The sequence below is a fragment of the Pleurodeles waltl genome, chromosome 6 (genome assembly GCF_031143425.1).
Source record: "Pleurodeles waltl isolate 20211129_DDA chromosome 6, aPleWal1.hap1.20221129, whole genome shotgun sequence".
In the NCBI taxonomy this organism is placed as follows: domain Eukaryota; kingdom Metazoa; phylum Chordata; class Amphibia; order Caudata; family Salamandridae; genus Pleurodeles; species Pleurodeles waltl.
Window position 1 is genome coordinate 1,352,061,995 of NC_090445.1, and position 288,358 is coordinate 1,352,350,352.

The 288,358-nt window shown below is 46.8% G+C and overlaps 1 long non-coding RNA gene across 1 annotated transcript; it reads right to left on the minus strand.

Annotated features, from left to right (window-relative positions):
- Window positions 1-23,170: 23,170 nt before the first annotated feature.
- Window positions 23,171-218,985, minus strand: LOC138302136 (uncharacterized). The gene is made up of 3 exons (XR_011205301.1): window positions 218,897-218,985; window positions 61,499-61,551; window positions 23,171-23,812 (listed from the first exon to the last, which is right to left on the minus strand). It is a non-coding gene; the product is annotated as an uncharacterized lncRNA (long non-coding RNA).
- Between the last annotated feature and the right edge of the window lie 69,373 nt (window positions 218,986-288,358).

The window sequence follows — 288,358 nt, forward strand, 5'->3', positions numbered from 1 at the left end:
GCTGATCTGAAAGAATTGAAAGAACCAGGTGTTTGGGAAAAGGTTGGCAAAGGGTTTGCTTTAGTGGGAAATTGACTCAGCAACATTTGGAATGGGATGCTATTGAAAATATTGCAGGGGATATTAATTATCATGGATCGCCTAATTGGAATATGGATAATGTGTAAATTGTGCAAAAGGATTAAATTGAAAAAGTCAAAGAATTATCATAGGAGGGAAGAAAAGAAAAGGGAAAAATTGTTCAGGGAAAATTAAAAAAGGGAACAAAGGTATGAAGGGATTGAAATGACAGAATTTTAGCTGATGCAACAATTTGTGGGTGATAGTTTAGTGTGATGACGCATTTAGTCATCAGAGGAGGGATTGCTAGCGCAGGTATTTTAATGAAAATTATTAATAAGTGTTCATGTATTCTGAGTAATGGTTTTGTATAGAAAATGTAATAACAATAGAAAGAAAATGCACGCAGTTGAAAATGTGATCACGATGAGCGGCCACCAATGTTCACAAAGTGTACTTATTAATAGTTTATTGATATGAAATGTTGAGTAAATGCTTGACTAATGTAGTAATATATCATATTGAGGGTTATGCATTATGTATTAGTTTTATTAAATTGTAGGCTTTAACCTAGCAAAGGACCTGCTCTAGTTTCCAGGCCTCATGTCAAGCTGTATTTCTTAATGTTTAATAAAATGGCTGTCCTAGAGAGTTAAACTGTGATTTTCCAATGTATTGTGTAGCTAAAAGTCTTTCTCATGAGAACCGACTGCTAGAACTTGCTGTTCTTGCTAAATGTAACAATATGTGTGTAATGTATGTGAGACTGACTTTCTCCAGAGGAGAACAATGGAGACACTGACTGGAGTAGAAGCCGCAACAATATTGTTACCTGAAGAGACAGATGATGAGGACATTGCAGGAGAAACCAATCAGCGACATGTGAACGGAGTAGTGGTAGAATTCATGGATTTGAAGTTTTAGTTTTTTTGACAAAGTGTGAATATGCGATCCCTTGACCAATAGGGACTTGGGAATGAGTTTTAGGGAATTTAACTTAACAGGACTGCACCGAGGGAAGACAGCCCATTCTTGCCCATTTTCGTCTTGACAAGAGACGTGCTTAACTTTAATGCTGAAAGACTTTGCGTTTTCTGAACTTTGATGCTGAATCCTGATGCCTTGTTGACTGAACTGATGTCCTGATGATGAAGATTATTTTAGCTTGCCGATCCAATTGAGGAGTGGTATTATTGTACCCTTGTGTTTGTTAGTCGTATTTGTTTTTCTTTCTAGGTACCAACTGCACTGTTTTGATAGAGCCATAGTTTGATGTTTTCCAAATTTGTGTTTACTAAATTGTTTTGCATGAAGCCCAACATGCTGATGATAATCTGATGTCAGATAAGGATTCTCACTAATGAAAATCAGCCAATAAGGAATGATGTTTGATTAACTTATTTTCTGAATCTAGATCTCTGTGATTTCATTTGTGCAATTGTTGTTGTTATTAATTTTCACTGTAATCTTAGAATGTATAATAGTTCAAGCTTTGATTAGATTGCAGTTCTTCTGTCGATTTGGACAGCCAGTATTGTTTCTGTATGTGTATCATTTGATTTTGATATTAACGTACGTGAGTTTAGCATTGTTAATATGGGGAAATAAATATTCTAACTTTTACTAAAAGGTGTAGTTATTCATGACTGAATGGTCATGGTGTGTGACAATTACTGACTCCAATGATTATTAATGTTATTGATTATTAATGTTGTAGATTGATTATTGATCTACATGTACTGGAGTTATGGTGGGACCATCTTAATTGCGAGTCAAAAGGTTCATGGATCTATTGTGTCTCCTTATAAGTTTATTAAGGTGAGACGAGCCAACACCACCACTGCCATGGCGGTCAACGGACCACAAAAATCGTATTGATGCCCTAAGTCTTACTTTTTTCAGCTACTTCCATATTGAGGTGATTCTTCCCAAAGTAAGGTATTGTGTGCGTGCTTTCTATTTGTTTGTTGCAATAGAATGGCAGTTGTTTGAATTTTCTACCTATACAAAGTGGGGAGTTACTATTTTGGTCCAGATGGATGTTGAAGCTCATTGTCTTCCTCATGACATCTCATTGGGTTTAATCTTTCCCAATACTTAGTTAGGTACTCTGTAGGTTCTATGAGGCATTTTTAACCCACATTAACCCCCAGCCCTTTGAGTGTGTTGTCTAGAAGTGCTTCACTTACAAGCGCGTAGAGCCCACTTTGATCACATTAGGTGATTTGAGTGGGGGGCCGATTTTGAAGCAGGCCACAGGTGGTACCTGTGGGTGAAGTCCCCACAAATATATCCAAGAGTATCCCATTGGATGTTAAGTGAGCAGCAATTTACCTGGGCGCACCCTTTAACCACTGGTAATGTTTTTGGACGCGTGCGCTTTCTCAAGTAAAACTATCCTTGTTTTTGGGATGACCCCCTGCTGTTGTAGTTAGTGTTTCAGATATTGGGAAGTTGAGTGTCCTCCCTTTTTTGGTGACTTCTCACTCCTTCTTAAGTTATGGGGTCCTTCTTTTATACACAGTTGTGCCATTGAAGAGGGGAGAAGCTTCTAGCAGCATGACTTTGAAGTGACAGAGGCCCTGCCTACCCTGCCTTGGCTCCGAGCTAACTGCAGGGGATATGCAATGCTTTGTGTGGAAACAGGGCACAGCCTTTTCAAGTGTAAGTGGGGCAGTGCCCAGCTTCTCCCTCCCATCCCGCCATTTATGGCCTATTCAGTCACATTCAGTCATATCTAAGCTCCCATTTTATGTGGCTGTCTAGGAGGATTACACACAGCCCAATTGCCAACTACACTCAGTCATGTGACCAGAGACAGTCTACAGGCAACAAATGGCTAAGGCAAGAAAATGCCAACATTTAAAAATTGCCATTTTCATAATTTTTATTGAAAATCCAGATTCACCAGTTAGAATTTTAAATTAGGATTCCAGAGACACCTATCATTTACCACTTCTCTCTTATAAAGTATAATAACGCAACTTCAATTTCATCCTATCAGAGAGATAGGTTTAGCTATAGTGAAAAACGAGTTTTTCACTACCAGGACATGTAAAACATAGACATACATGTTTAAACTTTTTAAATACACTGCACTGTGCCCTTTGGTCTTTCTAGGGTTACCCTAGTGGTGACTTATATGTATTAAAAAGGAAGGCTTGGGTCTGGCTAAAGTTTACTTTTCCATGTCGAAAAAGCAGTTTTAAACTTCACACACAGGCAATGGCAGGCATGAGACATTCTAAAAAAGCTACTTACGTGGGTGGCATAACCAATGTTGCAGGCCCATTAGTAGCATTTAGTTTACACTCCCATGGCACATGTAGTGCTCTTTACTAGAGACTTGTAAGTAAATTAAATATGCCAATTTATTATAAGCCAAAGTTGCCATGTCTTAAGCAGAGAGCACAAGCACATTAGTATTTGTTGGCAATGGTAAAGACCACAGAGTCCTAAGACCAACAAAACCAAATTCAGCAAAAATGGAGTCGGAAGTCAAGATGTTTGACACGACCCTACAGAAAGGGCCAAGACCAATACCCAGGTCCGTAGAAAGCTCAATGTGTATCACATTAAAAACAATCTAAGATCTGATTTGCTAGCACTTATCCACTTCTATTGCAGGAAAGAGTACATACTGAAATCTACTAGAAACACAGGATGGTCTTTCATTCAAATTGACATTTCTCTTCCTAGATAAACAAATGTCAATTATAACAAAGGACAAAGCAATGAAGTTGTTCAGCTTTCAAACCAGCCAAGATGCCGCTGTAGGTTCTCCCACACATTTGCAGCATGAATGACACCAACAAGACTCTAAAAGATCCAAGTAACAGACAGAAACCTACACACAGAAAGCACATTAAGAAGAGAAAGTATGGATTCCATGATAAACCTTTTGTGCCCATTTGTTCCCTTTTTTTCTTCACACTAACATTTGCTCCTCCTAACCACCCCGACACAGTAGGATAATGTTTGATAGAGGTCAGGAAATGGATTGAGGAATTCTGACACTTGAAGTACTAACCCTCTTACTGCTTGGATGTGTAGAATACCACCACCCATCTGAAACACAAATATTATTGTTAATACTTTTCCTATTGTACTAGGATATTTCTGATCTTTCAGAAGATGTTTGAGATGATTTACTTTTTTTAAAATGTTTTCAATGGTTATTGGTCTTTTGACTAGATGTTTTATTTGCGGCCTTTATTGGTTAAGGAGAAGAGGGGCACAGGGTATGAGGTGCAGGGGGATCGACCCTTCCTACATCACAGATGAATACAGTCCATGTACGTACCTTCTAGAGAGTTAATAAGAATGGCTCTAAGGCAGGGGTCTTGAAACTGGGGGGCAGGCCCTCCTAGGGGGTCCCCAATTGATCGCAGGGAGGCGCCAAGATCCTACAAAAGAAAGCATTATACTTATAGCAGAACATTGTTTTAAGGTGAACAAAATGAGCAGCAGTAAACCGCTTTGTAATGGGCCTTAACTAACATGTTTTGCCATTTATATCCAAAGTGGGAGGGTGTGCCAAAAAGGAAGGGACTCCATACACTCTTCAAAAGCCCCACCTTCACTTCTAATAATCACACTGCAACCACTTTTACACCTTAGTAAGGCCTCCTGACCAGAATAGTATGTTTGGCATCATGTATTTGATTGCATTTTTAAAACAGTAAAAGAACTTAAGGTCAATGTTTAAATTAGTTTAGACATATTTAAACATTGCCCATTGATAAGAATTATTGTGAAATATTCGAGGGGGGCCTGATGATTGTTTTCTTTTCCACAGGCGGGGCGCTGCATTAAAATGTTTGAAGACCACTGCTCTAAGGGATGTAGGAGAGTGTGATGCCAGGTTTATGGAAAAAAATCACGGTCAAGGGTCATATGATGTCTTGTCCTGTGATGTGATTATGGTTAAAGAGTATGTGATGTCACTTTCGTTACCCCTGGCATTTTGGTGAATCGAAGCCCATGCCCGCCCTCCACAATATCTGATCACTGAAATAAAGGAATTCAACAGCACTGCGTGGTATGAATGCACACCATCACGCATAACTCTTCATACATTTGCACCTCACCACACGATGCTGAAGGAAATGTGTGGAAGGATCTGCTGACTGGAATGATGACTTGGCAGAGTGCAGAGACAAAAGGCACTGATTAAGTCATGATCTATCATATGAACTCTCCAGAGTCTTCTAATAATGTGGCCCATGGTTTCTTCCTCTCTACCTTCCTGACTGGTCTATGGGGTAATCAGGCAGTTAAGTGTTCTCTTTTTTTCCCTGGCCAACTTCGGAAAGGTAAAACTATTTTTAAACATTCAATTACTTTAAATCTTAAGTGATGTATTTGTTGTGGGCCATTCTTGACTACAGTAATACCACGTATAAGGGTATTGACAAGAAACTAATGTGCAAATTACAGTCGCACCTCTATGCTGCTGTGAGGCTCATATTCAGGGTTAATCGTATCACGGTTTTGAAATAATGTTACTAGAGATCCTTTGGTTTCTGATTAAACCCATAATTCAAAATAATGTGATCATTTTGAGGCACGATGCCCAGCATTAAAGATTTTCAGTTCCTGCTTTCTGTGATAATAAGTATGACAAAGATTTCTGACCTGCCCAGCAAAATTGTTTTGAGTCTCTTTCATGACCGTAAGCTATCATTTTACAGCATAGGTATTTGATAACTATGAAAAGTAAAAAAGAGCCATTCTCATTTACGTGACAGTCATAACATATCACAGAAGTATATACGGCACATTTGTTATATAATAATATTTTATTACTCTGTGTAGTGCATATTTTGGCATCAGTAGTTTTTAAACTGCTTTCGGAATTATGGTAACATCACCAATGGAGCAGATTCAGTCTGTGGTGATGTTTAATGGGTAATGTATTCTAGCCTTGCCCTTGGTTAGTTGGATATGTGGTTAAGCCACTTCACTTGACTTTGGATGTATTACTGTGCTGTGCAGTGCCCAAACCGAGAGGCGTTGACACCTCCGCACGCACATTTGAAAACACTAGACATATCCACTTGGCTAAAGATGAACATGAGCACTGGGCTGAAGATGACAATGAGTGTATGGCATTTGCCCGCTTTTTGGAACTTTGATACCCAATATTATGGTGTATCTTGGCTATGTTTAGGTGATATTACTATATATGTCGAATATGTTGCATTGGATGCTTGCATGTGTCCTATTATGTTGGGAAGTCCTGTTGTGAGGTTGTTGATATTTAACATATCTGTGCTGTGTTGTAGATATGGGAGGTGCTGTGTCTTGTGGGTTGTCTTGAGTGTTACGTACATGATATATCTTTATTTAAAAGTGCTGTTGGGAGCCCACAAGAGCCTGAACATGGCAAACCAGACCTGTATTAGACATACGAAATGTGTTCTGTCTATTGTAATCTGAGGAATACTTATTTGTACATTGTCTTTTTAGTAAAGTTTGTTCGGAACTGCACAAATGTTTGATCTAGGCATATCTGTGCACTGTTGATTGTGAGAGAGCGTAGCTTATATACTTAGGAATTAACATGTAATGCTTATGAACTAATGTATAATACTGCTGCATAGAAAATGTATTAATGTATTTTGCTAAATGTGCGCTTGTAATGTGCCCACGGGGAGTGGCCGCCAATATATACAATGACTAATGAAACTGATTAATAATGATGAAATGTTATGTTAGAGTATAATTTTGCACTAATAATCAAAGGTTATATGTTAAAGTTCTGCTAAGAAAGCATTAGGCCATAGTTAGCATGAGTCGAGGCCTAGCTGCCTGGTTTCATATTAAATGTGTTTTTCTAACATGCAGTGTGCTGACTTGCTGAACAACATGAACTCTTGTTTTTCCAAAGCTAGAAGATGAATGTAACTGTAGTAGATCCGTTCTCATGAAATTCGACATACTTAGTGAAACATTCTTGCTGAAAGCAACAGTGTAGACTACTCGCAGGTACAAGGTCGCCCAAACCGGTACAGACAATGGAACCACTGACTAAAGATGCGAAGAGGACCACGAGAGTATGAAATCATACCGGACATTCTGCCCGCTGAAGAAGTCAATCATAAGGACCAATAAACTACGTGAGAACTGTTATGGGGTGACACATTTAATGAAGTCATTGAAACCCTATTGGAGGGAGATAGTGGGGTACAAACCGCAGACCAATGGAAAATTAGGGGACTGTACAACGGAAAAGGGATAAAAACCCTTGACACAAGGAAGTAAATCAGAATAGGAGACCAAGAGATAGAGCAGGGGGAGATGCTATTGTGACTTGCTATGACCCAGACACTTTGTCACTCAGCATAGAGACTTTACTGTTTGGTTCTTAAAGCCATCCTTGCTTATATTGCCCGTTTACACTTTACCTCCTTATGAGGGAAGTGCCCCCTTACCCGATTTGCTGAATTCCTGGCAGATGGCGAAACAACTGATGTCCTGAGGACGAAGACCGAACCTGTATGCTGACCCAATATGGAGAGTAACTATATGACAATGAAATTGTAATTGTCTGTTTGCTTTTCCTTTCTAGGTACCAACTTCTTCTTTTGACAGAGACCATAGTTAGATGTTTTCTAAATTGGTGTTGCTAAATTGTTTTGCATGAAGCCCAACATGCCAATGCTAATTCGAGGTTAGATGAGGGGTTCACTAAACAGACGCAAATAGACAATTGACTGAATCTATGCTTTGTTGTATAATGTGATAATGATTCTCTGCTAAGGATAACCTATGTTGACATTGTGCTATATTCTAATATTAGTGATTCTTGCTTTGATGAAATCTTATCAGAGTTGCCATATTGTGACTATGCCAATGTGTTTCTTGGTTTTGAGATGAATAAACTTACTAGTAGAATTGTAATCAATAGGGAATGAACTTCATATAATAGTACTAAACTAGTGTGGTTATTCATGACCGAAAAGGTCATGGTGGTTTCTGAGTTTTATTAATGTCTTTAACTAATCTGAATTGTCTTATTACAGTAAACCTTGATGACGTTATTGAGTTATTGATTGACATGCTTATTAGTTATCTCGTCCTAAGGTGTCTTCAATCAGGGTCAAAAGATTCATTGGCCTAAAACGAGTCCCAAAGTGAGTAAATTAATCATAAAGGGACGCGTTAACAATTGTATGTGATATGTTCTGTCTAAACTGCTCAAAATGATATTGTTAATATTCAGATGGCTATCTAAAATGTATGTTAAACAACCTGTACACAATTTGAAATGAAGGAACTAAGGCCCATATTTATACTTTTTTAGTGCCGCGTATGTGTCATTTTTTGATACTAAAGCAGCGTAAACTTACAAAATACAATTGTATTTTGTAAGTTTGCACCTGTTTTGCGACAAAAAAAGATGGAAATGCAACGCTAAAAAAGTATAAATATGGGCCTAAGAATCAATTGTACTCAACAATTTTTAAGTTGAAAGCAATGTAAATCACTTTTTCTGACCCCCCAAAAACCTTTTTACACAGTACTAAGGCTATTTTTGTAATCAGTAACTGTTTATTGACGCCTAAAATGGCTTTACGACTCCATACCTATTCAATCTTTGGAAAGGGCATGCTATAGACCTCCCTTCCAAAGGGCAATTTGGTATGAGATGTATTGATATGTTGCAACTGAAAACCAGTCTTAAAGATTTGAAAATTTACTGACTCACCAATTAAGTCATTTACAAAAGAATGGGGTACCCTTGGGACTTTATCCTCCTTTGTGACTGAATAAAAGAGACTAGTGTGTGATCGAGGCAACCATTGTCAACTCTCAAAGTAATGTTAAAAAAGTTACATTTTTTTGTTTAAACACAGCACATTTCTCTTTAAAGAGAACTGTCTAAAATGTTTAAAAAAGTTGACTTTATTTAAAGATCACAGGTATGATGGTCGGATTATGTTAGGAGGCTACCAATCATAATGAGTCACAATTGGCAATCCTCCTCATTGACATTCATGAGTTAGATCAGATTTCAGCCCACTCTGAATAAGATGTTTTTTGAACCGATCTATTGGTACATAGGTCAGTTCCTAAAATTCTATACGTGTCACAGAAATACTTCTTGCAACTTTAGACCATTTCTTTTGTGACTAGTTTACAGTACATTGGATCATAAGCACTGTCTAATTTCATACTGACTGGGCCACAACTGATAGGAAAGCCCTATACTGCCATTAGGATGAACCGGGAGGTGACCTGAGAGCAGGTACAGGGGAATGAAAGGGTAAGTCCCTCCCTTTTCTTCTCAAGACTCCAAGCACATACCTGATACAAAAGAAAACTAGAAATATGACACAAGCTCTACTTCCTGCCACTGTTCAGTGGACCGACTCTGCAGCACCTACTCTGATAGGAAAGGTGTGCATTTTTGTAACAATTAGACCAGACAGCCTTAAGGTAGTCCTCCCCACCATTTTGCCTGCCTCCCTCTATTTGTCTTACCCTGTTTTGGCTGGTTTTAGGACTCTGCACACTTTACCACTGCTGATCAGTGATACATGGCATATGCTCTCTCCCCTAAACATAGTAACATTGGTTGCTACCCAATTGGCATATTTAATTTACCTGTAAGTCTCCAGTAAAGTGCACTACTTGTGCCCAGGGTTTGTACATTAAAAGCTACTAGTGGGCCTGGAGCACTGATTGTGCCACCCACATAAGTAGCCCCTTAACCTTGTCTCAGGCCTGACTTTGTAAGGCCTGTCTGTGCAGTTTCACTGCCACTTCAACTTGGCAGTTAAAACTACTTGCCAAGCCTTAAACTCCCCTTTTTCAACTTTTACGTCACCCCTAAGATAGGACCTAGGTAACCCACAGTGCATGGCGGTATGCAAGTAAATGGCAGAGCATGTACCTATGTGTTTTACATGTCCTGGTAGAGAAAAACTCACTGTGAGGCCTGCTCCTCTTATAGACTAGCATTAGAACTGCCCTCATATACTTTTACGTGCTAGCTTCTGATCTTTAAGGAGTAGCCCTGTCATTTTTACCATTGCAAGAATAGTAATAGAGAATCCTGCTTACTGGTGAAGTTGGATTTAATATTACTATTTTAGAAATGCTACTTTTAGAAAGTGGGCATTTCTTTGCACTTATGCCATCCGTGCCTTACAGCCCTGTCTCCAATCCACGTCTGGTCTGTGCTGGTTGACAGCCCCCCCCTTGGGCATTCCACCCAGATAGCCATAAACACAGAACACTCAATCTCATCTGCATTCACATACTGAATGGGCCTCCCTGGGAAGGATGGGTGGAGGGTCTCTCTCTTACATTTCAAAGACCAGTAGCCTGCCTTCACACAAAGGACTGATAACCCCCCACCAGGATCCTGGCAGACAGGACAGGGCTGAAAGGGGAACGAGTTCACTTCAAAACCAATATTTGAAGTTTCCCCTACTTCAAAGGCATTTTTGAGTATGTAAACTGGGTCTCTGATCCCACCAAATCATACACTTCTGGATCTACACCTCATTTGGACTGCTTTGCTGAGAAGGACAGCTGCCCTGCTTTTTGCCCTCCTGCCTGCGGGCTTCTGACTTTGCTGGAAGTACTTTGCCTTGCCCAAAATTGCTTTCTAAGGGCTTGGATTGAGCTTACCTCCCTTTCTGAAGTCTCAGGGCCAACAAAGGCTTCACCAGCTAGCTTCTAGCTAGCTTTCCGACTTCAGCAACTCAAGGACTGACTTCAGCGACTCCAGCACAAACGCCTCTGCCCGATACCACACCACTACATGCATTGGCTCTGTGGCCTTTGCTGCACGCAACAACCATAGCCTGTAACGCAAGTCAGACATCGCTGCTGATGTCCGGCAGTGTGTTCATAACACTGCGAAGTCAACACATCGACTGGATCCATGAACCCCACCAGATCACAAGGAACCAACACCTCGGCACCGACGCCGCACCAGCTTTCACTGCATCCAGACAGAACTGATGCCTTGTCTCCCCCTGTCTCTTAGTGCAGAACTGACGCCTCACCTCCCCGGACGCCGTAAGGGACCGGCGCCACACCAGCTCTAGCGAGGCATCACCTCCACCACTCCATGCAACGTCTTTGTTTCTTTGTTTCCAAAGATACTGTGCCTTAGGGTCCATGCAACTCTGTTACCAGTACCTGTGGTGTCAGATTATTGGGAATGACTCCATTAACGACGCCCTGATAGCTCCAGTTGGAGCTATTGCGTTTCTAAGCACTTTATTGGGATTTAGGGGCATATTTATACTTTTTGATTCAAAACTGCATCAAAAGGTTTTCCGCCGGCTTGTGCCATTCTACAGCATCAGGCCGGGTGCCATATTTCAGGAATGGCACAAGCCAGAGCTAAGCTTGGGGGTGTTCCTGGGGCTTGGGATGGGCACCTGTGGGCCCATTCCATGGTGTTTGGCCATGGAAAGGGGTCCACAGGTACCTTAATGCCTGGTCTGACCCAGGTGTTAAATAATGACATTAAGCAAGCTTAACGTCATTATTTGGTCCACCTCCCACCCGTGTGTCATTTTAGCTTGGGGGGATAAATATGGCGCTAAGGCTATAGCGTCATTTTTTGGATGGGAATGCCTACCTTGCATTTCATTGATGCAATGTGGGTTCACGCAGCGAGAAAATGATGCAAACTCCAATATTTGCACCGTGTTAGCATAAAAAAATATGATGCTAAAACAGAGCAAACAGTGTATAAATATACCCCTTAATCTTTAAAAAATAATAACCTTGCTTGTGCACATTGGATTTTCATTGTTTTTAGCATATTTTATTCTGATACATATCTATTTTTCTAAACCTGTGTGCTGTATTTCTGTGGTGTTTTCACTGTGTTGCTGCATGAGTTTCTGCACAAATTCTTTGCACACTGCCTTCTAAGTCAAGTCTGCTTGCTCTGTGCCAAGCTACCGGAGGGTGAGCACAGAATAATTCGGGTTGTGTTGTGACTTACCCTGACTAGGATTGTGCTTCCTTCTTGGAGAACGGTGTATACCTCTGCCAATTAGAGCCCCAATTATTAACAGTAACCCATCACCAATTACAGTGTGGCCTAGCTCTGTCAAGTAAACAGAGGGAATATACTAATATCACAACCAAACTTAAGGGACAACACAGACCATCATTTAATATATACATGAATTGAAGGCCTCAGTGTAAGGGACGCACAATGGAGATATAAAAATGAGCAGTACCTTACTTCTGCTTCAGAACCTATTCCAGACTTCTGTCAGCTCCTTACCACATGTGGCAACCATCTGGTGTACCCAGACGCATGTTACACCACGTCAACCGTGCCCTAACCACCATATTCTTTTGGCTGCTGGACTAAATCTTTAGTAGTTTGCCACGTCAGCTACCTTTTTATATCAGTAGTGGCCTTCTATCTCAGGCACTTCAGTAGTGGCCTTCTTCTTCAGGCACTTCAGGTGTTCCTGGTACCAGTAGTAAATATTTTATAGAGCCTAATACTACTGGTGGTGAAAATGAAAGGACAATGTTGAACAATCACTCCTCCAGGCATTTTTTATTCACTGAAGTAGTAACAGAAAGAAAGCTCACACCAGCAGCCCTTCCACTGAAATGATCAGCAATTTCACTGGGAATGAGCATGAAAGAAATCCAGCAGTGGGATTTTCGGTTAAAATGATGTAAAAGAAACTGACCGAGGTATTACTGGAAATTAAATCTACCAGATCAGAAATTGCTTCCTTTCAATGGTGCATCGATTTCACCAATAAATGCCTGTCAAATTTAGAATACACACTGAATAATATGCCAGTCTAGGGAGCAGGCATGTGGCATCTACACAGAAATGTCACAGAACTAGAAGATAAGCTAAAAGTGTATAAGGGCCCTTATGTATGAAAATTATATTTGGTGTTTCCTAAATTGTAAACAAATACCGATTCACAAAATAGGAATCGCTGTATATAATTTCTGTAACTTTCCTGTAGGCATTTTGCAATTCATGAGCATTTGGGGCCAGATGCATCAAAATATTGGTTTGCAATTTCCTAATAGCGAATCCTTGCGATTCACTATTAGGAAATCTCAGACTGAGATGTACAACAGTGTGTTTAACACTGTTTCCGATTCTGAAATGAGTTTCAAGAGACCTGCCTAAATAATATTCATGAGCTAGGTCGCACTTGTGACCCATTTGGGAATGACCACAATAAAAGGGATGGTGACATGCTGAGGGCAGCAGACCACCATGTCTGTGATTGTTTTTAAATAAAGCAATCTTTTTTTTTACGCAGCCCATTTTCCTTAAAGGAAAATGGGATGCATTTAAAAATGGAAAGTTTTCTTTTCATTTTTTAAGAGTAGACAGTGGTCCGTGGGACCATGGCCTGCTCTTAATTTTTTTTTTTGCTACCATTCACAAGGGGGAAGGGGTCCTCTGGGGACCCCTTCCCATTTGTGAATGGGTTACCACTGACTTGAAGATGGTGGTATCTGTGAATTTTTGCAACCGCATTCTCGATCGCAAAATAGTCCTACAGGCCAGTACGATTCTATATTAGGAAGGAACGCCCTAAACACACCCCTTCCTAATACTGAATAGCAAAAGCAAAATGCGATTCGGTAAATAAGTTACCGAGCATCATTTTGCTTTTGGTGCATAGAAAAAAAAAAAATCCCCGTATGCAACCGGAAAAATGTTTAGCTCATCTGGCCCTTGGTATTTTTAAATACTGAATGGGACATTGTAAATCAGTATGATCTGCAAATTGTGACTGCTGCACCACCAGCAAGTGATGTCCTCATCCATTTCAAGAAGGGCATTTTGTTTGAGCTGCACAACAGAAACAGAACTTCTATCCCAAGTGGACTAACTTATAGCAACAACATCCAGCCATGAACTGCATGAGGAGAAGATCAAGAAGAGTAAGAGAAAGTTCTGTGACACAAAGCTGGAAATATTAGTGGAGGAGTGTGTCTCTGAAAGTGACAAGCTCTTTGGAAAAATATCTATGTTATTTCAGGAAACAACTGAAAATAAATTTGTACAAGGATCCAACAGCACATAAATGCAGTGGGTGTTGCACAGACTTTGGTGGACAAGATCAGGAAGTGCAGGTAGTATATGGACTCCTGCACAGAGGAGAAGGTAGGACACAGAAGAAAGGAGACTGAAACTACAGGATGGAGGACCAAATTCAGAGCCACCATTCACCCTTAAAGAAGAATTAATACAGACAACATTCCAGCCTGATGCAATCTAAGGTGTGAGAATGACCGGCGGGAGTCGACACTTGCAGAGTTTAAACAAAGGCAAGTTTATTCTGTAAATAAGTCGTACAACGAGTCCTACACCAACCACCTCCTTATCTCTTCATGCCATCTCTGTCTCTCCTTCTCAACGGCTCACCCACAAACGCCTCCCACATTCCACTTACTTCACATTCCACATTCTCCGCATTCTCACTCTCGTGCTGGCTCCTCTCATTCTTATGCTCGTGCCAAAGCACCCACGTAGCGGATACCACACCATCTTCCTCATATCAACTCGAAAAAACAAATAAAGAAACAAATAAGTTAACGGAACTATGCATTAATAACACTTAAACATCAATAATACTTGAGTAATAAGCAGATTATGTTAGATGCCTACCAACACAAACCACTTGAAATTAGCATCACAAAGTCCAAAAAAACAAAGTTCAATGTTCACATTACATAATCTTTGAACCATAACGGTGTTGATGCATTTCTCTTCGGTCGAGTCTCAGTAGGATCTCTTGTGTTTGGAAGACTTAAAGCATTTCGAGCCTCTCGAGCAGTTGCATCTGAGAACATGCTTTGACCTACACCAGGCCCCAAACATTTGGCCACTCTATTCAAATTCCAAATTCTGTGATCATCTGTTTTCACAGCATTTTTGAACAATTTTATGACTTTAAAAGGACCTTTAAATTTAGATGTTTTCCCTTCCTTTCTAGGAAACTTTATTTTAACATAATCTCCTTCACACAACACTGTTCTCTTTACAGCTTTACGCTGGTCATACCACAACTTTCTTTTTGCTTTCACCCCTCTCTCTCTCTCTCTCCAACCTTCAATGTTACCCACTTGATCATTGACCTCCATTCTCTTCTCCGTTACCCACCTAGGTTCCATCTCACTGTAGGGTGCCCTACCCTTAAACAATTGAAAAGGAGTGACCCCTGTGGTGGAGTGTGGCGTTAAATGATATTCTCGAACTTTTCTCTTCACATTACCCTCCCACTCAACACCATTAACTAGCGCTAACTGCATGCATTGCTTCAACACTTTTATAAAGCGCTCAACAACTCCATTGGATTCTGGGTGATAAAGAGCTGTTCTCTTATGTACTACATTTCTTTCTTTCAAGAAGGACTCTGTTGCTTCAAAAACAAATTGCACTCCATTGTCAGTTAACAAAGTAGAGGGGAAACCCTCTCTTTCAAATAAGTCATCTAAAAAATTAATTACGTCCTTTGATTCAACAGAATTCACAAATCTGACTTCTGGCCAACGTGAAAACATGTCTATGCAGACTAAAATATAACGGTCAGTAGAATTCAGTCTTATTGGACCTAAAATGTCTAAGGCTATATCAACCCAGGGACCAGAGGACTCTTCACGCATGACCATGGGTTGAATCCTACACTTCAACACCTTATCCGAACACACACACTCATTACAATTCCTCACTGCCCTTTCTACCATCATGTCCATGGCAGGCCACCAGTAGGCATTTCTCAATCTCTCCTTCGTTTTGGATATGCCCATGTGACTTGAGTGAGCACAATTAACAAGTTCCATTCTCAAACTAGTTGGGGGAACCAACTTGCTGCCTCTCATTAACAGCCCTTTCACCACAGATAATTCATTTTTTATTTGCCAGAAACCTGACAATTCTTCATCAAGTTTTTCTTTGACACCCCAACCATTAATGACCTTATCCAGCACTAGCTGCAAAGTGGCATCTTTAGACAACTCATCCATCCATGTTGGTTCTGAAATCGCTCCCTCCGTAACTATACAAACTTTTATCTCCTCATCATCCACTATGTCTGCAAAACACCCTCCTTCAAAAATCTCGTCTTCTTTTCCTGTGTTTATACAAAGTCTCGAAAGACAATCCGCCTGAATATTTAATGTCCCAGGCATATAGGAGATCACAAAAATAAATTCTTGCAGTGCCACTACCCACTTCCTGATCCTATGAGAAATCATCTCTAATCCTTTTCTAGTAAATACCTCTATGAGAGGCTTGTGGTCCGTCACTATCTGAAATTTATGTCCCCACAAAAATTTCCTCAGTTTTCTCACTGCCCAAAAGACACCCAGCGCCTCTTTTTCAACAACAGAATAGTTGAATTCAGCTTCCTTCAAACATCTAGACACAAACAGAATCGTCCTCACTTGACCTTGTTTTTTTTGCAATAAAACCGCACCAAGACCTTTTGAGCTAGCATCAGTCATCAGAATGATATCATCACGTGCATCAAAACTTCCTAAATCCGCTGCCTTATCTAGACTGACTTTGATGTCTTGATACTCTCTTTCACATGCCTGATCCCACTTAAATTCTGCTCTCTTCCTTAATAACTGTCTCATGTTATAGGTTCTTTCTGCAAAACATGGGACAAATTTATTATAAAACTCCGCCATCCCTAAAAACTTCAGAAGTTCTTCTTTATTTTGTGGACTTGGTAAATTTTTGATAGTGCTGACTAAACCTGTTTTGGGACGGATTCCCCTTGCCGAAATTTCATGACCTAAATATTCGATGTTGGGAATGTTTATCTTGCACTTCTCAGCCTTAAGTGTCAGACCATTGTTACGTAGCTTATCTAAGACCATTCTCAATCTCGTATTGTGTTCCACAAGATTGGTTCCTGTGACAAGTAAGTCATCCTGATACACTTTCACCCCTTCCATGCCTCCCAAAATTCTTTCCATGGCCCTCTGAAAGACTGATGCCGCTGAAATTAACCCAAACGGCATTCTTAGGAACTTAAAGGTACCAAATGGTGTGGTAAAAGTGGTGAGTTCCTGGGAAGACCTATGCAGCTCTATCTGATGGTAAGCAGAGGTCAAATCTAGGGTAGAGAAGTGCCTTGCCCCACAAAGTGAACACAACAATTCAGTAATATTTGGGAGTGGATAGTGATCTACTATGACAGATTTGTTTAGGTCTCTAAGGTCAACACAGAGCCTAGCGTCGCCATTAGCTTTCCTTGCCATCACCACTGGTGCCACCCATTCTGAAGCCTCAACCTCCTGAATAATTCCACTCGCAATGAGTTTGTCTATCTCAGCTTTCATTTTTTCTCTTACCAACAAGGGAACATTCCTTACTTTCGCCACCCTCGGCTGTGCTCCTGGCTTAAGCCTGATTCTATGCACATAATTCTTAAGACAACCTAATGTCTTGCTAAATACCTCTGGAAATTCTTCCACCCAACCACATAGATCTTCTGACACAGATTGAACCATGTGATTTTCCTTAAGTCTTACCGGGGGATCTTCATTTGGATCAAGTAGAATTCGAAGATCACGTTGATGAAACCAACTAATCAAAGAGTCTCCTTTTACAGAAATATATATCTTTGCTGGAATTAGGCGTTCTTTGAATTCTATACTTCCCCAAAAGTAACCCAGCAGCTTTATTGGCTCACCACCATAACCCTTGGGTATCACATCTGGTTTGCATAACTCAACCGACCCTTTTAAATTCTGATCATAAAATGTTTTTGGTATCAATGTGATTTTTGCCCCAGAGTCAAAGAGAATTTTAAGACTTTTACCATTAACCAAAATTGACTCTACAGGACCACCAGAAGACCCAACACCCGTCTGCAAAACCTGGACAACATTCACTGCTTCCGTAACATTTGTGTCAACAACATTTACTGCTTCTGTAACATTTGTGTCACTATCACACCACACTTCTCTTATTTTTTTAACGTTATTCTTCATCCTGCAACATTTTGCCAAATGTCCAACTCTACCACAACTTCTGCAAAGCATTTTTAGGGCAGGACAATCCTTGTTATTGGCCATATGGCCTATATTCCCACACCTAAAACACTTTCCAGTAAAAGTTTTCTTCGTCAATGTCACTGCCGATTCTCCAGCACCTTTACTGCCAGTATTGTTACATCGTATCACTTTCACTGAAGCACCTTCTTCTCTTGTTGTGTCCAATACAATGGAGTCTTTACGAAGGACCTCAACACATTTCTTGGAGTGTTCACACGTTCTGGCTAATACCAGAACTTCATCCAGGGATGGATTATCTTTCTGCCACATGCTCTCCTTTGCTTTTTCCAAGGAACACCCCAGCATGAATTGATCCCTTAAACGTTCCTCATAAGTACCTCCAAACGCACAAGTGGAAGCAAGTCTCCTGAGTTCTGTTATATACTGTTCCATGGTCTCTCCTTGACGTTGCATCCTTTTACCGAACTGGTATCTTTCTAGAACAGTACTCACTTTTGGTAGAAAATGTGAATCCAGTTTTTTTAACGAAATCTCAAATTCATTGAGACCATTTGAATCTGCATCAGAGAGCTCCGGAAGATTTTCAAAGACTTCTTGGCCCTCCGTCCCTAAACAGTGCATTAAAAGTGATGTCTTCCTTTCTGCGCTCAGAGAAGTACCACACACCCTAGCATAATTGTTAAAGACTTTTTTACACTTCTGCCATGGTATAGGTGGATCCCCTGGAGAGGTTAAAAAAAACGGTGCAGCCGGTACATTCTGCATGACTGTTGAATTATAAATCAAGTAGATAACCACAAGACAAGGAAATTGCAGTCGTCTAGAGACACACTTAATAGCAACCTCTTTTCTGTTCACACAACTGGGGAAAACTACCCTCTGACCCTACTCGCCCGCATCCGTAGCTACAAGTCTTCCCTCCGTATAAAATATTCACTGCTGCAGGAGCATCCAAAGACAAACTTCAAACTCCCAGCTGAAAAACGCGTTGAATCAAAACATTACAAAAGAAAAAAACAGTTACTGAAACTGAATCCTTTAAATGTCATGCCTCGAATAAGACGCAACCGTGCAGCGCGTCCTAGTTACTGTTGCTATGTCCATGGTTCATGCTTACGACGCCAACTCCCAGCGCGTCCTAGTTACCGTTGCCAAACACGATGTGTGTGTTTCCTGAAAGACGCGTTGCTAAGCGTTGCCAGGGCCGCGCATGAAGATTCTCGCGCTGAAGGGCTTAACAGGCGGAGAGTAAAAACAAAACCCAGGTACAAGCGCAACGCACCTTGGATGACCGAAGTCTTAAAGATTGTGTTGTCAGGACTGCCGAGACCTGTTCTTCGCCGTTCGGAGATTGCCTCTCTTCACTTTCACAGTGGATTCCACCTTTGATCCTCGTCGCCAAATGTGAGAATGACCGGCGGGAGTCGACACTTGCAGAGTTTAAACAAAGGCAAGTTTATTCTGTAAATAAGTCGTACAACGAGTCCTACACCAACCACCTCCTTATCTCTTCATGCCATCTCTGTCTCTCCTTCTCAACGGCTCACCCACAAACGCCTCCCACATTCCACTTACTTCACATTCCACATTCTCCGCATTCTCACTCTCGTGCTGGCTCCTCTCATTCTTATGCTCGTGCCAAAGCACCCACGTAGCGGATACCACACCACCATTCACCCTTAAAGAAGAATTAATACAGACAACATTCCAGCCTGGTGCAATCTAAGGTGTCTTGAATATGGACACTTCAGCTTATTTACAGTTTACTTGTATAAACATATGTAGATTATGCACTAATTTTATTACATGTAAATAAAACGTAGCATCAGAAGTTTTGATAAAATGTTCAAAGTGATTTTTTGTAAAGATCTAACACTCTATTTAGCAGTTGCTAACCAGTTTGTGATTATCCACTTGATATTTTTTTACCAATCAGTCCCAAGGGCAATGCTTATAGAATCCTGGAAAATCTGGAAAAAAGAGATATAGATATATTCTTTGTTATATTTAACCATGCTTATTGGGGATATACTTCTCTGCTAGATTTTCAATGAGGACGTTATATTAGAGACTAGCAAATCAAATTAAACATGACTGATCATTGCAGGCTTTAAACAGGCCAGATGAGTCATTCAAGCATCCAAAACCCATGGTCTATACAGTTTCAAAGGGAACAGAATTGACATCTTGTTGGACTTTGCTTTTGAAACTAACTTGAACAGGAAAATGTTTCTAATCTTCTTGAGCCTATTATGGTGATCATCATGATGGCCAAAGAAACACCAGGAAAGTATACAACAAACAAAAACAAAAACGGGAGCATGTGCTGGACAACAAAGAAACCACTAACCTGGTGCAAGGAGGAGATGGGACAGATTACCTTACTCATAATCTAACAATCAGAATATTGAACCAACACCATCATCAGAAATCTCACTCCCAACACCCTTCAGAAAAAGAAGGCCTTAATTAGGTCATAGAGACCTTGATGAGAGACAGAGACAAATCTAAATTGCCATTAAAATCAAGAGAAAACCCAGCTCCCTCCAAGACAGTCCTTGAGGGGGGTAGCAGCAGGTATTGTGTTGTGTACCTCATTAATGGTAAACATAAAGAAGAACCATGTATCAAAGGAAGACAGGTAGATCCAATTACTTATTTATCCTATCCCCAAGGCACTCTGTATCTCAGATGCCCCCTCCCTTGACAGCTTATTCTTGGTTGGAGGGAGAGTTTTATTTTTATGGCTATCTGACTCTTTCCTCCCTCTATTACACGTTAAAGTTCCACTTGGAGGGATTGAAGAAAACAGCTAAAGGTCAACAGCTTCAGTCTTTCTAAATTCACTGCAAAATTTCTCCTCCTACTACTTAGCTTCCCCATCAAAATATTTATGGGTACCCAACCATTTGCAGAATGCCTACGTATTATGACTGGATGGCGGTCTCCCACAAATCCCCTTACATCAATAGCAATTAATGTCCTGAAGTTGGCTTTGTTCGTGGACTAAAGTTTAGCTTCGCAGTGAACGTTGTTAATAATTATTCACTTGTTCTTGTGGTTTTTCAACTGCTTTGCACATCTGATGGTCTTCCTTAGCTCCTTTTGTTCAGGTAATTGGAATACCTATGTAGCCCATGACAGAACGTATGTGTACACATATATATCCTGAACCAGTACTTAATTTGCAAAAGAATAAATGCCAGGGACCATATTTTTCTTAGATGCCAGCTGGTACTGCTGAAGAAAGTTGAAATTTCTGAATACAAAGGCTGTATTTCACCTCATGCCTCTTTCTTCCACCAACATGGTCTCTCTGCCAGTTTATTTCACATTTATGGGGTCTTTTCATTCCTGCTTTCTCCCTTTGTCACTATTTTTCATCTTTCTCTGCCTCCTCCTTCCCCTCTTTGCTGCCTTTATTTATCTTGTCCTGGGAAGAAATCACATATCTATTCACTGCTCCATGCAACACCCAATTTCCGACAGGCTCAATACCCAATCCACCCTTTGAAAGGTTGCTTAGGATTGTTTCTCTTACCATCAATTATTTATTGCACTGCATCCAAAGAAATAAAATATGTTACCTGTTACTGAAACACTCTGACATCACGTAAGGGCAAGAGACTCACCTCCTACCAGAGGAAGACAAGTTGAAGCAAGAATGGGTGGGGAGAGTAATGGGCAGCAGTTTCATTAAGTGGGGACCAAGATGAAACAACCAATACCCAAAATCTCTCAAAGACATGAAGGGTAGCAGTCTTAATTAAGAAATGCCAAATTAAAGATGATTTGAGAGAGTCTGAACATAGGCTTCATCTAAGCACCCAACCAGCCTCCTTCTTCACTTCACTGGGAAAGTTGTTAGTCAAGTTCAGCTCGACCTGCATCTTGATAAGAGATTAGAACCTTCCTTTGAACATATTCATTAATAAAAACCAGTGCCTGAAAGCAGACCAATGCATCTGAAAGGGTGAAACTGTTAAATGTTACACCAGCCATGGTCTGCTTGGGAGGCATGGCCAGGAACAGATGGAGTAAGACATGAGCACCGGAAAACAACCGCAGAAGACATGGAAAACAAGTCACATCATAAAAACATTAGAGTGATTGTGCTCCCTGAAAGGGTGGAAGGGGGCCACATGCTGAACTACCTAGAATGTTGGTTACAGGAAGAGGTGTCACTAGAGGGACTCTCCCCATTTTTATGAGCTGTGAAGAGATGCCTCTGTCAGTTTGGGATTCCCTATGCTGTGATGGTTCCCACCAGGCTATGAGTATCAGCCCTGAGTGGCGTAAAGGTTTTCTCTCCCCTCATGGCAACTCACTATGACCCATGGATCACCTCGAAGGAAACCTAAGGTACTCAGGACAAGGAGGGCGACTGGAGGCAGGAGCGGGGCAGTCCCATCTAGAGCAGAGGTCCAGCAAGAATGATGAGTGGTGAAGGAAGTGGTAACAATGAGCAACAGTAGCATGAGTACCTGGCTTGCTGCACCCTTGGCCCTGATTTGGATCATGGATCCTTATCATCTGATATCTCAGATCTAGATCTCCCTGTAGTGACTTCAGGGACAGCTGATGATCTTGTCTAGAGTGGTTGCTTGGTTGGTATTATACTGTGCTTTGAAAGGGGGAATCTTCCAGGGGATATTTTCGAGACCACTATGAACACATTCTTGACCCCTGGGTCATTGACCTATACACATTGCTGTGTGGGGTGGATGGGCATGGCACAACCATACAACTTCTTTAGTTAGTATTCATGGGTTCGTCCAAGTGTGTTTGAGTTTTGAATGAGAGTTTGGATTGGGGCTTGTTGCCTACTTGTCCTGGGGTGTGGGAGTTGGGAAGAATGATGTTTGTTTGATTGTTGGGTTTTATCGAGTTGTGCCTCACTGACTACATTTTTGCAGTCACAGACCTGATTCAGAACTTAAGAGGGCCCCTGTACACTACCATATTGGGAGGCAGACAAGGGGAAAAACATGGCCATGAAAGGTTTCAGCAGACAAGTAAGTTATCTACATTTAAACTCAGTTTATAATGATTCACATAGGAGCCAGATATATAATCACCAACAAATAAATCAAACACTGCATCAATATCCTATAATTTATTGCAATTATTGCTAATCATTGAATGTTGTTCAACATAACATGTCTTGCTATAGAAACACTAAATCATACATTTAATTCAAAATATACTGTAGCTTAGTACCCACAAATACATAACAAAAGACTTCAACAGAACCTAACCTCCCACACTTTTTTACATTAAAAATCAATACACAGTCACTTCGCCATACAATGCACCATCCAAATGACATACGTTCTACTCACAGTCATTAAAAACAATCTCCTAGAACATAGAGAGGTCCCATAGGTCACAACTGCATTGGTAGACACTCCTATTCATTACATTATAAATGTAAGATCGAATAGTTAGATATAGAGTACACTCCATTGATTATCAGCAACAGTTTGTATAATCACAACTAGTACTAAATGCCTTTATGTGTATAGTCACAGAAATATTTTAATGTAGTATTACAATACACAACTTTGTAGTCCAATGCACTGAAGAATTGGATCATATTTCAATGTTGCGATCTTCACCGGGCCTCTGAACCATTGCCAATGTGTGTTTTGGTAAGTCCCATTATCACCTGCAGGATACCTTCTTCAGGGTGCAAAATTTCTAATACATAGACCGGGGGGTCTGAGTAAACCCAAAAAATGAGCTGAAATAATAATAAAAAAACAAGGAATAAATACTGAGAAAAATACCAAAAAGTACCTACGTAGGCTCCAAAAACTAAACACACTAAGGAAAGAGAATATCAAGAGCAAAACAGAGGATTGCTGACCAATAAAAACATACTTGGTTGTCCTATGGTGAACAGACCCATATCGTGTCAATGAAGCACTTTCAGACACTAAACTAGTGAACACAGGAATTAACACGAACCAGTGAAAAGTGAATACAGTAGATTAATCACCACAAACCCATGTGGGGTGGGAAAATAAACCATCCTATTTCATATGATCTACATACTTACCATCCAATCTATGAGTAAAGACATATCCAAACCTTAGGGCAACATTCTAGATGTATCCTACACGCCATACAGAATCTGAGCATCAATGAGAGACAGAATAAAATGTTGATGAATATACACTTAAATATCCATGGCATACAAGCCCCAACCATACCAGGCCTCATGACCGAGGCCCTTACACAGGCCTGACAGTTGCTGGAGGACTTTGGTTCATTGTTGGGCTTGTGAGTCAATTGGCAGAAGTTGAGACTCTTCCTAACACTGGTGAATTATGCCCCACCTGAAGGTCTGGTGTTGCTGCAGTGGGAACCCTGTTGTCTGCAGTACCTTGGGGTGAAGATATTTCATGACCCAATGTTGGACCTAGCAGTTTTTGCAGGCTCATCCCCAAACATTTTGCCTACCTCCTCCTATATTTTTCTGACCTCTTTTTGTTGGCTTTAGGAATCAGAGCTGATCAGTGCTAATGTGCATGTGCGCTCCCTTCTAAGCTTGGTATGATTGGCTTCTACCTGATTGACACATTTCATTTACCTGTAAGTCCCTCATACAATGGTATACCTTATACCCAGGGCCTGTAAATTACATGCTGCTAGTGGACCTGCAGCGCAGCTTGTGCCACCCACAGAAGTAGCCTTTCAAACCTGTCTCAGGAGTGCCACTGCAGAGCCTGCAGGCACCGATTACTGCACTCTGACTTCGCAAATCAATCTACTTGCCAATGCCTAAAACCCTCTTTTTACTATACTATACCTACGTTACCCCCTAAGGTAGGCCCTAGTTAGCCTATGGGCAGAGTGCTGTGTATGTAAACGGTAGGATATATGTCTTTATGTGTTACATGACCTAGTAGTGACAAACAGCCTATTGAGATTCTCACTACAGTCAGTGCTGTTTCTCTCATAGGAGTGCATTGGAAAGGCCCTGACTTATGACTATGTGGTAGCTTCTGATCTATGAGGAATAATGTTCGCATGTTTAGTATGTTTGGAATGGTAGTAAGAGATGATGCTTACTGGGGTAGGTGGATTTTTTATTTCCATTATAGATATGCCACTTTCAGAAAGGGAGAATTTCTCTGTGCTGATGACCCTGGTGTTTTGAAGCTTGACTCCAATCTATGGCTGGGGCAGAATGACAGTTGGGCTTTGTGCATTCTTCTTAAACAGCCAGTAGACAGGGAGGGTGGAGGTGTAACAGGATTGCATCTGCATATTGAATGGCCTTCCTCGACAGGGAGAGGTAGAGGCAGGGTGAAATTACATTTGTAAAGGCTGTGTCCTGGCCTCACATAAAGGGCTAGTTTACCCCCTACTAATGGCTGGACCAGTTCTGGAGGACAAAGGAGACATTCCTGGAACTGGTTAATGCTGGTTGGAAACCATCTCCCCCGTAGCGGAAGCTGTACAAAATGAGTATAACTACAGGGGGCTATCTCCCACATTTTCTGACATTGGATGGACTTGGAACCAGATGCTGGAAGTACTCATCATTAACCACCTTGGGATTGCTCTGCTGCTGTGCAAGAGTGCTTCGTGCTACTCCTGAAGCTTGCGAAAGGCACTTTATTTTATTTTTGTGTGTGCCCGCTCTGGGTGCAGGAAAAGTGTTCCTGTGTTCTCATGTGCGCACCCCCCTTCCTGATATGGAGAGGTCATGAGGAGCCCGCTGACCTAGCGTGGAGGAGCATGCTCCGTGTGGTGACCTGGGGCGCAAGAAGCCACCACTTTTGGGGCCATTCACCACTGCGGCCCTGGCTGACTGTGCAAGACCTTGTGAAAAGGAGGGAAACCAGGACATCGGGCTGCCAGCATGGGTGGCCCAGCAAAGTGGAGCAGCAGGAAGCAGCTGCCCCACCGGCCCAGGAGGAGCCCGTGACAGTGGGGAAGATCGAGCAAGGTCTCCCCGGCAGAATCTACCCTTCCGGGCATTTGCTGGTGGAATTCTTTGGCCTTGGTAAGGGGAGCCAGAGCCGATAGGAGCTACCCTCCCCCAAGCCACTGCACTGCATTCCATTCCTGCACATAACCAATCACTAATGGTGATTTATTACTTTTATGTGTGCTGCAGCACACACAGAAGTAGCAAATTCTCAATGTTTAATGTACGTTTATGTGCAGGATGGGACACTTTTCTGCACATGAACAATCATTGATGGCATTTTGCTCTTTCTATGTGTGCTGCAGGACGCAGCACACACAGAAAGAGCAAAAATGAGGAGAAATTAACGTATTTCCCCTCATTGCACCATGCAAACTACACCCCTGAGGTGGCGTTAGTTTTAGTGCAGCCTCAGGTTTACAATTTCTCATAAATCTGAGGCAGTGTCAAAATGCAATGGGTGTTGCGGTGGATCACCCACAGCAACACAAATTGCACGCCCCTTTCACGCTAAGTGATGCATGTAAAAGGGCTGTATTTTATGGTGCAGGGCATTGCGGCATCGGGGCATTGCCAAAAGTAATGCTCTGTGGTGCAAGGAGCTTGTAAATAAGCCCCTTAATGTCATGAATAATGTGGAGTACTTTAAGATTGACCGAAGAGTAGGCCTAAACCAAACATCTTTTAGCAGAAAGGACACATTAGAAATAGCTTCACACCCTTGGATGATATGTAAAGATCAAAGGACACTTTCATTTATAATGTTATAAATTTTAAGCTACAGGTCAAAGCTTTGTTGATCAATTCAAAGTTAAACGTAAAGGTGCCTCACATTCATTAAGATACTGCATCTTCATCAATCACTTCTTTACCATTAATCTCAGAAGCCATATTAACACTATCATTACCACACTCCTATCTTTATTCTAACTCCTCAGTGAGCTGCCTTCAAATTGACAGTGTTGAATTACCTCACACAGCCTGCCCTCATTAAAGTCCTCAACTTTCTCAAGTCCGCCACCTATGAAGACGATGTCCTCACATTCCCCTTCAACATAGTCAACATATCCGTCAATCAAGGAACTTTCAAAGAATTCATTAAAATAGAACAGATCCATCTCTTTTGAAGAATCTGTCTCTGCACCCCACAAATCTTACCAAGTACTGACATTTCACTCAAGGTCAATTAGTCAAAAACAGTCTCTAAATAAGTCTTTATAAACCAGCAACTAATGAGAAAGTTAAGTCTTCTCCAGAAATGATTAGCAATACAGTTTCAGACCATGCTGCATGTTAGAAATGGCCTTTTCTGCAGGGTCACCCACATAAGTTTTGCCTTCTCCCTCCACTTTCTGCTGAACTTGTTTTTGTTGGGCTTTGTTTAGTGCCTATGGAACAGTAATTATAAATCCCCTTTAATAGTAAAGGTAGATTTATTGATCTAATTTTGAAAATGTCACTTTCAGAAAGTTGCTATTTTCCTGCTCTTAGCACTATGTCCCCGAAGCCTGTCTCCAATACATATCCAAGGTGAGCGACAACTGAGCTTTGCGCATTCCCTTTAGACAGCCACACACAAAAGGAGCATAGATGTGATTGAAGGGTCATTCCCATCCTGAATAGCCATCCTAGGCAGAATGGGAAGGAGGAGCTTGACGCAGCCTCACACCTACACCTGAAAAAGCTGTGTCCGGTCCCAACACAAAGGACTTCCTAACTCCCTGCAGTGATTCTGGAGACAGGGCAGGAAGAGAGAATCTTTGTGTACTTCAAAGCACTTCTTTGAAGTCTCCCCCATTTCGAAGGCACCAGTGGGTTCCAGAACTAGACTTCTGACCCTACCATCTCTGTACACTTCAGGACGGATGATACTCTGCCAGGAAGAAGGACTGCTGTGCTGTTGAAGGACTGCCACTCTTCTGGACTGCTACTCTGGAAGAACTGCTTTCTTGCTGTGCTCCCTGATGTCCTCCTTGCCTAGTTGACAGGAACTGGTCCCAAATGAATTGAACCTAACGGCAGAGTAAATTCAAGAGCCAGCTGACTGGTCCCCTGTTTGCTGAAGTCTCAGGAACACAAAAGACTTTAGAATCATCTGCTACAGCACCTGGATTCGGTTGCCTGTGTGTCTTCCCTGTCAACTGGCACCAATCCAGTCCTGAGCCCTTGGAGGTGGGTATAAAGTGCTGCTCCAACCAGAACCAACACATCACCTCTGTTACAAAGGACAGAACTGGCACATTGCCCCTGTTGCATGTATCAGATCGGAGCCTCTGCTGTTTTGCGGAAATCAACTCTGACACAATGCCGCTGCTGCAGGGCCAGGACCAGTGCCTTTCCTTTGAAAACACTGCATCTCAGAGACCCTGCATCGCCGATGCTGCTGTATGGAGAAACTTGATGCATCTCCTCTACTAAGTAGGGAAAAACAACACATCTCCTCTGTTGCAGGGATCGGTACTGGTGCACTGATTTTGGTCCCAAGGCATCTTGGCCCCACAGCAACACTGCGGCTATTTGGAGAAAATCAACGCATCTCCTCTGCTACGGGGATCAACACCAGTGCATTGCCTTCTTTATCAACACAACCAGGATTAAGTACTTTTTCCTGCAGGCCCCACTAAGTCCCTGTAGCTGGTCCACGTGGTCGGCCGGAACGTTTGATTTTGTCCCAGTACAGGGACCAGATATCCCTATTTGACGCTTCTTGTTTCTAAGCACTATTTCACAGCTTATTCTTTAAAAATGAATATCTTAAATTCTACTTAGTGCATTTTTGTCACTTTGATCTTGTCTTATTTATTAAATCAAGTTCTAGTTTTCTAACCAGGTGTGATATCTTTTTGTGTGGTGTTTGCACTTTTTTACTGTTTGAAGTGTGGCACAAATGATGAAAAGATTGCCTCTTAAGTTGGGAAGCTGATGTCTTTCTTGTGGTAAACAAAAAGAATCATCCCTGCTTCCAAAAGCTACTCAACATCTCACCAACCTTAACCCTCAGGCACAGATTCACACTGGAGTAAGACATGAACATATCTTACATTTTTCTGCAGAACTCCAACTCACATTGTTCTGCAGTAGTCCATCTCCTCCTCACCAAGCACCACCTTAAGACCTCATCCTACCGCTACTCATCTTCAGTCTCTACAAGGAACATCTTGGGGCCCTAATTACAGACTGCAACCTCAAGATTCATTAACTAGCTGATATGACATAACTTTAACAATCTCTACTGCCAAGTGTGTTCTGAGACTAAAAACATATATCAGCCTTATTTAGAATCGAATGTTCAGCGCATACACAAATGAAATTACTTCAATGGGTTTTCATCCCAATCATGGTGCTGAGAACTTTTTTACTGTTTGGGGCAAGTCCTGCTTAAGACTTTATAAAAATTTTACACGAATGAATATCAATCCAAATTTGTATACTTTTCCCAACATGTTAAATGACTATAAAGGCGCCTAGGGTTTTTTTTTTTTCAATTAAAAGAACTCCGAAAATATTCAAAATGGGACAAATTATTTCTTTGTTTTGAAAAATGGGACAAAGTGTTATGCAAGTGTTTTTTTTCTTAAAAATGAATCAACAAAATTTTAGCTGTCATGAATTTGCCATAATCCCAGGTTTCAGCATTCCCTTGATCTTATGATCAAAACAATGGACAATGTGTAAGGGTAGACCTATTGCATAGGATAAGAAAGGCTCAAAAATTCAATATGAAAACATCAAGATTTTTACAATGTGTTGGATGAGGGTCTCTGTGAGGTGGGCATGATGTTGAAAGGCACCCAGGGTAAACTATGAACTCCAAACATTTTGAAAATTAGACACCTTGGGGCTTCCCAGATGGTGAGAATCCCATCTCACTATACAAGTATATTAACAATACATTATTATTTAATAGTACACACTTTCAAAATGAAAATACTTTAAATATATTTTTTTTCTAATTTTCAATGCCAAAGCCCCTATGTGTGTTTTGAAGAAGAAAAGAAATGTCAAACCCTTGCGTAAATCAGAAAACTATACATTCTTAAAATTCTGTAATTCTGCCAGGGATTATTTGTGTAATAAACTAATTGTTGAAATCAAAATATTAAATACTAGTGTAAATATAGAAATAAATAACAATGTTTTCATCTGTATTTTTTTTGCCCTAATTTCTGGTCTATAAATGTAATTTACAGATCTATCTGTAAATCTCCTTAGATCGCAGAGGTATATTATGTCTGTCAGGTATCCAAAGACAAGACACGTTGAGTCATCAACCGATTGGCAATTTTATAATAATTTTTCAATCATGCTTCAATTTATAAAGTAAAATCTAATGATTGAAAAAAAGTTATGAAGAAAAACTAATCATTTAAAAAATGTGTCCACGAATCTGCCTTTAGAAATAGAGGTTTATTTGAATCACTCTGAATGTGAGTTGTCATTAATATGATGTGATTGAGAGAGTGTTTGACAAAATGAGCTCTTTTTTGAATGAATATTTACATTTAGCAAGCCAAAATGAAGAGAAAGCAATAGTTAGTAATATAAATTTGTTTCCATAATTCTTCCAGTAAAAGTGATACCACACATGTGTGAGTGGGACTATCTCACAGTACAGAAAAGGTCATAAAACACACCATGGCAACATCAAGATTTGTATTTATATTGCATTTATTTTTTCGATCAAGGTTGTTGTAGTATTTGGGCTGCGTTTGTCAAGCACCCATTACAACTTACAAACGTCAGACATTTTTGAAAACTAGACACTAGATGGATTTCCTAGTGTCATGGTATATGAAGATTTTTTTTTCTTTTTTACCTAGAATGCCCTGCAAAAGTCCAACTGTAGATACAATTCACTGATTTTCTGCACATTTCTTAGTGGAAAATGTCTGCAATCTGCTGGAAAACAGAAAAGCACTACTACTCAGCATTCCCTTGATCTTATGATCAAAACAATGGACAATGTGTAAGGGTAGACCTATTGCATAGGATAAGAAAGGCTCAAAAATTCAATATGAAAACATCAAGATTTTTACAATGTGTTGGATGAGGGTCTCTGTGATGTGGGCATGATGTTGAAAGGCACCCAGGGTAAACTATGAACTCCAAACATTTTGAAAATTAGACACCTTGGGGCTTCCCAGATGGTGAGAATCCCATCTCACTATACAAGTATATTAACAATACATTATTATTTAATAGTACACACTTTCAAAATGAAAATACTTTAAATATATTTTTTTTCTAATTTTCAATGCCAACGTAAGAATGCCACTGTTTGTCACCCAATATGCCCTGCAAATATCAAACTTTGGCTGAAATCAACAAATATCCACATGTATTTTTGTTTCTGCATGTTCTGGAATCTGCTGGGATCCAAGAAAGTCATGCAGCTCTGTATTCCCACACATCTCTTGATCAAATCAGTGCCATACTTGTAGGGGTCTATCTTGCAGAAAAGAGAGCATCGCAAGGAAGGAAGGAGACATGAAGAACCTTATTGGTAAGGAAGGAGACGTGAGTCGCAAGGAGCAGCTGCTTGCACACGAGCGGCTGCTTGCCCCTGAGACAGGCTCCATGCTGCCCCACTTTCATTGAAGTGGCCGCTTAAACCCAGTAGGACTCAATGTGGCCCCATGGCCTTTTGAAAGGCTGAAGTGGCCGAATGTATATGAGTCGGCCTTTTTGCAGCCACAGTCATTGAAAGCGTTGAAGCAGCCACATGCACCCAATTTGGGCTCCAAGCAACCCCACGGTTTCCAAGCAGCAGGAGAAGCAACAGGAGAAGCTGCAGGTGGAAAAGAAAGGTGGTGAGGCACCGAGGCAGTAACATTAGTGCATATTTTGAATATTTGTAGACGTGGGCATGGGGACCCTGTGGTGGTGCGGTGCAGGCTCAGGTGAAGGTTAAGCGCAGTCCATGTGTTTGGGGCCCCACTCCCTGCCAAGTGAAGTAAGAGACAGACTGGCTTGACCCCTGGAATACCTGGTCTTATTCTTGGTGCCTGCTGTTGTGCTTTGTGAAGGATACCAGAAAACCATGAAGGACACAAGTAGATGATTGAAGACTGCCGGTTGTAAATTGCCAGCTGCCTTTGCCTTCGCCTCCTGCTTGGCCGCCTTGCCTCACCTACGGAGTGTGCTTGATTTCGGCTGTAGCACAGGCTGGAGTGCTCTTTTTGGACTCCTACGCTTAGGTATCTTTTTACCTGATCTCAGTGCAGTAGCCACTTGGACCTTGTACCCATGACTGTTTAATCTCCCCAGGCATTCACGTTCTATAGTGGTGTGCTCTCAGGGGTGCTAGAAGGTGAAAGAGAAACCAAGGAGAGGAGGAGACTGAGGAGTAAGGTGTTTACCCCTTATTAAGGGGCAGGCCTCACCAGAGGGATCATGCGCTGGTCTGCAGAAATGGCCGAGCTAGGGCTTGTGGTGGATTGCAGCCCTACGCACCTCTAGCCATTGCATCACCGCTACCAGCCTACTAGCAATTTCTACCATTTCAGACAACAATAAAGCACCGGGAAACAAGTTGCCTAGCCAGAAAAGAATACTGCAGTGATTGGATATCCTTTCACAAGGGATGCACCCCGATTATTAGGTTCAGCTATGTGCGACCCATGTAGGTGACTATCTTCAGTAAGCTAAAACCACGGGAGAAGTTTCAAAAGATGGCAAAAAAATTGCCATCTGGGAGTCTCATTATGTCTAGGCCATGCACTTAAAACCAAATATAACTTTTTGATCAACAGGACACCCCATAGCAACATGTTAAAAGGCAAGAACCAGAATGTCTCTATTTGAAGCAAAGAGAAAACCATTCAAGAGAACCTGAACAACATCATGAACCCCTCCTTGGAACAAAATGATGATAACCTCCATAAGTGGTCTTATATACTAAATTCCACTACTGGAGAATCTAGGGTAACAATCAAAGAGGAACTGCCCTGCTCATTGAAAGAGGACTTCACTCTTCCAGACATTGATCAGGAGTCCAGTAGTAAGCACAGGCTACAAGATAAAAATAACATTCCACATACCTCATTTATGCCTCCATTGACAACTGGCCTGCAACTTTTTAGTAGCCGGCCCTATGACCACCCCTAAATAATATCCCAAAACTTTCTGACTCACTGTTTTGCTTAGAGGTAATTATATCTTCCATCTTAGCCCTATTAGAATTTTTTTTAGTGGGGCTCATTCTATCCCCGATACGGTAACCACAATATTGAAGGTACTAATTAGCTCCACAAAACATAGGGAAAGGATGTTAGAAGATAATTGGAGAGTGACTGACCAAAGGGCATCTATGGGAGCAAACCCAGAAGAGGACACTAAGGTTCGGGTCACACAAGTCTCAAGCCTTGACTTCTGCTTGTAATCAGGAAAGTCTCAGATTAAAATATGTGGGGATATTTCCAAAATGGGTTCTGAGGCAGAAAGCCCTACATCTTTAATAAGATACATCTTTGAGACTTGTTGTTCAGATCATGCAATAGCTGTTTCCATTGTAAAATCTTCTAATATGGAATGTGAAGTCCTATTTTTAGATCTAAATCCATGCCACAGTTAAAGAGGCAGTCTAATCTGGAACCACACATTCTAACTGCAAGGGAAAAATGTAAAAAAGTGAGAAGGAAGAAAAGAAACAATTGGCAAATCTCTAGAAAAGGCCACAACAAACTTGTTTTAGAGATGTGGCGCATCCTCCCACAGACTAAGGGTCTCCCTCAAGGTCATCAACTCAAACAGGCAAATACGGGTCCATTATCACCAGTTATTATAACTCCTACAGTGAGGACTGAACAGTAGACAAAGGAAGTGCCCCCCACCGTTTCACACTCCCTATGCCCTTTCTTTCTTAACCCAGTTGCGACTCTGTTTGTGGTCTCATGTAAGGGGAAAAGAGGTCTGTCATTATCAGATAAAGGAGAAAATCCTTTTCTCACTTGTGAGGTGAATTCCTCTATGCTAGTCTTTGAATCATGCATCTTTACTTGCTTGTTTTACAGATACTAAGAACCTACATTTAATTCAAAGAAGTGACATTTCGTTGGTCTCCCTGTTGTATATTGGGCCAGCTATCAAAGATAGCTTTTTCCTCTAACATTTGCTGTGAATATGATGTTGCAAAACAGTGAATATTTACAATGTGAAGGTATTGATGTGATTTGAGGGAGTAAAAGGGTTGGACTGGGTCATAATTAGCAATGAATTAAAAGCGGTCTCCTGGAATGTGGCAGGATTAAAGAAATGTAAAGGGAAGTTGCAAATTTTAAGGGATCAAAACATAGATAAGATCAGCCTTTAGGAGACTTGGTGCAAAGGGGAGCTTCAGTGCAATGGTTTCTTTAGCATAGATTGTAAAGCTAGCCCGTCTAGGAAGGGCCACTCAAAAGGAGGGGTGTTGCGATTCTTCTGATGAACAAGATTAACTGGAAATATGTGAGCTACAGGGACCCCTCTAAACTCTTTTTGGCAACCAAGTGGAAGGAGAAAAGGTTAGTACCAATCTTAGTGGCAAATGCTTACATTTCCCCTGAAGTTTCGTATAATATGCTTGTGCTCAAAGTTCTCACATATATTGGAAACATGACAGATAGGGGGCAAGCTCTTCACGTAATCCTGGTAGGAGACTTAAATTGTAAAATCTCCAATCATGTTCTCAATCTATTTTGCGAAACAAAAAAAGAGGAAGTTTTGCACATTACCCCCATTTCTTCCCCTCCTAATATTAGAATTGATAAGAGAGGGAGTATCCTTCTTGACTTAATGAGAAGCAACAACTTCCTGATAGCAAATCAGAGCTTGCCATCTGATTCCCCGGCACAATATACCCACAAATCTCCACTGGGGGAGGCTATCTTGGACTATCTGGTTCCTGTGACCACTTCATTCTATCTGTTAGGAGATCTACAAATTAGTGGACTCTATTTATAGTGAACATCAGCACCAGTAAGAACATCTCCTGGGAATTGGATGTGGCCACCTCTAAGTTTAATAATAAATCCGGAATAACTCAGTGGAGCCCCAGAATGATAATTGTCTTTGAGGACAAATTGGAAAATGTGATTAGTAATTTAGACTCTTGAGAGGTTGATGTTTTCCACTTTTTTAACTTGTGCATGAAGCATTTGTATCACATTTGATTCGAAGGGGCCCTAAGGTCTCTGTGAAGCCAATACTGCTTCCTATCCTCCAATTGAATAGGGAAATAAATGGTCTGGTAAGGAAACAATTTGTTTTATATTCAACAGAAAGAAAGAATCACTTGTCTACATTGAAAAGGTGTAGATGTCACTTAAAGTTATAACTATAAAAGTAAGCTTGTGATCAGTTATGATTAGACCTAAGAGAGGCCACCTTCTAGAGGCAGATGGGACATTTCTGGGGAATAGTCACAGAAGGCTGTGCGACAAGGGTTAGATCAACACCCTTCACAAGTGGGGAGGACAATTGGATCACCTTCCTCTCCACTTTATATGCAGCTAATGAGCAAGGCCCCCCATTATGGGTCCCAGTGTTTCTACCCATAATCCTCCAGCTATCAAGGAAATTGAGTCAGTCATCCTGTGAATGGCTCATCTGACACGATGGACCCGGCTGAAGTCCCAAATTCTGTGATAAAACAGGAAGCTTCCCTATTGATTCCAGTGTTTAAAACTTGCTATGTGAGTAGGAGTGTCCACTCCTCTTGGAACCAAAGCATAATTGTTCCCATATTAAAGAAGGGAGACTGTAATCTTCCAGTAAATTATCGCCAGATTGCTCTATTAGATGCAATGGGTAAAGTATTTTCCAAATGTCTGTTTGCACAGCTAAACTCCTGAGCAGAGGATAACAAAGTCATGTCACTTGAACAGATAGGGTTCAGGAATAATCATGTAACGCTAGACAATATAGCTGCTCTTGTAGTAATTATTGAGAAGCATTTGTCCATCAGAGGTGAGGTGATCCATGCCGCATTCATAGATTTTTTCACAGCTTTTGATAAAGTAGATTGATTGTTGCTGTGGAAAAAGTTATCAGACCAAGGCATGCAAAAGTAGGAGTTTGTTTCTGAAACACAAAACACTAATGCCCCCACGCCCTAAAGGTTTCCTTCTAGGGTATGGGGTAATTCATTTTTTTCTGTCCTTCATTGCCAGGTTTTACCTGCCAATGATTGAACAAAAGACATTACACTGTCCACCCTAAACAGGGTGCCAGTGTAATGTCCTTTCCTGTTGGCCCCTACTCCATTGGGCAGATGGAGGATGTTTTCCATTGACGTCACATTTGTGACAGTGTACCCTGTCCACGAAACTCTAAATTGGGCCTTTAGTCTATTTTTATGGTGCTCAAGATCCTCTGCAACATAAGTCTAAATCTGTATCCAATAAAGTCCTCCAGAAAGCAGACACCTTTGCTCTGGGTCTCACTGACTTTCTGGAGGTGTGGAAAGTCCAAAAATGTTCCATGTCTCAACTATTCAGACTTTCTGCAGGAGTTCCTCTTAGTCTCTTCTGAAGCTCTCAAGACCTCATGGCCAGCGATTAAATGCTAGGGCTCCCTCCAACAAAGGCCACCACCAAAGTCCAGTCAATTCCCTGTTGTTACTAATCATCTGGCCAAGACAAAAGACCTCTTTCAGATTGTGTAATCCCTGTAACCACTCAGCAGGGCAGCCAACGTATCCTTGAAGTCCACTTCTCGGTCTTGGGTGAAAATTGGTGCAAGTCCAGCCCTTCAGATCTCACATGGGTCACAGATAGCAGGTCCAGTCTTTTTCCATTGTACCTCAGGTCCAGATCTGCACTGATGAGCTGTGGGTGAGGTGCCGTTTTTGTAGAATATATTAGCCAGTAGGTAGGGAAGACTCCTGAAAACTCCCCAAGGAATAAGGAAAATGTTCCCAGGGTTAACCATTCCCATGTTAACAGCACATCCTGTTTGCCCAACTACAAACTATCACACAGTGTACTATTCTTAGGCAAATTCAATATGGCAGCAACCCTCTGCTCATTGGAGGTCATTGATATACAGGCAAGGGGTGTATTTACAGAATTGAGCACTCCCTACTCCTCAACTGCACAAAATTGGTTCTCAGACCAGCTCCCCCTTCCACTTGGCTGATACTACGCTGTTGACAAATAGACCAGGGAACAAATGATTTACATTCCTAGGTCTCCCTTAACATTTAGTCAAGAATGGGGAGGTATCACTATGGTCCCTTTCAAGTTAATAAAGTTCATGTCCCCTCCCTAGCTGCCCTTCCTGACTTCCGAGGATTCACATAACTCACACTCAGGTCTTCCTGCTAAAATGTTAAAATCATTGTTTCCTTAAATACTTCATTAAGGGAAATCACTAACGGGTGCTACTTGTAGATGGCTAAGAATAATCCGCCCACTTGAGTTTCAGGCAGACAAACTCTACATTTTTAAAACTAAGGGCCTGATTTATAAAAAGTTAGCGTGGACTTTGCATTATTTGTTGACGCAAAAGAGGTGCAAACTTACAAAATCGAATTATATTGTGTAAATTTGCACCGCTTCCGATCAAAAAATGACGCAAAGGCGGCGCAAACTTTTCAAAAATCGTCCCTCATTTTTCCAAAATATTTATAAAAAATCTGATGTTACCAGTCATTTTGATTTTTTTAAAATATTAAAAACTGTGGTTGAATCACTCTAGTAGTTTGTCTCAAGCCAAAGATGAGGCCTAATATTTATCTCAACTTTATTTTTCCTCATAGGAACAGCTAAAGAAAGCCCTGTATAGTTATAGTAGCTTTTGGAAGCTAGTCAATGTATGTACATGCTAACAGTAGGTTTTTGCTGTACCACTTTTAAATACTGGGCATTCTAACTTGTGGTTTACAAGGCCTACTTAAGGAAGACATTGAAGGCCTGATGTATTGCACCCATTAGCTCCCTCTAACCCCACCATGGTGAGCAATATCTAAGATATGGCGCACCATGGCGGTAGTTAGGGGAGCTAGCATCAACATTTTTGCACTAGTTTGGAGCTTTGCAGGATTAGCATCAAAAAAGTTGATGCTGATCCTGCAAAGACCATTGAGGCCTATTGTAAACAGTGGTGTGCCTCCTTTTAATGCCTGCTTTGAGCAGGCATTAAAAGTGCTGAAGAAAATGAAGCATTTCTTAGATTTATTTGCGCCATTTTTTGGCACCCCTAACAGGGGAATGCCCCCTTTGCATATTTTATGCCTGGTGCAGGCATAATATAGCGCAAAGGATTGCAAAGTGGTGCAATGAATGCATTGTGCCACTCTGTAACTTTGGCGCTGCGATTTTAGCCTCATTGCGCCACATTAGCATTAAAATAATGATGCTAATGTGGCGCAAGGAGGCACTAGGAGCTCTTCATTTCCCCTTAATATTTAAAAGGAAGGTTCACTCTCATCGAAAAGGCTTATTTTGACAGATTTGCTGGCAGATTTAAAAGCCGCAGGTGCCAGACTTCATAGGTGGGCATGAAGCCTTGTTTCCTTTGTCAGTCTATTAGATGGCACAACATGTGCCGCAGTCCAGAGATGACATTGAACTGCCTGTGACACTTGTGTGTTTTCCTGCACCATATGCAAGGGTTTGTCTGGAATGCTGAATGTGCTAAATTAGGAGTTAGTCAGTTCTGTAATGTTTTAGGGATCAGAGCATCAGTTCAGGATAGAAGTGGTTCAGTATGTAGAGTTGAAACATCAGCGGTATCAGTCTATAAAAATGGGAGTGGCCATGTGTTAGACATGGCAACCTTGGCATGGTCTCCCCTGTTTATTTTGTGTCCCATGTTTTGACTGTGTTCTGGACTCTGTATTTGCTGTTTTTGGTACTCTGGGTACTTTACCACTGCTGACCAGTGCTGAAGTGCAAGTGCTCTCTGTGTAAATTGTATGTGTACTCGGCTTTTCCATGATTGGCATATTTGATTTGCTAGTAAGTCCCTAGTAAAGTGCCCAGGGCCTGTACATCAAATGCTACTAGTGGTCCTGCAGCATTGGTTGCGCCACCCACATGAGTAGCGCTGTAAACATGACTCAGACCTGCCACTGCAGTGTCTGTGTCTGGCAATTCGACCTGGCAAGTGTACCCACTTGCCAGGGCCAAACCTTCCCTTTTTATACATGTAAGGCACTCCTAATGTAGGCCCTAGGTAGCCCCGTGGGCAGGGTGCAGTGTATGGTAAAGGTGGGACATGCACTGATGTGTTTTACCTGTCCTAACAGTGAAATACTGCCAAATTCTGTGATGCTGAACTTTACCACGGAGTCTCTTCTGCAGGCCGTGGTCAGGCCGCCACTCCGAGTATCGGAGCGCCGTAATTACGGCGCTCGCATTTTTGTGTTTCTTTAGCGGCGTGTTTCAGGAAGCACATTTCGTGCTCCTGCTCGTGCCAACATTATAGCCTATTCCCCTGAAATGTTTTCTTTCCTTACCTGGTGGGGGGGACCCCTCTTCTTTTCTTCTCTTTAATTATTTTTCTTTGTTCACTTCACCTTTTCTTTTCTCTGGTCTCCATGTTGTCTTCTTAGTGTTCTTTTTCCCAGCATGCCATTTTCTTTTAAACTGCTACTTTTTTCCTATTCTTTTCTATTAGGCCTTTCCCAATTCAAGATGGTGTCGCTCTTTTTTCCTATTTTGTCACTTCCTGTCTCCTGGTATATAAGTCCTTCAGTCCTGGTATTCTTTGCATTGCAAATGCTTCCGCTTGGTGGTGATCCTCGCTCCTGTTTCTTTGTGGTTTTCTCCAGTTCCTGTTGCCTTTCATTGAGATTTTCAATTTTTTCCCTTTTTTCATTCTTTGTTTTTCCTCTTTTTCAGGAGTTCCTGTGTAGAGGTTTTTCCCACATTTTTGAACAAAACAATTCTCTGGGACTCTTTTTAGAGGATATGGTCTGCTTAGGTGTTCCCTGTCAAGCAGCACCGTGGCAACTAGAAAGGGTAGCAGAAGACCAGGTGCTCTTTCAAGTTCTCCAGCCAAAGTTGAGAGGCGACGTGCAGACCGTGACAAAATTAGTTTTTCACTGTTGCAACGCCTATCTCTCTCACATCTTAACATGGGGCTGCCTTTAAATACCTTTTAAGGGTAGCTGCCCTTTGGGAGGAGATAGAAATTTGGAGTTTGGGTCTCTGAACTCACAATTTAAAAATACATTTGTTTGTAATGTTGGTTTTTAAATTATCAGTTTGAAAATGTCATTTTTAGAAAGAGGGCATTTTCTTGCTTAAAAACTATTCTGTGACTCTGACTGCTTGTGTATTGCCTGTCCATGTTAGACTGACAGTTGGGCTGTGTTAGAAATGGGGTCTCAAGTTGGTTGAGGTATACACCTTTGTCCAAATATGGACCACAGTCCTAGTCAGGGTAAGTCACACAAAATCCAAATGATCCTGTGCCCACTTTCTGGTAGCTTGGCAATTAGCAGTCAGGCTTAACTAAGAAGGCAATGTGTAAAGTATTTGTGCAATAAACCATGTAGTAACACAATGAAAAAAACACAAAAATACACTGCCTAGGTTTATAAAAATATATGATATTTATCTGAATAAATTAAGGTCAAATCGATAAAGATTCAATAAGCATGAGCTGAGACATCACTTTTGCAAGTTTAAAAAGAGTTTTAAATCTTAGATATCAACAGTTGTGTCTTGTTTGCACAAAGTACCTGGTTTGCATCAAAAATAACACGCACGGAGACTGCAGAGGAGGAGATGTGTTGAAAAATAGGGTGTGCGGCGGATTTTCTGAGGCGGCACAGACAATGCATTATTTCTTTACACGCTGCAAGGGGCTTTGCATCGATTTCCAGTATGCAATCTTGGTTCCTCACTGTGATGTGGGGATCTTTTTGACACCCAGGGATGACACTTGGAAATCCTGGGCGTGAGGGATGAAGTCACAGACGTTGCCTCTTTCCGGTATGCGATGCATAAAATTTTCTGTCCAATGGCAGGGGTTGCATTGATTCTTCACTCAGAAGTCGGGCTGTGTCGTTCCCGGTTTGGCAGTGTGGAAAATTTCTGTACGTGTGGCAGGTGCTGTGTCGATTCTTCACTCGGAGGTTGGGCTGCATCGTTCCGGTTCAGCTGTACAGCAATTTTCTCGTTGCAAGGCGGGCTGTGTGTCATTTCCGGCAGGCTGTGCATCGATTCTCGGCGCACAATGAGTTCCTTGAAGAGATGAAGTCTTTTTGGCCCTGAGACTTCAGAAAACAGGAGGCAAGTTCAATCCAAGCCCTTGGAGAGAACTTCTCAGTAAAGTAGAGCAGCAGGGCAATAGCAGGGCAGCAGTTCTTCACAGCAAGGCAGTCCAGATGAGTCCTTTGGGCAGCCAGGCAGTTCCTCTTTATAGGTTGCAGGTTCAGCTGGAGAAGTGTCTGACTTGGTGGGGTCACGGGCCCAGTTTATATACCCAAAAATGCCTTTGAAGTGGGGGAGACTTCAAATAGTGGTTTTGAAGTGCACAAGGTCCCCTTTCACTACAGGTCTGTCTGGCATGGTCCATGTAGGGGGTTTGGCAGTCCATTGTGTGAGAGCAGGCCACTTTGAAATGTAAGTGTCAGGCCCTCCACCATCCCAGCCCAGGGAGACCCATTCAGTGTGCAGATGAGTGCAGGTGTGACTGAGTGTCCTGTGTTTGTGGTTGTCTGGTTGAAATGCACAAGGGAGCTATCATTCATCCCAGCCCAGGCATGGATTGAAGACAGGCTGTAAGTCACAGATGGATTTTAAGTGTAGAGAAATGCTCACTTTCTAAAAGTGGCATTTCTAAAATGGTAATATAAAATCCAACCTCACAAATAAGCAGGATTTTCTATTACCATACTGGTCATACTAAATATGACCTGGTTACCCCTTTCTAATCAGAATCTACCACTCAAACAGTATATGAGGGTCGTCCTAATGTTATCTTATGAAAGGAGCAGGTCTCACAGCAGTGGAAAACCGATTTAGGAGTTTTCCACTGCCGGGACATATTCACCACAAATGTACATGTCCTGTCCTTTAACTACATGGCACCCTGCCTTATGGGTTACCTACAGCCTATTTTAGTGGTGACATATGTAGAAAAGGGGAGTTTAGGGCTTGGCAAGTACTTTTAAATGCCAAGTCAAAGTGGCAGTGAAACTGCACACACAGGCCTTGCAAAGACAGGCCTGAGACATGGTTAAGGGGTTACTTATGTGGGTGGCACAACCGGTGCTACAGGCCCACTAGTAGCATTCAATTTACAGGCCCTGGGCACCTGTAGTGCACTTGACTAGGGACTTACAAGTAAATCAAATATGCCTATTGGGTATGAACCAATGTTACCATGTTTGAAAGGAGGGAGCATTTGCACTTTGGCACTAGTTAGCAGTGGTAAAATGTGCAGAGTCCTAAAACCAGTAAAACAGTGTCAGAAAAGTGGAGAAAGGTAGGCAAAAAGTTGGGGAATGACCAACCTAAGGCTGTCAGGCCTAACAGGCTGTTTGTGAATCCCCTCTAGACATTTACACAAAGAGAGCTGGGGTATAGCCTGCATATCTGTGAAAGAGACGCAGGGACGAAATCCAGGATCAAATTCTTTATTCCGTCAAAAGGTACATAAGCAGCAGCAACAGCGATCTTAGCCGCTCGCCACGACCTCCGTTGCCCTCCAACTGCCACCCACGTAATATCTTCCCCGTCACCACCCTACCACGCGCATTCTCTACTCCACATTCCAATGCCACACACCTTCCCCCCAACACAAAATAACACAAGAACATTATGTAATAAGGCAATACAAGAACATGTAACTTGCATAAACATAAACTGAACTGCATAAGAATCTTAACAATAATAACTCACAACAAATAAAGGAAATATACATATAGACCTATCTCAATCCATTACATAGTCATTTAGATATATTGGGGCTCTTCTGTCTCTCGCACCACGACGAATAACTTCATCCACATTCACATGCGTCTCACGGGAACTAACAGAGGAGGCGCATTCATTCCCAAACAAATACCCACTACACTCATCTAAACTTTCATTACCATGTTTAACACCCTTATCCTCCACTCTACAAATCGATATGCGTCTTACATTCCACACTTTCCCATCGTCCAATTTCACTGCATTTCTCAAAATCTTAACAATTTTCCTAGGCTCAGAGCACTATGGTTTACCTTTCTCAATAATTCCCGGTATTTTGACAAGGACACTTTGCCCCAGAACCAATTCATCCGAACTAGATCTGGTATCATGGCGCAATTTGGTACGCAATTGATACTCTAATACCTTGTCCTTCATCACATTAACACAGATCACACCAAATTTCACCCGATTCCTTTCCATTAACCACCATGGAACCAACCCGGTGGACGGCTTCCTTCCTCTCAATTACTCGAAAGGTATCTTACCAGTCACAGAATGTGGTGACGTCCTATGAGACATGAGCATCTCTCTTATAGCCAGTTTCCAAGGAATACCTGATTTACAAGCCAATTGTGTAGTTTCCTTAACCACTCTATTAAATCTTTCAACTTGGCCATTAGAAGAAGGATTATATAGAGCTCCTCTAATATGTTTAACCTTTCCTTTCCAGAAATGCAGTCATTCTCTTAGACGTAAACCGTACACCATTGTCCGACACAAGTGCTTCCCTAGCAAATATATTTTCCAAAAATTCAATCACACTTTCAGTAGTAATCTTGCTCCCAAATTCAACCTCCGGCCATTTCGAAAAATAGTCAACAAAAACAATAGCATATGCCTCTCACATAGGTAATGTAGAAAACGGCCCCATAAAATCAATGCCTACTTTCCGCCAAGGTCTATCAGGTAATTCGACTGGTAACAAGAGAGCCGAACATGGTTTTGCACTCTTGTCGCTCCGAGCACAAATAGCACAATTTCTCACATATCTGTCAACCATCGCATCCACACCCGGCCACCAGAAAAATTCCATAACCTGCCTTTTGTTCCCTGACATTCCACCATGACCAACATGACTCCTACTTACAATAATCTCATGCACTCCCTTCGGAGGAATTATTCTGCCCCCCCTTAAAACCACATCGCCTTCTAAGCTCAATTCATCTTTTAGTTTCCATAAAGATGCATTCTCACCACACAAAAATAGCTCACAAGGCCAACCATCGATAATATATTTTCTTACCATTTGCAAATCTTTATTATTCATCATTTCTTCTTCCCATTTGCATTCAGACAACACTGTTTGATCAGATGAATCATACGATTCCAAACCTGACAAAACATCCTCATATGTGTATGCAACATCACACTCAACATCAACACATTCGTGATCAATAGGCAAACGCGATAATCCATCAGCAATATTGTTGTTTCTACCCGGAACATACATTATTTCGAATAAGTACATTTGCAATTTATAAGCTAGCCTCGCTAATCTTGGTGATAAATTCTTTCCACCCCCGGTTGTAAAATATTGACCAAGGGTTTATGATCTGTACATAATTTGAATTTCTTTCCCCATACATACATTCGAAACCTTTCAACAGCCCATGAAGCTGCTAACAATTCTTTTTCAATTACGGAATCATTTCTCTTAGATTGCGTAAATGTACGCGAAGCATAGGCTACAATCCATTTCTCGTGTCTATTACTTTTTTGATAACACCGCACCAATCCCATAAATACTAGCATCTACTGCAATCACACAATCTGTATTGGTCTCGAAAGGTTTAAGGCACAGAGCCTGAACCATTTCATGTTTGATAGAATCAAAACATTCCGCTTGTTCCTGGCCCCAAATAAACGGAACATTCTTCTTCAATAATCTTCTCAAGTTCTCCATTTTAGTCGCGTAGTTTTCTATAAATCGCGAATAAAATTCAGTAGGACCCAAAGACGACATTAGTTGTTCTATGCATTTCGGCTCAGGTGCATCAACAATAGCCTTCACATGACTCACTTTGGGATGAATACCCTCACAGGAAGTAATGTGGCCTAAATACTCCACTTGCATTTGACCAAATGTGCACTTATCTTTCTGAACTGTCAATCCATTTTCATTTAGTAACTTCAAAACCTCCATCAACACACTATCATGTTCCGATCTGTCATGCCCATATATCAAAATATCATCCTGAAAAACTTTAGCATTTTGCACCTTACTAAAAATGTTGTTCATTTCTCTTTGGAAAACAGCAGACGCGCTTGCATAGCCAAAGGGGATCCTTTTGTATTGAAAAGCACTCTCTGATGTTATAAATGCTGTAAAATGTTTTGAACCCTCATCCAATTCAATTTGATGGTAAGCACTAGATAGATCAATGGTAGAAAAAACAGTAGCCTGACATACTGATGATACCAATTCCTGCAAATTTGGTAAGGGAAAAGTATCCACCCAAAAAGCATCATTCAGAGATCTCAAATCAACAAATAATCTTAGCTCCCCAGTGCTCTTAAGAGACAAAACAACCGGAGAAATCCAGTCCGAGCTTTCGATTGGTTCGATGATATTCTTTTGACACAAGTCCTTCAGCAAATCTTTGAGTTTAGATCTATAATGCACCGGAACATTTTGTAATTTGTGCCTGACTGGACTAGCATTTTCTCTTAATATGATCTTGTGTTTGAAATTCTTCAATTTGCCTAAAGACTTTGAAAAAACTGTTGGATAGCACTCGTCCAGCTCATCATATTGCATATATATCATCTCAGCAACATACAACCTCCCCTTACACCTCTTACCCCCAAACTTAATGCATCCATTAGTATATCCAACCATAGAAATTCTATGACCAGTATAACTTCAAGGGTAGACATCTTTGGGTAATAGGTTTCTGCCCGGCCACAATTTCTCAAACATACTCACACACATAATGGTGAACCATGCACACGAGTCCACCATTGCAGTAACTTCAATATCATCAATGCTCAATTTGCAAGTCGGTAACCCCGAAGATTGCAGTGGTAAAATATTATCGTCACCCGATAACGCACTTTAAACTAAATTCTGAAAATTGGTGGAATCAGAATCCTCTTGAGTTGCAACATAACTCACACCCTTCACATTCATACTGCTCTTACACACCTTGCCAAAATGGCCAATCTTTTTACACAAATTACAAATCTTATTAAATGCAGGACGCTTTTTGGAATTAGCAAGATGATCCCCAGCCCCACATCTGTAACAATTTTTCGTATTGTTCTTTTTCCATTAATTTTTTTTTTCCATCCCTTTAGATTCTTTCATCACAGCACTAACATCAATCGCCTCAGGGTCCAAGTCAGAAGTATTTTTCCTCACAGTTCGGATGCATTTTTCAGACACTTCCATCGTACATGCTACATCAATGGCTCCTTTCAACGTCAATTCACTGCCACATGACCATAATTTCTCCTGAATTTTACGAGATTTCCTTTTCATTAAGATTTGACCTCGCAAAACCTGGTCATAAGATATTTGTTCAAAATTACAGGTAACAGCTAAACCTCTGAGAGCAGCAACAAATTGATCTATAGTCTCATCATCATGCTGTGTTCTGGAATAAAAACTGTAGCGTTCCAGAACTACATTAATCTTCCTGCCATATCGTTCATGAAGTTTCTTCTTTGCAAGTTGATAAACATCCACATTTCCTACATTGTCTATTGGAGGTAAATTCTTAAATTTTCTTAAGCCAACCGCACCTAATCTATGTTTCAACAAGGCCAAATGTCTGTCAGGCGTGCATTCTTGACCTTCCGTAACATCCACATAGGCTTCAAATAAGTCAATCCATAATTCCCATAGAATAGGACGCTCACCAGGCTCCGCCAGAAAAAATGGTGGAGGTTGGATGCTTGACATTTTATTGCAGTTTAACAACTCTAATAATGAAAGGAGGCAGTATGAACGCGAACAGTCTTGAAATACTACTGCCAATAATGTACACTTCGCACAAATTCATGCAGTATCCTCAAAATAGCTGCTAATTTTGCCAGCATTAAGTGGAAAAAAAATACTTCCAAAATGGCCGCCGAAAATGCCACTATCGTTCATCATCAAGGTTGCGCACTAGATGTTTAAACAATCTCACAAAATAGCAGAGAGATTAAAAATACTTCCAAAATGGCCGCCGAAAATGTCACTATCGTGCATCATCAAGGTTACGCACTAGATGTTTAAACAATGTCGCAAAATAGCAGAGAGATTAAAATTCACTTGCGCAGCAGGAACACGATCCACCTACCAACGGAAATGCGTTGCTATGATATCCTCAGATCTTGTATAGTAGACGCATAGAAGTACCAGATTATTGCTGCCGCTTCTAAGAGGAACTTCTTCCTGCTCGTCGCCAATGTGAAAGAGACGCATGGACGAAATCCAGGATCAAATTCTTTATTCGGTCAAAAGGTACATAAGCGGCAGCAACCGCGATCTTAGCCGCTCACCACGACCTCCGTTGCCCTCCAACTGCCACCCACGTTCTACCTTCCCCGTCACCGCTCTACCACGCGCATTCTCTACTCCACATTCCAATGCCACAATATCCTGATGAGCCATCTGAGGTAGAGTGGAGCAAGGAGTGGCCACTTACACCTGAATGGGCTGTGCCTGCCCTCACACAATGCAGTCTCCAAACCTTGGTGTGAGTCTGGAGCCAAGCTTAGGCAAGGCAAGATCTTGTGAACAACAGAGGCTTTCCTTTGAAGTTTGCCTACTTTAAAGGCAGAAAGGGGTATAAGTATTGAACCTAAATCCCAGATTTTTAGATTACTTCTGGAATCAAGAGGAAGCTCTGCCAAGGAGAAGAGCTGAAGAGGAATACTGCCACTTTGCCTGTGAATGTGCTTTGCTGGGTTGGCCTGCAGTTGCTGCTTCTGCTTGAAGGAGGACTTTGGGTTATATTCCTGCTTCTGAATAATCTCCAATGGCTTGGATTGAGCTTGCCTCCTGTTTTGAACTCTCAGGGCCATATAAGACTTCCTCTGCCAGCACCTGGACTCTGTGCTGTTACTCTTGCCCTGCCAAGTGGTGCCCAGAGCCCTTGAGAGGTGAAGTAGGCAGAACAAGGACTGAACTCCATGCACTGAACACCGTGCAGGGAAAATTTTGACTCACCAACTGCAACACAGCTGAAAAACCACACGCCACCTGCTTCGTTGCTAAAATCGATGCTCCACCTGCATCGTGGCTAGGAGATTGCTGCATTGCTGCTGGAAAAACAACGCAACATCCGCTTACGGCTGCTGATAATGATGCAAACCTCATCGGATTTATCAGACATCACCACTGGGTGTCAAAAATCAATGCATGCCTGCGCAGACCTGGATGCACACCCGGAAATCGACGCATCACTCTCTTTCAGGAGAGAAAAATGACATATCGCCGACCCGACCGGAGAAGAAATGATGCATGGCCTCGCTTGTGGGTAAGGAATAGATGTATTGTTGACTTTTTCAACGCACGCTCGTGTAGTTTATTTTTGGCGCAAACAAGGTACTTTGGGCAACAACAAAGTTTCCATTGTTTTCTATGGAGTAAGACTCTTATTCTTTTGAAAATTCATATCTTGACTTGTGTATGTTGGATTTTTGTTGTTTTGGTCCTGTTTTCACTGAATTACTGTATGGGTTAGTACAAATACTTTACAAATTGCCTTAGAGATACGCCTGACTGCTTGTGCCAAGCCACCAAGGGGGTGAGCAGGAGTTATCTTAAGTGCGTATCGCCTTTGTCCTGACTAGAGTGAGGGTCCCTGCTTGGACAGAGTGCAAACTGACCACCAACCAGAGACCTCATTTCTAACACCATGCAAAAAGAGACACTTTCTCTTATCACTAAACGACCACCACTCCTCCTACTCCCATCATGGAAATATGCCTATTTTATCTAATCTACAACCTGCATCGCCGGTCAGTTGAATTTTGAATTTTCTCAGTTTCTTGTGTAAACCTTCTAACCCCTTCAGTTCTAAATTGGTAAATCCTTGGCTCTGTCCTATCTTGCTTAACCTCTTTCTTCAAATATTTTCTCAACCCTATGTTTTGTGAGTAAGCTTTTTTTTTTTTTAAAGATCTTTTATTAATTTTCCAAACATGTGTTTACATTTCCATTTGCATAATGTTAAATACTCCCCAACTGCCCCCTCCACCCCTCCTTACATCCAGCAACCGTTAATTTTTTTCTGATATATAAATTAATACTGTACAGTAAATCAGTTTCTCTTCGGGTCATTAACTTCTTGTCACGTATATTAGGAGGCTTCATCAGAGCTTAGATTAGATACATTTTGTGAGTGTTCTGATTCTGGTTCTTCGGGATATTTAAGTTCATCTATTATTGTGTCCCATTGGCTTGCAGTATCTCCGGGACCCCTTCCTTGGGCAGCCTCTCTATGTAATATACATCCTTCTAGTTCTGCCCACTTTAACACTGCACTCAACCCTCTTTGTATTTGAGGACCTGTTGATGCTTTCCAGTGACTCGTTATTTCTCTTTTAGCTAGTAGTAGTGCTAAATCAATAAATTTATTAGTAGTTTTTTTGTTAGCTGGGCGGGAAAAGTCCCCCAACAGAGCTGACATCGGGAAGGCCGCAGTCTGTGCTCCGTTATCGTTTCCAAGGTTTTAAATACTTCTATCCGGTATGGAACTACCTGCTGGCAGTTCCAGAGCATGTGCTCCAGGCCTGCTTCTGGTTCCATGCATCTGGGGCAGTCACTTCCATTGGAAGTGAACGTTTTTGCAAGTCTACGGGGGGTGAGATAGGCTCTATGGTAAATGTAAGTATTTATTTGTTTAAATCGAGCATTTCTTGATACTGGGTATATATGTGTGGTAATTCTATCCCACTGTTGTGCTTCTATCGTGATCTCTAGTTCAGTTTGCCATTTTAGTCTAAGGCTATCTAGTTGGGTAAGAGTGTCTTTGTGTAGTGTTTTGTAAAGTATAGATACCAAACCTCTATCTCCTCCTCGGGTACAAATAACTCTACAACTCTCATGTATAGGTGGTTCTTGTGTTCCCAGTTTCCAAGTTCTCTGGATAGCTCTAGTTATTGCAGAATATATTATGAAAGCTCCTGGTGGGATATCGAACTGCGCGTGTAATTCAGCGAAGGTCTTGAGTTGCCCTTTATAACATAAGTCTCCCAGTGTGGTGATATTATGTCTGATTAATTTATTTAAACCGGTTAAAGCTTGAATTCCTATCAGGCTTACTAGGCTCGTTATTGGGATGTCAGGTGCATATGGGGTGAGTGAGTGTGAGCGTCTGACTGCTCTTTCCGAGGAGAATTTAACTGCCTGCCAGTCTGGGGACAGTGATATTTTTTTCCCTCCCGGGGATATTAGTACTCCCAACAGTGTATGGGATAAGGACTTAGTACTATTCTGTAACTCCAAAATTGTTGCATCCTCGTTTAGGAATCTTGCCAACCATTGTAGTTGGCCTGCCCAGTAGTAGGTTTCCATATCAGGAGCTGCAAGTCCTCCCTCCAAAGTAGGTCTCTTGAGTGTATTCAGAGCTAGCCTATGTCTGCCTGGTCCCCATATAAAGTTAGACGTGATAGAGTTCAAGTCATTAAATACTGCTTTGGTTATGAGTAGGGGAATGGTGGAGAAAAAACATAGAAATCTTGGAAGTACTATCATTTTTCATATTGCTACTCTTCCCATAACTGCCGGGGGTAGTGTCTTCCAGAACTGTATATCAGTTTTAAGTTTCCTGATTGCAGTGTATATGTTTCCATCTAATAGGTCTGAGGGTTTGTGATATATATTGATGCCGAGACATCGGTATGTGGTGGGAGTTCAGGGGAGGCCCCTGGTGTTGGTCATCGTTTGGACTCCATCCGCTAATGGGAAGATTGATGATTTCTTTCTTTGTCTCCAACGAAAATTAGCATATTGTCTGCATATAATGCAATATGGTGTCTCTGTGCTCCCACTGGAAGTCCCCCAAAGTGTGACCCTGATCTGGCCATTCTTGCCAGTGGTTCCACTGCAATGGCGAAGAGTAATGGGGACAGTGGGTAGCCTTGTCTGGTGCCTCCGCCAATTATACAGGAGTCTGAGATTGTTTTGCCCGTACGTACCTGTGCAGTAGGTTTCGTGTAAAGCAATTGCATCCATTTCACAAATTCAGGTCCAAGGCCCAATTTCAGCATTACTTTTTCAAGGTAGTCCCATCGTAGGCTATCGAATGCTTTCTCTATGTCTACTGAAATTATTGCAGCCCGTTGTAGGGATGGTGATCTCCATTGGATAACTGATACTAGTCTCCGTATATTCTGCGCGGTGCTGAGCTGTGGTATGAATCCAGCTTGGTCTCTATGGATTAGTTGTGTGATAAGGGGCAGCAATCAGGAGGCTAATATTTTTCTAAGTATTTTATAGTCTAGGTTTAACATGGAGAGAGGGCGGAATGAGCGTACATCCCTCATTGGTTTATTGGGTTTTAGTAGAGGGATCATAATCGCCTCATTGGTAGTTAGAGAGAGGGCTTTCTTTTCTTTGGCTTCTATATATAGGTTACATAAGAGTGGGGCAAGTTCTTTCGAGGAATACACTGTAGAACTCTAACAGGAGCCCATCTGCCCCAGGTACTTTCCCTCTGGCCATGTTTTGTATTGCAGTTCTAATCTCGGGTATCGAAATAGGTTCAGTTAAGGTTAGTGTCTCTCTCTCCTCTAGCTGTGGGAGGTCAATATCTTCTAGGGATTTCACTTGAGAGGGGGTTAGTAACTCCGGGGGGGGGTGTAGAGCTGTGAATTATAGTTTGCAAATCTTTGATTAATTGACTTTTGTTCAAATAAATGACTCCCATCTATGTCTTCTATCTCCATTATTATTGATTACTGTCTCGGGGGTGATGCCATCCAAGCTTAGAGCGAGCTCGCTTTAGCTCCCTCTGTGTGTTGTCTATCTAGATATTTCTTATAGTCAAATTTGCATAGTATTTCTGTGGCTTCCGCTACTTTCCTCTTAGTAGACATGATGTCAGAGGCAACTTCTGGGTGTTCGGGTCTCTGGCGCTCTAGTTCTCTAAGGGTTCTCTCAAATTTTTGGATATCTTGTTCCAGTGATCTCCTCGCTCCGACATTGTCTGCTATACATTTCCCTCAGATTACGGTCTTAAAAGTCTCCCATTCTATTGCCCTGCTAGATGCTGTTCCCGCATTGAGATTGAAAAAATCTTTAATGGATTCTGATATGGAGCATTTGAATGCTTCGTCTTCCAGCATTTCCGCTCTTAGTCTCCAGGTTGGAATGCAGGTTCTTTCCCTCCCCCAGGCCAATGAAATCATGAATGGGTTATGATCAGAGAGGGTACGACATAGATATTCTGCTGAGCACACCCCACTTTGTAACTCGGGGGAGGCTAGGATTGTGTCTAATCTGACATGTAGGTCATGAATGGTAGAATGGAATGAGTAATCTCAGGTGATAGAGTGGACATGTCTCCAGCAGTCGCTAAATCCCCATTGGCGTTTGCCAATCAGATTGGGGTTCGTAATGCAATTAAAGTCCCCACTATGAGGGTGGCTTGGGTAAAATTAGAGCCTAATTCCCTTGAGAGCCTAGTTAGGAAGGAACCCTGTTCATGGTTTGGGGCATACACTCCCTCTATTGTAATATCTCTCACCGCTAGTCTCCCGGTGATCAGGACATAACGGCCGTCTTTATCTAGTATCTCTTGGGTTTTTTGGAAGGGGACCCCCGGGCGTATCCAAATCAGCACTCCCCTGGCATAGGCTGAGTAGGATGTCGCGAATATCTGGCCTCGCCAGCGCTTTGCTAGGGCTCTGACCTCTTGTTCCAGTAAGTGGGTTTCCTGTAATATTGCTATATGGGCGCCTCTCCTTTTAAGTTGGTTATAAATTGTATATCTTTTGCTCATATTGTTCAGGCCTCTAACATTCCAAGTAAGAATTTTGTCTTTCAGGGGGGAATCCATACTAAACGGTAATAGTTGTGCGCATTCTGTCCTCCCTTCTCATCCTCTCCCATGTTCCTTTTTCTTCTTGTTTCTATACAGTACAGAGTGATTAGCATATTGGTGTTGGATGTAGTTCCCCTATTACTCAAACGTGTACTTCCCCAACACCCCCACTCCCTACCCCAGGACCGGTATTTAGAACTATCCCCTTCCAAACTTTTGGATCTAAGATTGGTAACTATTGGGTAAGGCAGTGTACCAGGGACTCAAAACCTGTCTCCAGGTTGGACCTCCGGGCCATATACATTCTATTATAGCTCAATCATTTCAAGCATAGTTCTTGTTTAGATTAATAACTCTTAGCTTTAGGTTTCCTCGCCGAGAATGATTCAGTCCGTTGAAGCAAGGAGTCATCGGGCATTGGTAGTGCTTAAATTGGAGTTTTCATCTGTTCCATGTGGCTCCCATAGTTTGTTCATTCCTTTGTAGGTATCTGGGTATCCTTTATTTTTGTGTTTTCCCCCGTGTTATTGATGTTTCGAGGTTAAGAGTTTAAAAAAGTTCTTCTGATGACTTTGGAGTTACTTTTGGCATGCTAACTGAAGTGCCTTGGGAGGAAATGGATGTGTGGCCTGAGTTAGAGTCGTGGTCCGATAGAGATTCCAGTGATCTCGTAATGGTCAGGTCTCCTCCACTTTTTATAGCTATGTTAGATCCCGCTTCCAGTCTTTCTTTAGATGGTAGCTGGTTCAATGGTGTTCTTTTGGGTTGCGGATGCTTGCACCATTCTCTGTTTTTTGGTTGTCATCTGTCTCTTTTTTTGTGGAGTGGATGTGGGCTGCTCCATCATTTCCAGCCAATCCCACACTAGTTGGGGTGATGTGAAGAAGTGAGTTCTATCTCCGTGTGCCCCTCTTAACTTAGCTGGGAAGAGCATGGCATATTGGATTCCTATGTTTTGGAGCTGTTTCTTGGCGTCTCTAAAGGATGCTATTTGCTTCTGTGTTTCCTTGGTGAAGTCTCGGAACAACATTATTCGTTGATTATCAAGCATGATTTCCCCTTTGAGTGTTGCCTGTGAGAGGATGTAGTCTCTATCTTTAAAATGCAGTAGTTTGGCGACTACTGGTCTTGGACCTGCTCCTGGTGGGGGGAGTCTGGTTGGTACTCTATGCTCTCTTTCGACTGCAAAAAATGGGGACAGCACCTCTGGTGGGATTATTAGTTTTATCCAGTCTTCAAGGAACGCTTCAATGCATTTTGCTCCAAGTTCTGATTTTTCAGGGAGACCCATTATGCAAATGTTACTTCTTCGGGAGCGGTTTTCGGCGTCTTCGGCTCTGTTTTCAAGCTGTCTCACTCTGGTCGCTAGTTTGTTCAGGTCAGTGGTGTAGGATTTTTGATCCGGGATCATTTGTTCCAGTGCTCTCTCATTTGCACCGACCCTATCTGACAATTTTCTATGGCCATCTCTTGAGAGTGAGAGGTCCGTTGTCAGGGAGTCTATTTTTTGTTCTAGTGCTTCCTGGGAGTCTTTTATCTCTAATAGTATCTTGTCTAGCGTGGTTTCTGTGGAAGGAGAGTCAGTGTTTGCCGATCCCGCTTCCGGTTGAGATGACGGTTTTACCAACGTAGTGTCCTCTCGTTCAGGTCCTTCTCTTTTCTTGGGTTTAATCATTGTGCAATGTTCTGAGAGCCCACTTGTTTTGATTAGGGCGTCTGTGTATCCAAGTACTGGGTTCACCCTAAGTGCGGCTATAGATCGTTATTGTGAGGGCTGTAGGTCGGAGATAGCTAGTGGGCGCTCTGTCTTTCGGCCCAGGGAGCACTCTTTGTTAGTGTTGGATCAAATCGCTATTTTTTTTCAGTTGTACACTATTTCCCCGGATGCTGGGTATTAAGCTGCTGTAAGGTATTCCTGCTTCTTCCACTGGGGAAGGTCTTCAGTGCTCCACCACCCCTCATATCACTGGAATCAAGGAGGGCCACTGTGTTTCAGTCTCTCAGTTCCTCTTTCGACTCTCTCAGATCCAGCCGCTCTCTTCGCTCCCTACTTGCACCTCGCTTCCTCCTCGAGCCCTCAGCAGGATCGTTTTGTTAATTTCAGCCCAGGGAGTACTCATTGTTAGTGTTGGAGCGGTTTGCTACTTTTATTCAGATGCACACTACTTCCCTGGGTGCTCGGTATTAAGTTGCTGTAAGGTATTCCTGCTTCTCCCACTGGGGCAGGGTCTTCAGTGTTCCACCACCCCTCATATCCCCAGAATCAATGAGGGCCGTTGTGTTTCAGCCTCTCTGCTCCTCTTCCGACTCTCTCAGGCCCAGCCGCTCTCTTTGCTCCCTGCTTACGCTTCGCTTCCTCCCCGAGCCCTCGGCGGGGTCTTTTGCTAATTTTTTAGTTTTGCCCCTTCTCCTATTAAGTGGTGGAGGAGGGGGGTGTATTGGGGCTTGTACTTACCGACGGCTCCGGGGGTTGTCTGACGCTGCTCTGCTCATCGTGGGATCTTTCCTTTTTAACGTGGACTCGCGGCCGCCATCTTGGATTCGCCAATCAGGATTTTCTTTCCTGTTTTTCTCTGTTTTTCAGTGCTTATTTGGGTGAGGCATTCTTCTTGTTCGTGCTCTGGATATTCCGATTAGCGGGACTCTGTTTATGTAGATGATTGAAGGCTATTTGGTGTCAGGATAATATCGGGCCCGGTGGACGCTGCTCGGAGCTCCGCGTTATGCGTGTAGCTCCATCAGTCGCCAGCCATGCCCCCCGTTTTATGAGTAAGCTTTGTTAATACTTACACTAAAAACACTGCAAACCCGTTTAGACCATCCCACTAATTCCCATGTCAAAAACTTCCTTCTTCTCTAAAGCCTTGGAAGCTCTTGTCTTCAACCATTTGTACTAATTTCCCACCTCTGAAAATCTGTTTTACCCATTACAATCATGTGCTCTCATGTTGTTACTTTTATTGATTCAACTGCCATAACAATTTATCATCTAACCACATACTCTTATGCTTCCCAGATGCTTTCAGTACCCATTAATCTCTCCACCCCAGTCTCTACCCTTCTCACCATTGGTATCACTGACGAAGCACTTCAATGTTTCTTCTCCTATCTTTCACATGAAACGTTCCCTGTCTCATAGTGCTCATCACTGCAATCACCAATTCCACCAACATTTGGTGTTCCACAGGATTTGGTTCTTACACTTCTGCATTTATCTCTCTATATTAAATCTACCAGTGGCATTTGTCCTCCTTTGACATCTTGTATCTTCTCTATGTTGATGATACTCAGAGTTGCCCCTCTTTTATCCCTACCCTTCAGGATGCTGTTTCTGAATCCCTCATAGCAATCCACTGCTGGTTGGTGATACATATTCTTAGGGTAAACTTTTCTAAAGTGTAAATTATCAACTTCCCTGCTAAAATTAAAGCACCACGTAAATTTACCCTAACACTCTTAACTTCAATCACCTAGAAGTCTTGGCATAATATTCAGCTTCACACTAAGCCTGGAGCCCTTCATTACAATCAAAGCTACTTCTGTTTGATATCAACCTACAAACGTCTGCAAAATCTGTCCTAGTGTCCCCTTTCCATATTGCTAAAGCATTAATCTCCACATTAGTCTTCAGCAAGAAGGACCTACTGCAACAGTTTTAGTGAGCCTGCCACATCATCCTTTGCACTCTCTGGATAATGTAATAAAGATCTCCATCAGAACTCGTGATAACCTTACTGGACATACTCCTACACCATACTATTGTCAACAGGTTAGGTGGCTAGCTACCAGAAAAAGGAGTTTGTTGCAGTCTTGAAAACCGGAACCATACTAGGACCATAGGACCACACTATGCCTTAACTACCTAACTAAGGGGCATATTTATACTCTGTTTGCACTGAATTAGCATCATTTTTTTTTACTCTAATTCGGGGGGAAACTAACTCCATATTTATACTTTGGTGCTAGACCCGCCTAGCACCAAATTGTGGAGTTAAAGTCATTTTTGGAAGTGGAAACCTACCTTGCCTTAATGAGATGCAAGGTAGGCGTTCCCGTACAAAAAATGACTCTATGGCCTTAATGCCATAATTATAGCAGAGGAGGGAGAAGGGGTCATAAAATGGTGCAAAGCTTGCTTTGCCTCGTTTTTTAACTCCTGGGTCAGGGCAGGCGTTAGGGGACCTGTGGGCCTATTTCCATGGTGGAATACCATGGAATAAGCCTGCAGGTGTCCTCCCCAGGCCCCAGGGGCACCCCCAACCACACCAGAGGAACTTCGGAGGATGGGGGACCCCATCTAAGGTAAGAACAGATAAGTACAGGTAAGTATTGCATTTTATTTTTTAAAGTGCCATAGGGGGCCCTATAATGGGCCTCCATACATGGCACAGGGTGCAATGGCCATGCCCAGGGGACCCTTGTCCTCTGTGCTGGCCATTGGGGTGGTGGGCATGACTCCTGCCTTTTCTTGAGCCATGGTAGGTTTAGCAGCATAAAATGACACTAATCTGGTTAGAGTCATTTTCTTTTACTCTAACCTGCTTGAAGTCATTTTTTGGTGCTAAACCCCCTTCTTCTACACCGCCCGCCCACCCGACTAAATTCATTTTTTTTACTCTAGCCTACCCTTTGCACCGGCTTGCACCATTCCATAAATATGGCGCCCAGCTGGTGCACAGAAATGGTGCAAGCCGGTGCTAAACTTTTTGGTGCAAAACTGCTTTAGTGCAGTTTTGCACCAAAAAGTATAAATAAGGGCCTAAATGTCTTGTTAGATGCTCACTCCTCTCAATATTTGATCAGCTAACCATAATCTTCTAGTCACATCGCTCTATGTGTGACCTCACAGTTCCTGTCTTTTAACTTGCTACGACCTTATCACTGGACTTTATTCCCCATGACCGATATTCTATCTCCTCTATTCATTTTTTAGGTTACTCTATAAACATATCAACTCATACAGGAAGGAAAATTTGACAAATCCTTTATCAGAATGTGCGATTCTTCAACTTGCATTGTCCTAGTATTCATGTCCCTATTTCAGTCACATGCCCATGAAAACACAAACTCTGTGAGATAAAGGTACATTTTGTTATATATGAAATGTTGCCACGAACTTATCGACCCCAGTAATGCCATCTTATTTATCTTATCCAACAACCTATTATATTTGAGCTGTGTACAGCCAAATGTAATGCTGCACACAGCATCTCTTCCCATAATGCCTTAGCTACTAATCCATAAATAAATAAAATACATAAGTAAAAACCTTGAAAAATCTAGGCTTGATTGCATTTCAAACCTGCATCATCATCAAGACAAGCTGCATCACATACAAAATCAACCGAAACAACACCTCTGTCATGAAAATAACCACCTTCTGCACGGCATCAACTATTTGGAAACGAAAAAATGCAAAGAAGAGAAAACCAGAAGGTAGACCTTTTACATCAAAACACCCAAGTTGCGGACAAACAAAGCTACAATTCAAAAATGACTTAAATACTCATCTCCTCTCAGAGCACAGTAGGCCTGATTCACAAATCGTAAACTTACAGTTCTGTGTAAGTTTACGATTGTTTGTCATTCACAAAGCGATATATGAGTAATATCTTTACTAGTTCTTTTTATGTGTGGAGACTCCGCACTCACTCGTAAAGATACTTCTCTTAAATCCCTTTGTGAATAGCAAACAATCGTAAACCTATTTGAAGGTGTAGGTTTACCTTTGTGAATTAGGCTCAGTATTACCACACAATAGTAATCACTTCCCATGAATATCCTACCTTAACGCACGTTGTCAGGTATTCTATTTATGGCCCTCAACCCATGTTCAGTTCTCCATTTCTCTCTAGGTAGATTAAAGATGCATAAAAAAAGACCTTACTCCAGTCAATCCAGGTTCCATACTTTGTTTGGTGTTAGCAGCAGGTTTTTGCTTGTGCTAAGGGCACATCGTTCTGGTGCTGTAATTGGTTTAACTGAAGCTTGGATGAAAAATAAATTACATCATATAAATATGAGACTTCTGGGTTAGGCTTGTTACAAGAAACTCCTTAAATCACACTATTATGCCACTTCACATAATTACACACAATGCGGGGTAATAATTTACGGCACCTTTCTGAGTACAAAAGAAAATGAACAGTTGTTGTTCACAGTTCTTGTTAAAACACATCCTAGTACCAAAAATGAATGCAAGGACACATATTACACTAAAATATTGCACAAAATGACAGATTTGTATTTTGCTTGATTACATTTCATTATTATACACAGAAATATTATATTTTTCTCTGCCCCTAATTTTACTCCTTCACTAGTGAGGTACTTCTTTACATGAAATACAGCAATACTAACATTTCTTTAATGACAAAAAGTGGTTTGAAATGTGCAGTATTGCTAAGTGCTTGCTTTAGTATGGTGCAACTGGTGTAGCTGCGCCTGACGCTGAGCTGGGTGGGGGTGCAGTGTTTCAAAAGAATTTTGCTGTAGCACCTGCTGCAGAGTTCCTTGAATGTCCAGCAGTTTTCAAGGCAACAATAAAAATAGCAAGATAATGCTGTTGATTAATGTTACTGATGGAGAAAGATCAGAGTTTTGTCTAGTGGCAGTTCTGCCTCGTCATAAAGTAGCACAAAGGGTTAATATGCTTGCAGCAAAGAACATGCACCATACAGTGGTTAGCTCAGCTGGGTTACTGTTTTTATCACAGAGATCCTTTTGTTACCTGCAGTTCATAAGTTACAATCCTAATGTAGCACAGTGATCTATGAACTGCATGCAAATTGCATGGTATAGGTTTGATTGTTATGTTTCCCCCCGCCTTTCATTTTCTTAATGTCACTAATAAGGTTTGTTTGAGTAGAAATACATTTTTTTTGGTAAAGCCAACATCAACCATTGTGAGTTGTAAATCCTGAATTTATGCTTCTTCAGGCCACTCTTAAAATATTCTGCCTCCTAGTATGGATGTCATGGGATTCCTGCACCTTGTAATCTTTATTGTTTTATGTAACATTTCCTATAGACTGATTTACACATGCATGACTCATTGTCTCTCTATCATGTGTGTGGGTGCGATGTTTAGTGCTGGGAAACCCTACACTGGTTTGAGAAGGGCTATAAAACAAATATAATACATATTACAGTGGGGCTATGGAGAGATGTCACAGTGTGGTAGTGAGGGAGTCCGTGAAGGAGGTCACTGGGGGTGGGAGGAGGGGCGCCAAAAAAGATTGTCGCACTGGGCACCACGTGCACTAAGGTCAGCCCTGGTATTGTTCACAATGCAAATGTGACAATTGTACGTACGAGCTCTTAATTTCTCTCGAGACTGTCTTCAATTTGGAATGTGGAAGCTGTGGCGCAACGTAAAATGAAGGGCCCCCGAGTTTGCCTTCTTTCACAGCTGTCTCTTTCGCTGAACAAAAGGATTGATAGCCCCCATACGGGTTGCGGCCCCTGACCCCCGCACCGTAGGGAGTGCAGAGGTCTACGTTACTTCCCTGCATGGCAGCAATTACTCAGACAAATTTCGGATAAGTCCATTCCACTAAAATGTGTAAACCCATATCTCTAATGATCTCTGATGTCTTTTAAGCTCTTTATTTCTTTAACTTGCATTCAAGTGCATTAAAATAATGGGTTGCAGTTTATAGAAATATTACACAATATCCATCATAAAACTCCACCAAATTAGATTGTTCACTGTATTATTTTGGGATTGTGATTTGAACTCGAGATCTGTTCTCGTCACATGCACCAAAACTCTGCCGTGGATCCGAATATCAAAGCGGAATATCTAATTTCTGCATATCAAGATTAGCCCACTGTTGAGCGAGAAGATTCGCGAAGGTTTGTCGCACACTAGTTGCTACATTACAAAGCTATCTTCTGCTTTAAAATGGAGCAGAATTGTTATGATGGAAGCTTTGCTGCAACACTTCAAAATGTGGAAGATTTGTTTGTTTTTGCTCTGCTATAATGTTTTGAGAGACTGCGAGGAGATTTCCCATTCCTGCAAGGCAATGACTTTTGCAAGAGAAAAGACACATCAAATAAATATATTTTAAACCCTCGGGGTTCCAAGATCAAACAGACCCTTCAATGCTCACAAGCAGAACTGCGTTGTGGGAAATTAAATGTGGGCCCCAACTTGGATGCAAACACAGCCATTTTCTTTCATCTCATATTATAAACTCCCTACTAAGGCCCCACTTCCATTCCGTCTTCTTTGATATTCGCTGCTTTGTACAATGAACTCTGCGGGTCAACCTCATTTTAAATCAGGACGTTGAAAGGTATTTCTCTTCCTTAGTTTGCCCGCATTTCGGCTGTGGTTTAGGCTTCCTGTATAAAATAATGATCACATCAGCACTAAAATACATTTTTATGGTTTTTTTTGTGGCAAGATCGAAAGAGGCAAAATTGGTGTAACACTAACTACCTACCTTGCTGGAATGAAATGTTAATTTAAATGTATTCAAGAAGGGCATGCAGATTCCCTCGAATTTGAGAGAAAGCAGTCGGTTAAAAATGGATTACATATCTGTAAAGAATCATTATGCTTGCCAATAATAATAGACTGTTCTTACCTTCTTTTGACCCGTTCTCTGGTCCAGCCCTGGGTCTTGCAGTGGATGCATATCTGCAACAATACAAGTATATACTTTGGACTAACAATATTAGTGTCGTCAAGTACTCCACAGGGATGTGCTATGTCTATTTTGATAATTCATTAACCTTTGTTGAAGAGAGGAAAGGAGAATGTATAGAACAATGTGGATACTGTGGGGCATATTTATACTCTGTTTGCGCCGAATGTGCGTCAAAAATGTCGCACAATCGGCGCAAACCCTGCCCCATATTTATACTTTGACATCCGACCCCGCGGGTGTCAAAATTCCACCATGTGCGTCATTTTTTGGAAGGGGGAACCAGCCTTGCGTTAATTATATGCAAGGTAGGCGTTCCCTTCCAAAAAATGACCTTAAGGCCTGTGCCCCATATTTATACTCTGACGTCATTTTGACGCACAGGAGGGGGTGGGCCTTAAAAAACGGCGCACAGCCTGATGGGCGCCGTTTTTTAATGCCTGGGTCAGGGCAGGCGTTAAGGGACCTGTGGGCTCGGAAGGAGCCCAGAGGTGCCTTCCCCTGCCCCCATGGACACCCCCTGCCACCCTTGCCCACCCCAGGAGGACACCCAAGGATGGAGGGACCCATCCCAGGGAAGTACAGGTAAGTTCGGGTAAGTAATTTTTTCCGTTTTTTTTTGTAGCATAGGGGGGGCCTGATTTGGGCCCCCCTACATGCCACTATGCCCAATGACCATGCCCAGGCGACATAAGTCCCCTGGGCATGGCCATTGGGCAAGGGGGCATGACCCCTGTCTTTGCTAAGACAGGAGTCATGTCAATGGAGGTTGGGCGTAAAAAAAAATGGCGCAAATCCGGTTTGAGGCCTGAATTTTGCCTCAGACCTGACTTGCCCCATTTTTTGACGCACAACCCCCATTTTCCCATACGCCGGCGCTGCCTGGTGTGAGTCATTTTTTTTGACGCACACCAGTCCTCAGCGCCGGCTAACGTCATTCCATAAATAAGGCGCCCGCATGGCGCGTTGTAATGGCGTTAGCCGGCGTAAAATTTTTGATGCACAACTGCGTTGGCGCAGTTGTGCGTCAAAAAGTACAAATATGGGCCTGTGTGTATATCTAGTAATTGAGGGATTTCTGTCTTAGAAACCTTGGCTCCTGAACGGTTATTAAGATGCCATCTATAATGTTGTAGGTGCATGCGAAGGAAGGACAGGACACGCTGATGGTTCTTCTATCTTTACTCTCCTTCTCTGCACATGTATCTCTAGCCCCTCACTATCCGTTTTTTCCTTATATAAAATCTTTATCCTCATGTCTCATCCCCATCCCGGTGTACCGCTTCCTGTGTACTCACTTCCGACATCTAGACTAAATTATGTTTAATGTTAAAAATTACACCTCCCCCACTATATGAAAATATCACTGGAGAGAGTTTTCTCTAAATGTCTTCCATGAGACGTGCCAGTTTCTGTCGAGATCGTTGTGATAGGCGGATCATGTTGAGTTGGATGGTTTCAATATGTCACAAGGAGCTTGAGGGTTGGAAATGGTTGTTAGGTCTTGACTAAGCTCTTAATTGCCATTGGCTGAGGTGTTCACTGGTTGATTGGCTGCTGAGTCACATTTTCTGAAGTGAGAGTTGTTTTGAGTTATTAACTTGCTGTCAGAAGCAGCCATATCACTTGTAGTGGGCATTCACTACATTTACTGTCAGTCTTCTTCCTTTATACTTGCCTCACAAGTACCCAGTCTCCTTCTTGTATTAGCATGAGTTTTGTCTTTTGGTGAGCATCAGCATACATTTTCCTCTTTTCTTATTTGCATTGGTCTGCTGTTTTCAGTTCTTCATGGTCAGAGGCTTGTGGAACCTGACCGGTTGGGTCTTCCCAGCTCGGTGTTCTCATGCACACAACACAACCTGGCATTAAGGTGGCAGGATATTTGTTTATTGTGTTGTGAGGTGTACTCCTGTAGGCTTGCAGAACTTAATTTAAGGCTAATTGAGTATCTTGCTTTGATAGTTCAGCTTGTTGAACAGTTTTCTTTAATCTTTAAGGTGGTCAAACACTTCTCTACTATGCCATTAGCTTGAGGCCAAATGGAGTGATTTTCTGATGTTTAAGAAGTCTACAGCTACATTTTGGTATACCTCTTCCAGTAGTTCAGACATCTGAAGAGATGAAGGTGGTTCTTCGAGACTCACGAGTTGACAATGAACGCAGTCTTTCAATGTGTTTTCCACTAGTGAGTCAAGTGCAGGTAACCAGACTCATTCACGTAATGGCCTTTTGGTGGCCACGATACCTCTGTGGCCTTCATACACCAAGTTGACCACCCGTTGACGAAGATTTATTGGAATGACAATTCTTTTATCCCTGGGTATTAGTCTGTCTTTGGCAACTGTTAGTTCATCCTTTACATGTCTAAAGGAGATCCGTTCTTTGATATCAATGAGAGATTTGAATTGGTGTTCATCCTGATGTCGCCTGGTACCTACCTGAATGCGATGTGTTTCTTCTTGCAGTGTCCCATCATCTGCAGTTTCTGCAGTGATGGTTTCTAGTGGGATCGCAGGAGGCCTTGCAGTATCTTTGACAAAACTGACATATTCCGCTGCGAGCGAATTACTTTTGTCACGTGGTGTCTTAGGGTGTCGAGACATATTGTCCAGAGGATTGACTGCCTTACCAGGTTTGTGAATTATGGTGTAAGTGTACTCTTGAAGATGGATTCCCCATCGCTCAATTATAGATATTTTTTTTTTGCACAAGGATTTCCAAAGATTGTTATCAGGGCTTGGAGGTCCGTGATCAATGTGAAGTGTTTTCCATATATAAAGGCATGGAAGTATTCACATGCCCAAACTACTGTCAGGCTTTCTCTCTATGACAGTGAATATGCTTTCTCTGTGTTAGTTAGACTTCGATTAGTGTAAGCCGTGATGTGTGGTCCCCTGTCTTTGTCATAGTGTGCTAGTATGTCCTTTATACCTACAGGACTGGTATCCACTGTGATTTCTGACTTTCTACGCGGGTTAATATGGGCCAAGTTGTTAGCTGATTTTACTAACTGTTTGATAGTGTTGAAAGCTTGTTCACATTTTTCTGACAACTTGAAGGATTGGCCTTGTTTTTCAACATGCGAAGGGAATACCTGAAAGTGGCATAATCCCTGATGAAATGAGCACAGTAACTGTCAATTTCTAGAAATGAGTGGATGTCACCAGCATCCTTGGGGTGAGGGGTGTTATTCAGGGCCGATACCGTCTCAGGGTCTGACTTCATCCCTTTGCTCAAAAAGATGTGTCCATAGAATTTCAGCATAGACTTATGGAACTCCCATTTGTCATTGTTGAATGTTAAAGTGGCTTCCATGAGTGCATGGCACACGTGGCCCAAGGCTTTGTCATGCTCTTTGATGGAGTCACCAAATACTAAGATATCATCTCTGTAGTTAAGAGTGTTGGGAATGTGACTAATAATCCTTCTTATAGCTTCTTAAAAAATTTCAGCTGTAGATGAGATGCCAAAGCTGAGGCACTCATATGTGAATAGTCCTTGATGAGTTGAAAATGTGGTGATGGATCGTGATGTCTTGTGTAATTCCAGCTGTTGATATCCCTTGTTGAAATCCAACTTTGAAAATATTTTTTCTCCTTTTAGTGTTGTGATCATGTCACTGATATGGGGCCATGGTGTCTTTCCCATTCGATGGTGGTATTTGGAATCCTCATATCCACAAATAGGCAAACTTTTCCCTCTGATCCTCTTTTGGGGACCACGGCCACTGGAGACACCCAAGGAGTTGGTCCGGATAGCCTTTCAATGACACCGGCCTGTAAAAGATCTTGCAGATCATCTTTATATCACTTTTCAGTGATATCTTTACAAATTCATATTGCATCTTTGATCGTTTTGACCTGCAAATACCCAGATAAATATTATATATTCTTCTAAACACTGTGTGATGTATTTTGGTGATGCTATATTGTGTTATTGTATGATTTATTGCACAAACGCTTTACACATTGCCTTCTAAGTTAAGCCTGACTGCTCGTGCCAAGCTACCAGAGGGTGGGCACAGGATAATTTGGATTGTGTGTGACTTACCCTGACTAGAGTGAGGGTTCTTGCTTGGACAGAGGGAAACCTGACTGTCAACCAAAAACCCAATTTCTAACAATCTTCCACTGCTGGTTGAAGGTGATGTTGAGCTACTGGTGTCACTTGTTATTTGATGTGAAGGTGAACTTGAAAGTCAGCCAATTTTTCAAGTCCTGTGAACTGTTTTGTGACTTTATTTTTGATGTCAGGTTTATCATCCACTCGATATTGTATTTCTACCACTTTTATTTTTTCTGAGACAGGGAGATTAAGGAGACAGTCAGCAGCTTCTGGCCCATTGATGATGTGGATGTAAGCATGTATAGTTCTGCCTTTGTACGTAAGTGAAGTTTGGAATTGTCTTAGACAAGGTAGCGGTTCTTTGGACATCCAGGTGTACACTTGCACCACTGCTTTGTGTAGTTTAGGTATAGGTTTCATTTTGTTGTATTCTGTGACACACATATAGTTGAGGGATTTTCACCTGTCCAGTACGAACTTTGTTGGGTGAGTGAACATCTGGCTATGCACTCCTGGATTCTTTTGTAAGTCTGTCATGGTCAGCTGCCATGTAGAGATACTCTTCGCTGTCTTGTGAGATTGATGTGAGAGTTCATGATTCTCGAGAGACAGAGCATAGAGACCTGTAAATGGAATGTAAGCACAAGCTTGATCGTGAGGAACTGTTGTGTAGTGGATCCTAATTAGTTTTTAATGGGAATCAGGAGTTTAGCTTATCCTTCGGGTTTGCAGGCCTGTGGCCTGTCACCTACTGACTTTTAACCTAATTATCCTGCTCTGTCTTAGCCTTTTTATTTTATTCTTTCTTTTAAGATGGATGCCTTTGCTTAGAGTTAGAGTTACGGTATCAGTGCCTCTCTGTGAAGGCATCACTATCAGCGTCAAACTTAAGTGATGTACGGAGATATTCACATCATGTCCCTTTCCCACTTACGTGAGCCAGGGACATAGGGGGTGATTCTGACCCCGGCGGTCAGAGACCGCCGGGGCCAGGGTCGGCGGGAGCACCGCCGACAGGCCGGCGGTGCCCCGCAGGGCATTCTGACCGCGGCGGTTCGGCCGCGGTCAGATGCGGAAAACCGGCAGTCTCCCGCCGGTTTTCCGCTGCCCTTGTGAATCCTCCATGGCGGCGGAGCGCGCTCCGCCGCAATGGGGATTCTGACACCCCCTACCGCCATCCTGTTCCTGGCGGGTCTCCCGCCAGGAACAGGATGGTGGTAGGGGGTGCCGCGGGGCCCCTGGGGGCCCCTGCAGTGCCCATGCCAATGGCATGGGCACTGCAGGGGCCCCCGTAAGAGGGCCCCACTTTGTATTTCAGTGTCTGCTATGCAGACACTGAAATACGCGACGGGTGCCACTGCACCCGTCACACCTTCCCACTCCGCCTGCTCAATTCTGAGCCGGCGTCCTCGTGGGAAGGATGATTTGCCCTGGGCTGGCGGGCGGCCTTTTGGCGGTCGCCCGCCAGCCCAGGGCAAATCCCAAAATACCCTCAGCGGTCTTTCGACCGCGGAGCGGTATTTTGGAGGGGGAAGTCTGGCGGGCGGCCTCCGCCGCCCGCCAGACTTAGAATGACCCCCATAATGTACTTTTTTACATAATTGTCACCACAAGCCTGCGCTCTTATCTATTGTTTGGAAACATACCTGCATCAGGGGTCCTACAAGATCTGCATCAGGCAGACAAGGTTATCAGAAGGATTCCTATCAGATGCTATCGACGCCATATATGCTGTACATTGCTTTGATGCAGACCCAGCATTTGTATCCCCACAAAGTTTGATCTAGAGACCTCAGTCCAAGGTAATGAGGGTTGGGGGATGCTTCTCATGGACATGGTACTGGCAGATTAGGATTATCACACCTAGCTCTTGTTAGGGTAGAGATTAGATTCTCCATGCTAGGGTTTTTGGGATTTTTCATTCCATGTTTATTGCAAGATGGTGGGGTACTTCGTATTTACAACTCTCATCTTTACAATTCTGCTTCTTACATTGTTCATTATCCTAATCATTGCAACTCATTCATTTTGGCGTAGAGTGCAGTCTTTTCAATAAACCTATTAAAAACATTCTTTCATCTCCGTTATTGCCTGTGTGAATGAGACTTATTACTAATGTGAGGAAAGGCTAACTTCTGTTCCACCACGACTCCCCTGAGATGTCACACTCTGGAGTCCATGCATACAGGCTGCCAGAAATCATCTTTTATTGTCTGAGTTTTTGGTGAGGTACTGCTTGTGAGCAAGGAGGGTTGAAACTTCTTGTAGGATTGGCCTAGTCACCTACAAACAAAAGTGCTGTCATCCCTAAACCAGCAGTCTCGCCTAGAAGCAAGAGTCCAACTAAGACAGTTTGAATCATCTTGATGGTCCCAGACTGCGAGATCTGGATTCCTGGGCTTTTCATTGGATATCCTTTTGGGATGCGTGGCAAACTTTTTCAAAATGGTTATCTTTTCCACACCAGTAGCATCTCTAAACCATGGCAGGACGAGACTCAGTATGTAGAAATTCTTGCCCACAAAGATAGCATTTTAATTGCCATTCTCTTCTCTGTCTTCTTTGGATTTGTGATGATGGTTGGTCTTCTGATGATGGCACTCTGTGAATTTGGATGTCCGTTGGTTATTGGGTCACTTGGATTGTTTGTGGTGGGCTTGAAGTCTAAAGACCTGCTCTTGTTTTTCAGATTTCCTGCCTCTATCTTCCTTGCGTGCTCTTATGCTTGATTCTTTACTCTTGCATTTCCTCTATTTCATCAAATGAATAACTCTTTTTTAGTAGCCGGCTCTGGTGCGATTCAGATTGACATCCCTCTATTATTCACAACCTGAGTTCATCTTCAGTTGTGAATGTATCAAAGGCACAGTAGCAATTGAGACATTTGAAACGTGATATGAATTCCCCCATGGGCTCATCTTTTTCCTGGGAAACCAAGTTGAAGATGTAGTGTTCATAGTCGATATTTCATTTGTGTAGAAATGTTCTGTTGAGTGCCTCCTGCATGTCTTCATATGATGATGCTACTTCGGGCGGCAATTTTTTGGATGATTTGGCCTACTTTTTTGCCAATTAGGTTTCACAGCGATCCTTTCTTGAACTCTTGCACGTCCTCTTGCCATTTTTGCCAGCAAAGAACCAAACCTCCACCAGACACAAGTGCTTGCATTTCTGGAGGGCATAAGACGGATACACCATACATGTTTCTTGTGTGTGCTGCATTGGGCGGGGTGGTGGTGGACGTGGATGTGTCGACATTGAGGCTGAGTCCAGCCCATTGAGTGGAGTCTGGCGAGGGTGACATGGTAAGAGAAACTGTTCATGGTTTGTTCTAGGCTTACTCCTTTTTACATGCCGGGCGAATATAGAACTGTCAGCGTTTACACTCAGAGCGAAGATGCAAGACATTGAAATGTGACAAGGTTTTTGAGATTTTCTGATGTTTTTTTAGTGGTGGTAGGTTGGATGTCTGGCTCTAAGGTGGCCGCTAGGGTTATTCTGCAGGGGATTGTTGGAGCTGCCTGAATTCAAAATGGTCACCACTAGATTTTGACTTCTTGCGAGACGTTGGTAGCAAGCAGGGAACCGAGGCCTGGAAGAAGTAAGCAGCAGGGGAAAACAGTGAATTGTTAGCTTACCGCTGGTGAATGGAATTGGTGGTAGGAGTTTGGTGAGGAGCTGCACATGTCTAAGGTGGGCTCCTGAAATTGCTGTGTTCATTGCTCTCTTCTCCCTCGGAGCGTGCAAGTGGGCGGCTCCATTGTTGTAATGGCATCATTCTGTCGTCCTGGTGTGTGATTGGGGTAGGCTCTCGATGTCGCACTGAGTTTCTTGGTGTTTGCACGTATGGGGTGGGCTCCAGATATTGATGTACGTTTAAGGTGTCTGCATGATTGGGTTAGGCTCCTGATGTCATGCTGTCCACCTTATTTATCATGCAATCAGAGTGGGATCCTGAATTCACGTTTCTTCTGGTAGTAGTCGATGCTGTTATAGCACCTCGCTCCCTACACCTTGTCACCAGTTGTAATGTTGTAGGCACACCCAAAGGAAGGATGGGACATGCTGATGGTTTTTGTATCTTTATTCTCTTTCTCTGCAGATGTATCTTTAACCCCTCCATATCCGTTTTTCCCTTATATATAATCTTTGTCCTTCATGTCTCCTACCCATTCAGTGTACCCCTTCCTGTGTCCTCACTTCCAACCTCCAGACTCTATGATCTTTATTGCCACTACATTACACCATCCTCTTTGTGGTAATCTGTTTTTAGAGATTTTCATATTTCCAATTACAAAAATGTTTGCATACAGAAGAGTATACAGCAGAGAAAAGAGAGAGATTGTAAATAATAATAGACAATGGGAAAACCACAAGATCTTGCCCGTGTTACCGGGATGCAAACCCGTTGGCCCTGATAAATAAAACATTTTTTTTGCCAGATGACTGCCTTGTATTGTAGTGAATCTTATCTTGTTTTAATGGGAAACAGGAGTTAGCTCACCCTTTGGCTTGCAGACTTATGCCCCGTCACCTAGTGACTTTTACCCTACTTAGTTTGCTCTGTTTTAGCGCCTTTATTTAATTACATATTTTAAGATGGGTACCTCCTTTCTAGTTAGGCCTATGTTTTAGTTTCACATTATCAGTGCCACTTCGCTAAGGCCTCAATATCACTCTACAAAGATAAACAAACTGTAGGTGTTCACATTAGGTACTTTGCCTCTTCACGGCTTCAAGGGAATTGTTTACATAAACTGCCGTCCCAAGCAAGTCTTGTTATCTCTTGTTTGGGAACAGACCTACGCCAGGGGTCCGAGCAGATCTGTATAAATGCACCTCGCTTAGACAGATAGTCAGAGGGATTCCTACCAGATGCAATTGCTGCTATTGATGCTGCACGCCGCCTTGACCCTGACCCAGTCTTCGTGTCCCTATGAAGTCTGAGCTAGAGACCCAATTTCAAGGTAACGAGGGATGGGGAGCTCTTCTCATGGACATGGCATTGGCAGATTAGGTGTAGCACACCTGGCTCTCTTCTAGGTTAGAGATTAGGTACATGACATCAGGGTATTAGGACATATTTCACAGCTCCTGTCATTTCATGTCATTGCAAGATGGAGGGGGTTTTGTATAAACGACTCTTGTCTTTACCATTCTGTTTCTTGCATTATTTATTAACCTAACTATTGCAGCCCATGCAACTTATCGTAGATTGCAGTTTTGGTAAATAAAACCTATTGAAACCTTACTGCATCTTCTTCATTGCCTGTGTTTGATTGAGACATGTTGTTAATGTGAGAAAGGAGTGCTCTCTGTTTAACCACAACACTCCCTGAGATGTCACACTCTTGAGTCCATGCATAAAGGCTGCCAGAAATCACCTTTTACTGTTTGGGATTTTGGTGTGGTGCTGATTGTGATCCGGGAGGGTTGGGACGACAGTTGCAACTTGTTGTACGACTGGCATAGTCACCTACAAACATAAGTACTGTCATCCTTAAAGCAGTAGTCTTGCCCATAGCAAGAGTCAAACTATGACATTGCACCACCAATGATGGTGTTTAGGCACTAATTTATGGATATCCTGATTATCACTGTCTCATACTACAGGTACCCTAAGTACCATTTTACTGGAACGTCTGTGGTCTTGGGGAAGATCCTTCTCAGCTGAACAGGGATCACCTAAATAGGCTGTAGGTTGTTTGAGCTCGAACCATTAAAAGGACATTTCTCCCTGTTTGGTGTTCCAACTCTTTACCCATTATATAATATGGATAATGCCATAGACATTCCTGAGAATGCTAGACAAACATTAACATTACACATAGTAGCGCATTGCTTAACAGACAACTGACGGTGGGGATGTTACATTCATAGTAGAAGCTAGTGAAGCTTACCAAACAGAAACATTTTACTCTTGGGCCACCTTTCTGAGGAAGGCCCAAGATCATCCACATTTCACACATACAGAGTTGCAAACGTACCTCAATGGTACCAAGCATACCAGTATCTTGAAATAATGATTACTTATCTAGAACATCAGAACTGGTTGAATGGCGCCCTACCACATGTAATGCAACCAGTGAGATTAGGTCCCTTAGGTAGTGAAGGACCAACATGGCTTATTTTTGCCACATACACGCCTCACCCAGGAATACAAAACATGCAGGCAGCAGGCCAGCAAAATCTACACATTGAGATAGTAACACTATATAGATGACTTTTTCAGTTCATAATGCAAACTCTAAACACTACACCAGCGCGTCCAGTACCACCAGCACCTCCTGGATACCAATTGGCTACCAGGATTAATCCACAAACAGTGCATACTATCATGGGTAAGGTTCCCAAGGAACAAGAGAAAATCCTGTTCTGGATAGCCCAGAAAACAAATCAGCTGGAAGCTGTGTTCCCGCATTCGGGACCACAGGAAAAACATAGAATTCACACAATGTGCTTGCCCTTTGGGATGGTTCCCTCGGTGGATGACTGTGCCACATGGGGTACAGTCATCGCTGCAATTTATACTACCACACATGGTACCCTGACAATTGCCAATTTGCCGGAAGTATTGAAACAAATTTAGAATGAGCACAGGCCTGCACCAGCCCTAGATTTGGGGACAAAATGAATGCATAACTTTGACTCAGTCTCTTCATTCATACTCAGTAACATTAAAGGGGAAGCGGTAGCACTGGCTATACACCAGCCCCTCCGAGAGATTCCACATTTGGACCAGGAGAAACAGCTACCAAAAATTATTTCCGACACCTATACCAGTATAGTACGGGATAGTTTCAGAGCCAGGACGAAGAATCTTGAACTACAGAGAACCACCCCTAAGGAGAGTACTAAACAAGCACAGGAAGGTTCGAAGAAGAGCTGGAATAAACAAAAACAATTTAAAGATAGACAAAATCAGAGAGCAGATTCTCCACATTCGGATAACTCCCACAGGAGATATAATCTTAGAAATACAGAAAATATAAAAGCTCCTGACAGATATACTGATTCACATCCCTCGCGTTCCTTTCAGGATGCATCGATAGACGTAGCGAGAGACGGGCCTTCCTGATCGATGTCCTGAATAAGTGAAACAGAAGAAAGACAGAAAAAAAAGAAGAGAAGTGCCCACAACAAAAGCCACAGTTTAAAAAGAAAAAGGTGGCAGCACTGTCAGTTAAAAATGCCAGTACATTTGAGAAAATTGCTGAAGAGCAAGACGTGGGCAGTGACACTGTTAGACAATGCAGCAGGGGTCACGATATGTTGCCAGAGTCTTAAAGATCATCTGGATGTGACAACAACCTGTGATTTTATCGCAGTTGAGACTGCGGACGGGCGCGCCCTCCCACCAGACAGGGTTTATGATTTAAATATCCAAATTGAGGGAAACGTGGAGGGCACTATTGGTGTGATATTCTGGGATGAACTTAGTTGTGATATCCTACTGGCTGAAAGGGGCTGGCCACCCGAACACGTCCTCAAGCTCCTAATGGGGAAGATGTCATTTTGCCTTCTTTCTCTGATCTTGTTCCAGAAGCGGTACAACAAGCCTACGCCGTAAATTGGGCTTTAGCGCAGGCCCTTGCGTTGTACCGCAAGGACTCTCCTTGTCATGTAATACCTATAAGGTCTACAGCCCAGCCTCAGCCAAAATATACTGCTAAACATGAAGCAAAAGCTCCTGTGAAGAAAATCCTCACTCAGCTCAAATACCTGCGAGTAATTGAGCCCTGTGTCTCTGCAATGAATAACCTGTTATTCACCATTGCAAAACCAGATCATTCCCACAGAATAGTCTTAGATTACAGACATTTAAACAGTCATAAACACACATACGCTATACAAAATTCATATAGCACAGCACTAATTAATGACATATGGCCAGATTTAAAGAAAATTGGTGTAGATCGGGCTGCACCAGAATTGACAGCGCCGCACTGCGTCACTTTAGAAATGCAGGGATGTGCCATATTAAAGGGAATACAGCGCACCCCTGTGTTTCCCCTGCGCTGGTGCAAAATTTAGCTGCCAGTGCCAATGCAGGCATCCTTGCACCATCGTGCAAGGATGTCTGTGTTGAGGGGTGTGATTGTTTATGTGTGGGAAGGTGTCCCTTCCTGCACATAAACAATCACTAATGGCGCTTTGGCACTTCTGTGTGTGCTGCACAATGCAGCACACACAGAAGTGCCAAAGCGTAATTTTCAAATGATTGTTTATGTGCAGGAAGGGACACCTTTCCACTCATAAATGATCATTTCTGGCATTTTGCTTTTTCTATGCATGCTGCAGTATGCAGCTCGCATAGTAAAAGCAAAAAATGAGGAGGAATAAAAGTGTTCCTCCTCGTTACACCCTGCTAACGCTACCCCGGGGGTGGCATTAGATTTTGGCACTGCCTCAGGTTTACGAAATTTCATAAATCTGAGACAGCGGCAAAATGCAATGGGTGTTGCTGTGGCACACCCACAGCAACACTCATTGCACGCCCCTTCTATGCACAGTGCTGCGTGAGAAGGGGCCATATTTACAACATGGCATTAAGCCACAAAAAGTGGCTGGACGCCACCTTGCAAATACGGCACTGTGCATAGCGCCACAGGAGCGTCACAAAAAGTGATGCTCCTGTGGGGCTAGGGCCCTATTAAGACGGCCCATAGTGCACAAAATATTAAAAACAACCTTGGATATTTCCAATGGTTTTTTCTGCCAGAACTTAGCACACGAAAGTCGGGACCTGAGTGCATTCTCATTTGGCTCAGAAAAATGCTTTTGTTGTTTGCCCCAGGCTACAAAAACAGCCCAGGACTGTTCTCAGGCTCAATATTAGATGATATTGACCTGAGACGTTGTCTTATGTGGATGACATCTATCTCACCGATGACGACCTCAACATTCATCTTGCCAGGGTCGATTGGATCATTTTAAGATTCACAGCCCTTGCCTACAAATTTAGGGCCATATTTGTACTTTTTGACGCAAACCAGCGATGTCCAAAAATTTACCACCAGCTAACGCCATTCTAACGCGCCAGGCGGGTGTCTTAATAATGGATTGACGGTAGTCAGCGCTGCGGGCTTGTTAGAGTCAACAAAAATGGCTCTAACCGGGCAGCGCAGGCATAAGGAAGAATGGGGTTTGTGCGTCAAAAAATGGTGCAAGTCGGGTTAGAGTAAAAAATCATGGCTCTAACATGCCATTTTTTGATGCACAACAGGAGTCATGCCCCCCTGCCCAAAGGCCATGCCCAGGGGACTTCTGTCCCTTGGGCATGGCCATTGGGCACAGTGGCATGGAGGGGGGCCCAAGTTAGGCCACCCAATGCCACAGAACAAAAATAAAAAAAATACTTACCTCTACTTACCAGTACTTACCTGGGATGGGTCCCCCCATCCATGGGTGTCCTCCAGGGGTGGGCAAGGGTGGCAGGGGGTGTCCCTGGGGGCAGAAAAGGGCACCTATGGACTGCTTCCATGGCCAGAGACCATGGAAATGAGCCCACAGGTCCCTTAACGCCTGCCCTCACCCAGGCGTCAAAAAAGGCGCAAATCAGGCTGGGTGCCATTTTTTAAGACCCGTCCCCTCCTGTGCGTCAAAATGACGCGGGAGTATAAATAAGGCATACAGGCCCTAAAGTAATTTTTTGGACGGGAACGCCTACCTTGCATGCCATTAACGCAAGGCGGTTTCATGTATCCTGAAAATGACGCACACTGCTGAATTTTAACATTCACGGGGTCGGGTGTCAAAGTATAAATGTGGTGTTCGGTTTGCGCCGAATTTGCTTCAAAAAGTTTGACGCGAATTCGGAGTATAAATATGCCCCTCAGTTTTAGGAAAACTAAAATAGCCTTTCTCAGCGTATTGTTCCTGGGATACAAGCTATTGAAAAAGGGGAAGAGCTTGGCTCTGCGCTTTGTAGAAGAATGTGCTCAACTACACCCACCTAACACTCTCAAGAAACTACAGGATTACTTTGTTTCTTTAACTTTGGCATTACATACATTCCTGACTATGCACAACGTATCAAACCACTTTATGACTTAGGCCCTCCTTACAACCCTTGCAGTAAAAGCCGTCTACCACCGTACTGACAGCCGCCAACATACCGTGCCCGCGATGGTATTCCGCTATGGGTGTTATGACCCACACTGAGAAATCCGCCACTATACAGACACCCACACAAGTCTGCCACACCAAAGGTCAGTGATAAACTGGCGATAGCAAAACCCACACCGTTACGCCAACAGAAATATGCCCACAGTATCACGACCCATGAATCACTGCGGCAATCTTTCAACCGCAGTACACCATTGGTGGTACACACCGCTGAGCGCAAAATACACACACACTTACAAAACTACACCACATTGGACAATTCAAACCACACATACCTGACACACATACACACCATGCCCACACACCCACACCACTATAAAACACATACCCAAATTTCCCACAACCCCTTCCATGAAAAAAATATTATTGCTAACTGAGAGAGACACAAAGCAGGAGCACCCACTCAATCAGAGGCACAGAACACCATCACCCTTACACCATCCACGCAACTCAAACCACACACCCCAACTCATCACCCCACCCACCCTCACACATATACTCACACCACAACCATGGCACGCCAAAGACACCCCAGGTTTTCAGAGGAGGAGCTAAGGGTCATGGTGGGGGAAATCATCCGGGTAGAGCCACAGCTGTTCGGATCACAGGTGCAGCAGACGTCCACTGCTAGGAAGATGCAGCTATGGCGGAGAATCGTGGACAGGGTCAACACCGTGGGACAGCACCCCAGAACAAGGGATGACATCAGGAGGAGGTGGAACGACCTACGGGGGAAGGCGCGTTCTGTGGTTGCAAGACACCAGGTATTTGTACAGAGGACCCCCACCTCCTACCCCACAACTAACAACATGGGAGGAGCAAGTCTTGGTGATCATGCACCCTGAGGGCCTCACAGGAGTAGCAGGAGGACTGGACTCTGGTAAGTCACATTTTTACTATTTCACCTCCCAACCTGCATTCCATCACAAACCCCTACCTCTACCCTCACCCCCATCACTCCACCACCTCACATATACCCCACCATCGCAACCCACCCATCGCAATACCAAGCCCTGTATGTGACACCAAAGCATTGACCCCCAACACAGGCCTGAATGGATACCCATCACCACAGCATGCCCATTACAGCGACTCACCCAGCCCACAAAAATCACCACTCAGACAAGGCCAAGCTGACAGTGAAATCACAACCATACAGGGAATCACACCCATGCACAAGATGGTACAAGCAGATACATTAACACTGCATTTGTACCCCCACAGGACCCCTACTCAACGTCACTGGAGAGGAAGTGCCAGCTACATCCAGTCCCTCCCCTGAAGAGGCCCACAATGATGACAGCAGCTCTGCATGCCTGGATCAGGTTGACCAACTTGGCCCATCAGGGACCTCTGGACAGTCGGTTTCCCTGCCACAGTCCCAAACCACCACAGAGCCTCCCCACTCAGGAAATGCCACCACAGCACCCACCCAGCGGGCCCATCCCTATGTCCCCAGGACACGTCAATCAGCAGTGTGTCCACCACTACAGGGACCCCAGGCAACCCCACAAACCAAGGACGATCAGGGACCTGGGGTCATTGGCAGTGGGCACACGGTTCAGGGGACAGAGGCACAGGACAACAGGGAAGCTGGGAGGACTGCTGTGCGAGAGGGGAGGGGAGGCCCAGGGAACCCACTCTCCAGGAGGCACTCTCCAACATCCTGGGAGCATACCACCATTGCCAGGAGACCATGGGCCAGATACTGGCCAAGCTGCAGGAGACCCACAGGCTGCACGAGGGACAGTACCTGGGATCAGGGATGACCTAACAAACATCTACACCATTCTGGTCACCATTGCAGGGGTCCCTGCTGACGTGGCCAAGGCCATGAGGGAGGAAGTGGCACAACAACAGACCCCTGACACTAGCCAAATCGATGAACAGCCTTCCACCTCCGCCACCACTAGTGAACAGGAGCCACCACCACAGGAACAACAGACCACCAGCACCCCACCCCCTGAAGAAGGAGAACCACCCCGCAAACGGCCCCTGTGATCCAGTCAGAACCCGGAGAACATTGCCAAGAACCCAGCCAGGAAATAAGACTCTCCTGATTGTCACCCTTCTGTCCCAATCTGTCACCCTGTCCACCTTGAACTGCCATTGCTCCACTTCCCATGCCCCCTTGGACAATGCACCTGTGAAATCAAGAGACTGGACTCTACCCTGGACTTTCCTCCACCATCAGCCCAGCCCAATGCACATCCCCCTCTACTTATGAGCACGTAAATAAACACCCTTGGAACAAATACAATTCTGGAGTCCGTCAAAAGATTCACAAAGGTATTAGTAAAACTTTATCAAAGCATTGCAACTCAAATGTACAGTGAAATATACTTTGGAATGACCTTCGGATGGGCAGCAGTACTCATAACAGAAGCCACAGTGGGGCAAAGGGATCTGAAAATAGAGATGCCAAAGGGTACAGTCAGTGGCCATAGACATAGGGTAAGAGGCTGCCTTGTACATTGTCCAACAGATAACAGAAGTGTAAATTGAACATACAGGGGGTCATTCCGACCCTGACGGTCCATGACCGCCAGGGCCGGGGACCACGGAAGCACCGCCAACAGGCTGGCGGTGCTTCCAGGGCCATTCTGACCGCGGCGGTAAAGCCGCGGTCAGAAAAGGGGAACCGGCGGTTTCCCGCCGGTTTCCCGCCGGTTTTCCCCTGGCCCAGGGAATCCTCCATGGCGGCGCTGCTTGCAGCGCCGCCATGGGGATTCCGACCCCCTTCCCGCCAGCCTGTTTCTGGCGGTTTACACCGGGAACAGGGCCCCATGAAGATTTTCACTGTCTGCTTTGCAGACAGTGAAAATCGCGACGGGTGCTACTGCACCCGTCGCACCCCTGCAACACTGCCGGCTCCATTCGGAGCCGGCTTCTATGTTGCAGGGGCTTTCCCGCTGGGCCGGCGGGCGGCCTTTTGGCGGTCGCCCACCGGCTCAGCGGGAAAGCCAGAATGGCATCCGCGGTCTCCTGACCGCGGAGCGGCCATTTGGCGGTGACCGCATGGCGGGCGGCGACCGCCGCCCGCCGTGGTCAGAATGACCGCCACAGTGTCTTACCTGTTTGTCACTGGAAGTATTGCTGAATAATGTTGCTCCTGTTGTCAACATCTTCTTCCTCTGCCTCCTCTTCCTCACTGTCCACAGGCCCCGCCGCTGCCACAAGACCATCTCCAGGCACATCCTCCTGCAGAAAAGGCACCTTGCGTCTCAAGGCCAGGTTGTGCAACATGCAACATGCAACGATGATCTGGCACACCTTCTTGGGTGAGTAGTACAGAGATCCACCTGTCAGATGGAGGCACTGGAACCTGGCCTTCAGGAGGCCGAAGGTCCTTTCTATAATCCTCCTTGTACGCCCATGTGCCTCACTGTAACATTCCTCTGCCCTTTTCCTCGCATTCTTCACTGGGGTCAGTAGCCATGAGAGGTTAGGGTAACCAGAGTCACCTGCAAATAATGAGGGGCAACTATTAGACACACACTGACCCTAAGGTACAACCACATACCCAGACACCAACATATACTGGGTGAGGACCTTGGGCTCACCTATTAGCCACACCCGGTGCCTCTGGAGTTGGACCATCACATATGGGATGCTGCTATTCCTCAATATAAAGGCATCATGCACAGAGCTACAGTACTTGGCATTCACATGGGAGATGTACTGGTCCACAAAACACACCATCTGCACATTCATAGAGTGATAGGTTTTTCTATTCCTGAAAACTTGCTAATTTCTCCCGGGGGGGGGGACAAATTCCACATGTGTACCATCAATGGCACCAATGATGTTGAGGATATGTCCCAGGGCATAAAAGTCAGCTTTCACTGTGGCCAAATCCTCCACCTGGGGGAACACGATGTAGCTGCACATGTGTTTCAGCAGGGCTGACAACACTCTTGTCAACACTTTAAAGAACATTGTCTGAGACATCCCTGATGCCATGGGCCATGCTGTTTGGAAGGAACTACGTGCCAGGAAATGGAGCACTGACAGGACTTGCACTAGAAGGGGGATACATGTGTGCTGGCGGATAGCTGACATCAGGTCTGGCTCCAATTGGCCACACAGTTTGTGGATTGTGGCACAATCAAGTCTGTAGGTAATGATAATGTGTCTGTCCTCCATTGTTGCAAGGTCCACCAGGGGTCTGTACACTGGAGGATGCCGCCGTCTCATATTCAGCCTCAGCGGTTGAAGCGTATGGAAGAGAACGGTGAGCAGAGGGTCATATTCCCACATCTATTGCACTAATGCTGATTTCTTTACTTTACAGAAAAAAATGTGAATCCGAAAAACAGTTTCTGTGCCAATGTCTGCTGTGATGCAGTTAGGTGCCATGCCCTGTGGCCCACTGAAATGGCGGCTGCCTGACCTGTGAGGAGGGACAAGTGGAAATTAGATAATTGCACTAGCATTGTGCACCGTCGCGGTAGGCAGTTGATGACCACCGTGCAACTTCACATTGGTTAACATTGGGCCCTATGGGTTCCAGGAGCCAATGGCGATGTACGCCGGCAGTGACGGTACGCACCGCCGCGGACGTCAAGGCATTCTCTATCTGTCCACTCACTTCCTGCCTGGCCTTCAGCAGGAGAGGACCTACACTGGAAGTGCTGCTGTGACCTGTGCCTGGAAGCGACAATGGCTCATGTGTCTGGGGAAAGAGCCCTTGCCTTCACTGCAGAGGAGTTGTAGAAACTGGTGGATGGGGTCCTACCCCAGTACACGTTATGCTACCGTCCTCCAGACATACAGGTGAGTACACTGTGAGCATGATGCATGGGCCATGAATGTAGGGATTGCTGTGTATGTAAGCCACATGTAGGGGGGGGCAGAGGAGTCCAGGCCAGAGTGCAGCATGTAAGGTGGTCAATATATGTGTGTCAGGGGATAGGAGGGTCTAGTGGGCCATGAGTGTGACGGTCCGAACAGTTGACTAATTCCCTTTTCTGCTGCCTTTTCCCTGCAGGTCAGCGCCCACCAGAAAAAGGGTATTTGGCGTGCCATCGCCAAGGAGGTGCAGACCCTGGGGGTCTTTGACAGGGAGAGCACCCACTGCCGCAAGAGGTGGAAGGACCTGCGCTGCTGGGCAAAGAAGACGGCGGAGGCCCTGCTGGGGCTGGCCTCTCAATGAGAAAGGGGTGCCCATCACTCCATGACCCCCCTGATGTTCCGCATCCTGGCGGTGGCCTATCCGGAGTTGGATGGGCACTCTAAGGCATCATACAGCCACAAGGGGGTGAGTACAGAATCTGACTCCTGCTTTGCGTGCATTAAGAGTTACCTGGTTGGGGGCTATGGGTGCCCCTAGGTCAGGGCGAAGATGGCAGGGTAGGTCCCATGTTGGGCAGGCTCTGAAGCACACCTACCCCAATAGTGCTAGTAGGCATCTACTACTGGGCAGGGTCCTGTGGGTTTCTGGGGTTCTGCTGATGGTGTTAGGCATTGTACTCCATGGGCTGGTGACTATCTTAGTAACTGGTTGGGCATGGCCTAGTGCATAGGGTTGCTCCCTGTGTGTTGTGTACGCCAACTTTAGTGGAGTTGCTGGCATTGACCAAGTGTATCCTCTGTCTCTCCCCCCCTTTTTGTTTTGTCTCCCTGTCCTTATGTGTATTAGCATCATCTGGCGGAGGAGCAGAGGCACCGGTGACGGAGGACGCTGCATCCCACATGGCCCTTGAGGCCGAATCCACTGACGGTGAGGACACCAGTGGGATGGAGGGCGAGGGGAGCACCACGAAGGGGACAGGAGGGGAGACCACAGACAGCCACTCCTCCTCGGATGGATGCTGCCTCGTGGTGGGGGACACCTCTGTGCCCATCCCATCAACAGGTACAGCCGCCACCCCCCTACCAGCAACGCCCTCCCAGCAGCCCCACAGTTTGTTTCCCATACCCGCCATAGCTCCATAGCTCCATGTTCCTTGCTATAGATATTTGCTGCACCTGTGCTCCAAAGAGCTGTGGCTCTACCCTGACAATTTCCTCCATAATGACCCTTAACTCCTCAGTGAAACGCGGGTGCCTTTGTGGTGCCATGGGTGTTGTGTGATGTGTGTTGGTGAGGGTGTGTTGGGTAATGTGGTGGGGTGTGTGATGTGGGGTGTGTGAGGGGTGTATGGGTGAATATGGTGTGTGTGTCTAGTTGTCTCTGTACTCTCCTTATCAGTCTCCTGGTAGCAACTGTTGTACGTAAGGGGTTGTGGGTAAAGTGGGTGTGTGTTTTATAGTGGTGTGGGTGTGTGAGTGTGGTGTGTGTATGGGTGTCAGGTGTGTGTTGTTTGAATTGGCCAATGTTGTGTTGTTTTGTATATGGGTGTCCATTCCGAGTGTGGTGGTATGTACCGCCAATGGTTTACCGCCGTTGAATGTCCACTGTGGTGATTCGTGGGTCATAATGTGATGGGCGTTGTTTTGTTGGCGTAACGGTGTGGGTTTTGGGACCACCAGTTTATCACTGATGTTTGGTCTGGCGGATTTGTGTATGTTGCTGTATTCTGTCAGATTGGTCTGTGTATGTCATAATATGGTGAACGAATATTCGCCAGCGTGGCAGTAAGTTGGCGGCCGTCAGCGTGGCGGTAAGTGGGATTTACCGCCAATGTCATAATAAGGGCCTATATCTCTTTGTATGTTTTTTAGCTATTGATTTTTAAAACACTTTTAAATGTGATTTTTACCTGATTTGTATGCTTTTAGCTTTTAGTCCAGAGCACTTTTTAACATTGGATTCATTCACCTTTGGTGGCATCAATTTATGGTGTCATATTTGTTACGGCAATGGGGAGGGTGTAGTGAATCCTATCTTGTTTTAATGTGAAACAGGAGTTAGTTTAGCCTTTGGCTTGCAGACTCGTTTCCCCGTCACCTAGTGACTTTTACCCTACTTAGTTTGCTCTGTTTTAGCGCATTTATTTAATTATATATTTTAAGAGGGCTGCCTTCTGTCTAGTTAGGCCTATGTTTTAGTTTCACTTTATCAGTGCCACCGCACTAAGGCCTCAATATCAAGCAACAAAGAGAAACAAACTGTAGGTGTTCACATTAGATACTTTCCCTTTTCTCGCCTTTTAGGGAATTGTTGACATGAATTGCCATCCCAAGCATGTCTTGTTATCTATTGTTTGGGAACAGAGCTACATGAGGAGTCCGAGCAGATCTGTATAAATGCACCTCACTTAGACAGATAGTCAGAGGGATTTCGACCAGATGCCATTGCTGCTATCGATGCTGCATGTCGCCTTGACGCTGACCCAGTCTTTGTGTTCCTACGGAGTCTGAGCTAGAGACCTCATTCCAAAGAAGTGGAGAAGTGTGGCTCAATGGTAAGAGCAGCAGACCCTGATGCAGAAATCTGGCCTGGGACCAGTGTTCAATTCCCACCTTGGCGGGTCTTGGGCTCAATTTCCTCGGACTTGATAATTCTCACATCAGTGCCTAATCTAATTCATGGGTCCCACTCTGTGACTCTGGGCAATAGCTTGCTTAATCTCCACAACAGCGCTGGGATGCCTGGCTTCACCTTGGAGGTTGCCCAGGAGTGGGCACCTCACAGCAAAAAGCCAGGAGGGGTTCCACAGCAGTATGCATACAGTGCCTTGAGACCCTATCAGGTGAGTAGTGCACTATGCAAGTACCAAGTTTACAGGTAACAAGGGTTTGGGGTCTCTTCTCATGGACATAACATTGGCAGATTAGGTTTAACACACCTAACTGTATTCTAGGTTAGAGATTAGGTACATGACATTAGGGTGTTAGGACATGTTTGTCATCTCATGACTTTGCCAGATGGTGGGGGTCTTTGTATTAATTACTCTTGTCTTTACCACTCTGTTTTTTGCATTATTCATTATCCTAATCATTGCAGCCCATGCAACTTATTGTAGATTGCAGTTTTGTAAAATAAAAGTTATTGAAACCTTACTGCATAGTCTTCATTGCCCATGTTTAAGACATATTGTTAATGTGAGAAAGGGGTATTGTCCGTTTAACCATGACACTCGCTGAGATGTCACACTCTGGAGTCCATGCATAGAGGCTTCCACAAATCACCTTTTACTGTTTGCATTTTTGGTGAGGTGCTGCTTGTGATTTAGAAGGTTTGGGACGACAGTTGCGACTTGTTGTAGGACTGGCATAGTCACCTACAAGCATAAGTACTGTCATCCTTAAACCAGCAGTCTTGCCTAGAGCAAGAGTCAAAATACGACAGCATGGCAACCTGTAGGAGGGTGGCCTGGTTTGTAGTGGGTACCTAAAGTACTTACACCTTATACCAGGCCCAGCTATCCCTTATTAATGATATGTAGTCAGTGTCGAGAAGCCAGGCTGTCTAGAGGTAGCTGTAGGAAGAGCAGCCAAGGCTGAACTAGGAGACATGCAAAGCTCTTGCAATACCACTGTAGTCACACAGTACTCATACATGAAAGACAATGCTCAGTGTTACCAAAAATAAAGGTACTTTATTTTAGAGACACAAGGCCAAATATACTTTGGAGACTATACTCCCATAGAATTAACTAAATTACACAATATATACACTAGTAACCAAAACAGGTAAGTAAACAGTCAGAAAATAGTGCAAGTAGTGAAAATCACCATAGGTTGCAATGGGTCTAGGGGGAACACAAACCATATACTAAAATAGTGGAATGCGAAGTTCGGTCTCTGACCTAGGCAAGTGTATTGTGTAGAGGGGCACTGGGAGTGTAAGAAAACACCAAAGGTAAGTATAATACCCCACAGCAGAGCCCAGGAAAGCACAGCAAATTACTTCCTAAAACACATTAGAATTCTTGGTAGAAGATAGTGCAAGAACCAGAAGAGACTGCAAGACACCAATAATGGATTCCCGGACCAGAGGACCTGTGGAAGAGGGGGACCAAGTCCAAGAATCACTGAAGAGTCCAGGGAGAACAGGACCCCTGCTAAACCAGATGAAGGTGCAAAAGGAGAACCACCAGTTAGAAGACAAAGTTAGTATTGCACCAAGGAAGATAGATGTGGGTTCCTGGTTGGTGCAGAAGATGTCCCACGCTAGATGGATGTATGCAGTCTGGTTTGCGTTGCTGGATTCTGCCAACAAGCCTTGGCAAATGCAAAGCTTCTGATTCACAAAAAATAGCGCTGCCAGGGCCCAGGAAGGACCAGGTCGACTCTACCCAGGAGGAGAAGACATAGGGGGCTCTTTACAACTAAGAGAGCCCTCAGAAAACCAAGCAGCATGCACAGGAGTCCCACAGCATGGAGACAAAGGAGTTGAAAATTGCGATCACTGCAGCACTACACAAAGGGATCCCATGCCGCCGGAGAACAACCCAGGGAGCTGAGTATTGCAGGATAGGGTGCTGGGGACCTGGCCTAAGTTGTGCACAAAGAAATTCTGGAAAAGCACACAAAAGCCCTAGGAGTTGCATAAAGCGTGGTGCATAGGGTTACTGTCTGGCACGGGGAGGCAAGCTCTTACCACCACCAAATTTGGACAGCTGGACCTTTGGACAGTCAGGGGCACTTTAGTCTATCACCTGTGATCCAGGATCCACGCTCGTTGTCAAGAGAGGGGACCCAGTGTACCAGTCATCTCTGCAGAAAGGTGCCTGCTGAAGCAGGGAAGTGACTGTGCCCCTCCACGGGAGATTCCTTCAGTTCCTCTGGTGCTGGATGAAGACAGGCTGTACTCGGAGTGTGCACAACCTGGAAACTGTTGCAGTTACTGGCAGGTGCTGAAGTTACAAGGTCGCAGAAGTTGTCTTTGCTTCTTTGTTGCAGTTTTGTAGAATTCCTGGAACAGTCAGGGGTCGAACCGTCAGTAGAAGATGAAGTAGAGGATGCAGAGGATTCCTGCTGGAGTCTTGCAATCTGAATCTGAAGAAACACCCAGAGGGGACACCCTAAATAGCCCTGAGAGGGGGATTGTTCACCTAACCAGGTAAGCACCTCTCAGGAGAGGTCTCTGACGTCACCTGCTGGCACTGGCCACTTAGATGCTCCCAGAGTTCACCGACCATTCTGAAAACAAGATGGCAAAGCCCAAGGATACTCTGGAGGAGCTGTGGGCACCACCCCTGGGGTGGTGATGGACATGGGAGTGGTCACTCCCCTTTCCTTTGTCCAGTTTCACGCCAGAGCAGGGACTGGGGGTCCCTGATCCAGTGTAAGCTGGATTATGCAAGAAGGACACCATCTGTGCCCTTCAAAGCATTTCCAAAGGCTCTGGGAGGATCCTCCTCTCATACCTGTAAAACCTATTTCAAAAGGGAGAGGGTGTAATACCCCTCTCCTAAACCAAATGCCTTGTTCTGCCTTCCTAGGATTGAGCTTCTCAAGCCCCAGGAGGGCAGAAACCTGTCTGTGAGGTGGCAGCAGCTGGGGCTGCAGTGAAAACCTCAGAAGTCTGGTATGGCAGTACTGGAGGGCCAGGGTAGAGCCCCCAGAGTGCAAGGGATTGTGCAACCAATACTGGAATCACTATTGGGGTAGAATTCCCAGTTGTTAGACACCTCACATGGCCATATTTGGGGTTACCATTGTGAAGCTACATATATGTATTGACCTATATTTAGTGCACACTTAGAATGGCATCCTGCAACCACGAAGTCCGGGAAAATGAGCCTGGACAATGTGAGGGAACCTCTGCTAGTGCAGGGGTGCCCTCACACATAGGTACTTTGCACCCAGCCTTCGGTGTCTGAAGGCCTGACATATAGGTGACTTACATCACAAAACCTCCCCCCCCCATAGAAGGACAATAAGGCTAACCTTGGCCAGTTGAGACTTTTTTGTCTAAGTGGTGATAAGTGGAGAGTAGATTTGCAATAGAGTGATTACTCCCTTTATCATCCACTGTATGATTACTTCCCTATTGGTATGTAAACAGCCTTGTTTGGAGTTTTTTACCTAGAAAACAGTTCAAGTGCGTAGTCAAAGATTCTCTACTTGTAAAGTTTAAAGTGGGGCAGTGTGTCTGTCCCTCTGATCCTATGTGAAGACAGGGCTGCTGTCCTAAGGATGGGACTGCTAGACAGGGATGCTGTCTCAGCAAGGCCATAGATGGGCAAAAGGTTTGTCCATATGGCTGTAAGATAAAACAGGGTTGCTGTTTCTCTTGGGTTGGAGCAGGACGGTGCTGCTGTCCTATAGGCTCCACACAAGAACAGGGCTGCTATCCTATGTGTCTAGAGGTAGTGCAGGGCTGCTGCACTAAAGTTTCTCTGGGAGGGCTGGAGGGTTGCTCCAAATTTACTAAAACCGTGCAGTTTTGCTTATCTGGTTTAGTAGTTCCACAGAGAGGGGCTTTTACCTCTGGGAGTTAAGCTGTAAAAGTTGTGGGCTCCCTTGGTACAAGTTCCACCCCAGGAGAGGTTTCTCCCACCACAGTAATGGTATCCTTAGTGGCAGGGTGGGGAAAGGATACTTTGATACCCTATTTACCTGTAAGGTGAGAAGGTTCCTGAGGATTCAGGGCTCCTTCTCTCCGTTGCTTTTTCATTTCACTTGAAATGAGAGGAAGCAATTCCTCAGGGATACCCAGCATGGATGCATGAGCCCAAAACTCTACTTCAGCGCAACCTGAGGCCTCTAGGTCATTAACTAGGAGACAATCTACAGGTAAGTTAGGTGATAACACCATCTGCTTTTGGCCAGTAACTCCACCCCAACTAAGTTGCACTAAAGGTATGGGGAGAGACTGAGTGAAGCTGTTGACATCAGTAACCTGGTACTTCTGTCCAAGGAGGTGTCGTGCAGGTGACACCAGGTTTTCTGTCACCAAAGTGATACTGGCACCTGTGCCCCTGTAGGCCTGGACCTCAACACCATGTATTACAATTGTCTGCTTGTACTTGTCCATATTAAGGGGACAAGCAGCCAAGGTGGCAAGGCCAATTCCACCAGGTGAGACAGAAACTGTCTTGGGAGTTTCTATACCTACCCCAGTTTCTATAATGGACACTAACGTGAACACAACAACACCTTTTGTTTGACTATTGCCAGTAGTCCCACCACTATTACTACTACTGCTAGGGGCACTCGAGTTTGAAGTGGATATTAGTGGTGGTAGGCTCAGGAGCTTCACCTGGACTGGACCTATTCCCTGGCCTTTACCTCTGCACACATAGCACCAAGGCTTTTTATTCTGTGTGGGGTGGGAAGAAGAAGAGGTTTTATCCCCACCCCCAGAGGAGTGTTGTGGACCTGAAGAAGGATCTTTATGTTTATGTTTGTCCCCATGCTTGTACTGTGAGTTTTCACCATCTTTCTTCTTTTCTTTGTCACCCCCTGTATGAGCTTTTCTGCTCACCCTTGTTCTGACCCATTTGTCTGGCTTATTTTCCAATTCTTGGGGAGAGGTCAGATCTGAGTCCACAAAATACTGGTGTAACATATCATAAACAAAATTATTCAGTATATGCTTTCCCAAAATCAAATCATAGAGACCCTGGTAATCAGACACTTTAAAGCCATGTAACCAACCTTCCAAAGCTTTGACAGAACAGTCCACAAAGTCAACTCAATCTTGTGAAGATTCTTTCTTGGTTTCCCTGAACCTAACTTTGTATTGCTCTGTGGTGAGCCCAAAACCATCAATGAGTGCATTTTTGAGAATGATGTAATTGTCAGAGTCCTCCTCCCTAACAGTGAGGAGTCTGCCCCTCCCTTTGTCAGAGAAGGACAACCAACATATAGCAACCCATTGCTTCTGAGGGACCTTTGAACCTTACAGGCCCTCTCAAGTGCAGCAAACTACTTTTGAATATCATCCCCCACGTTGTATGGGGGAACAATCTTATGTAAGTTTCTGGAGTTAATGTTGTCTTCCCTGACCTCATAAGTAAAGCTAAAGTTTCCCTATCTAAGTCCAACCTTTGCTGTTTCAGCCTCAGTCTAGCCTCTTCCAATCTCAGCTTTCTGAGTTCCCTATCTACAGAGTTATCCTCAGTTATCCTCAGGATTGGATGTGTGAGACCCTTCAGAGACTGAGGTGATATGGGAATGAGCAGAAGTGGATCTTTCCCTAACTTGTGTAACCCTAGTGACCTGGCCCCTAGGTATGAAGGGAGCTATGCTTGTGTGCAACCCCTCCCACTACCAGCTAAACTAGGTGGTTTGTTAGTGGAAAGATTGTTGGAAGGACCCTCCCCTGCATCTTCAGGACCCTCTCCTGAATCTACCTGGTCAGAATACCCCTCTACCTGGTTATCAGATTGACGCTGATCATCTTGCAGGAGGAGATTTAAAAGGTAGTCCTTGTTAGTTTTCTTCCCAATCCCTATCCTTCTCTCTCAGCAAAGCCACCTATAACTTTTAAAATTAAGGTTCTAATAGGTAGTTTGATAATCCTAGCAGTGGCCTCAGAGGAAGACATAGTGATAGAAAAGTTAGAGTAAAGTGAAAGGACCAACTGTATCTAACTTTTAGATTTTTAGAATGCAAGTGAGAAAGACTAGGTATACTTTTTGTGTAGCTCCAACTACAGAGTACACTTTCCTGTGGAAAGCACCGGTGGCAGAGTGATGAGGCTATTGCAAGTACTTATCCCACACCTGAACCACCAATGTAGGAGCCTGGCCTGATTTCTAGTGGGTACCTAAGGTACTTACACCTTACACCAGGTCCAGTTATCCCTTATTAGTGAAATGTGGTCAGTGTCTAGAAGCCAGGCTGTCTAGTGGTAGCTGTAGGAAGAGCAGCCAAGGCTGAACTAGGAGACATGCAAAGCTCTTGCAATACATTACACACACACATGAAAGACAATACTCAGTGTTACCAAAAATAAAGGTATTTTATTTTAATGACACAAGGCCAAAAATGCTTTGGAGACTATACTCCCTTAGGAGGTAAGTAAATTACACAATATATATACACTAGTAACCAAAACAGGTAAGTAAACGATCAGAAAATAGTGCAAATAGTGAAAATCACCATAGGTTGCAATGGGCCTAGGGAGAACACAAACCATATATGAAAATAGTAGAATGCAAAATTTGATTTACCACCTAGGCAAATGTAGTGTATAGAGGGGCGCTGGGAGTGTAAGAAAACACCAAAAGTAAGTAAAATACCCCACCCCAGAGCCCAGTAAAGCTGGAGTAAAACACAGCAAGTTTCCTAAAACACACTAGAAGTCATGGTAGAAGACAGTGCAAGAACCAGAAGAGACTGCAAGACACCAATGATGGATTCCTGGACCTGAAGACCTGTGGAAGAAGGGGACCAAGTACAAGAAGCACTGAAGGGTCCAGGGAGAACAGGAGCCCCGGCTAACCTGGAAGAAGATGCAAAAGGAGAACTACTAGTGAGAAGACAAAGGCCATCATTATGACTTTGGCGGTAAATGCTGCTTACCGCCATGCTGACTGCCGCCAACATACCGCGGCCACGGCGGTTTACCGCTACCCATATTATGACACACACATAGCAATCTGTCACTATACAGCCACCCACACAAGTCCGCCAGCCCAAAGGTCAATGATAAACTGGTGGTAGCAAAACCCACACCGTTATGCCAACACAACTACCCCCACATCATTATGACCCACGAATCAACGCAGCAGACATTCAACCACTGTTAACCATTGGCGGTACATAACTCCGTGCATAAATACACACACACATACAAAACAACACTACATTGGACAATTAAAACATCTCACACCTGACATATACACACACCACACACCACTATCAAACACACACCCATATTACCCACAACCCTTTACGACTCCAAAAAATTGACAACTGAGAGAGAAACACACCAAGAGCACCCACAGAACCAGAGCCACAGAACACCATCACCATACACCATCCACGCACCTTACAGCACACACCCCAACACATCACCCCACACACCCTCACACACACTACACACACTATACCCATGGCACCACAAAGACACCCCAGGTTCTCAGAGGAGGAGCTATTCGTCATGGTGGAGGAAATCATCTAAGTGGAGCCACCGCTATTCAGATCACAGGTGCAGCAGACATCCATTGCTAGGAAGATGGAGCTATGGTGGAGGATCGTGGACAGGATCAATGCCATGGGACAGCACCCCAGAACAAGGGATTACATCAGGAAGAGATGGAACGACCTATGGGGGAAAGTGCGTTCCGTGGTGACAAGACACCAGATAGCAGTACAGAGGACTGGCGGTGGACCCCCACCTCCTCCGCCACAACTAACAACATGGGAGGAGCAAATCTTGGCAATACTGCATCCTGAGGGCTTGGCAGGAGTAGCAGGAGGACTAGACTCTGGCAAGTCAACTCTACACTATTATCACCCCCCTACCTGCATGCCATCACATACCCTCACCCCTACCCTCACCCCATCACCCCACCACCTCACATACACCCCACCATCACAACCCACCCATCCCAATACCAAGCCCTGCATACACCATCAATGCATGGACACTACTCACAGCCCTGCATGGACACCCATCACTACAGCATGCACAATGGTGACAATAAGCTAGCTCACAAAATCACTACTCACACAAGGCAAAGCTGATAGGGCAATCACCACCACAGAGGGAAAAACACCCATGAACAAGATGTCACACGCAGAAACAATAACACTGCATTTACGTCCCCCCATGTCCCCCATACAATGTCACCGGAGTGGAGGTGCCAGCAACATCCAGTCCCCCCACAGAAGAGGCCCACATAGATGACAGCACCTCTGGTCGACTGGATCTGGATGACCAACCAGGCCCATCATGGATCTCCGGACAGTCGGTTACCCAGGCACAGTCCCATACCACCACAGAGCCTCCCCCCTCAGGAAACACCACCACAGCGGGCCATACCTCTGTCCCCAAGACATGTCAATCAGAAGTGTGTCCACCACTACAGGGACCCCAGGCCACCCCACAAATACAGGACGATCAGGGACCTGGGGTCAGTGGCAGTGGGCTCATGGTTCAGGGGACAGAGGCACAGGACAACAGGGAAGCTGAGAGGACTGCTGTGTGACAGGGGGAGGACAGGCCCAGGGAACCGACTCTCCACAAGGCACTCACCAACATCCTGGGAGCATACAACCATTCCCAGGAGACGATGGCCCAGATACTAGACAAGTTGCAGAAGACCCAGCGGCTGCAGGAGGGACAGTACCTGGGGATCAGGGAGGACCTGAAGGACATCCACACCACCCTGGTCACCATTGCAAGGGTGCTGGCAGACATGGCCAACACCATGAGGGAGGCAGTGGCACGCCACCGGCCCCCTGACACTGGGCACACCAATGAACAGCCCTCCACCTCCACTGCTGCTAGTGGACAGGAGGCCCCGCCACAGAAACAACAGGCCACCAGCACCCCTCCCTCTTCAGAAGGAGAACCACCCAGCGAACGGTCCCTGTGATCCAGGCAGAAGCCAGAGAACATTGCCAAGAACCCCGCCAGGAAATAAGACTCTCCTGATTGTCACCCTTGTGTCCCACTCTGTCACCCTGTCCACCTTGAACTGCCATTGCTCCCCTTCCTATGCCTCCATGGACAATGCACCTTTGATACAAATAGACTGGACTCTACCCTGGACATTCCTCCACCCTCTCCCCAGCCCATTGCACATACCGCTCTACTTATTAGCACTTAAAGAAACACCCTTTGTAAAAATACATATGGAGTCTGTCAAATTATTTAAGTATGTGTTTGTTTAACAAGGTTTAAACACTGCAATACAACTGTACAGTAATGTATACATAGGAATGACCTGTAGTTGGCTGCAGTCAACACACCAGGTGCCAGAATGGGGCACAGATATCTGAAAATAGAGATGCCAAAGGGTATAGTATGTGGGCATAGATTTGGGAGAATCTGCCTGCCATGTACAATGTCAAACACAAAACTATCAATGCAAAGGAAGTTATAGGTGGTCATTACAACCCTGGCAGACGATGTTAAAGCGGCGGTAATACCGCCAACAGGCCGGCGGTAAAAAAGTTTGCAATTACGACCGTGCCGGAAACCGCCAACAAAGACAGCCACAATAACACTCCGACCGCCACGGCGGTACAAACAGTGCAGCAGTCACCGCCAACAGACAGGCAGGAGACAATGTACCACCCACATTATTACAACCCACCAATCCGCCATCTTTTCCGGGGCGGATTCACCGCGGATAAAAACGCGGCGGAAACAGGATTCCGAAGGGAAAACGCTCACCTCTACACACCCCACGAGGAACGAGGACACCATGGACCCGGAACTCCAAATTCTCCCTGCGATAGTCTTCCTGCTCCTCTACCAGGAGCACGAACGCCGGCGGCGAAGACCACGGTGAGTACTGCACCTACAACACAGGGGTGGGAGGAGGGAAAAACAGGGACACACACGCAACACCCCCACCCCCACCCTCACCCACTACAACACACACACTAATGCATATTGCTACATCACAGTTACACCCCCCAATCCACCCCCGGAAGAATGCAAAGACAATAGCAAATGAGTGAAACCATTGTAATATATTAATATCAAGTAGGCAAAAATATATATATACACCATGTACAAAATAAATACCAAGCATAGTAGTCCAGGTAGTGCTCCAATTAAGTCAGTGGAACACTGGGCCCATACGTTATGGGCGAGGCCCACACAAGATCCCGACCATGACGGAGAGAACACTGCAGGGGCATCAGATAGCAATAAAACAGGCACCTCAGAGGGAGGGAAAGGGGGGGCACCTCAGCCGGTTGAGTGCACAACGCCAAATCCATGTGGGGGCCACATGCCCGCTTTTCAATCCTGGGGAGTGCAAAGCCACAGTCTCTCAAGTCTATACAGTGGGTGGGTGTAGGAGGCTGGCCTGGCTTGTAGTGGGTACCAAGGGGTACTTACACTCTGTACCAGGTCCAGTTATCCCTTATTAGTGTAGAAGAGGTGTTTCTAGCAGCTATAGCAGAGCAGCTTAGACTGAACTAGGAAACATGCAAAGCTCCTACTATACCACTGGTGTCATAGGCACAATATCATAAGAAAACAAAATACACAGATATGCTAAAAATAAAGGTACTTTATTTTTATGACAATATGCCAAAAGTATCTCAGTGAGTACCATCAGTATGAGGATGCCAAATATACACAAGATATATGTACACAATACCAAAACTATGCAATAATAGCAAAAGGAAGTAATGCAAGCAGTGTAATGTCACAATAGATTGCAATAGGAGCACATAGGTATAGAGGCAACACAAACCATATACTCCAAAAGTGGAATGCGAACTACGAATGGACCCCAAACCTATGTGAGCTTGTAGAGGGTCGCTGGGGCTGTAAGAAAACAGTGAGGGTTAGAAAAATAGCCCACCCCAAGACCCTATAAGGTAGGTGTAAAGTGCACCTACAACCCCCAGAGAGCACAGAAGTCGTTATAGGGGGATTCTGCAAGGAAAACCAACACCAGCAAAGCAACAACAGTGGATTTCCGGACCTGAGTACCTGTGAAACAAGGGGACCAAGTCCAAGAGTCACGACAGTGTCGAGAGTGGGCAGGAACCCAGGAAATGCCAGCTGAGGGTGCAAGGAAGCTGCCAACGGATGAAAGAAGCTTGGTGTTTTGCAAGAACGAAGAGGACTAGGAACTTCCCCTTTGGAGGATGGATGTCCCACATCCTGAAGAAGCTTGCAGAGGTGTTCCCACACAGAAAGACCGCAAACAAGCCTTGCTAGCTGCAAGGGTCGCGGTTAGGGTGTTTGGATGCTGCTGTGGCCCAGGAGGGACCAGGATGTCGCCACTTAGGTGAGGAGACAGAGGGGGTGCCCAGCAAGTCAGGGAGCCCTCAAAGAAGCAGGCAGCACCCGCAAAAGTACCTGAACAGGCACTTGGAAGAAGAGTGAACAGGAGTCCATCTGAAGTCACAAAAGGGAGTCCCACAATGCTGGAGGACAACTCAGAAGGTTGTGCACTGCAGGTTAGAGTGTCGGGGACCCAGGCTTGGCTGTGCACAAAGGAAATCCTGGAAGAGTGCACAGGAGCCGGAGCAGCTGCAAATCACGCGGTACCAAGCAATGCAGTCTAGCATGGGGAGGCAAGGACTTACCTCCACCAAACTTGGACTGAAGAGTCACTGGACTGTGGGAGTCACTTGGACAGAGTTGCTGAGTTCCAGGGACCACGCTCGTTGTGCTGAGAGGGGACCCAGAGGACCGGTGATGCAGTCTATTGTTGCCTGCGGTTGCAGGGGGAAGATTCCGTCGACCCACGGGAGATTTCTTCAGAGCTCCTGGTGCAAAGAGGAGGCAGGCTACACCCAGAGCATGCACCACCAGGAAACAGTCGAGAAAGCCGGCAGGAGGAAGCGATACAAGGTTGCAGTAGTCGTCTTTGCTACTTTGTTGTGGTTTTGCAGGCGTCCTGAGCAGTCAGCGGTCGATCCTTTGGCAGAAGGTGAAGAGGGAGATGCAGAGGAACTCTGATGAGCTGTTGCATTCGGTATCTGAAGAATTCCCCAAAGCAGAGACCCTAAATAGCCAGAAAAGGAGGTTTGGCTACCTAGGAAGGAGGATAGGCTAGTAACACAGGTAAGAGCTTATCAGAAGGAGTCTCTGACGTCACCTGCTGGCCCTGGCCACTCAGAGCAGTCCAGTGTACCAGCACACCTCTGAATCCAAGATGGCAGAGGTCTGGGGCACGCTGGAGGAGCTCTGGGCACCTCCCCTGGGAGATGCAGGTCAGGGGAGTGGTCACTGAACCTGTGTAGACTGGCTTATGCAGAGATGTGCACCATCTGTGCCCATCAAAGCATTTCCAGAGGCTGGGGGAGGCTACTCCTCCCCAGCCCTGACACCTTTTTCCAAAGGGAGAGGGTGTAACACCCTCTCTCTGAGGAAGTCCTTTGCTCTGCCTTCCTGGGCCAGGCCTGGCTGGACCCCAGGCAGGCAGAAACCTGTCTGAGGGGTTAGCAGCAGCAGCAGCTGTAGTGAAACCCCGGGAAAGGCAGTTTGGCAGTACCCGGGTCTGTGCTAGAGATTCGGGGATCATGGAATTGTCTCCCCAATGCCAGATGGCATTGGGGTGACAATCCCATGATCTTAGACATGTTACATGGCCATGTTCGGAGTTACCATTGTGACGCTATACATAGGTAGTGACCTATGTATAGTGCACGCGTGAAATGGTGTCCCCGCACTCACAAAGTCCAGGGAATTTGCCCTGAACGATGTGGGGGCACCTTGGCTAGTGCCAGGGTGCCCACACACTAAGTAACTTTGCACCCAACCTTCACCAGGTGAAGGTTAGACATATATGTGACTTATAAGTTACTGAAGTGCAGTGGTAAATGGCTGTGAAATAACGTGGACTTTATTTCACTCAGGCTGCAGTGGCAGGCCTGTGTAAGAATTGTCAGAGCTCCCTATGGGTGGCAAAAGAAATGTTGCAGCCCATAGGGATCTCCTGGAACCCCAATACCCTGGGTACCTCAGTACCATATACTAGGGAATTATAAGGGTGTTCCAGTATGCCAATGTGAATTGGTGAAATTGGTCACTAGCCTGTTAGTGACAATTTGGAAAGCAGAGAGAGCATAACCACTGAGGTTCTGGTTAGCAGAGCCTCAGTGAGACAGTTAGTCATCACACAGGGAACACATACAGGGCACACTTATGAGCACTGGGGCCCTGGCTGGCAGGGTCCCAGTGACACATACACTAAAAACAACATATATACAGTGAAATATGGGGGTAACATGCCAGGCAAAATGGTACTTTCCTACAGTGGGTTGCCCACTGTTCAATCCTGGGGAGTGCAAAACCACAGTCTCTCAAGTCTCTACAGTGGGTGGGTTGCCCACTGTTCCATCCTGGGGAGTGCAAAGCCACAGTCTCTCAAGTCTATACAGTGGGTGGGTTGCCCACTGTTCCATCCTGGGGAGTGCAAAGCCACAGTCTCTCAAGTCTATACAGTGGGCGGGTTGCCCACTGTTCCATCCTGGGGAGTGCAAAGCCACAGTCTCTCAAGTGGATAACAGTCTCCACTGGTTCTGGAGGGGGCATGGTACCCAGAGTGCTTCATCCTGCTAAGGACAGAGGTAGTGGATGGATCTCTCCACTGGTTCTGGAGGGGGCATGGTGCCCAGAGTGCTTCATCCTGCTAAGGACAGAGGTAGTGGATGGATCTCTCCACTGGTTCTGGAGGGGGCATGGTGCCCAGAGTGCTTCCTCCTGCTAAGGACAGAGGTAGTGGATGGATCTCTCCACTGGTTCTGGAGGGGGCATGGTGCCCAGAGTGCTTCATCCTGCTAAGGACAGAGGTAGTGGATGGATCTCTCCACTGGTTCTGGAGGGGGCATAGTGCCCAGAGTGCTTCATCCTGCCCGTGACGGACACAGTAGCGTCAGTGCCCTTGGCGCTCATGGGCCACCGGTTCTTGAGACGGCGGTGCCCTGTTCAGCGGTTCTTGAGGCGGCGGTGCCCTGTTCAGCAGTTCTTGAGGCGGCAGTGCCCTGTTCAGCGGTTCTTGAGATGGCGGTGCCCTGTTCAGCGGTTCTTGAGGCGGTGGTGCCCTGTTCAGCGGTTCTTGAAGCGGCGGTGCCCTGTTCAGCGTTTTTTGAGGCGGTGGTGCCCTGTTCAGCGGTTCTTGAGGTGGCGGTGCCCTGTTCAGCGGTTCTTGAGGCGGCGGTGCCCTACTCAGCGGTGCTTGGAGCGCCGGTTTCCATTGCAGTGACTCAGCTGCTCGCGGTCCTTCATGGCCCAGCGGGGCTTTTGCTGGTGGTCCTTCATGGCCCAGCAGGGCTTTTGCTGGCGGTCCTTCATGGCCCAGTGGGGCTGGTGCTGGTGGTGGGCTCCTGAGCAGCTGGGCTTGTGCTGGCAGTGGCCTCCTGGGCAGCTGGGCTTGTGCTGGCGGTGGGCTCCTGGGCCGCTGGGCTTGTGCTGGCGGTGGCCTCCTGAGCAGCTGGGCTTGTGCTGGCCGGGGGCCTCCTGGGCAGCTGGGCTTGTGCTGGCGGTGGGCTCCTGGGCAGCTGGGCTTGTGCTGGCGGTGGCCTCCTGGGCAGCTGGGCTGGTGCTGGCGGTGGCCTCCTGGGCAGCTGGGCTCGTGCTGGCGGTGGCCTCCTGGGCACCTGGGCACCTGGGCTTGTGCTGGCAGTGGCTTCCTGGGCAGCTGGGCTGGTGCTGGCGGTGGCCTCCTGGGCAGCTGGGCTGGTGCTGGCGGTGGCCTCCTGGGCAGCTGGGCTTGTGCTGGTAGTGGCCTCCTGGGCAGCTGGGATGATGGCGCTCTTCTCCGCCGTGCTGCTCTTCCCAGACTTGTTGACTTTCTTGTGCTCCTTCCCCACCTTGGAAGGTGTCGCAGCTGACTCCACACTCCCACCTGTACCCCTGGGAGCAGCTTTGGTGGATGGAGTCTTCCCCCTCTCCCGCCGGGCACTGGCCAACTTCTGATGCTTCACAGGTGGGGGACTGTCTGTGCTGTGGCTTTTTGCCACACTGGCTGCCCTGGTGGCCGGTGCACTCCAGATTCCGGTGACTACAGGCACCACTGGTACCGGAGATGTTGTGGCTGAGGTGCTAGTTCGGGACCTAGGAGACGGACGGGGTGGGGGAGGTGTGGGAAAGAGGTCAAGGTTGGACAGGAAAAGTTTTTGGACAAACTGGGACGGGTAGCTGGAGGGGTTTGGGATTGGAGGAAGAGGTTGTGGTTGTAGGAGGTGTTCGTTTGCTGACTTTGGGTGAAGGTACATGCGCTGGAGGCCGTCGTGAGGTGGATGGCTGTTGGGTGGGTGTGTGCCTGCGTTTGTGTATCTTGGGAGGTGGCGTCACAGACACACTGGGAGAGGACACAGGGGACGTGTGAATGGTAGTGGGGTGGTGACTGCACGTTTGCGGGGTGTGGTGGTGGGTGTGCTGGTGATGGTAGTAGTGGCTGTAGAGGTAGTGCATGCAGGTGTGAGTGTAGATGAGACAGGGAGGGAGGAGGGAGGCAAGGAGGAGGGGGACACAGTGTAGGCAGTGGATGTTGGTGTGTCTGCATGTGTGTGATGCTTGCGTGAGTGCCTGTGGGATGTGTGGTGCTTATGTTTGCCTGAGCTTCCCTTGTGTGTTGACGTGTGTGCATGCTGGTCTGTAGGTGTGCTTGGGATAGGCTGAGGTACAGGGGATTGGGTCTGGGTGGAGAAAATTGGAGGGGGGAGACTAGACACAGGGACAATGGCTGCCATCAGTGCTGAGGCCAGAGTCTGAAAAGCTCGCTGAAGGGCCGCCTGACCAGAATGAATTCCCTCCAGGTATGCATTTGCTTGTTGCAACTGCCTTTCTACACCCTGGAAGGCATTCAAAATGGTAGACTGCCCAACAGTGAGGGACCTGAGGAGGTCAATGGCCTCCTCACTGAGGGCAGCAGTGGTGACTGGGGCAGGCCCTGAGGTACCTGGGGCGAAGGTGATGCCCACCCTCCCGGGTGAGCGGGCACGGGGCGAAGGCTGAGGGTCTGCTGGGAGGGCGGTGCTGGAACGGGGGGTGGTGGCTGTACCTGTAGATGGGGGGGCACAGATGTTGCCACCACCACAAGGGAGCTCCCAACAGAGGACGAGTCCGTGTCACTGGTCTCAGCTCCTGTCCCCGCCGTGGAGCTCGCCTCACCCACTGGTGAAGTCCGAGTCTGTAGTGTGGCCATCCATGGCCATGTGGGATGCAGCCCCCTCATGCTCCGGTGCCACTGCTCCTCCATCTGATGATGCTAATGCACACAAGAACAGGGAGACCACAAAAAGGGGGGGACAACAGAAGAAAGACATGTTGAGTGCATGCATTACCGCTACTGTTGGCGGACACGACAGACACAGAAGCCCCCTGCACTATGCCGCGCTCTTGGGCTCCACTGTTCAATTCCTGGGAAATGGCCTACAGGGCTATGGACGACATCTGCACACATAGATGACACAGGGACATGACTAGGTGTAGTTGGCACTCTACCGAGGTGCGGTGGGGTGCCACATGGCCTGCCTTATGGAGGGACCTTGCCTACGGAACTCGCCCTGGCCTAGGGAAACCCACAGCCCACCTCCCCCACCCAGACACCTCCAATGCGCGCAAAATCAGCAGAATGCGAGTGTACTCACCCCCTTGTGGCTGTTGTGATGCCCTCAAGCGCCCATCCAACTCCGGGTATGCCACCGCCAGGATCCTGAACATCAGGGGGGGTCATGGGGCTACGGGCACCCCTCCCACGTTGGGAGGCCATCCCCAGCTGAGCCTCCACCGTCTTCTTGCTCCAGCGGCGAATGTCTTCCCATCTTTTCCGGCAGTTTGTGCTCCGTCTGTGGTAGTTCCCTAGGTTCCAGACGTCCTTGGCGACGGCATGCCAAATATGTTTTTTCTGGTGGGCGCTGACCTACATGATTTGTACAGGGGGAAGAGAAAGTTATTACCAATTGCACCGTCAAAGTGATTGGCCCCCATCCCTACCATTGCCATGTGGCACATGCACTCACCGTCGTTTCATGCACGCCGCACTCTCCACCCTTCCTTCTTACATCCACCCCTCTCCACACAGGCATAGCCCATACAGCATGCTCCCTTTGTACATACCTGTTTGTCTGGTGGACCGTAGAGTAGCGTGTACTGGGGGAGGACCCCATCCACGAGTTTCTCCAACTCCTCCAATGTGAAGGCAGGTGCCCTTACCCCAGACACTCGAGCTATTGTCTCTTCCAGACCGATGTCACAGCAGCACTTGCAGTGTAGGTCCTCTTCTGTCGAAGATCACGTATCGAGTGATTGAACAGATAGAAAATGGCGGTCACGTCCGCGGCGGTGCGTACCGTCACCGCCGGCGTACATCGTCATTGGCTCCAGGGACCCATAGGGTCCAATGTAAACCAATGCAGCATTGCGCCGAGGTCATCGACCGCCTACTGCGATGGTGTACAACGCCAGCGCAGTTACCTCACATCCCATTGTCACACTTTACAGGACAGGCAGCTGCGACTTCAGGTTCCCACATGCCTACAATTTCAACTGCGTCACAGATACCTAGGCCTAGACTCAACACACATACAGGCCACTTTTTAGATTATGAATGGTGTTCTGTGTAAGCTGTGGGTACGTACCTCTGAGTTGTTGACTCTGTGCTTGCTGTTGTCCTTCATAGGCACTGTCCGCTGGGACATCCTCTGGTGTACCGACCATTGATGGACATGTCGACAATGGAGGAAAGACATGTGATAATCACATACAGGCTTGACCGTGCCACAATCCAGGAACTGTGTACCCAGTTGGAGCCAGACCTGATGTCAGCTATCTGCCATCCCACAGGAATCCCCCATCAAGTGCAGGTGCTGTCAGTACTCAATTTCCTTGCGAGTGGGTCATTTCAAACAACAGTGGCCATAGCATCAGGGATGTCCCAGCCTATGTTTTCCAATATGCTGTCCAGAGTGTTGACTGCCCTGCTGAAACACATGCAGAGCTACATCGTTTTCCCTCAGGTGGAGGATTTGCCTACAGTGAAAGGTGATTTCTATGCCCTGGGACATATCCCCAACATCATAGGTGCCACTGATGGGACACATGTGGCTTTGGTACCACTCCACAGGAGTGAACAGGTGTACAGAAACCGAAAGAGTTATCATTCGATGAATGTACACATGGTATGTTTGGCAGACCGGTACATCTCCCATGTGAATGCCATGTTCCCTGGCTCAGTGCATGACGCCTACATCCTGCGGAATAGCAGCATCCCTTATGTGATGGGTCAACTCTAGAGGCACCATGTGTGGCTATTAGGTGAGCACCTGGAAGCTAGTCAGTGGGAATGGTTGTGTGGGTCTGGGGATATCCCTCCAGGTTAGTGTGTGTCTAACAGTTGTTCCTCGCCATTTGCAGGTGACTCTGATTACCCCAACCTGTCATGGCTACTGACCCCAGTGAGGAATCCCAGGATAAGGGCAGAGGAACGCTGCAATGAGGCCCATGGGCGAACTAGGAGGGTGATCGAGCGGACCTTCGGCCTCCTGAAGGCCAGGTTCAGGTGCCTCCATATGACAGGTGGATCCCTATTCTACTCACCAAAGAAGGTGTGCCAGATCATTGTGGCCTGCTGTATGCTTCACAACTTGGCTTTGCGACAACAGGTGCCTTTTCTGCAGGAGAATGTTCCAGATGGCGGTGTTGTGGCAGCTGTGGAGCCAGTGGACAGTGAAGGAGGAAGCAGAGGAAGAAGACATGGACAACAGGGACTCAGTGATCCAGCAATATTTCCAGTGAGACACAGGTAAGAATACAGACCTGCCTACTACATGTACTTTAAAGCTACTGCCTCTCTACTGTCTGTCGTTTTCACCCAGTGTATGGTCACTGCGTTGTCACGTTCCCTTACGATTTCACTGATGTGGGTCCAATGTGTGACATCTGCTTTGATTACTCATGGACTAGAGCTGTGTGACATAGTTATGTTGACATTATCAATGAAAAAGCTTTTTGCCACAGTTATTGCTAATACAGTATTCCAAAATCAGAGACTGAATCAATATTGTTTTGTGCTTTAAGGGTGTTTATTTTAGTGCTCAATATTGGAGGGGGTAGCAAAATGGTGAGGGTTGATGGCGGAGGAATGTCCATGGCAGAGTCCAGTCTATTAGTCTCACAGGTGCATTGCCCATATGGGCATAGGAAGTGGAGCTGGGGCAGTTTGAGGATGGACAGGGTGACAAAGTGGGACAGTAGGATGACAATCAGGGTGGTCTCATTTCTTGGCGGGGTCTTGGCATCATTGTCTGTCTTTGTCCTGGATCTCAGGGACCATTTGCGAGGTGGTTCTCCCTCTGCAGGGGGTGGGGTGCTGGTGTGGTGGTCCTGTGGTGGTGCCTCCTGTCCACTAGCACCGGTGGAGGTGGTGGGCAGTTCATCGTCCATGCAACTGTCAGGGGCCCCTTGTAGTGTCCCTCCTGGTGTTGAGTACTTCCTTCAGCACCCCTATGATGGTGCCCAGGGTGGAATTGATGGTTCTGAGTTCCTCCCTGAAGCCCATATACTGTTCCTCCTGCCGGCACTGGGTCTCCTGAAACTTGGCCAGTACCGTCCCATCGTCTCCTGGGAGTGGTTGTAGGCTCCCATGATGGAGGAGAGGGCCTCGTGGAGAGTGGGTTCCCTGGGCCTGTCCGCCCCCTGTCACACAGCAGCCCTCCCAGTTCTCCTGTGTTCCTGGGCCTCCATCCCCTGGACCGTGTGCCCACTACCACTGCCCCCAGGTCCCTGTTGTTGTTGGGGTAGTGGGTTAGCCTGGGTTTCCTGTAGTGGTGGACACACAGCTGATTGACGTGTTCTGGGGACCGAGGTATGGGCCCACTGGGTGGGTGCTGTGCTGGTGTTTCCAGAGGGGGGAAGCTCTGTGGTGGCCTGTGACTGGGTGTGGGGAACCGACTGTCCTGAGGTCCCCGATGGGCCGGGCTGGTCATCTAGATCCAGTTGGACAGAGGTGCTGTCATCACTGTGGGCCTCTTCTGTTGGTGATGTGGACATGTGTGGACCCTCCTGTCCGGTGACGTTGGGTAGGGGTCCTGCAGGGGTATAAAAGAATGTTTATTACATCTGTGTGTGTCATGGTGTGCAATGGGTGGTTGACCGTGTACCCCAGTGCTTGCATTCCTGTGTGGGACCTTGTGTGATGATGGTTTAGGGGGGTGTATGGGTATGTGCAGTGGACATGCTTTGGTGATGGGTGTCCATGCTTTGTTGTTACATGCAGGGCTTGGTGTTAGGATGTGTGGTTTGTGATGTTGGGACATTTGTGAGGAGTTAGAGTGATGGGGTGAGGGTGAGGGTTGGGGTATGTGAGAGCATGCAGGTAGGTTGGGGGATGTAATAGTTGAGATTTGACTTACCAGAGTCCATTCCTCCACGTACTCCTGCGAGGCCCTCAGGATGCAGAATCGCAAAGACCTGCTCCTCCCATGTTGTTAGTTGTGGGGGAGCAGGTGGGGGTCTGCCGCCAGTCCGCTGAACCGGCAGGTGGTGTCTTGAGACCACGGAATGCACCTTCCCCCATAGGTCGTTCCACCTCTTCCTGATGTCCTCCCGAGAGGTGAGTCCTTTGCCTTCTGTGTACTGTACTGTTTCTGCCATGCTTTTGATGTCGTTGGAACTGCCCTGGAAAAGGTGGTGGATAGGCCTGTTGTAATACTGTGGGCTGTACATTGTCCTCCGCCTGGCTATTGGCAGTTACCGCCGTGATGGTTGTTGCTACCACCGTGGCGGTCGGTGTGTTGCAGTGGCTGTCTGTCTGAGTGGTTTCTGTCGTGGTCATGATTCCATTTTTTTTACCACCGGCATGTTGGCGGTATTACCGCCGCTTTATCACCGACCGCCAGGGTTGTAATGAGGGCTAAAGTCAGTATTGCACCAAAGAAGATAGATGCGGGTTCCTGGTTGGTTCAGAAGATGTCCCACGCTGGATGGTTGAATGTAGTCTGGTTTGCGTTGCTGGAATCCACAAACTGGCCTTGGTAAATACAAAACGTGCGGATCCCAAATAATGGCGCGGCCCAGGAAGGACCAGGTCGACTCTAACCAAGAGGGGGAGACAGAGGGAACTATCAACAACTGAGAGAGCCCTCAGAAGACCAGGCAACATGCACAAGAGTCCCATATCACGGGGACAAAGGAGGTGAAAATGGTGTTCATTGCAGCACTACATAAGGGGATCCCACGCCACCAGAGTACAACTCAGGGAGCTGAGCATCACAGGACAGAGTGCTTGGGACCTGGGCTAGGCTGTGTACAAAGGAATTCTTGGAAAAACACACAGAAGCCCTAGAAGCTGCAAACAATGTGGTGCACAGGGGTACTGTCTGGCATGGGGAGGCAAGCTCTCACCTCCACCAAATTTTGACAGCTAGACCTTTGGACAGTAAGGGTCTTTTTGGTCTGCCACCTGTGTTTCAGGAGCCACGCTCATCATCAGGAGAGGTGACCCAGAGTACTGGTCGTTGCTACAGAGATGTGCCTGCTGAAGCAGGAAAGTGACTCCATCACTCCACTGGAGATTCCTTCAGTTATTCTGGTGCAGGATGAAGACAGGCAGTCCTCGGAGCATGCAGAACCTGGAAACTGTTGCAGTTGCTGGCAGGAGCTGAAGATACAAGGTCGCAGAAGTTGTCTTTGCTTCTTTGTTGTAGTTTTGAGGAGTTCCTGGGGCAGTCAGCGGTCGATCTGTTGGTAGAAGATGAAGTAGAGGATGCAGAGGGTTCCTGCTGGAGTCTTGCAATCCAAATCTGAAGAAACACCCAGAGGAGCGACCCTAAAATACCCCTGAGAGGGGGATTGGTCACCTAACCAGGTAAGCACCTATCAGGAGGGGTCTCTGACGTCACCTGCTGGTACTGGCCACTCAGATGCTCCCAGAGTTCCCTGACCATCCTGAAAACAAGATGGCAGAGCCCAGGGATACTCTGGAGGAGCTCTGAGTACCACCCCTGGAGTGCTGATGAACAGGGAAGTGGTCACTCCCCTTTCCTTTGTTCAGTTTCATGCCAGAGCAGGGACTGGGGATCCCTGAACCAGTATAGACTGGATTATACAAAAAGGGCACCATCTCTGCCCTTCAAAGCATTTCCAAAGTGTCTGTGAGGATACCCCTCCCATGCCTGTAACACTTATTTCCAAAGAGAGAAGGTGTAACACCCCTCTCCTAAAGGGAATGCATTGTTCTGCCTTACTGGGATTGAGCTGCTCAAACCCAAGGTGGCAGAAGCCTGTCCGTGAGATGGCAGCATCTGTATCTGCAGTGAAAACCTCAGAAGTCTGGTATGGCATTACTGGAGGGCCTTGGTGGAGCCCCCAGAGTGCATGGGATTGTGCAACAAATACTGGAATCAGTATTGGAGTACAATTTCAAGTTGTAAGACACCTCACATGGCTATTTTCGGGGTTACCATTGTGAAGCTACATATATGTATTGACCTATATGTAGGTGCACACTTATAATGGCGTCTCTGCACTCAAAAAGTCCGGGAAAATGAGCCTGGACGATGTGGGGGCACTTCTGCTAGTGCAGGGGTGCCCTCACACACAGGTACTTTGAACTCAGCCTTCAGTATCTGAAGGCCTGACATATAGGTGACTTATAAGTGACCTGGTGCAGTGAAAATGGCTGTGAAATAGGCCCATATTTATACTTTTTTAGCGTAGCATTTGTGCCGCTTTTTGACGCAAAAGCGGCACAAAGTTACAAAATACAAATGATGCAAATGTGGCGCTAAAAAAGTATAAATATGGGCCATAGTGCTTACACTCTTTCACTCAGGCTGCAATGGCAGTCCTGAAGACGTGTTTGTATGAGCTCCTTATGGGTGGCAAAAGAAAAGCTGCAGCCCATAAGGATCTTTTTGAACCCCAATGCCCTGTGTACCTAGGTAGAATATACTAGGGACATGTAAGGGGGGGGTCCAGTATGCCAATTTGGAGTGAAATACTGGGTTATCAGTATAGAAGTACAAATTTGGAGCTGGAGCGAGCATAAGCACTGGAGTTTTGATTAGCAGGACTCCAGTGACACAGTCAAGCATACTGACAAAAACAGTGAAACATACTCATACGTAGGGCACAAACTATAAGCAGTGGGGTCCTGACTAGCAGGATCCCAGTGACACAAGCAAAACACACTGACAAACACACCAAAAATGGGGGTAACCATGCTAGAAAGAGGCTACTTTCTCACACAACCATCTTGAAATAAATGTTTATACAGTTTAAACACAGCACTCCAGGACAGCGGCGGTGGTCATACTGGAATACTTATAAAAATGATAAAGGTGGTGGCCAGAGGATATTGGAATGATAATTTGTAAATAAAGAGTGCAGGGCAGAGAAAGGAGAAAAAAGACTCTCCTGCAGTTCGATGCATGGTCATGGTGTCAGCAGTGCTTAATTTGTAAATAAAAATGTGCCGGTGCCCAGAGCCCTCCTCTTAAATACGCGGCTGCTGCAATTAAATGTGCGAACACGGAATACTCAGATGGCGTAATCCTGAAGCCATCACAGGTCTCTTTCATCAATTTCCATCCCCTCCCTGGCCCTACGGCTCACACCTGCAGATTTCTGCTCTCTCCTTTTGTGACACTTTTTTGTTTTTCTCTTCCTCCGCATTTCCCAAATGTATCTTTCGATCACAATAAATGCTTGAGACAGAAGATTAAGCACTGGCCCTCAAAAAAAAGTGTGGGTGCTCTGCACCAGAAACAACAAGCACAAATTAAGCACTGGGTGTCAGCAGGTAAGGATGCAATTTATTCAGTCACAAAATCGTGTGATAGAACTGCGTCATGGTGGGACAAATACAAGAGCAGGGAGAAAAGACATCGAATCTGCAGAATGTAAGTGAGAAAGACACAATAAGTTATCAAATCGTAAGCAAGGGTTAGAGTCAAACCCAACTCAAAGAGTTTACTGAACACAATAGTTCTGTTTCCAACAAATGAATCTATTTGTAGACGGGTACTTTTGAGGTGACAAGTAAAATATTGTGTTACCAATGCCAGATGACTGAACTGCACCTTTTACCAGGAATTAAAAGTTTAATGCACGTAATGGGAAATAACATGCAGGCCTCTTTCTGCCTCCACTTTGTTGGCAATTCCCAGAAAAGTGGTGCCCAGAACAAAATATGCTCCTTGGAGGTTGGAGCACAGAATATGGAGATTTAGGTGGAAGCTGAGATTTCTTTGAACCCCCACCCTCTACTCCAATCATTGTAGTGTCCTGGCATATTTTTTACAGTCTTCTGATTCTGAGAAAACCCTCTAGATCACCGAAGCTTGTTTAATAATGCACGGTGAGAACTGTTTTTGTTTGCTTCCTTAATGGTTTTTTCAAATCTATTTATACAAGACCACTGCCGAGATAGTTGAATTGAATATGGTGTATTCGAAATTAAGCTTCCAACACTTTTTTTAGTCCAGAAACGTGAGAATTTTAGTTAGGTGGCCTAAAGGCTCCACTCCACTAGAAGCCTGTCCATAGGTGGGTGATTTTGATGGTGGCCGTTACAATTCATTGGATTACCTAGCCGAGAAATTCAGTAAGTATGTGCCTTACATTTTCTTTTTTGGGACTTTGCCTTTAGAGGATCTAGCGTGGGGAAAAACCCATTCTATACGTCCAGGTTCTACAATCCTGCACACCTTACCTTTGAATATGCATCACACCAAACTTTTAGCTTTCAGAAAATATCTTTGCGCATAGTTTAACTTCCACCTTCGCCCACATATTGCTGCTATTATTGCAGTGTTCCCTTTCTTCACAGTAGTGGCTGTGCGCCGGCGTCAATGGTGATGCGGTGTCCATGATCCACGCAGCAGTGGTGATGCAGTGGCGTCAATAGAGATGCGCCAGTTCAGCATGTTGCTTGCATTGATGTGTGGATTGTGGACTGGAGCAGCACTTTATTCCTGCTTCCAAAGGCCCAGGACTAGTTTGGCACCACTTGGTAAGCAAGACATGAGGCAAACAAAGTTGAAGTGCTGGAGGTGATGAGTTGGAAGTCTTTTGTGTCCCTGAGACTTCAGACGAACAGGTGGAAAGCCAGCAAGCCCTTGCCAAGTCCAAGAAACCATGATTGTGTAACAAAGATCATTCCACTCTTGCTTTGTCAAGAGTCTGAAGCAGAGTTCTCCGGCTTTGATTTAGAAGCAAGCAAGCAAACTTTATTCTGAACTATGTATTAAGAAAGGTGCTGAAATGCTTTCACAGGTCGCACAGTTTTCCGATTTTATGTACTTCTACACCCTTGAGTGCTTTAATTCATCAGAGTTGACTTATTAAATTTTTCCAGAGGACATTGAGGAACGTATTCGGAAGGAGAGTAAAGTGCTTGATCCGCATTTCTAAGATACTTGACCCAATCGATTATGAAAGATTATTGCAGATACTCGAACATCACATGGGATTCAGAGACAAGATTTTAAGTTAGTTCAAGTTCCTCTTGACTAACAGATCTCATGTATTGAAGAGTGGAGAACATATTTTCACAACAATTATGATATGCAGAGATCCACAATGTAACCATAAGCCTGCCTTATTCACTCCTTACATGAAGATATTAAGATCAATCCTAAACAACTCAGGTATCCCACTCCATCAGTATTTGGATTACACCTAACTGTACTCTAAACACCTTAATCATCAGAGTCATTGCCATTCAAAGAAATTACCTTTCTCAATGACAGTCATGGATGCAATGAAACCTGAATTCATTCTGCTCTCAACCTCTATCAAGAGAAGCTAAATTCATTCTCCACCCTTCAGCCTTTTCAGATAAATTCTTAAGCCTCAATCTGGATTTGGCTCTGATGCTTAGCTGTCATATGAGCAAGGTGGCGAAGGCAGCAAACTTACATCTTCACGCCCTCATGAAAACCTTTCACCATATTCCATCAGGTAATTTAAAGACTAGCTGTCCATTCTCAGTGTGTTTAAAAGGTAGGACATGTACTGGTGTAGTTCACATGTACTGATAGTGAAATACTGCTAAATTCAGTTTTCACTATTACAAGGCCTATTTCTCCTAAAAGGTAACAAGGGGATTAGCTTGAAATACCTTTTAACTGTAATTTCCCATTGGAAGCAGACAGAGATATGGAGTTTGAGGTCTCTTTTATAAAGTGGGCATTTTCTCATTTAACTATTCTGTGCCTCTGCCTGTTTGCTAAATACACGTCTGGGACAGGATGACTGTTGGGCTGTTTGTGCATTCACTCTAGACAGTCACACGAAGGGAGCTGAGGTATGCCCTGCATATTCTGATGGCCTATCAACCTGGCATTCACAGCTCCAGTGAGTCCTTTGTTGCTGTCCACGCTGTGCCTCGTGGGAGAGCAGGCAGGCATCTGACGTTCTCTCCCAGCCTCTTCGGTGTTCTCCCCGGACTTCTCCTGACTCATTTTACCCAACCGTTTCTCACCCCTGATGTCTCCCCGGCTTCCTGGGGGTGGAAAGGGATGATCAGGCCATGCCGCTGAGTACTCAGGAAGGGGGGCAGAGAGGCTTCCTCTGGGTCCAAGTGCCCGCATCGAGTGCTCTGAGGTTGCTGAGAGGTTGCCGTTAGGCCGGACTTGCGCAAGTTCAAGTGAGGAGTGCACCTTAGAGTCTTACCTCGCATCTTGGTGTCTGGTTGGTGTCCGGATGGTGGCCGATTGGGCTACTGTGCAGAGCCTAGTTTTGGCGTTTGGTGTTTTTGCGCTTGGTGGAGAGTGGTCGGGCTGCCACACATTCCTCCCACATCACGAGCCCATGGCAGAAGGGCTATTTGTACTTTGAAAGTATCTCGAGAGTACCCCAAAGTACTCTGAAGACGATACCAGAAGATACCAGGAGAGTATTTTCCTTTCCAGCATATCTGGAGTAAGTGACTTTTATTTGGTTTCAGTTAAGCTAAATTATCTGAAGTACACTTGAGCGACTGGTATCCTGGTGTCCGCTTACTCGTGCCTGTAAGTGGAGACATCATACCTGACTTGCTGCTGCCGTGCTCGTGCCCGCCACCTGTGTGTTGTCACTGTTGCATATTGCTGTGTGTTGCATTTTGCTGTGTACTGATAGTCCCCATGTGACTGTGCCACAACCTTAATAACAAATGGAAAAAGAAGCAGAAATGTTGGATTGTTAAACTGTGTTGAACCGGGTTGGGCAGGGCACTAGAGACGGAAACCTGTCAGAAGCTAAGGCACACAGTGAGTGGAGGCGGCGGTAGTAGCACTAGAACTAGAAGTGGGAGCAAGAGGAGAAATTCCCAAAAGGAAAAGTACACAATCTACATTATCCAGGGGAATAGGAAATTAGCATGCCCTTAAACAAAGTGCGGACATGTGGCGCATGTGGCCCGAAGAAGGGTCTGAAAGGTACCTCTAAAACAAAGGGGACCCCTAAGGAGTGTCATTTTTGGGGAGATACCATCGACAGTCTAGGAGGAGGAGATATGCATCCGTCACCACAGCAGGAGGACGCCCTGAAAGTCAGCAGGGAAGGGACTGCTGTAACACCAATGAGTGTGTTAATTAAACAATTTGTGGGAAAATATTTTAAAAAGACACAGTATCCCAGGGCAAAAAGGAAAAAGCCCCTATTAATTGATCAAAGTGAAGTTGAATGGTCTATAATTAGTGATTCTTTTATTTCGGAGTCCCTGCACAATGAGCACTTATTTGTACGGGAGGGTATAGACAAGAACATGGGGGGATACTTATACCAGAGCCTAGGCTATCCTCATCGCTTTGTCGACCCCCTAGTAAGGGGCAGCTTTACTTTGGATGAAAGACTTCCGTTTTATACTACCTCAGGGAAGGAGGGGTTAGGAGGGAGAGATAGGCCCCGCGACTCCCCTTCCCGCCAGCCTTTCCAAAGCAGTTCCTACCGCCATGGACAGGCTGGCGGGAAGGGGACTCCCAATCCCTGGGCAGCCTGCAATCAGTACTACCCTGGTGGATTAAAACCGCTGGGACCGCCACAGTCGTAATCCACGGGTTTGTACCGCCAACCTGTTGGCGGTACAACCTCCAAAACAAAGACCGCCAGGGTTGTAATGAGGCCCATAGAGATAGAGGTGGAGGTAAAATGGATCTTTCCTCTCCTGCCGATAGGCAATCGGCTCTTGCCTTAGAGACCACCACAGTTCCTGCAGCATCCTTATTAGAAGTATTGTTCTCAATGCAGAAAAGCTTACAGGCTTTTTGAGAGGTACTGACGGTGAACACCGATTTAGGTAAGACACATAAAAGTCCGTTACAAGGGATAATGGAAGAGTTGAAACAAATTAACAGCTATATGTCAATACTGGTGCACCCAGTGCCATAGAAAAGGACCAGGAGACAGGTACTTCAGTAGGAAGTAGTGAAGAAGTGTTAAGAGATACAGCAAAGATAACTGAGCCCCGTCAGAATATATCTCTAAAAAGGTATAGAGGTTGGGGAGGAAGGGGCTACATACCTTACTTTGAGGCATTAAGACGCAAACTGAGGAACATTAAAAGGAATAGCCACACGAAAAGAGGGGGGGGGAATTGTTCGGCATAGGAAATCGAGAACAGTCCTATGCCAGAGGCGAGAAGTGGTTATCCCTAAAAAGGGTGTACATTTCCAAGGGGATCCAGAGTAGCAGATATCGAAGATACTCAGTTAGCGAAAGAGAAGAGCCATTCCCAAAGTACCACAATGAAGGAAACCAAGGAAACCAAGAAAGCTAGTAACACTAAAAGGAAGTTAACAAGCAGGAAAAACAATGGGGAAGAAAGTTTAGAGTGACAGGAGAAGGGTAGTCCCTTATTACCATTAAAGGGCCCTGGAATTATGAGGAAGTTAAAAGATATCAACAGAAGTGAGATTACGTGGATATATTTGGAACCTTGGGGAAGGGAGCTCGGGAAGAAGCAGCGGAGGACGCTTAAGCCCTTGAATCATTTGCACCTACTGGAAGCCATGGGCAAGTGCCCTAGCCTATGTGAGATTGGGCTTGAGGATATAAAGCAAATAGGTTTTACCACAAACCCTGAAGGGAGTGAGGTAACAAAGGTCCTTTTTTATTCAGGATGTGTTAGACAATTGGTACTTAGAGCAGAGAAGGAATTAGAAAAGGAAGGTATACGATTGGTTCAAATGAGGGAATTTGAGAACATACTAGGGAATTGTAGGGCCCTCAACTGCCATACAGGGCTCCTTCCAGGTCAAGTGCAGTATAGTCTAGTAGCTGTCAAAAAGATAAGGACATGGGCGGATGGAAATAAAGGCAAATTAAGTGTAACCTTAGCTGCAGACCCTAAAGGTCTAATGTTGAGGAATCATTTCGAGCCCTTTCTAAACCCCCTTGAGAATTATAGTGGAGGGGTGTTCAATGAGTTGAACTAGGAATAGGCTTCTTCGCATAGCCATTTGGTTTTCTCCTGGAACCTAGGAGGTTAAAAAAAACACTTAAAACAAGACTTGTTTAAAGAAAGGTTGGAAAAGTATGATATAGAGTGTTTCAAGGAAACTTGGCTGTGTGGATGGCTTTCTGAGACTATGTAAGGATGCCACTCAGTTAGGCCCAGGTCTACCTCATGCGGTTTAATTAGTTTGACCTCGACTAGAATAGCCAACAGATTTACAGAGATAAAAAACAAAAGTCGCTGGCTACTTGCTGGCCAGGAAGACCTTCCTAATGATATTGGAGGGTCAAGACAGCTTATTATAATCAATAAAAATATATCCAGCCAGGGATGGTGGTAGATTATGAAATCCAGCTGGGCCTACTTGAGGAAGACTTGGAAGCAATATGGATAGGCAAAGGAGAAAGGCTGATACTAATCTTGGGAGATTTTAATCATAAATTCGATCCTGCAGAAAGTGATAACTTATATAAAGAACTGCTGACCACTGCACGTATACCGCAAAGTAACTTCTGCAGGACAGAGGGTAAGGCCCAGTATAGGGCCTTAGTAAGAATTTTAGGCTCTCTAGGTCTGTTCTGCATTAATTGATGCATGAATACAGACCGCCTGGCAAAGCAGACCTTTCCAATAGTAACCAGGCTTGCCCTATTGATGATGCTTTTATAATTGCTTGGCATTTCGGGGAAGTAACAGGCTTTGAAGTTGTGCATCTAGAAGGTAGCGAGCCCTGGCCCCTACAGTTAATGCTTGGGACAGGGAATAAGGCCCTAAGAGAAAAAGAAAGAATGGTTCCATAGCAAGTGATGTACCTGCGCCAGATAACTACCTGGATCACGGAAGACAGCATATAAGTACTTAATGAGTTTATGGTAAATTATAGGGACCTTAAGGTGGTGGAAAATCCTAATGATGTATTTATGAGATACAATAGGGTAATTTAACGAGTAGTAGATTGTTTAAAAGTAAAGTTAAAGACAACACAGGAGAGTAAAGTTAAGGGGCAAGTTAGAAGGGCAAATACAAATAAAAACGCCTGGTACAATCAAGAGTGTAGGATCCTGAAGTTGAAGGTGCAGAAATTGGAAATGGAATTCAAGAAAAGACACTCAAAGGAAATAGAACAGAAGCTCAACCTAGTTAAGCAAGTCTACAAATATTGTGAGGAAGACAAAATGGGAGTATATAAATAGAAATTGGAAAACGATGTGAGAGGTGATAGGAATGCACAATAACAGGAGGTTCTGGCAGCTGGTAAGGGAGGGAAAATCCACTAGAAATATGCAGTGTTTAGTTGGCGAAGATGTTTGGAAGGAACATCGACGTAGGTAGGGTTCTAAGATCATCGATTTCCCTCCAAAAGATAAAATAAATATTTTTGCCTCTCAAGCTAACTGAAGCAGCAGGCCCAGATAACCTCCAAGCAATAGTAATAAAAAATAATATTGATTGGTGGGCAAAACCTTTCTATGTTACCTTTCACAAAATTCTCTATTCCGGCCACTTTCCTGAGAATTGAAGGTGCAATAATTAGGCCAATCTAGAAAAAAGATCATCCAGCACAACCTAAGGATTATCACCTAATCAGCCTACTGGATGTGGGTGAAAACATATTGGCAAAGTTATTGTTGGGTCAAATTAAATCTTGGGTAGAGTTAAACGACTTGATCCCACCAGAGCAAGGTGACTTTAAAGAAGGCTACTCCACAATAGATCATTGTTTCAGTCTTTGGGCACTGGCCAAAAAGGCAATAGGGTGACATGAGCATCTGTTTTGTTGTTTTGTTGATTTCTGAGCCGCCTTTGCATGGTGGATCGGAATTTATTATAGGAGATGTTGAGGCAGCTTGGGGTCAATTCAAATCTACTCTTCCTCCTACAGGGACCACATTCACAAAATTGGGCCCAAGTGATCTCAGATGCTGGTGGTTCGCTTTCAAAGAAGATCCCTATTGAGAATGGGTTGCCACAAGATTGTATTTTGGCCCCACTATTGTTTGCCATATGTTTGACCTGCCCCGCATATTAAAGGAGGCAAGGGGTCTTTGTCCAAAAATGGATGGCATTCATATCGCTTGCTTATTATATGCTGATGCCACTCTGCCTGTTTCTTTGCTGTGCTGGCCTGCTGCTTGCTGATTCTGTCCTGGGAGTGAAAGGACTGGACTTGGCTTCCTATATCCTGCTTCCATAGGTTCTCTAAGGGCTTGGACTAAGTTTGCTTTCTGTAATCAAGTCTCAGAGACAACAAAGACTTCACCTGTCAGCTCCTGGGCTCTTTTGCTGAGAGTCCTGACTTGTCGAAGTGGTGACAAATAAAGTTCCTGGGCCTGTGGGAGTGAGTTCTGGTGCAACAAGGAAGAATCTAGTGCATTGACTTTGGAGTCTGTGCAGCTCTCTGTCCCCACGGCTCCACCTGCACCAAAGCTGTGGTCCCCACTGAGTGCCACAACCATGGTCTACAATGCAGGCCCATTGCTGCTGCAGTCCCACCACAGAGTGAGTCCAGAGTGTTGTGTCATCGAAGTCTGTGGCACCTGACTCTGTAGCAGCCCCTGTAGCCCCGTGGTGTGATTGCAACACCATAAAGTAGACGCCTAACATCTTGGCCTGCTGAATTCATCTACCCCACCTTATCGTAAGAAACCAATGCCTCAACGCCCACGCCGAATCACCTCCTCTGCATCCTTAAGGAATCAATGCCTCACCTCCCCTGCCTAGCAGTAAGGAACCGATGCCTTACCTCCCTGGTAGTAGTAAGGAACAGAGGTCGCACTGGCTCCAGCGATGCCTCACCTACCGCGACTCTAAGCAATGTCTTTGTTTCCTCATCGTTTTCCAATCTACTGTAACCGGGGTCTAGATGACTCCATGGCTGGCCGCACTCCCTCATGGCTGATGCCAGACTGTTGGAAGCAACTCCTTTAAGCCGTTTTTATAGCCCAAGTTGGAGGTATTGCTTTTCTAAGTGCTATACTACATTTAATCTCTGGAAATTTGTATCTCAACTTGTGTATATTGGATGTTTGTCATTTTGGTCTTGTTTTATTGTGATAAATATTGGCTATTTTTCTAAACTGATGTGGAGTACTTATATGGAGTTTTCACTGTGTTACTGTGTGTGTGTGTGTGTGTGTGCAAAAACTTTACTCATTGCCTCTGAGATAAGCCTAACTGCTTGAGCCAACTACCAATTACCAAGGCCCATGGTACAAAGCATCACATTGTCCATTAACTGGCATTCAAGGGGACTGATAAACTTAGAGCCTGAATTAGAACTTGGTGGAAAGGACTGCTCGTCACAAATATGACAGATATCCCATCCGCTGCATTACAATCCCATTATACCCCCTATGGATATTGTAAGACGGCGGACAGGATATCCGTCACATTTGCAACAGAGTATTCCATCCTCCAAGATCTAAATCAGGCCCTAAGTCTTTGTCAGCTGCTTTCACAATGTGTGACTGCTGTGCTGTATGCAAGACACACCTAAAAGCAACCACTTTGTCTTTGCAACAGATGACAAGTATTTGAATGTGAACTAAACCTGATCAGCCAGCCAACCAAAGCATTTTGTAATAATGTAAGGGCAGTTATGGGTCAATACACAACTTTCATGTAGTTTCCATTAAGTTGCCTAACATCTTGGCCTGCTGAACTCATCTCCCCCACCTTATCGTAGGAAACCAATGCCTCAACGCCCATGCCGTATCACCTCCTCTGCATCCTTAAGGAATCGATGCCTCACCTCCCATGCGTAGCAGTAAGGAACCAATGCCTTACCTCCCTGGTAGTAGTAAGGAACAGAGGTCGCACTGGCTCCAGCGATGCCTCACCTACTGCGACTCTAAGCAATGTCTTTGTTTCCTCATCTACTGTAACCGGGGTCTAGATGACTCCATGGCTGGCCGCACTCCCTCATGGCTGATGCCAGACTGTTGGAAGCAACTCCTTCAAGCCGTTTTTATAGCCCCAGTTGGAAGTATTGCTTTTCTAAGTGCTATACTACATTTAATCTCTGGAAATTTGTATCTCAACTTGTGTATATTGGATGTTTGTCATTTTGGTCTTGTTTTATTGGGATAAATATTGGCTATTTTCTAAACTGATGTGGAGTACTTATATGGTGTTTTCACTGTGTTACTGAGTGTGTGTGTGTGCAAAAACATTACACATTGCCTCTGAGATAAGCCTAACTGCTTGAGCCAACTACCAATTACCAAGGCCCATGGTACAAAGCATTACACTGCCCATTAACTGGCATTCAAGGGGACTGATAAACTTAGAGCCTGAATTAGAACTTGGTGGAAAGGACTGCTTGTCACAAATATGACAGATATCCCATCCGCTGCATTACAATCCCATTATACCCCCTATGGATATTGTAAGACGGCGGACAGGATATCCGTCACATTTGCAACAGAGTATTCCATCCTCCAAGATCTAAATCAGGCCCTAAGTCTTTGTCAGCTGCTTTCACAATGTGTGACTGCTGTGCTGTATGCAAGACACACCTAAAAGCAACCACTTTGTCTTTGCAACAGATGATAAGTAAATATCTGAATATGAACTGAACCTGATTAGCCAGCCAACCAAAGCATTTTTTAATAATGTAAGGGCAGTTATGGGTCAATACACAACTTTCATGTAGTTTCCATTAAGTTGTCAAAACCCACTTTATCTTTGAATACGTGCCTAGGAAGATGTGAAAAATGTGGTTTATTATATGGTGTGGTTTTGCAACCTTACCATGTAATACTGACCTCAGTTGCCATGGCCACCTTCATGGAGGACTGGATACATGCAGATGTCAATGGCCTATGAAAGGAACCATTGGTAGGCCCCAGCAAATTCAACAACTATCGGCCTACCTCCCTGCTCCTGTTCACGCTCAAAGGTTAAGAAAAAGCCCTCTTTCAACAACTCTCCTCGCATTTGGAATGCAACCTCCATCTCGAGTCCTCTCAATCCAGATTCCGCAGCAACCACAGCACAGAGACAGCCCTCATCACAGCTACCGATGATATCTGAACCCTACTCGACCAAGGAGAGACTGCGTCACTGATACTCCTAGACCGCTTGACAGCCTTTGGTATGGTCTACCACCACACACTCATCACAAGGCTGCGCACAATAGGCATCCCAGGATCTGTCCTTAGATGGGTTGCCTCTTTCCTCAGTGGAAGAATGCAAATAATCACCTTTCTCCCTTAACCTCTGAATCCAAGGAAATCATTGTGGAGTACCCTAAGGATCCTCGCTCTGCCGCACCCTCTTCAACACTTATGTGACACCTCTGGTTAGTATGCCAAAATCTATGGACTCAATATCACATCCAATGCGAATGACACACAACTGATCCTCTCCCTCTCCGAAGACACCACCAATACCAAGACCAACTTCCACAAGTACATGACAGACAGCGCCAAATGGATGAAGGACAACTGCCTGAAACATTAACACGGACAAAACAATGGTGCTGATTTTCAGAATTAAAAGCTCCCCATGGGACAAATCCTGCTGGCCCTCAGAACTGAGTCCTACTCCTTCCCCCACTGTTCATGCTAGGGACTTAGGCATTATTCTAGATAACAAGCTAACCATGACGACTCAGGTAAACTCTTTCTCCTCCTCCTCCTGCTTCTTCATCCTATGCATGCTTCATAAGATATTCAAATGGCTACCCCAAATCTTCAGACACACCATCACCCAGGCCCTCATCTTCAGTTGACTGGGCTATAGGAATGTTCTCTATGCAGGGATCAAAGCTCACCTCCTCCGATGACCACAGACTATACAGAATGCTGCATCCGCACTCATCCTGGATCTCCCTAGACAAATACACATCACCCCTTACCTCAGGGTACTCGACTGGCTCCCTGTAAATAAAAGATGCCAATTCAAGCTCCTGGCCCATGCATATAAAGCCCTACACATCAGCAGACCAACCTGCTTGAACCACCACCTGAAATTCCATCAGCCCACCAGATACCCCTGCTCTGCACCCCTTTCTCTAACCCTCACTCCCACATCTGAAATAGAAGATGCAGAAGTCCTTTTTTATCCTACCTAGCAGCGAAGACATGAAATAAGATACCTTTTCATCGATGGACTTCCCCATCTTTATTTTTTTTGTATGGTCCTCATATTCTTTTATAAACTTCCATTCAAAAGAGAAACAAGGCCCGGTTTCCAGTATTTAACCTAGAGGGTGCCAAGTTTTTCATAGTGGGAAGTCGAGAACAATAGGAATGCCCCTTTCAACAAGAGAGGGGTGTCCTGTTCGTATGCCTTAATCATCGGACCGTCTTTTACCTATGCACCTCTTATCATAACTCAAATGCCATGATCGATCCAATACAACCAAGGTTTCAATAAATCCACAACTCCTTTAATATGAAGGCGGCTAAGAACTAACTTACATATTTTTGTTACAAATAACAACCAATTTAGCCGAGACGGGGGTATTAAAGATAACCAATATTTACAAATCTCCCTCCTACCCAACAAGATAAGATAGAACAGTAGACTTCTCTTGTAACCCCTCAGACAACCTATCTTAGGAGACCAACCAAATAATACTAGTTCTGGGGAGCAGTCAACCTGTACAGAAAATACTTGCTTTATAATTTCAAAGACCTCTCTCCAAAAACTTAAGATCTTGGGACAAAACAAAAGCATATGAAGATCATCAGCCTCCACAAGACCACATGTCTTACAGGCCGGGCTTCCTTGCAAAGTTAATTTACCTATCTTCTTAGGGGTATAATACACCCTGTGTAAAACAAAAATATGTTTTTTCCTACAGCAGCTGCCATGAAGTTGACCATAAAGTATTAATCTCTTCCCTGCAAATCAAATCGGCCAGTAGTGAGCTAGGAAAATCCTGATCTTGCTCCAGAAAGTTTAAGAACAAACCATAATAAACCGCCACTTCTTTCCTACTAATAGAACCATCAATCAGTACCTCCTCCAACTCGTTTGTATTGGTTCCCACTTCTTGCAGGGAGTGTGACCAACATTGTAATTTAAGATACTTAAATCTGGATAAAGATCCACGTGTCATGAACAGAAATTCTTCCCAAGATTTTAATTTACCTTCATAAAATATCTGACCCCAATCCACTATACCCGCTTCTTTCAAAGGTCGAGAAAGGGAATCTTTAAGACTGTCTGGTGTACCTGGAGAGTCCCAAATGGGAGCATAAACACTATAATAAGACAGACCTGTGATTCTCCTTATCTGTGCCCAAAGCCAAGCAGTGGCTTATAACATTTTTAGTCTAATTTTTTTAAAGAATTTAGGGTGACTGAATTTATACATAAATTTCTGTCCATCTTCCCGTTCAGAAATTAACATAGCTCTCTCTAGCAAACTCAACCCATTCCCTGACAATAGGCCCTTAGCTTTTTTTCATTGAAAAGCCCAAGCATATAACTGAATATCAGGTAAAGCAATCCCTACTTTATCATATTTTCTCCTAAGCTTTTTCCTGGATATCCTAATCCCCTTGGGGGCGAAAATAAAACTATCTATCCTAGCTTGAAGTTTTTTTATTCCTACCTTATCAAAAGATAGCGGGATCATATTGAAAAGAAAAGAGATCTTAGGGAGGATATACATTTTAACCAGATTCGCTCTACCATATAATGTTAATGGCAAGTGTGACCAACTCAACAGTAATTTATTTATCTCTCGTGAAATATGTCTTAAATTCTCAACTGGAATATCCTCCAACTTACTATAGACCTTAACCCCCAAATATTTTATCTCATTTTTTATTAAACCCTGCCTATCACTTAAATTCCAAATCATAATTTCTGTTTAGCCATATTTACAGCATTATACGTGGTTGCTAAATCCATTGCTCCAATCAACTCATGAGACAACTCATGCATATATCTACAACTTAAAAAGCCCTTCTGATCGTCATGAATCAATCCACCTATTACTAAACTCAACCTGTTAGCCAAAATGTTAGCAAAAAGTTTATAGTCATTACTTAACAAAGAGATTGGCCTGTAAGATTCACATAATAAAGGATCCTTCCCTGTTTTCAAAATAAGAGTGATTATTGCTTCATCCCAAGATTTAGGCAAGGAGCTCTCACCTTTAAGTATACTGTTAAACAAAATAACTAGAATCGGAGTTACTACTTCTTGTAAACATACATAAAATTCAAGAGGTAAACCATCCGGTCCAGCAGACTTCCCCTTTTTTCCTTTAGAAATAACCTAAGCGATTTCTCCTACTCGAATTTCATCTTCCAGGGATATTTTATCAGTGTCGCCCAGTTTCTTCATCCGTAGATCTTCTAAACCCTGGTATATGCTTGCCGGTGTATTTGGTAAGACTTATAAAGTATAAAGAGCCTCAAAGAAACTTACAAAAGTTTTCTGAATCTCTACAGTTTCCCTCAGTACCTCCCCTGAGGCAGAGCGTTTTATTTCTCTAATCTCATTTCTTGGAAATCTGACTTTATCTTCCACGCCAGCAGTTTCCCTGTGGTCTCACCATATTCAAAATGTGCTAATCTGCTTGCCTCCCACCTACACTTTACTTTGGCTTCAAATACAGCTAGTAGGGAGGCTTGCTTGGACTTCAAGTCGTCTAAAATAGACTCCTCAACTCTACCCATCCTCTGTAGTTCTAACAGTTCCTGTTCTAAGCAAGCTATACTATGTTCGAGATTCTGAATTTCCTCCTTAAAATTCCTGTTCTTCCAGGCAGAAATGCTGATCAGAATCCCCCTCATAAAGGCCAAATAAGAAACCCAAACTACAGAAAGAGGGGCTGAACTCGGATTTAACTCAAAGAAAGACTGAGGTGGTCATTCTGACCTCGGCGGTAAAAGGTGCCTACCGCCGGTCAGAAGACCGCCATAACACCGCCGCGATCGCGGTAAACCGCCACGGTCATTCTGACCCGCAACTGGCAAACCGCCAAAAACCCGACATCAACAAAAGTCCGCCACAGCAACGGCCAGCGCAAAACTGGCGATGACCAAACCTCCACCGTCACGCCAACAGAAATACGCCCATGCCATTCCGACCCACAAATCCCAGCAGCGGTCTTTCAACCGCGGTATTCCATTGGCGGTACACACCGCCGCGGTCAAAATACACACACCTTTACAAAACACTACCACATTGGACAATTCAAAATACACACACCTGAGACACATACACACACCACTCCCACACACCCAATTAAATATAAAACCCACACCCACATCACCCACAAACCCTTACGACCACAATTGCGACTGAAGGACAGAGAGAGACAGCACAGCATAGAGTAGACCATCACACGGAGGCAAATCACAACATCACCCACACAATTTCCACGCACAAAACACCATACACCACCACACTCACCACACTCTACAACACATACACCACCCCTCACCTCATCCACACCACCCCATGGCACCCCAAAGACACCCCAGGTTCTCTGACGCCGAACTCAGGGTCATGGTGGAGAAAATAGTTTGTGTAGAGCCCCAGCTCTTCGGGGCACAGGTGCAGCACACCGCCATTGCCAGGAAGATGGAGCTATGGAGCAGAATAGTGGACAGGGTCAACGCTTTGGGACAGCATCCACGCAATCGGGACGACATCAGGAAACGGTGGAACGACCTACGGGGGAAGGTGCGTTCCATGGTATCAAGGCACAACATCGCGGTACAGCGGGCTGGCGGCGGACCCCCACCTACTCCCCCAGAATACACAGCATGGGAGAAGGAAGTCTTGCACATCCTGCATCCTGAGGGCCTAGCAGGAGTAGGCGGAGGAATGGACTCTGGTAAGTCAAATCTTTACTACTTCATTCCCCCCACCCCACCTGCATGCCAAATCATACCCCCACCCTCACCCCTACCCCCATCACACCAACTCCTTGCAAATGGCTCACCATCACAACCCACCCATCCCAAAACCTAGCCCTGCATGCCTCCCCAAAGCATGGGCACTCATCACCAAAGCATGCACACTGCACATACCCATCTCCCCCACAAGCCCCCGTCACAAAAGCCCCCACAAGGGAATGCCAGCACTGGGGTACACGGCCACCCACCCAATTCACGAAATGGCACACACAGAAGCAATAACCATACTCCTATACCCCTGCAGGACCCGAACGCCACCACACCGCCCAGGAGGGTCCAGAGATGTCCATCCCACCCCCAGAAGAGGCCCCCAGTGATGACAGCAGCTCTGTCTCCCTGGACCCAGATGACCAGCCCGGCCCATCGGGGACCTCGGGACAGTCAGTTCCCCACAGACAGCCACAGGCTACAGCAGACCTAACCCCCTCTGGGAACACCAGCACAGCTCCCACCCAGCGGGCCCATGCCTCTGTCTCCAGGACACGTCAATCAGCGGTGTGTCCACCACTACATGGCACCCAGGTTGACCCACCACCCCAACAACAACAGGGACCTGGGGGCAGTGGTAGTGGGCACACGGTCCAGGGGACAGAGGCCCAGGGAAACAGGGGAACTGGGAGGGCTGCTGTGCGACAGGGGGGGGGACAGGCCCAGGGAACCGACTCTCCAAGAGGCCCTCTCCTCCATCATGGGAGCATACCACCGCTCCCAGGAGACGATGGCGACGGTACTGGCCAGGTTCCAGGAGATCCAGGTACTGCAGGAGGAACAGTACAAGGGGTTCAGAGAGGAACTGAGAAACATTAGTTCCGCAATGGGGACCATCGTCGTGGCCCCTAACCAAATAGTCACCAAATTGCGGGACCATGTGGCACCACAAAGGGCCCCTGTCACTAGCCTGGACCAGGAACAGCCTACCACCTCCGCCGGCGCTAGTGGACAGGAGGCCCCCACACAATGACAGGCCACCAGAACCCCACCTCCTGCAGAAGAAGAACCACCCCGCAAGCGGTACCTGAGATCTCACAAGAAGACAGAGTAGGATGCCAAGACCCCCGCCAGCAAACGATACCCCCTGATGTCATCCCACTGTCCCACATTGTCACCCTGTCCAAACTTAAACTGCCCCTGCTCCATCCTTCCACAGGCATTTGGACAATGCACCTGTGAGACTGAAAACTGGACTCTGCCATGGACATTACTCCACCATCACCCATCACCGTTTTACAATCATGTCCCTAAATTTAGCACTTTAATAAAATCACTTATTGCACTTAAAAAATCTGGAGTCTGCTTGTATTTTATACAAATGTATTAGACATAACAGTGCCAAAATGTTCAGTTACATTGTGATGACAACATACCACTGTCACACAGCTGTAGTCCATGGGCAAACAAAGCAGAGGTCACGCAGTGGGGCCCACAGCTCTGAAAACGGAAGGGAAAGTCACAACTCAGTTAACAGGAACTGGGGGGAAACACAGACAGTAGAGAGGCAGGAGACTTTAAGTAAATGTAAAATGGCGGGGTTGATTCGTACCTGTGTGCTACTGAAAATACTGTTGTATCACTGTGACCCTGTTGTCTGTGTCGTCCCCGTCGTCTTCCTCCTCTTCACTCTCCACAGGCTCCACAGCTGCTACAACACCACCATCTGGACCATCCTCCTGCAGGAAAGGCACCTGGCGTCGCAAAGCCAGGTTGTGAAGCATGCAGCAGGCCACGATGATATGGCACACCTTCTTTGGTGAGTACATTAGGGATCCACCTGTCATATGCAGGCACCTAAACCTGGCCTTCAGGAGGCCGAAGGTCCGCTCGATCACCCTCCTAGTACGCCCATGGGCCTCATTGTACCGTTCCTCTGCTCTTGTCCTGGGATTCCTCACTGGGGTCAGTAGCCACAACAGGTTGGGGTAACCAGAGTCACCAATTAGCCACACACGGTGTCTCTGTCGCTGTTCCATCACGTAAGGGATGCTGCTATTTCGCATGATGTACGCGTCATGCACTGACCCAGGAAACTTTGCATTTACATGGGAGATGTACTGGTCAGCCAAACAGACCACCTGGACATTCATCGAATGATAACTTTTTCTGTTCCTGTACACCTGCTCACTTTCACTGGGGGGAACCAAAGCCACATGGGTCCCATCAATGGCACCAATGATGTTGGGGATATGGCCAAGGGCATAGAAATCACTCTTCACTGTAGCCAATTCGCCCACCTCAGGAAAACAATGTATCTCCGCATGTATTTCATCAGGGCAGACAACACTCTGGACAAAACCTTAGAAAACATTGGCTGAGACATCCCTGATGATATGGCCACTGTTGTTTGGAATGATCCACTTGCCAAAAAATGGAGTACTGACAGAACCTGCACCAGAGGGGGAATCCCTGTGGGTTGGCGAATGGGGGACATCAGGTCTGGCTCCAGCTGGGCACACAGTTCCTGTATAGTGGCTCGGTCAAGTCTATATGTCAGTATGACATGTCTTTCTTCCATTGTCGACAGGTCCACCAGCGGTCTGTACACGGGAACATTCCTCCATCTCCTCGCAAGTCCCAGCGGACAGTGCCTAGGAAGGACAACATGGAGCACAGAGTCAAGCAACCCACAGGTACGTAACCACAGCTTGCACAGTACACGGTTGTCAATGCATTGAATGGCTTGTATGAGTGGCAATGCAAGGCCTAGGCCTGTGTGACGCAGTACAAATTAAGCCATGTGGGCCCTTGAAATGGAGGCTGCCTGACCTGTGAAATGTGACAATGGGATGCGAGGTCAATGCGCTGGCGTGGCACACCGTGGCGGTAGGCGGTTGAAGACCGCGGCGCAAAGCAGCATTGGTTAACATTGAACCCTATGGGTCTCAGGAGCCAATGACGATGTGCGCCGGCGGTCACGGTACGCACCGCCGCGGTACGCACAGCCGCGGGCGTGACTGCCATCTTCTATCTGCTTAATCACTCGAGACCTGATCATCCACAGGAGAGGACCTATACTGCAAGTGCTGCTGTGACCTCGGTCTGGAAGATACAATGGCTGCTGCGACTGGGGAAAGGGCCCCTGCCTTCACATCTGAGGAATTGGAGAAACTTGTGGATGGGGTCCTCCCCCAGTATGCGCTACTCTACGGTCCTCCAGACCAACAGGTAAGTACACTGGGACCATGCTTTGTGGGCAATGCCTGTGTTGAGTGGGGTGGATGAAAGATGGTGGGGAGGGGAGCAAATGAGGCATGCATCGCACGACAGATGAGAGCATGTGCCATATGGCAAGGTTGGGGAGGGGGGGCCACTCACATCGACCATGCAGAAAATGATGTTTTTTTTTTTTCCACCCTGTCCATGTCACATAGGTCAGCGCCCATCAGAAGATCGACATTTGGTGTGCCATCGCCAAGGACGTCCGGACCCTGGGGGTCCACAACAGACGGGGCACCCACTGCCGCAAGAGGTGGGAGGACATCCGCCGTGGGAGCAGGAAGACCGTGGAGGCTCTGCTGGGGATGGCATCCCAACTTAGGAGGGGTGGCTCCCGTCAATTGACCCTCCTGATGTCCCGGATCCTGGCGGTGGCCTACCCCGATTTGGATGGGCGCGTGAGGACATCACAGCAGACACAAGGGGGTGAGTACCAGCACATTCTGCTATGTTAGCGCACAGTGGTGGTGTCTAGGTGGGGGAGGAGGGCTGTGGGTATCTCTAGGCCAGGGCGACTTCTGTAGGCTGGTCCCCTCCGTAAGGCATGGCCCTGTGCCCCCGCCCCCCACCTCTGTAGGGTGCTAAGTACAGCTATCCATGGCCCTGGGTCACCTATGTGTGCAGTTGTCGTCCATAGGCTTGTAGGCCAAGTCACAATAATTGAGTAGTGTACACCGAGTGCGCGGCGTAGTGCAGGGGGCTTCTGTGTCTGTCCTCTCCGCCAACGGTGTCGCCAATGCATCAACTCAACATGTCATTTTTTGTCTCCCCCCCCCTTTTTTGTGGTCTTCCTGTTCATGTGTGCATTAGCATCATCAGGCAGAGGAGAAGTGGCATCGGAGCACGAGGGAGCTGCATCTCACATGGCCCCGGAGGGCCATGCAACCGACTCCGAGTTCACCAGTGAGACGGAGGGCGAGGGGAGCTCCACAACGGGGACCCGTGGAGATGTCAGCGACACAGACACGTCCTCGGAAGGGAGCTCCCTTGTGGTGGCGGCAACATCCGTGCCCACCGCTACAACAGGTACAGCCGCCACCCCGCGCACCAGCTCCGCACTCGAAGCAGCCCCTCAGCGTACGCCCCGTGCCCGCTCGGCCAGGAAGGCGGGCATCTCCTTCGCCCCAGGCACCTCAGGCCCTGCCCCAGTTACCCCTGCTGCCCTCAGTGAGGAGATCATTGACCTCCTCCAGACGCTCATTGTTGGGCAGTCTACCCTTTTGAATGCCATCCAGGGTGTAGAAAGGGAGGTGCACCGGAGCAATGCATACCTGGAGGGCATTCATTCGGGTCAGGCTGCCCATCAGCGATCGTTCAACGCTCTGGCCTCAGCACTGACGGCAGCCATTGTCCCTGTCTCCTGCCTCCCCCCTCCAATTTACTCATCCCAGTCTCACTCCCCCGTGTTCCTCTGCCTATCCCAGCCACACCTACAGACCAGCCTGCACACACATCAACAACCAAGGCCAGCTCATCCAGACATAAGCACCACAGATCACACAAGCATTCACACATGCAACATCCACACGCAGACATGCCAACAGCCACCGCCTCCACTGTGTCCCCCTCCTCCTCGTCTCCCTCCTCCCTCCCTGTGATGTCTCCACTCACACCTGCATGCACACCACCATCAGCCAGTACGTCCATCACCAGCACACCCACCAGAACACTCCGCACACGTGCAGTCACCACCCCCACTGCCATTTACACGTCCCCTGTGTCCTCTCCCAGTGTGTCTGTCACCCCCTCTTCCAAACCACACAAACGCAGGCAGCCACCCACCCAACAGCCATCCACCTCACGACAGCCTCCGTCACAAGCACCTGCACCCAAAGACAGCACACTTGACTCTCCTACAACCACATCCTCTTCCTCCACTCCCATACCCACTACACCTACCCTTCCCACTGCTCCTAAAAAGTTTTTCCTCTCCAAACTGAACCTCTTTGCATCACCTGACCCACCCCCTCCATCTCGGAAGAGTCCAAACAGCACCTCAGCCACCACAAGCCCTGCACCTACAAGGTCCATAGTCCAGGGCTTTGGAGTCCACCAGCTTCTAGGGCAGCAACATCGGCCAGCAGCAAGGGGACAGCCAGCCCACCCCCTGGGAAAAAAACAAAAAAAGGGAAGGGCCGGCGCGAGAGGCCAGAGACGGCAGCCCACAAAGGCAATACCCTGGCACCGTCACCTGGCACATCCACAAAGGGAGGCAAGGGCCCCAGAGAATTGGCGAAGGAGGGCAAGGGCAGCAGGGCGGACATTTCCGGCAGCAGGCGAGCTGCCCAGGAGGGCCCCACCAGCCCCATTTCGGGTGTGAAGGAGGACACCCACGGGCCCAGGACTCCAGCACAGAAGGGCCCCGCAAGCGAAAGGTCAGATGGCGACTGAGCGGAAAATATTGGCCCGATCTGGTTCCCTGGGAACACATGTCAAGCACTGCTGAACAGGGCCCCGCCGTGACAAGCACCGCTGAACAGGGCCCCGCCGTGACAAGCACCGCTGAACAGGGCCCCGCCGTGACAAGCACCACTGAACAGGGCCCCGCCGTGACAAGCACCGCTGAACAGGGCCCCGCCGTGAAAAGCACCGCTGAACAGGGCCTCGCATGGCAGGCACCGCCGAACTGGGCCCTGCCGTGGCAAGCACCGCTCCGCTGGGCCCTTCATCTCAAGCACCGCTCCGCTGGGCCCTTCCTGTCACGCACCGCTCCGCTGGGCCCTTCCTGTCAAGCACCGCTCCGCTGGGCCCTTCATCTCAAGCACCAGTCCGCTGGGCCCTTCCTGTCACGCACCGCTCCACTGGGCCCTTCATCTCAAGCACCGCTCCGCTGGGCCCTTCCTGTCACGCACCGCTCCGCTGGGCCCTTCCTGTCAAGCACCGCTCCGCTGGGCCCTTCATCTCAAGCACCGCTCCGCTGGGCCCTTCCTGTCACGCAACGCTCCGCTGGGCCTTTCATCTCAAGCACCGCTCCGCTGGGCCCTTCCTGTCAAGCACCGCTCCGCTGGGCCCTTCATCTCAAGCACCGCTCCGCTGGGCCCTTCCTGTCAAGCACCGCTCCGCTGGGCCCTTCATCTCAAGCACCGCTCCGCTGGGCCCTTCCTGTCAAGCACCGCTCCGCTGGGCCCTTCATCTCAAGCACCGCTCTGCTGGGCCCTTCCTGTCACGCACCGCTCCACTGGGCCCTTCATCTCAAGCACCGCTCCGCTGGGCCCTTCCTGTCAAGCACAGCTCCGCTGGGCCCTTCATCTCAAGCACCGCTCCGCTGGGCCCTTCATCTCAAGCACCGCTCCGCTGGGCCCTTCCTGTCACGCACCGCTCCGCTGGGCCCTTCATCTCAAGCACCGCTGGGCCCTTCCTGTCAAGCACCGCTCCGCTGGGCCCTTCATCTCAAGCACCGCTCCGCTGGGCCCTTCCTGTCAAGCACCGCTCCGCTGGGCCCTTCATCTCAAGCTCCGCTCCGCTGGGCCCTTTCTGTCAAGCACCGCTCCGCTGAGCCCTTCATCTCAAGCACCGCTCCACTGGGCCCTTCCTGTCACGCACCGCTCCGCTGGGCCCTTCATCTCAAGCACCGCTCCGCTGGGCCCTTCCTGTCAAGCACCGCTCCGCTGGGCCCTTCCTGTCAAGCACTGCTCCGCTGGGCACTTCCAGTCACGCACCGCTCCGCTGGGCCCTTCATCTCAAGCACCGCTCCTCTGGGCCCTTCCTGTCAAGCACCGCTCCGCTGGGCCCTTCATCTCAAGCACCGCTCCGCTGGGCCCTTCCTGTCAAGCATCGCTCCGCTGGGCCCTTCATCTCAAGCACCGCTCCGCTGGGCCCTTCCTGTCAAGCACCGCTCCGCTGGGCCCTTCATCTCAAGCACCGCTCCGCTGGGCCCTTCATCTCAAGCACCGCTCCGCTGGGTCCTTCCTGTCAAGCACCGCTCCGCTGGGCCCTTCATCTTAAGCACCGCTCCGCTGGGCCCTTTATCTCAAGCACCGCTGGCCCATTGGCAGGGCCGGATCTGTGTCGGCCAGGGCTTCACGAAGCACTCTGGGCACCATGCCTCCTCCAGAACCAGTGGAGTCTGTAATCCACTTGATGGACTGTGGCTTTGCACTCCCCAGGATGGTACAGTGGGCAACCCACCCACTGTAGAGACTTGTGAGACTGTGGCTTTGCACTCCCCAGGATGGTACAGTGGGCATGGAGGCCCCTCGTGGATCTGGCGTCGTGGACTGAACTGGCTGAGGTGCCCCCCTTCCCTTCCCCCTGAGGTGCCTGTCGTTTTACTATCTGATGCCTCTGCAGTGTTCTCTCCAATGGAATCGGGTCTCGTATGTGGGCTTTGCCCATGTGTTTAGGCCCATTGGCCCACGAACAATGATGATAGCCAATATGGGCCGGACTTTTGACCTATGTATATATTGTTCATGATGTAATATATTTTATTTATATTTTCATATTTCACTTAACTTCAATTATGCTATATTATACTTCATTTTTAATGATCATTTTATTTTGTCTTTGCATTCTTCCGGGGGGGTTGGGGGGTGTCAATCTGACTTGTTGCTCTGCATTGATGTGTGTGTTGTAGTGGGTGAGGGTGGGGGTGGGTGTGTGGCGTATGTGTGTCCCCGTAATTTTTTCCCTCCCCCCTCCCCTTTGTCGTAGGTGCAGTACTCACCGTTGTCTTCTGCGCCGGCGTTCGTGCTCCTGGTAGAGGAGCAGGTAGACAATAGCTGGTAGGATGTGTAGTTCGGGTTCCATGCTGTCCAGATTCCTCGTGGGGTGTATGGAGTTGAGCGTTTTCCCGTTCGAAGTCTGTTTCCGCCGTGTTTTTATCGGCGGGGCTCCCGCCCCGGAAAAGGTGGCGGATTGGTGAGTTGTGATAGGGTGGGCGGTACATTGTCTGCCGCCTGTCTGTTGGCGGTGACCGCCGCGCTGCTTGTCTGTACCGCCGTGGCGGTCGGAGTGGTAAAGTGGCGGGCTGTGTTGGCGGTTCCCGTCAGGGTCGGAATTCCATTTTTTTGGCCGCCTGCCTGTTTGTGGGTTGGCCGCCACTTTAACACCGACCGCCAGGGTTGGAATGACCCCCTGAGTTTCCAACCTCAATTGGCTCAGCACTTTAGGGTCATTTAGAAGTGCTCTATCCAATGTCCATCTCCTAATACCATGATCTGGGGCACACTTCCATGTTAACAGCACTGCTGCATGATCAAATAGGTGAGCAGGAATGTGCTCAATATCAAGAACAGCTTCTTTAAGTGATCTTTCAATTAAGAAGTAGTCTATCCTTGAGTGGTGTTTATACATCTTGCTGTGAAAAGTAAAACCGCAACTTCGACCATGGGCCTCTCTCCATATATCAATTAAGGAAAGTTGCTTCATAATATCCTTAACATATACTTGTGATTTTTGATGCCCCAAAGACCTACTCCCAGGTGATTTATCCAATAAATCATTTAACACAACATTAAAGTCCCCAGACATTATAATAGGATATCAATCATCTAACAACTCAAAGCATAACTCCTGTAGGGGACCTGTATCATCCATATTGGGACAATAATAACAAACCAAGGTGTAAATATTGTCATTAAATTTTAATATCTGCTACAATCCATCTCCCCATGGCATCTACCTTCTGCCACAAAACTTGAGCATTTAACTGCGTCTTAATCAAAATCCTAACTCCTCTTGTGTGAAATGTATTACCTGAACAGATCATATATTTCAACCACCTCTGAGATTTAATAATATCATGGGCTTCTATACTTCTAAAGGAGATTCCTGCAACATTCCTGCAATAATCTGGCCTGGAGATTCCCTTATATACTGAAAGATATAGGTGGTCAGTACAACCCTGGTGGTCGGTGTTAAAGCGGCGGTAAAACCTCCAACAGGCCGGCGGTAAAAAAAATTGAATCACGAATGTGGCGGAAACCGCCAACATAGACAGCAACTTTAACACTCCGACCGCCACGGGAGTACAAATAAACACCTCAGCGGTAACCGCAAACAGACAGCCGGAAGACAATGTACCGCCCACAGTATTACAACAGTCCAATTCGCCACCTTTTCCGGGGCGGATTCACCGCGAACAAAAACACGGCTGAAACAGGACTTGGAAGGGCAAACGCTCACCTCTACACACCTCACGAGGAACCAGGACACCATGGAACCGGAACTCCAGATACTCCCTCCCTTTGTCTTCCTGCTCCTCTATCGGGAGCACGAACGCCAGCGGCGAAGACCACGGTGAGTACTGCACCTACGACACAGGGGAGGGGTAGTAAAAAAAGAGTGACACACAAACGCAACATGCAACACCCCCCTCCCCCACCCTCACCCACGACAACACACACACTAATACAATCTATTAAAACCCAGTACTCAAAAATATATATATACACTATAAACAAATATATACACCAAGAATACAAGTCCAAGGTATTCCACCATTAAAGTCCATGGACCACTGGGCCCAAAATGCATGGGTGAGGCCCACACAAGATACCCAATCAAAACGGAGAGAACACTGCTGGGGCATCAGTTCAAAATACAATCTCAGGGGGAAGGGAAGGGGGGGCACCTCAGCTGGAAGAGTGCACGACGCCAGATCCACAAGGGGGCTCCATGCCCATTGATGTATCCTGGGGAGTGCAAAGCCAAAGTCTCTTGAGTCTCTCAAGTGGGTGGTTTGCCCACTGCTTTATCCTGGGGAGTGCAAAGCCACAGTCTCTCAAGTCTCTCAAGTGGGTGGTTTGCCCACTGCTGCATCCTGGGGAGTGCAAAGCCACAGTCTCTCAAGTCTCTCAAGTGGGTGGTTTGCCCACTGCTTTATCCTGGGGAGTGCAAAGCCACAGTCTCACAAGTCTCTCAAGTGGGTGGTTTGCCCACTGCTTTATCCTGGGGAGTGCAAAGCCACAGTCTCTCAAGTCTCTCAAGTGGGTGGTTTGCCCACTGCTTTATCCTGGGGAGTGCAAAGCTACAGTCTCACAAATGGATAACAGTCTCCACTGGTTCTGGAAGGGGCTTGGTGCCCAGAGTGCTTCATCCTGCCAAGGACTGAGGTAGTGGATGTGTCTCTCCACTGGTTCTGGAGGGGGCTTGGTGCCCAGAGTGCTTCATCTTGCCAAGGACTGAGGTAGTGGATGTCTTTCTCCACTGGTTTTGGAGGGGGCTTGGTGCCCAGAGTGCTTCATCCTGCCAAGGACTGAGGTAGTGGATGGGATACTCCACTGGTTCTGGAGGGGGCTTGGTGCCCAGAGTGCTTCATCCTGCCAAGGACTGAGGTAGTGGATGTATCTCTCCACTGGTTCTGGAGGGGGCTTGGTGCCCAGAGTGCTTTATCCTGCCAAGGACAGAGGTAGTGGATGGGATACTCCACTGGTTCTGGAGGGGGCTTGGTGCCCAGAGTGCTACATCCTCCCAAGGACTGAGGTAGTGGATGGGATACTCCACTGGTTCTGGAGGGGGCTTGGTGGCCAGAGTGCTTCATCCGGCCAAGGACTGAGGTAGTGGATGTATTTCTCCACTGGTTCTGGAGGGGGCTTGGTGCCCAGAGTGCTTCATCCTGCCAAGGACAGAGGTAGTGGATGGGATACTCCACTGGTTCTGGAGGGGGCTTGGTGCCCAGAGTGCTTCATCCTGCCAAGGACTGAGGTAGTGGATGTATCTCTCCACTGGCTCTGGAGGGGGCTTGGTGCCCAGACTGCTTCATCCCGCCAAGGACTGAGGAGGTGGATGGGATACTCTTGTGGTTCTGGAGGGAGCTTGGTGCCCAGAGTGCTTCATCCGGCCAAGGACTGAGGTACTGGATGTATCTCTCCACTGGTTCTGGAGGGGGCTTGGTGCCCAGAGTGCTTCATCCTACCAAGGACTGAGGTAGTGGATGTATCTCTCCACTGGTTCTGGAGGGGGCTTGGTGCCCAGAGTGCTTCATCCTGCCAAGGACAGAGGTAGTGGATGGGATACTCCACTGGTTCTGGAAGGGGCTTGGTGCCCAGAGTGCTTCATCCTGCTTGTGGCGGCCCCAGTAGCATCAGAGCTTTTGGCGCTCATTGGCCTGCAGTGCTGGTGGCGGCGGTGTCCTTGGCAGCGGTGCTGGTGGCAGTGGTGTTCTTGGCAGCGGTGCTTGTGGCGGCGGTGTCCTTGGCAGCGGTGCTGGCGGCGGCGGTGTCCTTGCCAGCGGTGCTGGTGGCGGAAGTGTCCTTGCCAGCGGTGCTGGTGGCGGTCTTGTAGGCCGTGCAGGTTTTCGGCGACTTGCCTGTCTTTCTGTGCCACTTCCCCACCTTGGATGGTGGCGCAGCTGTCTTCCCACTCCCAACTGTACTCCTGGGAGAGGCTTTGGTGGTAGATGTTTTGCCTTTCTCCTGCTGGGCACTGGCCAACATTTTATGCTTTTGAGGTGGGGGACTGTCCGTGGTCTGTGCTGCTTGGCGCACTCCAGAGCTGGTTACTGCTAGCACCACTGTTCCCGCTAATGTTGTGGCTGAGGTGCTGGGTTGGGACCTGGAAAGGCGGGCCCTAGGGGACGGACGGGGTGGGAGAAGTGAGGGGAAGAGGTCAAGGTTGGACAGGAAAAGTTTTTGGGACACATTGGGACGGGTAGAGGGAGAGGGTTTGGGAGTGGAGGAAGAGGTTAGTGGTTGTAGGAGGTGTAAGTTTGCTGACTTTGGGTGAAGGTGCATGGGCTGGAGGCTGTCGTGAGGTGTATTGCTGTTGGGTGGGTGTGTGGCTGCGTTTGTGTACCTTGGGAGGTGGGCTCACAGACCCACTGGGAGAGGACACAGGGGATGTGTGAATAGTAATGGGGAGGTGACTGCACGTGAGAGGGATGTGGTGATGGGTGTGCTGGTGATGGACATAGTGGATGAAGATGTAGTGCATGGAGGTGTGAGTGGAGATGAGACAGGAAGGGAGGAGGGAGACAAGGAGGAGGGGGACACAGTGGAGGCAGTGGATGTTGGTTTGTGTGTATGGGTATGATGCTTGTGTGAGTGCCTGTGGGATGTGTGGTGCTCATGTTTGCCAGAGCTTCCCTTGTGTGTTGAGGTGTGTGCATGCTGGTCTGATGGTGTGCTTGGGATAGGCTGAGGTACGGGGGTTTGGGTCTGGGTAGAGGAAGTTGGAGGGGGGAGGCTGGACACAGGGACAATGGCTGCCATCAGTGCTGAGGCCAGAGTCTGAAAAGCTCACTGTTGGGCTGCCTGACCGGAATGAATGCCCTCCAGGTATGCATTGGTCTGTTGCAACTGCCTCTCTACACCCTGGATGGCATTCAAAATGGTAGATTGCCCAACAGTGAGGGACCTGAGGAGGTCAATGGCCCCCTCACTGAGGGCAGCAGGGCTGACTGGGGCAGGGACTGAAGTGCCTGGATCGAAGGAGAAGCCCACCCTCCTGGGTGAGCGGCCACGGGGCACATGCTGAGGGGCTGCTGGGAGGGCGGTGGTGGTAGGGGGGGTGGCGGCTGTACCTGTAGATATGGTGGCACAGAAGGGCCCGCCACCACAAGGGAGCTCCCATAAGAGGAGGAGTCCGTGTCGCTGGTCTCAGCTCCTGTCCCCGCGGTGGAGCTGCCCTCGCCCTCCGTCCCACTGGTGGCTTCAGACTCTGTTATCTCACCCTCCAGGGCCATGTGGGAAGCAGCTCCCTCCTGCTCCGGTGCCACTGCTCCTCCGCCTGATGATGCTAATGCACACAAGAACAGGGAGACCACAAAAAGTGGGGGGGAGACAGAAGAAAGACATGTTGAGTGCATGAAATACTGATACCGTTGGCAGACACTACAGACACAGAAGCCCCCTGCACTACGCCGTGCACTTTGAGTTCCCTAATTAATCACAGGGTCATGGGTTACAAGGCCTATGCACGATTGCTGCACACATGGAAGTCACAGGAGCCTGACTAGGTGTACTTGGCTCTGAACACAGGTGGGGTGGGGTGCCACATGGCCTGCCTTATGACGGGACCTTGCCTACTAAACTCGCCCTGCCCTAGGGGATCTCACAGCCCACCTCCCCCACCCAGACACCTCCACTGTGCGCAGAATCAGCTGAATGAGAGTGTACTCACCCCCTTGTGGCTGCTGTGATGTCCTCAAGCTACCATCCAACTCGAGATACACCACCGCCAGGATCCGGATCATCTGGGGGTTCATGGTGCGACGGGCACCCCTCCCACGTTGGGAGGCAATCCCCAGGTGGGCCTCTGCCATCCTCTTGCTCCAGTAGTGAATGCCCTCCTATCTTTTACAGCAGTGAGTGCTCCGTCTGTGGTGGACCCCCAATGCCCGGACTTCCTTGGTGATGGCACACCAAATATCCATCTTCTGGTGGGCACTGACCTACAGGAATAGGACAGGGGAAAAGGAGAAGATATAACCGTCTGCACCGTCACAGTCATTAGCCCGCATCCCTACCCTTGCCATGACGCACAAGCACTCACCGTCGCTTCATGCATGCCTCATTTTCCCCCCCATCTTCCATCCACACCACTCCACACAGGCATTGCCCATTCGGCATGCTCACAGTGTACTTACCTGTTTGTCTGGAGGACCGTAGAGTAGCATGTACTGGGGGAGGACCCCATCCACTACTTTCTCCAACTCTTCCGTGCTGAAGGCAGGATCCCTTTTCCCAGACACATGAGCCATTGTCTCTTCCAGACTGGGGTCACAGCAGCACTTGCAGTGTAGGTCCTTTCCTGTCGAAGATCAGGTAACAAGTGATTGAACAGAGAGAAAATGGTGGTCACGTCCGCGGCGGTGCGTACTGTCACCGCCGGCATACATCGTCATTTGCTCCTCGGACCCATAGGGTCCAATGTTAACCAATGCAGGATTGCGCCGCGGTCTTCGACCACCTACCGCGACGGTGTACAACGCCAACGCAGTTACCTCATCTCCCCTTGTCCCACATTACAGGTCAGGCAGAAGCCATTTCAGGGGGCCAAATGGCATTAATTTTAAATGTGTCACCCATATCTAGGCCTTGCATACACTCTAATACAGGCACATAGCGGTTTTAAAAAATTGAGGAATAAAGTTGTGTTAACATACCTCAGTGTTGGTTAACTCTCTGCTCGCTGTTCTCCTCCATAGAGCACAACCACTGGGGCAGATGAGGAGGTGGCAGCATCCTCCAGTGTACAGACTGCTGGTGGACCTGTTGACAATGGAGGAGCGACATGTAATTGTCACCTACAGACTTGATCGTGCCACAATCATGTAACTGTGTGCCCAGTTGGAGCCAGACCTGATGTCAGCTATCCGCCATCCCACAGGAATCCGCCCGCTAGTGCAGGTGCTGCCAGTACTCCATTTCCTGGCAAGTGGGTCTTTTCAAACAACAGTGGCCATAGCATCAGGGATGTCCCAGTCTATGTTCTCCAACGTGTTGTCCAGAGTGTTGTCTGCCCTGCTGAAGCACATGCACAGCTACATCGTTTTCCCTCAGGTGGAGGATTTGCCTACAGTGAAAGGTGACTTCTATGCCCTGGGACATAACCCCAACATCATAGGTGCCATTGATGGGACACATGTGGCCTTGGTCCCCCCAGCAGGAGTGAACAGGTGTACAGAAACTGGAAGAGTTACCATTCAATGAATGTGCAGATGGTGTGTTTGGCCGACCAGTACATCTCCCATGTGAACGCCAAGTTTCCAGGCTCAGTGCATGACGCTTACATTTTGAGGAATAGCAGCATCCCTTTTGTGATGGGGCAACTCCAGAGGCACTGTGTGTGGCTATTAGGTGAGGACATGGAGCCTATACAGTGTGATCAGGTGTCTGGGTCTGGGGATGTCCCTAATAGTTAGTATGTGTCTAACAGATTTCCCTCAACATTTGCAGGTGACTCTGGCTTCCCCAACCTGTCATGGCTACTGACCCCAGTGAGGAATCCCAGGACAAGGGCAGAGGAACGCTACAATGAGGCCCACGGGCGAACTAGGAGGGTTATAGGGAGAACCTTCGGCATCCTGCAGGCCAGGTTCAGGTGCCTCCATCTGACAGGTGGTTCCCTATTCTACTCACCAAAGAAGGTGTGCCAGATCATCGTGGCCTGCTGTATGCTTAACAACTTGGCTTTGCAACGACAGGTGCCTTTTCTGCAGGAGGATGATCCAGATAGAGGTGTTGTGGCAGCTGTGGAGCCTGTGGACAGTGAAGAAGAGGAAGCAGAAGAAGAGGACATCGACAACAGAAACACAGTGATTCATCAATACTTCCAGTGAGACACAGGTAAGAATAAATCACTGCCTGCTACATCTGATATAATTGTTCTACCTCTCATCTATCTGTCACTTTCACCCAGTGTATGGACCCTGAGTTGTCACTTTCCCTTTCAATTTCACAGATGTGGGTCCCACTGTGTGACATCTGCTTTGTTTCCACATGGACTAGAGCTGTGTGACATAGGTATGTTGACAATACAATGGATATAGCATTTTTACACAGTTATTGCAAACACACATTTTCGAAAGCACAGACTGACTCCAGATTGTTTTGTGCTTTAAGGGTGTTTAATTAAGTACTAAATATTGGATGGTGTTGTAAAATGGTCAGGGGCAATGGTGGAGGAATGTCCGTGGCAGAGTACAGTCTATTAGTCTCACAGGTGCATTGTCCAAAGGGGCATGGGAAGTGGAGCTGGGGCAGTTTAAGGATGGACAGGGTGACAAGTGGGACAGAAGGATGACAATCAGGGTGGTCTCATTTCTTGGCAGGGGTCTTGGCATTGTTCTCTGTCTTTGTCCTGGATCTCAGGGACCGCTTGCGGGGTGGTTCTCCATCTGCAGGGGGTGGGGTGTTGGTGTCGTAGTCCTGTGGCCGTGCCTCCTGTCCACTAGCGCCGTTGGAGGTGGTGGGCAGTTCATCATCAATGCTAGTGTCAGGGGCCCCTTGTTGTGCCACAGTGTCCCTCCTGGTGTTGACGGGTTCCTTCAGCACCCCTACAAAGGTGCCCAGGGTGGTGTTGATGGATTTGAGTTCCTCCCTGAACCCCAAATACTGTTCCTCCTGCAGCCGCTGGGTCTCCTGAAACTTGGCCAGTACCGTTGCCATCGTCTCCTGGGAATGGTGGTAGGCTCCCATGATGTTGGAGAGGGCTTCGTGGAGAGTGGGTTCCCTAGGCCTGTCCTCCCCCGTCACGCAGGAGCCCTCCCAGTTCCCCTGTGTTCCTCGGCCTCTGTCCCCTGAACCGTGTGCCCACTACCACTGCCCCCAGGTCCATGGTGTTGTTGGGGTGGTGGGTTAGCCTGGGTTCCCTGTAGTGGTGGACACACTGCTGCTTGATGTGTCCTGGGGACAGAGGCATGGGCCTGCTGGGTGGGTGCTGTGCTGGTGTTTCCAGAGGGGGGAGGCTCTGTTGTGGCTTCTGCCAGTGTGAGGGGAACCGACTGTTCCGAGGTCCCAGATGGGCCGGGCTGGTCATCTAGATCCAGTTGGACAGAGCTGCTGTCATCATTGTGGGCCTCTTCTGCGGGTGTAGTGGACATGCCTGGACCCTCCTGTCCAGTGACGTTGGGTAGGGGTCCTGCAGGGGTGTAAAGGCATGATTATCGCATCTGTGTGTGCCATGGTGTGCAATGGGTGGGTGACCCTGTACCCCAGTGGTTGCATTCTTGTGTGGGACCTTGTGTGATAATTGGTTAGGGCTGTGTATGGGTAAGTGCAGTGGCCATGCATTGGTGATGGGTGTCCATGCTTTGGTGTTGCATGCATGGCTTTGTGTTGGGATGGGTGGGTTGTGATAGTGGGACATATGTGAGGAGTTGGAGTGATGGGGGTGAGGGCGAAGGTGGGGGTATGTGATAGCATGCAGGTAGGATGGGGGATGTAATAGTTAAGATTTGACTTACCAGAGTCCATTCCTCCAGCTACTCCTGCGAGGCCCTCAGGAAGCAAAAGACCCAATACCTGCTCCTCCCATGTTGTTAGTTGTGGGGGAGGAGGTGGGGGTCCACCGCCAGTCCTCCGTACTGCAATCTGGTGTCTGGAGACCACGGAACGCACCTTCCCCGTAGGTCGTTCCACCTCTTCCTGATATCATCCCGTGTTCTTGGGTGCTGTCCCACTGCGTTGACCCTGTCCACGATTCTGCACCATAGCTCCATCTTCCTAGCTATGGTGGTGTGCTGCACCTGTGATCTGTGATAGCTGTGGCTCTACCGGATGATTTCCTCCACCATGACCCTGAGCTCCTCCTCAGAGAACCTAGGGTGTCTTTGCGGTGCCATGGGGTGGTGTGGGTGATGTGTGGGGTGGTGTGTGTTGTGATGTGTGGGGTGATGTTTAGGGGTGTGTGGTGTTTTGTGTGTGGATGTTGTGTGAGTGATGGTGTTGAGTGCCTGTGGATGCTAGTTTGTAGATGGTGGTGTCTCTCTCTGGCCTTCAGTCGCAATTGTGGTTGTAAGGGTTTGTGGGTGATGTTGGTGTGTGTTTTATATTGTATTGGATGTGTGGGAGTGGTGTGTGTATGTGTCTCAGGTGTGTGTATTTCGAATTGTCCAATGTGGTAGTGTTTTGTAAATGTGTGTGTGTTTTGAGCGCGGCAGTGTGTACCGCCAATGGAATACCGCGGTTGAAAGACCGCTGCGTGGATTCGTGGGTCGTGATAGTGTGGGTGTATTCCTGTTGGCGCAACAGTGGAGGTTTTGTTATCGCGAGTTTATCACTGACCTTTGGTGTGGAGGACTTGTGTGGGTGTCAAAATTTTGGCGGATTCCGAACTATGGGTCATAATAGCTGTGGCGGAATTCCACGGCCTCAACGGTGTGTTGGAGGTCTTTTGCACGGCAGTAAGCAGCATTTACCGCCAATGTTGTAAGGACCCCTATAGTCCCTCCTGTGCTTAGCCCAGAGACCATTCACATTCCAGGAAAGACATTGTACCTTATTACTAGCCATTTCTTGTTTCCTGTGTTTTTAATATTTGTATAAAAAAGAAACTTGCAAACAGCCCACCGAACCCTTGAATAATGAGGCACACATTTTTTAATTTTTTGTCCCCAGACCCTTACCCCCACCATCCTTCCCCAAATACTCCCACATCCAATCCCAAATCTCCCCACATGCCCCGACCTTGGAGAACCCAACCCATCTCCATACTGGCTGTTAAGCCCTTTTGGCGCAGACGGGCTGCACAAAAAGAAGAAAAATAAAAAGAAGAGACGGAGATGAAAAAAAAAGAGAAAAAGGAAGAAACCCGTTACACTGACTAAGGGCCTAATTACAACTTTGGAGGAGGGTGTTAATCCGTCCCAAATGTGATGGATATCCTACCCACCGTATTACAAGTTCCATAGGATATAATGGACTCGTAATACGGCAGGTGGTATGTCCGTGACATTTGGGACGGATTAACACCCTCCTCCAAAGTTTTAACCAGGCCCTAAGTGCCTTTAAACTTTTCGAGAAGTATGTCTGCATCCTCACAGTCTCTTAGATTATACATTTTGTTATCCCTCATAACCCGCAGTCGTAGGAAATTTCAGTTGGACTGTGTATCCCAGTGTTGTAAAATCTTCCATCTTTTTACCCAGTTCCAGCTGCCTATTCGAGGTGATACAGGAAACATCAGACCTGACCTCAAAGGAGCATTCTTTCACCTTTAGAGAGCCTATTTTTAAAGCTTTCAATAAGATTTTCTCTTTAACCGAATAAGAGAGGAAATTTACCAAAATCCGTCTTGGCTTAGCTCTAGCCTTAATATTCCAAAAGGGATCGCGATGTACAAGCTGTATGTCATTACTCAGTACCTCCTGCATTCCTTCCCAAGCACCACTTTTAATGAAAAGATCCACCACGAAACCCTTATTATTGACACCCTCCTTCCCTTCCGAGACATTCATTGATTTGATATTGTTCCTCCTGGCACTATTTTCTAATGATTCCAACTTCTCGAAGCCTTCCTTATTCCTACTTTTCAAAATCTCTATTTCCCATATGTTCTTTGCAGCTATATCCTTTAACTGTTCCACTTGAACTTCCAGGGCTTGAGTCCTTTGAGACAGCTGATCCAGTTTATTTGCTAAACCTTCACAGGCCTCCTGGATCTCCTTCTGATTAGTCTGTGACACAAGGAAACCATGCTTAATGTCTTTGGTTAGAGAATGTAGGAGGGATTCTGATGAACTCGATACTTAATTCTCCTGCCCGAGGGTTTGAACCCTGGGTAGAATTACGGTCCTCAGCCAATGTCCGTACAATAATTTCACTAGAATCCTCCCCTCCCATACAGTTAGAGCATCGAAATATCATGGGGGCTGAAGTTTGCTCACTTTTGCCGACCTCCCCATCTTTTCCATAGTTCACAAAAGTCCCTGAGGACCTCGCTTTTCAGCTAATTAACTGGACCCTGCCAGAACCTGGATTCCATCACAGGTAAGAAGTAGCTTTCTACAAATCTACTGATTGATTGTTATAATGTCCTGTTAGGTTTGTTTGTAAAACTTGAGCTCCGTCCTAGGTATCTTCCACAAAGTGTAGTCAGACTTTATCAAACCAGCAAGTGTAAAGCATTAAGTAGTACCAAAAACAGTAAATAAAAAGGAAACAACACATAATAAAGATCGAATACCAATGAATGACAAAAATATACCAGAGGGATCTGGAGAAATGGATTTTAGAAGAATCAACAAATCACTGCTTTTTCACTCTGTACAATAAATCATTGTAAGTGGCCGCAAGAATGGTTCAAGGTTAGCAATGACAAACAGGTTGAAAACAGCCATCTAGGCAATCTTGAGGGTGCCAACTCTGAGAGGGAGCCAGTCAAAAAAACCAAACAGGTCTAGAGAGACAATTACCCATTGGATTTAGTAGTTTCTAGTCTAGTTCCAAATCTTTAGGCTGAGCCACTGTTGAAGTCAATGCAGTGGTCCTGATGCAAGAGATACAGGATGCTGACGGATACTTAAGGTGCTGGGAATGCTGAGCTGGTGTGCTGGGTATTTCTGTGGCAATACTTTGGTCTTTGAGCTTTAGGGGAGACTATGGCCTCAGGGGTTGACCTCCGGGTGTTGAGCTCTCTAGCCCAAACCTTAGGTGTGACTACCTGTGACTGCAATCCCTTTGAAAAACCAGTTTGACAATGGATATTCCCCCTCTGCTGAGCTGCCGGCCTTTCCACCTCAACAAAAGAGCAGTTCCTTCTAGTGTGACTATCATTTGCCCTTCAAAGGCAGCTTCCCCTTTGAAGCTTGCCTTTTGGGCTCACAACCACTTTGGCTATCCTGTCAGGAGCAGGTCATACGTCTTCCTTTGGCAGGTCCCTTTGTTCCTCTTCTTGAGGGTCTACCTCACCTCTCCCCAAGAGGGCAGCAGGCTGTCTTGAGGACAGAATTGGTTTGCCACAGAAACTATTGGAAAAATTTGGACAACAAAGTGGCAACTTTCTAAAGTTGCAATTTGTGCACAAATTACATTAAATCCAACTTGAGCAACATGACAGGTTTAATGCAACTATTTTTTTGATACCTGAAAGAATCTTGTTAAGTAGTCCCACTCTGAAGTTAGCTCTGCTGAGTTGTTAGTGTGCAACTCCATACTCTCCAATGGAGCTACAAGTCATTCCACAATAAAAATGACAATGCAGGGTTTCTACTGTCACGACACATAAAGTCAACAAAACACATGTTCTTCTTTTTAGTACAATCGCCCTACCTTTTGGGCTTGTTAGGCTTACCTTAGGGGTGACTTATAAATATTAAAATCTGAGTTGGAGGTTTAAAAACCACTTTCTCAATCTGCATTGGCAGGCTGGGAGTCGTGCATTGCTTTGTCACACTCGTAGGGGCACAAATAAGTGCTTCAGTACAAAAGGACACATAAATTGCAGGCCCTCAGCACACCTAAGGCCGGATTTATGGAAAGTGGTGCTGTACGAGTGCAGTACCACTTTCCCTGCGCCCCTTAGCACCCACCTTACCACCACCATGTGTGAGCCATATTTAAAATACGGCGAACCAAGGCTCAAGGTAGGGGGCAACAGTGTCATTTTTTAATGACGCTATTGATGTACTCTGCAGGAGTAGTGCCAAAATATTGGCGCTATTCCTGCGGAGTACATAGGGGCCCATTCTAAACAATGGAAGCCCCCTTTTAACACCTCTCTTGAGCAGGTGTTAAAAATGCCCTAATAAATAGCGAAAGGAAATCTCATAGATTTCCTTGCACCATTTTACCAGCTAATGGGGAACGCCCCCTTTGCAAGCATGCAGGTATAATGTAGCGCAAAGGGTTACAGAGTGGCGCAATGCATGCATTGCACCACTCTTTAAATTCGGCTCAGGGATTTTGGCCTCGTTGGGCCACATTAACGTTAAAATAAATGACGTTATTGAGGCGCAAGGTTGCGCTAGGGGTCTATAAATCTGCCCCTTAGTACCATATCCTATGAGATTATTAGCAAATTACCATATGACAGTTGCGTGCAAACCAATCAAATATATACTTTTTTAATTTTAGAGCACACAGACTGGAGCCTGGGTAGCAGATCTTAGTGCATTTTTTGTTGTTGTCATTTTATATAGTGCAAATTCAACCCACAGGTTTTGGAGCACCTTACATGAGCACCAGTTACGTTGTACCAGGTCTTATTCCTTTTTTAAGATTTTGGCTATTAAGTAATTTGCTCAGAATCACAGGTTGTTGAGCCGACACACTGTCTCAAACCTGGGTTCCCAGTTCCAAAGTAGGCAGTTCAAGCTGTAATGCCTTACCCTCTCCCCATTTCAGAGTGATTGCATCACTACCTAATAATCAAAATGTGGGGCAAAAAGTAAGGAGCGACTGCATCAGAAGATTTTCCAGTGTCATGCCTAGGCTTAGACTTCTCATCGACAGAAGCATGAGATATGCAGAGGAGGTGGTGAGAGCATCAGTGGAGAAGGAGGCAAGACTTTCAAGACCTGAAACGTAAGTATTAAAGGGGCATGGTGAACCTCCCACTTTAGCAGCTACAACGAGGGTGGGGTCCTTTACTGGACCTCTTCTGTCTGCAGCAAGACAGACAGAAGCTCTTAAATTACAATGTCAATAAAAGGGAAAACAGGAGCAGGAAAAAACAAAAAAGTGTAGATAGAAACAGGAAAGAAGGAATTAATATTGAATAGAAGGAAGGGTGAAAGGAAGGAAGAAATGATGGACGGATGCATGAGTGGATGCATGAGAGGCTGGATGAAACAGTGGGGGTCATTCTGACCCTGGCGGTCGATGATAAAGCGGCGGCCAACCCGCCAACAGGCTGGCGGGCCAAAAAATGGAATTCTGACCCTGGCGGGAACCGCCAACAGAGGCCGCCACTTTAACACTCCGACCGCCACGGCGGGACAGACAAACAGCGCGGCGATCACCGCCAACAGGCAGGCGGCAGACAATGTACCGCCCACCCTATCACAACTCACCAATCCGCCACCTTTTCCGGGGCGCAGCACCGCCGATAAAAACACGGCGGAAACAGACTACGAACGGGAAAACGCTCACCTCTATACACTCCACGAGGACGGAGGACAGCATGGAGCCCGAATTGAACATCCTACCTGCTCTCGTCTACCTGCTCATCTACCACGAGTACGAACTACGGCGCAGACGACAACGGTGAGTACCGCACCTATGACACAGGGGAGGGGGGGAGGAGGAAGAGTTACGGGCACACACATACGCATCACACCCACCCCCCAACTATCTACCCACCAATGCAGAGCACCAAGTCAAAGTGACCCCACCCAAACCCCCCGGAATAACGAAAAGATAAAATTAAAGTGCGAAAATAAATTTATGTATAAAATAGGTTAATTGAAGTCATGGTAAAATAGGAAAATGAATCAAAAAAATCCAAGTATAAACATTGCGTAACCGATAAATAGAGGCAATAAGTCCAGCACAGTCACTGAAATTTCAACTGTCCGTGGGCCAAAGTGTATCAACACATGGGCAAAGCCCACACAGGAGACCTGTTGTAGAGAACACTGCAGGGGCATCAGATGATAAAACTACAGGCACCTCAGGGGGAAGGGAAGGGGGGGCACCTCAGCCACATGAGTCCACGACGCCAGATCCAAGAAGGGGCCACCATGCCCACTGTTCAATCCTGGGGAGTGCAAAGCCACAGTCTCTCAAGTCTATACAGTGGGTGGGTTGCCCACTGTCCCATCCTGGGGAGTGCAAAGCCACAGTCTATCAAGTGGATAACAGTCTCCACAGGCAATGGAGGAGGCAGGGTGGGCCGAGTGCAGCGTGAACAGTAGCATGACACAGAAACGGCACTGTCATTGGGCCAGCGGTGCTTGAGATGAAGGGCCCAGCGGAGCGGTGCTTGAGACGCCGGGGCCCAGCGGAGCGGTGCTTGAGACGGCTGGGCCCAGCGGAGCGGTGCTTTAGATGAAGGGCCCAGCGGAGCGGTGCTTGAGATGAAGGGCCCAGCGGAGCGGTGCTTGAGATGAAGGGCCCAGCGGAGCGGTGCTTGAGATGGCGGGGCCCAGCGGAGCGGTGCTTGACCGGAAGGGCCCAGCGGAGCGGTGCTTGAGATGAAGGGCCCAGCGGAGCGGTGCTTGAGACGGCGGGGCCCAGCGGAGCGGTGCTTGACCGGAAGGGCCCAGCGGAGCGGTGCTTGAGATGAAGGGCCCAGCGGAGCGGTGCTTGAGATGCCGGGGCCCAGCGGAGCGGTGCTTGAGATGAAGGGCCCAGCGGAGCGGTGCTTGAGATGAAGGGCCCAGCGGAGCGGTGCTTGAGACGGCGGGGCCCAGCGGAGCGGTGCTTGACCGGAAGGGCCCAGCGGAGCGGTGCTTGAGATGAAGGGCCCAGCGGAGCAGTGCTTGAGATGAAGGGCCCAGCGGAGCGGTGCTTGAGACGCCGGGGCCCAGCGGAGCGGTGCTTGAGACGCCGGGGCCCAGCGGAGCGGTGCTTGAGACGGCGGGGCCCAGCGGAGCGGTGCTTGAGACGGCGTGGCCCAGCGGAGCGGTGCTTGAGATGAAGGGCCCAGCGGAGCGGTGCCTGACAGGAAGGGCCCAGCGGAGCGGTGCTTGAGATGAAGGGCCCCTGTTCAGCGGTGCCTTTCTGCACGGCGGGGCCCTGTTCAGCGGTGCCTTTCTGCACGGCTGGGCCCTGTTCAGCGGTGCCTTTCTGGACGGCGGGGCCCTGTTCAGCGGTGCCTTTCTGCACGGCGGGGCCCTGTTCAGCGGTGCCTTTCTGCACGGCGGGGCCCTGTTCAGCGGTGCCTTTCTGCACGGCGGGGCCCTGTTCAGCGGTGCCTTTCTGCACGGCGGGGCCCTGTTCAGCGGTGCCTTTCTGGACGGCGGGGCCCTGTTCAGCGGTGCTTGTTCTGTAAGTCAAGGGAGTCAGACCTGGCCACGACTCCCTGCTCAGTCGCCCTCCGACCGTGCAGTTGCTGGACCCTTCGGTGACGGTGTCCTGGGCCCTTGGGAGTCCTCCCTCACATCCGGGATGGGGCTTGTGGGGCCCTCCTGGTCCGCGCTCCTGCTGGCTGACTTCTCCGCCCTGCTGCCCTTGCCCCCCTTCGATGTGGCTCTCTGGGCCTTGCCTCCCCTGGATGTTGTGGCAGGTGAAGTGGCAGAACTTTGGTCCTTGGGGGCAGCCGTGTCAGTCGTCCCGCGGCGTCCCCTTACTTTACGGGTCCTCTTTCCAGGGGGGGGGCTGGCTGTCCCCTTGCTGCTGACCGATGTATCACTGCTGGCAAAGGGGGGACTCCAAAATCCATGCACTACGGTGACCCTTGAAGCCGGGCTGGTGGTGGCTGAGGCGCTCTTGGGACTCTTAGCAGATGGAGGGGGGGGGTCAGGTGAGGGAAAGAGGTCAAGATTGGAGAGGTAAAGTTTTTTAGGACCAGGGTAAAGGGTAGGTGTAGTGGTTATGGGAGTGGAGGAAGAGGAGGTGGTTGTAGGAGAGTCAGGTGTGCTGTCCTTGGGTGAAGGTGCATGGGCTGGAGGCTGTCGTGAGGTGGTTGGCTGTTGGGTGGGTGGCTGCCTGCGTTTGTGTGTCTTGGAAGAGGGGGTGACAGACACAGTGGGAGAGGACACAGGGGACGTGTAAATGGCAGTGGGGGTGGTGACTGCACGTGTGCGGACTGGACTGGAGGGTGTGCTGGTGATGGAAGTACTGGCTGTTGGTGGTGTGCATGCAGGTGTGAGTAGAGACGTCACAGGGAGGGAGGAGGGAGACGAGGAGGTGGGGGACACAGAGGTGGTAGTGGCTGTTGGCATGTCTGCATCTGGGTGTTGCTTGGGTGAATGTTTGTGTGATCTGTGGTGCTTATGTCTGGATGAGCTGCCCTTGGGTGTTGAGGTGTGTGCAGGCTGGTCTGATGGTGTGGGTGGGATAGGCAGAGGAACAGGAGACAGAGACAGGCTGGAGGCAGTTAGAAGAGGGAGGCTGGAAACAGGGACAATGGCTGCCGTCAGTGCTGAGGCCAAAGCATTGAACGATCGTTGATGGGCAGCCTGACCCGAATGAATGCCCTCCAGGTATGCATTGCTACGATGCACCTCCCTCTCTACCCCCTGGATGGCATTCAAAAGGGTAGACTGCCCAACAATGATGGTCTGTAGGAGGTCAATGACCTCCTCACTGAGGGCAGCAGGGGTAACAGGGGCAGGGCCTGAGGTGCCTGGGGCGAAGGAGACGCCCGCCTTCTTGGGCGAGCGGGCACGGAGCGAAGGCGGAGGGGCTGCTGGGAGGGCGGAGCTGGTGCGCTGGGTGGCGGCTGTACCTGTAGAGGCGGGGGGCACGGATGTTGCCGCCACCGCTAGGGAGATCCCATCCGAGGACGTGTCGGTGTCGCTGGTGTCACCACGGCTCCCCGTTGTGAAGCTCCCCTCGCCCTCCGTATCACTGGTGACCTCGGTGTCTGTGCCATGGCCCACCGGGGCCTTGTGACTTGCAGCTCCCTCGTGCTCCGGTGCCAATTCTCCTCCACCTGATGATGCTAATGCACACATGCACAAGAAGATAAAGAAAAAGGGTGGGGGGAGACATAAAAACAGGTTGAGTGCATGCATTGTCAACACCGTTGGCGGAGAGGGCAGACTCAGGAGCCTCATGCACTAAGCCGCGCAATCGGGGTACACTACTCAGTACTTGTGACTAGGCCAACAGGTCTAGGGACAACAAACGCGCACATGGGTGATGCAGGACCATGGATAGCTGTACTTGTCACCCTACAGAGGTGGGGGGTGGGGGCACAGGGACATGGCTAAAGGAGAGGACTACACTACGGAAAGCGCCCTGGCCTAATGTCACCCACAGCCCTCTTCCCCCACCCAGGCACTTCCACTGCGCGTAATGATAGCTGAATGTGCTGCTACTCACCCCCTTGTGTCTGCTGTGATGTCCTCACGCGCCCATCCAAATCGGGGTAGGCCACCGCCAGGATCCGGGACATCAGGGGGGTCAGGGTACGACTGGCACCCCTCCTAGGTTGGGAGGCCATCCACAGCAGTGACTCGGCGGTCTTCCTGGTCCCGCGGCGGATGTCCTCCCACCTCTTGCGGCAGTGGGTGCCCCGTCTGTTGTGGACCCCCAGGTTCCGGACTTCCTTGGCGATGGCACGCCAAATGTAGACTTTCTGATGGGCGCTGACCTATTTGACATGTACAGGGTGGAAATTGAAATATCATTAAATTTCCGCATGATAGATGCGATTGGCCCCCCCTCCCCAACCTTGCCATGTGGCACATGCTCTCATCTGTCGTGCCTTGCACTCGTCATTGTCTCCCCACCCCACCATCTTACATCCAACATACACAACCCAGGCATAGCCCATTCAACGTGCACACAGTGTACTTACCTGTTGATCTGGAGGACCGTAGAGTCGCGCATACTGGGGCAGGACCCCATCGACAAGTTTCTCCAACTCTTCTGTAGTGAAGGCAGGGGTCCTTTCCCCAGTCGCAGCAGCCATTGTATCTCCCAGACCGAGGTCACAGCAGCACTTGCAGTATAGGTCCTCTCCTGTGGATAATCAGGTCTCGAATGATTAACCAGATAGAAAATGGCGGTCACGCCCGCGGCGGTGCGTACCGCCGCGGTGCGTTCCGCGACCGCCGGCGCACCTAGTCATTGGCTCGTGAAACCCATAGGGTTCGTGGTTAACCAATGCCGCTTGGCGCCGCGGTCTTCAACCGCCTACCGCCATGGTGTGTCACGCCAGCGCATTGATCTCACATCCCACTGTCACACTTCTCAGGTCAGGCAGCCGCCATTTCAAGGGCCCACATGGCTTAATTTCTACTGCGTCACACAGGCCTAGGCCTTGCATTGCCACTCATACAAGCCATTCAATGCATTGAGAATCGTGTACTGTGCAAGCTGTAGTTACGTACCTGTGGGTTGCTTGACTCTGTACTCCATGTTGTCCTTCCTAGGCACCGTCCGCTGGGACTTGCGAGGAGAAGGATGAATCCTCCCGTGTACCGACCGCTGGTGGACCTGTCGACAATGGAGGAACGTCATATAATACTTCGATACCGACTTGACCGAGCCACTATACATGAACTGTGTGCCCAGCTGGAGCCAACACTGATGTCCCCCATCCGCCAACCCACAGGAATTCCCCCTCTGGTGCAGGTTCTGTCAGTCCTCCATTTTTTGGCAAGTGGGTCTTTTCAGACAACAGTGGCCATGTCATCAGGGATGTCTCAGCCTATGTTTTCCAAGATTTTGTCCAGAGTGTTGTCTGCCCTGACGAAATACATGCGGAGCTACATTATTTTCCCTGAGGAGGGTGATTTGGCCACTGTGAAGGGTGACTTCTATGCCCTTGGACATATCCCCAACATCATTGGTGCCATTGATGGGACCCATGTGGCCTTAGTACCCCCAAAAGACGATGAGCAGGTGTACAGAAACAGGAAAAGTTACCATTCGATGAATGTCCAGGTGGTCTGTTTGGCTGACCAGTACATCTCCCATGTAAATGCCTAGTTCCCTGGGTCAGTGCATGATGCGTATGTTATGCGAAATAGCAGCATCCCTTATGTGATGGAACAGCTACAGAGACACCGTGTGTGGCTAATAGGTGACTCTGGTTACCCCAACCTGCCTTGGCTACTGACCCCAGTGAGGAATCCCCGGACCAGGGCAGAGGAACGGTACAATGAGGCCCATGGGCGATCTAGGAGGATCATAGAAAGGACCTTCGGCCTCCTGAAGGCCAGGTTTAGGTGCCTGCATATGACAGGGGGATCCCTAATGTACTCACCCAAGAAGGTGTGCCAGATCATCGTGGCCTGCTGTATGCTTCACAATCTTGCATTGTGACGCCAGGTGCCTTTTCTGCAGGAGGATGGTCCGGATGGTGGTGTTGTTGCAGCTGTGGAGCCTGTGGAGAGTGAAGAAGAGGAAGACGACGGGGACGACACGGACAACAGGGACACAGTCATACAACAGTATTTTCAGTAGCACCCAGGTAAGAATCCCCCACGCCATTTTACATTTTACCTCTGGCATCCTGCATCTCTACTTTCTGTGTTTCCCCCCAGTTCCTTTCAACTGAATTGTGACTTTCCCTTCCCTTTTCAGAGCTGTATGACCCACTGCGTGACTTCTGGTTTGTTCGCCCATGGAGTAAAGCACATTGACATTGGTATGTTGTCATCACAATGTAACTGAACATTTTTGAACCGTTATGTGTAATACATTTGTTAAGAATACAAGCAGACTCCTGAGTGTTTTAAGTGCAATTAGTGATTTATTTAAAGTGCTACATATAGGTCAATGATAGTAAAACGGTGATGGGTAGGGGTGGAGTGATGTCCATGGCAGAGTCCAGTTCTCGGTCGCACAGGTGCATTGTCCATATGCCTGTGGAAGGATGGTGCAGGGGCAGTTCAAGGTTGGACAGGGTGACAATGTGGGTCAGTGGATCTTATGCTGGCGGGGGTCTTGGCATCCTACTCTGTCTTCCTTTGTGATCTCAGGCTCCTCTTGCGGGGTGGTTGATCTTCAGCAGGAGGTGGGGTTCTGGTGGCCCGTCGTTGTGTGTGGGCCTCCTGACCACTAGCGCCGGCGGAGGTGGTAGGCTGTTCCTGGTCCGGGCTGGTGACAGGGGCCCTTTGGGGTGCCACATGGTCCCGTAATGTGGTGACTATTAGGTTCAGGGCCAGGACGATGTTCCTGAGCTCCTCTCTGTACCCCATGTACCGTTCCTCCTGCTGTGCCTGGATCTCCTGGAACCTGGCCAGTACCATCGCCATCGTCTCCTGGGAGCGGTGGTATGCTCCCATGATGGTGGTGAGGGCCTCTTGGAGAGTCGGTTCCCTGGGCCTGTCCTCCCCCCATGTCGCACTGCAGCCCTCCCAGTTGCCCTGTTTCCCCGGGCCTCTGTCCCCTGGACGGTGTGCCCACTACCACTGCCCCCAGGTCCCTGTTGTTGTTGGGGTGTTGGGTCAGCCTGGGTGTCCTGTAGTGGCGGACACACCGCTGATTGACCTGTCCTGGAGACAGAGGCATGGGCCCGCTGGGTGGGAGCTGTGCTGATATTCCCAGAGGGGGTTAGGTCTGCTGTGGCCTGTGTCTGTGTGTGGGGAACCGACTGTCCAGAGGTCCCCGATGGTCCGGGCTGGTCATCAGGTTCTAGGTCGACAGAGCTGCTGTCCTCACTGGGGGCCTGTTCTGGGGGTGGGATGGACATATCTGGACCCTCCTGGCCGGTCTGTTGGCGTTCGGGCCCTGCAGGGGTGAAAGAGTATGGTTATTGCTTCTGTGTTTTCCATGGCGTGCGATTTGTGGGTGCTCTTGTCCCCCAGTGCTGGCATTCCCTTGTGGCAGGAGTTGTGAGGGTGGTTTGTGGGGGGGATGGGTATGTGCAGTGGTCATGCATAGGTGATGGGTGTCCATGGTTTGTGTTGGCATTCAGTGTTTGGTTTTGGGTTGGGTGGGTTGTGCTGGTGAGACATTGGCAGGGAGGATGTGTGCTGGGGGGTTGGGGGTGAGGGTGGGGGTGTGGGTTGGCATGCTGGTGGTTGGGGGGGGGGAGTAGTTGAGACTAGACTTACCAGAGTCCATTCCTCCGCCTACTCCAGCGAGGCCCGCAGGATGCAGGATGTTCAAGACCTCTTGCTCCCATGCTGTGAATTCGGGAGGAGTGGGTGGTGGTCCGCCGCCAGTCTTCTGCACAGCAATGTTGTATTGTGAGACCATCGACCGTACCTTCCCCCGTAGGTCGTTCCAGCGCTTTCGGATGTCTTCCCGGTTTCTGGGATGCTGTCCCACAGCGTTGACCCTGTCGACGATCCTCTGCCATAGCTCCGCCTTCCTGGCTATTGTGGTGTGTTGCACCTGTGTGCCGAAGAGCTGGGGCTCTACCCTTATAATTTCCTCCACCATGACCCTGAGTTCTTGGTCGGAAAACCTGGGGTGTCTTTGGGGTGCCATGGGGTGGTTTGGATGAGGTGTGGGGTGGTGTTTGTGGTGATGTGAGTGGTGGTGTGTGGTGATGTGTGCGTAGATGTGGTGTGGCTGATGATGTTGGGTTCCTGTGTGTGTTGGGGTTTTCGATTGCTGTGTTCGCTCTCTCTCTCTCTCTATCGCCTTCTCTCCGATTTCCAACTAGTGGGGGTTTGTGGGTGATGTGGGTGTGTGTTTTATAGTTGCTTGGATGTGTGGGGGTGGTGTTTGTATGTGTATCAGGTGTGTGTATTTCAAATTTTCCAATGTGGCTGTGTTTTGGAGCTGGGTGTGTATTTTGACCGCGGCTGTGTGTACCGCCAATGGAATACCGCGGTTGAATGACCGCCGCGTGGATTCGTGGGTCGTAATGGCATGGGCGTGTTTGTGTTGGCGTGACGGTGGAGGTTTGGTCATCTCCAGTTTATCGCTGCCCGCTGATGAGGCGGCCTTCCGTGGATGTCGGGTTTTTGGCGGCTTGGCAGTTGTGGATCAGAATGACCTTGGCGGTTTACCGCGGCCGCGGCGGTAGAATGGCGGACTTCTGACCGGCGGTAAGAGCCTTTTACCGCCGAGGTCAGAATGACCCCCAGTGGGTAGATGGATGAATGGGTGAAAGGATGAGTGAAGGGATAGGTGGGTCGACAGGTGAAAGGATGGCAGAGTTAAGAGATGGACGGATGGATGGATGATTGGAGGGATAAGTGAAAGTATAGTTGAGTAGATGGATGGATTTGTGATTGGGTGGATGGATAAGTGGGTGGAATGGTGAAAGGATGGCAAGACTAAGGGATGGGTGGTGGGAGAAAGTGGCAGAGTAATGGGATAGATTTCTGGATTCATGGATGGATTTCTGGATTCATGGATGTATTCATGGATGGATGGATGGCCATGCAAAATGATGGCGGAGTAAAGGAATGCATGAATAGGTTGAGGGACAGGCGGGAAGAAGGCAGAGAAAATGAAGAGACTGGTTGATGGACAGATCGAAAGGATGGTAAAGGAAGGGGGAGATGTATAAATGAGTGAAAGGATTCATGACTGGATAGCAGTGTGGATAGATGAGTGAATGGATACAAGAGTGGATGGGTGAATGGATAAATGGCAGAGTGAATGGGGGAGTAGATGGGTGGATTAGATAGGGAAATAATGAATGAAAGATGAAAAATCAATGACTGACAGAATGTAAAATTTAAATAGTGAATATCAATGGGTGGGAGGAAGAGTTAAAGGATGAATGGATAGATAGAAGAGACAAGGGAGCTCTTCTAGGGAGCGGTGGGCTGTCTTGTCTCTCCTGCTTAGTGCAATCAGAGTTTTCATTTCAAAGTGGGGACCCTTTTAATTTTTTTGGCTACACCCTTGAAGTATTAGATATGAGTATGAGTTCAGTAGGCTGCAGCTCCCTGACTTACTCCATTGCAACAGACAAGACATCTTGACCTTTTCTCCTTTTACATGATTGCACCTGGAGCAACAAACAGTAGGAGGGAATGCATCCCATTAAGCATGTTGTCGGCTCGTTTTTGAAAAATAGATGAGAATAATGTTTACTCAAGAGGTATATAAAACACGATGATCACTTCCATAAAACAAATTGTTGGTAAGCAATCATTTATTTTATGGTAAATTGCAAAGTGGTATCTACTGCAATACATTTCTGCATAGAAGGAATCATTACTTGATAATATCCATAAAGTGCTTAGGGGAGAGCTACGGCTCATATTTTGTTGTGTGCATAAACATGTCCGAAAGCACTAACCTAGCTGTCGTCATCAAATGGGAGCAATGACTATTTCTGCACTGCTCCAAATTAACAGCCAAACAGAGAAGAAACGAATACGCTGGTTATCAATAGACCAGGGAAAAGAGGAAAGGAACGACGGAGACAAGAGAGACACTGGATATCACCACTCTGAGTCGTCGCTCATCTGGGCTGTTTCTTTCATTGGGTCACAGCACACATCTGAAGACAGCACTGACATCTGTAGCATCTTAACAATGTAGTACAGATTCAAATGCTTTCTAGAACATAACAGTATACCCTCCGAATATATGTTTCTGGCTCTGTACTTTCAGGTGGAACTTCGAAATGCATTCTCGTAAATAGGCCCCTGGGTCACTAAGCAAATCAGAACGTTGCAGTCAAAACTGTATTTTCCACCTTTTTTCTACAAAAGTCTTAAAATGTTCAAAAGAGCATCTATCTACCTTTCCTGTTTCATGAACTATTGAGCACCCAACTAGAAGAACTGATTAAAAAGGCATTGGTTAAAGCAAAAATGGTACTGGCCTTTCGAATGTCGATGGTGTTGTGCCAAGTTAGAAAGTCATCAATATTAGGCAGAAGGGATGCTCAGGACTTCCGAAAACATCTGAAATTGTTAAGGTGACATTTAAGACTGGAGTAGCCTTCTTTTCCCACGACAGGCACTGTTGGAAGAGTGCAAAACCTCTCATAAAATGATTGCTATAGCTGGAGCCAATGGAAGTGATTTTATAACATTCTGTAAGAAAGTGGATTCTTATTTAGAGTGGGTAGTGGCCCACCTCGAGGTCTAATAACACTACGGTGTTATGTGTGACCCCAAAATCACTACATTAGCATGAGCACAACACTCTGGTAGTTATGGAACAAAGAAGAAATATTAATTAAGAACATTGTGTAGAATATTTATTTTGTACCACAAAAGTAAAAATGTCAAACCACTACTACCTATTCCTGATTGCTGATCAAGGAGGCAGACAAAACTGACTCGACGCCGGAGACTCAGAGCAGTGGACACGGTCATGAGGCAGAGCTCGTATTTTTCCCCATTACCCAGAACTGCAACCTTTCAATCAAACCCACAATGGCACCATTGACCACCACTAGACTCCTCACACTCAATATCAGGGACATGCATACAGCGCAACAGTGTTATTCCATATACTCCTCTCTCAGACAACACCAGACCCGCAAAGCTTTTCTTCAAGAAACACATACTACTTCAACAACACTGCCCTGCCTTCACAAATGCTGTCGTGGTTCAGTTTCCGCTACCACATAATCTGAGTACGCAAGAGGTACCATAACCTGTATTTGGCCAGGGGTCCTTTTTCAGGCATCAGATACCATTATCAGCAAAGAGAGACGATATGCACTACTTTAGGGTGCCTCAACAGATGTCCAATTCTACTCAAGAGTATATATGCTCCAAACGCCGACCACAACACATTCTGGATGACACTCTCAGCTGTGTTAGCTCAGAAGATCTGTGTCCCATTGGTCCTATGCGGCAATTACAACTCTGTCTCCACCTAGCAGTTAGATCATTCTCACCCACCTTTACCACATTCCACCCCTACACACAGATGGAGTGTTTTACTAACTGGGGAACATAGTGGGTACAAGCGGATGTGGGGAGGACACTTTTCCTTTTCTCCTGGGTACACTCCTTTAACTTGGTACCCCAGGATCTATTTGTATGCCTCGACCATGTGTCATGCTCCAAAGTCTCTTTTGCCTTCATTCCAAGCTGCAGACTACGTGGGCCGAGTGGTATCCGACCACAATGTCCACACCATGGACTGCAATTAGGCACCCCCTCACCCTCTGACCCCCTACATGGCATTTACCCCAAGAATGCATGGTGGATCCCATATTCCAGGACACCGAGGAATCACAAGTATGCAATTACTTTACCTTAAATAAAGGCGCAGCCTCAAATAAACTCCTTGAATTGGACGTGTTTAAAGTGGACACCAATGGTATCTGTTTTCAAAATGTAGGGGACGTCCATTGAGCACTAGATAAGGAAATCATAGAGGTAGAACAATGCCTGCCATCGTTAGAGTGCCAAGCTGAACAGGATGCGTTCCTGTGACCCCTGTTAGAGGAAGCTAAATGCCAACATGCTGCCCTTTTGGAGTGCCTGCGGTGCTTTGCCTTCACAATATGCACAGCCAAAACTCACAGAGAATCCTTGAATGGCTGATTCATCAGGAGCAAAGGGAGGCACCCATTCGTAAGATGGTCCCCTTTCAGGCACTATCCTACGTACACAGTGCAACATTCTTCTGGGATCATACAGGTATTATTTCCACATTTATAAAGCACTCCATCAAGATCCGGATGAGACCAACAAGTCATTCCTTGCCTGCCTCTCCCTACAGCATATCTTCACAACACTATGGGACACTTTAGATGCAGTCATAATATTATCAGACATTGAACAGGCAATCCTAGACCTGGCCATAAATATGACCCCAGGCTTCAACGGCCTCCCTATAGAATACTACAGCACATCCGCTAATAGATTAGCATCCTGTTTAGCCAGCAAGTACAATGAGCCCATTCAACTGGGTGAGTTATCATCCCCCCTTCAGGAATGCTTACTAGTCTCCATCCCCATCCAAACTACAACCCTACCAGTGGCTCTTCCTACTGCCCAATCGTCAAAATAGGGGCGGACTACAAAATCTTGGGAACAATCTTATCTGCCAGATATGCTTAAATTCTTCCAGAATGTATTCACATGGAACAGAACGGGTTTATCCACGGGCACAGCACTTTACATAACCTTTGACATCTGTTCCACGCTCAGGATCAGGTCCAGGGATGATACCCTTTTACTGTGTGCCTGGAGAAGGCGTTCTATTCACTGGACTGGTGCTACCTCTTTTGGGTCCTTATACAGATGGGCATTGAAAATCAACTTCTAGCCTACACACAACTCCAATACACAAAACCCCTCCTTCAAGTCCAGTTGGGCGAAAACATCTCTAAAGCCTTCTTAGTCGAATGTGGCACTTGGCATTACTCTTCAAGATGGTCATGAAACCAATGGCTATTTGACTCCGCCACGATAATGGACACAGGGGCATTCCCCTTGCAGAGTCACTGTACAGTGATGATCTTTTACTGTTCCTCTGCGATACTTGAGCAGACCATACCCCCATCCCGGATGCATTGCACTTGTTCATTGTTCACCAGATTGTCCGGCTTAACTATGAGCTGGAACAAATCCTCCATTTACCTGCTTCATAATGACCTCACCCCACAGGGAATCCCTCTGGGTGAAGCTCTCCTCACCTGGCAAACCTTGACGGTCAGATACTTAGGAATCTGTCTAAACCACCCCCATCTGACCTCTTTGAGGGTAATCTACAACCTTTATTAGCAGCATTGAAATCCCTGGAATCCTTCTGGAAAAAACTCCTGCTTGCTACAATAGGGAGGATTGCCCTGTCAAAGATGGTGATGCTACTATGCATTATGTACTACTTCGCTGACCTCCCAGTGATACCCTCTCCCAGTTTCTTTTGATAACTGAGAACTCTGCTAACCAAACTTGTATGGGGAACTGGTCACCAATGGATAGCCTTGAAAAGTTTCAACTGCCTACTGGAGAATAAGGGATGGGTGTCCCTTAATTTGAGGCCTATTTTTTTAGTGGCACAGATACAGTGGGTGGCTGGGTGGATAGCCAATCACAATCTCAGGAAAACATGCCACCATTCTCCACCCCTCACCTCCACTACTATCAGAGGTGTCCTACTCACACTGTCATCACCAGACCACCTGCGCTCGCTGCATGTGCAAGTTGCCTACAAATGTAAAACCAGAACACAAATTTTTTACAAGACACATTCTTCCATATGCCCCAGGGATCCCTCTACAGGGCCTCCCACACTACCCATGCACTTACACATCTATGGCTCCACGCAGTTGGCAAGTTTGCTCCCCAAACACGGACAGCAACCAATATTCAGGCGGTCATCTTCTCTCCTTTGACCAACTCCAAACGGACTTTGACCTCCAGGCTGTGCAGTTCCTCATCTGCGACTAATTCCATACACTTTGGTCAAAAAGAGATGAAGAACCTCCTAGACACACTGTATTGCAAGTGGTCCTCACCATGGGTGGGGTGGTCACTTTATTAAAAGGCTCTATAGGGTGATCAGAGGCCACACCTGTATCTCCCTAAGACCCCTCGATGTAAAATGCCATATTCTCCACCGTGCATAGCTGACTCCCGCGCAACTCAACTATTACTTCCATCAGCGAACTTACATTGTCCATGCTGTAACTTGGGAGATGGGGATCTCCAACACTGCTATGGTCCTGCACCACCCTGATCACCTACCAGCAATGTATTCATACTATACTGCATTAGGTCACTGAGCTCACTGCCTAGACTTGGTAAGCATGCGCCCTTGGTATTTTCATATGCAAAAAGAAACACACCATCCACACGTGGTTCTCCAGCCTGGCCATGTTGCTGGTCAAGTGAACACTTACACTGCAATGGAATGCCCCCTCCACTACACCACTGGCGGCATGGCAAAGTACAGTATGCAAATGGGGGACAGCTGAAGGTACTGACCTCCACTTTAAAGAGGTCCCACATCCACAGACATCCCATATCCCCAGAGTGGGACATGCTCCTATCACAGAATCTACACTTCATGTCTCAAAACAATCTCCCTTTGTGAACTCATAGCTCCAACACCTCAACCCAGAGAACCCACCATATGCAATATCCTCATGACATTATATACTTCATAGCTGCCCTCTGACACATCATTTCCCACCTTCTTCTTCATCATTCCATGTTGCACAATCGTACAATGGGTCGACCCTTCTACCCTTCCCTCCGAACCTCAGCATTTTGTGATCAAACTGCCACTCATTGTCTGTATGAGTAGCCAGTCACCCCACCTTTTGTCTGCAACTGAACCTACCCATCCCCCAAGTTCTCGTTGTGTAGTTTTCTCGCTACCATTGTATTATATTTCTCAGCACTTGTGGGAACTATGCTATTGATTGTAATATTCAATGTATACACTATGTTTTGGTGTATCATATTATTTCTGTTAATCCTAGCACATTGATTCCATTGCATTTGTATTTTATGCACAATGCAAAACTCTAATAAAAACATGTTTTTGAACAAAATCTCAAAACTCCATAAAATAAGTACATTTTAATAAACAAAATGTCACCAAAATATCAAAAACCTAATTGGAGAAGCAGAGATATACATTTTTTAAGTTGTAATTAAAAATAGCACCAAAAATATTAATTACCAATAATAGTATTTTGATGTAGTAGACCAGGACCTATGCACAATTTCAGGCTAAGCAATGTGGAGTGTTCATCAAATACCACAAGCAGACTTGTCATGGTTCTAGATTGTGTCGCCTGACATAGGGGGTCATTACAACATTGGCGGTAAAAGCCGCTTACCGCCGTGCAGAAGACTGCCAACACACCGCCGCGGAATTCCCCCACAGCTATTATGACCCACAGCTCGAAATCAGACAAAATTCAGACACCCACACAAGACCGCCACACCAAAGGTCAGTGATAAACTGGCGAAATCAAAACCTCCACCGTCACACCAACAGAAATACGCCCACACTATCACGACCCATGAATCCACGCGACGGTCTTTCAACCGCGGTATTCCATTGGCGGTACACACCGCTGCACTCAAAATACACACACATTTACAAAACACAGCCACATTGGACAATTCGAAATACACACACCTGATACACATACACACACCACTCCCACACACCCATTACAATATAAAACACGCACCCACATCACCCACAAACCCCTACGACCACCATTACAGAGAGAAGGCCAGAGAGAGACACTACCATCCACAAACTAGCAGCCACAGCCACTCAACACCATCACCCACACTACTTCCACCACAAAAAACACCATACACCACTACACATCACCACACTTATCACCACATACACCACCCCACACATCACCTACACCACCCCATGGCACGGCAAAGACACCCCAGGTTCTCTGAGGAGGAGCTCAGGGTCAGGTTGGAGGAAATCGTCCGGGTAGAGCCACAGCTATTTGGAGCACAGGTGCAGCACACTTCAATTGCAAGGAAGATGGAGCTATGGAGAAGAATAGTCGACAGGGTCAACGCAGTGGGACAGCACCCAAGAAATCGGGACGACATCAGGAAGAGGTGGAACAACCTACGGGGGAAGGTGCGTTCCGTGGTCTCAAGACACCACATCGAGGTCCAGCGGACTGGGGGCGGACCCCCACCTCCTCCCCCACAACTAACAACATGGGAGGAGCAGGTCTTGGAGATTCTGCATCCTGAGGGCCTCAAAGGAGTCGGTGGAGGAATGGACTCTGGTAAGTCAAATCTTAACTTTCATATCCCCAACCTACCTGCATGCTATCACAGACCCCCACACTCGCCCCCTCCCCTTCACTCCAACTCCTCACAAATGTCCCAACATCACAAACCACACATCCCAACACCAAGCCCTGCATGCAGCAACAAAGCATGGACACCCATCACTAAAACATGCCCACTGCACATACCCACAACACCCCCCTCAATCATCATCACACAAGCCCCCACACAGGAATGCTAGCACTGGGGTACACGGTCACCCACCCATTGCACACCATGACACACACAGATGCAATAATCATGCTTTTACGCCCCTGCAGGACCACTACCCAACGTCACCAGACAGGAGGGTCCAGACATCTCCACCCCAGCCACTGAAGAGGCCCACAGTGATGATAGCAGCTCTGTCCAACTGGATCCAGATGACCAGCCTGGACCATCGTGGGCCTCGGGACAGTCGGTTCCCCACACCCAGTCACAGGCCACCACAGACCTTCCACCCTCTGGTAACACCAGCACAGCACCCACCCAGCGGGCCCATACCTCCGTCCCCAGGACACGTCAATCAGCTGTGTGTCCTCCACTACAAGGAACCCAGGATAACCCACCACCCCAACAACAACAGGGACCTGGGGCAGTGGTAGTGGGCACACAGTCCAGGGGACGGAGGCCCAGGAACACAGGGGAACTGGGAGGGCTGCTGTGCGACAGGGGGCAGACAGGCCAAGGGAATCCACTTTCCACGAGGCCCTCTCCTCCATCATGGGAGCATACCACCACTCCCAGGAGACGATGGCAACAGTCCTGGCCAAGTTTCAGGAGACCCAGCGCATGCAGGAGGAACAGTATTTGGGGTTCAGGGAGGAACTCAGAACCATCAGCTCCGCCCTGGGCACCATCGTAGGGGTGCTGAAGGAAATACTTAACACCAGGAGGGACACTGTGGCACTACAAGGGGCCCCTGACACTAGCATGGACGATGAACTGCCCACCACCTCCGCCGGCGACCACCACACCAGCACCCCACCCCCTGCAGATGGAGAACCATCCCGCAAACGGTCCCTGAGATCCAGCAACAGGACAGAGCACGATGCCAAGACCCCCGCCAAGAAATGAGACCACCGTGATTGTCATCCCACTGTCCCACTTTCTAACCCTGTCCATATTTAAACTTCCCCAGTTCCACTTCCTATGCCCATATGGGCAATGCACCTGTGAGACTAATAGACTGGACTCTGCCATGGACATCCATCCGCCATCACCCCTCACCATTTAACTTCCCCCTCCAATATTTTGTATTTAAATAAACACCCTTGAATCACAAAACAATCTGGAGTCAGTCTGTCTTTTCAAAATGTGTATTAGCAATTACAGTGGCAAAATGCTCTTTCAAATGTAATGTCAACATACCTATGTCACACATCTCAAGTCCTTGAGGAATGTAAGCAGATGACACAAGTTGGAAACCACACCTGTGGAACTGTAAGGGAAATGTACAACTCAGTTACCATATACTGGTTGAAATTGACAGTCAGGATAGAGGTAGAAGTGTGAAAGTACTTGTAGTAGGCAGGAATGTGTTCTCATCTGTGTGTCACTGGAAATATTGTTGGATAACTGAGTGCCTGTTGTCAATGTCTTCTTCCTCTGCTTCCTCCTCATCACTGTCCACAGGCTCCACAGCTGCCACAACACCGTCATCTGGACCATCCTCCTGCAGAAAAGGCACCTGTCGTCGCAAAGCCAAGTTGTGAAGCATACAGCAGGCCACGATGATCTGGCACACCTTCTTTGGTGAGTAAAATAGGGAACCACCTGTCATATGGTGGCACCTGAACCTCGCCTTCAGGAGGCCGAAGGTCCATTCGATCACCCTCCTAGTCCGCCCATGTGCCTCATTGTAGCGTTCCTCTGCCCTTGTCCTGGGATTCCTCACTGCGGTCAGTAGCCATGACAGGTTGTCGTAACCAGAGTCGCCCAATAGCCACACCCAGTGCCTCTGGAGTTGACCCATCACATAAGGGATGCTACTATTCCGCAGGATGTAGGCGTCATGTACTGAACCAGGGAACATAGCATTTACCTGGGAGATGTACTGGTCTGCCAAACATACCATCTGTACATTCATCAAATAATAATTCTTCCGGTTCCTGTACACCTGTTCAGTCCTGTGGGGGGGGGGACCAGAGCTACATGGGTCCCATCAATGGCACCTATGATGTTGGGGATATGTCCAAGGGCATAGAAGTCACCTGTAACTGTAGCCAAATCCTCCACCTGAGGGAAAACGTTGTAGCTCCGCATGTCATTTCAGAAGGGCAGACAACACTCTGGGCAACACGTTGGAAAACATAGGCTGGGACATCCCTGATGCCGTGGCCACTGTTGTTTGAAATGACCAACTTGCAAGGAAATGGAGCACTTATAGCACCTGCACTTGAGGGGGGATCCCTGTGGGATGGCGGATTGCTGACATCAGGTCAGGCTCCAACTGGGCACACAGTTCCTGGATACTGGCACGGTCAAACCTGTAGGTGATGATCAAATGTCTTTCCTCCATTGTCGACAGGTCCATCAGCGGTCGGTACACCGGAGGATTCTGCCATCTCCTCACATGTCCCAGCAGACGGTGCCTAGGAATGACAACAGCGACCACAGAGTCAAACAACTCAGAGGTATGTACCCACAGTCTACACAGAACACCATTCATACACAAAATATGGCCTGTATTTGTGTTGTGCGACAAGGCCTAGGTATGTGTGACGCAGTTGGTAATTAGGGCATGTGGGCCCCTGAAATGGCGGCTGCCTGACCTGTAAAGTGGGACAATGGGATGTGAGGTAACTGCGCTGACGTTGTACACCGTCGCGGTAGGCGGTCGAAGACCGCAGCACAATGCTGCATTGGTTAACATTGGACCCTATGGGTCCCAGGAGCCAATGACCAAGTACACCGGCGGTGATGTTACGCACCGCCACGGACGTGACCGCCACGGACGTGACCTCCATTTTCTATCTGTTCAATCCTACACTGCAAGTGCTGCTGTGACCTCGGTCTGGAAGAGACAATGGCTCGTGCGTCTGGGGAAAGGGCCCCTGCCTTCACTGCAGAGGAGTTGGAGAAGCTCGTGGACGGGGTCCTCCCCCAGTACACACTATTCTACGGTCCTCCAGACCAACAGGTAAGTACACAGGGAGCATTTTATATGGGCTATGCCTGTGTGGAGAGGGCTGGTTGTAAGAAGGAAGGGGGCACAGTTCCGCATGCATGATGGAATGTGAACGCATGTGCCACATGGCAAGGGTAGGGATGTGGGCCACTCACTTAGACGGTGCAGTTGTTAATGACTTCTCTTCTTCCACTGTACATTTCATGTAGGTCAGCGCCCACCAGAAGAAGGATATTTGGCGTGCCATCGCCAAGGACGTCCGGACCCTGGGGGTCCACCACAGACGGAGCACCCACTGCCGGAAGAGATGGGAGGACATTCGCCGGTGGAGCAAGAAGACGGCGGAGGCTCAGCTGGGGGATGGCCTCCCAACGTGGCAGGGGTGCCCGTCGAACCATGAACCCCCTGATGTTCCAGATCCTGGCGGTGGCCTACCCTGAGTTGGATGGGCGCTTGAGGGCATCACAGCAGACACAAGGGGGTGAATACAACATCATTCAACGGACTTTGCGTGCAGTGAAGGTGTCTGGGTGGGGGAGGAGGGCTGTGGGTTTCCCTAGGCCAGGGCGAGTTCCGTAGGCTAGGCCCCTCTGTAATGCAGACCATGTGGCCCCAAGCCCACCTCTGTAGAGTGCCAAGTACAGGTATTCATGCCCCTGTGTCATCTATGTGTGCAGATGTCGTCCATAGCCTTGCAGGCCATATCCCAGGAATTGTATCTGTAGAGCCCAACAGCGCGACGTAGTGCAGGGGGCTGCTGTGTCTGTATTGTCCGCCAACGGTAGCAGTAAGCCATGCACTCAACCTGTCTTTCTTCAGTCGTCCCTCCCCTTTTTGTGGTCTCCCTGTTCTTGTGTGCATCAGCATCATCAGGCGGAGGTACAGTGGCACCAGAGCATGAGGGAGCTGCATCCCACATGGCCATGGAGGGCCACACCACGGACTCAGAATACACCAGTGGGACGGAAGGCGAGGGGAGCACCACGGCGATCACAGGACCTGCAACCAGCGACACGGACTCGTCCTCCGAAGGGAGGTCCCTTGTGGTGGCCGCAACATCTGTGCCCCCCACTTCTACAGGTACAGCCGCCACCCCCCCTACCAGCACCGCCCTCCCAGCAGCCCCTCAGCCTTCGCCCCGTGCCCGCTCACCCAGGAGGGTGGGCATCACTTTCGCCCCAGGCACCTCAGCCCCTGCCCCTGTCACCTCTGCTGCCCTCAATGAGGAGGCCATTGACCTCCTCAGGTCCCTCACTGTTGGGCAGTCTACCATTTTGAATGCCATGCAGGGTGTAGAAAGGGAATTTCAACACACTAATGCATTCCTGGAGGGCATTCATTCTGGTCAGGCTGCCCTTCATCGAACCCTGCAAACTCTGGCCTCAGCACTGATGGCAGCCATTGTCCCTGTCTCTAGCCTCCCCCCTCCAACTTCCTCCACCCCAACCCAATCCCCTGTACCTCTGCCTATCCCAAGCACACCATCCGACTAGCCTGCACACACCTCACCACACAAGGGAAACTCGGGCAAACATAAGCACCACACATCCCACAGGCACTCACGCAAGCATCACACACATACAGACACACCAACATCCACTGCCTCCACTGTGTCCCTCTCCTCGTCGTCTCCCTCCTCCCTCCCAGTCTCGTCTACACTCACACCTGCATGCACTACCTCTACAGCCACTACGTCCCGCACCAGCACACCCACCACCACACCCCGCTCACGTGCACTCACCACCCCCACTACCATTTACATGTCCCCTGTGTCCTCTCCCAGTGTGTCTGTGACGCCCCCTCCGAAGATACACAAACGCAGGCACACACCCACCCAACAGCCATCCACCTCACGACAGCCTCCAGCCCATGCACCTGCACCCAAATCCACAAAACGTACACCTCCTACAACCAACACCTCTTCCTCCACTCCCAAACCCCCTCCATCTACCCGTCTCAGTGTCTCCCAAAAACTTTTCCTGGCCCCCCTTAACCTATTTCCCACCACCACCCCCCCTCCAACTCATAGGTCCCGTACAAGCACCTCAGCCAAGAAATCTCCGGGACCAGTGGTGCCTGTTGTTACAGGTATGTGGAGTGCACCGGCCACCAGGCCAGCCAGTGTGGCAAAGAGCCAGAGCACAGCCAATCCCCCCCGTGAAGCACCAGAAGTTGGTCAGTGCCCGGCGGGAGAGGGGGAAGACTCCAGCCAGCAAAGCCACTCACAAGGGTCCCAGGGGGAGTGTTGACTCAGCTGTGACTCCTCCCAAGGTGGGGAAGGGGCAGAAGAAATCTCCAAAGTCTGGGAGGAGCAGCACGGCGGAGAGGACCGCCATCATCCCCACTGCCCAGGAGGCCACCGCCAGCCCCATCGTCACTGGCCAGGAGGCCACCGCCAGAGTCACTGCCCAAGAGGCCAGCCCCATCGTCACTGGCCAGGAGGCCACCGCCAGAGTCACTGCCCGAGAGGCCAGCCCCATCGTCACTTGCCAGGAGGCCACCGCCAGCCACAGCCCAGCTGGCCAGGAGGGCCCCGCAAGCCACAGCCCAGCTGACCCATGAAGGACCGCCAGCCACAGCCCTGCTGGGCAATGAAGGACCGCCTTGGCAAGCATCGCTGAACAGGCCAGGGACCGCTGAACAGGGCAAAGACCGCCATGGAATGCACTGCTGAACAGGTCTGAAACTGGCAACGCAAGCACCGCTGAACAGGCCAGGGACCGCTGAACAGGGCAAATAACGCCATGGAATGCACCGCTAAACAGGTCTGACACTGGCAACACAAGCACCGCTGAACAGGCAAGGGACAGCTGAACAGGGCAAAGACTGCCATGGAATGCACCGCTGAACAGGTCTGACACTGGCAACACAAGCACTGCTGAACAGGCCAGGGACCGCTGAACAGGGCAAAGACCGCCATGGAATGCACCGCTGAACAGGTCTGACACTGGCAACACAAGCACCGCTGAACAGGCCAGGGACCGCTGAACAGGGCAAAGACCGCTATGAAATGCACCGCTAGCCCATTTGCGGCAGGGGCAGTGACGTAATTGGGACCGTAACGGGGTGTGTGCTGCACTCTGGGCACCAGTCCCCCTCCAGCACCAGTGGAGACTGTTATCTACTTGAGAGACTGTGGCTTTGCACTTCCCAGTATTGAACAGTGGGCAACCCACCCACTGAAGAGACTTGAGAGACTGTGGCTTTGCACTCCCCAGAATAAAGCAGTGGGCAACCCACCCACTGTAGAGACTAGAGAGACTGTGGCTTTGCACTCCCCAGGATAAAGCAACGGGCAACCCACCCACTGTAGAGACTTGAGAGACTGTGGCTTTGCACTCCCCAGGATGGAACAGTGGGCAACCCACCCACTGCAGAGACTTGAGAGACTGTGGGTTTGCACTCCCCAGGATGGTACAGTGGGCAACCCACCCACTGTAGAGACTTGAGAGACTGTGGCTTTGCACTCCCCATGATGGTACAGTGGGCAACCCACCCACTGTAGAGACTTGAGAGACAGTGGCTTTGCACTCCCCAGGATGTAACAGTGGGCAAACCAACCACTGGAGAGACTTGAGAGACTGTGGCTTTGCACTCCCCAGGATACATCAATGGGCATGGAGCCCCCTCGTGGATGTGGCGTGGTGCACTCATCCGGCTGAGGTGCCCCCACTTCCCTTCCCCCTTAGGTGCCTGTTGTATTTCTATCTGATGCCCCAGCAGTGTTCTCTCCGTTTTGATCAAGTATCTTGTGTGGGCCTCGCCCATGCATTTTGGGCCCAGTGGTCCACGGACATTGAATGGTGCATTACCTGCACTACTAATCGTGGTGTATATTTTGTTTAATGTGTATATATATCTGTATATATTTGCTGACTGTATTTTGATATATTACAATGGTTCCACTAATTTCCTTTTGTCTTTGCATTCTTCCGAGGGGGTTGGGGGGGTGTTACTGTAATGTATAAATATGCATTGGTGTGTGTGTTGTAGTGGGTGAGGGTCGGGGTGGGGGTTGGGATGTTGGTTGTGTGTGTCCCTGTGTTTTTGCCTCCCCCCTCCCCTATGTCGTAGGTGCAGTACTCACCGTGCTCTTCGCCGCTGGCGTTGATGATCCTCGTATAGGAGCAGGAAGACTATCGCTGGCAGAATATGGAGCTCCGGCTCCATGGTGTCCTGATTCCTCGTGGGATGTGTAGAGGTGAGCGTTTTCCCTTTGAAATGGCTGTTTCCGCCGTGTTTTTATCCGCGGTGAATCCGCCCCGGAAAAGGTGGCTGATTGACCTGTTGTGATACTGTGGGCGGTATATTGTCCTCCGCCTGTCTGTTGGTGGTGACCGCCGCGCTGTTTGTCTGTACCGCCGTGGCGGTTGGAGTGTTAAAGTGGCTGTCTTTGTTGGCGGTTTCCGCCACGGTCATAATTCCAAAATTTTTACCGCCGGCCTGTTGCCGGTGTTACCGCCACTTTAACACAGTCCGCCAGGGTTGTAATGACCACCTTAGTCTTTCTTATGGTGCTCATTATCCAGTGGGGCAAGCCTGAAGCTGTGTTTGATAAAGCTCCATCAAAATCAAAAAACTTTGATATCAGGTTACCCTGTCTGCTCCAGAAGATGTGGGTGTGCAACCATTTTCCATGTGCCAGCTTTTTAGGGTTTCAGGACCAGCTCCTCTGGATCACTTCTGAGGCTCCCTGGACCTCTGGAACAGCACTTAGGGGCCACAACTCACTCCAAAATAGGCCACAAGCAAGATGCAATCCAGGTTCAGCTGGTACTAGTCAACTGCTCACTTCAGGAAAAAGGCCTTTTTCTGCAGGTACAACAAGTGTTTTGAGGAGGTTATTTTGTGACGCTACATTTATGGAAGCATTACAAGATAGCCTTCTCAGAACACTTTCTGTAGTGGGCACTGGTGATTCCTGGCTCCTTCCTAATCAGTGGAGGTATAATTCCCTGGGGCCACCCCACCCACGTTTTGATCAGTTCCTATTTTCCTTACTGTAAGCTTTCTCAAATTGCACCTCACTCCTAAAATAGAAAATGGGGTAACATTTGTCCTTTGTGTAGAGCTCTTGTGTCCACCAAGAGGTATGGACATGGCATGAGCAGTGACCTCCCTTGTGTCCACTCCAAACCAGTTCTATGGGCAGTTTTCCTCCCACCGGTTTCAGAGTCAGCCTGGCTAGTGTTTTCCTTGGTGCGGCAAAAGGTTTTTTATTCGTCAGGGTTCTCCTCACACTAAACTATAAATAGGGAAGCGTAATCTCTCTCCCTTTAAGTTAATGAAGTTCCTGGATCCAGTCTAACTGTTTTTTTAAGGGCTGATAGGGATCCAATGCCTTACACCCTCCAGTCCATCCTGCCACCAGCCATTCTTGCACTCGGGGAGCAGTTTTCACACCTCATTAAGGTCAAGCATTTGATGGCCAGTTGTTAGAAGCCTAATGTAAGATAGCCTCCAGGAACTTCAGTTAGGGGAACGGTAACTTTCTAAAAAACACTGTTCCTAAATATTTATCAAAAATCTATATTAATAACATGAAAATAGTCTTTGAATGTCTAATGAAGCCATTTTCTGCTAATCATTACAGATTAAAGTTTATGATCTATACTTTGACAATGTCTAGGATCCAGTTGCAGTACTAACAGTGCAAGTAGTCTTTGAGGTCTATTCGCTGGCAGAACCTGCCAACTTTAATTCTGCACATGTTCCACTTTCAAATATCAGGCACCCTATCTTGTGGGTGACACAGTGTTCTTAGGGGAGACTTATTAATGCTGAAAAACAGAGTATTCTGCCTGAAAAAAAGAGTTACGGTCAAAGGCTTGACAACAGATTTTAGGTTGCTGCAGTCAAGCCAATCATGGTAGCTATGTTTTAGAGGCCAATACTGTGGATAACTTTATAGGTGCTGCAGTTTACAGGCAGAATTTAAATTCCAGGTACTAGTGTGTTTAAGACACTATGGCCTTCATTTTAACCTCGGCGGTCTTTTTTAAAGACCGCCGAGGTCACTCCGGGTTGAAGACCGCCGGTGGTGCCGGTCTCCCGCCCACCGTGTCATGACTGCTGGCAGTCCTCCACCCTTTTTGGGACGGAGAGCCACCAGCAGCCATACTAACGGTCGGCGGTAAAGTGGAGGGTGCTCCACCTCCATGTCATCAGAACACTGCCCACCGAATCACATTCCAGGATTCGGTGTGGCGGTGTTCTGGTGAAGGGGTGCTGGTGGCAGAGCAGCCCCCATGGATCCCGTTCCCTCCCAGAGGATCACCGGACCAGGTAAAGTGATCGTCCATTAGGGGGAGGGTGGGGGGTGTTGTGTGCGTGCATGGGGGGTGTGCATGTGAGTATGTAGAGGGGTTGTGTGAGTGCATGTATGCATGCTGGGGTGTATTGTGTGTATGGGAAATGTGTTGTATATGTCTGTGTGCATGCGTGCATGTATGTGTGCGTGTATGTGCATGAGCATGAGCATGCATGTAGGGTGTGGGGGTGTGTGTGAATGTTTCTATGGGGGTGCGGGGATGGGGAGGGGGTCCTGCCACCTTTGGGGGATGGTAGGGGGGTTGTGGGTGTTGGGGAGGACTCAAGGGAGGGGGTGGGGGGTAGGGGTAGACCCCTATCAGTGCCAGGGAACGAATTACCTGGCACTGATAGTGCCTACCGCCATGGATTTTGTGGCGGTACAAAACCCCACTAAATCCATGGCGGTATGCGGGGTCCTGATACCGCCGGCAGTCTAGTGATGGTTGCCAGGCTGGAGACCGAAGTCTCCAGCCCAGCGGTCGTTACCACCCTGGTAGTTGGAGTGTGGAAGTGGTGGTTTTGCATGGGGTAACCGCCATGCTTGTAATTCCTTTTTGTTTCCGACGGCCTGTTGGCGGTATTACCACCACCTTTACACCGACCACCAGGGTTGTAATGAGGGCCTATATACCATAGAATTACAGGCAAAGTAAGCATGGCAATAAGGGGGTAGTCCAATTTAGCTACATTTACCAACATTCCTCATGCAGGGAGAACATGACGGCTGCAAGTGAGTAGCAGCAAGCTCGGGCGGTCACCTGGGCTCACAGGCAGTGAGGAAGGCCTCGATATCCTCTGTGTCGGGTCGATGTGTTGGTGTCTCTCGCAGCAGGTAGGGACCCTGCTTGGAGGTCCTGAGGATCCCAGAGCCACTTCCTGGAACCGAGCAGCCCTGGAGCTGCGAAAATCACAGAGAGTGATGGCACGGGTTTCCCTTCGGGGAAACAGGGGCAGAGTCAGCACAGTAGCTGAAGTGGAGGAGGCAAGAAGGAAGGCAGAAGTCATCAAAACTACGGCAAGGCACCGAGAAGGGGGGATTGTGGTGTGCCCCCTCACAGTGGAGGAAGAAGAGTGAATAGTGAAGGTAGGAGGGCATTCTGAAGGGGGTCTGGAGGCCAGAGTTGAGTGGACCAAGGGAGACTTGGTGGAAAATAATAGGAGCTCAGGAAGTGAATTATTGGCTAGGAGAGAAGCAAATAATGTGATCAAAGTTAAAAATGCCAGGAAAAAACTGAAAAGAAGCCCCTGTACCAAACTGAACCCTATAATTACCCCCTCAATGAGGTCTTACTTTAAGGTGAGACCTGAAGGAATGGATAAAGGGCTAAAAGAAAGAAACCTCACTGTGTGCAACATGGAGGAGGAGGAGGTTTTGGGGGTGAGTGAATCAGGGAGTTTCCTGCAGCACCCTCAGGGTAAAGCAGGTGGTCCCGAGGAGCAGGGAAGGCTGCCCCCACACAGCCGAGTAGTGATGTGGATCCCTCACTAAGAGAACCTATCCCAGTAGCGCCCGGTCTACTAGCCCACGATCTGGGAACAGAATTATCTAATAATACAGCCCACTCTAGTTCACTATCTAACCCCCAACTGGAATCAATGATATGTGCCCTCTCTAACAACATTAAAAGGGGTTTTGCAACCTCTGATTTGAACCAAGGAAAGATAAGAGAAGCTTGTGAGGTATTAGAAAAGAAGTTTGGGACCATATTTATACTTTTTGACGCAAAACTGCGCTAACGCAGTTTTGCGCCAAAAAAATTAGCGCCGGCTAACGCCATTCTGAAGCATCATGCGGGCGCCGTATTTATTGAATGACGTTAGCCGGCGTTAGTCGACCGGCACTGCCTGGTGTGCGTGAAAAAAAACCACGTACACCAGGCAGCGCCGGCGTAGGGAAAAATGGCGTTTGGGCGTCCCAAAATGGGGCAAGTCAGGCTGAGGCAAAAAAATCGTCTTAACCCGATTTGCGCCATTTATTTTGGCGCCCAGACGCCATTAACATGACTCCTGTCTTAGCAAAGACAGGAGTCATGCCCCCTTGCCCAATGGCCATGCCCAGGGGACTTCTGTCCCCTGGGCATGGTCATTGGGCATAGTGGCATGTAGGGGGGCACAAATCAGGCCCCCCTATGCCAAACATTTTTTTTTTTTTTTAAACTTACCACAACTTACCTTTTCTTCCCTGGGAGGGGTCCCTCCAGCCTTGGGTGTCCTCCTGGGGTGGGCAAGGGTGGCAGGGGGTGTCCCTGGGGGCTTGGGAGGGCACCTCTGGGCTCATTCTGAGCCCACAGGTCCCTTAACGCCTGCCCTGACCCAGGCGCTAAAATCCGGCGCAAATGCGGGATTTTTAGTCCCGCCCACTCCCGGGTGTCATTTTTGCCCGGAAGTATAAATCCGACGCAATAGCATCGGAGTCATTTTTTAAAACGGGAACGCCTACCTTGCATATCATTAACGCAAGGAAGGTGTTCACGGAAAAAAATTACGCTAACTCCATGAACTTTGGCGCTAGACGCGTCTAACGCCAAAGTATAAATATAGAGTTAGTTTTGCGTCGAATTTGCGTCGAAAAAAACGACGCAAATTTGGCGCAAACGGAGTATAAATATGCCCCTTGATCTCCTAGCAGTGAGAACCCAGGCCCTTGAAGAGTCTGTTGGAGTGATAAAGGAGGAGCTGAAGGCATGTAAAAAAGAAATTCAAGCATTGAAAGGCAATGAGCAAGATTTACAAAATAAGCTGGAAAAGCTGGAGAATAGCGCAAGGAGAAATAACTTGAGAATCTTAAATGTGCCAGAAGGAGCGGAAGGAACAGACCTTAAAACTTTCATGGTGGCCCTTATCAAGTCAGCTGTCTCACTGGACGAAAGTGAGGAAGTGATCGCTGGCGATATTCAGAGGATCCCTAGAGATCCCTTTAGGAAAAACCCCAACAGTACTAAGCCCCATAAGATCTTAATAAACTTTCATACTTATGTGCTAAAGGAGAAAATATTAGCAAAGCTGTTAAAATGAAAATGTATTAGAGGAGAAAATGTCACGTTTGAGTTTAGGTCGGACCTCTCTAGGGCGACCATAGCAAAGCAATGGGAGTTGAGGAGATGCATGGATGAATTCAAAAAGCTAGGGGCGCTAGCGCAACTCAACTTTCCGGCCACACTCTGAGTAATGCATAATAATAGGATGTATAACTTAAGAGATCCCAAAGCCTCAGATGTGTTATTGGAGGATATCAAGAGCATGGATGGGGAGAAAAGCAAGGACTAATTGCCCTGGGACTAGGAAATGCCTGTGGCGCCCAGGGTCCTCTCTAAAACTGGCTAACATGAGTTCATAATGCAGGGAGGGTTCTTCAGGGGGGTGGGAAGGGGGATGGACAGGCTAGGGGGGATCACAATTGTGGGTGAATGGGAGATATTGGGTGGGGTGCACAGGGGTGAAATTAGAGATAAAAAATCCTCATTCACCGCAGTTACGTTTATTTCACCAGGAGGAGAGGGATAACTCTGAGGGGTGTCAGGGGGCGAAGAGTACTACAATTCAGATTATGTCATGGAGTGACAATAGTTTGAGATACGATTTTTCAATATCTGAGAGATTCCCCAGCACAGATACTGATGCTGCAAGAAACACACTTAACCAAGGCTGAATGCACAAAGTTATTTAAGACACAGATTTGGGCTCAAGAGTGTGTGTACTGAGCACAGTTTTAATACAAAGGGAGTAGCTATTTTGCTTAAAAAATGCCAGTTCTGAGATATTGGAGCTGAAGTCAGACACGGCAGGAAGATGGACTACAGTTAAGTTACCAATAAGTGGTAGGAAGGTAACGTTGGTAGGGTTTTCTGGCCCTAATTGTGATGATAAGGAGCCTCTCAGAAGGATGTTTTCTTAGTTATTGGATTTCCCGGATCCGATTATTATGGCAGGGGACGTCAATGTGGTTCTAGATGATAAATTAGATAGATCGGCCCAGTGTAGATCTGTGTGTAAGCCAAAGTCTCTGTGATACTTGAAAGAGATGATGAGGGAACTTGGGCTGTGTGACCTTTGGAGGCTGAAAGCCAGGCTGAGGAAGGTTTTTTTTCTTATAGTAACAAAAAGTATGGTCATGCCTCGAGGTTGGTTATTTTTTAGTAGACTGGAAGCTGTGTGCTATAGTCGAGGACATTGTCTACTTCCCAGCCCATTTATCGGATTTTAAGGCAGTAGTTTTAAGAATGAACTTAGCCCAGGATACAGGAAGTAGGAGATGGACATTAGATTGTACGCTACTGCTAGATAATGAGGTTGTTGCTCAATTATGTGCCAGAGGAGTTTTTTAAGATAACTTTGGGGTCAGCTCCGATGTTGTTGGTTTGGGATACTTTTAAAGCTGTTATTAGAGGGAAAATCATGAGTCTGGCAAGTTATAGAAATAGACAGCATAAGGAAAAAAATTGGTCACATAGAACAAGAAATGTTAAACTGTGAGAATCAATTAACAAAGATCATCAAGGGGGCAGAAAAGGAGGTTCTGACCAACAGGTTGAGTGACCTGAGGCAGCAGTTAGAGGACACATTACAAGCCAGAGTGATTAGAAGGTGGGAAACGAGTAAACTGGCTCACTCTCAGTATGTCAAAAGTGTGGGGAAGTTACTGGCCTGGAAGAGCAAGACGCCCAAGTACGGAATCATATAAAAGAAATTGAGCCAAATAAGTTGGGGTAAGAACTACAAACAGTGAGGATACAGAGAATGTCTTTCAGAATTTTGATATACAAATCTATACAGAAGAATCAGACATGGGGGAGGAGGAGGGGGCACAAGGTTAGAAAAAGATACTCTCCTGAGTCTCACTCAAGAGGAGCAGATGAAATTGAATAAACCAATTTCTCCAGAGGAAATAAGGTCAGCATTGAAAGGAAGTAAGGGAGGGAAAGCCACAGGCCCTGACGGTATCCCGGTTGAGCTCTATAACATTTTTGGGGAATGAATCATGCCATCTCTGTTAGAATTGCTTGAAGGGATCCTTGGGAATGGGGCACATTTTCCAACCTCATGGAATGCGGCCATTATCTCATTGATCCTGAAGCCTGGTAAAAGTCCTGTGAAGTGTGAATCATACAGGCCTATTTCATTATTAAATAGCGACTATAAGATTTTTACTGAAATGCTGGCGGATAGATTAAGTGGAATGGTGAGCGGCATGATAATCCCGGACCAGAAAGGTTTTATTAGAGGCAAATATTTACGCAAACTAAGGTTGAACTTGATCAGGGCCGTAGATTTGGCTATTTCTCAAGAAGCCCCTCGGGATGTTATAGCTATGGACACGTTAAAAGCTTTTGACAGAGTGAATTGGGAATATTTAAATACAATTTTGAGACTCTGTAACCTGGGTGTAAAATTCTGCAGGGTTGTAAAGCAGATTTATTGTGTCCCCTCGACCAGGGTATGAGTAAATGGGAATCTCACAGAACCCTTTAAGATCACTAGAGGCACCAGGCAGGGTTGTCCCCTATCTCCTCTGTTGTTTGATTTGTATATGGAGCCCTTTGCCAGGAAGATAAGGCAGGATGTTAGAATTACCCTTTTTAGGTGTGAGAGGTAGGAAAGGAAGACAGCCTTATATGTGGATGATCTTCTGATATTGATGACAGACCAAACCACAGCTCTTCCCGCACTTTTGGAGTTAGCAGAGAATTTTGGTAAAGTATACGGTTACCATGGAGAATGTTGAGAAGATGGAGATAATGTCCTAGAATCAGAAGAAGGAAGTAGGGCATGAAAGAAGGAGATGAGATATTTTTGCATTCAGATCACACAGGATATTGAGCAGCTTGTATTGACGAATCAAAAAAAGCTATTAGCAGAGTGTAGAAAATTAATGCATGGTTGGGAACACCTCCCTTTTACGCTCCTGGGTAGGCTTAATCTGGTTAAGATGGTGTGTAGGAAAGTCCTCCTTTTTTGCCTGATCACCCCCACTCTTTTTGGATAGGTACTGGTGGTTACTGACTCTTGGCTGTGCCCTGGGTACTGCTAACCAGTCCCAGGGCCTGTGCTCTGTGTAAAATGGATATGCAAATTAGGCTAATTATAATTGGCTAAGTTAACCTACCTATAAGTCCCTAGTATATGGTAGGGCATGTAGGTTTAGGGACCACAGCATAGGTGGTGCACACCTAGGTGCACTGCTGAGGTGCCCAGTGTCATTTTAAAAGCAAGCCTGCCTTGCTGGCTGCTTTTAAATTAAAGTTATATGCAAATTCGACTTTGGAATTAAATGTACTTCCAAAGTCTTAAACTACCTTATTTTTACATATAAGTCACCCCCAAGGTGTGCCCTATGTGCCCCTAGGGCTGGGTGCCATGTAACTATAAGCAGGGACTTTATAAAAATAGATTTATAAGCCCTGGTGAGGTAAAAACAGCCAAATTTGTTTTTCACTCATTGAAGTAAATGGCCTTCATAGGCTAGAATGGGCAGACTTTATTTTAAATTTTAAAGTCTCCTTAAATGTTACATACCAAGAATTTGGTATCAAATTAATTGTTGTAATAAATCCCACAACTTCCAGTTGTTGGATTTAATATAACTTGTTCAGGTAAAAAGTTTAGACTTTACCTAAAAAGTTGCCAATTTCAGCTCTGCATTGTTTTTGCTGCTGTGCTCTGATTGGCCAGCCTGCAGCAGCTTCTGCCAGGCTGCCTTGATGAGGTGTGAAGTGGCCTGGCTTCACACAAAGGAATGTGCTTGGGGGAGAGAATCTCCCCTCAGCAGATGGTGAGGCAGGAAGGGGGAGGGCTGCCAAACTGGTCTTCAAAGGCAGAGAAGGACATCTGGAGCACCCAGCAACACCCCCACATCCTGCAACCCCAGACAGCTAGGTGCCCCCTTGATTAGATTAGGAGAGGGCAGGAGAGGGGTGTGTTTATGATTTTTAGCCACACCAGTGGGTGGGCTCAGCCAGATGTAACCTCCAAAAATCAGATTCAGCCATGTTGGATTTTTAGAGACTGTTGCCTTTTGGGATGGATTTTTGCCACACTTCCCAGGAAGTGGTCATCACAGGGGGACGACCCTGTACCTGATTGGAGAACCAGGGCCCCCCTGCTTTTCACCCAGGAGCAAAGATAAAACTGGCAGACCTGCCCCCACACCTCAGATCCCTCCAAATTTCAAGAAGAAGGAACTAAAGGAGAAGAAGGACTGCCCTGCTGGACCCCTGGCCTGCACCTGGAACCTGCACTCAGAAGGACTGCACCAGCTGCACACTTGGGCTTCACCACAAGAAGGACTTTGCCTGGCTTCAACTGGTTCAAGGAGGGACTCCCTGTTTGCTACAGGTGAAAAATTGCTATCCAGAGTCCCCTGCACCAACTCCTGAAAAAGTGACCAGCTGACCACTGTCCAGTGGCCAAAAAGGAGTTTGCGCCAGGTGCATTCTGGGAGTTGAAGTCCGCACCCCCCAACGACCATCACAGAACTTCTGGACCCTTGGGGTGAGCTGTGGACCCCAAAAGAACCTTAAAAGAACATCTGGGTGAAGCCCCAGAAGTTTGGAGAAGATTTGAAAAATTTTGTAAAAAAGCTCCAGAGAGGGACCGACCCGCCGCGGAAATTCTAGCCGGCTTGCCTCAACCGCGACCCGGCCTGACTTCGTGGTTCGTCTCGGTAAAGAAAAACATCCGAAAAAGAGACTAAGTCCGAAGGTAAAAAGTTGACCGGGACCTCCCAGCCATCGTATCCGAGAAGGGCTCCACGGACGTCGGATCAAGATCCAGGTTTACCCCGGTCGAAGGATTTTCATCTCGAAAAAACGACTAAGTCCGAAGGTAAAAGTCTCCACCGAGGAAACCCACATCGCGTATCTGGACAAGGGCTCCAGGAGGTCGGATTCAACTGGCAGGTTCGTCCCGGTGAAGAAAAACTTCAAAATAAAGACTAAGTCAGAAGGTAACTTTTTAACCGAGGCCTCCCGCGACTTGTAGCCGAGCAGGGCTCCATCGCGGTCGGCCTGAAACTTTGACTTTGCCCCGGTCGAGGTGCAACCAGATGACCCGATTGGCACTTTTTGTTTCTAAGCGCTAGAAAAATAATAATACTTTAAAAATTCATATCTCCGGTTCCCCTGAACCGATTTTAATCGTTTTTGTGGCATTTTAAAGATAAAAATATAAACTATTTTTATAAATTGGTTTGGGATTTTTAAACTGTTTCCTGTGTTTTATTTAATTACTGTTTTGTGATATTTGAATGCTTTACACACTGTCTCCTAAGTTAAGCCTTGACGCTCGTTGCCAAGCTACCAAGGGTTGAGCTGGGATTAATTTACTGAGACCTAACTGAACCTAGGTGGAGGTTAGTGGCTTGTTGCTAGGTGTAGGTACCTACCTGCCCTTACCAATAACCCATTTTCCAACATGGTGATTCTTCCTAAATTACATTTTTTACACAACGCCATTCCACTACAATTGAACAAGGGATACTTGGGTGAAACTCAGCAGGCCATAAACTCTTTCGTGTGGGCATGCAAGGGTTCCAGAATATATTGGAAAAAGTTGCGGCGGAGAAGAGAAAAGGGTGGCTTAGCTTTGCTGGACTTACAGTGCTAGGCTTGGCATTTCAACTTAGATAATCAAGAATGCTTTTTACCCATCCAGACTCTACAGCAGTAAGAGGTATGTATAAAGAAATTTTAGACACAGTGAAAGGGACTTCTTAGCATTTTTTATATAAATTTAGAGAAAAGTGAAATTTAAGGTATTGCAGGACCTCGCTAGAAGTTGATACCAGTTAAGATCAGCAGCGAAGATTGCTTATTACTCTCAAAGAATACCTATTTGGGAATCACCTGGTACACCAGAATGCCTGTAGGATGTGTTAGCTAGACCCATTAGGCAGGCTGGTATAGATTATTGGCAGACCTTTTTAGGGCAGGATCCCTACTTTCGTGGGAATAGCTACGAGAAAGAACAGGGGGGACCCTTTCCAGACTGAAGTATATTCATTTGGATGGCTGGTCTCAGAGTATGCGAGTAGAGTTCGGATTACCAAATTCCTTGGAAGATAATCTAATTGGAGTATCTGATAGTCCTAACAAAATATCGGTCCGGTACTGGGAAATTCACAAGGCATTGGATGGGGACTTTACACTGGCCGATGCCCTTTGGGGTGACCATGTGTCCCGGGATCGGTACAAGACTAGTGGAAAGTGTCAATGCCCAACCTGTTTAGTATAGTTAAGCCTGCTTTGTAAGGAAAAATCATCTTTTTTCTATACACAGGGTTTATATATCTCCGACAAGCTATCCTGAATGAAGAAGGGAGGAGTGGTGTATTGTGGTAAATGTGGAATGAAGAATGCAATGGATATTCTTACATTTATGGATTGCCCAGGGGTCTATTCTTTTTGGATAGCAATGTGCGAAACACTTTCGAGCATACTGAGGTGGGAAATTACTGTAAGCCTCCACCTGATTATATTCGGGCAATCACAGTAATTTGAATTGGGAAGTACAGAAGGGAAGAATCTTCTCTTTTATTCCAAATATTCTGGTGAGAAGAGAAATTTGTCGTAAATGAGTGTCAGCTCCCCCCCCACTTGTTTATGGAATGGCTGGAAGCTCTCTTTCATGTGCAAAATGGGACATGGAAGTGGGAGATTCAAGAAAGAAAAAGGAGAAGCTGTCGGCTCCCTTGTTGAAGTGGAGGGGAAATTAAGGGTATTTGTAGTGTCTGGAGTTGGATGAAAGGTCAAAGTTCAATGATTACACACCTACTTCTCTACAGTCACGATGCCCCCCCATCTTTTGGAGAGAAGGCTGATTGAGAGAGAATTCATCTCCTTTGGCATAGGTTACCTCCATATATGAGAGGATGTGAAAGGTTAAGGAATGGAGTGGCCTGGAGTCTGAGGTGAATGAGGACAAAAACAAATAAGTGAGATTTAACTGGGGAACACAGACACTTTTACTTCTGTTTATCAGGGGTACGTTTGTGCAGAGTTCTCAGTCCAACACAGCGCATAAGACATAAAAGGTGGTTATTTCCTACATGGGTACACCCCCTACAGAACACAGGGAGAACTACCACCCCATGGGAGTTCTCATTGCTAAGGTAGAAAAAACAGGAATTGGCATGGTTAATCCCACGTTTGAGTTTGACTGCAAAGCCCATAACATGTAGGGAGATTGCTCACCTCAACAGTTTGTGATTCTCACCCCACATTTGCATCAGCCACTCCAGGGGTCAGTGGTTTGTATGAACCAAGAAACACAAACAGACAGGAAGGATCTCAGTTTCTTTGGGGGCAAGACCACTGCAAATGCCTATCTCACCTTCCATTGTAATCCACTGTTGTTCTCGCAGTAGTAGCTATCTCCAGCTGAAGGCTTCAGGTTGTTCTTGGCCCTCTCCATTCAGCTGGGATACAATTGCCCAATGCCATGATCTGAAGCATTGGTGTGCACTAAGAATTATTTCCTAAAATCAGGTAGCTTGAAGATGGAGCATTGCACAGCATCTACTTCAGAGTGCCAGATCACTTTCCTTGGCTGGGTTTTAGAGGTCTGTTAAGTGAGTGTAACAAAGCTCCCTCTGTAGTCTGACTGAAGCAGGTTTTAAATTGCAATATGACCGTCAAGTATAAAACCCTTGCAGGTCTAAAAATTAATTTCAATTATTGATAAGTCACCCCTAGTGAGGCCTTAAAGCCCATCAGGCAGGGTGCATGGTATTTAAAAGAAGGACAGTAGAGAGTTAATTTTAACTATGTCCTTACAGCAGGGGTCTTCAAACTGGGGGTGCCCCCCCAGGGGGGGCCTCAAGTTATCCAAGGGATGTGCCAGGCTCTGGTCACAACAAGCATTATACTGATAACAATGCTTTGTTTTAAGCAGAAAAAATGAGCAGCAGCAAACCGCTCTGTAATAGACTATGACAAACTTTTTTGTAATTTATATCCAAGCTGGGAGTGTGTGTCAAAGTAAAAGGGTCTCCAAATACCTATCAAAGCCCCACCACCACCCCCAATAATCACACTGTGGATACTTTTACATGTTAGTAAGTTCTGCCGGACCAGAATATTATATGTGGCATAATGTATTGCATTTTTAAAACAATAACAGAACGTAACTGCAAAGTTTAAATAAGTGTAGATGTATTTAACTGTTACCAATTTATTAGAATAATTATGAAACCTTTGGAGGGGGCCCCACTGATTGTTTTTTTCCATGAGGAGGAGAGATATCAAAAGGTTTGAAGACCACTGCCTCACAGTGACTAGCACCTAAAAGCTATTTTCACTATAACAAGGGTGGATATTCCATAGAGAAACACTGGGATACAATATTAAATGTAATAATTGTATCTTCAACTAGGAAATACCAAATTAATTGATGAAGTTGGATGTTTGATAAATATTAAAGAAAAGATGCTTTTAAGAAGTTCTCTTTTCCCTGCCTAAAGTCTCTGGAGGCTAGTTGGCATTAGCCTCCATCCTCAGCCCTCTAGGTGCTCAGGTCCTGAATGAGCTGTGAAAACCACTCCCAATGTCAGGAATCCCCAAGGTACCTCCTGCGTTATCTGTCGATGTCCCTAGAGATTACGGTTAAATAATATCTCTGTTCTTGGTTAAACCTTCTAAGTAAACATAATGTGCTGTGTTACACAATTGGTTTTATCAATGCTTGTTTGCTAATGTGAGCAGGTGTAGACATGTGCTTCTAATTAGCTGTGGTATAGACATGTGCTTCTAATTGGGTGTGGTGACTCATCCACATGGGGAAACTCAACTGCTTTTCTGATTGGCTATAAATAGCAGAGTGAAGCATGCCTCCCTGCTTGGCTTTGTTTTGCTTCCTGATCTCAGCATCTGATTTGGCAGTCCAGCACCTGCTGTCATCCTCGTATTCAGGACTTTTGAGGCAATTCTTTTCTTCATTCCTGTACCAGCTGACAGCAGGCATTCCTCCAGCACTCCAGAAAGACTGCAGCTAAGTGACTTGTATTCTCCAGGGAGTTTGTTCTTTGGGCGCCGCGCTTTTGTAGAACAGCTGGTGTATTTCAGACCTCGTATTTTGGCAGAGTGCTTATCTTGAAGAGACAAATGCATTTCTGAACATTCTACATTATTATTGTAGATACTTGCCTAAATGTGCTTCTGGAAATCTGCTTGAGCTAAAGTACTACAAAAAGTGACAGTGCAATTTTAAAAGAACATTTACGTGACTTTTCTTTCTCTAATAGCATAACTCTTGGATTTAAATTGTGTCATTCATGCCTGTGTTTCAGGTTTGAGGAATTTGCTTTTGAAGGGTTTTTCACACACACAGTGAAACCAAACCAAACTGTGCCACCCTGACTGTTTAAACCCAGAATGGACATTTGTATTTCTTGGATTGTTTTTGTTCCTTTTAGTTTAACTGTATGCATGCAGGAAAGTTATATTTGATATAATTAATGCCTTGTTTGTCTTTCTTGTGCATGATAAGTGCAACCACAGTTCTAGTTGTAGTGTGAAGCCATCCCTAGTGTTGCAGTACTTATTGTTATGGTACTCAGTTTGGGTTTTTGGTAATGCAGTGTTAGTAATTGTGCCAACAGTTATTATTATCCAAGAAATGTGCTGGAGCACCCCGGTGTTCTTCTACCTCTCCTGTCCCATATCAGAAAGAGAGATTCAGTTTCAAACAAGTTGAGTGCACTAACTCTACAACGACCTGCCCCCTGAAGATACACGGTGCCTGGCTGGACAGGCAAGACGTAACAGTGTTTTGTCTCTTTCTCTTCCACTCAGCCTTTCCTTTTGGGACACCTGCCGGGGTTTCTGTCTCCACCAGGAAGTGCCGAGAGGTGTTCCAAGAGGTCAGGGGCATACCATCGCCCCTGCAGACATCCTGCTTTTCAGTTGAGTGGCCCCATCACGACACCCAAAGCATAGACAGAGGTTTGTGTGAGGCAAGGAGTTTCTGTTTCTCTGGCAGAACAAACGTGTGGGCAGTGCCCAGGAACTTGATTAACCTTAAAGGGGCCTCCCTACCACAGGTAGATGTGAGATAATATCTGCATAGGGCCCTTCTTTGTTTACTTAATCAACTAGACTTCAATCTCAGTGGGAAGGGAGCGGTCCCTAGAACTGGTCTGAAGTGATCACAGAGTTATTTCCCTGGCCACACCTCAGGGGTGGGGTCTCAGGCTCTCCACAAGGGGAGAAGGCTTTCACCATCTTGGATTTAGTCAGCGAGGGAGACTGTGGGTTTGTTTGCAGTGTGGTACAAAGAAAATGCTTTAAAAGTTGGAAGATTAACTCTTGGTAACTTTTATTCTATTAGTTATGGAGGAGGCAGGCATCACCCCCACCCACAAGCTGGTGCCAGGCAGAATTGTAGCATCATCAGTACCCTCCACAGACCACAACTGGACCTTAGGAAGATCAGAAGAGGACTTAACCAGGTGTCGAAGGCCTGAGAAAATCCTCAACGACCAGGCCTGCTCTCACTCCTACACCCAGGACAAAGAAATGGACTCCAAAGGATATAGGGCTGACCACTGTTAAACTGAAAGGGACACCTCAAACAACAAGACACCTTTTCAGAAGTTTCTCAGCTGACTTGTTCCAACTGAACATGCCCTGGACCCTTCCAGTGCTGGAGTGAATCTTGACCCCACGCGGTCCTGGAACCCTTGACCTTGTCTGGGTGGACATCCCCTCCCACTTCTGCAAATCTGAGATTTAGAAAAGTTTTGGCTCAAAAGACCTGTGGAGGACTGGGAGAAACCTACCAAGCTGATCCAACTAAGGTGTGTTGCCACATGGGTGAAGATTCCGGTTTCTTCCACTCAGAGCATGTTTGCAGCAGCAAATACGATTCAGCAAGACCTTGTGGAAAAGGTATCTGGCCTTCAGGAGCCCTCTTCGGCTACAGCCTGCAGCCTTGCCCTGATGGAAGAAACCAAGCTAAAAAAAAGTGACTGTGTACTAAGGAAGTCTTGATCGGGCAAAGAAGGCACAGTATCCTGCTATTAAAGGGATCTTCCTTGAGAGGGTACTTCTCCCTTCTCCCACTCTGAGCTTTCCCACCAAAAAACAGCAGCACCACTGAGACCTCATCTGACTGCCATCCAACCTTGCTGAGTCCTCCTTGGCTGCATCCTGCTGCCTTGACCTTTCCCACCAAAAACGAGTGGCTCCACCGAGACCTCATCTAATAGCTATTCAAGATTGTTGAGCCTTCCTTTGCTGTATCCTGCTGCTTTGCCTGCTGAAGATTTAGGACTTCCATTTTTGAAACTACGTCTCAAGTTAAAACTTCAAATTGGATTGAACTTGGTTTCAGTATCCCACCCACATTCCTTCACAGTCTGCCTTAAATCATACCTAGGTGTTGGTCTACCATGAACAGTTGGCCATGGATCATACTTAATGCTTTTGGGACTAGTTTATTTCAAATTTTCTAAATTCATATCTCTAGTTCCCTTATAGAATTGTTATCATTTTGGTGTCATTTTATTTGTGAAAATGTTCTGTGTTTCTAAATTGGTTTGAAATTTTTAATGTGGTGTGTTGTGGCATTATTACTGTTCTGGTACTGCATAAACATGAATTGTTAAAAGATCCTAACCACATGTGCTTCTTCGAGCACATGAACAAACTAAAGAGCTTCAATGAATAAGGGGGAATGGTGTCCCAGAACCTGCTTAGGTCAGCCATGTTACAAATCTATACACCAAAAACTTGGCATTCCTGGCGACAACCAGTCAGTGTAGAGAGATGAGGTAACCATATTCTCCCCACTGAAAAGGGTCTATAGGGGAATTAGAAGGACAGACAATGAATAGAGGAATCTCTGGCTTTGAGCTGCCTGTTTTTTCTGACAATCCAGTACATGTAGTTCCCGAACATATAAGCTCCAGGAAGGTTGAAAAAATCATCAAGCACATAACGAAGAATGGGGCTCTGGGCCACAGTGGACTGCCAGTGTCCTTGTTTAAATCGCCCCCTGCAGATTGGGCAAGGACGTTGACCCTGTTTTATAATAGTGCGTTTCAAATGGCAATAGTTCTGGATCTGTGGGAAGGCTCATTCCTTTGACCAATTTATAAAAACTAGGATCGATCAGATCCTTCAAACTATCACTTAATAGCACTTTTAGATTTTGAGGCCAAAATATTTGCTCACATCTTGCTGGAGCAATTGGAGGCATGGGTTCAAGATCAACAGATTCTACCATTCTTCCAATTGCTTTAGAGCCGGGGCATCCACTGTAGACAATATCTTAGCACTGTCATTCTTGAGGCACTAAGGCACCAATGTCAATAGTCTCCCATTACTTTGCTGTTTTGTTTACTACAGTGCAGCATTCAACAGGGTAGACAGGGCAGTGTTACGGAGGAAGCTGGATGCATGAGGTATATCCACAAAGATGTTAAATGCCATAATCTCACTGTATTCAAAAACATAGGTCGGAGTCATAAGAGGCCCTTGCTCGATTATCTGTAAAATTTAAATTAATTTGGCTTAAAGTAGTGGTTTGTCCTGGCCCCTTTACTGTTCAACCTTAATACATACGACTTAGGTAAAAGCCTGTAGTCCAGCGGCCTGGAACGCTGAACATAGGTTCTTCCAAGCTTCAAATAATACAGCACACAGATGACATAGTGATCATGGACCGTACAAGAGCCGGTTTACAGTGGGCATTGAACACACTGAATGTTTTTAACACTGCCAACTAGCTCCAAGTCAATTAAGAAAAAACAATGGTCCTTCTATTTGCAAAGTGCAAGAACAAAAAGATAATCTCTTGGCATCTTGGCAGCCAGTGCATCAGCACAGCTATGAAGTACAACTATCTTGGCCTGTGGTTCAGTGAAAATAGCACCGCAGGGGCAGATATAAGCACAATAAAAAAAGGCACTGCAATCATCTATGGAATTAGCCAATTGAATAGACAATTAAGGGGGGCATCGGCAGACCCAATACTAAGGGTAATGAAGGCGACTTTCCACTCCGTCATGCAACATGGCCACCCTAGATGCAGCTTTGGAACAATCCCATTGCAGGCCATACAAGAAAATATTTCACAACCATGCTTCCATCGTCATTCCAGGCTAAGGCTAGAGATAGGCTTGGCATCTCAGACCAGACTGCCAAGCGCCCATTCTGAAATATTATATCAAGGTTAGGATGGCAGACACACAATCATTGAAGAGCCACTTAGAATTTATTTTTGAAACCCCAGGCAACCCTTGGCACGCACGAGTAAATAATGCATTGAAGATGTTCAAGATGGAAGCCTTTACTCACCTTTTAGGAAGTGTCATATTCACCACTTGGAAAAAACAAATAATAGACAACTTTATACACTGCCTCTAAGTTAAGCTTGTCTTTTCTGTGCCATAGCTACCGTAGCTGAGCTCAAGTTAATTTAGTAACTTTCCAATGTTACTCCTTTCAAACTACAGGTGAGTGCAGCATATCCTAAACTTTAACATTATGTAGCTGATCCATGCTGCTGTAAAGCACAATGCAAGTGACTTGTCTAATGCCAAATATAGTGCTAGCATTACAAAAACAGTATTTTGTAGTCATAACACTGCAATGTGACATTACTGCTTCACAGACCATGTGTTGATTTTAAATCCTTCAAGTGAGTGATGAAAGCCTCGGTGTGGTCCACAAGCGGTGTTTAGCATTTATTCTACATATGCCGTTTGCATGTGGACATACAGAAAAGTTAAATATACGATGTATTTAACCAAAGGGTTATCATAGCTTAGGGAAAGGAATGGCGAGCAACATTTTAGCAGCCTTTCAATGCCCTGAGGTAAAAAGCATAGCAATCCAGGTAAGGAAAACATGTATAATGCAAAAATATGGCTTTTCTGCATAACATTGACAACTTGTAATGCATATAATACTACTTGGTATATTTTTATCATTTCTATGTGCTGCACATAAGAATTGTTTATTATACTTTTTTTGTCAGTATCAGAAGGATGAAACCTTTAGTTGGAAATTGGTCTGAGTTTTACAGGCCCGGACAAGAAGCTGCTCCTTGGCGTTCAGGGCTATTTTGCTTTCTGTTGAAGACTTCCCAAGCACGAGTTTCTTAACGTGCCAGAATTTGGTTGTAGTTGTTTGCTGCTGTTGAAATTCTATCACTTTTTAGGGTCGAGCGCAAAGTGCTCTGTCCCTGGTGCAATCTCTCAATGGGCTTTAGCCACGCCCATGAGTTTGGTTGGATCGTGGGCTTGCCTTTTACAATTCCCTTCATTTCATTTTTGGAAGGCATGCATACGTCATGACTCTTGCGGTGTTTAGCCCTCCTCAAGCGCACTTGCCAACCACTGAAAACATACAAGGCTCCATGTTTTCCGTATGGTTTCTGGACAGCTTGTTTTCTTTATTTCACAGGCCGCACAATCTCATTGGGCAGTAGTCGAGTGCTTTGCATGACAACGACCTTGTTACTTGGCTAATTGCACTTTTGCCGGTTCCATGGATAATTGCACTTTTGCCGATACGTTTCACTGCGAGTGAATTTCTGTTTCCTTTTGTGTGTCTCTGTCACGCTTCATGGTGGCAGTAGGCTTGCTTATGTGAAACTGTTTTACTTTTCAGTTTATGTGGCAAGAAAAGTCTGGTTAGGAGTTCAAAACGTGAATAGCTCTAACTCGAGCAAACAAGAGACCCATTGCATTGCAAATGCTTGTTTTATCATGTCATGTGTTCCTGTCAAGCAGAACATTAGAAGTGAACATTCTTAAAAGAAAATGTCCAAGTTCAATCAATTTGTGTGCATCCTGATTTATTCCATTGTTTAATCTTCAGATGTTCACTTCTGCTATTTTGCTCTGGTAGTTTGTCCTGTTAGGCATGGAACTGACATGTATTTCAAAGGTTTAAGATGTGAAATCGTTAATCATTCTCAATCAAATCTTGACCTGTGTCAGGTGGTACTAACTGTTGCTTCTTTTAAAGGTGATGCTAAGTGGATAGTAAATGCTCAATATTCCCCTATTAATGATTACCCTCGTTCTGCTCTCCAACTTTTAAATTGTTGAACTTTCAAACTTTGGACTGACGGTCCCAGTGCCAGGCTTTCAATATCTACTATGGATTTAGGTTTCCGTTTAACACTGACAGGACAAGTCTCCTCTGTGCACATGTACTAAACACTGGGAAAAATTTGAATATGTTGACTGCACAGCGATCTGCAGCCTAAATCTTGTGACGCCCTTCTAGTGATGACATGTTCTCCAGGATGGTTATTTAATGGGTTTGCATGGGGGTCATGAGGGTACAGTGGGCAATAAATAGGGAGTTCAGCAAAGTTAATATGTTTATGCATATGACTGAACCATTTGTAAATGTTTCATAGTTTCGGCCTTTAGTGCTCCCTATAGCATGTACTTGCAGGATCCTTTTGGGGAGGTATATTAGTGTTCTGAGCTGTGCAGCTCACTCCCTTCAACATTTTGGTTAGGGAATAACAATTTGTTGTTAGTAATTTGAGATAATTTGTCCTGCAGCAGGGACTTTCACAAGTAGACTGCGTGAGCTGGGGCTCTTCTAGTATGTGCTATGACCTTTGATTTTCTCATGAGAAGATGATTCTACACCCTAGGTTTCCTCTGTGCCATAATCATTTTGCTGCAATCATGATATGGAACTTTCTGTATTTTCCAAGGGAAGATATACTTCTCAGCAGGTTTTGGAATTGTCTTGAACAGTTGTTAAGTTTGGGATTTTACAGTTCACGTTGTTAATTCTGAACCATGTCTTTATCTTCCACTGTTAGCCTGACACATTGATTCAGCTAGTTAGCAGTACAGCATAAGCTATTTAGCACTTTCAGGAGCAAATAGATAAATAGGATTAATCCAGCAGATAATGCTGATCTGTATTAGTTGGAAGAATGTCTCCCTTACCTTGATTTGTAATGTGTGTATGCAACATCATACATATTGGGAAAAGGTGATCAGTCAGTTCTACTTCAGGGTTTTCTTTTGTCTGTAATTGTGTGATTTGTGAATCTCCCTGGGAATCAGTGCACTGATAACGTCTCTTGGCTGGTGCATCGGATATTGGTATCTGATTTATCAGGTGAGAGTTGGGAATTGCTTCTTCCAAGGGGAAGATGACTAAGCAGAAGTTGTGACCAAAGACTACTCTATCATCAAAGCTTGATGGCAAAGACTGAAAGTAATGCAGTGCAGATTTGGGAGCATTGGTCAGGGCACTGGGCCTGATTGAAAGCCATTCCTGGGCTATACTACATAAAGGTCTTTGCTGAAAGCCATAAAAACCATTATACGCTTATAGTAATGGTGCTGTGTCAAATAAAGTGTTCAATATTTTTGACATGTTGAGCATTTGTTCCATTTGACAAATCTAGGTAAAGGGTTTTAAAAACAAAGGGCCTCTTTTACAAGAATATGACGCATTGCCATTGATGCATCAGATTTCTTGCACTTTCGATAACATCCCCTAACTATGTCATGGATGCACTTTATTCTGAGCCTGGAAGAGTTTCTGCTGATGAGGGTGGAGTTTTAGGTTTGGTTGAAAATGTTCCATTTCTCATTCAGTTCCCTATCAGGCATTTTTCACAAGGTAGAGTTCTATGGTAATCCTAGTGTCCTCCCTCACCTAACACTAGAATCCAATTTGAGCTAACCACTTTACCCACAATAAACCCATAGACAGAAGGTTCATAGGACAAAAAAAGGATTTTCTAGCAACCAGATAATACATACCCAAGAATGCTTTGGAAACCTGTTTTCCTTACTTTCAGGTGTGCCTCAGTGTTATATGTAAATCATGTCAAGCATGTTTTGACATTCAAACAACATTTGACACTGTAATGTCAAAAAGCGTCTCACTACTCCACCCTGCATATTTTGTCAAGTTCAGAGGAGTCATCTCTGCCCATTCAGGTCAACCAATTGTTTGTTCCTGGGAATCAATTTGCACCTTTTTCATGTCTATTCAAATGCGTATTACTGGCTAGCAGAAGTGGGAGAGCAGATGCAAATTTAGCCTCCAGGAACTTCAGGCAGGGAAATGTAATATTCTAAAAGTTACTTTTCTTAATGCTTATTAAAAATATGACTTCACCATTTGTTGTATTTTTAATAATAGTACAAATAGCTGTTTAATTGTTTTTCTAGCTAGTTGCATTCCTGAATTACAGTATTTGGATGTTGAATCTGTAGTCAGGTATTTTTACATAGGATAGCTAGGCCTGCCATAATGAACACTAGTTTTTGAGTACTGGTAACAGTTAAGACTTGTTAACATTAAATGTATAACTTCTCTACTTCCAAATAGCATGCACTCTGCCTTGTGGGCTCCAAAGCCTATATAGCGGTTGCTTGTTAATAGTTAAAAAAGGGTATATTTTGACAGGTCAAGTTGCACCTTTGAAACTGCTACAGTTGGTCTACACTAGTATGCCTGAAGCCATGTTTTACATTATCACTCTAGTGGATGGTACTATAATTTCTGCTGTCCTTTAGCGGTTTTAAACTTACGGGTCCTATCTACACTTTGTACCATATACTAGGAGCCTATAGGCAAGCTGAATATACTAATTAGGAATATGACAATTCAATCATGATTACATGGTGAGCACATAGACTTACTACTGGTTAGCTGGGGTAAAGTGCACAGAGTACTAAAACTAGCAAAAATGTTCCTGTAGCATGTCACTTCGCAGGACTATGGCTTAAGCAGGCTCAATGAATATCTTTTGGCCCAGCAAAAAGGTGTGGTGATAGAGGCAACAAACTCCCATCAAATCAATTAATATACAACAATTTGGCCAATGTGGACACACAAGGAAAACTCCAGACTAGAACTGTCCAAGGGTTTTTATTATAATTTAAGGCTCAGAGTAACGTAACTAATTCTCAAGACAAGACTGTAAAGGTACAGAATCACAATAGGCTGTCCAAACCCCTTAAAGAAGTTCAAACAAACTAACATCAAGAAAACTAAACGCTCTATTAAGGCTCCAAAGGCGAAACCAAATGCTGCCTAATGCTGTTAACCATGTAGCTACAAAAATTCTACAATTTAGTAAACTGGACAAGGGCTACCCCTACAGATTATTAAGTCCATATCATAAGTGTGCTGGGTCAAGCACACATGGGCAAAAAGTGCAAAACGCACAAAAAGGACAAAAAGAATTTGGAAAAAGAAATCTAGGGTAGCATACCGCTAACTATGATTGACAAAAAGATTAAAAGGGTAAAGGAAAAACGTCAGCATTTCAGACGCTTAGGCAAGAGTTTTCTTCTTTGGGTCAGGGGAAAAATCTCTAAGTCTCAGCAATGCATTTCAAAGGGACATGGGTACAGAGGACTGTAACTCTTAGAGTCCAAGGGATTCAGGGGCATATTTATAATGCCCTAGACCACTTTGCGCCACATTAACATCATTATGTTTTACGTTAATGTGGCCCAATGAGGCCAAAATCCCTGTGTTTTATTTACTGGGTGACTCAATGCATGCATTGCACCACTCTGTAACTCTTTGCGCTACATTATGCCTGCACCAGGCATAATGTATGCAAAGGGGGTGTTCCCCGGTAGTAGAGCCTGAAAATTGGTGTAAGAAAATCTATGAGATTTCCTTGCGCCATTTTTCACGTCACTTTTAATGCCTGCTCAAGAGTCCTTAGTCTTGCCTTAGTCAAGAGCAGGCATTAATAGGGGGCTTCCATTCTTTAGAATGGGGCCCTATGTACTCTGCAGGAGTAGCACCAATATTTTGCACTACTCCTGCAGAGTACATCAATAGCGTCATGAAAAATGACACTATGGCCCCCTACCCTGCGCCATGGTGAGCAATATTTTAAATACAGCACACACATTGTGGCAGTAGTGGGGTGCTAAGGGGCGCAGGTAAAGTGGCGCTGCCCTCGGTGTAGCGCCACTTTCCATGAATGTGCCCCTCAGTTCCTAAAGAAAGGGCAAGAAGACTGCTGCAGCAGGGTCTGAAGTCAGACTGCCAAGAGAGTTTGAGGAGAGAATGCATGCAAATCCAAGTGGAGAATGGTATATCAAAGTTGATAAGGCACAAACTCTACATGACACAAGTTGTCATCATCCAATGGAAATTGGTCATACAACATGGACTATAACATCGCCGAAAGTTCCCATTACCAACAGGTAGAAAACATTCAATCTTGGCTTTTCCATGCAGGTTGAAACAAATGTACATAACATCTGTTCATATGTACTGTGCTCAAAGTTAGGTTCCCAAACTCTCCATGTGTAAAACAATGGAACAGCTATTACGAAACTAGCTTTCTCATGAGAATTAAGGGCCTGATTTAGAAGTCAGTGGACGGGTTACTCTGTCACAATGGTGACAGGCATCCCGTCCTCTGAAATCTATATCCCATTATGTTCTATTGGATTTAGATTTTGGCAGACGGGATATCCATCGCCGCTGTGATGGAGTAACCCTTTGGCCAAGTTCTAAATCAGGCCTTAGTCTGAAAAAATAGTTCAAGTTATGAAGAAAGACTAAACTTTTTCTTCAAAATCAGAAAACAGGGCATTGCATTTGTCACTTAGGCTAAGCCAGTGAATTGAAAAGGCATATTCATTTAGGCAACGTTTACACATTTAACATTCAAATTATAAATTCATCATTAATAAACTTAGTGTTCATGTTACAGTAGATTTAAAACAACATAGCTCTAGTAATACAATTCTCTGAATAAGGTGCAGAACTTCAAACTAAAAACTTCAACTTTTACATCTAATATTTTAATCATTTCTCTTTTGAAAATCATTATGGTTTTAGTGCACGCCATTAATTATCATCTTGAAGTATGACATAAAGATGAATTAATTGATTATGCATAAACTTTAAAGGTTATACCACATGCCTTTCAACTACTAACCTACGGTGGATGTATGTTAATACGGCTTTTAGTGCACCACTTAACATGGAATATATTAATACGCTTGTTAACAAAATACATATATTTTCACTTATAGATTATCACTGTGATATGAGGGACAATACTAAAATTTCGGCTACATCAATATATACAAAAAGCAAAATGACAAAAATATGTGGTGATTAGTCAGAAAAGAAAGGTTTCCATCAAGGCACTTTCACAGAGCGTAACCGAAGAGCATGGTTTTTACCAAGAACCCTGGTGATGATCTCAGACAATGAGAAAGTACTAAAGAGGGAACATGTACTGGTCACAGGGCACAGTCATCTCAAAGACGAGGCAGGGAGCAGTATAAAGTAGGTATGTAATTCAGAAAGAATGATTCCCAAGATAAAATGGCAAGCACAAAGTACAATGGTTGAACTGGTGACCGGAAAAACACACGCTTCATTTTACGATTTGAAATACAAGCACTGACTGATGTGTTGAAACATCCATGCAGATTGAAACAAATCTATACAAAATCTATTCATAGTTTGCGAATGAACTGTGCTCAAGGTTAGGTTCCCAAGCTCTCCATGTGTAAACAATGGAAAAGCTATTACCAAGCCCGCTTTCTCATTCGAACTAAGGGCCTGATTTAGAACTCCGTGGACGGGTTACTCCGTCACAATGGTGAGAAATATCATGTCCGCCTAAATTGAAATTACCTTATGTTCAATTGGATTTAGATTTTGGCGGATGGGACATCCATCACCGCTGTGATGGAGTAACCCGTCCACCGATTTCTAAATCAGGCTATAGTCTGAAAGTAAAGCTCAAGTTTGCAAGAAAGACAAAACATTTTTTGCAAAATCAGGAAACAGGGCATTACAGGTCTCACTTAGACTAAGCAAGTGTATTAAAAAGGCACATTCATAAAGGCAACTTTTACACATTTAACATTCAAATTTTAAATTCAACATTAATAAACTTAGGCCCTCATTACAACCCTGGCGGTAAATGCCACTTACTGCCGTGCAGAAGACTGCCAACATACCGCTGCGGCAGCGGAATTCTGCTACAGGTATTACAACCCACAGCTCGGAATCCGCCATAATACAGACACCCACACAAGTCCGCCACACCAAAGGTCAGTGATAAACTGGTGATAACAAAACCGACACCGTCACGCCAACAGGAATACGCCCACACTATCACAACCCTCGAATCAACGTGGTGGTCTTTCACCCACGGTAAACCATTGGCGGTACACACCACCGAGCTCAAAATACACACACATTTACAAGACACAACCACATTGGACAAATGGAAATACACACACCTGATACACATACTCACACCACACCCACACACCCAATCCAATATAAAGCACACACCCACATCACCCACAAACCCATATTACCAGAAATTTGAAACCATACCAGAGAGAGACACTACCAGCATCTACAGACACACAACGCCACCACTTACACAACATCCACGCACCTCAAACAACACACACCAACACATCCCCTCATACTTCACAGCACACACCACCTCACACATCACCCACACCACATCATGGTACCCCAACGACACCCCAGGTTCTCTGAGGAGGAGCTCAGGGTCATGGAGGGGGAAATCGTCTGGGTAGAGCCACAGCTATTTGGATCACAGGTACAGCACACCTTCATTGCAAGAAAGATGGAGCTATGGCGCAGAATTATCGACGGGGTCAACGCAGTGGGACAGCATCCAAGAACATGGGATGACATCAGAAAGAGGTGAAACGACCTACTGGGGAATGTGCGTTCGTGGTCTCCAGACACCAGATTGCTGTACAGAGGACTGGCAGTGGACCCCCACCTCCTCCCTCACAACTAACAACATGGGAGGAGCAAGTCTTGGCAATACTGCATCAAGAGGGCCTCGCAGGAGTAGCAGGAGGACTGGACTCTGGTGAGTCAAGGCTTTACTACTATATCCCCCACCCTACCTGCATGCCATCACACACCCACACCCTCACCCCCATCATTCCAACACCTCACATATGCCCCACTATCACAACCCATCCATCCTAATATTAAGCCCTGCATGCAACACCAAAGCATGGACACCCATCACCAAAGCATGTCCACTACAGATACCCACACAGACCCCAAACCAATTATCACACAAGGACCAAGCCAAGAATGCAAGCCCTGGAGTACAGGGACACTCACCCATTGCACACAATGGCACACATAGATGCAATAATCATGCCGTTACACCCCTGCAGGACCCCTAACCAACGTCACTGGACAGGAGGTACCAGACATATCCAGTCCCCACACAGAAGAGACCCACAGTGATGACAGCAGCTCTGCACAACTGGATCAAGATGACCAGCCCGGCCCATCAGGGACCTTGGGACAGTCGGTTCCCCTGACACTGGCACAAGCCACCACAGAGCCTTACCCTCAGGAAACACCACCACAGCTCCCACCCAGCGGGCCCATACCTCTGTCCCCAGGACATGTCAATCAGCAGTGTGTCCACCACTACAGGGAACCCAGGCAACCCCACTAACACAGGGCGATCAGGGACCTGGGGGCAGTGGCATTGGGCAGAAGGTTCAGGGGACAGAGGCTAAGGAAAACAGGGAAGCTTGGAGGACTGCTGTGCGACAGGAGGAGGACAGGCCCAGGGAACCCACTCTCCACGAGGCACTCTCTAACATCATGGGAGCTTACCATCATTCCCAGGAAACAATGGCAACTGTACTGGCCAAGTTTCAGGAGACCCAGCGGCTGTAGGAGGAACACTATCTGGGGATCAGGGAGGACCTGAAGTCCATTAACACCCTGGTCACTATTGCAGGGGCTGCAAGACCTTGTCAACACCAGAAGGGACACAGTGGCACAACAAGGGGCCCCTGACACTAGCCTGGATGATGAACAGCCCTCCAACTCTGCCGGCGCTAGTGGACAGGAGGAACACGACACCAGCACCCCACCCCCTGCAGATGGAGAACCACCCGAAAACGGTCCCTGAGATCCAGGAACAAGACAGAGAACATTGCCAAGACCCCCGCCAGGAAATGAGATCCCCCTAAATGTCACCCTTCTGTCCCACTTTATCACCCCGTCCATCCTTCAACTACCATTGCTCCACTTCCTATGCCCCTTTGGACAATGCACCTGTGAAACCAATAGACTGGACTCCTCCATGGACTTTTCTCCACCATCCCCCCAGCCTATTTTACAACCCCCTCCACTTATTTGCACAGAAATAAACACACTTCAATCATAAAACAATCTGGAGTCAGTCTGGGCTTTCACAAACGTGTACTTGTGCACACACCGATGTAACACAGTTGTAGGCCTGGAGGAAATATAGCAGAGGGCACAAAGTGGGAACCACATCTGTGAAATGGAAAGCCAAAGTGACAAGTCAGAGTCCATACACTGAGTGAAAATCACAGACTAATGCTATCTCCAATAATAGTATGAGATATGGGAGGCAGTGACATCTTCTTACCTGTGTCTCACTGGAAGTACTAGATGATTATGTTGTTTCTGTTGTCGATATCCTCCTCTTCTGCCTCCTCTTCTTCACTGCCCACAGGCTCCACAGCTGCCACAAGACCACCACCTGGACCATCCTCCTGCAGAAAAGGCATCTGGCGTCGCAAAGCCAGGTTGTGCAGCATGCAGCAGGCCACGATGATCTGGCACACCTTCTTCGGTGAGTAGTAGAGAGAACCACCTGTCATATTCGCCCATGTGCCTCATTGTAGCGTTCCTCTGCCCTTGTCCTGGGATTCCTCACTGGGGTCAGTAGCCATGACAGGTTGGGGTAACCAGAATCACCTGCAAATATCGAGGGACAACTATTAGACACCCACTTACCCTTAGGGACAACCCCATACCCAGACACCTATTCACGCGGTATACGGTCCTTGGCCTCACCTATTAGCCACACACGGTGCCTCTGGAGTTACCCCATCACATAAGGGATGCTGCTTTTCCTCAGAATGTAAGCGTCATGCATAGAACCAGGAAACTTGGCATTGACATGAAAGATGTACTGGTCTGCCAAACACACCATCTGCACATTCATCGAATGGTAGCTTTTCCGGTTTCTGTACACCTGTTCACTCCTGTGGGGGGTACCAATGACACATGTGTCCCATCAATGGCACCAATGATGTTGGGGATATGTCCCAGGGCACAGAAGTCACCTTTCACTGTGGGCAAATCCTCCACCTGAGGGAACACAATGTAGCTGTGCATGTATTTCAGCAGGGCAGACAACACTCTGGGCAACACGTTAGAGAACATTGACTGGGACATCCCTGATGCCATGGCCACTGTTGTTTGAAAGGAACCACTTGCCAGGAAATGGAGTACTGACAGGACTGCACTAGAGGGGGTATCCCTGGGGGATGGCGGATAGCTGACATCAGGTTTGGCTCCAACTGGGCACACAGTTCCTGGATTGTTGCACGATTAAGTCTGTATGTGATCATGATGATTCTCTCTTCCATTGTCGACAGGTCCACCAGCGGTCTGTACACTGGAGGATGCCGCCATCTTATCACCTGCCCCAGCAGACGTGCCATATGGAGGAAAACAGCTAGCACAGAGTCAGCCAACACTGAGGTATCACAAAATGTCACTTGTACACTTTTATTAATCCGTAATGTGCCTGTAACTGTGTGTATTCCAGGTCTACATTGCCGTGACGCAGTTATTATTAATGCCATGTGGCCTCCTGAAATGGCGGCTGCCTGACCTGTAAGGAGGGACAAGGTGAAATGAGGTAACTGCACTGACGTTCTACACCATCACAGCAGGCGGTCGAAGACCGTGGCGCAATTCTGCATTGGTTAACATTGGGCCCTACGGGTACGAGGAGCCAATGACGATATACACCGGTGGTGACGGTACGCACCACTGCGAACGTGACTGCCATTTTCTCTCTGTTCACTCACTTGATACCTGACCTTCAACAGTAGAGGACCTGCACTGCAAGTGCTGCTGTGACCTGTGTCTGGAAGCGAAGATGGCTACAGTGTCTGTGGAAAGGGCCCCTGCCTTCACGTCGGAGGAGTTGGAGAAACTAGTGGATGGGGTCCTCCCCAGTACACACAACTGTACGGTCCTCCAGACAAACAGGTGAGTACACTGTGAGCATGCTGCATGGGCAATGCCTGTTTGGAGTGGTGTGGATGGAAGATACATGGGGGGGGGCTAAGGCCTATATGTGCGGACGGTGAGTGTATGTGCATCAGGGCAAGGGTGGGAACGGGCGCCAATGAGTATGACAGTCCGGACGGGTAAAGAATTTCCTTTCCCCCTGTACTATTCCTCTAGGTCAGCGCCCACCAGAAGAAGGCTATTGGCCGTGCCATCGCCAAGGACTACGGACCCTGGGGATCCACCACAGACGAAGCACCCACTGCCGTAAAAGATGGAAGGACCTGCGCCGCTGGCGCAAGAAGATGGTGGAGGCCCAGCTAGGGATGGCATCCCAATGTGGGAGGGGTGCCCATCGCACCATGACCCCCCTGATATTGTGGATCCTGGCGGTGGCTTATTCGGAGTTGGATGGGCGCTTGAGGGCATCACAGCAGCCACAAGGAGGTGAGTACACTCTCATTCAGCTGACTCTGCGCGCATTACGAGGTGTGGGAGGTGGGCAGTGGGTCCCCTAGGCTAGGGTGATCTTGGTAGGCAAGGTCCCTTGTGAGGCAGGCTATGTGGCACCCCAACCCCACTAGTGGTTAGAGCCATCTACACCTAGTCAGGCTCCTGTGACTTCCAGGTGTGCAGCAATCGGGCTTAGGCCTTGTACCCCCATGAGCATGTGATTAATCTAGGAACTATAAGTGCATGGCGTAGTGCAGACGGCTGCTGTGTCTGTTGTGTCCGCCAACAGTAGTGGTGTTGCGTGCACGGAACATGTCTTTCTCCTGTCTCCCCCCCACCTTTTTGTGTCTCCCTGTTTTTGTGTGCAATAGCATCATCAGGCGGAGGAGCATTGGCACCGGAGCAGGAGGGAGCTGCATCACTCTTGGCCCTGGACGGTGAAGCTGCCACCCCCCCTAACAGCACCGCCCTTCCACCAGCCCCTCAGCGTGTGTCCCCTGCCCGCTCACCCAGGAGGGTGGGCATCTCCTTCACCCCAGGCACCCCAGGCACCTCAGGCCCTGCCCCAGTTAGCCCTGCTGCCCTCATTGAGGAGGCTATTGACCTCTTGAGATCCCTCACTATTGGGCAGTCTACCATTCTGAATGCCATCCAGGGTGTTGAGAGGCATTTCCAATAAACAAATGCATACCTGGAGAGCATTCATTCTGGCCAGGCAGACCAACAGAGAGCATTTCAGGCTCTGGCCTCAGTACTGATGGCAGCCATTGTCCCTGTGTCCAGCCTCCCTCCTCCCTCCTCCAACCTCCTCCACCCAGATCCAATCCCGTGTACCTTAGCCTATCCCAAGCACACCATCAGACCAGCATGCACACACATCAACACACAAGAGTGCACATGGCAAACATAAGCACCACACATCCCACAGGCACTCACACAAGCATCATACCCAATCCCCTGTACCTAAGCCTATCCCAAGCACACCATCAGACCAGCATGCACACACACCAACATCCACTTCCTCCACTGTGTCCCCCTCCTCTACGCCTCCCTCCTCCCTCCCAGTCTCGTCTCCACTCACACCTGCATGTACTACATCCTCAGCCACTACCTCCATCACCAGCATGCCCATCACCACACACCGCTCACGTGCACTCACCACCCCACTACTATTCACACATCCCCAGTGTCCTCTCCCAGTTTGTCTGTGAGCCCTCCTCCCACAGTACACAAACAAGGGCACACACCCACCCAACAGCCATCCACCTCACAACAGCCTCCAGACCATGCACCCTCACCCAAATTCAGCAGACGTACACCTCCTACAACCACTACCTCTTCCTCCACTCCCAAACCCCCTCCATCTACCCGTCCCAGTGTGTCCAAAACTTTTCCTGTCAAACCTTGACCTCTTCCCTTCACCTCCCCCCCGTCCTTCCCCTAGTGCCTGGCTTTCCAGGTCCCAGCCCAGCTACTCAACCACCACATCCCCAGGCACAGTGGTGCCAGCAACTGCGGGGTCATGGAGTGCGCCAACCATCAGGGCTGCCAGTGTGCCACGGAGCGAGGGCAAGGACATTCCGCAACCTGCCAAGGTTATAAAAGTGCCCACATCCCGGAGGGAGAAGCTGAAAACACCTGCCACCAAGGGAACAGCGAACAAAAACAAATGTCAGGGCACTCATGAATCCAAGATTAGAAGTTAGTGATGTATCCAATCTTCATTGAACAATGACAATAATATCTTGGAGAGTTCGAGCCCATTTAATTTTGAAGTATACAGTTCAGCACAACCAAATAATACTCCATCTCAAAATTGGTATTAAGACCATCTTCCACCGCTCTGAGTTTTAGGATCCAGTAACATTCTTTTCTCCTGAGGGCTAACTCACTGTTACCTCCCCTAGGGTCTCTATTTACAAGATCAAATCCAAAGAATTAGAACCCAACCGTGTTGTTTCGTTTAGGGCAATGTCGTATGTGGTTTACTATAGGGTATCTCTCGTCCTCCTGTCTCAGGGCTCTGAAGTGTTCACTCGCCCTAACTTTGAGTGGTCTGATAGTACTACCTATGTAATATAGGCCACAATTGCATAAGATCATATAGATGACAAAGTTGCTATCACATGTGATATTGTGATTGATGTTAAATTGCATCCCAGTAGAGCTCATGAATGTAGAGATACCTGATTTGGCCCATCTACACATACCACAATGTCCACATTTAAAAAAAACCTTGCTACGGCTAGTAAGCCAGTTCTCATGGTTATGTTTACTGCGAAAATTGGGGCATAGAATGTTCTTAAGAGTTCTACCTCTTCTAAAGGTAAAGACTGGGGTATCCGGGATCACCTTCCTAAGATTCGAATCAGCTGTTAAGATATACCAATATTTGTTCATACATTGTCGCAGTGAAGTAGCTGTTTTCATATAGTTGACTATACACCGAATAACACTGTCTCTAGGTCTCGATTTGTGACATAGTGTGTCTGATCTTTTTAAACGCATCGCCCTCGTACGAGCATTGTTAATCACATTAGAAGAATATCCCCGTGCTTTAAATCTATTGCTCATGTCCTCAACACATGGTACAAAGTCTGTTTCAAGGCTACAGTTCCGTCTTGCCCTCACCATCTCACCATACGGTATCGAGTTAATTTGATGGACCGGATGTGCGCTCTTAGCATGTAAAATAGAGTTACAAGAAGTACTTTTTCTGTATAACCGACTCTCTATTTTATTATTACGGATAAGAAGTTCCACATCTAGGAAGGCAATGTTGGTCACACTATGGCGGTCATTCCAACCCTGGCGGTCCGAGACCGCCAGGGATGGGGACCGCGGGAGCACCGCCAACAGGCTAGCGGTGCTCCCATGGGCATTCTGACCGTGGTGGTACAGCCGCGGTCAGAAACGGAAAACCGGCGGTGTACCGCCAGTTTTCCGCTGCCCTGGGGAATCCTCCATGGCGGCGCAGCTTGCTGCGCCGCCATGGGGATTCCGACCGCCATCCTGTTCCTGGCGGCTTCGGCCGCCAGGAACAGGATGGCGGTATGGGGTGTCGTGGGGCCCCTGGGGGCCCCACAAAGATTTTCAGTGTCTGCCATGCAGACACTGAAAATCGCGACGGGTGCAACTGCACCCGTCGCACCCCTTCCACTCCGCCGGCTCCATTCGGAGCCGGCATCCTCATGGAAGGTTGTTTCCCGCTGGGCTGGCGGGCGGCCTTCTGGCGGTCGCCCGCCAGCCCAGCGGGAAACCCAGAATAACCGCGGCGGTCTTCTGACCGCGCAGCGGTATTCTGGCGGCTCCCGCCGGCCCTGCGGTTTCCGCGGCCGGCGGGAGTCAGAATGACCCCCTATGTTCTGAAGTGAAATGAATATTGAATTCATTCATGTTTAGATAATTAATAAACTCATTCAGTTTTTGTAAGTCACCTGTCCAGATCATCAAACAGTCATCGATATACCTGCCCCAATAGAGTATGTCCGAAACCCAAGTGCCCCCCTCTCTACTCCAGATCTTATTTTGCTCGAACAACCCCATAAAGAGATTAGCATAAGCTGGTGAAAATTTAGAACCCATAGCGACACCTTGTCTTTGGCGATACCAGTCATTTTTAAATAAGAAAAAATAATTGTTCAAGATCAAATCCACCATATTAATTAGCATAGTGGTGTGGCTATAAAGGCTCGCAGGTCTCCTGTAGAGAAAGTGACGCAATGCTTCCTTTCCTTGTTCATGGTTAATACTAGTGTATAAAGAGGTAACATCTAGTGTAACTAATCTCATTCCTGGTTCCCAAGTAATGTCCGTTAATATACTAAGAATATGTTTGGTATCCTTAATATAAGATGGTAAGTTACCAACAAATGGCTGTAAAAAGATGTCAACATATTCTGAAAGTCTTTCTGTAGGACCACCTATACCTGAAACAATGGGCCTACCCGGCGGGGAAGTAGGATTCTTATGTATTTTAGGTAGTACATAAATACAAGGATTCCTGGGTCTGTGAACACAAAGGTACATATACTCTTCCTTTTTCAAAAGCGAAAGATCCAAACACTCATGTAAGAATTTATTGATTTTATTAGCAAGTGCGGGAATAGGGTCTGAAGAGATCTTCTCATAGCAAGTACCATCTCCTAATTGTCTATATACCTCTTGTTCATAATCTGAGGTGTTCATAATCACGATGTTTCCCCCTTTATCTGCCTCTCTTATGGTGATATCCTCATTGGTTCGTAATTGTCTCAGGTTAGTCCTTTCTGCTTGGCTCAAGTTCTGATGCCAAACATGTTGTCGAGTGGCGTTTTTCAATTCTAATTTGTTTAAGTCACGCCAGACTACCTTGAAGAAGGTATCAATACAGTTGTCCTTCATAAGAGTTGGTGTCCAACTAGATTTGTTTCTCAAACCACTAGGGAGTGTGTCTCATGGAATATCAAGATCCAATAAGATACGTGATATAGTAGTCGGATCCTGTTCGCAATCAGCAATTGATAGTAAAGTGGCAGTATCCTGGATGTCCTTGATGGACAGAGGATGGCCCACATTGTGAGCGTCCAAGAAGATACCAGTATCGCTGTTATCAGATTGTTTCATGAAATGTTTTTTTAATTTCAAGAGTCTAATGAATTTAAAAAAGTCAATTTTCGTTCTCTGAAAGTCTCCAAAATCTCCTGGACAAAACCCCAGACCCTTGCTGAGAAGTGTAAAGTCATGAGTAGTGAGTTCCAGTTTGGAGAGATTAATAACATTGATAGAACCACTATCAGGAGTGCCTATTTCCCCTTGTTCCAAGATCTTGTTTTCATTCCTTTCCTTGTGTCCGTGTGCTCTACCTCTCCCGCCCCTCCTGGTTTTCCTGGATCTACCATACGTCGACCTGTCTCCCATTGTCCCTGTCTTATCCTTTGGACCTCTGCTAAAAAAGAGGGAGTCCCTTGTTGTACTACTCTGTCCTGTCTAGAAGTACTTGAACAAGCACTCTTATCACTGTTGTTGGTGGATATACTGTTCAGTGAGGATGAGGAGCCCGCATCATAATTTTGTGGGGGTTCGTTACTTTTGACTAAATGATCATATTTACGTGAGAACGTGAAAATCCTACCATTTTTTAGTCCAACTCACCCCGTCTAAGTTTACGAGCTTTCCTTTGTGGGATCTCATTTTGATGTTGATCAATGATTTCATTCAGAATTTTATAATTTTTGACAGTTGGTTCCTCCATATCCATATTCTTGATTTCCGTTTCTAATTCTGAAATTTCTGTTTGAAGTCTAGTCACTTTCCTTTGTGAGTTTTCTATCAGGATATTCATTAGTCTGAGTGAACTTGAAACCAATTCCTGCTCCCAACTATCTAAGAGATCTGGATCCAGATCATCTAAAGTGGGGAAAATATGTGATCTTAATCCGCGAGGTAGCCTGTTAAGTTTTGCATATTGTTTTAAGGTGGCCCCATCCCACAATTTCGACACCTCCTGTTTTTTCTGTTTTTCTAATTTAAAAAATTTATCGCGGAGTCCCACCTTAGTGTGTTGGGCACCTGATGAATGTGGTTTAGGTATAGTCCCTGTCTGCTCTAAATTGCCACATAGGTCTGCTGCTAATCTATCACGATCCATAATTACAGAATACAAAAGAAAAAGAAAAAGAACAATGCACAGTAAGTAAATAATGGAAAGGTCTGGAGCAGCACCCCTATGCTAAACAAAAAGAAACCAAAACAATAGTACCAAGTAAGATAGTCATAGGATTAGGACGCTCACAGTGAGTCCATTAGTCACATTAGCCCTCAGGAGAAAAGAATGTTACTGGATCCTAAAACTCAGAGCGGTGGAAGATGGTCTTAATACCAATTTTGAGATGGAGTATTATTTGGTTGTGCTGAACTGTATACTTCAAAAATTAAATGGGCTCGAACTCTACAAGATATTATTGTCATTGTTCAATGAAGATTGGATACATCACTAACTTCTAATCTTGGATTCATGAGTGCCCTGACATTTGTTTTTTTCACTGCTAGTTTCCCTTGAAACATTAGAGGACTAAGGAAGATCCTCTTGCCAGGAGCACCGTGCCACGAATAAGTTGGAATGTGACTATATGGACTCACTGTGAGCGCCCTAATCCTATGACTATCTTCCTTGGTACTATTGTTTTGGTCACCAAGGGGTCAGCGAAAACAAAATGTGATAGTGGAAAGACAACTGCACCACCAACAAAGGTGGGGAAGGGCAAAAAACTGAAGGGCGGGTCAGGAGAGGGCATGGTGGCACCTACTGAGGGACCAGTGTCACACCTTCTGTCCACGTCCATGCCAACCTGTATGGCGGCGAACACTGCCAACTGTACCGCCTCTGGTACGTCTACAGCCGCTGCGACGGTCCCCAGCCTCTTCCCTGGTGGGCAGCCGTCCGAGGCTGCAGGAGACATCCTGCTTTCTCACTCAGCAGGTGCTGACACAGGCTCCACCGCCACAGACCCCGCCGCCAGAACGGCCGCCACAGACCCCGCAGCCAGCACTGCCACCACAGACCCCGCCGCCACAGAACCCACTGCCAGCACCGCCGCAACAGACCCCGCAGCCAGCACCGCCGCCACAGAACCCGCAGCCAGCACCACCGCCACAGACCCCGCAACCAGCACTGCCACGACTGACACCGCCGGAAGCACTGCCACGACTGACACAGCCGCAAGCACCGCCAGTGGCTCTGCGACATCCTCAGACAGTGGAACCACCACAGACATGCCTACCACCCCCAGTGGTCAGTCGTCCGGGCTGGTGGTGAGTTCCAGGACCTGGGCAGCTTTCATGAAGCATCACTGTCATCACAGTTGTCACCTGCATATGGAATGCGAAGCCGCAGCAGTGTGGAGTACGTCTCTGCCTCCATGGCATATCATGCTACCTGTACATCGGCAATCTTGTGGCACACACACCCAAGCGAGTATATTGTACCGGCCACATTGCACATGGAGCACTCTGGGCACAAAGCCCCCTCTAGAACCAGTGGAGAACTGCATCCACTTCCTCAGTCCTTGGCAGGATGAAGCACTCTGGGCACAAAGCCCCCTCCAGAACCAGTGAAGACTGACATCCACTTGACAGACTGTGGCTTTGCACTCCCCAGGATAAAGCAGTGGGCAAACCACCCACTGGAGAGACTTGTGAGACTGAGGCTTTGCACTCCCCGGGATAAAGCAGTGGGCAAACCACCCACTGGAGAGACTTGTGAGACTGTGGCTTTGCACTCCCCAGGATAAAGCTGTGGGCAAACCACCCACTGGAAAGACTTGTGAGACTGTGGCTTTGCACTCCCCAGGATAAAGCAGTGGGCAAACCACCCACTGTGAGAGACTGTGGCTTTGCACTCCCCAGGATACATCAATGGGCAAGGAGCACCCTTGTGCAGCAGTGGCGTTGTGTGTTCATCTGGCTGAGGTGCCCCCTCCCCCTGAGGTGCCTATATATATGATGATGCCATAGAACTCAGTATTGCGAATCAGGAAGTCACTTCTGTGTCATCACTGAAGTGACATCATAGCAATGAAAATGGAGTTAACCTTTTATTGCTGTGATGTCAGCACTGGAAATTTGTCAAATATGATATCTTCACAAGTTTCCTCTTCTCCTTACCCTGGGACTCCACGGACCTGAGGGATCCAGTGGAATGGAGGATGACAACGGACTAATACACACCCATAAGAGTCAATGGATTTTTGCAGTGCTCATCAGCGGAATGTTGAAACAGACACTGCTCACCACAGTATCTAATCACGATTGTTTCTCAGCGAATGTTAGTGTGTCACTTTACCAGCACTCCAGAAAAATGTAAACAAGTTGTGTGAGAGTTACCATATGGAATGTGGAAGTTGGTATGAAGGGTTGGAGCAGGGAAATCCTGGATGGAGCTGGAGATTGTTGCAGGATTGCTGGAGTATTTTGATGTGTTGAGGGTAGTGCAGAAGAGGTCAGGAAATTGGAAATATTTACCAAAAGGCCACATTTTTTTAACAATTTTGTATTGATCCTGATGAGTCCTAACGCTCTCCCTATCCCATCCAGGGATTAAATTGAGGCAGTCACTCCTCTTTTAGGGGTGAAATTTTGCAACAGAAAAATATATGTGTTAAGGTTTTGACAGTAGGATGTTTCTTATGTCAGCTTTAAAGTAAATCCACAGACCAATGGATGACAGTGGTTTCCAGGGCGGGGCTAACAGTGATTCTCTCACAGATCATGTCAAAGTAGTACTAGTCCTCTGCTCTCCAATCTAGTGAAGTGTGTTGTTTCTGGTGGGAAGGGAGAGGGAGCGCAAGCATAAGGTGGTGGGGGATGTTGGCATATATTTAATAACTAGGGTGTTGGGCACCCGATGAATGTGGTTTAGGTATAGTCCCTGTCTGCTCTAAATTGCCAAATAGGTCTGCTGCTAATCTATCACGATCCATAATTACAGAATACAAAAGAAAAAGAAAAAGAACAATGCACAGTAAGTAAATAATGGAAAGGTCTGGAGCAGCACCCCTATGCTAAACAAAAAGAAACCAAAACAATAGTACCAAGGAAGATAGTCATAGGATTAGGACGCTCACAGTGAGTCCATTAGTCACATTAGCCCTCAGGAGAAAAGAATGTTACTGGATCCTAAAACTCAGAGCGGTGGAAGATGGTCTTAATACCAATTTTGAGATGGAGTATTATTTGGTTGTGCTGAACTGTATACTTCAAAAATTAAATGGGCTCGAACTCTACAAGATATTATTGTCATTGTTCAATGAAGATTGGATACATCACTAACTTCTAATCTTGGATTCATGAGTGCCCTGACATTTGTTTTTTTCACTGCTAGTTTCCCTTGAAACATTATAGAACTAAGGAAGATCCTCTTGCCAGGAGCATCGTGCCACGAATAAGTTGGAATGTGACTATATGGACTCACTGTGAGCGCCCTAATCCTATGACTATCTTCCTGGGTACTATTCTTTTGGTCACCAAGGGGTCAGCGAAAACAAAATGTGATAGTGGAAAGAAAACTGCACCACCATCAAAGGTGGGGAAGGGCAAAAAACTGAAGGGCGGGTCAGGAGAGGGCATGGTGGCACCTACTGAGGGACCAGTGTCACACCTTCTGTCCACGTCCACGCCAACCTGTATGGTGACGAACACTGCCAACTGTACCGCCTCTGGTACGTCTACAGCCGCTGCGACGGTCCTCAGCCTCTTACCTGGTGGGCAGCCGTCCGAGGCTGCAGGAGACATCCTGCTTTCTCACTCAGCAGGTGCTGACACAGGCTCGGCCGCCACAGACCCCGCCGCCAGAACGGCCACCACAGACCCCGCAGCCAGCACTGCCACCACAGACCCCGCCGCCACAGAACCCACTGCCAGCACCGCCGCAACAGACCCCGCAGCCAGCACCGCCGCCACAGAACCCGCAGCCAGCACCACCGCCACAGACCCCGCAACCAGCACCGCCACGACTGACACCGCCGGAAGCACTGCCACGACTGACACAGCCGCAAGCACCGCCAGTGGCTCTGCGACATCCTCAGACAGTGGAACCACCACAGACATGCCTACCTCCCCCAGTGGTCAGTCGTCCGGGCTGGTGGTGAGTTCCAGGACCTGGGCAGCTTTCATGAAGCATCACTGTCATCACAGTTGTCACCTGCATATGGAATGCGAAGCCGCAGCAGTGTGGAGTACGTCTCTGCCTCCATGGCATATCATGCTACCTGTACATCGGCAATCTTGTGGCACACACACCCAAGCGAGTATATTGTACCAGCCACATTGCACATGGAGCACTCTGGGCACAAAGCCCCCTCTAGAACCAGTGGAGAACTGCATCCACTTCCTCAGTCCTTGGCAGGATGAAGCACTCTGGGCACAAAGCCCCCTCCAGAACCAGTGAAGACTGACATCCACTTGACAGACTGTGGCTTTGCACTCCCCAGGATAAAGCAGTGGGCAAACCACCCACTGGAGAGACTTGTGAGACTGAGGCTTTGCACTCCCCGGGATAAAGCAGTGGGCAAACCACCCACTGGAGAAACTTGTGAGACTGTGGCTTTGCACTCCCCAGGATAAAGCTGTGGGCAAACCACCCACTGGAAAGACTTGTGAGACTGTGGCTTTGCACTCCCCAGGATAAAGCAGTGGGCAAACCACCCACTGTGAGAGACTGTGGCTTTGCACTCCCCAGGATACATCAATGGGCAAGGAGCACCCTTGTGCAGCAGTAGCGTTGTGTGTTCATCTGGCTGAGGTGCCCCCTCCCCCTGAGGTGCCTATATATATGATGATGCCATAGAACTCAGTATTGCGAATCAGGAAGTCACTTCTGTGTCATCACTGAAGTGACATCATAGCAATGAAAATGGAGTTAACCTTTTATTGCTGTGATGTCAGCACTGGAAATTTGTCAACTATGATATCTTCACAAGTTTCTTCTTCTCCTTACCCTGGGACTCCACGGACCTGAGGGATGCAGTGGAATGGAGGATGACAACGGACTAATACACACCCATAAGAGTCAATGGATTTTTGCAGTGCTCATCAGCGGAATGTTGAAACAGACACTGCTCACCACAGTATCTAATCACGATTGTTTCTCAGCTAATGTTAGTGTGTCACTTTACCAGCACTCCAGAAAAATGTAAACAAGTTGTGTGAGAGTTACCATATGGAATGTGGAAGTTGGTATGAAGGGTTGGAGCAGGGAAATCCTGGATGGAGCTGGAGATTGTTGCAGGGTTGCTGGAGTATTTTGATGTGTTGAGGGTAGTGCAGAAGAGGTCAGGAAATTGGAAATATTTACCAAAAGGCCACATTTTTTTAACAATTTTGTATTGATCCTGATGAGTCCTAACGCTCTCCCTATCCCATCCAGGGATTAAATTGAGGCAGTCACTCCTCTTTTAGGGGTGACATTTTGCAACAGAAAAATATATGTGTTAAGGTTTTGACAGTAGGATGCTTCTTATGCCAGCTTTAAAGTAAATCCACAGACCAATGGATGACAGTGGTTTCCAGGGCGGGGCTAACAGTGATTCTCTCACAGATCATGTCAAAGTAGTACTAGTCCTCTGCTCTCCAATCTAGTGAAGTGTGTTGTTTCTGGTGGGAAGGGAGAGGGAGCGCAAGCATAAGGTGGTGGGGGATGTTGGCATATATTTAATAACTAGGGACCCCTCTGTGGAAAACACCTATGTAGTTGAAATGTTTCTGAAGACATTGGGGCATTGGTTGAGAAGGGTGAAAGCCCCACTCAAGCAGCAACCCCAGCCCATGTTAGGATGAACTACAAAAGTCACAAAACCAACCTATGATTAACCCTTTAGTAGCTTTGCATAAAACAGTCAGGCTTAACTTAGAGGCGCTGTGTTGAGTATTTATGCAGCACCTAAGCAGTGATAAAGTGAACTCTCAACACAAGAAAAATCCCAAAGCTATTTAGAGAAATAGAGTACATTGTATTAAATAGAACAATACCAGGATGAAAAAAACAAATCAGTAGAACCAGAGCTATGTAATTACAACAGTTTTAGGTGAATACAGTGCCTAAAAGCACAAAGCGTCCCACGCAGTCATCTGGCCATGCTAGACTGGAAAAAGGTCTCACGTTCAGGTTGACTGTGATGGACTGTGGGCCGTATACAGGGGCCAAGTAAGTCCCACTAAAAAAGTTACCTTTTCAAAGTCCGGTGTGAAGAGTTCTGTTTGCAGTGGAGGAGGCTGTAAGGAGCAGGGAGAGCACTGCTCATGGCTGGTGTTGTAGCACAAAGAATAGGCCAGGCTCGGAGGGCTGTCATTACTGTAGCAACAAAAGCCAGTCAGAGTTGCAGATGGTCGTTGCTGGAGCTTCGTGTTGGCATTTATCTCAGGCTGTCATTACTGCAGTGGGAAGTGCAGAACTTGCGATGCAAATGTCAGACCGGGTATGGACATTTTCAAGCAGTACTCCTGGGTGTTGGTAGTTGTACTCGTTTGGCTCTTCACTGGTGCTAGCGGTGTCGCCCGCTCCAGAAGTGGCATGTGCAGTGCCTATATAGATAAAACCCTAGTGCGCTAATGTCTGTTTCTTTTCGGGACTTTCCACACCAGAATCGCAGAGCCAAGATAAATGCTGATATAGTGGTGTGTATTGCTAAAGCCCTCAGAAGGGTGACCCTACTGAATTAGTTTGTAGAGCAGGGAGGATGGTAGGGTCAGTAAGGAATACATGGCTAAATAGAGTCTCTACCAGCTAAGGCATTATCAAAGGTAAGTAACTTTTTCATCCAATAGAAAATTCTATCCACAGATTCCTTACCTTAGAAGTGATACCCAAGTAATACCTCCCCAGAGGTGGGTCTGCAAAAAAGGTTAGACTAAAAAGCCCTCCAGGACCTAATAGGCAAAGTGCCTGTCATGATGGACCTGACCATCCAGGCAGTAATGCTTTGTGAACATGTCTAAGGATGCCCACGTTACTGCCTGGCAGATGTCCAGAAGAGGAGACTCAGCAAGCTAACACAATGTTTGCAGCCCTAGCTCTGGTGGAATGAGCAAACAAACCCTCTGGGGTTGTTTCTTGGCCAATGTGTAGCAGATCTTAATGGAGATCACTATCCATAGTGAGATAACCCATTTCTTCATGACCTTCACTTTCTTGGCCCCAACATATTCTTGAAGCAAATATGCTAATTAGAAATTATTAATGAATGTTTATGTGTTTCGATTAACAAGAAGTTAATCGAAACTTAATTGTAGAAAAATGTATGTGCAAGTTGAAAATGTGCCCATGGAGAGTGACAGTCATACGACTGTACTAAAATCATAAAAAATGTGTGGAATAATGAAAATATGTAATGATAATGAAGTAATGTGCCATATTGAGGTGTATAACCTATGTTTTGCATTATATTGTACAAGTTAACTTAGCCGAAGTTGTGGCCAAGTTGCCAGGCCTCATGCAGAAGCTGAATTCTTAGAGCACACAGGAGGAAAGCAAACGTGTTGAACTAACCTTGTCCACTTGTGTTAAGAAAATCAGCTTTGCTAGAATTTTCTGCAATGTACCAATGGACAGGAGATGATTGAACTAAATATATTACAATTTGATGTAAGACAGACTCAATGTACTTTCCCAGGACCTGAACAATAGAGACACTGACTGAAGAAGAAGATGCAACATTTTCGATACCTGATGAGCCGGATGATGAGGACATCGTACAGTGAACTAATCAATGAATGGCGAAATATTAGAATTCATAAATTTGCAAAAATAATAATATTGGATAGAGTCAGAACTGGTGATTAATTGACCAATTAGGAATTAGGGGGATGGACTGAAGAACTCTAATAACAAGTCATGACAAAGGGCTAAAACTTCAGATGAGAGGGGAGAATTGATGATGTCAGGAGATGCGATTCGGGATTCTGTCATTGGGCTCATGCTCTGTGAGCCTGATGCGTTGCTGATCGATTGATGACCTGAAGACGAAGACTGATTTTGTTGCTGATCCATTTCGTGGATAGGTAGCTATAACAATGTAACTGATTAACTTTTGTGCCTTTCTTCTAGGTACCAACTGCGCTGTTTTGATAATTTATCGTCTAGCTAGATGTTTTCCAAATTCACGTTTCTACATTTATTTTCGCATGAAGTCCCACATGCTAATGCCAATCTGGGTTAGGTAGACAGTGACAAATGATTGATGAACTGATTGCTGAATTCTGTTACTAATGTCGATATATTCATCCTTGTTGGCTTATGCTGAAGCATTAGAGCATATGTTTTCTCAAGTTCTGATTAGATTATGTTATTGGTGGTCATAATAAACTAATTCAGAGCTGATTGAATAAAGTTTGGATTAACCAATGCTATTGGAATTGTAACTAATAGGGAAATAAAAATTGTTAAAACGCTTTATTGAGTTGTTGTTATTCATGAAATGGTGATATTTTGTCTAATGATTAATGATTCTCTTATTGATTATTGATTGGTTATAGTGCATATTAATAACACTGGTCATTACATGGCTAGGATACTCAATGCGATCCAAAAGTTTCATCGGCCTATACGCGTTCCCTTGTAAGTTTACCTACTAAGGACCAGGCGTGCTAGCAGTTTTTGGTAGCAACTTGATGGTTAGTTTCCTTAGAGAACCAGTTATGTTGTGATTAGTGGTTATCGTGGTAGTTTAAGTTAGGGCTAGTTGTTCATTTTATGAGGTTTTAATTTTTGTTTTTCGGAATGGCAATTGTAGCAAAGATGATGTCCCATTAAGCACAGAAATTACTTTCCCTGGACCTGGATCCTGCTAGTAAAGTTGGGTATGTTCTTGGCATATTTGTGATAGTGTGAAAGTGGTAGATTTCACTTGCAAAGGCTTCATCAAACCGCAGGTGAATTGTGATGTATGTGAGGGAAGTAGGGAGTCTGCGTATTACAGGTAAAGTTTAGTAGGAGTGTGCGTACTTAGCAGTATGAGAGTAGGGAAGTCGTCAAACTTTATATGTGTGTGGCGCTTTGTGCTAAAAAATTGTCCACTTGGTTGTTGGTGATGTACGGACCCAGCGTGGAGGAGACATTTGGTTATTTGTTATAATCTGTCTGGATTAGTAGGTTGAACGGGCATGGCCAATAAGTCGGTGTGTGATTTAAGTAAGTAAGGGACATTTTTTGACTGAGATTTGGTGAGTCCTATGTGCACCAGGACAGACCCATTGATCAGTTGAGAGTGAAATTTGTGGGTCGAATTTTGCTTGCAAATGTGGGAGACTGAGAAAGAGGAATAGCTGCATGAGCGAAAGAGCCATCAGTGAAAATTCATAAGGTCTCTGAAGCGATTGTGTTCCTTCCTGTAGGAAACCAACTGATTTGTTTTGGTTATTGGGTTTTGGTTAGTGCTTGCAATAATTTTGCATTAGTTCTGTGTGAGTCGAAGATTAGGAGGACAAGCCACAAGATTTTGTCAGCTGCGGTGTCTGAGGGTGATGTCAGAGTGAGCCACGCTTGGATAGGTTTGTTAGTAAGAAGAGTCACAAGCGAATTGGCAGCCATCTGTAAGAGGCAATTGGTTGAGTAAGCGGGCGAAAGGAATCTTGGGAGTAAAAGTCATTTTTCTTATTGAATCAAATACACAAAAGATAGCAAAGATGAAGTTTTACAAAGCGTTCAGAAGCGCCATGAAGTGTGGTTCCTACAATAAGGCAACAGTTAAGGAGCCGACCCCACCGGAAAATGCTTTGGCATTTATTGTGATGAAGGAGCAAGGTGTTGCACCATGTATTTGGTTAAAGCAGTGGTACAAATTGACAGAGAAACAGGGAGCTTTGGTGTTTCCAGAGCATGGAACCTTTAATTTGAGAATTTTGGATCAGTTGCGACTGACACTATATGAGACAAAGCCACTTCCAAGACCAGCACAGTTTGAGGCATTAGCGGTTTGGGAGCTCATAGCAAGACAACAGCAAGAGATGAAGTTCCAGAGGAGAATAAAGAAGGTAGAGAAGTCATTAGCAGAGGCAAGATGGGATTGGGAAAGGAACAAGTGGAGAATGGCAACTTTACAGGGTGTTAGGTTGTTTCCTGCTATTGAGGAGGAAGATGAGTCAGAAGAGAAAGAGGATACTGGCAAGAGTGATAAGATTTTAGGGGGTAAGAAAAAGGAAAAGATTAACGTAGAAGAAGAAGATTCAGATGTTGAGGATATTATCACACAGATATTGAGGGATAGACTTCCACCATATGCGGCGCCTGAAGTGGGTCCAAATACTAGTTCTGTTCCGACTGCCCCAGCTCAAGTGACAGGAACAGTGGGACCAGTGCAGACAGATAATGGACAGGAACAAGGGGTAGTGCAGAGTACTCCTAATGCAGTGACTGCTTCAGTGGTCCAAGCGCAGATGCACCCACCACTGGTACAGAGAATGTATCCAGTAGCACCAATTCTTGAGACAACTTCAAACTTAGTGGTGCCGTCGGAGCAAGTGGTTCTGAGGCCAATGTTAGTTCAGATCGAGCCGACTCCAACGTTGTTGCCTCAGGCACACCCATAGGGTTTGCCGAACTTCACATCAATGACAGGGACACAATCAGATGTGACACCAGTGATGAATCAGAGTGTGGGAGTAGTACTTCTACCAAATGTGAGTGTCAGAGCAGCACCAGATGCAATATCGCTGCTGATTACTGTTGGTCCAGCTGTACCATTATTTGTGCAAAAGAAATTGATTGCAGGAGAACAGGGTGAAATGTCACAGAGCCTCGTGAGGAGGGGGGTGAGAGATCATGTGCAGGTGATATCATCTATGGGTCAGACCTTTGATGGATCTAGACCATTAATGGATCTTAGTCCACTTGTTGCGCTTCCAGATGCGGTGAATGGCCTGAGTGTAAGTCAGAGCTTGAAGCTTTTGACACCACAAACTCCAGGTGCAGTGGTACAGCAGGTGCCAATGCTGAATGCAAGTAACATCTCGCTACCGGGACTGACAACACAGCAGTTGAATGAGTGGTTGGATAGTTTGAATGGCCCTCGAAATGCATCCAAGAGTGAAGAGCAGATTGATCGTGTAAGGCTAGCTACAGAAATAACTGAACTAGTGGAGGGATCAATGGGAGTAAATAGGTTAGAATCCTATACAGAAGAAGATCTGAGGTACTTGTGTCCAAGGATTACAAGAGAAGTGGGCAAGATACATCAGAAATTGGCAGACATAACAGACAAATATAACATAGAGATTGAGAAAACAAAGCATTTGAAAAGAAGCTACGAGTTAGATTTTGAAGCAAAAGACTTTGAACACATGAGGTCATCAGGGATGAAAGCGCATCTCAAAGAGTTATTGCAGAGTGCTCAGATTTTGAAAAGTGGGAAGGCAGATGGGCAAAGCAGAAGGATAAATGGAAATGAGATTCACAACAAGTGTCTGAAGGTGTTCAGAAAGAAAAGGATCCAGTAAAGATTTTACCAATGAGGGAAATTCCAGGAGGACAATTTGTTCATGTTTCCTGGCACAGGATTGATATTTTGTCATTCACAAATGATTATCCAAAACTGAGAGAGAAACCGGTTCAGTGGTATCAGCAGACAGATAGATTTGTGAAACTTCCAAAAGGTCTGTGGGAAGACTTGAATACTTTGTTGGAAATAGTGGTTCAAGCTGACTTGTGGGTTGAGTGTAAGAGAGCAGTGGATTGGCCGACAAGTGAACCGTAAAGAAATAGAGTTACAGGTGCACCATCACCTGAAGTGATGAAACATTATTATAAGGTGATTGAATTCGTGAAGACGAGAATTTTGCCTAAAAATATTGACTGGCAGAGAATTGACAGAACAGTGCAGGAAGTAAAGGAGTCAACACATACCTATTATGAGAGATTGCTGAAAGTGTTCAAGGAGTACAGTGGTAAAGAAGCAATTGAGCCGAAGGACATGTCGCATTTTGTGTTCAGGTTTGTAGAAGGATTGAGAGCTGAAGTAGAACAGATGATTAAGAGTTAATTGATCTGTTGGCAAGCAAAAATGTTTGATGAGGTGTTGCAGTATGTGAAATACTGTAGTGATGAGATTGAGTTGAAGCAGAAAAAGTTAAAAGAGAAGGCGATGATGATGCAAATTAAAGCAGCTCAAAAAAGGAGTGCAAGGAGTTTAGTGCAACAGATACCACAACAGCAGGGAACTGTTATGTTCCAACCTCAGATGAGAGGTAAGGGTCATGGGGCTAATATGACTTGTGGTTCTGATTTGAGTACTGTAGTAGTTCAGAATGATGTGCAAGGGATGAAAAAGATGTTACCGTGTTATCTGTGTGGAAATGTGGGACACTGGAAGCGGGAGTGCCCGTTGATGGTGCAGGATGGTGTTGTTCAGCAAAGTGGTGATGACAATACATTTCAAACTGTGAAAGTCCATAAAATGAGAGGACTTATTCTGAATCTTCAGAATCATGTGCAGAATTTTCAACCCATGCATCAAGTGCAAGTGCAAGTGCACAAGTGACAGTGCCACCCAATGCAGCAGCAGGTTCCTATGGTACCTAGACAGCTAATGCAGATACTTAAAGCCCTGATGGAACAGCAACAGATGATGCTTTCTCAGCAGGTCAGAGTTCAGAGACAAGACAGAAGTAATGACAGTGCACCAATTCCCGTTACATAGTGAGAATGAAATAAACGATAAATGGATGAGTTAATTAAGGGAAAATACCAAGGCACTCCAGAAGGCAGTCCGAGCAGTACAACCAAATAGGAAAGAGAGTCCAAAGTTCAAACAAGGTTGTTTTTCCAATTAGTGACCTTTATTCCTGGTGAGCAAGTACATTGCGCAAACAGCCAACACGTGTTTGTCCAAAGGACTTTTTCAAGGCTGTGAATCAGAAATCAAACACAGGATGTAAAGGTGCACGTAAAGCAAAGACATTATAATGAAAACTACTCAGTAGTAGAAAAAGAGTAAAAGAAGAGAATGATGGAAGCATAGAGGGAGAGTAGGATGGTGGTAGAAAGGAAAGCAAATGGGTCAGAAGGGCAAGTGACAGTCAACCGTCAAGAGAAATCCAAAAAGCCCGATTTTAAGAGAAAAAAAAAACAAGACAGCAAATTGAGATGTGTATGACAGGTGAACTAAGAACTAAACAAGCAGAGATATGGTAGGAGAAAACCATAATTGGTGAGCACACCGGTAAAGAGGTGTTTAGAAAGAGAGTTATGTATTGAGCCCCAGTGAAATGACGTAAAAACTTAACTAGCTCAAAAGGTCAGAAGAATAAAATGAGCTTGTTTAAGTATTTCTGTGACTAAGAGTTTAAACACCACAATTAGAAATGAAAGAGGAGGTGATGTAGTCATAATCTGAAAAATGAAGACTCAACGTACCAAAAATAATGGGTAAAAATGGTTTACATGTGCGAGGCTGAGCAGTCATGTAGTCCACCGGTAACCAGTGGCGATCCAGGTAAAGAATTCCGGATAGTTGTAGCGTAGTGGCCAAGAATAGTGTTGTTATGGCATCAGGTAAATCAGATTGGGTTATGTAGGAAGGGGCCGTGATAAGCCTGACGAAGTCTGTAGAATTAAGTATAATGGATGTAAGTTAGTGGTAAAAATACTGAAAAAATGCTGGGGTAAGAGAAAAAAAGGGGTTGTGGTGTGGAGGCATAATAAGGGTGTAAAGCATGAGAAGCAGCTAGTCTCACAGTGCAACTGTCAAAAATGACCGTAATCACAAGTTAGGCGCAGGGAAATAGTAGAAAGATACTTGAAAAAAAGTTGTTGTAAAAGGAACCGGCAGTGGAGTTGAATAAAAGGGGATCGGTGTAATAGAAATGACCTCCATACCGGTATTAGTCTGCAGAGTATATGGCAAAGTGTGGATATTGTTGGCGGCATGGTAGGACAAAAATCTTGTAAATCGGTCGATTAACCACAGCAAATGGAATGCCACTAAACCAAAATCGGCTAAGCAGAAACCAAAGAGCAGAGCTCCGCGGTTTCGGCTCCCATGCAGTAGCGGTATTTGCTAAGTGGCAGGGTCAGGACGTGGAGTAAATGAAATATGGGTCAGGACATGGAGTAAATGAAAAATTAACAGCTTACCCATATCGCAGCGCCGATCCGTAAGGTCGGACGTTCGGGAAGTTTGACGAGAGTAGCTTGCAGAGTGCCATTTTAATGTATGATTAGCGAGGGATAGAGGAAGGACAAGTTTGAGGAGGAGCCCCAGTAGGGCTGAGAGCGCGGGCGCCATATTAGAAGGGTTAGTGAAAGGTAATGAACATAGTAGTTCTAAAAGCGGAACGGTGTGGAAATAAAAAAGTTTTGCATGCAGAGGCAATTATAACAGGCAAATGGCAGGAAGTATAAATAATGTGGAACAAGAAAAAAAGGAAGGGTAGAAAAGTAGATAAGTGGAGATAAAGTTATAATATGTGACAGTGTTCATTACACACCTGACAGGAAGAGAGGGCTGTCACCCCATGAAATCCTCATGGGCAGAGCAATGAGTTTACTAGCAGTTCCAGCAAATGCACTTGTAAACATTACAGATGATATGGTGTTGGACTACTGTAATGGTCTGGCTGATGTGGTTCGCTCTTTCTCTCAGCAGGTGCAGGCCACCACCCTGCCACCCATCCACGATCCAGGGCACAATCTGAGAGCCGGTGACTGGGTCGTTGTCAGAAAGCATGTTCGCAAGACCTGTTTGGAGCCCCGCTGGAGGGGTCCTTATCAGGTGGTCCTAACAACGATGACAGCTGTGAAGTGTGCAGGACTTTTGAACTGGAGCCATACACAGAGATTGGTATGTCCACAGGATCATGAAGAAGTGTTTTTGGTAACACCAACAACAGAGAAACAGGTTGTCGCACCTGAGCCAGAAAAAAAGCCAAAAAGAGGCTGAAGTTGAACAAGAGCTTGTGGAAGAAAGTTTTATTACCACTGTAAGAGATGAGAGTGAAGAATTACAGGAGGGTGCGGAGGAATCAATCTCAACGGATACAGCAGGAGAGCCTAGCTCAGCAGAGGTTCTCCCAGAAGCAGACGGTGCTGAAAAGCAGACAGAAAAAGTGCCAGACCAAGAGGGGGAAAGAATTGAGACGGATCAAGGTCAAAGTGATCTGACTCCTCCTGAGCCCGTTGCAGGTCCTTCAAGAGAAAACACCATACAGAAAGTGAAAGAGAAGAGTCCTATCCTGAGAAAAATATTGACAAAAGGATCAAGAAAAGGAGATAATTGGCCTGAATTTCAGATAGGGAAGAAAAAGAAATTGGTCATAAACGAAACACTAGAGAAAGAAGTGGATACTACGAGAAAAGAAGAATTGAGTGAAGGAGAACTAAGTCGTGACTGAAGGTTGAAAAGAAAGAGAATAGCAAGTTGATACTACGCAGGTCCTGAATGGGCATATGCAAATACAAATGAATGGCAACAAGAGTTTATGTCCTTTTGTTTTGATAGGGAAGTCCTGAGTCACTACTTTAATGTGACCTGAAGGATAAAGAAGCTGAATTGTTGAACTAATATGAAAAACCTAAAAGGAGACTGTTGAAAATAAAACTGAAAAGAGACATTGATAACCTGATTTGACATTGAAAACTGGATGTGACAAGCTGCTAATCAATTTTGACAAGGAAAAGGGTTCCTGGATGTGAAACTGAACAGTGAAAGAAGAAATGTTCTTTTTGATTTTTATTGCACTTTATATAAGAGTTACTTCTGCTTTCTGATTCTTTACAGATCATGGCGGCTGAGCTAAATAATCAAGAAAGAAATTCTAGGCGCTGGAGATACTTGAGTGTTGGGTTGGCAATGATGTGTAGGATCTTGTTAATTGTGATGATTGTGGGAATGTCTGTTCATGATATGAGAAAAGTTACTTCACGTCTGCTCCTGAAACTACTACCCTAACAGCTTTAGAGAGGATTAAATTAGATGAGAAATATTTTCATGACTATACTAATGAACAAGGAGAGCTTTCTTCTAATGTTTTCTGTTGATTGTTGAGTGAATATGTTGAAACAATGGATGCGAGGAATTGTCTTGTCTGTACGCAAATTCCTTTGTTAGTAGAGGAAGGAGTTACATACCACAGCTTACCTTCAACCAATGGAATAAGCTGTAGCCTGCTACTAACAAGGTTCTATAACCAAGAATACACACAGTATTTTTATTCAAATCATGATGTTGTGTTTTCAATTGTTCCTATTATTAGATATCTGAGTAAAATAGCTAGAGAGCATGACATAGTGCTAGTTAGAGGATAAGATAAATATAGGCCAAAATCACGCACTAACACTTTATTTGTGGGAACAAGTGAATGTAGGCATGTGTTTTTGTTTCAGAATAAGTGGACCTTTATGCTGAATGGTCAGGACCTTGCAAATTCCTGTGATTTATTATATTTGTGGACTGAATGCTTATTACCATCATCCAAGAGGATGGTATGGGACATGTTATTTGGGAATAGTTTTCCCAAAGATTTACCAGATAGATGACTTAAAGAAGTTTCCGAAATTGACTGAATTACATCATAAGCGACAGAGGAGGGAAACCTCTTCTGCAATTGTGTGAGACATCTTTGGTGCAGTGATTCCATCAGTGGAAGTCATTCTGAATTCGATCAAGATACGAAAGATGTCTACTATTGTGGATAACATGCTGACAAACTTTACAGGGGGAATACTCCTGATAGATACTGAATTAGCCGTGGGTAGAGCTATGACGCTTCAAAATAGGCTTGCTTTAGACATTCTTTTAGCAAAAGACCGCAAAGTTTGTAAAATTATTATTGCTAGGCATTGCTGTTCATATATTCCGAACAAGGATAGGGAAATAAGAGACTTACTCACTAATCTAACTAACTCAAGTAAGGATTTGAAGGAATTAAAAGAACCAGGGGTATGGGAACAAGTTGGAAAAGGATTTGCTTCAGTGGGAAATTGGCTTAGTCAAATTTGGAATGGGGTATTATTAAAAATCATACAGGGAATATTAATTGTGATTGCTTGCATATTAGGAATATGGGGTTCATGTAAATTATATCAAAAGATAAAATTGAGAAGATCTAAAAAATAATCAGAGGAGGAAAAAAACAAAACAGGGAAAGAATTTATAGGAAAGTTTTGAGGAGGAGACAAAATACAGCAGAAATGAATTGTGAAATGATGGTGAAGAAAGGTATGATGACATATTTAGTCATCAGAGGAGGGACTGTTGAAGCAGATATGCTAATTAGAAATTATTAATGAATGTTTATGTGTTTCTATTAACAAGAAGTTAATAGAAAATTAATTGTAGAAAAATTAATGTGCACAGTGAAAATGTACCCACGGAGAGTGAGAGCCAGTTATACGAACTTGTACTAAAATCATAAAAAATGTGTGGAATAATGAAAATATGTAATGATAATGAAGTAATGTGCCATATTGAGGTGTATAACCTATGTTTTGCATTATATTGTACAAGTTAACTTAGCCGAAGTTGTGGCCAAGTTGCCAGGCCTCATGCAGAAGCTGAATTATTAGAGCACACTGGAGGAAAGCAAACGTGTTGAACTAACCTTTACCACTTGTGTTAATAAAATCTTCTTTGCTGGAGTTTTCTACAATGTACTGACGGACAGGAGATGATGGAACTAAATATGTTACAATTTGGTGTAAGACAGACTTGATGTACTTTCCCAGGAATTGAACAATAGAGACACTCACTGGAGAAGAAGATGCAACATTTTTTATACCTGATGAGCCGAATGATGAGGACATCGTACAGTGAACCAATCAATGAACTGAGAACTGCGAAATATTAGAATTCATAGATTTGCAAAAATAATATTATTGGATACAGTCATAACTGGTGATTAATTGACCAATTAGGAATTAGGGAGATGGACTGAAAAACTCTAATAAAAAGTCATGACAAAGGGCTAAAACTTCAGATGTGAGGGAAGAATTGATGATGTTAGGAGATGCGATTTGAGATTCTGTCATTGGGCTCATGCTCTGAGAGCCTGATGCATTGCTGATCGATTGATGACCTGAAAACGAAGACTGATTTTGTTGCTGATCCATTTCTTGGATAGGTAGCTATGACAATGTGACTGACGTTTGTGCCTTTTATCTAGGTACCAACTGCATTGTTTTTATAGTTTATCTTCTAGCTAGATGTTTTCCAAATTCACGTTTCTAAATTTGTTTTGAAGTCCCACATGCTAATGCCAATCTGGGTTAGGTAGTGTTCCCTTGGGTGACACTGACAGTGACAAACGATTGACAAACTGATTACTGGACTCTGTTATTAATGTTGATATATTCATCCTTGTTGGCTTATGCTGAAGCATTACAGCATATGTTTTCTCAAGTTCTGATAAGATTATGTTATTGATGGTCACCAATTACCTAATTCTAAAATGATTGAATAAAGTTTGGATTAACAGATGCCATTAGAATTGTAACTAATAGAGAAATAAAAATTGTTAAAACGCTTTATTGAATTGCGGTTATTCATAAAATGGTGATATATTGTCTAAAGATTAGTGATTCTCTTAGTGATTATTGATTGGTTATAGTGCATATTAATAACACTGGTCACAACATGGCTAGGATACTCTGTGCGATCCAAAATGTTCATCGGCCTATACGCGTCCCCTTGTAAGTTTACACACTAAGGACCAGGCATCCTACAAAGAGTTGATCATCCACCCAGAACTCTTTTGTGTGATCAAGGTAGAACAACACTGCTCTTTTTGGGTCAAGATGCTGGAATCTCTTCTCCTCTTCTGAAGAGGCAGAATAAAGAAGAGAGGGTGTCACACCCTTTTGAAGGGAGGATGCAAGTTGTTGAGTAAAAGGTGGTAAAAGGAGGATGCACATAGAGTGCCTACAGCCCGCTGACCCTCCTGGATGTTGTTATGGACATTATAAAATGTGTCTTACTAGTAAGCAAGCAAAGAGGGCAGTTGTGTAATATCTCAAAAGGTGCACACATGAGAAAGGGGAGGACCAGGTTAAGGTCACTGGGGCATGAGGAATGGTTTGGGGGTAAGCAGATGTTGTAGACCTTTCAGGAACTTAGACACACAGGGTGACTTTAACATCGAAGGTTGGTCCAGAAATCGCAAAAATGGCAGAAAGATGAACTTCAACTGTGCCCAGACCAGAGCCCTGCACGGCCAGAAAAAAAAAATCCTGGAATAAGGGTGCAGAAAGATGGTCAATACTGTCTGGGTGGAGGGGCTCCTGATTGCCAGAATAACATCATAGGTTTCAGGGGAAGGTCATCTCTCCCTGCTCAATCTCCATGCATGATGGTGGAGTGTGTGCAGGTTCAGGAGCAAAATCCTCTCCTGCTGCTGTGAGAGAAGATCCCCCAGAAGAGGCAGACTGATCTGAGGATAGATGTTCATGCTGAGAAGCTTGGGATACCAGATGATCTTGCCCAATCCGGAGCTATAAGAATGATTTGGTCCTGGTCGTTCCTGATTTTGTTAAGAACAATGCTCTCCCCACTCTTAAAAAGACCTTGCACCACCTTTGGATGGAGAGGTCATTCATGAGCTGAGTTAATCTGCCTTGGTGTTCAGGGAGTCTGCCAGATGTTCAACCACCTCCCAAGAGAAATCCCCTGACACTCCAGCCATGTCCAGAGATGCTGACAAAGGGCCCTTGACAAAGTGTCCAATCCCACCCTGTTTGTTGCAGTGCTACATGGCGTGGTGCTGTGCATTAAAACCTGCAGCAGAATTCCCTTGATCGAAGGAATGGGATCATTCGCAGCCCCAACAGGTTGATGTGGAGTCATGACTCTGGACCAAGGTCGGAGCTTCCAGGAGAGTGGCAGACTGTCCCGGCCTCTGGCTGGTAGACCCACCTGGTCTGTAGGAACTGTGTCCATGGCCATGAAAAGAATGGGAGGCTTGTTGGGCTTGATGGCTGAGTGACTGGGATTGTGAGCATTGCAGGGTTATCTGACACCTTTTTTGTGTGTCTAATCAAGCGGCAAGGGGTTTCAGGGAAAGTTCACTCATTGCCTTCACCTCCATGACACAGCAGTCCTTGCAGGTCTTGAAATCACGGTCCCACTCCAACCATCAAATGCAAACCAGAGGGGGTCTTTCAAAGACATCTGCCTGTGACAGGCACCACTTGATTTAAAGGGCATTTGATTTCAAGGTGAGACTCTTAAAACACCAGAAACCTCACCCAAAAGTCGAGAAGTATTCAGTCAAAAAATGACAGAGTGGCCCTCCCCAGATCTGACTGTCAATGAAAGAAAAGAAATGACGTCAGCTCACTGGGGTGGCGCCTATATGGGAACAGTGTGACTCACTTCCGGTGAAGAAAGCATCAATGCACCAACAATGTGGAGTCAAACAACGCTACATACTTGCACAGGGGTCTGCTTAAACTTTTTTGGGATCCAGTCTGATGCTTGAGGAATTTTCAAGGTAAGGAATACGCAGCTAGAATTCTCTATCAGACAGGGAAATTCCCAAAATTGCAACAGAAAATCCGACTTTACCATTAATGAGGAATTTAAATAAAAATTCATTTGAGCCTAAACAGCATACCTCTCCCTGCTCCCAATCAAACATTATTACTCAACGAGGTAACTCCATGTTAGTCAATGGGAGTGATAGTCCTTACAGAAATGGAAAACAGCTCTAGGAATGGTCCAGTATCAGGACATGTCAAACTTAAACACACATGTCTTACCTTTTAAATGCATGGCACTGTGCCTTAAGAGTCTTTATGGCATACCGTAATGGTGACATATGTATTACAAAGGGAGGTTTAGGCCTGACAGCAGGACAAAATGGCAGTTTACAGCTGAAATACAGGTTTGAGTGGCAGACCTGTGTCAGGTTTTAAAAGGCTACTTAGTGGGTACTTCAGTGAGTGGCACAATGAGTAGCATGTTTTAAGGAGAAAGCACAAGCACTTTACCACTGATTACAAGGCAAAATGTGCACAGGTTTCTAATGTCAAAAAATGGTAAAGATCTGGAGAGACCCTGCAAAAAGGGCCAGGTCAAATGGTTTCCATGTACAATTAAATATGTACTTGATTTTTTCCAGTTGCTTATGGGGGAAATTATGGGGGTCATTCTGACCTCGGCGGTAAAAGGCTCTTACCGCCGGTCAGAAGACCGCCATTCTACCGCCGCGGCCGTGGTAACCCGCCACGGTCATTCTGACCCACAACTGCCAAGCCGCCAAAAACCCAACATCCACGGAAGGCCGCCTCATCAGCGGGCAGCGATAAACTGGAGATGACCAAACCTCCACCGCCACGCCAACACAAACACGCCCATGCCATTACGACCCACGAATCCACGCGGCGGTCATTCAACCGCGGTATTCCATTGGCGGTACACACCGCCGCGGTCAGAATACACACCCACCTCCAAAACCCAGCCACATTGGACAATTTGAAATACACACACCTGATACACATACAAACACCACCCCCACACATCCAAGCAACTATAAAACACACACCCACATCACCCACAAACCCCCACTTGTTGGAAATCGGAGAGAAGGCGAGAGAGAGCGAGCGAGCGAGCACAGCAATCGAAAACCCCAACACACACAGGAACCCAACATCATCAACCACACCACAACTACGCACACATCACCACACACCACCACTCACATCACCGCAAACACCACCCCACACCTCATCCACACCACCCCATGGCACCCCAAAGACACCCCAGGTTTTCGGACCAAGAACTCCGGGTCATGGTGGAGGAAATCATAAGGGTAGAGCCCCAGCTCTTCGGCACACAGGTGCAACACACCACAATAGCCAGGAAGGCGGAGCTATGGCAGAGGATTGTCGACAGGGTCAACGCTGTGGGACAGCATCCCAGAAACTGTGAAGACATCAGAAAGCGCTGGAACGACCTACGGGGGAAGGTACGGTCGATGGTCTCCAGACACAACATCGCTGTGCAGAGGACTGGCGGCGGACCACCACCCACCCCTCCCGAATTCACAGCATGGGAGCAAGAGGTCCTTAACATCCTGCACCCTGCGGGCCTCGCCGGAGTAGGCGGAGGAATGGACTCTGGTAAGTCTAGTCTCAACTACTCCCCCCCCAACCACCAGCATGCCAACCCACACCCCCACCCTCACCCCCAACCCCCCAGCACACAGCCTCCCTGCCAATGTCTCACCAGCACAACCCACCCAACCCCAAACCAAACCCTGAATGCCAACACAAACCATGGACACCCATCACCTATGCATGACCACTGCACATACCCATCCCCCGCACAAACCACCCTCACAACTCCTGCCACAAGTGAATGCCAGCACTGGGGGACAAGGGCACTGTAAGGAAATGCCTCCTTGGCATGGTTGCCCCCTGACTTTTTGCCTTTGCTGATGCTATGTTTACAATTGAAAGTGTGCTGAGGCCTGCTAACCAGGCCCCAGCACCAGTGTTCTTTCCCTAACCTGTACGTTTGTATCCACAATTGGCAGACCCTGGCATCCAGATAAGTCCCTTGTAACTGGTACTTCTAGTACCAAGGGCCCTGATGCCAAGGAAGGTCTCTAAGGGCTGCAGCATGTCTTATGCCACCCTGGAGACCTCTCACTCAGCACAGACACACTGCTTGCCAGCTTGTGTGTGCTAGTGAGGACAAAACGAGTAAGTCGACATGGCACTCCCCTCAGGGTGCCATGCCAGCCTCTCACTGCCTATGCAGTATAGGTAAGACACCCCTCTAGCAGGCCTTACAGCCCTAAGGCAGGGTGCACTATACCATAGGTGAGGGTACCAGTGCATGAGCATGGTACCCCTACAGTGTCTAAACAAAACCTTAGACATTGTAAATGCAGGGTAGCCATAAGAGTATATGGTCTGGGAGTTTGTCAAACACAAACTCCACAGCACCATAATGGCTACACTGAAAACTGGGAAGTTTGGTATCAAACTTCTCAGCACAATAAATGCACACTGATGCCAGTGTACATTTTATTGTAAAATACACCACAGAGGGCACCTTAGAGGTGCCCCCTGAAACTTAACCGACTATCTGTGTAGGCTGACTAGTTTTAGCAGCCTGCCACAAACCGAGACATGTTGCTGGCCCCATGGGGAGAGTGCCTTTGTCACTCTGAGGCCAGTAACAAAGCCTGCACTGGGTGGAGATGCTAACACCTCCCCCAGGCAGGAATTGTCACACCTGGCGGTGAGCCTCAAAGGCTCACCTCCTTTGTGCCAACCCAGCAGGACACTCCAGCTAGTGGAGTTGCCCGCCCCCTCCGGCCAGGCCCCACTTTTGGCGGCAAGGCCGGAGAAGATAATGAGAAAAACAAGGAGGAGTCACTGACCAGTCAGGACAGCCCCTAAGGTGTCCTGAGCTGAAGTGACTCTAACTTTTAGAAATCCTCCATCTTGCAGATGGAGGATTCCCCCAATAGGGTTAGGATTGTGACCCCCTCCCCTTGGGAGGAGGCACAAAGAGGGTGTACCCACCCTCAGGGCTAGTAGCCATTGGCTACTAACCCCCCAGACCTAAACACGCCCTTAAATTTAGTATTTAAGGGCTACCCTGAACCCTAGAAAATTAGATTCCTGCAACTACAAGAAGAAGGACTGCCTAGCTGAAAACCCCTGCAGCGGAAGACCAGAAGACGACAACTGCCTTGGCTCCAGAAACTCACCGGCCTGTCTCCTGCCTTCCAAAGATCCTGCTCCAGCGACGCCTTCCAAAGGGACCAGCGACCTCGACATACTCTGAGGACTGCCCCTGCTTCGAAAAGACAAGAAACTCCCGAGGACAGCGGACCTGCTCCAAGAAAAGCTGCAACTTTGTTTCCAGCAGCTTTAAAGATCCCTGCAAGCTCCCCGCAAGAAGCGTGAGACTTGCAACACTGCACCCGGCGACCCCGACTCGGCTGGTGGCGATCCAACACCTCAGGAGGGACCCCAGGACTACTCTAAGACTGTGAGTACAAAAACCTGTCCCCCCTGAGCCCCCACAGCGCCGCCTGCAGAGGGAATCCCGAGGCTTCCCCTGACCGCGACTCTTTGAATCCAAAGTCCCGACACCTGGGAGAGACCCTGCACCCGCAGCCCCCAGGACCTGAAGGACCGGACTTTCACTGGAGGAGTGACCCCCAGGAGTCCCTCTCCCTTGATCAAGTGGAGGTTTCCCCGAGGAACCCCCCCCTTGCCTGCCTGCAGCGCTGAAGAGATCCCGAGATCTCTCATAGACTAACACTGCGAACCCGACGCTTGTTTCTACACTGCACCCGGCCGCCCCCGCGCCGCTGAGGGTGAAATTTCTGTGTGGGCTTGTGTCCCCCCCCGGTGCCCTACAAAACCCCCCTGGTCTGCCCTCCGAAGACGCGGGTACTTACCTGCAAGCAGACCGGAACCGGGGCACCCCCTTCTCTCCATTCTAGCCTATGTGTTTTGGGCACCACTTTGAACTCTGCACCTGACCGGCCCTGAGCTGCTGGTGTGGTGACTTTGGGGTTGCTCTGAACCCCCAACGGTGGGCTACCTTGGACCAAGAACTAAGCCCTGTAAGTGTCTTACTTACCAGGTTAACCTAACAAATACTTACCTCCCCTAGGAACTGTGAAAATTGCACTGTGTCCACTTTTAAAACAGCTATTTGTGAATAACTTGAAAAGTATACATGCAATTTTGATGATGTGAAGTTCCTAAAGTACTTACCTGCAATACCTTTCGAATGAGATATTACATGTAGAATTTGAACCTGTGGTTCTTAAAATAAACTAAGAAAAGATATTTTTCTATATAAAAACCTATTGGCTGGATTTGTCTCTGAGTGTGTGTACCTCATTTATTGTCTATGTGTATGTACAACAAATGCTTAACACTACTCCTTGGATAAGCCTACTGCTCGACCACACTACCACAAAATAGAGCATTAGTATTATCTATTTTTACCACTATTTTACCTCTAAGGGGAACCCTTGGACTCTGTGCATGCTATTCCTTACTTTGAAATAGCACATACAGAGCCAACTTCCTACAGGCACCCACAAATCGCACACCATGGAACACACAGAAGCAATAACCATACTCTTTAACCACTTCAGGGCCCGAACGCCAACACACCGGCCAGGAGGGTCCAGATATGTCCATCCCACCCCCAGAACAGGCCCGCAGTGAGGACAGCAGCTCTGTCGACCTGGAACCTGATGACCAGCCCGGACCATCGGGGACATCTGGACAGTCGGTTCCCCACACACAGAGACAGGCCACAGCAGACCTAACCCCCTCTGGGAATATCAGCACCGCTCCCACCCAGCGGGCCCATGCCTCTGTCTCCAGGACAGGTCAATCAGCGGTGTGTCCGCCACTACAGGGCACCCAGGCTGACCCAACACCCCAACAACAACAGGGACCTGGGGGCAGTGGTAGTGGGCACACCATCCAGGGGACAGAGGCCCGGGGAAACAGGGCAACAGGGAGGGCTGCAGTGCGACAGGGGGGGGAGGACAGGCCCAGGGAACCGACTCTCCAAGAGGCCCTCATCACCATCATGGGAGCATACCACCGCTCCCAGGAGACGATGGCGACGGTAATGGCCAGGTTCCAGGAGATCCAGGCACAGCAGGAGGAACGGTACATGGGGTACAGAGAGGAGCTCAGGAACATCATCCAGGCCCTGAACCTAATAGTCACCACATTGCGGGACCATGTGGCACCCCAAAGGCCCCTGTCACCAGCCCGTACCAGGAACAGCCAACCACCTCCGCCGGCGCTAGTGGACAGGAGGCCCCCACACAACGACGGGCCACCAGAACCCCACCTCCTGCTGAAGATCAACCACCCCGCAAGAGGAGCCTGAGATCACAAAGGAAGACAGAGTAGGATGCCAAGACCCCCGCCAGCCTAAGATCCCCCCGGATGTCATTCCACTGTCCCACATCGTCACCCTGTCCAACCTTGAACTGCCCCTGCTACATCCTTCCACAGGCATATGGACAATGCACCTGTGCGACCGAGAACTGGACTCTGCCATGGACATCACTCCACCCCCACCCATCACCGTTTTACTATCATGGACCTATATGTAGCACTTTAAATAAATCACTTATTGCACTTAAAACACTCAGGAGTCTGCTTGTATTCTTAACAAATGTATTACACACAACGGGTCAAAAATGTACAGTTACATTGTGATGACAACATACCAATGTCAATTTGCTTTACTCCATGGCCGAACAAACCAGAAGTCACGCAGTGGGTCATACAGCTCTGAAAAGCCAAGGGAAAGTCACAATTCAGTTGAAAGGAACTGGGGGGAAACACAGAAAGTAGAGATGCAGGAGGCCAGAAGTAAATGTAAAATGCCGTGGGGGATTCTTACCTGGGTGCTACTGAAAATGACCGTGTCCCTGTTGTCCGTGTCGTCCCCGTCGTCTTCCTCCTCTTCACTCTCCACAGGCTCCACAGCTGCTACAACACGACCATCTGGACCATCCTCCTGCAGAAAAGGCACCTGGCGTCGCAATGCAAGATTGTGAAGCATACAGCAGGCCACGATGATCTGGCACACCTTCTTGGGTGAGTACATTAGGGATCCCCCTGTCATATGCAGGCACCTAAACCTGGCCTTCAGGAGGCCGAAGGTCCTTTCTATGATCCTCCTAGATCGCCCATGGGCCTCATTGTACCGTTCCTCTGCCCTGGTCCGGGGATTCCTCACTGGGGTCAGTAGCCAAGGCAGGTTGGGGTAACCAGAGTCACCTATTAGCCACACACGGTGTCTCTGTAGCTGTTCCATCACATAGGGGATGCTGCTATTTCGCATAACATACGCGTCATGCACTGACCCAGGGAACATGGCATTTACATGGGAGATGTACTGGTCAGCCAAACAGACCACCTGGACATTCATCGAATGGTAACTTTTCCTGTTTCTGTACACCTGCTCATCGTCTTTTGGGGGTACTAAGGCCACATGGGCCCCATCAATGGCACCAATGATGTTGGGGATATGTCCAAGGGCATAGAAGTAAGCCTTCACAGTGGCCAAATCACCCTCCTCAGGGAAAATAATGTAGCTCCGCATGTATTTCGTCAGGGCAGACAACACTCTGGACAAAATCTTAGAAAACATAGGCTGAGACATCCCTGATGACATGGCCACTGTTGTCTGAAAAGACCCACTTGACAAAAAATGGAGGACTGACAGAACCTGCACCAGAGGGGGAATTCCTGTGGGTTGGCGGATGGGGGACATCAGTGCTGGCTCCAGCTGGGCACACAGTTCATGTATAGTGGCTCGGTCAAGTCGGTAGTGAAGTATTATATGACGTTCCTCAATTGTCGACAGGTCCACCAGCGGTCGGTACACGGGAGGATTCATCCTTCTCCTCGCAAGTCCCAGCTGACGGTGCCTAGGAAGGACAACATGGAGCACAGAGTCAAGCAACCCACAGGTACGTAACTACAGCTTGCACAGTACACGATTGTCAATGCATTGAATGGCTTGTATGAGTGGCAATGCAAGGCCTAGGCCTGTGTGACGCAGTAGTAATTAAGCCCTGTGGTCCCTTGTAATGGCGGCTGCCTGACCTGAGAAGTGGGACAGTGGGATGTGAGGTCAATGCGCTGGCGTGACACACCGTGGCGGTAGGCGGTCGAAGACCGTGGCGCAAAGCAGCATTGGTTAACATCGAACCCTATGGGTTTCACCAGCCAATGACTAGCTGCGCCAGCGGTCGCGGAACGCACCGCGGCGGTACGCGCCGTCGCGGGCGTGACCGCCATTTTCTATCTGGTTAATCACTCGAGACCTGATCATCTACAGGAGAGGAACTATACTGCAAGTGCTGCTGTGACCTCGGTCTGGGAGATACAATGGCTGCTGCGACTGGGGAAAGGGCCCCTGCCTTCACTACAGAAGAGTTGGAGAAACTTGTGGATGGGGTCCTGCCCCAGTATGCGCTACTCTACGGTCCTCCAGACCAACAGGTAAGTACACTGTGTGCACGTTGAATGGGCTATGCCTGGGTTGTGTATGGTGGATGTAAGATGGTGGGGTGGGGGGACAATGACGAGTGCAAGGCACGACAGATGAGAGCATGTGCCACATGGCAAGGTTGGGGAGGGGGGGCCAATCGCATCTATCATGCAGGAAAATTGATGATAGTTCAATTTCCACCCTGTACATGTCAAATAGGTCAGCGCCCATCAGAAGATCGACATTTGGCGTGCCATCGCCAAGGAAGTCCGGACCCTAGGGGGCCACAACAGACGGGGCACCCACTGCCGCAAGAGGTGGGAGGACATCCGCCGCGGGACCAGGAAGACCGCCGAGTCACTGCTGGGGATGGCCTCCCAACCTAGGAGGGGTGCCAGTCGTACCCTGACCCCCCTGATGTCCCGGATCCTGGCGGTGGCCTACCCCGATTTGGATGGGCGCGTGACGACATCACAGCAGACACAAGGGGGTGAGTACCAGCACATTCAGCTATCTTTACGCGCAGTGGAGGTGCCTGGGTGGGGGAGGAGGGCTGTGGGTGACATTAGGCCAGGGCGCTTTCTGTATTGTATTCCTCTCCTTTAGCCATGTCCCTGTGCCCCCGCACCCCACCTCTGTACGGTGACAGGTACAGCTAGCCATGGTCCTGCATCACCCATGTGCGCGTTTGTTGTCCCTAGACCTGTTGGCCCAGTCACAAGTACTCAGTAGTGTATCCCGATTGCGCGGCTTAGTGCATGAGGCTCCTGTGTCTGTCCTCTCCGCCAACGGTGTTGACAATGTATGTACTCAACCTTTTATTATGTCTCCCCCCACCCTTTTTCTTTATCTTCTTGTGCATGTGTGCTTCAGCATCATCAGGCGGAGGAGACTTGGCACCGGAGCACGAGGGAGCTGCGACTCACAAGGCCCCGGTGGGCCATGGCACAGACACCGAGGCCACCAGTGATACGGAGGGCGAGGGGAGCTTCACAACGGGGAGCCGTGGTGATACCAGCGACACCGACACGTCCTCGGATGGGAGCTCCCTAGCGGTGGCGGCAACATCCGTGCCCCCCGCCTCTACAGGTACAGCCGCCACCCAGCACACCAGCTCCGCCCTCCCAGCAGCCCCTCAGCCTACGCTCCGTGCCCGCTCGCCCAAGAAGGCGGGCATCTCCTTCGCCCCAGGCACCTCAGCCCCTGCCCCTGTTACCCCTGCTGCCCTCAGTGAGGAGGTCATTGACCTCCTGAGGACCATCATTGTTGGGCAGACTACCCTTTTGAATGCCAACCAGGGGGTAGAGAGGGAGGTGCATCGTAGCAATGCATAGTTGGAGGGCATTCATTCGGGTCAGTCTGCCCATCAACGATCGTTCAATTCTCTGGCCTCAGCACTGACGGCAGCCATTGTCCCTTTTTCCAGCCTCCCTCTTCTAACTGCCTCCACCCTGTCTCTGTCTCCTGTTCCTCTGCCTATCCCATCCACACCATCGGACCAGCCTGCACACACCTCAAAACCCAAGGGCAGCTCATCCAGACATAAGCACCACAGATCACACAAACATTCACCCAAGCAACACCCAGATGCAGACATGCCAACAGCCACTACCACCTCTGTGTCCCCCACCTCCTCGTCTCCCTCCTCCCTCCCTGTGACGTCTCCACTCACACCTGCATGCACACCACCAACAGCCAGTACACCCATCACCAGCACACCCTCCAGTACAGTCCGCACACATGCAGTCACCACCCCCACTGCCATTTACACGTCCCCTGTGTCCTCTCCCACTGTGTCTGTCACCCCCTCTTCCAAGACACACAAACGCAGGCAGCCACCCACCCAACAGCCAACCACCTCACGACAGCCTGCAGCCCATGCACCTTCACCCAAGGACAGCACACCTGACTCTCCTACAACCACCTCCTCTTCCTCCACTCCCATAACCACTGCACCTACCGTTTACCTTGGTCCTAAAAAGTTTTACCTCTCCAATCTTGACCTCTTTCCCTCACCTGACCCACCCCATCCATCTGCTAAGAGTCCCAAGAGCACCTCAGCCACCACCAGCCCGGGTTCACGTGTCAGTGTAGTCCATGGATTTTGGAGTCCCCCCTTTGCCAGCAGTGAGACATCGGTCAGCAGCAAGGGGACAGCCAGCCCCCCCCCCCTGGAAAGAGGACCCGGAAAGTGAGGGGCCGCCCCGGGAGGAGTGGCACGGCTGCCCCCAAGGACCAAAGTTCAGACACTTCACCTGCCACAACATCCAGGGAAGGCAAGGCCCAGAGAGCCACAGCGAAGGAGGGCAAGGGCAGCAGGGCGGAGAAGTCAGGCAGCAGGAGCGCGTACCAGGAGGGCCCCACAAGCCCCATCCCGGGTGTGAGGGAGGACACCCAAGGGCCCAGGACACCGTCACCGAAGGGTCCAGCAACTGCACGGTCGGAGGGCGACTGAGCAGGGAGTCCTGCCCAGGTCTGACTCCCTGGAATTACAGGACAAGCACCGCTGAAGAGGGCCCCGCCGTGCAGGAAGGCACCGCTGAAGAGGGCCCCGCCGTGCAGGAAGGCACCGCTGAAGAGGGCCCCGCCGTGCAGGAAGGCACCGCTGAAGAGGGCCCCGCCGTGCAGGAAGGCACCGCTGAAGAGGGCCCCGCCGTGCAGGAAGGCACCGCTGAAGAGGTCCCGCCGTCCAGAAAGGCACCGCTGAAGAGGCCCCTGCCGTGCAGGAAGGCACCGCTGAAGAGGGCCCCGCTGTCCAGAAAGGCACCGCTGAACAGGGCCCCGCCGTCCAGAAAGGCACCGCTGAAGAGGGCCCCGCCGTGCAGGAAGGCATCGCTGAAGAGGGCCCCGCCAAGACAGGCCCCGCTCCGCTGGGCCCTTCCAGTCAAGCACCGCTCCGCTGGGCCCCACCGTCTCAGGCACCGCTCCGCTGGGCCCTTCCTGTCAAGCACCGCTCCGCTGGGCCCCGCCATCTCAGGCACCGCTCCGCTGGGCCCTTCCTGTCAAGCACCGCTCCGCTGGGCCCCGCCGTCTCAAGCACCGCTCCGCTGGGCCCTTCATCTCAGGCACAACTCCGCTGGGCCCTTCCTGTCAAGCACCGCTCCGCTGGGCCCTTCTTGTCAAGCACCGCTCCGCTGGGCCCCGCCGTCTCAAGTACCGCTCCGCTGGGCCCTTCCTGTCAAGCACTGCTCCGCTGGGCCCCGCTGGGCCCCGCTGTCTCAAGCACCGCTCCGCTGGGCCCTTCATCTCAGGCTCCGCTCCGCTGGGCCCTTCCTGTCAAGCACCGCTCCGCTGGGCCCTTCCTGTCAAGCACCGCTCCGCTGGGCCCCGCCGTCTCAAGCACCGCTCCGCTGGGCCCTTCCTTTCAAGCACCGCTCCGCTGGGCCCTTCCTGTCAAGCACCGCTCCGCTGGGCCCCGCCGTCTCAAGCACCGGTCCGCTGGGCCCTTCATCTCAGGCACTGCTCCGCTGGGCCCTTCCTGTCAAGCACCGCTCCGCTGGGCCCCGCCGTCTCAAGCACCGCTCCGCTGGGCCCTTCCTCTCAGGCACCACTCCGCTGGGCCCTTCCTGTCAAGCACCGCTCCGCTGGGCCCTTCCTGTCAAGCACCGCTCCGCTGGGCCCCACCGTCTCAAGCACCGCTCCGCTGGGCCCTTCCTGTCAAGCCCGGCTCCGCTGGGCCCTTCCTGTCAAGCACCGCTACGCTGGGCCCTTCATCTCAGGCACTACTCCGCTGGGCCCTTCCTGTCAAGCACCGCTCCACTGGGCCCCGCCGTCTCAAGCACCGCTCCACTGGGCCCTTCATCTCAGGCACCGCTCCGCTGGGCCCTTCCTGTCAAGCACCGCTCCGCTGGGCCCCGCCGTCTCAAGCACCGCTGGCCCAATGACTGTGCCGGTTCTGTGTCGTGCTAATGTTCACGCTGCACTCGGGCCACCCTGCCTCCTCCATTGCCTGTGGAGACTGTTATCAACTTGATGGACTGTGACTTTGCACTCCCCAGGATATGACAGTGGGCAAGCCACCCACTGTAGAGACTTGAGAGACTGTGGCTTTGCACTCCCCAGGATATGACAGTGGGCAAGCCACCCACTGTAGAGACTTGAGAGACTGTGGCTTTGCACTCCCTAGGATTGAACAGTGGGCATGGTGGCCCCTTCTTGGATCTGGCGTCGTGGACTCATGTGGCTGTGGTGCACCCCCTTCCCTTCCCCCTGAGGTGTCTGTAGTTTTGTCATCTGATGCCCCTGCAGTGTTCTCTCCAACGGACTCAGGTCTCCTGTGTGGGCTTTGCCCATGTGTTGATACACTTTGGCCCACGGACATTTGCAATTTCTGTGACTGTGCGGGACTTTCTGCCTCTATTTCTCGGTCACGCAATGTTTACATTTGAAATTTTTTGCATAATTTTCCTATTTTACCATGTCTTCAATGAACCTATTTTTTACATAAATGTTGTTTCTCACTTGAATCATATCTTTTCGTTATTCCGGGGGGTTTGGGTGGGGTCACTTTGACTTGGTGTTCTGCATTGGTGTGTAGATAGTTGGGGGGTGGGTGTGATGCGTATGTGTGTGCCCGTAACCCTTCCTCCTCCCCCCCTCCCCTGTGTCGTAGGTGCGGTACTCACCGTTGTCGTCTGTGCCGGAGTTCGTACTCGTGGTAGATGAGCAGGTAGACGAGAGCGGGTAGGATGTGTAATTCGGGCTCCATGCTGTCCTCCGTCCTCGTGCAGTGTATAGAGGTGAGCGTTTTCCCGTTCGTAGTCTGTTTCCGCAGTGTTTTTATCGGCGGGGCTCCTGCCCCGGAAAAGGTGCTGGATTGGTGAGTTGTGATAGGGTGGGCGGTACATTATCTGCCGCCTGCCTGTTGGCGGTGACCGCCGCGCTGTTTGTCTGTCCCGCCGTGGCGGTCGGAGTGTTAAAGTGGCGAGCTCTGTTGGCGGTTCCCGCCAGGGTCAGAATTCCATTTTTTTAACCGCCAGCCTGTTGGCGGGTTGGCCGCCGCTTTATCACCGACCGCCAGGGTCAGAATGACCCCCTATGTGTTTTTCATTTTCTTTTAGCCATGTTGTACAACAGAGGGACTGCTGTGCAATATGGCTGAAAGTTATGAATAAATTGCTCTAGTATGCTACCAATTCTGACTGTGAGTGGCAGTGATCCATTTTCTAAATATTGGATTATTCTCTGCCTTCACAAAATATATATATGTATATAATTATCTTAAGTCCAAGCTGAAGTTCTCCGTTTTGGCAACATACTAAAAAAACACCAAAAAAGTAATGCAGAGAAGGAAGTCCAGTGCTGTTTCCATATTTTTAGAAGAGGGGGCCAACTATTAAAGAGGTGAAGGAAACAACAACACATACATATACTGAAGACCATAAAAAAATCTGCAATGCCCCAAAACATTTCTGTCCAGCTGGAGGAGAAACAAACTTTACCTCACAGCTTTTACCACTTGGGAACTTTACCAACCAGTCTTTACCAAGGAGGTAAGTACCAGGCAGGTAGGTATATGTACCTTTATCACACAGTACTTTACCATGCAACTACGTATTTAAAAAAAATATATACTTTTTATGGTATCTAAAAAAAACATGTGATTTTAGGGTTAAACGATGCATAGAGATAAAGAAAGTTAAGGGTGACTTTAGGGTTGGGGGTAGGTCGAGGTAAGTGGAGGTGAGTGTGATTCGTAAGTTGAGAGGTTGGTAGAGGTGAAGGGAGGTGCAGGTGATGTTGAGCAGAGGGTAGATTTAAAGGGAGGTGAGGGTTACTTGAGGGTTCAGGGGTGGGTAGAGGTAACAGAATGTGAAGGTGACTACAGAGATCCGGGATGGTTAGATATAAAGTGAGGTGAGGGTTGGCTTGAGGGTCCGGGTGGGTAGGTAGAGGTAAAGGGAGGTGAGAGTGACTTTAGGGTTGGGGGTGGTAAGACATAAAGGGAGGAGATAGTGACTTGAGAGCACAGGGTTGGGTAGAGGCAAAGGAAGCTGAGAGTGACTTGAGGACTCAGGGGTGGGTACAGGTAAGGTGGGGTGAGGTGAGGCGGGGTAACTCGCATCTTGAGTGCTTAGGGGATGGTAGAGGTAAAGGGAAGTGACTGTCATGTGAGGGTTCATGGATGGGTAGAGATAAGGGGAGAAGAGGGTGACTTGAGGGCTCAAAGATGGGCAGAGGTAAAAGGATGTGAGGGTCACTTGAGGGTTCAGGGCTTGGTAGAGGTAAAGGAAGGTGAGTGTGACTTGAGTGTTCTGGGTTGGGTAGGGGTAAAGGCAGTTGAGAGTGTCTTGAAGGTTCGGGGTAAGTAATTGTAAAAGGAGGCGAGAGTGGCTTGAGGGCTCCGATGACTACAGGTAAAGGGAAGTAAGGGTTACTTGAGGTATTGTGTGGGTAGAAGTAAAGAGCGGTGAGGGCGGTGTGAAGGTTGATGGGTGGATAGAGGCAAAGGCAGGTGAGGGTGACTTGTAGGTTGAGGGTTGGTTTAAGGGAGAAGCGGGTGAATTGAAGGTACAGGAGTGGATTGAGGGAAAGGGAGGTGAGGGTGACTTGTGGGTTCAGGGGTGGGTAGTGGTGAAGGTTGTTGTAGGTGATTTTTGGGCTCAGGGGTGAGTAGAGATAAGGTGATGTGATGGTATCTTGAGGGCTGAGGGATGGGTAGAGGTAAAAGGAGTTTGGGGTGGCTTGAGGGCAAAAGAGTCAATAAGAGTAAAGGAAAGTGAGAGTCACTTGAGGGCTGAATGGTGGGTAAAAGTTGAAAGAGGTAAGGGGTCTTAAGGGTTCAGGAATGAGTAGAGGTAAATGGAGGTGAGGGTAATATGAGGTTTTAGTGTGGGTAGAGATAAAGGGAGGCAAGGGTGAATTGAACGTTTTTGGTGGGTACAAGTAAGGGAGGTGAGGGTGACTTTGAGGTTGATGGGGAGGTGAGGGTGATTTGAAGGTTGAGGGATTTGATAGAGGTAAAGAGAGGTGAGGGAGAGATGGTTTGAGGGGTGCATATTTGTAAAGAAAGGTGAGACTTGAGAACTCAGGGGTGGATAGGGATAAGGTGAGGTGAAGGTGACTTGAGGGTTTGGGAGAGTAGACATAAGGTGAAGTGGGGTTGACATGAATGCTCGGGACAGAAGTAAAGGGAGGTGAGGGTGGCTTGGAAGCAGGTGTGGTTAAATGAAAAGGAAAGGGAGGGTCACTTCGAGGGCTCAATGGCGTGTAGAAGTAAAAGGAGGTGAGAATCAATTGAGGTTTTCATAATGGAAAGAGGTCAAGAAAGGTGAGTTTGCCTTGAGGGTTCAGGGGTGAGTAAGGGTAAAGGGAGTTGAGAGTGATTTGAGGGTTCAAGGGTGGGTAGACATAAAAGAAAGTTATGGTAACTTGAGGGTTCAAAGGTTGGTAGAGGTAAGTGGGGGTTAGTGTGACCTGTGTGTTCAGGGGTAGGTAAGGGTAAAGGGAGTTGAGGCTGACTTGAGGGTTCAGAAGTGGTTAGATGTAAAAAGAGGTGATGGTGACTTCAGGGTTCAGGGCAAGGTAGAGGTAAAGGGAGGAACATGTGACTCGAAGTTTCACATGTGGGTAGAGGTAAAGAGAGGTGAGGATGTTTTGAAATTTGAGGGGGTGGATGGAGGTAAAGGGGGTGAGGGTGGCTTGATGGCTGAGGAGTATGCAAAGATAAGGAGGTAAAGGGAAGAGAGGTTCAGTTGAAGGCTCAATGATGAGTAGAAGTAAAAGGAGGTGAGGCTGACTTGCTGGTTCAGAGATGGATAAGGGAAAACGTGAGTGTGACTGAAGGGTTTAGGGATAGGTAGGGGTAAAGGGATTTTATGGTGGCTTAGAGTTCAGGGTTGAATAGATGTAAACAGAGGTGATGGTGGCTTGGGGGTTCAGGGGTAGGTAAAGGGAAAAGGGAGGCGATTGTGACTCAAGGGCTTATCGGTGGGTGGAGCTAATGGGAGAAGAGAATGATCTGAGAGCTCAGAAATGGATAGAGGTAAAGGAAGGTGAGGGTGATTTGAGAGGTAAGTAGAGGTAAAGAAAAGTGAGTGTGACTTGAGGTTTAAGGTGTGGTTAGATATATAGGGAAGTGAGGGTAGCCTGGGGTTCAGTGTTGGGCAAAGCTAAGGAAAGGTGAGGGTGATGTGAGATTTCAGGTTAAGGTAGAGGTAAGATGAGGTGTGGGTGCCTTGCATCTTAAAGGCTCAGTGACAGTAGAAGTGAAGAGAATTGAGGGTCACTTGCTGGTTCAGGGATGGGTAAAGGTAATGGGTGGACAGAGTGACTTGAGGGCACAGAGATGGGTAGAGATAAAGAGAGGTGAGTGTGACTAGAATAAACGTAGTTAAGAGTGACTTGATAATTTGAGTGGGTGGATGTAATTGTAGGTGAAAGTGACTTGAGGTTTTAGAGGTTGGTAGAGGTAAATCGAGGTGAGGGTGACTTGAGTATTCAGGTGGGTAGAGGTAAAGGGACGTAATGGTAACTTGATGTTTTGGAATGGGTAGAAGCAAAGGGAAGTGAGGGTGTATTGAAGATTTAGGGTGGGTAGAGGTAAAAGGGGGGATGGTGTCTTGAGGGTTGATGGGTGTGTATGGGTAAAGAGAGGTTTGGGTGGCTTGAAGGTTGAAAGGTGGCTGGAGATAAAGGATGGGGACAGTGACTTCTGATTTGAGGGGAGATTAGAGTTAAAGGGAGGTGAGGGTGACTTAAGTGCTCAGAGGTGGATAGACATAAGGTGAGGTGTGGATGATTTGATGGCTCAGGGATAAGCAGAAGTAAAGGGACATGATGGAGGCTTGAGAGCTCAGGACTAAGTAATGGCAAAGGGAAGTGAAGGTAAGGGCTTGAGGGTGGCAGAAGTAAAGGGAGGTGAGGGTGACGAGCGTTCAGGGATAGGCGTAGGTAAAAGGAGTTGAGTGTAATTTGAGCGTTCATGATTGGGTAGATGTAAAAGGAGGTGATGGTGACTTAAGGGTTTGGGTTGAGTAGTGGTAAAGGGAGGTGAGGGTGACAAGGTTGTGACTTTAGGGTTCAGGATATATAGAGCCAAAGAAAGGTGTTAGTGAATGGAAGGTATGGGTTGGGTAGAGCTAAAAAGAGATGAGAGTGACTTTAGGGCTCAGGGGTGGGTAGAGGTGAAGGGAGGTAAGGGAGGCTTAGTGGCTGATGAGTGGTCGTGGGTAGAAATAAAAGGAGTTGATGGAGACTTGCGGGTTCAGGTGTAAGTAGAGGTAAAGAGAGGTGAGTGTGATTCGAGGGTTCAGGGTTAGGTAGAGCTAATAGGAGGCAAGTAACTTCAGAGCTCAGGGATGCACAGACATAAAGTTAGGTGACTTAAGGGTAGAGGTAAAAAAAGGTGAGTGTGGCTTGAGGGTTAGGGGGTGGTTAGATATAAAGAAAGCTGAGGGTAATGTGAGGGTGGCTAGAGCGCTCATGAGTTGGTAAAGGTAAAAGGAAGTGAGGGTGATGTGAGAGTTCAAGGTTGCTAGAACTAAAGGGAGGTGAGGGTGACTTGAGGGTTCAGGGATAGGTAGAGGTAAGTCAAGGTGAATATGACTTAAAGATTCAGGTTTGTGTAGATGAAAAAGGAAGATGATGGTGACTTGAGGTTTTCCTTGTGTGTAGAGGTAGAGGTAAAGGTACGGTGAGAGTGTCTTGAGGGTTTGGGGTGGGTATCGGTAAAGGGAGGTGAGGGTGACTTTAGAGTTTGAAGTGGGTAGAGGTTTAGGAGAGCTAATGGTGAACTGAAGCTTCTGGGTTGGTAGAGGTAAAAAGAGGTGTTGGTGAATTGAGTCCTGTGGGTTTTGTAGACAAAAAGGGAGGTGAGTTTCTCTTGATGGTTCAGGAGTGGGTAAATGGAAAGGGAAGTGAGGGTCACGTGTGGGCTCACTGGTATTTTGAAGTAAAAGGAAGTGAAGATGACTTGAGGGTTCAGGGATGGGTAGTGTTAAAAGGAGTTTAATATGACTTGAGGGCTCCGGGGTGAGTAGGGGTAAAGGAAGGCAAGGGTGGATTAAAGGTTTAAGTGGGTAGCAGTAAAAGGAGGTAAGGATGGTTGATGGGTGGATGCAGGTAAAGAGAGGTGAGGGTGGCTCACGTTTGAGGGGTGAGTAGAGGAAAAGGGAGGAATGTGTGACTTTAGGGCTCATGGTTGTGTACAGATAAGGTGAGGAGTGGGTGACTTGAGTCTTCAGGGTTCAGGAGTGGGTAGAGGCAATTGGGAATGAGAGTCACTTGAGGGCTCAAGGATGGGGAGATATAAGGTGAGATGAGGGTAAGTTGAGGGCTCAGGTGTAGGCAGAGGTAAAGGGAAGTGATGGTGACTTGAGGGCTCAGGAGTGGGTAGAGGTAAGGTGAGATGAGGGTGATATGATGTTTCCAGGGTGGGTAGAGATACACAAAGGTGAGGGTGACTTGAAATCTCAATAGTGGGTAAAGGTAAGGGGAGATGAGGGTGACTTGAGGGTTCAGGGTTGGGTAGAGTGAAGGGTAGCTAGTGTTAAGAGTGAAAATAAAGCTGACCTGAGGGTTCAGGATTGGCAGGAGGGGTGACTTGAGGGCTTAGGGGTGAGTAGAGTTAAGGGGAGGTGAGTGTGACTTTAGTGTTCTTAGGTAGGTAGACGTAAAGTGAGGTGAGGGTGATGTGAGCATTCAGGGATGGGCAGAAGTAAAACTAGATGGGAGTAACTTGATATGATAGTGTGGTATAGTACAGCCAATCATTGTACCGTATAGTACGGTATAGTATGGCCTGTCATCTTGCAGTATGGTGTAGGCTTTTTTTTTATATGAGATTGTATGGTATGGCCTGTTTTTGCATAGCATAGTATATTATAATGTGATATTATACTGAATGTAATTTTATTGTATGGTTTATTATTGTACAGTATGTATTTTATGGTATCGTATGGTATGGTATGGTTTGGTACTGTATAATATGGTATATTATGCTCTTTTATTGTATAGTAAGGTATGGTGTGATGTCATGACCTGCTATTGTATAGTATCTTATGGCATGAGTATGGAATGGTGATTTTGAGGAGTACAACCTATGAACTGCTAACAGCATGCATACACATTTATTTAGCCAAGTGCCAATATCACTAGTTGATACAATTTAAAATGATGTGACTTAAGTTGGCTTTACCAACTAGGGAATGAAGGTGATATTATACTGAGTGCACGCAAACATGTAACTTTATTAAGATGTAATATATTTTGTTGTGTTGGGAGACATCTTGGACACGACTGACGGGAGTAAAGTAGATTACTGGAAAGTGAAGTTTCGATGACTCTGGAAAGCAAGCAACGAGTGGGGAAAGCAACTGGCCCATGGCGAAAAAATAAAAAAACTAAGGACAAAAGCTAAAATACTAGACAGAGTGGCATATGAGCATTTAACAATAACATACAGTCAAACCATCCACATAAAAAAAAAGAACCAGAATTCAATCATAAGCAGCGCAGAAGAACACTTATCAAGAAATCAGTCAGTACTTGGGTGATGCTCCAGGGAAGTAACCATAAACATGGTGATGAAGTGAAGGTGACATGCGCAGACACAAGCTCACCAATGAAGAGGAAGAAAATAAGAAATATAGAATAGGTTTCTAAAATCCCTTTTTTACAGGTTTGTTTTCAAACAATAGATCGTCCCAAGCAACAGCAAATGTGCACTGGCTCAGGCAAGACTTAAGAATACAGAATCTAGGACAGGTGCCATGAGACTCTCCCTGTTACCATGAGTCGGTTGGTGGGCTGGGGAGGTAGAACCTTATGAATTAATTCTCAACGTCTTTTAAATATTCAAAACAACAGTAGTTCTTGCCTATAGTATACTTGGATATGTAATATAATATCACACAAAGGTAACCATTAGCTCAGCAGCAAAATATACAAACAAGAGGACAGTTACAACACTCATATAGAGAATAATGAGCTATACTGATAAGAATGTTTAACAAATAAATCTATTTGTGCTGAATACATCTAAAACACATTATGCAATGCCCCACAACACCATCAGCTAGTGTATGGTATCCTTCACAATTTATATAATGTCCCAAAAACACACGGAAGCTGTCACATATAAGGGAATACACATAGGCTTTCACAATGACCCTGGTGGAGAGTGATAAACTGGTGGTAATACCGCCAACAGACTGTTGGTAACTACCGCCAAATTATGACCATGGCGGTGATAACTCCCATAGACAGCCAATGTACCACACCAACCGCCAGGGCGTAAACAACACTCACCCCGGCGGTAGCTGCCAACAGCCAGTCAGGAGACAAAGTACCGCCCACCATATGATAACACTGCAAACCGCCACCTTTTCCAGAGTGGTACCAACGCCATCAAAAAGCCTGGCAGAAACACATCACTGAAGAGAAAAGACTCACCATCGGAGAAACAAGCAAGAACAACACACGTTTTCCCAATGATCTTCTATGTTTTACTCCACCTGGAACACCAACGCCAACTAAGACGACGATGATGAGTACAGATGCCTAGCACACAAGGGAGGGAAGGAGGAAAACGAGAGTGACACACATGCACACAACACACACCAGACACACACACACCATACACACATCCAGCTGCACACGAACAACAATTAGCATCCAATACATGGCAGAATAATGCAAGGACAACAGGAATGCATGAAAGTGAATGTATACATATCAACAACTAATAAATTATCGAATTGTCAGTGTAACAGAAATGTACACATGTACACAAAGGAACACTGCCCTATCCAATGTTCAAAGGGCCAACATGGTCATAGGGCACAGTCCAAGGCCCAACTTGAATGTCGACCTCATCCGGTTAGAACTCTGCAGGGGCATCAGTTTGCAAGTGGGCAGGCACCTCAGCCAGAGTCGGGGAAAAAGTCCACTGGTTCTGGACGAGGGCTCCTTATCCATTGGTCTGTCCTGGGAAGTGCAAGGCTACAGTCTCTGGAGTGGGTGACTTTTTCACTGGTTCTGGAGGGGGCAACATTCCATTGCTCTTTTCTGGGGAGTGCAAGGCCACAGACACTGGAGTGGGTGACTTTCCCACTGGTTCGGGAGGGGGCAACATGCCCATTGTTCTGTCCTGGGGAATGCAAGGCCCCAGTCTCTCAGGTGGGTGACGTTCCGACTGGTTACAGAGGGGGCACCATGCCCATTGCTCTGTCCTGAGGAGCGAAAGGCCACAGTCTCTGGAGTGGGTGACTTTCCCACTGGTTCTGGAGGGGGGTTTGTGCCCATAACTCTGTGCTGGGGAGTGCAAGGCCACAGTCTCTCAGGTAAGTGACTTTCCAACTGATTCTGGAGGGGGGCTCCAAGCCCATTACTCTGTGTTGGGGAATGCAAGGCCACAGTATCTGGAGTGGGTGACTTTCCCACTGGTTCTGGAGGGGGCAACACACCCATTGCTCTATCCTGGGGAGTGTAAGGCCAGAGTCTCTGGAGTGGGAGACTTTCCCACTGGTTCTGGAGGGGACTCCATGCCCATGAATCTGTGCTGGGGAGTGCAAGGCCACAGTCTCTCAGGTAAGTGACTTTCCCACTGGTTCTGGAGGAGGCAACAAGCCCATTGCTCTGTCCTGGGGAGTGCAAGTCCACAGTCTCTGGAGTAGGAGACTTTCCCACTGGTTCTGGAGGGGACAACATGCCCATTGCTCTGTCCTGGGGAGTGCAAGGCCACAGTCTCTGGAGTGGGTGACTTTCCCACGGGTTCTGGAGGGGGCAACATGCCCAGTGCTCTGTCCTGGGAAATGCAAGGCCACAGTCTCTGGAGTGGGTGACATGCCCACTGCTTCTGGAAGAGGCCCCTTGTACAGCAGCCCTTGGAGGATGGCCTTCATGGCATCTGCTGGTGGTGATGGCTGCACATTGATGGCAGATGGAGGTGTCTCCTGGGCAGCCTCTGCAGTTGGTGATGGCTGCAGTGTGGTGGGAGATGGAGGTGCTTCCTTGGCAGCCTCTGCAGTTGGTGATGGCTGCAGTGTGGTAGCAGATGGAGGTGCCTCCTGGGCAGCTTCTGCAGTTGGTGATGGCTCCAGTGAGGTAGCAAATGGGGGTGACTCCTGGGCAGCCTCAGCAGTTGGTGATGGCTGCATTATGGTGGCAGATGGAGGTACCTCCTGGGCAGCCTCTGCAGCTGGTGATGGTTGCACTTCCTCAGCTGGCAGTGGGGGCCCCGTGACCACTGGTGGGGGTGGGGGTGTCACCCTGACAGCCTCCGCTGGAGTAGAGTGCTTCTTCCCCTCCTTGACATCAGACGTGGATTCCTTACCGTTCCTGAAAGGGGTTGATGGCTTCTTCCCCTTCTTGCCTGGAGGTGCAGACTCCTTCCCCTTCTTGCCTGGAGGTGCAGGCTCCTTCCCCTTCTTTCCTGGAAGTGCAGGCTCCTTCCCCTTCTTGCCTGGAGGTGCGGGAGGAGAGAGGAGTGATGGGAGTGCAGGTTGAGGGAGTGGTTGTAGGTGGTGTATGTCTGCTGGATTTGGGTGCAGGTGCATAAGCCGTATGCTGATGTGAGGTGGATGGCTGTTGGGTGTGTGAGTGCTTGCGTTTGTGTTTTTTAGAGGGGTGGCAGACAGGGTGGGAGCGGACAGAGGGGAACGCATGCATGGAGGTTGTGGAGGTGTCTGCTAGTGTGGTGTGTGTGCTGCTTGGGTTGGTGATGCTGCTGGTGGATGTTGATGTAGTTCCTGCAGGCGTGAGTGGGGACGTGACTGGGAGGGAGGTGGAGGAGAAGGAGGAGGGGGAGACAGTGGAGGCAGTGGATGTTGTCATGTCTGCAACTGTATGGTTTGCTGAGGATGAGGAGAACAGAACATCAGTTATTCGTCCGTACTTCCAATGACACACAGGTGAGAGAGTGCAATTGCACATTCCGATGACTATTGGTGTATTCTGTTTGGCTGTAGCATGATGGCATTAACTCCCTTTGCATCTCAACTTACTGTCACTTATGGTTTGTCATTTTACAGATGTTGGTGATATACCAGCTGTGTACTGAAGTGCTGACTACAGAGAGCTACAGGTCATTATTTCTATGCTCTCACAGTGTACAATTCATTTGCACAAGATGTGACTGTTTCCATAAATACACATTTTCAATCCATAAAATACTAGCAGTCAAGTTGTGTTCAAGGGTGTTTATTGTAGTGCTAAGAAATTGAGGGGGAAGTGCAATGGAATGGGGTGATGATGGAGGACAGTTCAGGGTATTGTTCCAGTCTGTTCGTAGCACAGGTGCAGTGTCCAAGGGGCCATAGGAAGGGGAACAACAACAGTTCAAAGTGGACAAGGTGACTGAGTGGGACACAAGGGGGGCAATCAGGAGAGTCTTATTTCCTGGTGGGGGTCTTGGCAAGTGTCTGTGGCTCCTGTCTGGGTCACAGGGAACGTTTTCGGGGTGGTTCCCCTTCTGCAGCGGGATGGGTACTGGTGGCCTGTGGGTCCTCTGGCGGGACCTCCTGCCCACTACCTGCATTGGAAGTGGAGGGATGGTCAATGGACTGGCTAGTGGTAGGGGCCCGCTGGTGTGATGTTGCCTCCCTCATGATGTTGGCCATGTCTGCCAGCACCCCTGCTACGGAGATCAGGGTGGTGTTAATGGACTGCAAGCCCTCCCTGATCCCCTGATACTGTCCCTCCTGCAGCCACCTGTTCTCCTGCATGTTGTCAAGGATCTGGCCCATCGTGTCCTGGGAATGTTGGTTGGCTCCCAGGATCTCGGAGAGTGCCTCCTGGAGAACTAGTTCCCTGGTCCTGTCCTCCCCCGGCACACAGCAGGCCTCCCAGTGTCACTGTTGGCATGTGCCTCTATCCCCTGAACAGTGTGCTCACTGCCACTGACCACAGGTCCCTGATTGTCTTGGGTATGAGGTGTGGCCTGGGGTCCCTGTACAGGTGGGCACACTGCTGACTGACATGTCCTGGGGACAGAGGTGGGGGTACGCTGGGTGTGTGCTGTGGTGTTGGATACTGAAGGGGGAGGCTCTGTGGTGGACTGTGTGTGGTCTTGGGTGACCGGCTGTCCAGTGGTCCCTGATGGTCTAGGTAAGTCCAGAATTACTGTCATCAATGAGGGAATCTTCTGTTGGGGGACTGGATAGTTGTGGCACCTCCTCTCCGCTGACAGTGGCTGGTGTACCTATGGGGATGTAAGTGATGTATAATGCTTCATGTGTGTGACATATTGTACAACCCTGGCTTCCCCTCTATCGTCGGTGTTGTCCTGTCACCTTTTGCTTTTGTATGGTAATGTATTGTGGGATTGTTAGTTTCCCTATGCTGTGCATGCTTTGGTGATGGGGGTCCGTGCAGGTCTGGGAGGGCTGTCCATGCATTGGTATAGCATGCAGGGCTTGGCATTGTGGTGCGTCATATGTGTAGGTGCAATATGTGGGATGGAGTGGAGTGATGGGAATGAGGGTGAGGGTGTGAGATGGCAAGCAGGTATGGGAGGTGATAAGTGGCAATTGTTGAATTACCAGTGCCCAGTCCTCCAGCTACTCCAGGGAGTCCCTCAGTATGCAGGTGTGTGTTTTTCGTATTGGCCAATGTAGTGTTGTTTTGCATGTAAGTGTCCATTCTGAATGTGGTGGTATGTACCACCAATGGTTTACCCCTGCTGAATGTCCGCTGTGGTGATTTTTGGGTCATAATGTGATGGGCGTTGTTTTGTAGGCATAACGGTATGGGTGTTGGGACCGCCACTTTTGCACTACCTTTGGGCTGGTGGATTTGTGTATGTGTAGTATTCTGACAGATTGGTGTGTGTTTGTCATAATATGGCGAACGGTTAATCGCCACCGCGGCAGTATTTTGGCAGCCGTCACCATGGCGGTAAGCAGCATTTACCGACAATGTCATAATGAGGGCCATAATGTATACATCAAGGTAAGCTTCTGATCAAGAGCCATCTACGACCCAAAACAATATTTTATATATGCCCTAAATCACTTCGGCCCAAAATCACTCCAAGTATACTATAGGTAAGAACCACTGTTGTTTTGAATATGTTGATGTAGCCCAGGTTCTTTCGTGGTGGGGGCTGCCCTTGTTCACTTGTGCAAGTCAATGCCTTTCATAGCCAGCAATAAATGCTGATTTATTTTTTTCAGGAGTTGACAGATCTTTTTTAGGGAACTATAAGCACGTGCATGCTACAACAGGTTTCCCTGTTCCCTGCCAAAAAGGGAATGGGAAGTTGTGGGTTCATTCATCTTAAGGCAGGGAACACATGGATCACTTCCTTAGTCAATTGAAAACCGCCCCGTCTTCCAGAAGAAGCATTTCAGGGGCTCATAATGCTAATCGCAAAGTGAGTGATAAACCTTTCAGCGCAGCACTTTTCCCAAATGTTGAGGAAAGTTACTTTTCATATCCCCCACCCATAGCCAAACGTTAGCGCCTTATGTATTAATATTCATCGAGCCCGACCCTGTTGTACATAATGAGAACCCCTAGTCAGTGGTGGCCGGCAGCTTTAGGAGGGAGGGGGACGGGCAGGAAGCACACACACAGACACCCAGACACGCACGCACATCCATTAACAACACTCATACCATTCAAACATCACGCACGCACCAAACATTCATTTTAAAAATCACAAACACACACACACTCATTCTTTCACGTACGCACATCCATGAATTCTCACAACATTCAAACATGCAGTCACGCATCAAACATTCATTTTAAAAGATCACACACACATTCTTTCTAACACATGCACGAATGCACATCCATTAACAACACTCATAACATTCAAACATGCATGCACGCACCAAACATTCATTTTAAAACATCACACACACACACACACACTTACCTTCAGCCTCGAGGTCCCAGGAGGGTTGGGACTGCTGCCTTCCCGTATTGGCTGACCTCAGGTCAGCCAATGCGGGAAGGCAGCAGTCTCAGCCTCGTCACAGAGTAGGATGAGGTCAGTGAGACTGCTGACCTCACCCCACTCTGTGACGAAGTGTCACTGGTTGACACACACCCTGGGCACTTCACGGCTTAAACCTGAGCCCAGGTCGAAGACAATGGGTGACGCTTTCCTTGTCACCCCAGGGAGGGCCTCGATGCACCTTTGCTGAGCCGAGGAGGTCACGCCCATAGGAGCTGTGACCTCCTCAGACCAGCAAACATCAGCTCAGGCAGCCAGGAGTCTGCCAAATCGTGCATGTGTCACTCCTGGCTGTCTGAGCTGAAAATGAAGTGTGTCTGTCAGGCTGACCTTTGTTCAGCCTAACAGACACTCTTCATGAGGGGCAAAAGGTGGGGGGGGGGTGGCCCCTCCACCCTAAAGGACGGCCCACCTGCCCCTAGTATATTATTTAGTTCTGTCAATCAGATTAGAACTTGTCCCAGGTTTTAAGAGGTGAGAGAACAGAGTTTTCTATTTTTTAAAGAAAAGTTGTAAACCTAAAAATAACATCTACTGCAATTGGGAAAAATACATTCATGAAATGCTAAAATGTTCCTTCAGTGTTTCACGCAAAACCTCTTGTGCTTTTCGGGTAAGAAAATAGTTGTTTAGTTGGGAGATTTGTGACTGGGTACAAGAGTTTGCGTTATTGGACAGCTGAATTTACAGTTTATATCAGGTGTTAGAGAATAAAGGCATTTGGTGATTTACAGCATTCTGCCTGAACTGGACGAAAGGAGCGTGTTCTTCGGTACATTACGGATACAGACCCTTGAGAAATCTGAGCATCGTATCCAAAGCAAACTAAGTATTTGTTTTCCACTGCATCAGTAGGAAAGGTTGTTGGCTGCACCGGCACTCGGCAGGAGTCAGAAAGAGAAAGATCTGCATTTGTTTAGGCCAGGAAAGCATCAATGAAAGATGGGCGCCCCTGCCAACACTCGTGGCTGAGAGCGTTTCCAGCTCTGTCAGTCCCAAGAATTATAAATAACCTCAGTATTGTGAGGTAGAGACGATAGCACGATGTATAAAAATCTATCAGAGCCAGAGAACAGGAGGAGGGCACCGTGCTGGCTGCTGTGTTTGATAAGGCAACCTGGCACTACAAATAACAAGGATAGCGGCCAGCTCGTAAATTATCAAACTACCTGCTGCATCAGAGGGCTGCACATGAACTCCTTGGTGGCAAGTAAAAGCAAAGGATGCAAGGTGCATTCCAGGATCAAAAGTGAAAAGGTGAGCAGGAGAAAGCTTGCAATTTTATAACTGCTGGTGTAGCTACACAGCGGATTCTAGGATTTGAAAATTAATCAGTAAAAGCCTGATTATAAGTTCCGGAACTGAAACAACAGTAACAGTGCAAGAAATTGTACCAAACCATGCTGTAAATCCGCACCAATACCTTGCAGTTCTGAAGAAATCCCACATGGAATGAGAATAACGGTGTGGGACAGTTTTTTTAGTCGTAAAACTACACACGGTTCCCAATTCTGTAGGATTTCAACGCACGTGTACCACCCCATTGAGCATGTGGTAAATGTATGTGAGGACCTGTGAGTGGGGTGGGGATGTGAGAGTGGCGTGGACGGAGAAAGAGAGGGAATGGGAATTTTTTTCTGGTGTGGAAGCATGGTATGCTCTGCCCTTTTTGTATGTTTCATTAGTCCAAAAAACAAATGGGGGATGAGGGTTGGCTTCTGCAGCTAAAGCCTGTTGTGTGAATTTTCTTGCCTGAATTACTGGCTAAAAAAATGAAATGGTTCTCCCCCACCTAGAAAAACTGAGTGTGGAAAAGTCTGTCACTTTGAAAAAGTACGGATAATATGACACTGTATGTAAAGGTTTGTATTACCACCTAGAGATATTTAGCCACTTTTCTCCATTCCTAGGCCCTACAAAATGTTTTATTTACGCCCACAATAATCACAAATTTCCCTTATCTGAATTTAACAGGGGCAAATTTTTGCAGCATATGTTTCCAAAAAAGCAGTTCAGCAGAAAATGCCTATTCTGTTTTCCCACATTCAAGAGAGAGTCAACCTGGAGTCATCTAGGGTGGGCCCACTGTAGGGGAAAGACCTTTTTCTTAAAGGAGGTCTAACTCAAGGAATGTTATTCAGTGACATGCTTCATTATCGAGTTCTTTCTGACTCTCTGTGAGTTGGGACATTCTGCAGCCTCTTTCCTTACAAGGGAGAACTTTTTAAGGAAAATGGGTAACGGGTCTATATGAGGTAATCTTTAAAATTAACTAGGCAGTGCCCAAATCAGTATTTATTCATGGGTCCATCTAACAAGTTTAATAATTGGGGAAATGTGGCAGTTGGAGTTACTATCACTCTTGGCACTAGTTTCTGCCACGTACCCCACTCTAGTGGCTTTAATCAGGATCAGTATGTCCCTGATAATACCCGTTTTGGGAAATGGTGCCTGGTTATTTATTTAATGATTCATACCATGCATCACACTTACCTGGTACACTACTGTAATAACCTTTCTTAGAAGAGGGTCCACTTATTTAGTGGATCCCTGGTGCCCCATTGGGATCTCCGGAGGGTAGTGTGCCCAGTAGTTACACAGTCATCATCGGTCCCCACTCCACTGTAGACCTATTCACCTACTCTGAAGCCTACAATTTTCTATTTTCTCCTCAATACAGTCCTTAAGCTACCACTGGTGTGACCTTTTAATATGTGGTATGCCCTCATGATCAGTTTTGACTTACATAACAGCAAAGTGAATTTCGCTAAACATAATATGACATGTTTATTGTTGTTAAATGCTGGTAATCCTGGAGTCAGTGTTTACAGTAATACGGTAGTAACAACATTTCAGTAATACCACCCCATTCTGTTTTCTGCACATTTCAAAAATTTTACTACGTGGTAATACAACATTTTTCCCCGTTGTGACCTGCAAAATTTGGAATGTGAAGCATTTACTCACAACAATTCTGCCATGTTTAACCTGTGAGAATTTGTGTTGGAGAAAAGGTGGTGTTACTAAACAAGTTTTACTCCTGACTTCTACATCTAGGGATTAAGTGGCTTCCTGAAAGTGAGAAAACAAAATGGGGCTATATGACGTTTAAGGATAAAGCAACATCAATAATGTCATTTAAAAAAAGAAAGACAGTCACGTTTACAAATGTGCTTTCCGTTCTCAAAGCCTACTTTTTATCTGTAGTAGCTTTAGAAGTGCAGTTTGTGAATAGCAATGGGCTTACTACTATATACAATTGATATCTTCACAAAGGCAAAACCATATTCTACAATGCCCAGATGTCCACTGGAACTCATAATTAACATTGGAAGATGTATTTCACGCAACGCTAATCCTTGTTGTTTCTGGGAATGCATATGGCAAAGAGGCAGTCCAACCCACACCTTTGAATTACAATATAATATAGCATTTTAAATGGTTGCCGTCAGATGAGACGCCACTGCAAGAATATCAGAAAACAGATGTTTAAGCCCTGAAGAAGTCCTTATGGATGAAACGCGTTGGCTACTATGATCATTACAATTTGGAAAAATATTTTTTATGAAGAAATTGATTAATAAGAATACGTTTTGAATAAAGATTTGCTTCACTCAGATAGAAGTGTTGGAGATTTGTGCCAGATAGTATTCTGAAAAGAGACAATGAATTATTCACAATGACATATAACACATATGAGTACTGAGTCTCATGAAAACAATAATATAGCATTGCTTGTAAAAGACTCTTCTAGAAGCATATCATTGAAGAATTACCCACTTGTCAAGTCAGGCAGTAATCATCGCAACAATAAAAATCACTATACTTGTCACAGTAGCTGGCACGAGGGGAACAGGCAGAGGTCCTGCTCTTTGTGATATGCACTCTATGTGCATTTTGTAATGCATAATTCCTAGTGGCATAGTCATAGTCTCACAAATATTCATGGGTTTGGCATGTACACTTTATTGCAGGCATTGTGCACAGAAAAGAATTAGTGTGTCCTTCTCTGTGCTTGCCTTAATTCTTCACACATTAAAGCATTGCAGGGGAAGCCACTTTATTCTATCTGACCCAAGGTCTGTATAGGTTAAACACTGCTTCCATTAGAGGTTAACAATCAATATAGGCATGTTAACATGCCACATTGGTTACCTGGTGAATTTTGAAAGGGTGCGGTGTAAAGATTTGTCTTGACATCCTCCTTTGCTTGCTCATGCAGTAGCCACCACTGAGTAAATTTGGAAAAGACGACCGAGGATGCGTGTTGCTGCACAGTTTTAAAATATTCTGGCTAATAATTCAGAGATTATGACTAAGCTTTAATAATATTTGGGGTGTGCCTGGCAAGCCTACTCCTCCACAGGGGTGTTAAGGATCTCCTTTCACCAACAAAAATTGAAATAATTGTGGCATTTTAGAACATTTTTAACAAAATTTCCATAAAACTGGCTAAATATGCATTTGTCTGCAGTAATAGAAAATGTGGGGACAAATTTAAGGGAAAATGACGGTGTGTGTTGCTGCGCCAAATTTGGCAGGGTCTCACTCTGCCATTTACACAATGCAGGGATGAGCCGCATTTAATAGAATACGGTGCACCCCTGTGCTTCCCCTTGCGCTGACGCTGAATTTTCTGCCATGTGCCAATGCAGCAACCCTTGAATCACTGTGCAAGGATGGCTGCGTTGAGGGGGAGATTGTTTTTGTGCAGGAAGGAACACCTTCCTGCACAAAAAGAATCTTAAATGGCTATTTGCTCTTTCTATGTGTGCTGCGCTTTGCAGCACACATAGAAAGAGCAAAAAACGAGGAGAAATTAAAGCATTTCTCTTCGTTGTACCCTGCTAACACCACCCCTGGGGTGGCATTAGATTTCAGTGCTGCCTCAGGATTATGAAACTCGTAAATCTGGGGCAGCATCAAAATGCAATGGGTCTTGCTGTGGCACACCCAATAAGTGGCTTACCGCAAGCTTATTCATACGGTGGCACTAGGAGCTCTTAAATATTCCCCTAGAAAGGCAATGTAACATAGTCCGTACTTTTTCAAAGTTGAGATCGTATTTTTTTTCACTTCATTTTTCAATCCTGTATTTTCATTGGAGACTCAGACATATGTTATGATGCTGTGCATGAAATTTTACTTGGAAGTGGCAGAGTGGACAAATCTAAGTTATTCCTCATATCACAATCATTGATCATAGACACGAGAGCTATAAAGACTATGATCAGAGCAACTTTTGAGCATTGTAGGGCATAGACAAATGCCACAAATCTAAACCAAACAAAACCTTTCAGCCAGGTTTGGTAGGTCCGTCTTCCTCTCTATAAGAGAATAAAAAAAAAAACAGGGACAGGTGTTTGTCATATAAATGTCAAGTAAATTGGCAAAAACTCTAGAGACATTAAAGTGACACCAATAAACATTTCGAAAACATTCGATGGTGTCACAAGCCTTACCCTCCCAAGAGTGTTTAGAGCCATCAGTGCCAAAATATTTGAAATAATATTGGCAAAATAAGGAATTTTCTAACTTAATTTCCCCAAAGATTTACCAAGAAGCTCTCTGTGTTATTTGTAGTTAAGAATTTGGTAGACATAGGCTGAATGTTTTCAGTAATACCCCTAGTTTGTAATAAGTGAGCCACTATTTTGTCAGCAACAGTCAGGATGATGTCAAGAATTTCCTAAGATGAGCAAAAAGAAGTTTTTTTTGCTAGGTATTGCCAGAATATTGCAATGAATACCCCAATGTGGCATGAACGGGCAACTATTATGGTGCAATAGTCAAAACGTCATAGAAGCTGCCTATTGTATGTAATGGATGGGTCATTTCATGGTATGGATAGCCACAATGTCACTGAGAAAGAAAATAATGTTATGGTGGGCTGGTATTTTCGAGGTATAGCCAGAATGTTGTCAAGAATCCCTCCATCATCAGGTTTTAGGGCCACATTAGGACGAGATAACAACTGAGCCAGCCTCCTTCCAGCTTCTCCCTCTTATGGAGATGCTCACTTAAGCACCATTTCTCACACGTTTCCTTAGATATGCAAACACACACTCACTCATGCTCACTTCATCAGACACGTGCAACTCTTGACTCGGCACTCACCTCCGCTTCTCTTTTACATGCTAGGTAGCAGCAGTGATCCTGATGCCTGGCCCTCGTAAACCTTTCCTTGTGGTTCTATCAAATGATTGCAAAGAACCATGGCATGATATGTTACAGTGAAGAGCTGCAGGCCCAGGAGGGAACAGTCCCATGTTGGAAGGCCTCTGTGAGACTCAAAACTTAGAAAGCTGCTGAGTGTAGCACCCCGCCTTTTGATCCCTGAGGAGACTAAGTATGAACAAGGGCAAGACCAGGGCATCCGATGCCTGAGAAGACGTACAGTCTAGAGTAGGTTAGCCTGGTTTTGCAAAGAACTAGAAAGAAGCTACGAGACAAGGGCACACACAAGCAGTAACAGCGGTGTGTTATTTGTTTGATTCCAACAACGACTGACAATGGGAGCTAGCTAAAAAGAGGGTTATGTGCTTCGTGACTGCTTACCTTCATTGGCATTTATCATCTAATGGTGTTAGGTATAAACACCTGTACTGTAGTAAATGCTCAGAAGACTTTCCTTTTGTCCCTTATAGTGATTAGAACTGGTTTCAAGAAATAGAAACAAGGAAGTGCTAGGCAAAAAAGGGTCCAGCTTTTCTATCTTGAACACGTCCTTTGTATTGAGAAACTTTGATGGAGATTACTTCTGCCTTGCACTGACCAGGATCACAAAGTGACGAAGCAGAGCATACATTAGATAATGATTCTATTTATATGAATTACTGTTGAGCTTCATAAACAGGCCATCAGGGGATCCACTGGGATGTTTGAAGTAACGGGCTGCTTTAACTGCTGAATTATATACGAGGTCCTCAGTCAGTACAACTCTGAGTACCGGCAGAAGCCACTATCTGCACATGTATCTTCAATAGTGTATGCCATAACTCAGTCACTGCTAGCAGTGGACTATAAGATAGTCTTTTGAGATCACATTATTGCTGGTCCGAAAAAGTTCCCATCTCGAGCTTTATGGCTTTAAGAATTTGTTTTTCACTGGAAACATTTTTGGAAAAAATACTTTATGGCTAGTTGTTATTCATTTGTAATAGATGTATATATTTTATGTTTATATTTGATTTAATTTAGGGCCCGATTTATAGTTTGGTGGAGAGGGTAATCTGTTGCAACAGCGATGGAGTACTCTGTCCGCCAAACTGTAGAACCACCTGCCTCATTTGGAGCCAGTCAGAGCTTCAGGTTGTTGATAGCAGAGAGTATTTTGACTCTGCCCTCAACATACAAGAGATGTCCGCTGGGCCGGCCAACATCTCAAAATTTGTCAGTTGGGTACTCACTCAGAGCAGAGGAGTACTTTACTCTATGGTCATGACAGAGTAAATACCCATCCACCAAACACTAAATCAGCCCCTTAGTCTATGTACAGGATTATGGCAAAATTACTATTTGCTCACTACAGGAATTTTCAAATTTTGTGTTAAACTTTACAGCTCAGAGTTTTTTTCCTAACAGATTTCAGACATCAAACCGGCTTTTATTTTTCAGTTAAAATTTAAGGAAAAATCCCATGCATGCAGAAATTGAAAGGGTAAACACTGAGAGGCCTATCTAGATTTTGGCGGACAGGGTACTTTGTCACAGAAGTGGAGGATGGCCCGACGTCCGCCTTATTAAAAAGGCCCTGAGTCAGCATGTCATTGCCCATATTCCTAATAACAGGATGTATTTATGACACCTGGCAAATACCCACCTTGGTACTGGTATTTCACCTTCTACCAATATTCCTGCATATTCATCACCAGGGCTTTGCCTCTTACAGTGCTCCCAATGTTATTTTTACATCCATTGTAAAAGTAGAGCTAGCTACAACAGCTGCTATTATTTTCACCGTATTAAAGAACTTCATACAACCACTAAGGTCTGTTGATTTCGGAAATATTATGCTTCATTCATTTCCTGAAATCCACAGCTTTTAATATTCAGCAAATGATTCATATAGTAATAAAGCCGAGTTTTTGCAGTGGGTATTTTCACAACGTTCATACGTGAAACATTCATTAAAGGGAGTTAATTGATTTGCAAACCGCATACAGAGGGACAATTTTCATTAATAAAAAGCAAATGTAGCTCGGAGTTTGTGAATTTACGTGCTCATGCCTTTCCAGTGCTCTTCTTGAACTGGATTGTGTGGGCTCCTAATTAGAAACTGGGATTATCTTTCTTTCCCTTTCTACTCCAGTCAATCCATTTAGGCACGAGAGCATTGCAGACTGCGATTCAAACGACATCTTTAATTCCACTCCACCGGTTTGCTTGGTAAATGAAAACAGAGCTTCTGTTTTTTGCCTCAAACGCTCCTGAATCGTGGGTGGCTGCATGACGTCTCCAGGTTGCTCTCCGCAACGTTTTAATGCACGCTTTCATTAAACCTGGGCTGCTCAAGCATGCAAAAGTAAATTATTTGTATGCCGAGAAACCCGAGTTTGCCTGCTGTTGCTGCTGGCACGATGTTCTTCGTTCTGTCGTTTAGTCTTCTCTGGCAAGTGTTGGTGCTCTCCTGGTGTTCAGTTGTTTAAGGGTTGGGATGAGTTTCGTCTTGGGGTTGCATATTTTGCTGCCGCTGCAGAGTGGGCCTGCTGGTTGCCTTCACAGGAGTCGAAGGGTGACCAACTGTTAATGCGGACAACGCCGTGCGTCAGAGACCTATTGTGGAGCACTCAACGTGTAGATTGAAAGTTTCGTTGTGAGGGGGCATGTTAATCAAATAGAAATAATTAATTATTTGTTCCTTCTTTTATAGACATTGTCACACTTGCGTCTTTCTTTCAACTGTAAATTGTAAAGTATACATAATAACATCTGGATTATTCCTTAAAGGATTATCCTGTAATGGTGTTAAGTGTGGAGTTATAAAATCAAAACCTGATAAAGTAATTTGCCGAATGGTCTATAAAAACAGAAATGGTAACCCGAATGTCCAAGTGAACATGGGTGTAAAGTGAAGGTTCAAAACAAAAAATCCTGTTTACCTGGTGTTTTGCATTCTACCTCTATTTATATCAAATTACATTTTGTGGAATTGGAGAAAAGGATGATGTACTAGTTGTTTTTCTAACATTATATATTTGGTAACCAATGACAGAATTCGTACTGTCTCAATATAAAATGTTTGGATTTTTGTTGAGTCTACCCAGATTTTCCCGTTCTACTGCCTCAGCAAGGTAAAATGAGTTCCACGTGAAAGCTTGTTCTGAACCCCAACTTTAAAATGGGGCGCCCGCATACTTTTCACTTTGGCAGCAGTAGATAGAGAATTCGGCTTTAAAAAAAAAAAAAAAAAAAAAAAAGTGATAATGACAATAGTGAACAAGATACAACGTTTGAAATCTTAGAATCATTTATTAAACAAATCCCAAACATTTAGGAAAACGGAAAGGGCTGTGCCTGCCCTCACACAATGCAGTCTCCAACCCCCTGGTGAGTGTCTGGGGCCTTGCCTGGGCAAGGCAGGATTTAACATTCCAAAGAGACTTTAATTTGAAGTAGGCCTACTTCAAAGGGGAAACTGGGTATAAGAAGGGCACCCAAAACCACAGACTTTAGAACACTTCTGGAAACAAGAGGAACCTCTGCCTGGAGAAGAGCTAAAGAGCTGAGGAGAAGTGCTGCCCTGTCTGTGACTGTGCTTTGTGGAGCTATCCTGCAGTTGCTGCTTCTGCCAGAGTTAGAGGGCAAAGACTGGACTTTGTGTCCCTTCCATCTTGTGATGAAATCTCCAAGGGCTTGATTTAGAGCTTGTCTCCTGTTGTTTGAAGTCTCAGGGACAGCAAAGACTTCTCTCTGCCAACACCTGGAGTCTCTGGAGAGACTCCTGCTTTGACAAGCGGTGCCCTAGGAAATCTGGTGGAAATCCAAGGAAATCGACTTCGGACTGACGCCACTGCTGAATCTGGTGACGCTGCCTGCACCCGATGCTGTAATCTTTGCTGGAACGCAACGACCTTCGCAGGCCCGAAGGCGCTGCAGCCCCGCTGAAGTCCGCGACTCCGTGGAAGTCGCTGCACCACGTTGTGACCGACACTGCTCGAAGTGCGCGGATTCAACGTTTCGCACAGACGCCGCAATCCCCGACTTTGCGCATCGACTTGTTTTCACACTTCACCAAAGGTACTGTACTTGGGTGTCTACGCGACTCCATGTCTGGGGCCGCTGGTGTCGGCTTGTGGGAACGACTCCGTCACAACGCTGTGTTGACACCTCATCAAAGCATTTTTTGTTTCTAAATGCTATTTTTGAGTTTAATCTTAAAAAATTAATAACTTGACTTGTGTGTGTCAGATTTTTGTCATTTTGGTCTTGTTTTGTTTAGATAAATATTTCCTATTTTAATAATCTGGTGTTGTGTCATTTTGTAGTGTTTTCAGTAAGTTACTGTGTGTGTTGATACAAATACTTTACACCTAGCACTCTGAAGTTAAGCCTACTGCTCTGACAAGCTACCAAGGGCTTAAGCAGGGGTTAGCTGAGGGTGATTCTCTTTTACCCTGATTAGAGTGAGGGTCCTTGCTTGAACAGGGGGTAACCTGACGGTCAACCAAAGCCCCAATTTCTAACATTGGTGATCAGCGGCTGGGATTTGGACTTGTATTTGTATTTGACATACAGTAATTAAGTGTACACTACTGTTTGAGTTCAGACCACTATGTGACCACATACTACTTGTTTGGTGATCTTTTGATTTTTTTTTTTCTTTGGGACTGTTTTTGTTATACTTCCATTTTATAGGCTGATTCCTTGATTTTTATTTTCTTTGGAACTTAATTTGGGAACTTGTTTTTCTGCCTTTGGAACTTTGCACTTGTTTTTGAATCTTCATCATGTCCCAAGCTGGAGATGCATCAGTTGGAGCTAACTTTGACCTTGAGAAATTGGAGAGTTATACTAAATCTCAGTTGAAGCAGTTCTGTAAAAGTTTTGACTGTTCCATTAAGAGCTCATCCAGGAAGGAGGAGCTGCAAAAGGCGCTGAGGGCCTGGGTGACAGCCAAGAGCACTGAAGGGCACACAGAGGATGAGGGAGATGAGGAGGAGGAGGAAGAGTGTTCAGTACACAATGGTATTGTGGGGGGCCTGTTATGTCCAGGGAGAAGGTCTCCAGGGCAGGAAGCAGAGTCTCATCCAAGGGTCTGACACCTGAGGAGTTACATGACAGACAGGCAGAAAGGGAGTACCAATTGGAGCAGAGAAGGCTAGCCTTTGAGGAGAGGAAGTTAGCAATGGCTCATGAGGTTAGCTTGAAAGAGATGGATCATAGAAGACAGTCCAGTAGAGATGGTGGCAGCAACCCTACAGTGCAGCCTGAGAGGATGGTGCACATTCCTAAATACCTTGTGAAAGATTACAAGAGGGAGGATGACATATACTTGTGGTTCAAGGGGTATGAGTCTGCTCTCCACATTAATCTGGTCCCTGAAGCTCATTGGGGGGCAGGTCTGTGGAAGCACTTTGAGGTAGAGGGGAGGGATACACTGACAGCCTTAGGGGATGCTCAGAATCTCACCTACTCTAACATGAAGGATGCCTTGCTCACAAGGTATGGTCTTACCCCTGAGCAGTACAAGGATAAGTTTAGGTCCTACAAGAAGAAGGAATCCCAAAAATGGTTGGAATGTGTTGATTCTTATTGCAGGTCACTGGATGGTTGGGTGAAGGGCAGTAAGGTAACTACACATGAGGGGCTTTACAATCTGACTGCTTGCAAGCACTTGTACAGTTTATGTTTTCCAGAGCTGCGCCAGAAGCTAATTGACAGCAAGATTATTGACCCCAGGAAGCTTGCGCAGGAAGCGGACCGCTGGGAGAGCACTAGGGTCCAAAAGAGGTATGGGGGAGATCACGCCAAGGGTGGGCAGGGTCCCTCTCAGAAGAAATGGGGGGGGGGTAAGGGTAAACATGGGGAGTTCTCTAAAGGGCCCCAAACTGATTCCCAGGGTAAAGATTCCCAACCCCCCAGTGAAAAGAAGCCATGGTTCTCCAAAGGGAAGCCAGTGGCAGGTGGTCCCCCACGTAAGTGATATGCATGTGACCAAGTGGGTCATGTGAGGGGGACCCCAAATGCCCCAAACGTACACCAGCACCCACTGGTGCGCAGTCCCAGGGTTTGGCCAGTGTAGCGCTTGGGGAGGAGTTGGTTTCAGGTGGGTGGGAACCAGGTGAGATGACCCTTGTCTCACTAGGGGACAGTGAGATGGTCCAGAGAACCCTAGTGCCTGAAAACACTAAGAAGTACAGGCAGTGGATGACCATTAATGGACAGAGGGTGGAGGCTCTGAGAGACACAGGAGCCAGTGTGACTACAGTGAGGAGTCAGCTGGTGTCTGAAGAGCAGATTGAACCCCGGGTACTTCACCAAGTAGTTGTAGTGGACAACTCAGAGCGCCTGTGCAGAGTGACGCAGGTTCCCTTTGGATGGGGGGGTTCTCAGGTTCCTTGAAGGTAGCTGTGAGTTCAACCATGCCTGTTGATTGTTTGCTAGGCAATGACCTGGAGGATTCCTCTTGGAAGGAGGTGGAACACAGGTCTCGCTTGGAGATGTTGGGTCTGCCTGGGTGGGTATGCGTATCCACCCGGTCAATGGCAGCCCGTCAGGGTAGTCAAGAGCCCCTGGAGCCTGAAACATTGGCCCTGGGGACCATCAAGAAGAGGAAGGGCAGGGGGCACGGGAAACCGGCCCCAGAAGTTCCCATGGTCCGGGAGGAGGCGGAGCCTGAGGGTGACACCCCGGAGCCTACAGGGGAACAGGTGGCTGAACTGGGGGAAGTCCCTGAGCTGTCGCAGTGGCAGCTGGAAGGGGGCCCACCAGGGAAGCATTCTGTGCAGTACAGAAGACTTGCCCTACTTTGGAAGGTTTTCGGCAGCAGGCTGCAGACCAGGCTGCTGGCAAGGAGCCAGGATCACACCTGATTTATTGGGAGGATGACCTCCTGTATATCGAGCCTAAGATTCCTGAGCCTGTGTCAGCTTGTGTGCTGGTGGTACCCCAGTGCTTAAGGGCCTTTCTACTGGGGTTGGCTCATGATGTGCCTTTAGCTGGACATTTGGGGCAAGACAAGACCTTTGAGAGGCTTGTCACCCACTTTTACTGGCCCCTAATGTGCAGGCACTCAGATGCACATTGCAGGTCTTGTCAGACTTGTCAGGCAAGTGGCAACAGTGGGAGGAAATGTAAAGCTCTTCTCCAGCCTTTGCCTGTTGTCAGTACTCCCTTTGAGAGGGTAGGCATTGACATTGTGTGGCCTCTGGATCCCAAGACAGCCATGGGCAACAGGTTCATCCTGGTCTTGGTGGACCACGCCACCCAGTACCCAGAAGTCATTCCTCTGAGATCAATCACTTCCCCTGTGGTGGTTCATGCATTGATGGGGGTTTTTACCCGCATGGGGTTCCCCAAGGAAGTGGTATCTGATAGGGGTACCAACTTCATATCCACGTATATGAAGTCTCTGTGGAAGGAGTGTGGGGTAACGTACAAGTTCACCACCCCTTACCACCCCCAAAGTAATCATCTGGTTGAGAGATTCAACCGCACCTTAAAAGGCATGGTAATGGGCCTGTCAGAGCCCTTGAGGCGGAAGTGGGACATCCTCTTGCCATGCCTTCTGTTCGCCTACAGGGAGGTGCCTCAAAAGGGACTTGGGTTTAGCCCCTTTGAGCTGATTTATGGCCACCCTGTGAGGGGACCTTTGAGTCTGGTTAAGGAAGCTTTAGAGAAAGCTCCTAGTAAAACCCCCAGGATGTATTCAGTTACATGCTGGCTTTGAGAAACCAGACTGCCCGCTTCAGGAGTCTCGCTCAGGAGAACCTGGAAGCAAGCCAGGAGGACATGAAAGGCTGGTATGACCAGAATGCCACTCTGGTCGAGTTTCAACCTGGACAAAAAGTGTGGGTGATGGCCCCAGTGGAGCCTAGGGTGCTCCAGGATAAGTGGACTGGGCCATTTGAGGTGGTGGTGCGCAAGAGTGAAGTCACCTACCTGGTGGACTTGCGGTTTGCATGGAACCCTCTAAGGGTCCTGCATGTCAACCGTCTTAAACCTCATTGTGAGCAGACTGAACTGTCCATGCTCCTTGGGACAGATGATGGGGTAGAAGAGGAGAGTGAGCCTCTTCCTGACCTCCTGTCTGAAGGAGAAAAAGATGGGTCAGTGGAAGGAGTGATCCTCTCCCCCTCCCTGACTGAGGAGCAGCAAGGTGACTGTCACCACGTGTTGGGGCAGTTTTCCTCACTGTTTTCCCTGATCCCAGGAGTCACACACTTGTGCACACATGATGTGGACACTGAGGACAGTACACCCATTAAACAGAAGGTTTACAGGGTGACTGACAGGGTCAGGGCATGCATTAAGGATGAGGTATCCAAAATGCTTACCCTGGGGGTTATTGAGCACTCCAGCAGTCCTTGGGCCAGCCCAGTAGTATTGGTCCCAAAGGCTGCTGCCCCAGGTGCCACTCCAGAACGCAGGTTCTGTGTGGACTACCGGGGACTCAATGCGGTCAGCAAGACTGACGCACACCCCATCCCCCGAGCTGAGGAGGTCATTGACCGGTTGGGAGCTGCCAAGTACCTCAGTATGTTTCATTTAACATCTGGGTACTGGCAGATTGCCTTAACTGAGGGGGCCAAGTAGAGGTCAGCATCCTCTACACCAGATGGACACTTTTAATTTAAAGTGATGCCATTTGGGATGAAGAATGCCCCAGCCACCTTTCAGAGGTTGGTCAACCAGGTTTTGGCTGGGCTGGATGAGTTCAGTGCTGCCTACCTGGATGACATTGCTGTGTTTCATTCCACATGGGAGGAACACCTGCAACACCTCTGGAGAGTATTAGAGGCCCTGCAGAAGGCAGGCCTCACTATTAAGGCGAGCAAGTGCCAAATAGGGCAGGGTTCTGTGGTGTACTTAGGACACCAGGTGGGGAGTGGTCAGGTGGCACCCCTACAGCCTAAGATTGACACGATTCTGGCTTGGTAGCCTCCCAAGACCCAGACGGAAGTGAGAGCCTTTTTAGGTCTCACAGGATATTACAGGAGGTTTGTTAAGGGGTATGGTTCCATTGTTACCCCCTTAACTGAGTTGACTTCTAAGATGCATCCCAGGAAAGTGATCTGGACAGAGGCTTGCCAGAATGCTTTTGAGGCCCTGAAGGCTGCCATGTGCACAGCACCTGTGCTGAAGGCAACTGACTACTCCAAGGAATTTGTTGTGCAAACAGACGCCTTAGAGCATGGTATTGGAGCAGTACTCTCACAGCTTAATGACCAGGGCCTAGATCAACCCGTAGCCTTCATTAGCAGGAGGTTACTACCCAGGAAACATAGGTGGAGTACCATAGAGCGTGAAGCGTTTGCTGTGGTCTGGGCACTGAAGAAGCTAAGACCCTACTTGTTTGGAACTCACTTCCGAGTTCAGACCGACCACAGGCTCCTCAGATGGTTACTGCAGATGAGGGGTGAGAATCCAAAACTGTTGAGGTGGTCCATTTCCCTGCAGGGGATGGACTTTACGGTGGAACACCGTCCTGGCACAGAACACGCCAATGCTGATGGTCTGTTCAGGTTCTTCCGCCTTAGTGATGAGAACTCCCATGAGGTCAGGTAGCAGCTCCCCACTTGCAGCTGGGGGGACACATGTTAGACTTTTCATCCTTGGCGTGGTCTCCCTTAACTTTTTGCCTCTGTTCCCCAGGTTGTTGATGTGTACTGGACTCTGATTTTGCTGTTTTTGTTACTCCTGGCACTTTACCACTGCTAACCAGTGCTAAAGTGCAAGTGCTCCTTTACAAAATGTGTATGTGATTGGTTAATCCATGATTGGCATATTTGATTTACTAGTAAATCCCTAGTAAAGTGCACTAGAGGTGCCAGGGCCTGTATATCAAATGCTACTAGTGGGCCCGCAGCACTGGTTGTGCCACCCACACAAGTAGCTCTGTAATCATGACTCGGACCTGCCATTGCAGTGTCTGTGTGTGCAGATTTACCTGTAAATTCGACTTGGCAAGTGTACCCACTTGCCAGACCTAAACCTTCCCTTTTCTTACATGTCAGACACCCCTAACGTAGGCCCTAGGCAGCCCCAAGGGCAGGGTGCAGTGTATGGTTAAGGTAGGACATATTGTAATGTGTTTTATATGTCCTGACAGTGAAATATTGCTAAATTCGTTTTTCACTGTTGCAAGGCCTGTCCATCTCATAGGTTAACATGGTGGCTACCTTTAAATCTGATTAATGTGTTGATTCCCTTTGGGAGCGGATGGACATGTGGAGTTTGGGGTCTCTGAGCTCACAATTTAAAAATACATCTTTTAGTAAAGTTGATTTTAAGATTGTGCGTTTGAAAATGCCACTTTTAGAAAGTGAGCATTTTCTTGCTTATACCATTTCTGTGACTCTGCGTGTTTGTGGATTCCCTGTCTGGGTCAGTTTGACAGTTGGGCTGGTTGCACCTCACACTAGACAGTGACACAAAGGGAGCTGGGGTGTAGCCTGCATATCCTGATGAGCCATCTGTGCTAGGAGGGAGAGGAGGAGTGGTCACTCGCACCTGAAAGGGCTGTGCCTGCCCTCACACAATGCAGTCTCCAACCCCCTGGTGAGTGTCTGGGGCCTGGCCTGGGCAAGGCAGGATTTCACATTCCAAAGAGACTTTACTTTGAAGTAGGCCTACTTCAAAGGAGAAACCGGGTATAAGAAGGGCACCCAAAACCACAGACTTTAGAACACTTCTGGAAACAAGAGGAACCTCTGCCTGGAGAAGAGCTGAAGAGCCTAGGAGAAGTGCCGCCCTGCCTTTGACTGTGCTTTGTGGAGCTATCCTGCAGTTGCTGCTTCTGCCAGAGTAAGAGGGCAAAGACTGGACTTTGTTTCCCTTCCATCTTGTGAAGAAATCTCCAAGGGCTTGATTTAGAGCTTTCCTCCTGTTGTTTGAAGTCTCAGGGACAGCAAAGACTTCTCTCTGCCAGCACCTGGAGTCTGTGGAGGGACACCTGCTTTGACAAGAGGTTCCCTAGGAAAGCTGGTGGAAATCCAAGGAAATCGACTTCGGACCGACACCGCTGCTGAATCTGGTGACGCCGCCTGCACCCGACGCTGTGATCTTTGCTGGAACGCAACAACGCCGCTGCAGCCCCGCTGAAGTCCGCGACTCCGTGGATGCCGCCGCACCACGTTGTGACCGACGCCGCTGGAAGTGCCCGGATTCAACGTTTCACACAGGCGCCGCGATCCGTGACTTTGCGCATCGACTTGTTTTCACACTTCACCAAAGGTACTGTACTTGGGTGTCTACGCGACTCCGTGTCTGGAGCCGCTGGTGTCAGCTTGTTGGGAACGACTCCGTCACCATGCTGTGTTAACACCTTATCGAAGCGTTTTTTTGTTTCTAAACGCTATTTTTGAGTTTAATCTTTAAAAAGTCATAACTTGACTTGTGTATGTCGGATTTTTGTCGTTTTGGTCTTGTTTTGTTTAGATAAATATTTCCTATTGTCCTAAACTGGTGTTGTGTAATCTTGTAGTGTTTTCAGTAAGTTACTGTGTGTGTTGGTAAAAATACTTTACACCTAGCACTCTGAAGTTAAGCCTACTGCTCTGCCAAGCTACTTAGGGGGTAAGCAGGTGTTAGCTGAGGGTGATTCTCTTTTACCCTGATTAGAGTGAGGGTCCTTGCTTGAACAGGGGGTAACCTGACTGTCAACCAAAGACCCCATTTCTAACAGGGTGGTTGTCTAATAGTTATTACTTGCTATAATTAACAGAGTTGGATAATAAATACGCTAGAAAAAAAATAATGGTGATTGGAATACAATAGTACTGTCCTGGTTCCGTCCGGATTTCCTTTTTAAATAATCAGTAAGAGATGACCAAAACACATCCTTTTTAACAAGATGTTGTGTAAAGGAAGCCGATGATCTGTTGAGGCTATGATGATAACAGAGAAGATTGTACCTACCAGCTATAGGCACCATAGTAGTGTTCTTCCAGTTGGATGTAAGTATTTGAAGTCCACATATTTACACATTTTATGAGTGCCAGACCAACAATGGGAGGAGCTTCTCGAAAGAATAAGTTGAATGTCAAATAGAAAATTGATTGAACATATGACTGTGATAGCTTTACACCTTTAGTCAAAAAGATTTACTAAAGGGGCAGTGAAAAAAACATATGTAAGTATGTGCCAGGTGTTGTTTTGTCAAAACCAGCATGTATTCAAAATATTTGGGTGGTATTTATGAATAGAAGTTAGAGTCACAAACAACATGTTATGGAAGTAATATAGCGTTTGTGTGTTGCTGACATTACAAGAAGTGTGATGTATTTTAAACCAAATTAAATTCCAGTTGTTGGACCTGGCATCCTTGGCGTGGTTTCCCCTAATTGTTTGCCCTCTGACCTCGTGTTTCTGACTTCATTTTTTCTGGCCTTTAGGATTCTGTGCTGACCAGTGCTACAGTGCAGGTGCTCCGCACTCTAAACCATGGTAACAGTGACTTTTTCACAAATGGCATATTTAATTTACTTTTAAGACAGTAGTGAAGTGTGCTGTATGTGTCAGGGGCCTGTAAAATAATTACTACTAGTGGGCTTGCAGCATTGGTTGTGCTACCCACAGCACTACCCCTGCAAACGTCTCAGGCCTGCCACTGCAGAGCCTGTGTGTGCAGTGTTAAACTGTCATTTCGACCTGGCAAGTGTGCCCACTTGCCAGGGCCAAACCGTCCTTTTTTATTACATATAACTTACCCCTAAAGTAGGCTCTGGCTAGTCTCAAGGGCAGGGTGCAGTGTATTTGAATAGTTGGGCATGTACTCTTTAGTTTATCATGTCCAGGTAGGGAAAAAAACTCTTAAATTTCTTTCATAGGTTAGCATTTGGTTTGCCTTAAAATATCTTTTAAGTATAATTTCCAATTGAGAAGAGATATAAATACGTTTGGTGTCTCTGGACTCACAATTTGAATTCATAACTTATGGTGAAGTCAGATTTTAAATTTGATGTCTGAAAATGCCATTTTTAGAAAGTTGTCATTTTCTTACTTTATCCATTCTGTGCCGCTCCCTGTCTCAGAATACATGTCTGGGGTAGATGACAGCTGGGCTTTGTAGATTCCCTATTGACAGGCATCCTGTGACATTTGCATCCTGATGGGCCATCACCTGGCGGATAGTTTTTCCACGGCTAGATGGGAGGAAAGAGCTGACACCTTCACTTGAATAAGGCTGCACCTCTCCTCAAACAAAGGGCTGCATAACCCGCTGTAGAGTGTCTGAAGCCTTGTGATCTTCAAAGGCCTCTTTTGAAGTGTCCCCCACTTCAGAGACACATTTTGGTATAAGTACTGGACCCCAACCCCCACATAGTCAGTGCACGGTTGGGTCCTGAGGAGACTCTACCATTAAGAGTAGCTGCAATGCCAGAAGGGATTGCCACTTTGATAACTACTCTGTTGTGTAGGCCTACTGCCTTCTGATTGCTGTGCTGCTAGGAGGGACTGACCCTTTGCAACTTGCTCGGCTGAGTTGGCCTATTGCCTGATGCCTCATGCAGTGGGAAGGACTACTCCTGCTCTACTTCCAAAAAGGAGTGACTCCAAGGGCTTGATGACTTGCCCCTTTTGGAAATCTCAGGGCCATCAAGGATTCCAACTGTGCACCACTACTGTGGAACTCAGTCTCTCGTGAGTACAGCAGCAGTGCCTTTCAATGAGGAGCAGTGTGTCTGACTGCTCCATGTGTGTGACACACTCAATCTGGTCAGTGCATGTGAGCTCTTCTTCATTTACCAGCCCAGCGAGGGTCGAGCGCTTTTCAGTATTCTTGAAGTCAGCGCGTATGAGTGCTTCTTCGTTTATCAGCTCACCGTATGTCGAGCGCTTTTCAACATTTTACAAGTCCACGCTGAGCCTGGCCCAACAGCCAAGACTGAGGGTATTTTCACATGGCCGTCCAGACACCAACAAGGTACTTGAGCGGGTCCAGACTGCTCAGCGTACGTGTGTGCATATACCCAGTGAGGCCCCATGCTGCAGCCCTGGGCTACCTGTTGTGTGGTTCTGACCCACATTGACTTCCCGATCCAGGGGTAATGGGAAGCTGAGATCCCCTGTAAATCTTTCCAGTCATGAGACCGCATCAGAACTATAAAATTGCATGTGCTTTCCCAGCACTCTACACAAGAGACCTTACTGTAAATTTCTTAAAGGGAGCACCAGCATCTTTCTGAGTACTGTGATTGTCAATGATACACTTGAAACGTGATAACTTATGCAAATGTAATTGGATTTTTGTGCTTTTGGTCTGGTTTTAATCAGATAAATATTCCCTATTTTTCTAAACTGGTGTGGAGTCTTTTTGTGTTGTTTTCACTGTGTTGCTGTAATTTAAGTGCTACACACATTGGCCCTCATTCCGACTCTGGCGGGCGGCCAGGCGGGAACCGGCATTTGGCCGCCATGCGGCCAAAATACAGCTTCCCGCATTCGGACATTCCCGCTGGGCCGGCGGGCGCTAACCAAGTTAGCGCCGGCCGGCCCAGCGGGAATGGAGGCCGCAACACAGGAGCCGGCTCCGAATGGAGCCGGCGGTGTTGCGGCGGTGCGACGGGTGCAGTTCGCGCTTTTCACTGTCTGCTAGGCAGACAGTGAAAAGCATCATGGGGCCCTGTTAGGGGGCCCCTGCACTGCCCATGCCAGTGGCATGGGCAGTGCAGGGGCCCCCAGGGGCCCCAAGACACCCGTTCCCGCCAGCCTCTTCCTGGCGGTGACAACCGCCACAAACAGGCTGGCGGGAAGGGGGTCAGAATCCCCATGGCAGCGCTGCTTGCAGCGCTGCCCTGGTGGATTCGCCCAGCCGGGGGAAATCCGGCGGGAAACCGCCGGTCCCGGTTTTCTGACCGCGGCTTTACCGTTGCGGTCAGAATGAGCATGGAAGCACCGCCATCCTGTTGGCGGTGCTTCCGTCATTCGCGACCGCCAGGGTCAGAATTACCCCCATTGTCTCTTAAGTGAAGTCTGATTGCTCTGTGCCAAGCTACTAGAGGGTGCACACAGGTTACAGTAGGTTGTGTATCTGACATTCCCTGACCAGTAACGCAGTCCCTACTTGGACAGGGTAGATACCTCTGCCAACTGATGCAGGCATTGCAAAAAATACCAGGTTTTTAGAGAAAAAGACAAATTTAGTTTGGTTTAGATTTAGAGGAATGGGAGTTATATAATGTAAGTGCTGTTATATGTAAGATGCTTTGATATTTGGGATAAAGTTAATCTGTGCAGGGGGTGTAAAAGGGATGGGAAATCATATTTGTGTAAGTGTAGAAATAGTTTGCATTAGGGCAGTCTTTAGCAATTCATATTTGAGAATGGAAGCATAGGGAAAATCAAATTTACTTTGAATTTCAGATGAGCAGATAGGAGCTATTCTGGACATTATTGTTGAACTTGAATTATGTCTTTGGTCACCCAAACGTTCCAGAAAAATGTGTGATTAGATATTTTGACATGTTTATTATGCCAGACTGAACATTCTAGAAATACCTGCAGTGGTGTTATTGATCGTTTAAGGATATGGGATGTTACTAAGATAGAATAATTAGTACTGGGAGAAGAGAAAGATCTTGGGGGTTGCAAAAAATGTGCTAAGGAATAAAAAGGGGGTGGTGATATCAACGAGTCTTCCAACTGAAGCCAGATAGTGGAGAGTGAGGGAGTATCAGTATCTAAGTGGGGCAAAACATGTTTGAAGATGAATGTGGGAAATTTACCCCATCGAATTCTTTAGGTTTACATAATGAAATTAAGATTATGCGCGCTTTCCATCTGTTCCAGAGAAATGTTCCAAACGACCTATTAATTGAATTGAAAATATCAGTATTTTTTAATGGCACTCAATCTTCCTACTTTTCTCTTTTGTGTGGTAGACAATGGGGTTGTGCACAGTCACCTTTACAGTTTGCATTATCTTTGGAACTCTTTCTTCACACTTTACATAACTCCTCCTTCTTTCAAGCATTTAAATATAAAGACGTTGAAGTTAACTTTACAGCATATTCAGATGATGTAGTCCTGTTTGTATCAGATCCATGAACATCAATGCCTACCTTTGTAAACTTTTTATGAATGGTATCTTGAAAATAAACCCCAAATAATGTAAGCAATCACGCTTCTATCTGACATACAAGTTTAGACCTGTTAATAAAGCAGATTTGTGTTGCACAGCAACACACTAACATGCCTGTCACAGCACCATCACTACATGACAGCTAAAACTGTAGGCTGCAAAAGTTACCGGCAACGTGCTTTGTACTGCACCCTTGGTATACAGTGTTGTTTCCAGCCCGATGTGCTGCATCGTTGCAATCCCAGCAATGATGCAGACTGCAGCTGTTGTGGTGCACTCTTGAAATTCAGCAATGGTGGAAGACAGCAATAAAGCAACTTGTAGGGGTTTGTGCTACTGCATATATGTTCATTTAATGATGGTGTCTGAAAATACAATTATGCAAATCATGCTCAGTAAAAACTGGTGTAAATTGGTGCAAAGTCAAACAATACTACCAATATCAAATACTGGTGCAATAGCAAATTGTGCTTTTGTTAGACAGGAAGGAATCTATCTTTTGAATTACTAAACTGAGATTACTTGATGAGGACTTTCAACTTTTAAATCCCTGATGGATAGTATGTTGGATTTTTCAAGGGAGTAGTAGCTAAAGTGTGAAACAAACAGTAATGGAACGATTGAGGGCATGTTCAAACAATATTTTATGGCCCAGAATTGCAGACCTATCATTCTGAAAGTATTCGTCTTGGACTCTGGTAAAAATAGGTCTGCTGGAAAGTGCAGATTAGCTAACTGCAGGAAAATAGAGGCCTGTGCAATTAAGTGGCACAGACATGCCGTTTAATTGCCAAGAAGTATCAAGCCGGCTGTACTTCCATAATTGAAATGTAGCACTGATTTCCCACTGCTAAACATCATCGAGTAAAGGTATGTGGTACTGCACCCTTAACATTCAGTTATGTTATGTTCCACCCAGAACTCCATCTAATAATGAAGTGTCTGTGGTACATCTTGCTAATCCACTGATACTGCATGACAACACCTATTAGCTTTCTGTTTGAATGCAGCAGTGTAATTCAGCAGTGATAGGTCCAAATAGCTACCTAGTAATGGCTTGTGTTACTGGGTCCCTGTTCATCGTGTGAAGGCTATTCAATTTATTATGGAGTTGCTATGTTAGGGATTTCCCAGTCTGGACTTGCCATTGGTCGAATGTAGACGCAATAGTGAATCTACCAAATAGTGCTGAAGGGACTGAGACGTAGGAGGTGGAGCTAGAACATCAGAAGTATGACTCCTAAAGCTAGCCATGCTAAATTTCATACAAACAAATAACAGAAGCTGAATAGTTGAGGCTGTCAGACAATAGAGAAGCGGTTATCTGTACTGGATTATATCAGCATCTGAATGCTCAACATGTCGAAGCAATGACTGAACAAGGACTGAGATCCCCTTACTCAGATGTCACTGCACTTGCTTCAGAACCTGAGTGTGTCATGTCAAAAAAATGCCAGTGTTACATGTCACATTCAGCCAAACAGCTGAAGAAAATGCCTAATTATGCTGGTGTTAGACAGTCAGAACATAATGTTGCTTAGATATGTCCCTGCTCTCTGTACATTTCTAAATCACACGTAGTCCCTCAGTATCCCGTCATATTACTGTTATCTGCCACATTCAATCAGAGAGCCCGCTTCAAGAAGAACATAAGCCAATTGCCATTCATTGGCCAGTTAGGTTTTCGGCAAAAGGCTTTCAATAGCAGTGTTTGATCTTATGTTATACGGTGCACAATCGCATCAATTAATACATGCATGCTTCGGTTATTCATTGCATAGTAGTTGGTTAATAACATTATACATATGTCAAGACCCATGTCCTACCCATGTCCTAATATGTCCAAAAAATGGCAGATATAAAAGCTTGTTCTGTGTCTTGTATTTCATCGCTGTACTTTTCAGCAGCTGCTGCATCTTGTAAGTCAATATTTCACAGACGTTGGCGGTCATTCGGTTACCGCCGAATGACCGCACCGCGGTCAAAAGACCGCGGCGGCCATTCTGGCTTTCCCGCTGGGCTGGCGGGCGACCGCCAAAAGGCCGCCCGCCAGCCCAGCGGGAAAGCCCGAGCAACGATGAAGCCGGCTCCGAATGGAGCCGGCGGAGTTGCTGGTGTGCAACGGGTGCAGTGGCACCCGTCGCGATTTTCAGTGTCTGCTTTGCAGACACTGAAAATCATTATGGGGCCCTGTGAGGGGCCCCTGCACTGCCCATGCCAGTGGCATGGGCAGTGCAGGGGCCCCCAGGGGCCCCACGACACCCGTTCCTGCCATCCTGTTCCTGGCGGTATTTACCGCTAGGACCAGGATGGCGGGAAGGGGGTCGGAATAACCATGGCGGCGGCGGTGCTGAATCCCCATGGCGGATTCCTTGGCCAGGGGTAAACCGGCGGGAAACCGCTTTAAGTAATTTAAACAAAGGTACAATGTTCCAACGTACTATAACATACTAGGAGACCCGATGTCTCAGGAGCAAGAGCCCTCAAGCATTACAATGGATGACTGGCCTCATCATCGGGAATGCTCCACGCCAGGCCGGCGCTGCAATGCTTGACGGGCTCCCCGTTAGGGGACTCTAAGCCGTGCTGATCTGATAATGACTGGCTGTAAAAAATGGTCACAAACAATTGACAAATGTTCTAGGGCCGAGACTAGACCTGATACAATTGGGTGTCCAGGAGGAGGTATTTTGCCTTTATGAATCTTGGGTAAACAATAGAAGTATGGAATACGGGGGTGAGGTATATCAAGAAATTCGGCCTCTAGTGAGAAGTTCTTTGACTTACTTGAAAGAAACTAAAGACGTCCTGATTCTAATTGAAGCCATTAATGACTCCGGGGGTGTACAAGGTATTATTACCTTGAATGTGGAATCATTGTATACTAATATTCCGCAAGAAGCTCCTCTACGGGTAGTTGAGTCGGCCCTTCAGGAAGCTCCTACTGCCTTCTCTACTCCTGTTCCCTTCATTATGCAATGTGCCACTCTTGCTTTGACAGAATTTTTTTTCTTTTTGAGGATCAATTTTTCCATGAGATCCGAGGGACATCTATGGGGAGCACATTTGCACCCAACTTAGCCTTCTTATTTATGTATAATTTTGAAAAGAAACATATTTTACCCCCATGTAATCCCTTTCAGAACTACATCAAATTATGGCGGCGCTATTTTGACGACATCTAAATTATATGGCAGGGTTCCTTAGCAACTGCAGAGAACCTCACGGCCTGGATCAACACTCTTGATCCATTCTTGAAATTTACCGCCACAGTGTCATCCACTCATTTACCTTTTCAACAATGGCAAATTGTCTACAAGTATTTATCACAAACCAACAGATCATAATTCCCTTTTGTTATCCGAGAGCCATCATCCGAAGTCTCTACGGGATAATCTCCCTGTTGGCCAGTTTTTATGGCTAAGACGCAATTGTAGTTCACCCCAGGAATTTGACCATCAGGCTGATGCTCTTCAAGAGAAGCTTCATGAACGCCATTATCCACCAAGAATTGTTCACCAGGTGCGAAAAAGAGCCAGGAACAATAATAGGGATGCCCTGCTAACTACCATTGATAAGGGTCCTCAGACCAGGCTAACATGTGTGTCTACTTACACTCCCGTATCTAACACGATCAAGAAACTGATTAGTAAAAGATGGCCAATATTAACGAGTGGGGGTCATGCTGTTCCAAGACCCCTCTTTGCATTTAAATGTACTGCTAACATTAAGGACATTGTTGTTCACACTCGTCCACGTCTTCCACGTGATACTCCCTCTCAAAAGACACTGTAGGATCTTCCCCCAGTGGAGGGTCATCACCAATGTGGTAATTGTAATGTCTGTCCCCTGACCAGGCATCTGACGACATTGGATCTAGATCCTATTGGGACCTGGCGTCTTAAGAAACATACTAACTGTAACACTAAGAATTGTGTCTATATGATAACGTGCCCTTGTGGTTTACGTTACATTGGCATGACCACACAACCCGTAAAAATGCGAATAAATGAACACAGAAGCAACATTAGATGCAAAAGAGTCACTACAAAACTTTGCGCACATTTTTTGGAGACCCCACACACCCCTGATGATCTTTGGTGGGTGATTTTAGAGGCACCCAGATTCCGACCCAATGACACTGGGGCACTTTTTAGGACTGAAGAAAGATGGGTTTTCAAATTAGGGACCAGCAATCGGGGTTTGAATGACGATATTCCGTGGACTTCACTTTCAGGAACATAATTATGATCCAATGACTTGTATTGTATCTACTGAAGAATTGGTTGCGACGACGATACCCTTCACGTTTTAGAATGTGACATACAAGAAAAATCTGTCTGTCTTCAGCTGGCAAGTTTCTGATTGACCTTACAAGATTTACGTCCTCTGTTTGTTTATAAATTGCAGAGCTGAAGAATTAAAACTAATAAGTGACTTTTTCAATATAGGGCACCTACTGTTATATATCTATGCCCCACCTTTGACTATAACCTTTGGTCAATTTGAGAAATTTCGGCCCTAGGTGTTGGTTTTTGTTAAGGAAGGTCCCTTCCTTTAGTTTTATGGAAGGTTTGTCCTTCCTCTATTTTTGTGGACCCTTGGCCCAACCTGACTTAGTCCTTCGTCAATGACGATGTCAGTAGACGCGCGTGAGCCGGAAGATACGTCCACTTCCGTGCTCCGCGGCGTCTACATATGGCTCTGACAGTGCCCGTTCCAGTTTGGTTCGGGAGCGCTGTCCAGAGGGTAGGTCCATGGCACTGGACCGACGACGAAATTGTGAGTACTACCGCTTTAGACATGACGAAGGGTTTATACGTTAACCCTGTCTTTGTGCAAGGAATTCTTCTTATTTTCTTTGCTTTACGTGATTTGGTAACACGGGTCCCGGAGTTTGGACCATGTGTGTTTTTAATGGCCGCTTTAATTACGGGGTCACTCTGTGGAACACTCAAACAAATATATGTGGCATTGATGTACCCCTTCTGTGTAAGTGAATTTTCATTTGTTTCTCTAATATACTTTACTGAACACCACTTGTTTTACTATGAACAGCGTCTATTTGAGTCCTTGGAAAGCGCTTCCCAAGGGGCCTGATCTCAAATTGGGGTTGGTAAGCCAGACTCTACGTATGTTTCACACTGACCCATCACATAAATATTTCACTAATGCACCCTTGTAACCACAACTTGTGTATCTTTGGTGTTTTTATTTTTTTTGTCTTCTAGGGTGACCTTCCTTTGACTTAGCCAGTTTGCTTGAAGTAAGTGACTGCCTCTCAATCCTAAATTAGGTTCTTTCATTCCTACATTTTTGTATTATTTGGAGAATACGTGTTTATTTTTGGTCCTGATGAAGCGTCAATGGATCTGGCTGGACCACAGACGCAAAACATGTTGACCCTAGTTTAGAAGCACCATAATAGTTGTAGTCCTCTGTGGTTGTTTGCTCTTTGAAAGTAATTGAGCATTATAACTCAATCTGTTACTTTACTCGTTGTTTTTAATCTTGGTCTTCATCCTATTTTGAACTGATTAAAATTATGATGTATCTTGTGGGATGAATAACCAATTCAAAATTTCATATCTTCTGTTCGCTCCACTAACGTTTGGTCTGTATAGTTTAAACCCATCAGTCATTATCAGATCAGCACGGCTTAGAGCCCCCTACCGGGGAGCCTATCAGGCGTTGCAGCGCCAGCCTGGCGTGGAGCATTCCCAATGATGATGCCAGTCATCCATTGTGATGCTTGAGGGCTCTTGCTCCTGAGACATCAGGTCTCCTAGTACGTTATAGTACGGTGAACAGTGTACCTTTGTTTAAATTATCTTCAAAAGATGCCTACCCTGTCACTGTCAGGTGTGGCTCACAGCTGGACCTGTCTCCCTTTTAACCTCCTAACTATCCATGCTTCAATTCCTGTTAAGAAGAGCTGCCCCTAGAACTATGTTTGAATGATCACAGAGGAAGGATTTTCCTGGCCACACATCTAAGGTGGACACAGGAGCTACGAACAGGGGAAGAAAGGTTCAGCCTTGTTCAATTTAGATAGAGAGGGGCACTCTGACAATGCCTGGGGTAGGACACATAGGAACCGCTGTAAAAGTGGGTCTGATTACCACACAGAACTTTTTCCCTGTTGATTGGGGTGGGCGAGGAGCCACTGTTATCCACAGACTAGTGCCAGGCACCAATATGGCTCCTAGGGAGTCTTCTTCAGAACACTGCTGGACCTGTGGAAGAAGAAGGGCTCAATCTGCTGTTGAGAAGCCCCTCTTTTGTGAAAAAGCCTATCTGACTAGTTTCAAATAGACCTGCCTCAGACGCTACTGGTGGCTTCTGCTGGAGTGATTCTTGACTCCCAGGTACTGTTTCTGAGGGCCTGGAACATTTGGCTGCTGTCAGATCTGCTCCTCCTGCCTAAATGTAAAATATTTGACTTAGACACTCCTTCAAGACTTTTTGCCTCAGAACTGTCATGGGACTGGGAACAACTTGCCAGCCAATCCACCAAGTGCTTATTGCTGGTAGGCCTGACTTCATTGCAGTGTCGGCTAAGTTCTTCTCTATAGAAGAAAATCTAACTTGGAGGGCCAGACACCAACTGGCATTTGACGACATTGAACTGTCTTTGACTACAGCCTGCACCCTTGCTCCCTTCCTCCCTTGGTCCACTGAAGAAATCTGACTTTGTAAAAACATTTTAAGCCCAAAGTTAGAAATCTGCATCGCGGCCCGTGCAGAGCAGCATTCAATTGATGTCAACAACTTGCTCGGAATGAACTAGTATATTTTGCCTTGGGGGGATTAGAAAGTCCATCTGATGCCAGGAATTTGCCCTTAGGACAAAAGAAAGTGTTTTGGTGCTGCACTCGGCCATTAGCCACACATCCACACCTAATGCCACAAACAAATCCTTGTGCCCCCACCAGTGGAAGGCATGAGGTTTGCCCCCAGTTTACCCCTGGGAGGGGCAGAAAGTGCAGAAAGTCCATAGTATGGCAATAATATATATTGTTGGTCTGGCCACTCCTACCATCTGCCCTCTTCTCCCCCGCAAGCCCCAGCAGTCTTTCTGCTACCCTGCAGACAAAATAATCCTGTCCCATTGGCAAGAAAGTGGACATTTTAATATTTTTGTTGTTTTGCAAATGGGACAGGAGAGTGTGACTAATTCCTAATATCGCCCTTCTTGCAATGGTGAATGGGTGAACTTTTCGGCCTGGGCAGGCTGCCACCTATGAAAACCTACCGGACCAAGACAGTTCTAAAAACTAGACATCTAGGGGAGTCTATGGTGGTGTGCTTTGTGTGGATCCCACAACATTATCTTATCCACAACGCCTTGCAAACCTCAAACTGTAACTAAAATCATACATTTTCCTCACATTTCTGTGAGGAAAACTTCTGAAATCTGTGGAACCCTACAAATTTCCTACCACCTTGACCTCCCACATATCCCCCCATAAGAATGGTACCCAGCTTGTGTGGTGAGCCACGAAACCATCACACAAAAGGCCCTAAAGCACTACATTTAAAGATAAGCAGTGGTATTCAGGAAAGTGCTGTGATGCCACCCATGCAAGCTCATGAATCATGGACAGTATTGAAAATGAGAGTACCAGGTGATTCCAGGGTGGCATGCCTTGCATAAATCCCACAAGGTTTTCTTACCCATAATGCCATGTAGATCTCAAAAACTCTGCCTGAAGTCACACCTTTTCCTTACTTCTCTGTGACTTCCAGAATCCAATGGAATCCACAAAACTCGTGCCACCCAGAGTTATCCCACATGTCGCAATGAAAACACTGTGCCACTTGTGAAAAGATCAAACCAAGGTCAAGGGGAGCCCTTGTGAGGGGACCCCCATTGACCTTTGTTTCATCTGTTTCTGTTGAGAGCACTAATCCCAGGCACACAATAGTGCAGCGTTTTATCATCACAAATGAGGTGTTTGCTAGTACTAGTACCCAAAAATTGATACCCATTTTCCTCTCCACATATTCCACAATATGAATTGATCTAGACACTGTACATAAAGAAAAACCATTGGTGCAGCTCAGTTATTGTCTATGGGTACCTTAGGTTTTTAGACAACCTACAAACCTTATTTTTTCTGCACAGCCTGAAGCGTCTAGCGGACATAATGGTATATTGCTTTTGTAAATTGGCCATTGTGACAAAAAGTTACTGATGATACATTTTCACAAATGGCTGTTTTTCCTACTCATTTTCATGTTTTCTTTATTTCAACACTTGGTGCCACATTTACGTAGCTTTTGTTTGATTGCAAATGGCCCAATTCACATAATCAGGCCTTTTGAGACCCCCCAAAAAAGCATTTTCTGGTGTATAAAACACTATTTTGCGATTCTGTAACTTATTACCGGATCACACAACACGGGTGCGACTCACTATTAGGAAGGGGTCGTGTCAAGAGCGTCCCTTCCTAATGGCGACTCACAGGGGAATGTATGACAGTTTGTGACTGGGAAAGAGGTCACAAACAATCGCAGTTGCCACCAATTTCAAATTGGGGTTAACCCAGTCACAAACAGGAAGAAGCCTTCAGGGAACCTCTTCCCCTTTGTGAATGGGGGTGGCAACATTTTCAGAGCAGGCAGTGGTCCTACAGATCACTGCCTACTCTGAAAAAATGAAAAGGAAACTTTCAATTTTTCTTTGTAATGCATACCGTTTTCCTTCAAGGAAAAAGGGCTGCATTAAAAAGACCTGCTTTATTTGGGACGCGCACATTCAAGCTACGGGACTCTGTGTACCAGGAGACCTGTCAGGAGGGGGTGGAGCACATTCAAGCTACGGGACTCTGTGTCCCAGGAGACCTGTCAGGATGGGGCAGAGCTGGAACCAGGAAGCACTGGGAAAGCGCCTCCACTGCACCTCTGCGCAGGACGCGCACGGGCCTTGCACCGGCCCCACCCGGGTGAAGCCAGGGCCAAGGGTGGGCCCGTCCCTTGCCCATCATTGGCCGGAAGAGGCCGGGCTGGGCCACCCCTTTTATTCCCGTATAGGGTGTAAGTGCTTGGTCTTAAAACTGTAGACTCTATACGGTTCTTCTCTCCACAACTCTTCTTCTAGCTTAATCCTCAGGCAGAGTGAAGTCTTTTCTTATGAGAAAATATTGGAAAACTACTTTGTGGTGTTGTATCGATTTTGTGACAGTCTCATAAGACCTCCCGGTGGTAATTCCGTGAGGATGGGCAGGAGAAGGACACTGTTGAGTGGGGACCAAATTGGTGGGGAAAAGGAGAAAATAAACTCAACATTGGATTCCTTCCTTATGCGTGCTGTTGGGGTAGTTACGAGGGAGATCGACCTGGCAGAGAGGAGACTCTCGCTGGAGATGGGGGACTGGCAACAAGCTTCCACAGAAGATGGGGATCTGGGGATTTTTGAGGTGGAGGATGGGCAGCCTCATATTGGCCAAGGGGATCTCCCCCAAACTTTAGTGCAAGTAGAAACAGGGGCTGCAGGGGCATCAGGGGCAAAGGGTTTGGAGGGAGGCATAAGAAAGAGCAAGAGGCTTCTGATGGTTTCTCCTCCTGGTAGTGGCAGTCCCCCTCCAAAAAAGAATAAGACTCAAAAGAAACTTGGGAAGAAAACAAAATTGTCCGCATCTTCAAACCCTAACTCGACTTCCCTGGGTTCTGTGGATCAATGCCCAGGCCCCTGTTCGGAAAATCTATTGGCATAATTTAAGATCATGATTGAGTCCTGTTTGGCCCCGGTTATGGAGAAACTGTGGGCACTTGAAACCGCACTTTCCTGGTTAAACGGTAAAGAGAGGCCAAGGTTGGCTTCTGCTACAGGGGGTCTTTTGGGTGCCAGGTGCCAAAGTAGCTTCACTGAGGGGGTGTTCCAACCCCGGCTGAGGGAGATCCAACAACCTCCAAGCTGTCCCATTTTGAGGCCCGTTGGTCATTGTGTGGAGTCTGCCATGGGCGTTTTCTCAGCAATTGCTGGGACAAAGCAAAGGAGGAGGGACGGTCGGACATTTGGTAGCAGGTATAAGGACGAAGCGGGAATGGTACAAGATAGAAGTAAGACTCTAAAACAAAACCAATATTTGGGGAAAGGGCCCCAACTTGTCTGTTTAGAACATCCCCTGTCCTGTGCACCCTATGTGGTGGTGCTTACCGATGTCCCCCCCTTAGCGTTGGGCATCAGCAAATCCACAGCCCAACTGAAGAATAAGATCTGTCATTGACTTTGTCAGTAGGGACTTTGTGGATATTCCGTTTGTTAGAAAAATTAACTGGGTAGGGCAGCGGGCAAAGGATGGTAATGGGAATTGTGTAATTGTAAATTGTAGATACCCAGGTCTGGCCCAGAGGATCCTTTTGTCCCAACGTTGCCCCTCAAGCTGAAGAGTAAAATTGGCATTGTCCCTTTTTGTTTTTTCTATAATCATACTAAGCTGAATGATGTTACCTCAATCAGGAATTCTAACCCAGGGCAGGGTGCCTTACAGCCAAATCGTATAAGCCATGATTCTTCTCTCCCTCAGACTTGGAGAGGGTGGATTGATGCTATGTGCAGATTTATGCGGAGGATGGAATCTCTTCTCAATGCCCTGATCACTGAAGTTTGGGATGGTCCATATGCGAAGTGTTACCTTATTTCCTAGAATGTAGTAGGATATGATTCTAAGCTTTTGGACACCAATTGGTTGAAGTTTGTGGCACACTATGATTTTATCCTACTCCAAGAGACCTGGTCAGATGGGTTAGCTGAGTGGGATGGTTTTCAAAGATTTGCAGTCCCGGCCATAAGGTCTCAAGGCAGTCGCACTAAAGGGGGCCTAGTCACCCTACTTTGATTTTCCAAAATAGCGAGAGCCTATCAAATTTCTTTTAAACGTCAGGGCTTTTTAATCACCTGTGTTGTTTTCTCAAATAAATGTAATATTGTATTGGTTAACTTTTACAATGCTCTTTGGGACTCTGGCTGCCAAATAAGGGTCCTTTTTTCTGTTTTATAGAAATTTAAAGTTAGATTGGAGGTTTTCGGGCTGGATTTTTGTGCTGTGGTGTCAGGGGAGTTTAATGCCAAACTAGGGAGCTACAGCACCACAATGAACCCTTTTGAGCAGGACCATGAGATACACTCAGATAAGGGATTACACGATGTGAGGGGGCGGGCCTTTGTCAAGGGCCTAAGGAGTATTTTTTAAAAAAAATATCTGTGACCTAGAAGTGGTGGGTACATCTTAGGCCCCTACTTTTGTTGGTAGGGGGGCTGGAACTACAATAGACTATGGGGGTCATTACAACATTGGCGGTAAATGCCGCTTACCGCCGTGCAGAAGACCGCCAACACACCGCCACGGCTGCGGAATTCTGCCACGGTAATTATGACCAACAGCCCGGAATCCGCCAAAATCTACACACCCACACAAGTCCGCCACACCAAAGGTCAGTGATAAACTGGCGATAACAAAACCGACACCATCACGCCAGCAGGAATACGGCCACACTATCACGACCCACAAATCCACGTGGTGGTCTTTCAACCGTGGTATTCCTTTGACTATAACCTTTGGTCAATTTGAGAAATTTCGGCCCTAGGTGTTGGTTTTTGTTAAGGAAGGTCCCTTCCTTTAGTTTTATGGAAGGTTTGTCCTTCCTCTATTTTTGTGGACCCTTGGCCCAACCCGACTTAGTCCTTCGTCAATGACGATGTCAGTAGACGCGCGTGAGCCGGAAGATACGTCCACTTCCGTGCTCCGCGGCGTCTACATATGGCTCTGCGCTCAAAATACACACATATTTAAAAAACACATTCCCATTGGACAATTCCAAATACACACACCTGATACACATACACACACCACTCCCACACATCCAATACAATATAAAACACACACTCACATCACCCACAAACCCTTACGACCACAATTGCGACTGAAGGCCAGAGAGAGACACCACCAGAAACAACACTAGCATTCACAGGCACTCAACACCATCATGCACACAACATCAAAGCACCTCACACAACACACCTCTAAATATCACCCCACACATCACAACACACACCACCCCACACATCACCCACACCACCCCATGGCCCTGCAAAGACACCCCAGGTTCTCTGAGGAGCAGCTCAGGGTCATGGTGGAGGAAATCATCCACAGCTATTCGGATCACAGGTGCAGCAAACCACCATAGCTAGGAAGATGGAGCTATGGCGAAGAATCGTGGAGAGGGTCAACGTAGGGGGACAGCACTCAAGAACTAGGAATTACATCAGGAAGAGATGGAACGACCTGCGGGGGAAGGTGCGTTCCGTGGTCTCAAGACACCACATTGTGGTTCAGAGGACTGGCGGCGGACCCCCATCTCATCCCCCACAACTAACAACATGGGAGGAGCAGGTCTTGGCTATACTGCATCCTGAGGGCCTCACAGGAGTAGCTGGAGTAATGGACTCCGGTAAGTCACTCTTCACTACTTTCACCCCCCCACCTGCATGCCATCACATGCCCCCACCCTCGCCCTCACCCCTATCACAACAACTCCTCACAAATGTCCCAATATCACAAACCACACATCCCAAACCCAAGCCCTGCATGTAACAACAAAGCATGGACACCCATCACCAAAGCATGGCCACTGCACATACCCATACAGCCCCCCAAACCATCATCACACAAGGTCCTACACAGGAATGCAAGCAGTGTGGTACACGGTCACCCACCCGTTGCACACCATGGCACACACAGATGCAATAATCATGCCTTTACACCCCTGCAGGACCCCTACCCAACATCACCGACAGGAGGGTCCAGACATGTCCACTCCACCCACAGAAGAGGCCCACAGTGATGACAGCAGCTCTGTCCAACTGGATCAAGATGACCAGCCCAGCCCAGCCCATCTGGGACCTTGGGACAGTCGGTTCCCCTCACACTGGCAAAGGCCACTACAGAGCTTCCCCTGTCTGGAAACACCAGCACAGCACCCACCCAGCGGGCCCATACCTCTGTCCCCAGGACACGTCAACCAGCAGTGTGTCCACCACTACAGGGAACCCAGGCAGACCCACCACACCAACAACACCAGGGACCTGGGGGCACTGGTAGTGGGCACACGGTTCAGGGGGCAGAGGCCCAGGAACACAGGGGAACTGGGAGGGCTGCTGTGTGACAGGGGGAGGACAGGCCCAGGGAACCTACTCTCCACGAGGCCCTCTCCAACATCATGGGAGCCTACCACCATTCCCAGGAGAGGAGGGCAACGGTACTGACCAAGTTTCAGGAGACCCAGCGGCTGCAGCTGGAACAGTATTTGGGGTTCAGGGAGGAACTTTAATCCATCAATTCCAACCTGGGCACCATTGTAGGGGTGCTGAAGGAACTTGTGAACACCAGGAGGGACACTGTGGCACAACAAGGGGCCCCTGACACTAGCCTGGACGATGAACTGCCCACCACCTCCGCTGGCGCTAGTAGACAAGAGGCACTGCCACAGGACCACCACACCAGCACCCCACCCCCTGCAGATGGAGAACCACCCCACAAGCGGTCCTTGAGATCCAGTACAAAGACAGAGGACAATGCCAAGACCCCAGCCAAGAAATGAGACCACCCTGAATGTCATCCTTCTGCCCCACTTTGTCACCCTGTCCATCCTTAAACTGTCCCAGCTCCACTTCCTATGCCCCTTTGGACAATACACCTGTGAGACTGATAGACTGGACTCTGCCATGGACCTTCCTCCACCATCACCCCTGACCATTTTACAACACCCTCCAATTTTGAGCACTTAAATAAACACCCTTAAATCACAAAACAATCAGGAGTCTTTCTGTGATTTCGAAATTGTGTATCAGCAATTACATTGTCAAAATGCTATATCAAATGTAATGTCAACATACCTATGTCACACAGCTCTAGTCCATGAGGAAACAAAGCAGATGTCACACAGTGGCACCCACATCTGTGAAATCATAAGGGAAAGTGACAACTCAGTGACCATACACTGGGTGAAACTGACAGACAGATGAGAGGTAGTAGAATTAAAAAAGATGTAGCAGGCAATGTTGTATTCTTACCTGTGTCTCACTGGATGTATTGCAGATCATCGTGTTCCTGTTGTTTATGTCCTCTTCTTCTGCTTCCTCGTCTTCACTGTCTACAGGCTCCACAGCTGCCACAACACCTCCATCTGGACCATCCTCCTGCAGAAAAGGCACCTGTCGTCGCAAAGCCAAGTTGTGAAGCATACAGCAGGCCACGATGATCTGGCATACCTTATTTGATGAGTAGAAGAGGGAACCACCTGTCAGATGGTGGCACCGGAACCTGGCGTTCAGGAGGCCGAAGGTCCGCTCTATAATCCTCCTAGTTCACCCATTGGCCTCATTGTAGCGTTCCTCTGCCCTTGTCCTGGGATTCCTCACTGGGGTCAGTAGCCATGACAGGTTGGGGTAACTAGAGTCACCTGCAAATGTCGAGGGACAACTGTTAGACCACAACTCATAGGGACATCCCCAGACAACTATTCACACTGTATTGGGTCCATGTTCTCTCCTAATAGCCACACACGGTGCCTCTGGAGTTGCCCCATCACATAAGGGATGCCGCTGTTCCTCAGAATGTAAGTGTCATGCACTGAGCCAGGGAATTTGGCATTCACATGGGAGATGTACTGGTCTGCCAAACACACCATCTGCACATTCATCAAATGGTAACTCTTCCGGTTTCTGTACACCTGTCCACTCCTGCGGGGCTGTACCAAGGCCACATGTGTCCCATCAATGGCACCTATGTCATTGGGGATATGTCCCAGGGCATAGAAATCACCTTTCACTGTAGGCACATCCTCAACCTGAGGGAAAACGATGTAGCTGCGCATGTGTTTCAGCAGGGCAGACAACACTCTGGACAACACGTTGCGAAACATAGGCTGGGACATCCCTGATGCTGTGGCCACTGTAGTTTGAAATGACCCACTTGCTAGGGAATGGAGTACTGACAGCACCTGCACTTGAGGGGGGATTCCTGTGGGATGGCAGATAGCTGACATCAGGTCTGGCTCCAACTGGGCACACAGTTCCTGGATTGTGGCACGATCAAGTCTGTAGGTGATAATCACATGTCGCTACTCTATTGTCGACAGGTCCACCAGCGGTCTGTACACCGGAGGATGCCGCCATCTCCTCACATGCCCCAGCGGACGGTGCCTATGGAGGAGAACAGCGAGCAGAGAGGCAACAAACTCTGAGGTACGTAAACACAGCTTACTCTGAAAATATTAGCAAATCGAAATATGCCTGTATGAGTGTTTAGGCAAGGCCTAGATACGTGTGATGCAGTCGAAAATAATGCCATGTGGGCCCATGAAATGGCGGCTGCCTGACCTGTAAAGTGGGACAAGGGGATATGAGGTAACTGCGCTGGCATTGTACACCGTCGCGGT